Here is a 250,548-nt window from a genome sequence, read left to right on the forward strand (position 1 = left end):
TGCCTCATCTTGTCAATTAATTAAATTTTAGTTTTCAATAGCTCTGACCCACAGCCGCTTGAATCAGTAAATGGAGAGTTAAGCAATGCAATTTTTGTCAAATATGACGTTTAATTAATTAAGAAATAAAGTGATGAGAAAGTGGGAGAAGGACATCAAAATTAATTAAGATTAGTTTTGGAACCAGACCAAATAAAACGAAGATGGAAAGAAAACACGGTTTCCACCGGAACTCAAAATTCTTTTCAAATGATTTAAGTAAATGGGAAACACAACACATTCGTGACGTCCAATCCATCTTTTTTATACAATATAATTCACATTCAAGAAACGTAATATTGGTATGGTCATATCATACGGGGGAGTGGGGGCATTTGATACAAAGTCCAATTTGGAGGCTTAATTCATTTCACATGCCTCTAATTATGTATATCAACATTTTTACTCTTGTCTTAATAAGAGACCACCGTGTGGCTGCATCAAATTTGGTTGCTTAAAGCATCACCAAAAAATTCTTTAAATAAAATAAAATTTTATTATTTATTTGAAGAGCCATATTAATATTTAAGGCTTCAAAAGATACTCTAATTAAGATTATTCAAATAAGAGATGATTCTTTCTCTTTAAATTTAGAGATTTGATTTCTCTCTCTTCAATTTGTATTTTATTATTTTTCATTGGAGAAATAGAGAGAAATGCTTTAATTGCTATTGATTTTTTCCTTAAAAAATAATTATTTGATTAAAATAATATTAATTTATTTCTATTTGAAGAATCTTTTGGAGAATAATATGTTTTTTCACTCTTTTATTTGCCACATAAGTAAATAAATAGATATTTGAAGAGTAAAATTAATAGAGGCTTTTGGAGATGCTCTAACATAAGAATAAAGACTAAAAGGGGTCCAGCTATGGTACCACCGTCGTACCATACCACAGCTGGATCTAGTTCTGGTGATCACTGCGGACTGAATCCAATGGCTGATTCCAGCTGTGGTATGATACCACTGTGGTACTATAGTTTATGACTATTATATACAATTCAAGTATTGTTTTCTTACGTGTCATTTTGATTCATAACGATAATGTTAAAGTTTTATTTGGCATTAAAATTAAAGAGTTATAGATTTCATCAAAATTGAGGTTAAACAAGATCCTATTTAGTATTGAGAACAATATTAAATTAATTAACTACTATTATTTAAAAATTTAATTAATGAAATTTTTTAATAATAATATTATTTTTTATTAAAATTATTATTTAAAAATTTATTTATTATACACTATTAATTTTTTTTATAATTATAATTTTTTCTTTACGGCAGCAACAACGGACTAATTCAGAAGTGAATTCACTGTAGACCAATTGGCCAACGCGCAAGTCAAGTCATTGTTCTACAAACAGTTGCCAAATCAAAGGCCTTGCTGTGGGCGGCAAACAATTAATTTGTGGTTTTTTTTTTAATTCCGAAAATTGTAGAAAGTTAATTCTTGTTTTCTACGAATGTTAAAACTTCTTTGAAAACCAATTAGAGGATTGTGTCTGTAAATGTAAACTAGGCTCAATAAGGACTCCAGCTTGCGCCACAGAAACCGATTGATACATCTGATCAGTAAAATGAAACCCAGAGCTTCTTGCATCGAAATATTATTCCCCTAATTGAGAAAAAAGGCTAAAGAAAATTAATAGCTCGAGGACAATACAATGGTCTATATAAAAAAACTTATGAATCTTTTAGCTCCAGAGTTTTGAGTAAGACATAAGAATAAGTGAGAGAATATAAAAACTAGATAAAGTTTTCAGAGAATCCAAGTTACGCGACCTCCTCAATCATACAAGCCTTCTTGTTCCCAAACATCAACTAGAAAATCCACCATTTCCTGTCATATAGTAACGGATAAGCGGTCAGGACTCTCCAACTATGCTGGCATCATCAATAACAGTAGAAAGCTAATCAGAAACAAAAGCCAACTTACAGCAAGAGGGACTCGCTGGGGGAACGGCTTGTTAGTCCCAAGCAAACTCTCATAACTTGCATTCCAACTGCAAAACATAGGATTGGTTTGTATATAAACAATATGTTTCAAAAGAAGATTAGATTCCAAACAAAATCGTGAACCATAGAAGGTTTGTTTGATAGCACATATAGCCATTTTCAGAGCAGGTCACATGGGGATTCTAAATTGCTTGGAAGTTTACAAGTTCTAGAGACTTCTCGACCATCAACACACCTGACCAGGGGAATTAAATTATCTACGCTACTGAATTTTCACCCATGGTTGAAACTAATATGTCAACAACTAGAGGAATGCGCAAAATAAAAAAGGTTGTGCAGAAATATTAATGTGTTCAGTATATGAAACACTGAAAGTTAAGCACCTGATAGAAGGTTCTCGAACTTGTGGTCTATTCTGAGGCTTTTTATTTGCTAGCCATTGTTGCCGGGTCTGGTTCCAGAGAAGAAGACCTGCACCTCGTAACACTTCCATGATTAAGGGCTTTCATTTGAGAAATATGAAATGAATATGGTAGAGAAAACAAATAAAAGCAGGTATGACTCTGGAAGAAGATTAAGCCACAAACTTTTCAAAAGAGGGTCCTATAAGTGCACCCGTGCTGTTGAAGCAAACAAGAGAAATCACATTGCCATTTTAACACAATAACCAGCTACATGTATCAAGTTGCGAAAAAAAGCCAACACTGTTTTCGTGAGAATATATCATGTTATTTTTCCTCTTCTTTTCCTTCAGAAACTAGAATAAATAGATAGCAGTTATTTATTTGAAAACCCAGCAATATGATGCGTAACCTATTTTTAGCTAGTAATTTCCAGTTATATCTCTGAGCATTGTTTAAAATGACTGGTTCCATCCTCACAACAGTTGCACTCAAAACACCAGACAGCAACTCGAGTGCTCAATCAAACTCTGACATCTGCAGGAATTGAGCAATATTTTGAAAGGGACAAGCTAAACCGTCAAACTACTGATAGCTAAAAATAACAAGCACATGCAAATTGATAGTCAGAACAACATATAAGGGAGATCCAATAGGCAAACTGTAGTCTAAGCTAAGTATATGCTTGGGATTGAGGTACTGGAGCTTTTAATCCACAACTGCCATGGGATGGAGTCACTAGCTGTCTAAGTGTGTGGGTGATTGCCAAACATTTGCAACTAAGTAAAAGTGAGCTTTTACCAATCACTTTAATTGTTGTGCTTTCAAGGCAAAGCTGAAGCACAGTCCCAAACATATCCTAAGTTGGTTTGGAGAAATAGAAGAAAAAGTTAATGCGCTAGAACATGCCATGATTCACAAATTCTTGAGGGTTGTTTGCGCCGCTAGTGCCAGTTGAGGGGTCAAGGGGTTGGTTTGATATGCTGATTGATGAAAGGCTTCTGGATTGCACAACATTATTGTCCATCTCACAAGTACTTGAGCTCCAGAAATCCTCTAATATGCTAGGTTTCTTCACTGTTCGGCCTTGAATTCTCAATCCCTTTGATGGCTCATCCACTGCAGTAACCAGTGTGGGTTTATTACAGCAACCAAAACAGCCTCTGCTCTGTTACAAATCAGGTTATACCACAAGATTCGATTAGCACCAGTCATCAACTACTCATCTCAATCAAGCATCCAGAATATGAAAATTCTGAGCAACTTATATAATTGAAGCCTATGATCATATTCACCATATAAACCACAAATATCTGTACAAAGATCCACACCATCAAATACACATTTCAATTAAAGCTACAAGGCCAAAATTAATTTACACGAGAGCGAAATAAATATGAGTAAAGCAAAGCAAGTCATCAAGCAAAATATCATCCTATTTTTCAAAGAAAATTAGTAAAGGCTGTAAGAAAAGAACTAATAAAGCGAATAAAGATTTTCGCTCACACCGAAAAGAGCTTGCATTTTTCCTTAAGTGATTTCATTGCCCAGAGCATAAGCGAGCGAAAATAAGCTCCAGAAAACACTATACACGAACAGCGAGGTATGTTTATAAAACATCTCTCTATTTGAGGAAACAACCAGTATCTAAAATACATATCTTACAATAGTGCTAACCCAAAAGCAAAAACCAAATATGGTGAAGCATAACAAACAGCCAATACTTCAAGAAAAGAATGGCAAATTGAAGAAGTTACGGGATGTCCCTTCCTTAGAGAACAAGCAAGCACAAACACTAAAGATTCCAAATTAATTAAGTAAAGGAAACTAAAACCACATAAATACACTCTTACAAACCCTCCATATCATAACCAAGAAATTAAAATAGATTGAAAACTATTAACTCCTATATTTCAACTGATCTAATTTCTACCAAAAATAGCAAAAAGTTAATACTTTTATTATGTTGTGCGCCGGAAACCAAATTCTGGGAATCAATTCTTTACCTCTTTGCCTTTCTAGTCAACGATTCTTAGGAAACAAACAGCTGAAAGTTGAATAACAATTAATCAAAGACTGAAACTATGCTTTTTCCCCTCAAGTAGCATCAACAATTTGACAAAATCCTATTTTCCCTTTTTTGTTTCTTATGTTATGGTTCCCAGCAAGGCAGCAGCCACCACATACATATAAGTATTTAAAAATAACGACTCATCAGATTAAATAAATAGGTTTGTACACACGTATGGAAATGGAATGACTGACCCCATGCAGGAAAAAAGACGACGAATCCAAGATGGAAGGTATCTATAGAATTGCATTAAAGCACAAATCGTTCAACCGAAACTCTTTTTGCAAGAAGGAGATTCCTAACAATCCTGCAAAATCGTCCATAAGCCAACTGAGAAATAAAAAATAATACCAAAGAAGCAGTCATTAAATTAACAGATAATGAATTGCTGAAGATTCAGACTCATTTACCTCAAAAATGTCATCGTTGAAATGGAATTTTTTCAAGTTAAGAAAAAAAAAAAAAAAAAAGCCGGGACAGTTTCTTCTTCCTGCAAAAGATTGACTCGCCCTCGCCCCTTTGGTTCAATTCAACCAAAGGGCTCTCCCCTTGCGCTTTCTGTTGTTTTTTTTTTTTTTTCAACTCTTTTTTTTTTTGGGTACGTCTCGATGCAGTAAGTTTTATATACCTTTTTTTTAAAAAAAAAATTATATACAAGTTGTTTTTTTTTTTCAAACACAGAAATTAATAGATAATAGATAATTTATTTTTGAAAATAATGGAAATGAAAAAAAAAAAAAAAAAAAAAAAGAGGATACAAACACATTTGAAAGTTAGGTACAACCGTTGCTGTTTGTATTGGTAAATTGGTAACTGACGCAATGCTGTCATTTTAAGGATTGGCGTGGGGTCTACAGGATCGGTATCATTTTTATATATGGATAAATAAATTTTCAATAAATTTTAAAATTTTAAGGGAAAAGCTTGCGATGCGAGGCACTGCCTTGATGTTTATCTCTTGTTTTGTTGCTCTTAAAAGATAAGGTTATAACCAGACATGTTTGGACCAAATGGCCCAATTTCCTGGGCTAGTGGGCCTGCTTCTATAAAGCATTAGAACAGCCCACATCCCCGTGCCATGTATAAATGTTTGTATACAAATTGAGCATCGTGCTAACAATTACAGTCAGTCTAACCGAGAGTCTGATGAGAGTTTTAAACTTATAAAATTATACTATATTTGGGGATCTGAGAGTCACAATATAAATAAGTAATATTACAAGGTTTAATTAATTTATAAAAAAAATTCCACAATTTTTATTACTTAGTATTTTTTTTTTTACTGAACCAGCTTGCAAAATTGAACTCGATACAACAAAACAAGAAGTAAATTGTGAAATCTGAAAAGAATTGGGTCCTTGTTGGCAATTATTATTATTATTATTTTTGTTTTAAGCATAAGGTATTCTGGGGAGGGTCCCAACTGTGGGAAGCACCTTTAAGTCCGCACCACAACACAGACTAGAAGTCCCCGCTCGAACCGAGAGGCTTAGGTTCTCTCAATAAAGACAACTTCCTTGCGACTCGAACTGGAAAGCAAACCCAATCAAGCCATTTAAAAAGACTCAATTGTTAGTGGAGCTAACACTTTATCGGTCCCGTTGGCAATTATTTAGTTAGGTGAAAATCGCACAGTTTTTTTTATTTTTTTATTTTTTTTTATGAAGAGTAAAATTTGTTTTTTCTTTGTAAATTATTACAGTCTTCAAATAATAGTGGATTGTAGCTGAAGTGGTTCTTGTCGGTGGGCAAAGCAAACTAGCAAAGGGCGGAGCACGTTATGCATTTATTCTTGGTTACGAAGCTCCAGGTTTTTATTTTTAATTTTTAATTTTTAATCTTAAAATTGCATTGGTTAAGGACTAATTAATTAGTTGCGGACTTCCAACCCAAAGCCACTAGTGGGAAAATTTCAGTGCTAAAAACAGAGGTTTAGCGCTGAAAATTAATTAATTAGTATAAAATCAATTCTCTCCGCAGGTCTGATTTGTCTATAACGTTCTCCCGCAATAACTTTAACCGCGGAGGGTTAGTTCATCAGCAATACTAAAAGTTTCTATCAATTATCTTAACATTTTGAGTTGTAAGTACTAAGCCGCACTCATTTTTTAGACGATGACATTAATTAATCCTATTACGGGTTAAGGTCGCAGAATAAGTAAATTTACCATTCAGTGGATGAGTGACCTCACTTAGGGTGCGTTTTGGTTTGAGGTATAAAGTGTTTGATAAATACTAACTGTTGTAATTTAAAAACTATTTTGATATGATTTTCTACTTGTATGATGAAAATTTTATTATATCTTTAATAATTTTATTAAAATTATTGATAAAATTATTATTAAAAAGTTATATTTAGTATATACTGTTAACTTTTATTTTATAATTATAATTTTTTTTTTCACAACAACTATAATTTAAAAAATACAACACCTCAATTTCAAACAACTCTTACCGTGATAGTAATTGAGATAATACTAAGAAAGTGTAGTAATATAGTAATCTTTAGAAGTTGAGGTGATCTGTTTTGACACGATTGTTATGTTAAATCCAGAATAAGTTTTAAGCAAAATAATAATCTCAAGGGCAACGCCCCTTACAGGACCAGTAGAAATGGTAAACATTTCTTTTCATTGAGCATGGGGCCAGCTGGTCTGCTGCTTGAGGCATGAATAGACCATGCCTCAATTTCCATCTTAAATGCTTGTATTGTATTGAATCAATTGAGACCACTACGGTTGGAGAATTGAATCTCTGTCCGCCTCTCTCTGGTGAATAAATTTTTAATAGCTGTTGACTTGAAGAATTGAACTTGAGAAAACGAAACAATAATAGAAATTTGAAATCTAGGGCCCCACTTTTAGTCTCTACATTGATTGATTTGATTGACACTAATACAGTGATTTTAGTAGTAAGTTACTTTTTTTTTTTGCTCCAGTAAATCACTAATGCCTTCAAGGAATCTAGATATGTATAATAGATTTTAAAAAAGGATCTAGTTACAGTGAAATTACTCCGCCCTAGAATTGGCCACTACCAAAAGCATATCTTATAAATCCAAGCTAATTAGAGATGAGACTCCTATTTTACAAATAGAAAGATAAATCAATTAGTATTAATATTTAAAAAAAATTAATCTATCCTAATCCATAATTTAGACTCCTATTGTTTGCAATCGTGGGAGATTTTCAGCTCTAAAATAAAGGTTTAGCTTAAAATCAATTCTGCCCGCAAACCTTGCATAGTCGATAACGTCCTCCCATAATACCTTTAATCCCAAATGATATTTTATGAGTAATACTAAAGTTCTTAACTATTAATACAATATTTGGTCTAAATGATATGTGACGCTTATCAATTAGATAACGAAATTAATTAGTTATACCATCCAATGTATCAATATTGTATAACAATTTAGATACTAGTTACAAAGTGTGACATACTTTTAATTACATATTCAAAAAAAAAGAAAAAAAAAGCAAAAGGTAATTTGCTTAAAATAAAATTATTTATACTTTTTTTTGACACATTTCTAACTCCAAATTTAGGAGTTGTTTGTTTTTAAAATAGTTATACGTTGCTCAACTGTTATTTCAACCATTATCCAATAAATGAGGTTAGTCAAATGGAAAGTAATAAGTAATTCTAAAAAGAATGAAATTTACCCTCCAATACATGAGTGGTACCTTACTCATTATGATACATAATAAATGAGATAATAGTTATTTCTAGCACTTAAATCTGAATATAATTTATTTTCAATTATTTATATAATTTAACATGATTATTATAGGGGCGAAGCTATTTAAATCTATTAATTTTCTCTTAAACCCATCTGAAAAAATATATTATAATAAATTTTAATTTTTAAAATTTTGAAGTTAACCCTCACTAATTTTCTTCTTCTTCAACTTCATTGTAACAAAAATCTCTCCATATCATGGTTGTTTTTAAACTGGACTTGCTTGTAAACAGGACTCTCTCATCATCTTGCTTGTAGCCAGTAATTCTTTTTTCTGTATGAGTAATCCATCAAATATTTTTTTTCTTCTTGATTGAGGATCTCTTATAACAACTTATTTAAAAATAGTATTCAACCTAAATTATTGTTTTAATTGGATAATTTACTGATTATAAAAGCATCTTGTCAAAATCTAAAGCATCATCTTTGTGGCTATTAAACTGGAGATATTGGTTATTTTGCATTATTAACTTTAGGTGGAAATTAGGTGGTACCGTTGGTTTTTCTGAATGAAAATTTAGATGATAAAAAAAAAATTATTTTTCATGGTACGTAAAAATTGTATGGTAGGTTTTGTTCCTTTTTATTCCTGAAAGTTGATAGTTTACAACAATATTACTCATGTTCATTTATCACAAAAAAAAAAATTAATTGAAGAACTGGGAGAAAGAGAAAATGGGTGTTAGAGAAATAGAAAATAGGACTACTTAGGTAATTTCATCCAATATTTTCTCAATAATAAAAACATTAACTAAAAAGAGGTTGTAGTGAAGAAAATCTTGGGTTAAATACACACATCATTGTTATATTAATGTAGAATAAAATATTAATAACAAAATTGATCTCAAGAGTGTTGAAAATTGATTAAAAAAAAAGTTGAAAAGTCAAATTGGAACACATCATTTGAATTCAAATTGGAGGTGGCCAAGAACTTTGACAAGCAATTCGAAGTGGCCAAAACTATTGAAATGGTGGCTATTGAATGTTGAAAAATTGGCTTGATTTTAGGCAAAATTTTGCCTATAAAAGGAAGCTCTCATTTGAGAGCTTTGTATCCCAAAATCCTAGAGGAGCAATCCAAGTTTTGGTGAGAAATTGAGAGAGAGAAATATTCTTAAATATGTGGTTATATTGAAGGAGTATTTGACTCCTCAATATAGGTATTACGAGTTTGTTTTGTTAAGGGATATTTATAGGAATCATGTATTTGGGGTTTGGGTGAGAGAAAATTATTTTTGAGAGTGTGATTGCAATAATTTTTCATATTGTGAATATTTTTCTATAGTTGTCTTTTGACAATGACTGTAGTTTTTCTCCGAATTTAGAGTTTTTCACGTAAATCTTGTGTTATGTGATTGATGTATTCTCTATTTTATTTTTTCTGTTAATTTGTTGCTTGATAAATTACTTAGAGTGATCTTGGGAGGAAACTCAATTTGCTAACAAAGAGCAACCTGAAAAGCTTCCTTCATAGAACGGTAGGTAGAGCAAAAATTCATTTCGTTGAGCATGTGGCCAGCGGGTCTGCTGGTTAAGGCATGGATAGACCATGTCTCAATTTCCATTTATATGCTTGTATTGTATTAAATCAATTGAGACCAATGCGGTTGAAGAATTTTATGTTTCTCTTAATTAAATTTTTAACGACTGTTGAAGAATTGAACTTGAGATTTGAGAAAACGAAGTCGAGGACCCCAAATTTTTTGTCTCTACATTACATAGATTGATTTGATTGACCCTGATCTAGTGATTATAATAGTCAGTTACTTCTTTTAAATCTGTACAATTTTAGGGTAACACGAGGTCTACCGAAAATGGCCAGGAAATTTGTACTTGTATCTGATTAACCCGCTCTTAAAAATAAATTTGTGCAAATAAGGACGAAATGAATCCTCACAGGGGACTCAAACTCAATTCTTCCATGAACAATATGAAGAACAGTTTTACCACCCGGCCTATGGCTTGGTTGGCATTGTAGCAAGCAACAGGGAAGGAAAAAAAAAAAGATTTGGGCCTGCATTGACAAATATTGAGCTGAAACAATAATTGTTATTTTGATGGAATGCTAGCGGAAGTATACAATGGTTCATCGAAAAGCATATGATATTTAAGTATATATGCTCTTTTTTTGGCCCCCTAATTGTTTAAAAAATAACTTGTGTACTCCAATTAACATCTCTATGTTGTGACATCTGGAAAACTTAAAAAAGATTTGGCACCTAAAAGAGGAGCGCTTTCAGATTTGGTGCCGAAAACAGGAGCCTGAGTGTCTGGAAAGAACTCGGTGCCCTCGAGATTTTTAACAACTCCATCTCTGGTGACTTCAATGGGGTACCGAAGCAAAAAACCTGGAAGATCTCTAATAGGTTGCTTGGCTGTGTACATTTGCCAATGCTGATCAGCAATATGATTCACCAACCGAACACATTCTGAACTTTCAGGATTGTTGAAGGATGTCTTAAGAATCCCAAGATGCTCATACCATAATGCTATTCGGAAACCATATATCTGACCCCTGGCTGGCTCCGTTGTATTTAAATGACGAGGTTGAAATGCCCCCATTGCAATTTCTGTGTCCCTGGCACCATCCATTGATCTCTGGTTGATGTTGGCAGATCCAATGATTATGTATTCGTCATCAACTGATAGACCAATTAAGTTAATTATCAAAAAAGATTAAGAAACTAAATAAAACAAGATTACAGAAACTAAATAAAGTTCAATGCGTAGTGTTATCAGTGCTACTTTTGTTTACCTATCATCATCTTTGAATGGACGTAGATCATGAAGCGCCGAGCCTTCTGAGCCTTATAGTAGTCGGAGTTACTCTCCGATGACTGCTCGGGGTTATATTCTTCAATATTCTCACGGTTTCCAAGGCAGAAGAATGTCAAATAATCCCTGGGATATGCATCATCAAGTCCCTTCTTTTGGATGGCTTGTGCAACATCAGCGTACATCATTTCAATTGTTCTCCTCTGCCAACCTAATATTGCCTGAACAGAGGCGCTCTCAGGGACACCTTCTGGCCACATTGGAATCACAATGTAGACCCTAAAATCCTCCCCTGCTTCAATCTTGCTAACAATCTTTAGTGAGAGTTCCTTTGGTATGAGCTGTAAAGCATTTATATCCTCTACTCTGATATCTTTTGAAAGCCAACCGTAGGAGCTTCCAATGAAATATTGGTTTTCAATATAGATAAAATTCTTTGCTCGTCGAATGGCATTGATATAAGCATCTTGAATGCTTCGATCAAAGACATTATCTTTCCCGGTGATAAGCCCAACTCTTGCTGCTTCAAACGGGTCAGTAGGAAAATCAGCAGCAGCAGTACCATCTATGGATCGAAATATTTGAACATTCCATGATTCGAGGTCCTTTGAAGTATCTAACAATGGATGGATCAAGTTTTGATGAAGCGACTCTGGAGGAAATAAATCCTTTTTATCAGCTTGCTTCGTCCACCTCTGCTCGAAATTGTACAAGACATCCCATGCAACAGGACCTTCTAGTTTGCAGTGAATATCATGCCAGGGCTCCCTTGGACCACCTTTCTCAATGGAAGAGCCTGGAAAGTTAGGCTGATGGAAATCATCACGATGGATTGTCTTCAAAGTCCTGAAAAGGGAATGTTCTTGTGTATCATACCTTCCATCGCAAAGATCAATGCCGCCAACAAAGCTTACAACCCTTCGTTTTTGAGTTCCTCCACCAGGTACTTCACTGTCAACAACTACTGTTTTCTGATGGTGAGTAAAGATGGAAGAAGTCTGATAACCCCGAATATTTGTAAAAATCTCACTAGTGCGGGGGCACAGAACACAACGTACTTTTGTTTTGCGGAAGTAATCAGCCGTCTCTTCATCGTGGGTCCCCATCAAACCATCCTCCTTTAGAATATCAACGGACGTTCTATCATCCCATATAAGCAGAAGAACTTTAACACCTTCATCGGCCTTTTTCTTCAGCAGATCCCCAAGAGTGGTCTTTAACATTTCCTCAGCTGTGATGTTACCTTTTGGTTTTATCCTCCTGGGGTCCCTTAGCAAGGTTATTGGAGCATACATAGACCACCCAGTCATGTAAATGAAGTGTTCAGCGCTCGCAATTGCATCAAAGATGTCCTCCCAGCATCTATGAGATTCATAATATTCTCCATTGGACAGAGGGATTTTAGGCTTAAAATCATCCAGGACATGGGCATCTTGGTAAAGGGTAACCTTGCAGCCCTGTCGTTGGCCAAAGTATGTGTAAGGAACTCCCTCATAGTCATAAGGGCGACTTCTAATTCCCCGAGACCAACTATTATCATTAACAACATGGACAAATTGCAGCATAACATGGATTTTTGAACCTCCTGGAATATTCTTGTATTCTTCATCTCTTATATCAAACGATCTGTCTATTACAAACTCTTTTGCTACATCTTCAACCGGCACATAGGCTCTTCCAATTAGTATTGCCCCAACAGGATTGTCATTTTTTATGGTGAAAACTACATGTGAGACCCTATGGGCACAGTATATGCGGAAAGACTGATTCCAATGTGGTCTTGAGGTTCGTTCTGTTATCATTCTGGTTCTTGCCATTCTAGCCTTGTCTAGATCAACTGTTGCATAAAGTGCGGTACCGACAATCTTCATAATATTTACAAAAAAACTCAGAAGAGAATCATTACATGTCATGTAAGAGACACAAGGTAAAATATAACGCATGAAAAATCTAATTCACAAGTCCTCTTGTCGATGGTTCATAATTGATAGAAAGAATACAGTACCTCAGAACTGCACAACGTCCTCTTGACTTTGCCGAGAAAATTTTTCCCCCACTTCAATTTAGTGGTCCAGAATCACAAGGGTGAACAGAATTCAATTAAAAGAATGAATTCAGCATAATAACAAAACAAAAGAAATGTTTTAACTTCGTATGTTCAAAATTAACATTCGGCTAATTGGATTACACTGCTAAAGTAAAAAAGATTAGAGTAAAAGTGACGGCCAGCTAGTAGAAAGTTATCAATCTCTGCAAAATTTAATTCATTTAGAAGAAACATAACTTCATAAAAAATGCAGGGGTTTTGCAGAGAAGCTCCTTGTAGTGCTTGGACAACATAATATGGACAGGGTTCTTGTCCCACACCCAAATTAATTACAAACTGTGATCACTAACACACAAAAAAAAGGTTCTATAGACACTTCAATCGTTGCAAAGAAGAAAGATACTTGAACAGAAATGGTGTTGGTAATAAATTATTACTGGCAAAATGTTACGAAATTTCTATTGCACCAGCCAAAATCACTGTTTTTAAGGGGAGCTTTTGTACACTACCGAGTTATTTTCTCTTATAAAAAAGTTTTCCATATACATCTTAAATGCCTGGGGCTAAGCTGATTACCATTTCATCTTGCAAGTCACCACTTGTGGTTCTCTTCTCCTTTGGCAAATTTTAATTGAGCAACCAAGCAAAGAATTATGACTTAAAGAAACTACCCTATTACATTAGTGTGATTAATTAAAGGTGCGTTTGGCATTTCATAGTTGTAGTGAAATGAAATTGCTAGTAGTATGTCGAGTCTAAATGAATAGCTGATTGATAACATTAGCTATCAATATAAAAGTGGATGTTAATTATACACTGTACAGACGTACGTACCTGTTCGCATGAACCAAATCCGCATCCAGTGTGTAGCTTATCAATCCCATAAATTCTTACAATAAGTATTCCGTGGAGCAAACGCGGTGCCATTTCTCTCCTGTAGTTCCAGGAATCACTCAAACAAATTAATAAAACAGAACAGATACATAAATAAGAAGAAGATAAAAATCATAAGTTCAATTAATAAATGTCGCAAAAATAAGCTAACCGCTAACGCTATATTGAAGTGGCTCGAAACGAAAGAGTTGTTTCTGAGAAACCGTGCGACGTGTATTAGTTTTCATTTATATATGGAGATGGAGATGGAAATTGAAAAGAGAACCTTTTCATGAATTGTTTCTTGTGGTGAAGTATGAAGAAAGACAGACCGATCCTACCTTTGCTTCAAAGGCGCCAATTATTTTGTCCATGATTTGTTCCAAGCTTTAGACAGTTAAGGAAGTTATCCCGCTTCGAACATTTTTTATTTTATAATAGATTGCATGAGCGAATTGGGCCGGCCAATATTTGGTCCAGTTTCAGGAACAAAGGACTAGCCAATAACATGCAAGGCCCATATTCTGTGTCACTGATGTGGTGATTTACAGTCCAGAGCTGTGAGTCATTTGCCTAAAACTCAAGCAAACCAATAATTGCACGATGAGCCAATTAGATCTTGTCAAATTTCCTTTAAAAAAAAAAAAAGAAAGAAAGAAAAAAGGAAAGAAATAATCAAATCAATCTTTTGTTGAGATAATCTTATTAGTTTAAGTTTAAAATAATTATTGTTAACTGTGTTGTACAAATAATCAGCTTGTAGATAATCAATTAAACGTTTGATAAAATTTTTTTAAAGGTAGGAGTTTTAAAAACAATCTTATGTGTTTGGTAATTCTCACTATTTAACTGTTGTAGGAATATGACTGACTGAATTAGATATAACGTTGAACAAAATTTATTTATATCTATATAAATGTTCTTTTATTATGTATGTATAAAAATTGATAAACAAAATAAATATTTTATACTATTAATTTTATTTTTATTTTGTTATTTCAATATAATTGGTAATAAAAAATAACATCTTTAAATTTAATGATCTTATTCTTAATTAATAAGGGTAACTTTGGATTTTTATAATGTATATGAGGATCTATATCAAATTGTATTAAATATAAAAATAATTTCCAAAATTTGATTTTAAAAAAACTACTCATTTCCTACTTTTTGATTTGCTGTATGATGGAGCGAATTTGTGAATTTTGCTTTCTAAAAGGAAAGAAATTACCAAACACTAAAATTACCTTTTAACTTTTCAAAATTACTTTTAAGCCTTTCAAAAATGATCCCAAATGGGTGCTAATGACTTAAACAATAAAATAACTATTAGAAGTAATTTAATTGATTAATTATCTAAACTAATGGTCTATTTGAATTTTTAGCAAACAACAACCAATTAAAAAAAAACACGCACACACAAAAAGATACATGTGATGATAAATAGATTCTTCTTTTGGAGCATATATATAATATTAAAAAAACAAAAACTATTATGAAAAACCATCGATGAGATGGATTAATTAACACGCAAATGTGGAAAGACAAAGGCGTCGTGACTTCGGTTTAACGGCTACAAGAAGCAAGGTCGGTCCGATAATCAACTGTATCAGTGAACATCAACAGACATGCTGACCCAAAGGGCTGACATTGCCGCTCAAAAATCAAGACTTCATCCCTACAATTATTAAAGAGACCGACTTTCATGAGTCTGAAATTGAAGAAGTTTGTAGAAAGAATTTACCAAGTTGTCAACTATGGGAACCACACGCATTCAACCCCCAACTAGACTAATAAGACTTATGCTATTTTGTTGTCTTTGCCGGGTGGCCGAAAGTCTCCATTGCTTTAATTTGTTCTTTGCTTCGGTTAGGTAAATCAGTACAGAAATCATAATCCACCCGTAGCATGAGCTTACCTAATTTTTGAAAGTTCTCTTAACACGTGACATCGCCAAGTGTAAAAGTTTTTAGCAACCAAATTGAGATCAGTTTTGTTCTTTGTTTTCAAATTCAATAAGTTAAGTTCAATTGTTCGTTCATTGTAAAATCAAAAGGAATCGAAAATTATATTAAAAAAAAAGGGGCAAAAAGCGACCAAAAAACTCGAAGACCAAATTGATTTGATTGAATCTATTATATCCTGTCCTATGAACCAGTTTATAAATTTCTGAAACCAATCAGTTCTTAAGTTAGTTTTCTTAAAAATCCAGATTTTACCCACCGATAAACACTAAAATTAGATGAACGTCCTAGTCTTAACAAAAAAAAAATCATATTGCAGAAAACAATACCTCGAAGCTTTTAATTAAAAAATGTTACGGACCCTTTCATCGGAAATTGATTTCAGCAATTGCCTTTTATTACTTTCTTCCAAGTATTTATTTTTCAGAGAATTATTTTCTTCTAATAAGTTGGAAGATACCTAAAGCATGTAGACTTCACATGCACTGAAGTGAACATAATGAGGATAATGTTTCTTCTTTTAGTTTATTAAATTTTCTTTTTTTTCTAATAATTGTATATATGTGGCTAAAGACTAAGTCGTCCTTGGTTCTTTATGTGTGTGGGCAAGCACAGCCAAAAGGCCGTGGCACGTTACGCATTTATTCTTGTGGTTAAGAAGCTCAGCTATGGGGTTTCGTTTTATCATGAATGAAATTATGAGGGTGTGCAGGTGAAATCTTAATTGCGGCAAAGACTATTTTACTAGTTGACTTTGGAGCCATTCACCGACAACATTTTGTACCACAATATATACATGAGCATACATCATGCTTCACTTCTCATCGTCCCTAATCAGTCATATTTATGATCCCCTGCAAGTGCAATAACAATAGCCCAGTTATCTAATTCCACCAACATGGTACAATCAAAGAAGTTCAGAGGCGTCAGGCAACGCCAGTGGGGCTCTTGGGTGTCCGAAATTCGCCACCCATTACTGTAAATTCACCCACTCTCATTATTACAGCATTTACTTCTCCTTATCACATTTATTTAATTTTCTTACATCCTATGCTTCTGTTCTGTTTTGTTTTTATAATTTGTACAGGAAGAGGAGGGTGTGGCTTGGAACATTTGAGACGGCTGAGGCAGCGGCAAGAGCTTATGATCAAGCAGCCGTCTTGATGAATGGCCAAAATGCCAAGACTAATTTTCCAATCCTGAAGCCCAATAATCCTGAAGCTGAAGGCACCAAGGGTAGTAGTTACAATATTCCTGAGAAGGGGTTTTCGGAACTCCTAAACTCGAAGCTTAGGAAGTGTTGCAAAGATTTATCGCCTTCGCTCACTTGCTTGAGGCTCGACAACGATAATTCTCATATCGGGGTCTGGCAGAAGCGAGCAGGATCTCGTTCAGGATCCAGTTGGGTCATGAGAGTTGAGCTGGGAAAGAACAAAAAGGCGCAGAATTTGGAGAATGGATTGCCATTTCCGTCGTCAAGGTCGTCCCCGACGTTGGTTGATGATGAAGTTGAAGCCGGAAATGGAAGAGAGGATGAAGATAGGATTGCAATGCAGATGATTGAAGAGCTACTAAATTGGAATTGCCCCATTTCTTCTCCCTCCAGTGAGATCTAATAGAACTACTACAATACAACACTGTTTGGTATAAAGTTCTCTCCCTTACCGAAGATAATTTACTAAAAAATTACAAGTTTTCGGAAAGGGAAAAAACAAAATGTGAGAACGATATACCAAATAACGTGGGTATTGATTACATGGGCAACAAAAAGCGACACTGCCCATGTGATCAACTCCCCCAATAACGTTATCTACTAAATATATCCAAGATTAAATTAGAAAAAATACTTTAGTTTTCTAATAATCCTTGGGTATATATTATATAGCATTAGCGTGTACATATTTACAGTTTCTATGACCCAGCTTTTAAAGTAGTTTTTACATTCAATAAGCAAAGTTAGAAGTAGAAAATACGTCTGAAGTGATTTATTTTTCTTGCTTCATATGTATGCAATTGGGATTAATAATTCCAAGTAGAATTCTGTGCTGTGTTTTGTTTCCATATTCTGGAAGATGATGTGAACAACAGTCAAGTCATTTTCCAATTGCGTCCCCGGCATTATCAAAATTTCAGTACCTTAAAAGAAGCTTGTCTTTGGGTATATATTGGGCCATGTGGACGTGGTCCACCCACAACCCCCCAATTTTCTGCCTCTTCATTATCGTAATGAATGTGAAACAATGACTGAAGTTCCGTACACTTTGCACAAAAATGATCGAGCTGTCAAACACCTCAATTTCATTGAAGAAATTTAGCTGTCACACACCTTGGTCTATTTTTAACTGCTGGGACTTGGGAAACACTTCGTCCGTAAAACTGTCCCTTTATAATTTTTGAAAATTTCAAAATGCCCCTCGTAATTTAACATTTCTCACACTATCCCTTATAATTTTAAAATTTTCAAACTGCCGCTCGTGAGTACTGCAGTTGTGATGTTATATATCACTACTAAAAATTTCTAAAAATATATTATGTCTTAAACTTCCCCTCATGAACCAAAATTCTTGGCTAAGGGTTACAGTTTCTTTGTCTTTTAAAGCTTTAAGACGTTTCACAAACTGCTGCATTTTGATATGTAACAAAAAAATTAATTGAGATGCAACGCTTTGTGAGCTAGCTATACTGCATATTTTCCCATTGTAAACTATGGAAAACATCGGCATAAAAACTTATGGTTTTAGAGTGTGAGAATCGATTAAGTTCTCTTTTTTTTAAAAAAGAAATAAATTGTTACACTCTACAAATATACAATTTAAAATAAGTAAATTTTAGATGCAAAATATTTATTTAATACAATCCAGAGGAGTACCAAATGTTAAATTCGAACACATTCCCTCAATATATAGAAGTTTTAGAATACCTTTAATGTACTACAACTAGTTGATGCATTGATGACATGTGTAATCAAGTATAATATAACTACCACTTGTGTGATGGTTTTTCAAAATAAATGCACGCATATTATATCATCATTTATTTATTTTATTGCTGACATTATATCTCTGATATATTCTAGATTTTCTCCTCAAAGTATTCAGGATAATAATACTAATCGACTATAGGCCCAAATGGCCAAATCGCGACTAAGATAATGAACGGCGATGCTCCAAAACATTGTTTGAAGATGTAGTGATGGAGAAACAGGACGAAGTAGTTGGATGATTAAATAACACACGTCTCACGTATTAATGAGAAAGCTATTTGTATTGCTTTCAGTCTGAAAGCAGACTATAAAGGGGTTGCATGAGCCATGAAGGTTAGGTGAATTCCTTTAATGTTTATGAGATAAGTATTCTGTAGGGTTTACAAATGCTTAGAATTATTTGATCCAAACTATCTCCATGTCAAAATTAAATACACGATTTTACATTTAAAGGAAAACTAATTCTCAATTAGTCATAGGATTAGGTATCAAATTCAAGAGGCTAAGGTTAAGCTCCAGTTTTGAGGAGCGATCTCCTCAGATCTTTCGGAAAATAATCAAAACATCTTGTTATTATTATTATTATTATTATTGTTATTATTCTTTTTTAAATAAAATGTAAGGCAAGAAATTTTTGATTATTTTATGAGAAGCGGTAAACATCCATTCCATTACTTATGCGATTTAATCAAATATAGTTTAGATATACATTGGTGATCATCCTCATAACTTCTGCTGGTGTAGGACGATTCTCTACCTTAAAGAGTATAACTTTTTCGGCAACAACACAGTCTGCCAAAGAAGAAGGGCATTAATTTCATAGAGAACTTAACGAATAGAGTAAGCAAATTGCCGCATCTAGCGGCAGACATTTTGGATTTCGGTTCGGCTTTTTACGGTTTATAATCCGTCTGCGCTTAAACTTTCAACCCAAACAAGTTGAAAATTTATTTCAGTTTGGTTTGGTTTTAAATTTAGTTTGGTCCAGTTTGGATTCGTAATTCGATTCGGTATCGAATTGTTAATTCTAGTTCAAATACAGTTTAAGTTACTAATGCGAGTTGAGTTACAGCAACTATTATTAAAAAAACACACGCACTCACAACAAATAATGAAAACTATTCAGGATACTAAAACAACAAATTCAAAATATTCAACTACAAAGTACAACAATAAAGAAAACTTCAAAGTAACGAAGTTAATCCAAGTAAATAAGAACAAAGGTAAATTATTGAATAAAATAAAATCATCAACAAAAATAAATTATTGAATAAAATAAAATCATCTCCATTTCTCCATCAACAAATAGAAAATGATGAATCTGCAAAAAGAAAAGGGAATTAGTCCATTAGCATTAATTAACCTCCACTAAAGAAGTATCAATAGTTACATCAGACATGTACAATCTAAAGTAATGACTGAACCTAAGCATAAAAAATGCATTCATGTATGTGTGTGTGTGTATCTGTTGTGGGTGTTTTCTTTTTGAGTAATGATACATCCACAAACTCTTGTATAAACTTATTTTGTACAAACTGATGTGGCATGATAAGATTGGTTGAATTAAATATCACTTGACCCACATAATTTGTTTTTATTAATTTATATTTTCATTCAACCAATGAATTAATACCACGTCAGTTTGTACAAAATAAGTTTGTACAAGAGTTTGTGGCTGTATCATTGTTCTTTCTTTTTTCTTTTTATTTTCTTTTCATGCTGATATTTTTCTTTTTTCTTTTTATTTTCTTTTCATGCTGATATACTTTTAAGTCTTGCAATTTGAGAAAGTTAATTCTTACTGCTATTAAATTGCAAGACTTTATAATTTATTAAAAAATAAGCCAATTAAATCCCACGGCTTAAGAGCATGTCCGCATTAAAAAAAAAAAAAAGAGGACGCCCGCACCTGAGAATGAGTATACATATATAGTCCTTCTCCAGTGTAGAACTCTATTTTTTTTTTTTTATGTGGATATGCTTTTAAACTGTGCAGTTTAATAAAGTCAGTTTTTAATATTATTGAACCGCATGACTTTATACTTCATTAAAAAATAAAATGATTTTTTGTTTAAAGAATCAAATTCTAAAAAGAACTTCATTTTTTGATGTCAAAATTGGATATGTAGTATAAAAATAGAGAGTCTATTCTCTTTTTACCTTTCCCCAGAAACCTAATTTGGAGATTGTGTAATGCTTACTCTCAAACTCTTTGTTTACACGGTAGTGTTATTCTTTGTTTTGCTCTTCATCTTCAGATTCCTGCCTAATGATCCTGGGCGTAATCCTGGATGTGAAGAATAAAAAAAGAAGGGGTTGCTTACTTTATTTGTATAAATATTCTTGGGATTTTTGATTCTCTGTTAACCTAAGCTTTTCACTCTAGAAAAAAAGGAACTTGAATAGAAATCCTCATTGTTTTTATTCATTTATTTAGTCTTTAGGTTAATAAAAAGAATTAGATAGTTATATATGAGTGAAAGAAAACATCTTCTAAATTCGCAGTAAATGTGGATTAAGTCTCATTTCCTATATACAAGCATTAAGGATAAGTAAACAAAAGTAAAAGTGGAGGAAGCCCCTTAGACAAATACAGGTCGATTGGTCATCCTAACTTGAAAATTAAACCGCATGATTTTATGGTTCATTAAAAATAAGTTCATTAAAACCCACAGTTTAAGAGCGTATTTGCATTAAAAAAAAAATGAGGGCGCCCATACTTGAAAATGATTATATATATAATCATTCTTTAGTGAAGACATACTCACTTCATTACAATAATGATGCCACTAATAGATAAAAAATACAGATTTCAATACATTAAATGAGGGCTCTGGCACTTAAGGGGCATCCTCACTTTAACACACTAAAATATTTAAAAAAATATTTCAATATATTAGAAACTATGTTCTTTTGTTTTTTAGTGGCATCCTTATTTTGTTAAAATAAGAGTTTTCTTACTAGAGAATTATTATTATTATTAAAAATTCATTCTTTTTACCCAATTGTTGCGTACTAAAACACCATAACACCATTGAACCATATAATTTATTTCTTTTCAACCAACTATTATAACAAACTATAAGCCTAATTTATTCTTATTTCGAACAAAAATTACTATAAATTATAAGCCTCAATAACAAATAGCTCATATTTGTAAATATGCATTTTCAATGAAGATTAATAATTCATCAATCCTAGCCGCTGTACAAAATAAAAAGTTACCTAATTGCTTGGAGTCTAGATGAAGCAAACAAGTAAGAAACCAAAATTTTTCATCTTAAAACACTTGGATGATCCACTTGTGTTGATTTACAAAGCTTTTCATGAAACATAAGGCCTTAAAGTAAATAACTTATAAAGTAATTAATTAAAAAATCTTTATGACATAATCATAAATAATTAAATATTATACCTTCTGCAAGTGCCTTCACAAATTCATTTTCCCCAACCAACGCTTGAAGATTTGTTGTCACTTCTACAAAAAGCGAAGATCGTAGCCAAATTTGTGTTAGTATGAGTGGTTGCACTATGTCAGGAGTCATAGAATTCCTTTATTCATTTACAATGCAACCTCTTGTACTAAAGGCAAACTCATATGCAGCAGTAGGTACTGGACTGGTAAGGTCATCTCTTGCTATTTGCAATAAAATTGGGTAATTCAAACCATTAAAGTTCCACCATGCCAAAATATCAATTTGAATATCCAATGTATAAGTAACTTGAAATTCAACAAACTCCATCAAGTAATGGTCTAACTCGTTTAACAATTCTACGTTATCTCTAGTCTCAGTAACCATCTCAGTGTATTTAGAGAAATGATCATCATAATTATCATTAGCATCACCTAAATCAAGAAAAGTGAGCCCACTATTAAACCCATTCAGCCAATACCACCAACATGGCTTGCACTTAATTTACACTAGCACTAGTTTTTGGGTTTGAGTGTCTTGCACTATATGCTTCATAAAGCCCATGCAAAGTGTCTTCCACTATGCCTTTCATCTCACTACATTTCGCACTATCTTTGCCATATAAACTCTCAAAACAAACTATTATAAAATTTATTTTGCTTCATGTAACTAGTACAATAACAATAATAAATAAACTTATTTATTTTCAATACGCCCTTCCAATACTACTTGTTTTACCTAAATTTTAAGCTGAAGGAAATAGGGGCAAAAACCTAACTACACACAATAAAATTATGTTAAACTGAAGGGGTGGCCCATTTCATTGAGATATGTTGTTTGATTTCGACCTTCCATGGGACTTGAGAAAGAATGGAAGAGGCAAGGCCATTATGAGAGGCTTAGATCTAGAGAAAACTAGCTTCTAGAACTTTATTTAACCTACAAAATGGAGAAAAAAAGGTTAGAGGTAGAGCCGGCAATGACCCGCAACTACACTCTGATGTTCAAATTAGTTTGAGACTATTATTGGATGGTAAGAGTTTGCAAGTTCTTAATAATAGAGATGACTAGAGATTGAAAAAAAGCCTAAGCCTTGTGTTGTGTGATTGTGTTTTTTAATTGATAAAAAAATAATTTGAGTATCTTTATATGGAGTGCCCTAGGGTCCTAGCCGCCATGCCACCTGGCACATTTTTATTGGCGTTATTTGTTGCATTGGCAAGGATATTTCTGTCCTTTTACTTACATGACCATTTGGGCCCTTTGGAGTGTGATGGAATAAGTTGGCATGTCATTTTCATGATTTGTCTACACATGCTCATGTTGGAGACTTGGACTCTTCTGAATTGGCATCAAAAGGAGGCCGTTTGTAAGAATAGATGTGCCTTAATGCAGCCACACTGACCTCCCGAGCTAAGTTGGCTCCCCAAGAGTAAATCAAAGAGGTTGTGTAGTAGCTGAAGTTGATTAAATATTAGTCCTTTGAGTATGACAGCATACACCAGAAACATGCATTATCTAAAAACTATTCCGCTTTTGTAATGAATACAGAAAAATTATCTGCCATGGGCAAGCTCAGAATCAGGTTCTTTCCCCTGATCGTAACTGGGAATGGTTGCCCAAAGCAATCCTCTTGCACCCTTTGTTCAATAATAAGATAATTGATCATGATGACTGTACTAGATCAGCTTCCCACGATGAGGAGGAGATGAAAATTCGATAGGAATTTCAGTGACTGATTGGTCCAATATGTGTAAGATCTGTTGTTGAATGTGGTCATCATCCAACAGATCTATTTACAGGAAAGACGGCCTTTATATCATCATCAAGCCAGCTGCGAAAAAAAATGTCTACAAGCGTACGGCCATTCAGAATATTGTTTGATATTAATTGTTACAGCATCTCTAGTAAAACAAAATTCGGACGCACCATCAAAAGGATCCTCTAGACAGAGAATTGTACGTCCCGCATTCACATAGGTAGGCATGGCAAAATGCACAAATACATGCGGCTCCACCTTGGAATTCTGCAGTATTTGTTACAGAAAAATCCTGTCCCGCACGAAGGTCCAAAGTTAATTATTAATTGTCAACTCGGGCTCCTAATTTATAAATTGCTGAACTTCATTAGTAATTATTTAGAATTTAGAATTAATAGTAAATATAAAATTCAGTAAGTTTTGGTGAATTATTTGCGATGAGTTGATATTTTGTGATTTTCTTAGAAAATAAAAAACTAAAATTGTGTGATAGGTTAGCAATGACTTACATAGGATTTATATAATGCCCTATAATCACACAATTTTTTAATATTTATATCTGCTTATTGTACTTAATGAAAAATCATCTTATTGAATTTTGAAAATGTTACGAAATATTTACTTAACATATCAATGAGAGAAGCATTGCGCTTACAATGTTGAGTGCAAGGGTTCGAGCCTTTATAAGAACTTTATAGGGGTTAATTTCAGTACTTCCTCAATTATCAATATAATTGAGTGGAAATAGTCTCTCACTTACAAAATGTGAGTGGAGTAGGCACCCCTCGAATATTAGAAAGGGTTTAAAATATATGGGTAAGTACTTCAGTGTATCAATGTATGGTAGTGGTCTCAGTTATATAGTATGATTATAAATATTAATTATAATGTCTAATGTAATGTCAGTAACATATTTTAAAAAAAAAAGGTTGAAGTCCTGAATTCCTTTTTGCCACCATCATGATTTTGATTTTGAAAGGGTTAAAGTCTCGAAGAAGTCTTCAATTTTCGATACCAAGTAGCTTTAGTTTTATTTATAGGGGTGGAGGCTCTTTACGACTAGAGGGGGCACAACACCTGCAGGCTTTGAAAAAAATTTGAAGTTTCTAAAAGAAATATTAAAAATTAAGTATAAAAATATCGATTTGACCCCTACACAATTAATTTGTAAATTTTATATATAGGGTGAAAATGTAATTTTATATTTTGTGAAATAAAGTGGCCCAATTATTTGATTTTTATTTTGTTAATTGCTTTTCATTTTATTTTTTTATTTGTAACAGTAGCCTCAGTTAGTGGCGATGCCAGGAATTCAAGCTAGCAGGGGCTAAATTCAAACAATAAAATAATTTAAAAATGATCAACAAATTAAATAAAAATTTATTAATATATTCAATTTAATACATTTATAACTGTCCTCGACATATTTTCATATGTTGAAAAGATTGAAGAGCAACCTCATCGTCAAGACTATAAAATATATCTTTTTTTATATATACAATTAGTTTCTCCCATCCAATTTCAAAGACGACTCACAAAATTTATGGTTGAAAATGTCATTTCTACTATAGTTGGGGCAACTAATAAAATCAATACTAATGTCACTAATAGATAAGTTAATGAATGCAATTTGCCTTTCTTAGCATTAACTATTTTTTTGGCTTACCAATCCCCTTTCAATCTTGAAAATTTGTTATCAGGACCCACATCCATAATGTAAACATTAAGTTGAATTTCAAGTGCCATAAGATCCATTAAAAAAAATCAATTAGATAAAACTCAGTAAAATAAATAGTTTTGGTTTGTTTTTTTTTTTTGTGCCAGGAGAGGTTGGGCCTTAGGAATTTCAAAATAAAAATATTTCTTTGTGGATTGGAGATGTAAAAACAAATATACGATATTTCAATTATTTTTATATTTTCACAAGAGCTGTTATGGTAATTTAAATTAAAAAATGGGATAAAGCCTCTGCTAGTACCAATGTGGCATCACCATTGGCCTTAATTATCAATCAAAGTCCACAATTGCTGCAGTCAGAAGCAAAATTCCCAAATTCCCAGCGACTACATCATAGCTATAGATGAAAAAACCATCTAAAATTAATCCCTATTAATACTTAACGTTTGAACTTGGCCTCCCAGAGACTTACTCCGAGCTCTGCCCCTGTTTATCTCCCAAGTATTTAACAAGTTTTGCTGCAACTTATTTGCCCATCAAATTCTTTTATTATTATTATTATTTGCTACACTTATATAGTATCATATTTTACAACGTAGATGTCTATCGAATTCTTTTCTTTTATCTTTTCTTTGACTTATGTTAAAATATTTATTATCCCATTCTGGATTTACTGTTCTGCCAATAGGTTAGTCCATGGGCAGAGCTATAGTGCCCAAGTCATAAAATCCATTGACGAGAGTGTTTAATGATTTTAATGGTAAGTAGTTTAAAAAATTAATTTTAAAATCTATTGGAAAAGTGATTGTAAAACATAAGAAAGGACATGTTAATCCCCTCAAAAACAGGTTCTTAGTTATTAATTTCTCTACTCTCAGGTTAACTAAACGCTTTGCCAAATCTCGTAATTCTGCAAATTGCCCTGTAAATAATCTTTTATTGCGTCCACAAAAGAGGAAACAGAACAAATTTTCAAGTGTTATTACAAGCAGACATGCAATTTCATTAACCAAAGGAAAAACAAAAACGTTTCATAACCATAATACAATATTGAATAATTAAATTACATAAAAGCTTCAGTTGGATCTCCCCGAAACAAAACCTTTTAGGGCTAAACTCTAACTTCATATGTTTGCCCTACAAAGAGCCAACAATTAATTACAGGCAGCTAGAGTTACTGGTGCATCAGCACTTGATGCTTCAAGCCTGCAAATTATGGGCGACGCCGAACAAATATAAGATGGGTGTTGCATTAAAAAGTTGAAAGTAAACAAACCCTCGCTCAAAGAGGATAAATTATAAAATTAAATGAATTTGGTACCAGATCTCACTTGCAATAAGGCATTCTAGGATTATAAGAACTAAACTGATGAATCCAAATATACTAGAACAGAGGTGGATCAAAAGCCAGGAAGCTAGATAGAACTGTCTGGAACAGTCGTTCTAAATATGTCATAGAATCGATTCCCATCCTCACCAAGGCTTTTGAGGAGTGAGTAAATTGACAAGAGAGCAAAATATGGTAAGGGCTTTGACCATTTTGCTCTGTGTTGTGTTGTAAATAGAAACATTCAGGATAGGTCAATTTCACATATGCATTCCTTATCCAGCTTCTGTAATCAAGCAAAATGTATTGAAGATGTGAGATTAACAGGGTTGACTAAAGGTAAAAAACCATAAATACCCAAAAAGTTCTTAAAAAAATATTGATGGATCTACAATACTCAAGGAGGATCAAAACTGAAAATGACAGAGAAGAAAAAAAGGTAAAAAAATAACTTACAAAAATAAACATGGAATGACCAGTTCAAGGGTGCAGGGAGAGCAAGCCACTGTTTTGAACTTTCTTATTGCCAGAAAATTTACATACCAGACAACTTCTGATAAAGGAAGGGGAAAAAAAAGGAACAAAAGGATAACTCTGCTCTGGATTCCTTCTCCAAATTCCAGTTCCCAATCTTTACAGCTGAACCCACTTCCTTGCGTGGATTATTGTTTATTCAAAAGTGTGTGCAGAGCATAGAGTAAAATATTAATCAACAACTGCAATCAACTGCTACTTTTCATGAATAGCCAATATTGTCTGGATCCTTGCAGGCGTACTCGCATACAACATGAGTATGCATTATAGCACCTGACACTATAGCGCAAGGGTTGAAAGAAAAACTGCAGATCACCCAAAAAAAAAAAAAACAAAGTTCGAAGTGGGTTATGCTAATTGAAAGATTAGACCCTCAGCATGTTGCTACTTTCGCTTTGAAATACCAAATAATAGACAACTAAGATTGGACAATTGAGCCTCAAATAAAACAAGATGACCAGCACTTTTAGCAACGGAGTCTACAATAAAACAAGATGCCCACCACATACCTTTATAATACCTTAATAGTCAAAGTATCGTTTATGATAAATTTTCCATAAGAACATCATCTTCATAGTGTTTATGCAAACGACCTTCCACCATCTTTTCCATTGCCATTTGAGACTTCCCTGTATTCTCTGCCTGACAAATATAGATAAGTCCCAAATTTAACATTTTAGAGCACAAAATGAATTTGCTTAACAAGTAATTTGATTAAATATGGGAAAGAAGAATATACACGTTGCGAAGAAGAAGCTTAGATGACTACAATAAACCATTACGCGAAAGCAATACCATACACATTTTTCAGTCCATCTATATCCTTTCAAGTCAATAACATCTGTTGAATCAATATTTTCCATTTTCCCAATCTGATATCATTCTAAGTTGATATTATCAATCTTTGTTGGATAAGCAACAGCCATAAATGGCTTCCTCATACAACTATCCACATCCTTTCATGGGATTCAAAGAAAGCGATTTCCTCATTCTCTCCTCAGTTTATCGCAAATCTAGCCGGTAAAAATTAATTTCTATTTCTTATAGAAAAGAAGAAATCCTACCTACTAACTTGCCATTATCCATATCAGTATCTCATGATAGCTATGCGCGTTTAATTGGTGCATCTCCTTGATTGTCTTGCAATTAGTAGCATATAATCTTTCTTTTGATGTTCACTACACCCAAAATTACCATTGAAGCAGTCAAAGAGAACCATAGACCCATAGGCGATGCTATATATTACATTATTACTTCATCCATAATTACCTCCTTAGGGTGAACTTAGATCAAGATGGCTTACAGGCTTAGTGAGGGATGGAGATCTAGAAAACAAATGGATGGTTGACATTACTAAAGAAAGCTCCTATGTTCAATATAGGCAGAATCGCCAATGGACTTCCAAATACCTAAGAATTAAGAATTTCACGTTATTCTTTAATGCATCAGCAGAAACAAGTTCCTATGTCAAGAATATGGCTTTTGAGCAGGTCGTTGCATTGCCAATTCTGATCCGACACGCTTTAACGGATCCAATGAAGAACTTGCGCCCCCTACTTTAAGAGATAGAAGTCCTGCAATACGGACCAAACCAGCATCCAGATCAAACAATTAATAGTGACTTGCGAAATGTAGGCAACGTGGCATAAATATAGTATCAAAAAACAAGGATATTTTGTATTGTAAGGCCTAAATCTTTGTAGTCTATAAATACAAGTGCATTATCCATGAAGAGAGGGATTAAAGTAGTCTAAAATTAAGTACCCGTTTGAGGGCTGTGAAGATGTAGACAGCACAAAACTCTTCAGCATCAATTAGAGAAACAAAAGAGCCACCAAATACAATCGGATAAAATACATTAACCTTCGCCTCCAAAGACTCAGGACCAACAGGAAAGACCCCAGAACCCAGCAGGGAAATATCCTCAACCAACGAAGCTTGCTTGCCAAAGCAAAGGCCCACAAGGTTTCAAAAAAAATGTATGAAGCATGATCACAAAGAAGGAATGACACGAAAAATTACCAATATTGGAAAGCACCAATTGAAATGAAACCAGGTGAACAAAATGAAAAAGGCATCATTAACCAAATATTGAAATATCTTATTCCTGGCAAGGAATAAGGTCTCGCAATTAAACTCAAAACAGAAGCCTCGCTCTCATTCTGTTCTAAAGCTAGTCCGCCCTCATTAGCAGTTCGGGATGACTTTTTTGAGGCCAAAACTCTCCTTTTACTCAACTCTTTCTGTGCCGTCTCTCCACAGAATCATACATCATCATAGTTAAAACTTGGACACAAACCAGCCCATCACCAACAAAACAATATTATTTTTAATTATTTTAAACTTTTTTTTTCATAATCAAGTGCGCTATTCAATCAAAAGGTTAAAAAGTAGCTTCTGGAAATTAATTCATTTAATTGTTTTTGTCACACCAAGAAATCAACTCACCATCTTAAAGAAGCACGGTAGCATAACACTACACGTCTACACAATCATAATCAATTTCAAAATCTAATGGATATAATAGACTTATACATTTACTCTGCATTAAAATATCTTGTTCAGTATAATAATGAAAGAGTGAATAAATATTTACTAGCCATTTAATTTAATGAATCAGCCACGGGCCACTACGGATCGAGGCTGATGGTATACTTTATCATTCTTGGATTCAAATTTATTGTTGTTTGGCTTATCATCAGGATTAGGGGTGAGCATGTGTTGGTTTGGGTTGGATTTTAAGTTAACTCAAACTAAATCATAAAAATTTGGATCCAACCCAAACCAAACCATTTGGGTTTGGTTTGGATTTGGTTTAATTTTATTATCAAAATAATTTTTATTTTAATAAAATTTAATTATATCAAAATTATAATAATTATTAATTGTTATTAATTATTAAATTGATATTAAAATATAAAAAAATATAGTGGATAAAAATTATAAATTTTACAATAACTTAATCCTTAAATTAAAGAATACTAGAAAATCAAAATAAAGTTTAATCACAAAAATTAGTATTTCTCAATAAATAAGAACGTACACTTTAATAATAAACTTTCACAAACATGACATTAACAATCTAATAATAAATTTTGCCACTTGTTATTTATTTAATTATGCAATATTTGTTTTTATTTATCGTTTTGGTAGTTTTGCGTTATGTTGTCTACTTATATGTTTAATTTTAGGGAGATTGTCAGTTTCCCCCCTACAGTAATCAACATATATTATTTTTCCCCCTTCTGCTTTTATAATGGCCAAAACCCCCCCTAATCGTATAAGTTTACAATATTACCCTTATTTTCAACTACTCTTTTATTTATATTTATTCTAAATTAAATAAATCACATGAATAGAAACTAAATAAAAAATAAAGCATTAAAAATAAGAAATATATGTTTTGATATGAACAAAAAAATTAATAATACATTTTTTTATACTTATTTATTTTGTGAAAATTTTCTTATAATAAATATATAAGAAAATTATTAGTCAAATGATAAAAAAATTATTATAAGAAAACTTGAATGACAAATAAAAATTTATTATAAGATAAATAATAAAATATTTTACCTATACTTTTTACATTTAATTTTAAAATATTAAAAAATATTTATTATAAGCAAATGTTCACAAAATAAATAATTACAAGAAAATTTTTTTGTAAATAAGAAGAAATTTATGTTATTTCTTCTTAGTAGAGTTTCCTGCTCTTTCTATGATGATCCTTCCATGTGGGAGGAATTATTTTTGTAAATAAGAAAAAAAATTTATGTTATTTACAACAATATTTATTTAATTTAAATTTATTTTTACTGTTATTTTCATTTTCTAATTGTTGACAATTGATCGCGCCATAAAAAATTTAATGGTGGTCTTTCACTTATTTGTGTTCATTTATTTTGTTTTCATTTATTTCATTTGAAAAATTTGAGTGTTGGGGTTTTGTCCATAACCTATGGGTAAACCATACCCAAACCATAATAAAATGGTTTTCTACATAAAACTCACATCTAACCCATTTTCATTATTTACCCAACCCAAACCATTTAATTTGGTTTGAGTTTGGATAAACCCATGGGTTGTGGGTTTATGCCCACCCCTAATCAGGATGATATATTCAACCGGTCAAGAAGCGAAGCTGATTCATGTAATCATACATGTAATTCCAAATATACTGAAATCTGCAATATCAGCAACAAGGGATGATTAATGATGGCCAGGCACAGCACGACCCACCAAGCGTTGGCCCATGCGGGTTCGTGGGCCGGCACGGCCCACCAATTTGGTGGGCCATACCGTGCCGTTCGCACTTTTTTTTATAAGGGCCCGGCACACCCTAAAAAAAGTCTATCAATTTTTTTTTTTGTTCACATGTCCAGCATATCTAAAAAAACCTACGTGTCTAGTGTATTTTATTCAAGCCCACGTGCGTAATAATAATAATAATAATAATTTCATAGATCATAGTAATAATTAATGAAAAACAAAATTACAATCTAGAATAACACTTACATCTAATTTTATTTGAACTACTAATATTATAATTGCTCATAAACTCCATTGAATGAAAATGTAATTTTTAACCTATCATAAAAATATTTTGTTCATAATTTTATTTTTTTGTGCATAAATATGAAAAATATTTCATTCACAAATGAAACATATCTCCATTGACTATTAACTAAGTTATGATTTCATAAATAAAATATTAATGTCGTAAAAGTTTTTATTTATCATTTATAAAATCATGATATTTATTTATCCATTCAATAAATTATAAACATAAAAAATTAAAATATTTATTTAAACTATGACTTAAATTAATTTTTAAAAGTCTATGCTAAAAAAAATTTTAAAAATTTAATTTCAAGATATTTATAAAATTATGATATTTTATATTAATTTTTTATTAAAAAAAATTATTTTGATATACTTTGGCCAACATACTATTGGTGACCCACGGGCCGCGTGCTTAGCCTACCAATGAAGCGTGCTTATTACTAGCCTTTTCGTGTGCCGTGCTTTGACCCATCTTTAATTGTTTCGTGCTTTTAAGGCCCAACACGGCCCACGTGCGTGCTGTGCCGCGCCTCGTGCCCTACCAAAACGTGCTCGTGTCGTGTCGTGTCGTGTCGTGTCGTGTCGTGTCGTGCTATACGGACACGTGCCATGCCCGTACCGTGCCTCGTGACACTCGGCCCATTGGGCATCTCTAGGGATGTGAAGATGGGTATGGTGGTGATTTTGAAGTGATGGATTTGGAAGTGAAAATAATCTTCAATTTACAGATTTTGCAGTGAAAATTACAAGGAAAAGATTTTTAAAATAACTAAAAATAAAAGTTGTTTAACATCTAATGAGATGGGAGAAATTTTAGAATACATCAGAAGTACCATTTTAGCCATACAATAAGTAAATAATACTATAACAAGTGTGTATTTATATTTAAAAAATCAATATGCAAGTAGTGGTTATATTAAATTCATTTACACATGTCATATATGCATTCATTGATTATATTATCTATGATGTATTAAAAACCTCCTCAATGGGTTTGGTGGTGATGAAGATTAACATGGTGTTGATCAGAAGAGAAAGAGAGAGAGCACATACGACAGAGAAAAGAAAAAAGTTATAAAAATAAGTACTTACTTTTAATTTTAAATGAGGGCAACTTCGAAAATATAGGGGATTAATTGAACAGAAGGATCGGTAATTGAGTGGTTCAATATCACTATTCAATTATCAATTAATACGCTAGCCCAAAGAGTTAAGAGTACTTAAGCTCATACTTGTTTATTGGCCGCGTGTCACCAAATGTGATCATCCATTAGATGGCGTGAATAAAAAACATCACACGAATACTTTGAAAAAAAATCTCTTGAAATATCGCTTGAAAAATGCAACTGATGTATTCTAAAATTTCTTTTAGATTAAAATAAGAGATATAGATTTCATCCTAAAAATCAACATCCTAAGAGAATTTTGTTATAAAACATTTTATATTTATTATCTTCGATTTCTATTAAGTTATTGCTACAGAATTTTGTTTTACATTAATACAGATCCAAATGTTAAGAATAACATACGCTGAGTCAGCTGTTGAGTCATCAAGCCACGCTGGAAGTCAGTTTTGCAGTTAGTTAGAGAGCTTATAAGCTTCCCTCCAAAAGTTTGTTATGTATATTAGAATCTGTGCTCACGAGTTTTGTGAGATTGCAAAACTTGAAAAGATTCTCACACTACTATAAATTGTATCGTGACTCAATTAATAAAGTTGTCGAAGTTTTCCATTTTCTCTCAGTCAAAATTTTCTCTCTGTTTTTCTAAGTAACCAAACAAAATCTACAGAGCATTTTGTATTTTTAACTTGGTATCAGAGCTTGAATCCAATGGCCTTAATCGGTTCCAATCAACAGTCGAGCAACACTTCCATAACTTCTTTCACCTTCACAAATCCAATTAAGCTTGATCGTGCAAACTATACGATCTGGAAACAGCAAGTACTGTCTTCAATTCGAGGCAATGGTCTTGAAGGCTATATTGATGGATCAAGAATCTGTCCTAGTCAATTTCTTTCTCCAGAGGCTAGATCTGAAGGTTCTTCCTCTTCTAGCATTGAAGGTCAAGAGAATCCAGAGTATGCAGCCTGGAGACGTCAAGATCAGCTCCTGCTCAGTTGGATTCTGTCGTCCATGAATGTAGATATTCTCAGTCTTGTGGTAAGCTCTAAGACTTCTTTTGAGCTGTGGAAAAATCTAGAAAAACAATTTGGATCTGAATCTATGGCTAAGAAAGTTCATCTGAAAATGCTTTTGAGTAATCTGCGAAAAGGATCTCTAACCATGTCTGAGTATTTTACAAAGCTTAAGTCAGTTACAGATGGTCTTGCTTTAGCTGGTAGTCCTATGCATGATTTGGATTTAATCACTCATCTTATTACTGGTCTAGATTAGTCATATTATCCTGTAGTAGTCTATATTGAGGCAAACATGTTGAAAATGGATCTTAGTGAGGCTTATGCTATGCTTCTCACACATGAGGCTAGACTTGAGAATAACAAGCTTCATGATAGTAAGGAAACCAAGAACAATTATGCAGCAAATGTAGCTCAGGCTGGAAATTTTTCAAAGAAAGGTAATAACAATAATCAAAACAACTGGAAGGCTGGAGGAAACAATTGGAATAATAACTCTGGTGGAAGAGGTGGTTTTGGTGGTAATGGAAGAGGTGGTTACCAATGGTTCAATCCAGGAAAAGGAAACTGGAATAATAATAATTTCAGAGGTGCTGCTGGTGGATTTAACAGTGGATTTCCTGGTCCTGGTGGCTTCAATAACAATTATGGCAGAGGTGGTTTCAACTCAGGAGGTGCTGGAAAGAATTTTGCTCAGGGAAATGGTGCTGCTTGTCAGATATGCTTCAGGTTTAATCATACAGCAGCTGACTGCAGAGACAGGTTCAACAGAAATTTTATCCCAAATTTTCCAGCTCCAGCTCCAAATCACTTCTCTAATCAGTATCAAGGACCAAGAGCAGCCTTCATAACAACATCTGAAGGAGCTGCTGATCAGGGATGGTTTCTGGACAGTGGTGCAACTCATCACTTAACAAACACAGTTCAAAATCTGAGTGATGGTAAGATCTATTTTGGCTCAAACTTACTTACTGTTGGTAATGGCCAAGGTCTTAGAATTAATCACATAGGTTCTACACAACTTCACACCTCATTTGGCACATGTTTACAACTACAAAATATTTTGTGTGTTCCTCAAATTACCAAGAACCTTATTAGTATTTCCAAACTTCTCACTGATAATGATATAACCATTGAGTTTTTCTCTGATGTTTGCTTCCTAAAGGACAAGGTGAATGGCACTCTGTTGGCTCAGGGGATTGCTAGAGATGGCCTATACAAGCTACTGTCAAAAGAGGAATCTCTCTCTTCTTCCACTCTTGTTCTGCCAGTGTCTCATCCTAGTTCTATGATGTCAACTCTTTCCTGCAATAATGTAGTTACTTCTGTTCAAAGTTCAAATAATGACTTCTGTTTTAAGTCTACATTTCCTGTAAGCTTTCAAACTTCAAGTTCTATGTCAGCAAATATGTTGCACAATAGACTTGGTCATCCAAGTAAGCATGTCATACAAACTATTCTCAGAAACAATTGTTTAATGTCAGCCAATGTTAGTAAATCAAATTTTATTTTCTGTGATGCCTGTCAACTTGGAAAGTTACATCAATTACACTTCCCTACTACTGAAATCAAAACAAAATACCCTTTAGAATTAATACACACAGACTTATGGGGACCAGCTCCTGTTTTATCACTAGATGGTTATAGATACTATATTTCCTTTGTTGATGACTTCACCCGATACTGATGGATTTTTCCCTTAGTTTTAAAATCTGATGCCCTTACTACTTTCAAACACTTCAAGAGCTTAGTTGAGAAACAATTCAATCTGCATATCAAAACCTTGCAGTCTGACATGGGAGGTGAATTCAAAGCTTTTCAGTCCTTTCTTCAAAAAGAAGGTATCCAAGCTAGATTTAGTTGTCCTTATACTCACCATCAAAATGGTGTTGTTGAGAGAAAACATAGACACTTAGTAGAAACTGGATTAACACTCCTTGCTCAAGCAAAAATGCCTATTTCTTTCTGGTGGGAGGCTTTCCATACAGCCTCTTATCTCATTAATAGAATGCCTACCACTACACTGAACAACTTATCTCCCTATCAAAAGCTCCATAATCAGCCACCAAACTATCAACTTCTCAGAGTTTTTGGTTGTGCTTGCTATCCTTTTCTCAGGCCTTATAATGACCACAAGCTTGATTTTCATTCCCAAAAATGTTTGTTCTTAGGTTACAGCCCTCTTCACAAAGGATATAGGTGTCTAACAAAGTCAAGCAAAGTTTATGTTGCTGCTCATATTGTTTTCAATGAGTCTGATTTTCCCTATTTAGAGTTGTTCTCTTCATCTGAGTCTTCTTCCAATTCTCTATCATCATACTCTCCATCTGTTTGTATCCTTAATGACAGTGGCTTGCATCAGTCATCAGCTACATCTCCTGCTTCAGCAGAGTTACCAACTTCACATTCACCTCAACATGCTCATCAAGCTTCACCAATCTCAGATTCATACAGCTCAACATCATCACATTCTTCATCACATAATGCTTTAGCCAATCCCTCTGATGAATTACAACCATCATCTCAACCTGTCATTTCAACTCATCAGATGGTTACTCGAGCCAAATCTGGTATTTTTAAACCAAAGACCTATCTTACAGCTACCCAAGACCTTGAACCAGTGAGTGTTAAAGCAGCCCTGATTGATATAAAGTGGAAAATGGCCATGCAAGAGGAGTATAATGCTTTGCAGAAAAATGGCACCTGGACATTGGTTCCAGCTGAAACAGCTACAAAACTTGTTGGAAATAAGTGGGTTTTTCGAGTTAAATATAATCCAGATGGTAGCATTTCCAAGTATAAGGCTCGGTTGGTTGCAAAAGGTTTTCATCAAACCTATGGAGTAGATTTCTTTGAAACCTTCAGTCCAGTTGTTAAACCCTGCACTGTTCGTATTGTTCTTAGCTTAGCAGTCATGCAATGTTGGCCAGTTCGGCAATTGGATGTTAACAATGCCTTTCTTAATGGCATGCTTACTGAAGATGTGTTTATGTCTCAGCCAGAAGGCTTTATCAACTCTCAGTTTCCCACTCATGTATGCAAATTACAAAAAGCCCTTTATGGTCTTAAGCAGGCTCCAAGGGCTTGGTATGATAGATTAAAAGGGTCTTTAGTTCAGTGGGGTTTCAGATCTTCAAAGTCAGATACTTCACTGTTTTTCAAGCATATTGGCAGTAATGTTCTCATCATTCTTGTTTATGTAGATGATATTCTGATAACAGGTTCTAGTGAGGTTTATATTTCAGAGGTTATCAGCCTACTTAGCTCAGAATTTGCACTTAAAGATTTAGGAGATTTTAACTACTTTCTTGGGGTAGAAGTGACTCCATCTGCTGAAGGGTTACATCTATCTCAAACTAAGTATGTTGGTGACATCTTAAGAAAAGCTCATATGCTTGAGAGCAAAGGCTGTAATACACCTATCAGTGTTGCTGATAAGTTGCAGAAGGACAAAGGTTGCTCATTTACAAATCCCTCTCTTTACAGAAGCATCATTGGTTCTCTGCAGTATCTGACTCTGACCAGACCAGATATTGCATTCACTGTAAACAAATTGAGTCAGTTTTTAGCTGCTCCAACTAGCTTGCATTGGCAGGCTTGCAAGAGGGTATTACGATATCTACAAAGCACAGCACATTTTGGACTGCAGTTCTTCAAGTCAGGTTCTCCAAGTCTCATAGCATATTCTGATGCAGATTGGGGGTCTGATCCAGATGATAGAAGATCTGTTGGAGGGTATTGTGTTTATCTTGGGTCCAATCTTGTGTCTTGGTCATCTCAGAAACAGAACATTGTTTCCAGGTCATCTGCTGAATCTAAGTATAGAGCATTGGCCTTAGCTACATCTGAGGTTCTGTGGATTACATATCTGTTGAAAGAGCTCAAAGTATCACTTCCCAAACCTCCTGTTCTTTACTGTGACAACAGCAGTGCAGAAGCTTTGGCTAGCAATCCTAAATATCATTCAAGAACTAAACATATAGAACTGGATTTACATTTTGTCAGAGAGCACATTGCCAACAAGGATCTCTTCATTGAACATGTATCTAGTTCTGATCAGTTAGCTGATGTGCTCACCAAACCTCTGAGTTTTGATCATTTTGCCTATATGTGAACTAAGCTCAATGTCTGCTCACGACCTTGAGCTTATGGGGGCATGTTAAGAATAACATACGCTGAGTCAGCTGTTGAGTCATCAAGCCACGCTGGAAGTCAGTTTTGCAGTTAGTTAGAGAGCTTATAAGCTTCCCTCCAAAAGTTTGTTATGTATATTAGAATCTGTGCTCACGAGTTTTGTGAGATTGTAAAACTTGAAAAGATTCTCACACTACTATAAATTGTATCGTGACTCAATTAATAAAGTTGTCGAAGTTTTCCATTTTCTCTCAGTCAAAATTTTCTCTCTGTTTTTCTAAGTAACCAAACAAAATCTACAGAGCATTTTGTATTTTTAACTCCAAAGAATGTAATTTTTTTCTGTTAATCGTCGTGGGCAGTGGAAATGTTTTAAATTTTTAAACAGTCAATCACAATGTTTATATGATGCGGCGTTTGATATAAAATTTGAAAATGACTTCTCGTTTTCAACGAGTCAAAATCTGAGGTATGATTCCATAATAAATCAGAAATTTTATGTAATGTTATAGTACTCGAGGAAAGAAGAAGACGTCGGGAAAAAAAATAATTATTAAAAGGAAAATGCATGTGCAATATTCTGATCTTTTCTTGTTCAAAAGAAAATCATATATTGGTTGGTACTCACAAAAGTTCCAGGTAAAATTCTTAGGGCTGATGCAAGTAAAGATGCAAGTAAAGGTTCAAGTCTTCCTGGCCTATATATTCATATTCATAAGACATAACTAACATATAAAAGCAAACATGATGGATTCAAATACCAAGCTTACTTTCTTGTTATAATGCTAGTAAACTGACAGAATCTATCCATGCATGCAAAAACAGACAAAACAAAAAATTGACCTGCCAGCAACTTGACACCAATCAAATAAAATAATCAAATTCCTGAGAAATGAGCAATACAAGATAGCATCCAAGTTTCCAAACAAAGCACGAAAGTTCCTATAACATTTTACAAAATTAATAAACATGTACATATATCATATATCATGCTTGGATAACAGTTTTTAAGGCCAGTGCTGCCATAGTAAAATCACATGGCAGCTTAACCTTTGACAATGGCAGAGTGGCTTGCAGCCTATTAAAGCCTGTTACAGCCACAAAAAGTAGCTGTTGGCATCTTCAAAAACTAGTCAGATCCTATCAGCAACATACCTGGCTAAATAATTGACCGGTTTAGAGGTGTCAATATTTGCCATTTCCCGGCACCTAATTTTGATCCGAGCAAGATAATCATTTGCAATCCAGGCAAAACTCAATAACACTACACTCCTAGCACTATCTTGCTCTTGCAAATCAAGTGACTTCTTTACCCATTCCGGATGGTAAGTAACCTGGTACCACGCTGATGCCTTTCGTTCAAATAATGCATTCTTTTCATCCTCAGAGAGGAGCTCACAATCAGAGTCCATTTTCTCAAAAACTTGTCTAAACTCTTTCCTTAACGCACTATAAGAATGCTTGAGCCTCTCCTTTAGTTCTCCTTGCTTCCGGCTGTTGTATTTTGGCATGGACCAAATATGCCCGGTCACTAATTCTTCTTCCCTGTTCACTTTGTACTGTTCCAGAAGACCATTCAGCTGGCCATCATAAGAGCACTTTTGATTCCATGCATCTGCAATGAAATCAACTGATTCAGGTACCTCAAGGTCGGTATCGTAGTGGATGTCAACAGGATTAATGTCTACCTCAGACGAAACAGAAATGTCTTCATCATAAGCATCTTTACTCTGCCTATAGAGCCTTCCCAATATTTTGTTCGATTTGTATGATTGATAGGCTTCCTTCCCCATAAAATCTGGGTACAGTTTGGGTTTCAAATGTGCAGGCATGGTTACGATCTTCCCAGTTTTGGGGAAATCAACAGCAGTGGCAGCTAACTCCGCTAGAAGGATGCAGTTTTCATCAAGAGCTCCATACTCACTGTGGTCAGCATGAACAACATGCGCGTTGCAGATTGTCCCCAGGTTCTCATTCACCATGTGTTTTGCAAAAAACTCAATTATGTCCTGTAAAATAAAGATAATAAAAAGTCGGTAATCTACAGGTCTACTAACAACAAGATAAATCATAATCTAAATAATAAATCTGAATGCTTTTATAGGAAATATCGAAATGACCGTAATCCAGCTTTCACTACTGGTTCTTCTAGACATACAATTCTAGATTTCACCAAATCATCTACATCATAAATTGAATTTCGAATTTATCAATTCAGCAATAAGAATTAAAATTCCAACTCATCAATTCCAATTTCACCTCTTCTAATTGATGAATTTGTTCACTGATTCATCAGTATGAATTTGTTTTATTCTTGACTTGAAATCCCAATGTCAGACTCAGACAACAGTTCAGAACTTAGCAGCCTATTGACATCAATTTTGGGAACCCCATGATGCCAGCATGTACTTGGAAAGTGCCATTAACATTATTGAGCTACCTTAAGTGTGATATTGGGCAGGGCTGATGCATATAATAATGCGCCAGAAAAGTCACCATGTCCACAATTAATAATTTCATGCAAGTTCATTTGTTTCACAGGTATTAGCACTGATGTTCTCATGCTTTGTGAATATAAATATGGAAACTATTAGTATCTGACATTGTCTTAACCAACATGTGTATGCAAATGCAAGAGCTATGTAAATTGCCTTGTTGGAGACAATTTTACGAAAGGAATTTTGTTTCATGGTAGAAGTACTATTTAATACCAATGGAAAAAAAAAATTAGATAATCAAATATTGGTTGGAAGTTCAGTGATAACATTCCAAGAGGCAAGTAGCTAACCCGCTGATCGACAGGGCGTGTTAACGTTTTGGCTTCAGCGGCATTGTATTCCATAGGAGGCCAACTCTTCTTACTTGGGGGGATAAGATTTTCATCCCAAGTGACAAAGTACAAGTCCCCATCAAGATCACTTCCAGAAGCTTCATTTGTGTGGGGCCTATCACCTTTTTGAGGGAAAACAAGGCAATCATATAAATGATGCAATTCCGGGTGATCAACTGCTTCCAAAATCCTTATATCTCCAGGATGAAGACAAGGATTCTTAGCTATAACCACAAACCCCTTAATAACCTGCAATTTCTTTGTCTCTGCAAACCTAGAACCATGTTTGGAAAAGCAGTTACCCAGAAATGGCTCTGACACTTGGATAAAGCATTGGCCTCCTTCCAATACCCCAAGCTCATCTAAACATCCCATCAACCACCTCCCAGCAGGTACAAAGATCCTTGCCTTTTCCCTAAGGCCCCAAAGTTGGGCTGCTCTTATACAAGTTAGCATGCCTCGTAGATGAGGTTCTGTCTGAGGATTAAAACCAGCACTCAGCATTATTGCTGCTGTGTTTCCTTGCTCAGCACAGGCTGCAGTCAGAACCTCAAATGCCACATCCGAGTCCACAAGCATTTGATTCAGTTTAGAAAGCATAGAATCCTGCATACTCCAGAACATTTCATCTGGAACATTCAATGTTGATAGCAATGTAATAATCTGCCTGTTAAGGAAACCAGGCTGAAACCTAGTCCAAGAACAAATTTCCAAAGTGGTGTGGTGGGACTGGAATTTGTTCATACTTTCCCTTAAAGACATTCGAATCCCGTCACCTTTTGCAGGCCAACACGCCACAACCCCTTTGCAACCAGCATATCTAATCTGATAAGCACAGGGTGGAGGGTTCACATCCAATTTCAATTTCTGTGCTACTTCCATAGCAAGATCAGGAGTGATTTTTCCAATACCATCAGAAAATACATATCCATTCCTCTTAATATCTGGAAGCTCAGGATCAACTTCTGTTGGTGGTACTTCAACTGTTGCATAAGTAGAAGAGAAGCACTGACCCATCCTAGCAGCACACTTGGCAATATTCTTGTCAGTGAACCTCCCCATCCATTTCTTGATGTCAAGTACACTAGTCTTTCCATCTTCAGAAAAAAACCAGGCAGAACAGTCTCTCAGTTGACTGGATGAGAAGGCCAGAAAAGAAAATTTCCGACCACATAGATAGAATCCACCAGAGAGAATACTCCTCACCCTTTTGAACACTCGTGTTTTCTGCGAGAAGGAGTTCAACGTGATGTCTCTAACAATAGGAGCAATAAAATAGCTGAGAACATTTGCGTTCATTGTTTGCAAGCCCTCATCCATAAAGGTAACTCTTAGAAAGCGATCCGCGAGATCTTTATACTTTCTCAGAACCCTGTTGGAGAGTTCAACTTCTGGTGGCAGACAGTATGCTTTAGTCGGAGTAATAACCAACCTTCTGACTTCAACAATGTCATCTATCTGCTTAGGACCCTTATACAGCTCAGGATCTTTTAGTAACCATTCTTGCACAAGCTTCAGCCTCTTACAGGCATCAAACACAGGCCATTTATAAGAATAGATGTGCTTCAATGCAGCCACATTGACCTCCCTAGATTGACCCCTCAGTAGATCAAAGAAACTGTCCGATAACTGATGTTGATTAATAATCCCTTTATGCATGACCGCGTTCACCAGAAACATTATCTCAAAGGATATCCCTTCCTCGTAATGAATACAGAAAAAGGGATCACTCATGGGCACCTCAAAATCAGGTTCTTCTCTAATTGTAATTGGCCGGCTCAGGCTATCCACTTGCACCCTTCGTTCTCCAAGATAAGTGATGACCTTACTCAACTTCCCACGATGACGAGAAGAGATGGAAATTCGATATGAATTACATCGACCAATTGCTCCACTAGGTGTGAAATCTGTTGTTCGGATCCAAGGATCATCATCATCCAACATATCAAAAGGAACAAGCACCAGTATATCATCATCGGCAGTTCTATACCACACCCGAGGTGAAGAAGCCAGCTGCAACAAAATTGCTACACATGAGAATTCAGAATATTGCTTGACCAAATTGATTTCCCTCACCAAAAACTCCACCTTAAATTCACATTTAATCACTGCATGCTCAGTAGAACTTTTGAGAGCGAATGCAATATCTCTTGTAAAGCAAAATTTGCATGTACCATCAAAAGGATCCACCAGAAAATCAGTCCCAGAAGCAGGTCCTCTCCATGCAACAAAAAATTCATCCCGGCTAACTAATGTACCAATTTCAACACACACATCAGGTAACTTGAAGGGAGTTGAAGTCCTTCCTCTCTGATTCAAGCGGAATGGATTTTCAGGGCCCAAACTGACCTTCAATGCTTGACCATTCAGAAAGAGCTCCGTACGCCCCGCGGCATCCACTGCACGAGTTACATAGGTAGGCATGGCAAAATGCACAAATGCATGGGGCTCCACTTTCTCATAATCATCTGTTTTTCGAACTTCTGCAGTATTTGTTACAGAAAAATCAGGATACGATTCTGAAGGCGTGCAAGAAGTCTTCAACCTACAACGCCACACACCTCCAACTTCATTTTCCAAGTATTTGACAAGCTCTGCTGCTTTAACATTTCTATCAAATCCACCAAAACTAACTTGAGCATCCACCAATAGCTTTTCCCTTCCTTCCGGCTCCATTTAGTCCAAAAAATCCACCGGTTCAATTGAAAAATATAATATAAAGTGAACTCTTCGAAGGAAAACCTGGTGCAAAAAACTAAAAGCATCAATTACAACCTGCTATCATGATATCTTCACAATTACATTCCAATTCAACACTTGAGTTAATGCAGACAATGGAATAAAACAGCATAATTGATGATAACAATAGAAAACTTCAGGGGGGTTTAATATTATGTCCAATTGGTATTAGTCATCAACACAAGGCTACAATACAACAGCTAACGAAGTTATTGCTAAGAACAGAAGAATGTAGTATAACCAAAAAGTCAGCTCCCATTACTATTCATTCATTGCAAGCTAAATAACTCTAAAAACGCAGAAAGCATAAAATCTATTATACTCACTTTTCTTACAGTTTCTCAGCCGCTACAACTACGATGAACCAAGCCCAACAACAAATATCAAACTGCACTAGATCAATGAGAAGATAATGCTGACCTAAGTCAAAATTATATCTCTATCGGTTTAAATCACAATCAGCCTTCAACAGTAACAATTGTTCAAGAGCAAAACATAAAAAAGAGGTCACATTTCACCTCTTTGAACACCAGTAGCTTCAGATAAGATAAAAGATTAACAAAATTGTGTGGTTTCATATAATTTAAATCAATTTCGGCATTTTACATCATCTGCGCGTAGAAAGATCGGAGCTTTGGAACTTGATTTGAGAAACGTAAGAAAATGCACAATTTCAATTTTTATTTTTTTTCCCGCACTTTCTCGGAAAATAAAGTGAGACGTTTAGAAATGGAAACGGCAGTTACCTTCCTTGAGAATGGCGATCGATGATACAACTTGAGGGACTGAGAGAGAGTGTGTGAGTTTGGTGTTAATTGCTCGAAGAGACTGAGAAGCATAAATGAAAGTAGTGTGGTTCCATTTTATATGTATCTTCTTCACTGTGTCTCCTTCTCAAGCAAGTTTGTCAAGGTGGATTTTTCTTTTTCTTTTTCTCTTTTTTTTTTTAAATATTTTTTTATCCTCACTTCCGCGACGATTACACGGAGATCTTAATTTCAACGGCCAAGATTAACTTGATTAAGCGAATTTTGAAAATATTAATTCTATTGACGAGCGATTCGATGATTTAATATAATGGTGGTGATTAATGAATGTGATAAGAAAGAAGCGTGGGCTCGATCAGCTTACATGAATTTTTTTTTTTTAATTTTACTGAATTTTGACTTCTAGGCAAAAACTAAATACATACAAATTCTTTAATACAATATAAATGTGAATGGGAAGAACTTTAGTTGCCATATCTGCTCACGCGCATAAATTATTCCATGTTGTTTTACTTTTCATATCACCTTCTTTCAGAAGTTAGCATCATTTGGTGATCGACTTTTTGAGTATTTTATTTTTTACATGCATACATACATGTGTGTTTGTGTGTGTGTATGTATGTATGTATGTATGTGTACATGTATATATATGTATGTATGTATTAGTGTACCAAATTTGTCCATTTGTCATGTTAAGTGGAACTAATAATAAATACTAGTGACCAATGGGCCTTTGGTCCAATGGGAGAAGCCTTGTACTTACAATGTTGAGTGCAAGGGTTCGAGCCTCCATAAGAGCATTATGGAGGCTAGTTTCAGTTCTTCCTCAATTATCAATTAATTGAGTGGAGACAGTCTCTCCCTTACGAAATATGAGTGGAGCAGGCACTCCTCGAATATTAGAGAGAGTTTAAAATATCTGGGTATATACTTCAGTGTGTCAATGTATGGTGGTAGTCCCAGTTATATAGTATAATTGTAAATATTAATTGTAATATCTGATGTAATGTCAGTAATAAATCTGTTCATCAAATTTATTATAAGTTAGTTTAGAGTTCTAGACTCACTTATATTCGGAAATAGTTTCTTTACTCACATTAGTGGTAGAGATATTTATTACACTTGATTATTGGCATTGGGAGAGAAATGATTGAGTCCTCATGAGGGGACTCAAGCCGTTGCTCTCCCATCAGCGAAGGCAATAGTTTGCTACTTAGCCAAAAAGTTAATTTGTATTAAGTTATAAATTCTAAGGCATTACATGTCGTTTATAAAATCATCTCATAACTTACATGTGGTTTTATACTCAAGACATAGATGTCGTGTCGTATATATCTTACTCCAAAGTAAAACTTTATGTTTTGTCATTTACAGCTTCATTATATACAAAACATATCGTACTATTTAAGGATATAGATGTCATTTCATTTTAATTTTGGGAACATAAATGACATATTGTAAATGTTTATTCTATTGTAAAAGTATATCCTTACAAAATGATAAAATAATTATAGTGGTGGTCATTTTATAAGAATAAATTTGACTTTTTAATAAATAATGGATAGATATTATAAACAACAAATATAAAAATCGAACAAATTTTAACTTTTATAATATTTTTGATAATAGAATAATTTTAAAATTAGATGACCAAGTCATCTAAATCTCAAATGAGTTGGGTGTCTTGGTATGTAATGGTAACGTTCTCACTCTCAAGAGAACATGCTTTTTTCTTGTTGGAGAGAAAAGAAAGAAAGAAAAAAAAAAAGCACATGTTTTTGTTCCCTCCGTCAATTTGAGAATCATTTTCTTTAAATGAAAGAAGGAAGGAAGTCATCATGGCTGTGCCATCAGCCACGATATGTGGTAGCTTCAAGTCAAGTTCGATGTGATAAATTAATAATTCATTAAACTTATTAAAATATAAAATTTTAGAAAAATCTCAATTTTTTATTGACCCAATTAATACATAAATGAACAATTAATTAATTTAAAATTAAATACATATAATATGTTTATAACACTTTTATAAAATAAGTTTCTAGTGTTGCTTACTTGTTCTTGAAATAAATTTTATCTTGAATCTCATTTCTAATTTTTTTGTAATGCTGAAAGAAGTTTCAACATGGCATTGTTGCTTTGCAACAAGAAATTATTCAATGTCACTGTCACATTAAGTGCTTCCTTGCACAAGAAGGACCTTTTAATGGAACTTTCATCTTCAATTTCTTCTTCTTTATCATTTTTTATTATAAATTTAATAATTTGATCATTACTCAAAATTAAAATCGTATTATACAATTTGATAGAATTACTTTCGAATTGTATTCTATACTTCATAAAAATTCTTATTTCAGACACGATATTCTCTTTATAAATTAATAATTATTAATTTATCGATATATCAATATTCGCTAAATTAATAAATTTTTTATGGTCTTTCAAAGCTATTATTTTATCGGGATTCTATTTTAATTAATTTTAACCTTCGAAAAAATATACCTTAAGTTGGACTACCTATACTATTTTAATTCTATTTGGACTCATCTAGTCCAATCTCAAAGTCTAAATATGTTGGAATTTGCCTAATTTTAGATAAGTCTGAATAAAAATCTATGAAAAATCTTGAGTATTTTACATGCATTGTTTTTTTTTATAATTAATTTATTGTCAAATGTATCTTTCAATCAATCGTTGAATTTAAATTCAAAGTAAAAATGGAGCAATAACAAAATTTGTCAATAAAGAATTAAGAATAGGAGTCTTATTCTAAAAAAAAATTAAAAACAATTTTTAAAACATGGGTAGGCTCTGATAAAGCCTAAATTTGAGCCAAACCCAAAAAGGGTCAGGCTAGGCTCGACAATAATTCTGAAAGGCCGGACTTTTAGACGGTTATAATTCTTCATTTCAATCATAGGGTTGGCTTGAGCTTGATCGGCCCAAGGCCAAGTGTCTTCTTATTTTCACAAATAAAATTTATTTAACTCATCAAGGCTTCAAATTCGATATATGTAAGCAAATTTTGAACACTAGACTTCTTATATCACTCCTTAAAATCTTTATCAATTGAAGCAAGTTTTTATTTATTTTTTTCACGGGCAAAACTTTGAAAGAGAAAGAAAATGCTAATTGAAAACCAGGGTACTAAGTGTTTAGTGCGATGATTAAACAAAACAATATTAGTACATACAATAATTCCCAAAATTAAAATTAAGTACATCTAAAATAGTCCTAAAATTGAATACGTCTAAATATCCATCTAAAATTATACCAAAATTACATAATTTTCACAAGAAATGGAAGCCTCACACTTTCGCTTAGATAATATTATTAGATAAACTACTTAACTAAAAGGTATAAGGGCGGGGTTATATGCACTCTAAAAATTACTTTTAATACTCATATTTTTATTAAAATTTTTATCATAATAATACCCATGATATAAATTACTATTAAGGATACTTTGTTATAAGCATATATAATAGAATTACTCCAACTACTCATTTAGGCGCCAAAATTAATTTAATTTTCTTATCATTTTAAAACTTAATTTTTTTCCAAATACTTTGAATAAATATTTACAAAAGAAACTCAATATGTCTGAAGATTTTAACTTTAAGGAGGTATGTGTGATCCTTTTGATTTTTTTAGTTAACAACAGAAAGAATCTTTAATGATTAAAGATATGACAATCACCAACCATCTTCCTTGTTCTTCAGTGTTCCCGATTTTCTCCATTTTGAATGAGTAGTTCATGATGTTGCTCTCATTGTCATAAGTGGTTTATAAGCTTCAATGGTTAATTGGACTTTTTATTTGCAAGACATGGCTTTAACTCGAACTTTCCATGTTAATTAAGAATGTGTAATGGATTATACTAATGAATTTATCAATCAGGAGGTGAGTTTCATTTCAGAATTCAATATTGAATAAATATTTTATAATTTGTTACCTTCATTAGACTTCGATAGCAAATTAGAATCTGAATACCATCGTCATTGGAAGCTTCAAACTCTGCTTACCTTCTGGTTTTAGGTTGGTACTTGATTAACTTATGGCAAAGAGATAAATCTTCTGCAGATAGAAAACTGTGAATAATGCAATGCGCACTTATTCTTTACTGAATCTATCAATCATGAGGTGATATCCTATCCCACCTATAGCAATCAATTGGCAAAGATTTCATAGTTTTTTTGTGTCAAAGGATGGGAGATGATGTATATTTCTTGCATGCAACATTTCAAGGAAGTAACTGGTGGCGATGTATCTACGAAAGAAATAACAATATATGTTGACAGCAATTCTCAATAAGTTTTTTGATATATCTTTGTTTGAAAGATTAATTATTTTTGTATGACTATAATTACTTCTTTTTCAGTTATATAATAATGATATTAAACAAGTTTATATTAGTTAATTGATTTATTTACTTGGTTTATAATGTTTATTTCTTACTATCTTTTCATTGGTAAAATATTTTGATGGGTTTTGTTAGCTACTCCTATTTTGTTATCTATCATTTTTTATTTATTGGCGAATTTTATTATATAAGCAATAATTAAATTTTAATAATAAAAAAGTATTTAGAGAAAATTTTTTGAGTGTGTATAGTATTTTCACAAGTGTGTAGAGCGTACTGTTGGGAAAATATGCTCTTTAAAAGCATATGTGTTTATTTAATTGTAATAAACAATTTTTCTGATTAATAAAATAGATGAGGTATTTTATTCAAATATCTTAATTGCATTAATATTTGTATTAAAGTCCATTTAATCATATTATATGTATTTATGTGATCACCATGTGGATTCACAGAAGATATAAATACAAGTTATCTTATGATTAAATAAATTTAGTTCGCAGTTGATAAATAAAGTTGGGCACTTTATTTAGGTATAGACTGTAATAAATTCATTGAATGATTTGTCTTAATCATGTATGAATTTGTTGATGTAGTACGACTACATTGAACATGATCACATATGAGATTTCATTAACTTTGTAATAACTGTCAGACTTATTAAATCTCATAGGCATTGATTTTACTGTAATCTTAATCTTGAGTTAATTATGATTTCATGATTGTAATTGTTATTCCATTTGAGTTACCAATGGGTACGACACATCCTTGTGGTCAAGATTCGTCGGCATCTTGGTGGGAGCAATTATGAGTATTGGAGTTATGGATTAACAATATAGAATTTGTACAACACATCTCTTGATGGGTTTTCGGCACTTGATCATAGAATTCTCTGGTCAGAGTGTGTCAACATATTTAATATGTTGAAAATGATCATTAGAGAAAACCAGTAAGGATCAAGGAATAAGATGTTATTAAATCGATTGGACAGTTGAGATATCAATTTAATTAACGATGTGGTACAAAGGATTGTGCAGTAAAGAAATCAATGTGGCTTGGGACGAATTATTATTCGAGCATACAATTATGTAAGTCAGTTCCAATCTTTTAGTGAAGTAGATTTGGAATTAAATAATTAGGCTAGTTTAATTACATGCCTAATTGTTATAGCCACTATTGTATGTTCCCAAATGATCCACGGGTTAGCTCATTTAATTGACTGCACCACTACTGGACTAATAAGTAAGATAACTAGTTATTTGGGTCAAAAGCCTAAATATATCATTTAGTGGTAGGCTCCATTTAATTAGCTTTTGTATAAGGGGCCTTATGTTATTTTACAAGGTGGGTCCCCTATTAAAAAGAAAATAAAGTGAATTTTATTTAGGGCATTATTTGGAGCCTAGGGTTTTCACTAAAGGGAGATATATAAGGCTCATTTTCTCAAAAGAAAAAGGAGAAGCCACTTTATACAGATCAGAGAATAAGATTTTTCTCTCTATTGTTGAGAGAAAAATTTTGTCGTGCTAGTTGCTTTGGTAGTGATAAAGGCGCCCACACGTCAAGTGCAGATCGAACCTGAGTCATAACCTGGAAGATCATTGGAGACAGTTCATGATCTAACAAGCGTGGTGGTGACAGATCGTGATCTAACAGGAGTGGTGGTGGCGGATCGTGATCTAGGAGCTTAAATCACTTCAGCGGAAAAAGCCAACTCGGATTTTCAAGGTACGATTTCTGGATTACGTATTCCTATATATTATATGAGAGCGGTCTTCAAAAGGTTTTATAAAATTTTAAAAACCTGATTTTTTCCTAACACGTACAAAGTTTAATTATTTTTTAAAATTAATTAATAAATGTGCATAGTAATAGAGTGTTTGGAATAATTTATAAAGTGCATATAATCCTTCTCAAAGTATAAGCTCTTACATAAAATCTTTAGGCTCATTTAAAAGGTTTTTTTTTTTGGAGTGCCGCTTTTCACACCTTTTAAAATCGTTACAACACCCTATTTTTTTTCCAATAATAATTCTGAACTTCTATTGTTACTTGAAAAATTAAATAGAAAGACAAATATGAATTTAATTAAACTAAAATGTATTTACAAATTATGAACCCCTAACTGTTCTTTAATGGATCCTCATATATGATATAATTAATCTTTTTATATAATTAATATAATTTTTAATTTTGTATATAAAATCAAAATGATTTGGAAACAGTGATGACGTAAATTACCTAATACTAACAATTTTATTACGGAAACAATATGTTTATAATCTAATTAATTTATTATCCATAACAGTAAAATTTAATTAAAATTCCATTGTATCTTATGTCTTTTTTTTGGGTCCCTCTATGGCGCCGTAATTTTTTTTACTGTATTAATAGTGTAACAACTTTGTACCATTAGATGTAATCAATGGTACACATTATTTTTAATAATGAAAATATTTAATTATTTCAAAAATGTTATAACCAGTTAACAAACCGGTTGCAAAACCTATTTTAAATTTAAAAGGAATGAAAATAGAGATACAATAAAACTCAACCTCCTTCTTTATCTCATAAAATTCGTCATCTGTTTATCTCCTATGTTGTTGTATTGAAATTGGATTCTTGAATGCTGTCTCAGTTCACGAATGATTAACCGTGTCAAATCGTAAACTTGTTCTTATAATTCAACTTTTTCTCCATTTCTTGCCATGTCTATTTGATAGGTAGGCTTTTAAATTTATTGCTCGATGGTGACATTAGACAAGGAATCATAGATTTGATGTTCTTTGTTGTACTAAATTCATATCAAATCTTGCTTTGATGCTATAATATATTTAGTTACTACCTTACCTTTTCTTTTTTCACATTTGAAAACAAATTCTTTTTATTCGTAGGATTACATAAAGTGCGCAGCCCTAAAGTTTGAACTTCAAAGGATAAAGTTGCATTGCAGCATGTTAAGCAGCAAAGCTTCTTCGCTGCATTAGATAGAAGACAAAATAACCTAAATCAGTGAATCAAGTGCAGCCAAGACTTGACTGAGTCAGCAGTTAACCACCAATCGTTTAAGAAAGAGGGGCAAAGCAAGATGAGGCCCACTTATTAATCTTAGCCTCTGATTCCATTCTCCTTTTCTCCGCCCCGATTTGATTATCTCCAGCAGCGACGCTAAAGGTTAAACTGGCATGATCTTGCCCACATATGAGTGTAGTTTTTTTTTTTTTTTTTGATTACATGGAAATGAACTAATTACTACAGCTGAAGCATGCAAAACAAGATTAGAAGCACAATACTTTTAGGATCTGAAGGGGCAAATTTTTTTTTCAAGTTTGTTATATGTCCTTTTGTGAAGACCTGAAGATTCCAGAGTCAGATTAATAATTTTGCCTCTCTTAGGCTTTATGCGGTGGGAATAAAGTGGCTAACAAATCGTATTTGTCAAAACAAAACCGTCTGTATCATGGGGTTGGCTCAATTCGGAGAAATTTTAGTGACCACCCCTATAATTTTAAATATTCTCACAATTTCACTTGAACAACATATTTTGTTTAATTCCACAAAATTCATACGTACATTTAAATACATTTTAAAATTTATTTTACTATGTATCCTACGCCATTCATTATTGGTTTTTTGTAATTTTATCAAGTTGTAATTTTAGGCCAAACATGAAAGGGTTTCAACATTTAATTAATTTGAAAATTCAATGTGAAACTCAAAATTGCTAAAATATTACTTAAATCATATCCTTAATGTTATAAGATAACTCGATTATTATCATGTAATCAAACTAATTTCAAAATCTATCGATCGAATATATTATGTACTGTTAGATTATTTTATTCTAATGCATGGCCATGGAATAACCTTTGATTTCTCATGGTATATTTATTGGTTTACTAGCTTATAAAACCATATGCAAATGTTGAAAATTGGACTACTATATGAAATATCATGTGATATATCTCATTTGACCTTAGATTAATGTGTCAAATGTTCATAAAGGATGGTTTACTTCATCAGTCTGCGAATTAACTTTTAATAATATTTATATTTCACATATCAATTCATAATACATTAGGGTAAATACGATTTTAATTTCCCACCTATCAATAAATAAGGATAAATAGAAGTACTGAATATGTATACATTTGTGTATTACGTCATATGTTTTAATAAAGAGAATCACCTTTACTAACTTTTTTTCCATAGCATTTTTATTACATTTTACCAGTTGTCTTTTATAATACTATTTTGTAAAAGAACACTAAAATTGACTACTCGAAAATGTCTTTATATTTTTTTATTACATTTTACATTAAAGTTGTAGTACATTATAAATGCTAAGCTTAGTTTTTAATAACATAACACCTTAATAAAATCAACATCTTAAGTGCGATGTATGATATAAAATGATATAGTACTTCAAATAGGCTACAAAATTAATAGTAAAAAGACCATTCACGCTTCTAAATTTTATTTAAATGGTCATACAAAACTCCTTAAATTAAAAAATATAATACATAACATAAGATAAAATTTTATAAAATATTTTTAATTTTAAAAATTTTATTTTTAACATTATTATTTTTCATATTCTTTTATTATTAGTTTGTCATATTCTTTTTAATAATATTAAAATCTACTTGACATACTAATAAAATTAATTAATTATACCTAACATTCACAATAATTTATAAAATTAACAATATCTTATTTAATTATGTCTATATTAATATCAATCTTAAGATCAATTTTTGGATTAATAGATTTTAGTTCATTCGTCAAGATAGACTAATAATAACTTAATATTAACAAATTTTTTATTGTACATGTTATTTTATCAATTATATTTATTGTAACACTTTATTTGTATCATATGATTTTTATTTATTATTTTTATTCTATTACTATATTTATATTTATTTAGATTGATTTAGTCAAAACGTATAATAGTCATTTACGAAATTAAGAGGGTCTATGTGACTATTTATGAAACTAAAGGAACATGTATAATTATTTTAGCAAATCTTAGGGGTGTGAGTGGTTTTTTCAGAAATTAATATTGATTTAAAATTAAAAAATTAATATTTACCTGCAACCTATAAGTTACCTGCTATATTTTAATTAATTATCTAATTATCTATTATATTAAATGAATGATTCAGATTAAAACTCTTATATCTAAGGGTCCACATTAGTCCCACTATCAATACTGTAAAAATAAATACAGCATCATAAAGAAATCCCTTTTTTGTAATATAAAAAAAAAAGAGATATAAAAATGAAAAGTAGGATGCCTTAAGAGTTTTAAAGGGGTGTTAGAAGTTTTCAGTGAAAAGCCCAAATATTTGGTGTAATATATATGCAATTCATCATCTCAGGTCATAAATTTCGATAAGTAAAGTTGAGACAGTGAGTCTTAGGAAAGAAAAAATCTCGATAAAATATATGCAATTTATACACAGTTCGGTATTTAAACATAAATATATAATATAATCACATAGAAATTAATATATAAAAAGAGCAAAAATATTATAACATTTTCAACAGCAATATAATTCATAAGATGTATAGTGTGCATTCGTATAGATTCTATGCAATGCACTTGTAATTCAAAATCGAACATCTTTTGCTTTAAGCAATTTGAAAAAGAAAGATGCTTTGACCTTATCTATTACAAATACAAAAACGAAATCCAAGTTTATAAATTGATAGGCCACCATTCCTAAACCACCCACTAACTTCTACTTTATATATCATTATCATTTATCGTGAAGAGGTGTGTTCTTTAAACAATTCTTTGTCCCTGTTTGTCGACTCCATGGCTTTCTATGTTCTGAGAAGGCGTTTTGAGCCCACCACCATAACAAAACATGCTTTACATATAATTAATATTTACCAAACACTTTAGTACTATAACTTAAAAGTTACAGTTGTCTAATTTCAATCCCAAACAGGCTAAAAATTAGATAGGGGTGAAATTGTATTCTTGTAATTGAGGTGGAATATATGTAGAGACAAGCTATAACTATAAAACAAATATTAATAAATATAATTTTTAAATAATATTTTTTGACAAAACTATTAAAGATATATAATAAATTTTTCATCAAACAAGTAAAAAATTATATCAATATTACTTTTAAGCTATAATAATTAATATTTACCAAACAATTTAGTGCTCTGACTTAAAAAGTTACAATTGCCCAATTTTAATACTAAACATGCCATAAATTAGGTAGGAGTGAAATTGTCTTCTTCTAATTGAGGTGCAATAGATATTCTTCTGATATTATGAAAGAATAAAAATTATGAGTCTCTTCTAATAAAATTAGATAGGAGTGAAATTGTCTTCTTATAATTTATAATTCAGGATAATAAAAAAAAACTAACGAGATATCTTTTCGAAAAAATAAATAAACAAATAAAATAAGAAGATACCTGCTTATTAGATAAAATCCAAAACATAAGGGACCTAAGCATTATTATCCCAAAATATTTTTTCAGACTCAGAGGATATTCTTATTCGAAAATGCACAATCCGAGGAATATTCCAAATTCCACACTCAAATAAAAACAACGGTATTTTCCTCTTCCAATAACTTTACTTTTTATTTTACGACGACCAAACGAGAGGGCTAACGATGAAATTTTGGAAGAGCTTAAGCATATTGATCGAAGAGACGTTACCTGAATGGAGAGACAAGTTCTTGTCCTACAAGGATTTGAAGAAGCAGTTGAAATTGATCTACCCCGAGAAGCAGCAGCAGCAGCTTAATTGCGACGGTGGTATCAATAAACGCCTTAGAATCGAGGGCCCGGAGGAAACGGACGGCGGGGATTGCGCCAGTAGTAAGGAGGATAATGAGGAGGCGAAGCAGGTGAATGATTTTGTGAAGCTGTTGGAGGATGAGATTGATAAGTTTAATGCGTTTTTTCTTGAAAAAGAAGAGGAATATGTTATCAAATGGAAGGTATATTATTTATCTTCTTTTTTTTTATAAAAATTAAAATTTTTTGAGGAATTGCGGAATAAAAATTAACTCTTAGTATATATTGATCTTGAATTATGGCTAGAGGATTATTGAATTGAGCATGTTGCCTTTAAGTCCTATTTATATTCACTGATCCATGCATCTGATCTGGGTTTTCTTTTGTCTCGCATGAGCTGATGACTAGATCGTGGTTATTATTCTTGTTGTCACATGATTCATGCAATTTTAGTGTGTAGAAGTGAAATTGGACGGAATTAGATACCAACATCTCTTTTAACTAAATTTAGGGCTACAGAGTTTTCATTGCTTGTTGTTAGGGGTGTTCAGATTCCAATCCAATCTGCCCAAGATTAAATTGGATTGAAATTTTTTAAAATCCATAGTCAGTAGATTGGATATGGATTTGTTTTTAAAAATTGGTGTATACGAAAAAAAAATTAATTTAAACATTTTTAAAATTTATAAATGGTACTAGAAGTAAATACGTATGTTCAAATTTAGTTGGAGGTGGACATTAATGACAATCATCCAAGCTTTCAAGTTTCAATTCTAAAATTTTAGTTAATTTTCAGGTACTGGTCTAAAAACATCAGCATTTTTTCTTTTTGGAGTGTTAAAGTTTGAAACTCTGAAAAACATCTATAGACGAAAGAGTGGTTTTTTTGGATTGGTCGTTTTGTGTCACCATTTCTCACCTATCGTACACGGAAGCTAAAGCCACATGCTCTAGTTTTTTCATAGCATTATTTAAGAAGGAATACGGAGTGAGGCTGAAATGGTTATACAGCTCCAAATTCTTTTTGTTTTCAAACGTATGTTGATTAAGTTAATAGTTCCTGGGTGACGGCATAAACACCCTATTAACATAGCATTCCTAAACACACATTTAAACTTTTACTTTAGTTAGATCTTGTTTAAATTTGAATTTGATTGGTAGTAAAATTATTTTAAGATTAAAATTTTTTATTCAATTATTTTGTGGATTGGATAGAAAGAAAATTTTTTAATCCACATAGAATCCACAAAATGGTGGATTGCATGTAGATTGTGTCAATTTTGCATCCAATCTATAGATGTATTTATTCAGTGGATTAATTATACCAATCTGTGGATTGGATTGAAAATTTATAATCTGGTCTGTGAACACCCCTACTTGTTTTAACCTATATGGATATGGATTGTTACTTTTGCAGTTCTTAACTTATATGTGGAGTGTAAATATGGTTGTGGGTTACATCTTTTTTTGTGCCTGTGTTTGGTTGGTTGAAATGCAGGAGTTGCAAGATAGGGTAGCAAAGTCCAAGGATTCAAATGAAGAGTTGATGAAAGTAGGGAGGGAGATAGTTGATTTTCATGGGGAGATGGTTTTATTAGAGAATTACAGCGCTCTTAACTACACAGGTATATTTCTTTCTCTTGGAATTGACTTAGTTTTAAATCTATCAAAATCGGAATTCTGGTTGCCGGTGTTTTATGGTACTCATGGCATCTTCGTCTGTCATATAAATGGAGTGTGTGAGTATCATTTGCCATTTGAATGTGCATGGATCCTCATACAAATGATTTATTGTTTCAATAGCTTTGTGTATGCATCTTCTCTTGTGAATAAGGTTTTAAAAAGTCCATACTTAGTAAGAAACTTCATCTGGTGACATGTAAATGAATATCTCTTTCTCTCTCTTTTCCTTTTTCCCCTAATTAAATGAATTATATGTTGAGAAATATGTCTGTATTTTACATCCATTTCTGGACACTCTTGGTAATCCAAATAAGTAGTTGCACCGAGCCCCAAATGGTTCTGAAAGTGCATCATTGTGGTTCGGTGGCTTTCATTGAGTCAGAAAAGGAAAGGCAGGGTGGGGCACACGAGCGGAAAATGTATTCTTGATGGTTGTAGAAAAAGATTCTGTATGGCTTGAGCCTTTTATGATGATAGATGGACAATGGATTCTTGAAGTGAGTTGGAGGAGTGTGTGTATATTACTAGTGCAGGAATATTGGCTGCATACTTGAGATTCAGGACTAGTTGTAACCAACATGATGTTCGGAGAGAATGAAAAATTCCTCTTTTTTGATACTCATTTGTTATGTATGCAGGACTAGTGAAGATATTAAAGAAATATGACAAGCGAACTGGTGCTCTTATTCGCTTGCCCTTCATCAAAAAGGTATTGCAACAACCATTCTATACTACTGATGTGCTCAACAAGCTTGTGAAGGAGTGCGAGGTAAGGCTTGATCAACTGTTTTCCATGGATGAACCATCAGCCTCGTCTGAAGGAACTGAATTACAAGGAGGCCCTGACTTCAAAGCTTCTACTGAGAGTAAAGGGAGGCCTCTCCCAGGTTCCAAAGAGCTTGCAGAGATTGAGCACATGGAAAATATGTACGTGAAGCTAACACTGTCTGCACTGCGTGTCTTGAAGGAGATCCGATCTGGAAGCTCAACAGTAAGCATGTTTTCATTGCCTCCTTTGCAAAGTACTGCTGTGGAATATGACTGGAAGAAAGTTCCTGTCTTGGAACAAGCAGCCAAATAGTTTTGTGACTTCATCTCTTCATCCACCTTTTTGCCTCGACTCTTTTTATCTCTAGAACACTAACCAATGATAGATACCTACACGGTTGTTGTATGTTTAAATCCTATTGCTGCTCGATGTGTGGTGGGCCTGGTGGCCATTCTTGTAGAAATTTTTAATTACTAGAAGAATGTGGGTTAGCTCTAATATGTAAGTTGATGAATTTGGCGGCTGAGTGTTAGTATATTCGGTTGCATTTCATGATGTGGACTGGTTTAGCTTCACTTATTATTATTATTTTTAACTTTTAGTGCTGCATCTCTATCGCGTTTGCTAGTGGTGCCCCATCCGGACGTGTTGGCCAATTTGTCCAAGATATTAATTAATATTTTATTATATCTTTTATCCACTGTACCCTTAGTAAGCGCCTGTAGCTCAGTGGATAGAGCGTCTGTTTCCTAAGCAGAAAGTCGTAGGTTCGACCCCTACCTGGCGCGTTTTAATTTTGCATCCAGGTCCCTGCATTTTAGGGTCTAGAGACCCATTTGATTAGGACAAACTTGTCCTCCCTGAGGCTAAGTTTGGAAGACAAGATTGAATTAGATTAACTTTTAGAATTAGATTGGATTAAATTATATTGGATTACACCGGATTAAATATAGTATTGTCTTTTGTTTGGTACATGTCGGATATGATTATAATAGTGTTATCCTATGTTTGGCATTTTACAGGACTGGATAATAAAAATAATAATAATTAATAGGAAAATTAAGTGAAATGCCATATGCTTAAAATTAGGCAAATGCCATGTCTTCATAATTCAGTTAATTAAAATAAATTGAAGAGAATAAAGTAACACACAATTTATAATAATAAGGTCCAAATGAAACAAAATTGTTATGAGTGAGAAAAATAATAAAAACCCACCAACATCTAAACAATATATATTGGCAATGCAAAAATTAAAGGAATATTACTGTAAGTTTGGAAAAAGTAAGCAAAATAATTAAGATTTAAGTAGGGAAAGCATATAGATTCACTTACTAATTGAAGGAAAAATGTGAGTTTTCAATTCATGCAACCAAGCCAACAACAAAAGAAAAAGGGAAAAAAAGTCAAGTTTAAGATCCTTACTTGAAGCCCCAATTTAATTAGAAGATAAGAATCGATTTAAATAATATTTTGAGTACCTTTGATTGTTGCTCAGATCATCTAGAACAATTTTTGGAGAATCAAGATTTGTTGAGGAAGGAAGATGTGGGTGCTCTGCATTTGTTTGAGAGTAATTGTAATTGGGTTTGCTTTCGGCTTGATGAAAGAGAAGAGAGGATTATAGATTCACTAAATTTTTTTATCCAAGATAAACCCACCTAAAAAAGGGGATTGATAATCCCAAGATTATGGGATAAAAAATTGGGTTTATTTTTTAATCTTTACAGCCAAACATGGCTATGGATGGGATTAATATTTTTAATCCTAAAAATTAATCTTATCCTACCTTTATCCCAGCAGCCAAACATAGCCTCGAATGCCTAAAAGTCGGGATTTGGGGACCTATATGTATGTAACTCCGTTGCTGTTACTATTTTTGTTAACATTATTATTATTTTTTATTATATGAAATTATTGCTCAAATTAATTTAAATGAAGGATGGGAGTTTGAACCATTACCTTCACACTTGTGAGGGAGTGACTCTAACCACTCGGATAAGGACGAGTGGATTGTTAACATTGTTATTAGTTCGTCTACTATCGACTAACTTTTCTTAACATTGTTATTATTTTTCTAGTTCATCAACTATCGACTAACTGCCCCTTCAATTAAGCATCAACCTTTCACCAAGTCTGGCAACCAAACACCAAAGAACACACACCACTTTTTGGTGCTTCTGATTTTATACTTCTTCAAACATGCCACTCTTGAAAAATCCAACACAATTTACATGAACCACCTATGACCTAACATTCACAACTTTTTACTTTACATTAAAGGAACTGATTCTTTAGTAACATAATCGATGAACCAGTATATAACCCATCATGCTCTTCAAACTTTTATATGAAACTTACAAAGCCTCCCACACACACACAAAACACACAAACCAAAGAACAAAGATATGTCCATAGTGGCAGAAGCACCAGGCTTCCTCCAAGTCTTTGCTGATGGTTCTGTAAAACGCTTTGTTCCTGAAATAGTCCATCCCTCAAGTGAATCATTAAATGGGTACAAGTTCAAGGATGTGAACATTGACCCATCAAAGCCGATAACTGGTAGAATATTCCTTCCTGATACTCCTCCCTTGGCAACCTCTATCTACCTGCCTGTTCTGGTTTACTTTCATGGTGGTGGTTTTTGCATTGGCTCAACTACATGGCTTGGCTACCATCATTTCCTTGGAGACTTCTCTGTTGGATCCCAATGCATTGTCATTTCTGTTGATTATCGCTTGGCACCGGAGAATCGCCTCCCCATTGCTTATGATGATTGTTACTTTTCACTTGAATGGTTATGCTACCAAGTAAAATGCGATCCATGGCTTGCTCAAGCTGATCTTCATCGCGTGTTCCTCTCTGGTGATAGTGCTGGAGGGAACATTGCACATCAAGTTGGTATAAGAGCATTGAGGAGCAAAGCACTTGATGTTAAAATCAAAGGGCTGTTGCTAATACATCCTTATTTTGGCAGTGAAAAGAGATCTCAAAATGAGATGGCTGATGGGGCTTCAAAGGACGTGGCAATGAATGATATGTTCTGGAGATTAAGTATACCAGTGGGGTCAAACCGTGATTATTTTGGATGTAACTTTGAGACACAAGTTATTTCTAAGAAAGAATGGAGTCTGTTTCCAGCAGTAGTAGTTTATGTGGCTGGCTTGGATTTCTTGAAGGAAAGGGGTATCATGTATGCAGAGTTTTTGCAGGATAAAGGGGTGAAAGAGGTGAGACTTGTGGAAGCCATGGGTGAATCGCACGTGTATCATGTGTTTTACCCTGAATCTCAAGCAACTCGTTTGCTGCAACAACAGATGGCCGAGTTTATGAAGAGCTATTAGCATTTTAGATGGTTGCTAGTTGCTGCCAAACATGTTAATGCAACCAGCATGTGAACAAATCACATAAATTAAATGATATTCTGGTGTTATTGTGAGTGGATTAACCTAAACACTCTGTCATCAGTGGAGTAACTATATGAAGATGCTAACTTCTCTATCCTCAAATGAAATTACCATAAGAAAATTTTCAATTTCAAATAATATTATAAAAAATTCTTTCATAGCCTTCTTTTGAGGGCTGAAAATGACAAGAGAGGCATGAAGAGTTGCAACACAATCACTTTTTGAGGCCATGCTTCAACGTAGAATGTTGAATGACATAAGACACAACATGCTTTGGCACAGAACTTAAGAGCTGTAATTCAAAAGCAAATACGATAAATTACCTTCATACGCATTGATGATCTTTGATCTTATACGGAAACTATACAAAGTAAAATACCTATATAGAATCAATCCTGCTTAACATTTACACAGTAGTTATACTAACTGTTAGTATATATCGCAAGTAAAAACACAGCAACGCACATAACATACAGAGATCTCCCTTTGAGGTGCATAATTTGATACTCCCCATGAAAATCTAGCAGCACAAGCACTTCACTCATCTTGTGTACTCATAAAACCACCAACAAAGCCAGCTCCATTGCAGTTCCCGCATAACATATCCCTTTTGCCTCTGCAAGAAAACATTATGTTCTAAATCACACGTGTCACTCAAACATAAACACAACTACTGTGGGGCTGGTACTGAATTAAAGAAAAATGTTGAGATGATTGCCCGCAAAGCCAACACGAATCACCAGCTTTAAACTGTCCGCCGAAGAAATCAACAGCATTCACTCCACTGCCTTTGCATTGTGAGCATAGGACAGCACCTGTTATTAATGCAAATCTACAAATCAGCAGCATACTCTTAATTCCATTCATTTTCGGAAAGGAATTTGCAAACAAACTCACCATTTCCATCACAATCAGCACAGACAACACTGTTACGCTTTGTGTTTCCATTATTTGCTGCAGCCTATCACCGAGCAATGCAATGAACTAAAACTTGTTATAGACATCAAAATGGCAATTACCCATCTAATATTTTAATTAAAGATACTACAAAAAGCATTGGATAGGTAGTAAAACTCATAATTAATATAAGAAAGATGTTAGAACTCAGCACAGCAAATGAAGTGATGAAATCTAACCTTTACTCTAATTGAATGAAGTCTATTCACTTTAGTAGTTTTTGGTGTATCATTGATCAAATGATCCTTAGAGTCGCTAGAACTATCCACATGTGCCCCTGTGCATCAGAATAAGTTAAGATTGGATTGAGCACTTTTTAGCTGTAACTAACTCGAAGTTAGAGATAGAAAAAACAAATTACTTGGTTTTAATGTTTCTGCAAAAGGAAGCATAGCTGCTGAACATGAAGCAGAAGCCATCACTAAACAGATTGATCAAAAGTTGTTTAGTTCTGTAATGGGTGGCAATGGCAACAACAGGATTAGGTTTGCATGAGAAAATGCTGTGCTTTGCAATATGGATGCAGTTGAAGCCCAGTACCAGTGTTTACAGGCCCAAACCATTTTTCAGCTGTAATTCATTGTTTTATGAAGTTATTTCTTCAAATAATATTTTACATATTTGAAAAAAAAAAAGAGTAGTATAAGGTGATATACATAAGGGTGTATCTATTTGTATTTTAAAAGTTACTAAGAGCACTCTTATTTTAATAATATTATTTATTATCAAGGACAATTCATTATAAGTAAATATAACATAATTATTTTGAACCCATCTTGCACACTCGTTCAGCATACAAGTCTCCTATTTAAACCCTAAAATATTTATTTCTAATATCTTAACAATCATAGGTTGAGCAAACATTTATAAGGGATCAAATCAATAGTGTGATAGATTTTAACTACAACACTTTTAATTTTATTATTAATATTTTAAGTAGCTCATATGTTCAGGTCGTGAACATTGTCCTCCAAGTTTCAATAGCAGATGCATTCTTTACAAGTTTCTTTTATTTTCTTTTCCATGAGAATTTCATGCAGTATTGGCGTTACATTTATGCTGTGATTTATTTATTTTCGTTTTTTTTTTCAAGAATGCGTGTACTAATGGATTGGGGGCATCTATCTACTCCGACAATGTGTGCTCTTGTTATTTTAGTTATTTTAGTTCCAATGTTATGTGTTATTTATATATTAAATAATAGATTTTATAACTTATAAAATCTATTATTTAAATATTGGGAGGCTGCTTGGAAAATAGAGAGGAGAAGTTTATTGGGCTACTTTGTTTGGTCCAAAACCAAACCAGCAGCAAGCCCACTTCAATGCTGCAATAATGAGCAAACATCAGGGGCAATTTCGGCAACACGTTAAATGAATTATCTTTTATATAAGATGCCCCAATCCTGTAACCCTAACAATCTCTCTCTTTCTGCGAATTCTCTCCACTTTCAAATCTTTTTCTCCTTTTATTTTGGCTAATTATTTTCATTTGCAGCACTCTCTCGCCAAACCCTAACCCTAAAACCCCAACCGTTTATTCGAATACTGGCAGGTAACGCTTCAAATTTTCAAAATCCCTGTTCTTTCTATCTCTACTTACGCATTAAAACCCCAATTTTGAAGGTTTATTTGGTAATTTGTCTGAATCGATGCTCAAAACCCTAGTTCGTTGAAGATCTAATCTAATCCTTTGACTTCGTGTTGTGTAGGAATGGGAGAGACAAGAGACAACGAGTACGAGGATGAGCTTCTCGACTACGAGGAAGAAGATGCTCAAGCTCCCGATTCCGTCGCTACCAAAGCAAACGGCGAAGCCGCCAAGAAGTCAGTACTCTCTCTCTCTCCATCTCTTCGTTCCTGTTATTTTACTCTTTAATTATATTTGTGTTTTATATGTTCTATCATTAATTGCGAAGTTATCATTTTTTTCCTTTTCTGGGTGCTTGATGGCGTTATTTGTTTTGATGCACTTTTTTTCTCTCACTTATATTTCACATAGAAGCAGTCAGTAACTTAGTTACTCTGAATAATTTTTTGTTCCGTTTTTTCCCCCCAAATTGACCAACTTCTTTTTGTCTTTTCCAAGCAGGGGCTATGTTGGTATACACAGTTCAGGATTCAGAGACTTTCTTTTGAAGCCGGAACTTCTTCGTGCAATTGTGGACTCAGGATTTGAGCATCCTTCAGAAGGCTAGTTGCCAATTTTCTTTTGCTTATTAATTGTCTTTTATGGCATGTTTGAAGCTATGTTGAGCTCTTTTTGATTTTTTGATTTTGGTTATTTTTATGAAGATTCTGAGTCATTTTGATGTGTGACTTGAATTGCTGCGTTGGTTTTGAGAGTTTTTCCATCTCTCAGACCACTCAGAAATTACATAATTCATTTGAAATTCTCTGAATTTTTCTGAAGTTCTGTTCCATTACTGATCATGCCATTTTTTTTATCATTGCTATTTGTTGCTTCTCTTATCAGATTTTTTTTTTCTGCCTTGTTCCTAAATGTACACTTCATGGAGATGCAGAATTGCTTTCATATACCAAATTCAGTATGCTTATTATGAAAGCATAAATTAAAAAAATAAAAATTTAGTATTCATTTATCCTGCGGCCTCTAAATACATCTTGTTGCTTTTTCTCAGGTAATATACTATCACATTATTGATTTCGGAGCAGTATTGTTGTGGTTTGGTAGTCCTTTCAATTAAAAGGATCACGGAGGTTTTATTTTACTTACGAACGGTTCCTTCGATACGATTTTCTTTGGTTCTTCATCAGTGCAACATGAATGCATACCTCAAGCGATTCTGGGCATGGATGTTATTTGCCAAGCTAAATCAGGGATGGGGAAGACTGCTGTGTTTGTTCTGTCAACTCTTCAGCAAACAGAGCTAAATCCAGGCCAAGTTACTGCACTTGTTTTATGTCACACTAGAGAGTTAGCTTATCAGGTAAGTTAAACACTTGTTTTCTATCTTTATTTTTTATGTCATTGCAATGTCTCATTTTTCCTGTCCACCACTCTTGTAGATCTGCCATGAGTTTGAGAGGTTCAGTACTTACCTGCCTGATATCAAGGTTGCTGTCTTTTATGGTGGAGTTAATATAAAAATTCACAAAGATTTGCTGAAAAACGAATGTCCCCAAATTGTTGTCGGGACTCCTGGAAGGATACTAGCTCTTGCTAGAGATAAAGACCTCTCTTTGAAGAATGTGAGGCATTTTATCCTTGATGAATGCGATAAGATGCTGGAATCTCTTGGTATGCCTGAAATTTTGATCCTTATGATTTTGGTTTCCGTTTGTGGAATGCTTGGGTTTGCCTTTATGTTTTTGTTAATTATTCCTGCTTGTGTTGGTCGTATGCTGTTTTGTAGACATGAGAAGAGATGTGCAAGAGATTTTCAAGATGACTCCTCATGACAAGCAAGTAATGATGTTTTCAGCAACACTCAGCAAGGAAATCCGCCCAGTCTGCAAGAAATTTATGCAAGATGTAATGTCTTATGGCCAGAACTACTTGAATTTAGAAGTCCTTTTTTATTAGCGCCAACTTTCTACGACAATTCCATAATTTTTTAGAATGCGGTGGTTCCATGACTACTATGCTTGCTATCGCTGTTGTGTCCGTGCATTTTTTAATCATAAAGTGGCAAATCCTGTTAGATTGCTGAAGGTTCGCAGGAAACTGGGAAAATATTTCATGTCGCAACCTCTAGGATTTCTCAGAGTGGTGGGATATGACTTCATCATGCTGCCCTTTGTGTTCGCTTAAGGCTTATGCGTGTATTCAGTTGGCCTTTTTTGGCTAGTGTTGGGCTACATCTGAATTTCGGGATGTTGAGAAGGGTGGTTCTGTTTTCCTGTTCCTGTTATTGTTTATTTTTTTTTCTTTTGTAGTTGGGTTTGGGAGGTTGGTGTTTTTTCAGGGTTTGTACCGAGTGACCCATTAGTCTAATATGTTAACCGGCAGTGGCTCTAGCTTGCTGTGACAAAAAAAATAAGAGTGATGTACGGGGAGGCAATTCAGATGAATGGAATCTCAATTCGAGGATGTGCATCCATCTACATTTCGTACTGGATTCCTTTAACTTGAGGAAGGTCCCTAACATATTTTGCTGTGACATTTGTTCCTTACAGCCAATGGAAATTTATGTGGATGACGAGGCAAAGTTGACTCTTCATGGTCTTGTACAGGTAATTTTTGTTGAAATTTAATGTTTTGTTGTCTCTAATAGTCTGCGGTCTATTATTTTGCATTCTTACCATTGTATTTGAAATTTGACAGCACTACATCAAATTGAGTGAGCTGGAGAAAAATCGGAAGTTGAATGATCTCCTTGATGCATTGGACTTTAATCAAGTTGTTATCTTTGTCAAAAGTGTTAGCCGAGCAGCGGAGTTAAACAAGTTACTTGTAGAATGCAATTTTCCTTCTATATGCATCCATTCTGGCATGTCCCAAGAAGAAAGGTTTGCATATCTACCTTTGTCAGTGCTTTGTTGTGATAATTATTGATTTGTCAGTTTTTATCTGCTACTTTTTTGGGTCTCTTTCTTTTGTTATGCTTTATATGTATTTATGCCTTTCCTACCTCTATTAAAGACTCCTCTGCTTTTTGTAATACCTTACTACTCTTCTGCTGTGTTCTTTAGATATCTTTATCCTTTTAACTGCTTTATCAGTATTGGAAGTTTGGTCTGAAGTCTGTATGTTTCATGAGGAAGTGAAACCTGTGGAGGGCTTGTAACAAATAGCTCAATGTCATTTTCTGTACTCAAAGTTTGTTATTCTGTCTATTATTATTACACAGTGTACAATCAATGGTTTCATTGAGAATATGTTGGGTATCATTGTTTTTCTCTGCTTCTATATTTGTTGAGTTGGATGGGTGATTCTCTTTCTGCTTTTAGACTTAGGCTTTGTTTGTTATAGTTTCAAATAGAGCTCATTTAACTAGAGCTCCCCCCCCCAAAAAAAAGTTCTTGGATTGTCAATGAGATATTTTGTAAAACTATTTTAACAAGCAAATTTTTTAAAGTTATGTTGTGAAAGGAATGAAATAAGATTGTCAAATAGTGAAGGATATTTAATATTTGAAAAAAGTTTTCCAATCTATATTCCCAAAAGCTCAAAATTTGAACTTTTGCTAGTGATTGGTAAATTAGCTCATTCAATCTTCAAGAGCTCTACTAGAAAAACAACCAACCAACAAAAAATTTGAAAAGAGCCTATGGAATTAAGTAAGCACTTATGACTATTAGATAAGCCATATCAAACAAGCACTTACTGAGCTATGAGCGTGAAGATTTCCTTGTACAGTTTCTTTCTGGATTCTTTTTGGTGGATGCTTGCCTTTTGTCTGAATTAGTGGGTTGCTTGATCTGGATGATTCTTTTCTAATGGTCTTCGATATTTTGATTGGTAGATTAAAACTTCTTAATTCAGCTCTGGGTAGTGGTAGTATAATCTTCTCTCTTATTTTTCCGTGCAACACTATTGTTAAAAAGTAGTAATTGAGTGGAGATATTTGGTTATTGTTTTTTATTTTCTGCATGTTGATTTTAGATAATTCCTCAGTACATAAACCTTTTTGTTTTGTTTTTATTGTTTAATGATTAACTTCTGGCTTGATTCTTCAGTTAGGATCAACTTATTTCAGTCCTTTTTCTTTTCCTTTCTGGGTACATTGTTGATTGACATATTGGTACTTATTATTTACTTTGCTGTGCACGTTCATGTTCTGACTGATAGTGCTTGTAGGAATGTCACACTACAAAGGAAATGCAAAATTTACTTTTATTGTACTCCACCGTGAACATTCATGATCTGATTGACACTTGTAGGTTGACGCGTTACAAAGGTTTCAAGGAGGGGAACAAGAGGATTCTTGTGGCCACAGATTTGGTTGGTAGGGGAATTGACATTGAGCGTGTCAACATTGTCATCAATTATGACATGCCAGATTCTGCTGATACTTATCTGCACAGGGTAGGTTTCTTTTTGTTCATGCTTGTTTTGTTCATGGCAGGCTTAGTTGTTCTTGATCATTCTTTCTTATACTAGTTGGATGATTTTTCAGGTTGGTAGAGCTGGTAGGTTTGGCACCAAGGGCCTTGCAATTACTTTTGTATCATCTGCTTCAGACTCCGATATTCTCAATCAGGTTTCAAAATTCATGTTCTTATTGATTGGTTCTTTTCAATGTTTGGTTTTGGGCAGTTTTTAATCTTAATTTTGGTGGTGAATTGATTACAGGTTCAGGCAAGGTTTGAAGTAGATATAAAGGAGCTTCCTGAGCAGATTGATACATCTACATACAGTATGTTTCTTCATATATGAACATCTCTTGGTTCCCTCTTGTAATGTTCAACATTATGGCCCGCAAAACTATTGCTTACTGCTGCTATTGTTGTTGCATGCAGTGCCATCATAGTGGAGATCTGTTCTCTGATGTGGAAAATTTGAGGCGCATGTGGAAGCAGGGTGCTGAAGGCCCTTTATGTATTTGTTTCTTTAGATGAAGTCCAATGGCTTTCATATATGTTGCCTTGGAGATTTGTCAGATGGATCCCTCTATTTTGTGGTTTTACGCTGCCTTTTCTTGTTTTTGGGATTTGTAGCCTTTTAATACCTTCTGGGTACTGCTGCTATTGGGAATGTTATTCAACTGGTACCTTGGCTTGTATTAGAGTTCCTTGTGAGATAATTTTTATTGCACTGTTAATCGATTAGATTCTTAGACACCAACTCTGGTCGCTACATTGTTTTTATTTTTATTTTTTCAAAATTGGCTTCTAAGTGCCTAATGTTGTAGCTATTTTAGTACTAAAACATAGTTGTTCATTGGATTGGTAGTTCGTTTTGGACTCTTGGCGGATTGGATTGTTGCTAATTTTGTGCTGTGGATATTGAGCTACTGTTGGAGAGCAACCGGTATCGCGTGGTCTTAATCTTGCGTTAAGAGCGTCTCATGTGTGGCGGAATATACTAGGATAATAATTTCCGCGTTAAGTCCATTCTTTTTATAATTTATTTCTTGCTCTGACCCTCTGCTCCTGTTTGATTTATTTATCCGATTCCAAAACCATTTAGATGAACTGATTGTAGTAAAGCAATCCGGAGAAATTGGTCTTAATGATTTAAATTCATGCCCATGTTTGCAATTATTCGTCTTTGGCTTTGTGTTGGCTCAAGTTTTTATCGAGGTCATACGTGACCTGTTTGGAATTTTATTGCATCTTACAATGATTTATTTAGATTTTGTATTTTGCAATTCAACCGCTCATTTATGTCAGTTTTGTTGGTCATATAGTGAATGAAACATGTTGCAGTATATATATATATATATATATATTATTTTAACAATATTGCACCTTGAAGCAAATCATTGTATCTATAGATCAGGTGTAAAAATCGAGGAATCAAACGGATTGAACCATATTGGTGTTTCGACCCGAGGAAAAATTGAATGATTTAATTGAATAAATAAAAAATTAAATCGAAAATTGAATAACTGGATAATCAAAGATCTGAAAAATTGAACCGAATGGAACCGTACTTATCTCCTACTATAGATTCTGTGGAGCGTGTAATTTATTGTCTTTCTGTAGGTTTTGCTCTAGTACTCAATCTCCTCCTTTGAGGGGTACCACTCATTATATGTCTTTCCTACTTTACTATTCTTTAATTTTATTTTAAATGATACCCTCATCATAGCAGAGATTACCCCCCCCCCCCCCCCCCCCCCCCAAAAAAAAAATCATTGTTATCGTGAATTTCATAGAATATTATTATCAAAGGCATATAAATTTTTATGGTTTCTAGTATATTCAACTTTTGTGTTTTTCATAAATATTAGATCCTTGATAAATAGTATATTTTTGTCCGATTAGCTATAAAATTCACATAGCAACTAAAATGAAAAGCGTTTTCATGGAGGTGAATAATCAAGATAACAGGTTAAGTGTTTTGAGTAATCAATTTCTTTTTTCATGGCGACTTGAGTAAAAGAATGTTCAGGAAATTTTATAGTGTGCTGATTGCTGCACCATATAGAAAAGAGTCAGTTTTATTTTATTTTATTTTAGGCATAAAAGAAATAAAAGGAAATTTACTTCGTTCGATGCAAGTTATACTTGCCGAACTATAGTTTCAATAACCATAATTAAGCAAATCTAGAGTTTCATGTTAAATATGGCAAACGAAGTTGTGTAAATGGTAACCCTCAAAACGTATTAACTACATCTTCTTGTCCAAGTACTGGTACGCAGTACAATTGTGACAACTTGGATCATCAAACTAAGGAGAGGCAACAGAAATATCGCAAGATGTTAACATTGAGAATCTGTTGAATACAAACCTAGTCAATACATCGAAAAACTATACCATCTCTCTATAACGCTTCCAGTTTTTATTCTTTTAGGTCCATAACATAATAACTTTTCCTCAGAAAAATTAATGTCTTTAAACGAAGTTATTATTTTTAGTTAAGTCTACAGCATAAAAAACTAATACAATGGTTTTTGACTAAACAGTAAGAGATAGGAAGGGACAAGCCTCGGTAAAAGGAATGTTACTGACATTATCCTTGAATGCAAGTTAATTAGAAACATCCAAGTATACTTCAAAACCATTATTAAATATATAATTAAATAATAAAGGCAGCTCTAATCGATAATAATATATTAACGGCAAAGAATCTGAAGTTTCATGATATTCATGGTAGGTGACAAAATATGGGTGGCAATTCTATCATGGCAGGGGAGTAAAAGGGGTGCCATCTCTATCTAGTATAAATAGATATGGTGAGCATAAGGCTGGGCACAATTTATCAAAGCAAATTAGCTATCGAATATATAAAATGGTGATAAATCTTTCACCTTAATGTAAATTATATCTAAAATGTGTTGCCTAGGCTAGCTGACATTGCTAATTTTTCATTTCTGTTTTGAACGAACGCAGGATCTACTTATTACCAGCAGCTTTTTAATTCTGTGCATTGATATATCGAGCTTAGTAGGCATTGGAGATGGCCGGAACACTTTTAACGTTGTTGATTTCGGTGCGATTGGAGATGGCAAAACTGATGATTCTGATGTAACTAAATGAATCTTTAAATCGCCAATGCAACTTTGTATTTGTGTTTTATGTGTTGTTATTGTAGTTGTTATTATTGTTTCTTTTATTTTGACTTGTTAATCGTGTCTGTTTATGCATCAAATTAAGGCCTTTGCAAAAGCGTGGACAGATTTCTGCTCAGCTACTGGAGACTCAGCAACACTGGAAATACCCGCTAATAAAGCATTCTTATTAAAGTCAACTACATTTCGTGGTCCTTGCAAGTCCAATAGTGTTAATATTCAGGTAAAGTATGTTGTGTGTGTGTGTGTGTCTCTGTGTGTATCAAGTTATGTACAATTCCTTGATTATTATTTTGTTTCTTATTTGGTGCATGGCAGGTTTCAGGGACCATTGTGGCACCTGACTCAAAATCCTGGAAACAATGTGGCAGCCAATGCTGGCTGTCTCTCTACGATGTGCAAGGTCTCAGTATTGATGGATCAGGAACAATTGATGGCAACGGCCGTGGTTGGTGGAACCAGGTGATATATTTATCTACTTTTTCATTTATACGTTCTGATTCTTGAGTAGATTCTTCTTTAATTTTAATAATTTGAGCTAATAACTCAGTTTATCATTATACTAATAAAAGAGTTTGAACAATTTATTTCAGGGGGAAGACGGGTGCAATCGACCGAAGGTAACCGAATTACCTTTTTAACCTCCTTAGCTAATGCAACCGCCTCCTTGAAGAAATGAAACATGAATATTGTCTGTATTAATTAAGTGAACTAGTGTTTCAGAAACGAAAATTCTCTTGTTGTGAATATGCAATTGCAGGCTGTATACTTTCACAACTGTAATAATCTTCAAGTGAAGGGGATAACTATTGTTAACAGCCCAAAAAGTCATATCTCAATAAATACCTGCAATGGCGTATCCGTCTCTAATATTCATATAGATTCACCTGAAGACAGCCCTAATACCGATGGAATTGACATCTCTTTCTCCACCCAAGTTAACATTCTGGACTCCTCCATTAAAAGTGGTAAATTTATTTCAAGTTCATCTCTCCTTTTTTTTAAAAAAAAATAATTATGACAAATAAAGCTGATAAGTCAGGTAAAATTGTGATACATATATAGGTGATGACTGTGTTGCCATCAACGGCGGATCCTCCAATATCAACATTACTGGCGTCGCATGTGGACCGGGTCATGGAATTAGGTTTAAATTAATTTAAACTATGATTCTCTCCTAATCCAAGGTTTTTTCTGGAACTAATTCATGCTTATTTGTATGTACGTGTGAATGTTTGTAGTGTGGGAAGTCTCGGACTCGATGGAGCCGATGATAAAGTAGAAGAAGTGCACGTCCGGAATTGCAATTTCACCGGAACACAGAATGGAGCAAGGATCAAAACAAGTCCGGTAATAAGATCATAAAAAGTCAAAAGATATAAAACTAGCATTTAAACTCTTTTTAAGTGTATTATTTTTGCTGCAGGGAGGTTCAGGATATGCTAGAAGGATCTCATTTGAGCACATCACACTTATAGCGTCAAAAAATCCTATTATAATTGACCAACATTACTGTGTCGGAGGAGGAGGCTGCAAAGGGGTATGTTTCTCAAACTTTATATATATCTTCATAGAAATAGTTACAGTAAATGTTCTTTTTACTTCTCGGTAATTAACCAATTACTCAGTTAATTTCTCTATATTTTTAAAGATTATCCAAAAAATCTCTGTTGTATATATTTGTTTTTGTTAATATTCTTTTATCTTTGATATGCTAGATTCATCAATCATGAAAAAAACAACAAAGACTGCTGTTTGTTTTTTAGTCTGAAATCTGAATTTAATTTTTTTTCAAACATTTGTTTATTTAAAATTGTTTCTTTATTTAACTTATCACTTATTGTCAGATAATTTTATCTGAATAAAAAAAGTCCACTTTTATTTGAAGTTTGAAGTGTAAATGTAAAATTTTAATTTCAAATCTCAAAAATACCCTTAAAAATTCATGTATTTCTAATATAATGTATAAACCTAATATTTTTGTATTATTCTTGAAATTATGTTTTTTAATTGCTTTAAATTCTTATTCACATGATAACATTAACTAAACTGAAATATTGAACAAATCAAGTTATGTCCATTGTGATGAATCAAAAATAAAATAATAGTTTTGACTTTATAATAAAATTTGATGTGATTATTACATCTTTTATTAAAAAATTAAATTAACATCAACAATGATAGTATTTTTTTTTAATGTTACCAAACTAATCAACATGTGAAAATTATAAATTGTGAAAAATAAATATATGCACCACTTAAAATGATATTTATGTTAAACTATTAGCTTTTAAGTTTTTTCTCTTCAGATGTTGAAAAAGAAAAAACAAACATGTCATTCACATATTTTTATTCACACTTATTCAGAATTCAGCTAAATTCAGACATATTTAGATTTCAGATAAAAAAACAAACACAACCATATCTTTTAAGTTTTTGTTTTAGATACGATAGCTAACTTATTAATTAGCCAAAACCCAAGGGTTATATATATATATATATATATATGTATTAAATTTTTAATCGTCAACAAATAATATGCAGACATCAGCTGTGAATGTGAGCGAGGTTACGTACAGTGATGTGCAAGGAAGTTCCGCGGACGAGAAGGCAATCACATTCGATTGCAGTGAGGAGGGTTGCTTTGGGATCAAAATGGAGCAAGTTAGCATAACATCATCTGTGCCTGGAAAAGAGACTACCGCCTATTGCCAAAATGCACATGGAACTTCTACCTCAACTTCGCCTCATGTCGGTTGCCTTACGGGTACTGTATTCTAACAGATGTTTATTGAACCATTTGGTCATGAATATGCCTATAACGAGTCTTGTCCTTAACGATGATTAATGAGATTACAATTTAAAACTCTCTGTTATTCTCTTTGTCTAATGTGTGTGCCAAATAGACGTCGCGTCTCAAATTGCAATGGTAAAATGCACACGATATAAAATTGCCTATGAAAATACTGATGCTATATCATCTAAACTAATAGGCGGAAAATCTGATTATTGATTGACTTAATAACTAATTAAATTAAGAAAAAAAAGTATAACTAAACATTAGTGATCGTCACTAATAGCTAATCAAATTAAGAAAAAACATATAACTAAAAATTGAGAAATCTATGTTGCCAATCCGACCGGAGTGGTAGAATTAAGAACCAAAATGGGGGTTACTCTGTTTTAAGTAATAACTAAAAGGGTTAGAATCGGTATTTCTTCAACAATAAAGCTAAAGACCACAGTATTTGAGTTTCAGCTTGAGTTCTCATAGTAGATGTCACCAAAAGCTAGACAAGTATTTACCAAATTAATTAAACAGCCGAAAGCCAAAACATATTAAGCCTGACTGCCTTATTGTACCTATTGGCCGGCATTATCCACGACTTGGTGGTTGTCAAATAGCTAGCTAGCTTCCTTCCATATTGCAAACAAGTAGTATATGTAAATTTTCAGTAATGATATACTTATTATAGATAGTATTACAGTTAATACACCATCATTATAAAATTAAAAAAAAAAGTTCACTACATGATAAAAGAAAATTTCACTATAAGACAATTTTTTTTTCTTTTATCTCTTATAGGCGTTGTTCTAATTACTGTACATACATCATTATTAGTAATTTTCTTGGAAATCAAACAAATTAATAGGCTTATACCATTTATATCAATTAAATTAACCCTAACAGCTCTATATAAGGACATGAAAATGAATTTCGTTTTAAGTGGGAGCAAGCACTAAACTTCAAACCATCATGAGGAATTGAGGATCTTTTTGCTCTTCCTCCTCTCTGCCTTTCTTAACCAAGCTTCTTCAGGCCCTAGCAATCAAACTAAAGTCTCTTTCTATTTAGCTTCATTCAGTCCTGAAAGTTGCAATAATGACAGCCTAATTTGCAGTGGCGTGGTGACTGCATACAGTGGTTTCCTAAGCCTTACATCAGAGCCATTGACTGGCTATTCGACCTCTCCACCAGCTGCGCCCCTAGACAAGGTCGGGCGAGTTCTGTACCATACCGGCATCCTTTAGCACCACCTTCTCCTTTAGGATATCTAAGTATCGAAATTCATTTGGTTCTGGAGATGGGATGGCATTTATTTTTGCGCCCGCAAGCAGTCCCTCACCGTTTGGCAGCTATATATGGCTCAAATCTTGGAATTGTGAGTTCTCACCTTTTGGTAAATATCTATCAAAACCTCATATTAATCTCTAGCAAAGTTAGTTATGTTGCCCCAAATGCTTTGACTAGGGTTTTTCAAATAGATATTTTATTTTTTCTGTCCCTCGACTTCCAATTCTGAGACTTTTTTTTTTTCAAAAGCTATCTAATTTTTTCTTAAAGTTAACTTAATTTAGAATATACCACGGCATCTAGAATATAATCCAATAAATTTTTATCACTAATATGAGAAAGTCAGTAGATACTTTCAGTACTATATTGTACCTCTCAACTAGATTCATGTTAAGTGTGTGCTACACTGGGGGTAACTAAGAAATTTTTAGACTAATTTGTAGTTACAATGCATAAATTGTCAGTAAATGATTGTCTACTACACCGAAGGTATTCTAAACATTCTGGTATTTACATTGCCGCCTTCGTAAAACTTATTAATTTCTGATTGTGCAAATTAATTGTAGATAAGAATATTTTAGCGGTGGAAGTGGATAGTTGTAACTTATAAGAACGACTTTGATCTGGATGGAAACCATGTTGCTATGGCACAACAAGCGTACGCAAACAGTTGCAGCTAAGAGTCTCAATAGTACTGGAGTTGAACTAAAAAGTGGAAGTTCACTATAATTGATCTGAAGAAGTTGCTTTATGTCTATTTGCAATACGTTGTCATCCCACCAAAGAAAATTTTCAAACAACATATTGACATTTCAAATGTAGTTCCAAGCTCTGTCTAGATCGGATTAACAGCTGCTACGGGGGCCTTCTCTGAAAGCCATCAGGTTCTTGATTGGACTTTTACGTCAAAGCCATTGTCGTCTCACTGATCTCTCAGGAAATGAATCTGGCTTTTTGTTAACCATTTCAAGCTCTTGTACTTGCTTTATTATGTTATTCTTCATGACCCCCCCCCCCCCCCCCCCCCCCGGGCGCCGCGGCAGGAGCTTTTTGCTCTTTTTATTTATTTATGCATTATGTTCTTTCTTAACTACCTTTTTTAAATGTATATACATATATATATATCCTAGTTCCGTCAAGATTATTGGACACAAAAAAAAAAAAAAAAAATCAGATCATGATTTGTAAGTAATGTAATTTTTTGTTTCATTTTAATTAACTATATCTTCTACCTGTTGGAGAATTATAACAATTGAATAATTAAAATAGACACTCTTTTATTTCTTCAACAAGATTCCTCAAATACTACAACTCTTATTTTTTTCACTCTCTACAATTTGGAGATTTTGTTGCTTCTCTTGATGCTTAAACTGAAAACATAAAAGGATGTTTATACATATTACAAATCAATCAAAACTATTCATTTATTCAATTACCACACAAATCCTCACCGGTCATCAAAATCTACCTCTCACTTATTTCACCAACCTTACCTACCAAACCTAGTACCACAAATCTTATCTACCACTCAAGCTCACCTATCTTAGAAAGTTCTATGAGATGGGCTAGGCTTTGTATTTTTTGGACTTGGATAAAAAACAAGTTTATGATCCAACACATGCCCTTAAACTTATTTTATAACACCCAATAAAGTTCTCAATCTGAAGAAGTCTTCTTCCTTCAGTGGCTTGGTAAGGATGTCAGCAATTTGATAATGTGATTTGACATACTTTACTTGTATTTCCTTTCTTTTAATGCACTTCTGTATGAAATGGTACCGAGTGTCAATATGTTTACTTTGATAATGGAAGACATGATTCTTAGCTAAGGCAATTGCTAATTTATTATCAATGAAAATCTGTGTAGGTTCTTCTCGTGGCAAACCCAAATCTTTCAATAAATTTCTTAGCCAGATTGCATGACAAATACTTGCTATAGCAGCTACGTACTCAGCTTCACAAATAGAAAGTGTAACAATAGGTTGCTTCTTCGACACTCATGTGACAGTAAAATCCCCATAAAGAGCACAAATCTTGTGGTGCTCTTTCGATCATCTACATCTCCACCCAATCACTATCGCTATATCTAACAAGCTTATAGTCTTTAGAGAATAAGTATAACAAATCCTATATTTCTTATGTTTGCATTTCTTGTGAGAGCCAAGCAATAATTAAGCAAGAATCTTTATCTCTTGGACATAGCTAACTCCCATGCATATGTCAAACAACCAGTGGGATACAGATTTTTAATTATTCGAAGCCCTTGTGAGTATACTTGAATTTGTAATTGAAATGATTATTGGGATCATAACATTTCACTCCATTTTTTTTTTTTTGGGCAAACCCTGGCAAAGTAAAACAACTTTGATAAAGAAAAAAGGTAGAACTAGAACACTTACAAAGTGTTTGTTTTTATGTCTTTAAATTAGCTGGATTCTAAATAAAGTTAAATGTCTGAATGTAATGACATGTTTTTTTTTAATCTGAATCATTAGAAATAAGTATTAAGTTTTGTTTTAATTTAAAATATCTAAAAGCTAATATTTTTACATTTGTCCTCTCACAAATTATAATTGTTAAACAAATAACAAATTTACCAAAGAACATAAATAAGATAATATATTATCGTAACATAAATCATATTCAATTGAATACAACCCTTTAATATTCTAAATTAGTATATGTTAATCAATTTTATTGCAATTTATGATGTTTTTATATGAAAAATATTAATAAAAATTATAAAATAAATAGTGCTAATTTGAAAAAAAATAAAAAAATAAAAGTAAAAATAGTCTATCGCTATATTATCATAGTTTATAGAGATGGATAATAATGCTAATTAGTAAATTTTATTCAGGTAAGGATGAAAATTAATTAATTAATTAGAAGGGTATTTAGACTTTTTAGATTAAGTAAAAAAATAAATAAATTGATTTAATAACTTAATGACTGAAATTTTTTATTAAGTTAAAAAACAGACTTAATAAATTAACTGATTAAAATTAAGTTAATTAAGTTGTTATATCCACAAAAAAAAAAAAAACAGCCCTTTAGTCAAGGAGATTTAACCCTTTATATATTTGCTACATAAAAGGAGGACAATGGGAGCAAGTTGCAATATCAAAGAAGCAAAGCCAAGAGCCTACGAAGGGGAAAAAAATGATAAATGAACAACCTGATAAAAATATTTGTTTTTTGTGAATTTTTAAAATTTTAATTTTTCAAAAGATCCTCAAAATTAACAAAAAGATAGAAATTTTTATTTATTGGTTGGCTATGTTTACAACGACTTTGGGCTTGCTCATAATGATAATAATATTATTCTATTTGTTCTTGTTTTCACTTTTCTAGTTGTTCCGGATATGCACATTGGTTGTGTTTGTCTTATTTAAATCTTGTATCTTTGTCACTTGTAGTGATTTATCATTCAGTGACTAAGTGCAAAAGATTGAATAATCCAATTAGAATACTTTTTAATCTTGTATATATGTAAAGCATTCAAAGCCATACTTACCTTACTTTTTCTACTCATCCAGAGGATCCTTCCCAAATTCCATGAATGCTATATCTATATTCTAGGAATTATTTATCATTGCTTGAAGGAAAAAGATCCATGAAAAGTGATGTATCTATTGATTTTTAGCATGCTAATATGCTAATGACAGAACGTTGTTGTTGTTATTATTATTATTTGGGATAGCCCTTGCCAAAGTAAGGAAAATATTATTACAAAAAATTAAAAGATTTTATTATTCATGGACATAAAAAAAAAGTAAATACTCGTTTAGTTTTCATATTTTGACGTAAGTACCTATTGGTCTCTATATGCTAAAAATGTCCCAAGACACCCTCTAGTTAAATATGTTGCATTTTCATTCATATTTTTCTTTGCTTTTACAATATTATCCTTATAACAATATTCCTAAAATTAATTAATTTATCAATAAAAAAGTTAATTAACAAATTAACCAATAAATATTAGTATGAAAGAACTAGTATTTTTTGTACCCTTACAACAATCTTGCTAATAATTATTTATAAATAAATCAATATTAGCCAACTTACAATGTTTAATATTCTTGCAACAATTTTACTAATAATTATTTAATCTACCAAATTAATCGTAAAAGTAAAATAATAATATAAAAATTTTCGGTACTTTTTCTTTTGCTTTTAAGGTTAATTTGATAAATTAATATTTTTTTTCATTAATATCATCAAAAATATTGTTGCAAGGATATTACTGTACAAAGAAAGAAAAAGTAAGGGTAGAAATATAACACTTTTGATAGCAAGAATGTTTTAAAATATATATTTTTTAATATGGAGACTAAACAAACTCTTAAATCAAAATATAAGAATTAAATAAACATTTACTCTATAGAGAATTTACCCTAAACAATCTAACAAAAAGGATAAAAGACAAACAAAACAAAATATTAATGTGCAGCAACCACAAATGCAAAATAAATTGCCTTCAGAATCGATAGGATTGAAGGCCATTAGTATCTTTGTGACGAAAAGATAAAATCTAAATAGAAACAGCATCCCACAGGATGAAATCATCCACTTTAGAACTCTTTTTAGCCATCATATCAGCACCATTACCTTCTCGCGTCAACATACATGAGTAAAATGAGTGACCCTAGGGTCAAATAAAGATAGACAATTAGACCAACGATCACTAGGTTGCATGATAATATAGATGCAGCATAACTTGAGGACCAGCACCAGCGAGTACCATGCCCCCAATAATTTTGTAATTTTTAGTCTTTGAGTTTGAATGAGAACCAGAGTTTCACTAAGATAAGCCCCTAACAAATTTCCATACTCAAGAAACTAAGTAACTTATAATTTAATAGTCAATCCTTCATAGTTCCAAATTTACAACAAAAAAAATTTCAGTAATCTCTCCTTTATTTTTATTTTCTTAATTACGTTTTATTTATTTATTTATTAATTATTATTATTATTATTTTACAGAAAAAAGCTATCAACGATCTTTCATTTGTTTTTCTATTTTTTTCAATTAACTTTTGAACTTTTTTTTTTAACAAAAAAATTATCAATAATATATTTTAACGAGCCATATATATACTATCATAAAAAAATTAAAAATAGTACCTAACGCATGGTACTAAGATAAAAATATTAAGGTAATTAGATGCGTTAAAAGCACACCCGGCATTATCAGATTAATAATGGGTCAAAAAGAAAATATTACTCCGTTTGTCCATTTCTTCTTGCTTCGATCATAAAATAATAACCAGGAAGTTGATTATATTATTTTATCACTCATTGATCTTCGATAGTTTTGAAGAAGTCTTCATTTCTCACTTAATATTTGACAAAAGAGCCAAGAAAGAATTGGGATTGGAGCAACAATGAGTTGTTTCTAGAAAATTAACAGTTACCTAGCTAATTATTATATAATGCAAAATAATATACAATTGGAAAATGAATTTTTAATTATCAAAAGCTCCTATGAATCATCGCTTGAATAACATTTGACATTGCAAATGAAACAAAATTTAGCTATGATCATGACGTTTATTCAACAAAAATAAGCCCTAAAGCCCCATATAAAAGGACGTGAAAATGATTTTGTTTGGAGGAGCAGCAAGCACTAATCTGCAATCATGATGAAAATCTTTTTACTACTTTTGGTTTCTGCCCTTCTTCTAAATCATGCTTCTTCAAGCCCCAGCAATACTGAAACTATCTCCTTCAGTTTCCCTTCATTCGGCCCTCAAAGTTGCAGCAATGGCACCCTAATTTGCATGGGCGCAGGGCGCAGTGACTGCATATAATGGCTACCTAAGCCTTACGTCAGAGCCATTACCTGGCTCAACAAATGTTCCAATATACGAGGTTGGGCGAGTGTTATACCACCATCCTGTGTCAGCGTGACCAAATATGTCCATTGATACCAGTTTCACCTTTAGGATATCACAGTACCCAAATTCTGCTGGTTCTGGAGATGGGATGGCGTTTATTTTTGCACCTGATAGCCTGCCCTCGACAACTTTCAGTTCTGGCTCATTTCTCGGAATCATGGATAAATATTCTCAAGGTAATTTAATAGTTGGTTTTTATTAATTGCTTCATTCCTAATTCTATTTTGATTGTGTTTACTACTAATTATGCGTGTCACAAAACTTAAGCTTTTGAGTCAAGTGGTTAAACTGATTAACATAGCATCAGAACCAAATGTCTTGTAGTTCACGATTAATCAATTTCGGCTCTGGAACTCAGATTAAGATACTCTCTTGATCGGACCTCTCCTGAACTTTTTAAAAATTTCTCTGGCGTATGTCTTTAAATGATAATGAATGAGTATGATTTAACTGTTTGTTTTCATTGAGATATCAGACCGTAAAAGACTTGTATCTATTAGTAGCATTAGACCCTTATTATATGTAGCTAATAGCTTAAGAGTAATTAATTACATGCTGGAAATCGTAGGTACAGATATGCACCAATTAGCCGTGGAGCTGGACACATTTAAGAACGACTTTGATGTGGATGGAAATCATGTTGCTATCGACACAACAAGCATAAGCCAACCAGTTGCCGTGGAGAGTCTTAACAGTACCGGCGTTGACCTCAAAAGTGGAAAAAATATCACGGTCATAATTCAATATAATGGGTCGCAGAATTTGATTTATGTTAATGTGCGTGACACAGACCACCCACCAAAGAACGTTATCAAACAACCTATTAACCTATCGGATATAGTTCCAAGCTCTGTCTATGTCGGATTCACAGCTGCTACTGGGGCTTTAGCCGAAAGTCATCAGCTACTTGAGTGGTCATTGACATCACAGCCATTGCCTCTCAGCGAATGAATGTGGCTCTGTTAAGCTATTTTAAGTTCTTTTAATAATTAAATCACGTAACAATAATAATCATCCTTTTAAGAGGCATGAATTACAAATGATGTAATTTTTATTTTCCTATAAATTTCTCAATGGCTAGCATTTTTTTACTGTACTTTTGTCACTTCACTTATTTATAGGGTAAATTACATTAACTTCTGACACAATAGGATAGGGGAAGCAGAATTACACACGGTCAATTCTTTGACGTATTGTGAAACTAGACATAGTTCTGGGAACAGTCTAAGGCAAACGTGATTAGCTGAAACACAAATTAAAATGAGATTAGATATCGTTCTAATCCAAACAATTCAACAATGTGAGTTTAAAGATAAAGAATCCATAACAAAAAATAAGAGTAACTTTATTAATAAAGGGGGGTAACTTAACAATGACAAGACTTCTTACATATATTAAGGTATATATTAAGGTAAATCTACTAGTAGTTCTATTAACATCCTACATCAATGTCCTTGTTAGATTTTGCCTAAAATTCAAATTAAGTCTATATAATTCTGAATCCATTAACCAGTGCAAATGTGGCTAGACAGTAACAATTATAGATGACATAATCATACCCAATTTTTTTTAACAAAAAAGGTCAACAACCCAATATTATTTAATGACTAATAAAGATTTTGATTCGAATACGCTTAAAAATCCAACTGATTGATTGTGCAAATTACTGATTTTACTTGAAGTTAATGCAAACAACAAGAATTCGTTTGTAAAGTATTTTAATAGTGGGTGTGATTACGAAAGATTAATTTGACTTTACCTTTGTAACGTAGAAAGATTAAATTGTCCACAAAATTATTTAAAATTTCACAATTTTATGCAAAAGACAACATTTCTAAATAACTTATTGATTCCATTTTATCCGTACAAATACGAATCTTTAATTATATAACAATATCTCATGAATATATTGTTGGAAATTATTGAGTTTCATTTATAAGTAGGGTATGCGGGGATGTTTCTGCCACACTATTTTAGTAAATCCACCTCTCTTCTAGAAAATAATGACAGTGAATTCATAATATTTCTTAAAAATATAAATCAATAAAAATTTTATACAGTTAATCGATTGAATCTTTCTATTAATTTTTTTCTTAGATTTCTTTAATTATGTTTGATCATAGACTTTAATGTAAGCTTTATTTTACTATTTTATTATTATGATATAAAATTACTAAATTGCCCTAATAAACATGAGTTATTGTATTTAATAATTGAGGTGTTCAATTTTGTGACTTATAATCTAATAATTTTTAAATGAAATCTAATTTTTATTTTTACCATCCTTACATGTAAATGACATAAAATTTGACGGCCCAATAATTTACATGAGTATTATGCCATAAAGACGCTAGGTTAGTTTAATTAAAGTTTGATAATCATTCTGATAAAGTAGTATTAGAAACAATTAGTTTGGTATAAAATTAGAAAATTATTGAAGTTAAAGCAAATTCTTAGTAGTTTTACCTTATAAGGGTAAAATAGTCAATTAAACTTATGTCAAAGCAATCTTTATAATCAAATATAATAAAAAATATATAAGTTATAAAAAAGTAAATTAAGATAGATTTAATTAATTAACTCTCAAAATTTCTTCTTTATCTGAAAGTTTTTAAAAATAACATGTATTTTTGCAATTATTTTCTAAAAATGTTTACAAAAACTATGGGTGGTGTTATCACCCTTATAAATGTTAAATTTGTCATAAAATAAACATCTAACCTAATATGTTACCATAACATATGTCTTTATGGAAAGTTTGATCTTTCTATGTTATAAGAATGAAATAATCAAATTAAATTTATGTTAATAAAGGTAGTTTATTCGTCAAAGGTCAAAGATGATTAGGGACCTATCGCTAAAAATTTTTGATCGATTTACTGTGAAAACGATTTCTTTATTTGAATTTTTAGAAAAACAATGACTAAGTGGTTTGTGACTACACAAATCATGGAGAAACTATCTCTGCATTTACATAAATATCTTTTTGATAGGAATCACAAGAATGTGACGCTTGTCCAATAACTATTCTGAACCTATGTTGGATAACATCCTCAACACTTTCTCGTAATAAAAAGAAAAAATGAGCAAAGACGTCGTTTAATTGCTTCTGTATTTGTAAAGTCAAACAATAGTATTGACCGTTCATTTGAATGATTCTTTTTCTGTCTGTATTTTCACGTAAGAACCAAACAAGAATCGGAATAAGAATGTGCTATTTCTAGGAAACAGCTACCTAATACAATGCATTTCGCAAAACAATATACAAGTGGGATATGGATTTTTAATTATCCAAAGCTCCTATGAATCATCGCTTGGATAATATTTGGAATTGGCAAATGAAACAAATATTAGCTGGGATCATGACGTTTAATTCGATTGAAATAAACCCCTCCCCTCTATATAATAAGGAAATGAAGATGGAATTCGTTTCAAGTAGTGGTTAGCGGTCATCCTCAACCATGAAGATCTTTGTGCTTCTACTGCTCTCTGACTTTCTCCTTAATCAAGCTTCTTCTCAGACTACCTCCTTCTATTTCCCCTCATTCAGCTCTGAAAGTTGCAACAATGGCAGCCTACTTTGTATGGGTGCGGTGACTGCGTACGATGGGTACCTAAGCCTTTCGTCAGAGCCATTACCTGGCTCACCCAATCAACCGGTGGACGAGGTCGGGCGAGTATTATACCACCAGCCCGTATTAGCATGGCCAAACATTACAATTGTTTCCAGCTTCACGTTTAGGATATCGAAGTATCCAAATTCAACTGACTCTGGAGATGGGATGGCATTTATTTTTGCACCTACTAACGACACCCCATCAGCTCAAAGCTACGGCTCATATCTCGGAATCATGGATGAATTTACCGAAGGTAAATATTTATGTTGCTTCATTCATTGTATTGATAATATTATGAGTCTAATTCACATAGTAGGGGTGGAGCGACGTTTAAAAATCTGGAGTGGCGAAAGTCACTAAGCTAAACTTTTAAGGGATTAAATCTAAACTAATGGACTGGGAAAAAAAATTGTCTTCAAAGTTTTAGTGGCTAGTTTATTAGCATTTAATATATGTACTCTAAAAACTTTTTTTTTAAATCTTTTTTTTGGGCTACAGTGCCAGGGTTCTTGTAATTAATCTTTTCAGTCAAGGTGATCAATTTTTTATAATGTAAGAACCAATTGTCTTGTGGTTTTCAATTAATTAATATTTTTCTTATTTTGTGACCTCATGTCTGGATCCATTTGAAAGGGTATGTTAAAGATGATAAAATATCTCACATAAACTGAAATAAATCATGGGCTGAGATAATAAATTATTTATTAATTCATCATGATCAATCCTTTGAGAATGAGTTAGCCTCTGGCCTCTCATAAAATATTTGATTGTATTACTAATATTAGGCCATTATCTAACCGCTTAGCTTTTTTAGGGAAAGTTGCTAGCAAGCTACCGAAATTTATTTTTAATTTTGCAAACCGTAGGGGAAGATATGCATCAAATAGCGGTGGAGCTAGACGCTTATAAGAACGACTTTGATCTGGATGGAAACCATGTTGCTATTGACATAAAAAGCGTAAGGCAACCAGTTGCACTCGAGAGTCTTAACAGCACTGGTGTTGACCTCAAAAGTGGAAGAAATATCACGGTCCGAATTGAATGTAATGGATGGCAGAATTTGCTTTATGTCAATGTGCACTACGCTGACCACCCACCAAAGAACGTTATCAAACAACCTATCAACATATCGGATATAGTTCCAAGTTCTGTGTATGTCGGATTCACAGCTGCTACTGGGGCTTTTTCAGAAAGTCACCAGCTCCTTGAATGGTCACTCACGTCGCTGCAGTCTGTACGTTAAGCTGTTAATTTTAAGCTCTTTTTATTGAGGAAGTCATAATAATCATCTTTTCGAGGGACATAAATTTCAGGTGTTGTTACTCTTCTTATTTTTCAATTAATAATGTATGTATGTTTGGCTACAATATTGAAAACCGTGGTTGTTATAAATTGGTATTCTCACTTGATCTAATCTCAGATTGTAGTATATATATATATATACATATATATGTAATTTAGAACGAATTTTGACCATATGTGATAAAAAAATACAAATGTGCTCAAAATTTTTAAGTGATCAGAAGAGATTGAACCATTCTACTCTTATTACATTGTCAAATAAATTAATTCTACTTTCATTAACCTTTACGATGGTTGGTAATTAAAATAAATATGCAAGGGATGAATATAACTTTTAAGTGAACAAATAAATGTCTATGGTATAGGCGGGCTTATGTTTTTTTTCTTTTTTTGGCATAAACAGTAGCTTCTTTAGACTAATGGAGTAATTAGCTCAAACTGTAAGGATCACATAAACAATTACCCCAAGATTTATCGAGAAAAATATATAGAATTATATATGTATATATTGCCTACAACGTACAATACTAATCTTAATCTTAAAACACCTCGTTACATAGTATTAGAGCCTTATATTGTATTAAAGTATTATTATCTCATGTTTGGCTCTTCCACCGCATTGCACAAAGAAAATTTTTAATGGAACATTACATCTCAAAAACAAAAAATATTAAAAGAATTTTCTTTGTATTTTCAAAGCACGCACTCTAGTAAATTCTCGTTCTCTCTTCTGTCCTCCATCAGCACGCCATCTTCTGTCTCTCGAACACCACACCATCTTGCTTTGCCACGCCGCACCACAGCTCCACGACGACCGCGTCGAGCCATAGCACAGCTCGACCACCACCTTGCTGCACGAAGCTACGGCTCCATCACCGCCCCGCCATGCCATCTTCTAAATTAGGGCTTGATTTTTGGATGTTTGGGCTTGATTGTTGAGTGTTCTGTATCAATGTTTGAAATGATTGAATTGGTTGTTAGGTAAGGTTTTTTTATCAAGAATTTTTGTAGAATTGGTGTTAAATTTGCTGCAATTTTATTATCAAACTGTATCTCCGTAATCTTGACTGTATTTTTTTCTTATTTCTTTCGATTAAGTATGCATCAAAATTGTTGTTTTAATATATGATAAAAATTAATATAATACAGTGTAGCATCAAACAAACAGCATATTAACATTTCAAATATAGTTTCAAGCTCTGTCTATGTTGGATTCACTGCTGCTACAGGAATCTTCTCTGAAAGTCATCAGTTTCCTGATTGGTCATTCACATCAAAGCCATTGCCATCTTACTGATCTCTCATGAAATGAAAGTGGTTGTTTTTGGCCTTCAAGCCCGTTTAATACTTAATTTAATTAAGTGATCTTAATAATGATTGCTGATCACCCATTTGTGGGACTTGATTTACGGATTGATGATGTTGTAAGTTTAACTATGTGCCACGCGAAATGAATCATATTTGTCATTATATTTGAAAGAATAGTGAATGGCTTTGTTTGGGAAGGAAGAAAATAAAAGAAAAGGAAAAGAAACAGGAAGAATTTGAAATAGAAACTTGTAGAAACTTCTTATTATGTCACAACTTATATTACATAAAAATGATTAGTTACGTATTTATATTACGAGCTATAGCTACTATTCTAAGAATCTGCTATTCACACTTGAGCTTAAGCTGAATGAAAGCTGGCATGAATAACTAACTTCTGCCAAGTCAGCTGAGTGAGCTAATCTGTTGTTCGCAGTCATACAGTAGCTATTGGCTCTGCTTTATATGAAACTAGAAAATAGAACTGCGCTTCACGCGGCTTTGAAAAAAGAATTTCATATTATCCTTTTTTCTTACTTTACACTTGATAAAACTAATAAAAAATATGAATTGATTTTTTTTTAAGATGAGGCAGCCTTATAAAAAACAAAAAAAGCTATTAGCCAGCAATACAAATAAAGAAGCAACGCAAGATAAAGAATAAAATGAGAGAATATATTATAGAGTGATTTTATTCATTCCAATTGTGTGTGTACAGAACAAAAAGATGAGCTCTCCTTTTATAGTTACATAATCACTCCATGAAATTAATGAAAAATTATGGATCATAATTCCTTGTAAGATAGTGGGAGTTATAGGGAAGCAAAAAATTACTAATGAGAGATAGTGGGGAGACTAAGAGATATATATTATGAATATCTACATTTATTTTAATAAATTCATAACACTCCTTGGATATTTATTACAAAGAATATGCATCATTAAAACATTTACATAATTGTTATTGTGAAAAGCCAAATCTAAAAGAAAATTTCTCTATTTATTGGATGATAGAGAATATACCAAGATAAAAAATGGTGATGCCACATCACCTCCTCAAGTCCCAACTTTATATATATATATAGATATATATATAGATATAGATAGCTGATTCACTATTTTTTTTAATTAGAGTTACGGAGAATTTCTTACGTTTAAACTTAAGGACTAATATGTAAAAACTTTCTTTCATTATCATCTTGAAAGATTTAATCTTCTCGCTCAGATACGACTCTAACACTATTAGATGTTTATAAATATGTGAAATTATAAAATTCAATTTCTTGAGGTGTAGCTATGAATGTTTAATTATTTAGTACATAATTTTTATGGTTATTTTTATATGCCTAAGTCCTAACTCAACCCAAAAACTCGTTTAAGAGTTGTGGATTGTCCATACCTTATATACTTAATTCAAGATCAATACTAACCTAACGTGGAATAATATCCTCAATAAATTTTATGGATGAAGATATTCCCTTCTCTTATAAGCTTTTCCCTGAGTAAAATTCAAGCAGTTGATTAGTTATTAATAGTTATTAGAGAAAAATATACCAGTAATTCAACCATAAGCTTGATGACTTACTTTTTAAACTCTGATTTCTTTAACATTTGCGGTTTTTTTTACTATTGCCTTTTGTTTTGAAGTAGACATCTTTGACATCATTAAAATTCTCTATTGCAGGAGGCTGTTGGCTACATTAACACATTGAGTTCCGTAGTCACATTCCCAAATGAAATTTTCATGATGTTATTATAACAATTAATAAGCGCATCAACTGTGGCTAACAAATGTCAAACTAAAATAATAAGAATTTGAGAATGTGGGTTGTCTAAAATTTCAATATCAAGAATTGTGAAATCGGCCAGAAAGTAGAATTTATCTACCTTGACAAGATCATCCTCTATGATTCGTCTAAGGATTTTGACAGATATATCGACTAATTTGAGTGATGCATGAGTGGGTTTCAAGTCTCCTAAACTTGTGTAAAATTAGACTTTAATGATGGAAATACATTCTTTTTTCTTCTGTCTTTGTGTAATTAAACGAAGCTTGTGTACCTCAGCTAAAAATATTAGCGATTTCAATATGTTGTCACAGGTTATGGCACCTAAATAAATTAACAAGCAAAAAAAAGAAGAAAGAAGACATAGAAAGAAGTTGTAAATGTTGGAAAAACAACATATTGAGTTGCTATTTTAAAGTATAATTTTGAATGGATCTTCTTTGACTAAGTAGGTCATAAGTATTCAGATACTCCTGTGAGAGTGTATCAAAATGATATATTTTTATACTGAAAGTGATGCTTAATTTGATGAGAAATTGATACTCAAAGTACACCCATTGACTGCATTGAATAAGAGCAGGAGTTACAAAGATTGTGACGACAATTAGTTACCTAATCAATTCTGAGAATTTATTATTTATACCAACTAATTAAATTCAAAATCTATGAGATTTTGATGGTTAATTAAAAATAGAATTTTTATATGTGGTTAATAAGGCTACGATTACGCTCTGATTTTCAATGATTGTAAACAGAAAGGTTTTGATAAGTGAAAATGTTAACTGAGTGTAAATTGGGAATAATGAGAAATTTAGATTATTTTAAAGTTTTTATATTGTTATATGAATTAAAGAGATAAAACATTGTGGCAAATTAATATTGATAATTCCATTGACTGTATTTTATTTTTTTAATATTGATAAGAAGCGGACTTATAGACTTATTTAGAACAGCTAGGCCTACATTTAAAAAAAAATGTAATAAAAATTGAGCCTGTAAAATGGATTTATTATACTTTACCTTCTGCATCTGTAAAAGATTTGTGAACTGATCCTATGCTGTTTTAGATTCCCAACTTTACAGTTTTTAACATTTTAGGCCCAAAATTTTCAAATTGGCTTTATACTCCTATCAGTAGTAAATAAATAACATACAATAAATCTTACAGCGAAATAATGCCATAAAGTAAGAGCTTTTTACTGATATTTTAGGATTTGAATGGGGTAATTTTTATTAGATAGGTGCAGGAAGAAGATGGTATAGTAGAAGAACCTCTTAGAGTAATATAAGTGTGTCAAAAGCTCATCACCAAATGGACAACCAATGCCTAGCAATTGTCAAAATGTATGTGGCAGCAAGTTGAATTTTGGATGCACCAAAAATTGAGAGGAAAAGATGTCAATGGTAGGCACCGAATGTTTGATAAAAGAAAAAGAAAAAGAAAAAATCAAAGCTCAAAAAATTTAAAGTTTGAAAACTTGAAATTTGCAGCTGTATTGCTTGAAGATTAGAGCCACCTTTTTTACTTTCCAGGTAAAGTTTTGCCTATAAATACAAGCACTCAATTTAGAGCTTGCATCCAATTATGAAGAGAGTCGAGAGTTGTGAGAGAGTTTAGAGGGCTTGAAATTATAAGCTCTTGTTATAGGGATTTGAGAGATTGGGTGTATTGGGGTTTTGGGTAGTGAGCTAAAATACCACAATACTTATAACTCCTTTTCACTAGTAAAATATTTTCTTTCTGTTTTCGCCTGTGGACCTAGGCTAAAAACCGAACTACGTAATTTTCTAGTGTCTTTTTCGTGCTTGTTCTTTATTTCCTTCTAATTTCATTTTAGTTGTGGTCCTGCTTCACACACTAATTTCCTAACAAAGTGGTGGTATTTTTTTTATTATTACAATATAAATATATACAATTAAAATTTCTTTAAGACTCTAGATACGTGTACTTGTAGTACATAAAGATCTACTGAATATTAAAACGCAAGAATCTGAACCATTATTTTTTTGAATCACTGCTGCACTAATATATGGGGGAGGAATCTATCGTTGGGATGAGTCTCGTAAGATTTAGATTAAAGTAATGAGAACCATAGGATTGTAAACCAAAGCATAATACAAGTTGTTTTGAATTTCAAATTTCTCTCACAAGATTAGATGATTGGTCATTTATTGTTCATTTAATATATTTCTTTAAAAATAAAAATTGAACAAAAAAATTCATTGGAAATCGTGTATATATGGTTTTTTCAAAATTTAAGTAATACTTTTATAAATTTGTTTAAAATGTCATTGAGATTATAATAGTGAAAGAACTAAATGATATCATATTGTTTATTACAAATTCAATAATAGATGAAAAGTTTTTGGATGTTATTAGAGCACAGTTTCTTTTCCATTCACTCCTTATCATGTGTATATTTTAACCAATCATGATGATATGTATTGTTAAAGATATAGTTGTAGCTTAGCAAGTTGAGCAGAGTAGCTAGAGTGTGCTGAAGCACGTGTACTAGTATTTAACTTAGCGGAGCGGCTGGTGCATGCTGAAGCTGATGTGTTCAAGTGAAGTTGACGTGTTGAGAAGAATATTATGCAGGAATATTCTGTTGTAACTAATTGCCATGTGGCAAATGCTAATAGGCTGAACTGAATCTAATTTGTTATTAGTTAGAAAAGAGGCTAGTAGAAGTTAACTACTATAAATTGAGCAAAATAAGCTCATTTCTGTATTCGTTCATTTTCTTACTCAATCTAGAAGTTTCCATTTACTTTTCTATCTGATTTTGTAGAAACTAACATAGTTGTTGAAACCATGGGTTGCCACAGGTCCCAAGTTTATGAAGGAGGCAGTGTAGGTACACAAGCACACAACCACTATTTGCCCAATAAGTGGTTGACTTGATGCAAAATATGAATATGATATTCTAATACATAGAAAACTAAATGAACGGTGAGCCTGCACCACTTATTGAAAAGCAGCAGCATGATCAACAACATGAACGGTGAGCTTGTTCTACCTATTGAAAGGTAGCAGCACGATCAACAACGTGATCAGCAAAAAGAAAAAGTCTCGGATTGGCTTATGAAGGTCTTCTCAAGAGGGTCGAGCCAGAAGCCATGCAAGCTAGGTTAATCATAAAGGTGGAGATCTTTAATTAGTGTTGAACTCCAAAAACTTATGTTAGAAGTTAAATGAAAGACACCAATCCATAAGGCATAAGGAAGAAAAGTCTCTTGATGTTTTGGAGTTGAATCCAGAAGGCATGAGTTTTCCTTTAAAGAACTCTCCTGATGTTTTGGAGAAATTCTCAATGGTGTTTTCTAATGAATCCTCTGCAAATTTTTCCTGAGGTATCCTCTTTGGCATTTTTCTTTGAGCATTTCTTAAAGGAGTCATTCATGGTTTTTTCTTGAGGAATACTTTTTGGTATTTTTCTAAGGGAGCTTCTCCTTTTGGTACAAATCTAAGAGTACTTCTACTACCCTGTATTCAAATACTACCCAATCAAAACTAGCCGTTGCTATAAAAGTTTTTTGTAGCGCTCCCCACAAACGACACCCATTGTTTTAGCCATATTTTTATTAAGATTCGATTTGAACCATTAAGTAGTGGCTCTCATTGGATTTAGGTCAAATCCAATTAAAACAAATAAAATTTATTATTTTAAGGGGAGATTAGGTTAGGTTTCGGTTTTATGTGTATTTTCTGATATTTGAGGTAAGAGGTATAACTGAGGTGATCTGCGAGATAAATTGAGGTAATTTGGGAAGTGAGTTGCAGTGTTCTGAGTTTAAAATATTATGGCGAGCCTGTAGACTTCGTGGGAGTTGATTTAGGAAGTTGACGTAAGGAGCTCAAGAGAGCTTCAAGCATAGCTCTAAAAAGCTTAAACAAAAAGTACAATTAATTTAAGAAGTTGACATAAGGTTAACTCCATAGAGCTTGTAGGATAACTTATGTAAACTCATATAAAATATGATTTGGATATCAAAACCATCATAATAAGCAGATAATAAACATAAATAAAAAGAACACAAAGATTTTATGTGGTTTGGTCTGTTAGCCTACATCACATAAGTAGCTTATCTTCAATCCACTATATAAATGAAGTATTAAATGATTTGCTCTACCGTATCAACAAAATCTTGATAAAGGCTATTTATGGTAGATACCAATATGAGGGAAATATAGCTTTTGTGGATTAGAGAGTTTTCTAAGAGAAGAATAATTGAGGAGCTTACTTGAAAGGTGAGGTGGCTAAAATTTTCCATAAAGTATAAAAATGGAAAAAAAAGACAAAGTAACTTCTCAAGAAATCAGATTTGGGGGAAAAAAAAAAGGACATAGGTTGGATAGAGCAAAAGAAAAGAGAGAAAGAGAGCTAGAGATTGAGAGAGCCCCCTCAAGATTGAAACGTCGAGCTCATATAGGAGTATTCCTGAGTGTATATTGGTAATTTTGAACACGTGGCACTCTTTTAATGGTCGACTTCCCTCAAGTGCGATTATTTGAGTGATTTGCCTTGTAGTCCCTAAATGGTGACATCATGAGCTTGGGAGATAAGAAAACCTCAAGCCACCTTTTTGTCTCCACAGCTAGACACGTGGCAACTTCTTAGTTTCGTGGTCTTACTGTTTTCAAGGGTATCAAAGGACAATTGACGTGACCTTTTCTCATTACTTGGCTAGAGAATCTCCCTTTTTATTGGCTCCTCATTCTTAGTCAAAAGAAAGTATTTTTGTTTTGTTTCATAATGGCATGCAATGTTCACATCATGGCCTTAACCAACAAAATCTAACTTCCAATTATACCCTTTGATGTTGAGTATTTTTCCAAAACTATCTTCTTCTTTGAGGGAGCTTATCTCCGAGTTGCCTATGAGGTATACTGTCATTCAGTCAAACGAGCTAACTTCACTTGATTAACTTTTCTTACCATGTGTCACTGAGTTATTGTCCAACATTAGGACCCAGATTTCCTGCAAGCAATTCCAATTCAAACTCCCGACAAACCGCATATTATTATATTCATATAGACTATACACAGTTAATAAAACAAAAAATTGAAACTCTATAGTCACATGTAAATTGTTTTCCATGTATGGATAAATTTTTATTTAATTATTTCCCGTTTAATTTTCCACCAATCATATCCATTAATTGCTAAGTGAAAGTTATGAGGAGGGATTTTAATTCGTCTGACGAAACGAAAGAGGAAAATGGGAAAAAAAAGAAAAATAAAGAATCCAGTTCAAATCTGCAACGCAATCAATATAAGCTGAGCATGGCACGCAATTAAGTCACAAATACTTGTAGAATCCATACATATATAACACAAATATCATTTCTACACAAGTACACATCTTACATAGCAAGCCAACAATATTAATCTTAGTCGCCGCTATCATTATTAGCTGATCTTATTTTAATTATCCCCTGAATTTATTCAACATGTACAAACCATGTCCCTTTATTGATAATTCTTTATTGTTATGTGACATGGCTTCCAAGGGCTAGTTCTAGATATATGACTTTACCAGGTATTGCTTCCTGGGAGAATAAGAAGGCAATGGGAATGTTGTGAAGGTCCAATCAAGCAACTGATGGCTTTCTGATAATTCCCCTGTAGCTGCAGTGAAGCCAACATAGACTGAGCTTGGAACTGTTTCAGACATGATAATAGGTTTTTCCATACTTTTCTGAAGTTGATCCCCCGAATATGCCATATAAACATAGAGCATTTTTGTCAATCCGTCGTAATAAATTTGAACCTTGATCGGCCTTCCACTTTTGAGATTAATGCCAGCACTGGATAGACTCTTATGACATGTTTGGTTTAAATAAATATAAGGAGAGAAGAGGAAATAAAAAAGAGAAAAAAAGGTGAATTTCGTGTCCAACCAAACAATGAAAATGAGATTGACACTCTTTTTTATTTATTTTCTCTCTTCCTCTTTCCTTTCTATTCCTCTCGTCTCCTACCATTTCTTCCACCCAAACATGCACTTAGTTGCAACTGATTCTGCGCTTGTTGTGTCTAAGCCGATATGGTTTGTATCTGGATCAAACGGGTTCTTGTAAGTGTCCATCTCCACGGCTAATAGCGAAACTTTGACACCTACATAATTTGCATGATTAGATGTAAGTTTTCTAGAAGATCGTTTGTCTCTCTGATATTCCTTATAATATTGATCATACCTTTTAAAGAACTACTGAACAGTCCAAGATATTCGCCATAACTGTCGTCTGGGAAGGCTTGTTATCGGGTGCAAGAACAAACGTCATGCCATCTGCAGAACCGGCTTTTGATTGCGGGTACGGTGAACTCTTAATGGTGACCATGCAAGCACAGGCTGGCTGTATAACACCCGTCCAACCTTGTGTAGCGGCAGCTTTGGTCCAGAGGATGAATTGGATGGGATGGGTTCGGATGTGAGGCTCAAGTAGCCTTGATATGGAGTCACTGCTCCAGTGCAAATTAGGTCGCCATGGCTACAACTTTGCGGGTTGAATGAGGAAAATGAGAAGCTTACAGGTTCTTCCATAGGGATTGAAAAAGCTCGGCGAAGTAAAATTGAGAGCAGTACTGGGAAAATCATTTTGTTTGGGACTTTAAGTTGAGGGCCACTACTTGAATCGCATCGCTCAGCTTCGTATGTACTTATATACTGGGGTTAGGACCTATTTTTGTTTGTGTTCGGCGATATTTTAAATAAGCTGTGGTTAATCGACAATGTAAAAAAAAATAGGTCTCTTGTTCCATCATTACAATCTTCATCGTATTTCTTCTTGGAATACTTACAATTTTTCTTCTTTTTTTTTTTTTAACATCAATTCTATCTCTATCAGAATCTTGCTACTCAACCGATCTTGAATTTTTTTTTTTTTGGTTAAATCATGATGGTTGATGTCTTGGTCAACAAATGGATTCTCATGATGGGAGTGGTCATCATTTAATACACAAAAATCTAATAACTGAATAAAAAATTTTAGCTCAGTCACCATCAAAAGATATTGTAAATCAAAAAGTGAATATGAAAATAACAACCTCAACAACAACAACAATAATAATAATTGTTAACTTAAGCAGTTATTAATAATTGTTAACTGTTTTAATCTGCAATTGAGCAAAACAAGATGAGGTGATGTGGTGCACTGAAGATGAGCTTTAATCTAAAGATAATCAGATTACGAGCTTTCCAAATTTCATAAAAGAGAAAAGGAGCTCCAAGCATCAAAATATTAAAACTTGAGAAGGGAATCGCTTGGAAGTGATAATCATCCATGAGTCCGTGGTGGAGTCAGGAACAAACTAAGATAGACAAAAATAAGAGAATCATCTATTGATCTCTGCCTTTCTTCTATTTCCCCACATTTAGCCCTGCAAGTTCCAACAATGGCGGCCTGATTTGCACGGGTGCAGTGACCGCATACAAAGGCTACCTAAGCCTTACATCAGAGCCATTTCCTGGCTCACCAGATCCGCCGCTAGACAAGGTCGGGCGAGTATTATACCACCACCCTGTGTTAGCATGGCCAGCTTCAATTACCACCATTTTCACCATTAGGATATCAAAGTACTCAAATTCAACTGATGATTCTGGTGATGGGATGACATTTATTTTTGCACCTAATAGCAATCCTCTACCATTTAGTAGCTATGGCTCAAATCTTATGTGAGTTCTGCTATTCTAAGAATTGGATTTAAAATCTTATAAAAAAATTAAAAAAAGCTGAATTTAAAATAAGAGAGAAAAAGCTTAATTTCGTCCAATAAGACACAGGTTTTGGTCATTTTCCCTTTAGTCTTTAGACTTCTGGAGCTTGAGCTCGATTTTTGTGACATTGGCCCCCATCTACTCGCGTTTATATATATATCTGCAGTCAAAAAATTTATTTATTTATTTGTTTTTGAATTTTACTCCCGCCACACAGGGGAGTACAAAAATATATTTCCAGTTGTACAAATTGTAGGTGAAAATACTCAGCAATTAGCCGTGGAGCTGGACACTTGTGAGAACGACTTTGATCTGGACGGAAACCGTGTTGGAATTAACACAACAAGCGCAAGCGAACCAGTTGCAGCTAAGAGTCTCTGTACTTCTGGCGTTGAACTAAAAAGTGGAAGAAAGTTAACGGTTATAATTCGCTATAATGGATCGAAGAAATCGCTTTATGTCTATGTGCACTATGTTGGCAACCCATCGAAGAAAATCCTCAAACAACATATTGACATTTCAAATATAGTTCCAAGCTCTATCTGTCGGATTCACTGCTAATACAGAGGAACCGTCTCTGAAACTTGAAAGCCATTAGGTTCTTGATTGGTCGTTCACATCAAAGCCATTGCCGTCTCAGTCATCTCTCAGAGAATGAAACTGCGGCCCATCTCAAGCTCTTTCAATAATGAGTACTGATCACCCGTTCGTGGACATGATTTACAGATTGATAATGTTGAAATTTTTAATATGTGCTGAAACGTAGAGCTGGCAAAATTTGACACGACCCGATTACCCGACACGAACACGACATAAATAAATAGGTATGGGTCGTTAAATTTAACACGATTATTAAATGGGTCGGGTCCGGGTCAACACGATTTTTTTCCGTGTCGGGTTAGGGTGAAAATTCTTGACCCATTTACCCGATCAATGACCCGATTGTATTTTCTATTTTAAAAAAATTTACATATTCTTATCATTAAAACTCAAATATTAGAGATGATTTTCTTTTTTTTTAAAAGGGTGAATATAAATACAATGTTTTATTTATAAAATTTTAAATACATTTAGAGCTTCAATAGTGTAAATGTATAAAAATTGATAGACATGTATATTTTATAATATTGATATATAATATTATATATATATAATATTAAAACCTCAATAGTGTAAATGTGTAATATATTGGTAGATATGTATATTTTATAATATCGAGAAATTATGTATGTATGTATGTACGTATGTATGTACATACGTATGTATGATATTGTGTAAATATTTGATGTAACTTTTGTTCAATATATAGATATTAAACGGGTTATTGGGTAACCCGATTATTTTTCCGTGTCGGGTTTGGGTTTCAATATTTTGACACGATTATTAAATGGGTCGGGTTTGGGTCGATCTAAATTTGACACGACACGAAACTGAAAGGACACGAACACGACCCGATGACCCGTTTTGCCAGCTCTACTGAAACGTACTCAATTTCAATCCTCTTTTAATAATTAAGTCATAACTAATGAATCATACTTCATTAATTAGAGTAATACCCAAATCTTTAAGTTTGGTATTTCTTTTTATTTTATTTTAATTACAGTTTAATAACCATCCAACTCTCACCCCTTTTATGTCAGTAGGTTTTGAACTCTAAACCTCAAACCTCTTATTTTCACTCAAAAGACTTTTACCAACTAAACTAACTGACATAATTAACAAAATCTTTGCATTTAAACCATAGGAACTAAGATATAAAAACGCAATTTTCTTTCATTATCATCATCTTTGAAGATTTTAAGTTGTCCCTCAAGATATGACTCTAATGCTATTAGATATTTATTAATTCATGAAAGAGTGATATTGTGCTTACTTAGTTAAAATACTTAGTTTATATTCTAATTGATGTGTCACCAGTAAAATTTAATTTACACTTGTTTGATTTTACATATATTTTTTAGGGATAATTTTATGAAAAATGATATTCCCCTTTGATTTAATCTTCTCTCAAGTAAAATTTACTATGTTATTGAGTCGTAATAAAAATATAATATTTGTGTACTCTGGCACACACTAGTATTAAATGATGAGGAGAATACTTTCAATTTATCCAAAACTTTTACTGTTATATTAAGAAAGAATGATACTTTCCTTAATGTTTCTCAATTTTAGTATTTCCACTTGATTATTGTTAAGTTGTGTGTTACTTTTTCGACAAGGGATTAAATAATAATGATCCTAAAGTGCCTTTTTTCCTCTTTGTGTGATTAATATGGAATTTTATACCTCAGCCAAGAAATAACGATTTCAATCTCGTCGGTGACAAGTTATGGCACCAAATAATTAAATTAAAGGAAATTAATTATAAATAATCATAATCCAAGGCGATATCTTTTGCGAAGGCAACTAAGTTATTGATTCCTTGGTAAATTTGGAATTGTCTTGCCCTTACTTTGCATGTTGTTTAAGGATCATTGTCTTCGCAATTTAGGTCCTGTTATTCATTTAAATTTATTTTTTCTGTTTTTCAAAGGGTTCTAAAATTCTTGTAATCTTGCTCTTTTGTTTAATGAATTCCCTCGCTTAGTCAAAGGTATATTTAATAATAATAATAATAATCCAAGGCAATAAATAACTCCAACTAATAAAAAATGAGATATTGATTTTTACATGAAAAATATATGTTTAAAAAAAAATCATGGGATCATAATCCAATTTCAACTTTCACAATTAATTAGTAGAATTGTAATAAATTATTTTCTAGATAATATTAGAGACTCAAAAAAATCATTTTCAGTAACTAGCAGAGAGAAGATATAATAAAAATCGAGACAAGAAGAAGCATGTCCGGAAACTTGTATTTTGAAGAAAACAGAGTTTAAATCAACGTATGACTATTCAATTGAAGATTAAAGAAACCTGCCTCCCAATTCAAAATTCTCAGCCATTTGTTCGCAGCCCCTCTTCTCTTTCTCTCTCGTATTCCGCATAGACCTTTTTCAAACTCATTGATTCCACGTGTTCTCTTTTAACTTCATCAGAATAATGTGAATTTATGGCAAAGTTCACTTGCCCCCAGTTTGTTTCATTTAATCTCTTAAGTACCCAAAACAAATAAAATATTTGGCTTGGACCACTCATATGGTGGAGCCGAGCCAACACTTCTCCTATCAAAAGGTATGTAGGCTTTTATAAGTTAAAAAGTCGCAAGTATGTAAATTTTTTAATATTAAAGTAATAAAAAAAATATTATTACAAAGAAAAAAATTAGATACCGTGAGAAATGTTAGAGACCTAAAGGTTAATCTCCTTCAAAATTATTGAGATTAAAGCGAATGATATTAATCAACTTACGGTAAATACTCTAGGCATCACCCTAATTGACATTCCTTATCGCGTTTTTCCCTATAATACGTAGGGATGGCAACGGGGAGGGGAGGGGAGGGGACCGATCTCCCCGTACCCATCCCCGATATTTTGCGTATGTCCCCGTCCTCTCCCCGTCCCTATCAGAATTACTTGAGAGAATCTTCATCCCCTCCCCGAATAATAACAGGGGATCCCCGAGAGTCCCCGATCCCCAAATAACTAATACATTTTTTTTTCAATTTTGAGTTAATCATATTAAAATAAAAAATTCAAATAAAAGTAAAGTTCAAAATATATCTTACATTAATATCTATTACAAAAGTCACATACATTAAATTAGTAAGTAACGCAACATGCAAGGAATACAAACTTCTTTTACAAACTATCATGAACAAATTAATAGTTTAATACAAAATTGTTACAATAAAATCGAATTTAGATTCAAAATTAACTTTTTCAATGGTGGCGTGGGCACTTTATAAATGTGGACTATTCCCTTTATAACACAATAGTTAAATCGGAGCAAATCAAAAGTAAATATTAGATTAGATTAGATTAGATTAGATATTAAAATTGTGATTCGCTGTGGGCAATTATAACATTTAAAAATAAATAAAAAATAGATTTAAGTTTAAAATATTTAAAGAATATTAAAATTAAAAAAAATATTTGGCTAATAGAATCTACTCGATCTTTTTAATGTCCTAAATAAAAATTTAGAACTTTAATTAGTTAATTAGGCCTAAAAGTTTAATAATATAAATATTTTGATATTTTTTATTTTTACCAATATTTATAATTTTATAATTTAAATTTTATTATTTATTTACTAGTAATTTTAAAAAATTAAAATAAAATTAAAAATTAAAATGGGGAAATGGGTAGGGGATGGGGATTCCACCTCATCCCCGTCCCCTCCCCTAATAAGAAATTGGGTATGAAATTATCCTTATACCCTCCCCGAATGGGAAAAATCCCCGAGGGTACCCGTCCCCGTGGGGATTTTTGTCATCCCTAATAATACGTCTGATAAATGGCAATTTATCAACTATGAACCGACCAAGATATTTTCATTGTTTTCATCATAGCATGTAGTATATATTGCCTTAAAATTGGAAAAAAAATCTATATATTGTCTTAAAATTGGAAAAAAAAATTCTATATACTTGATTCTTATAATGTTTATATATGTTTATACATAAATGATTGATCGAAAGCGCGCATTATCAGGCAATAAAATAAGATGATGTATCGTATAAACAAATTTTTTCATATCTAATAAAAACATAAAATGTTGGGTAGCTAGCTTGACTTCTAGCTCCAGAGTCCAGATCATTTTACTATCAGCTGAATTCACTAGTATTTATATTTGTATTTTTGCAAGCCCCAGCCCATATGAACGGGATTAGAACATAGTGGCCACTTGAGCTATCCTAAAGAGAGGGATCCTTAATTTCTATCACACCTCATGGACAAACACAAATTAAAAAATTTCTCCATTCAAGATTGCGTGAGAGATAATCGATCCATTTACCTATTGAGTATGCTGCAAGAGCCTAACTGAGCTAAGAAATGTCAAAGATCAGTCACAGTCGATATCAAACACATGCAAATGTGTTAACTATGTTACTTATGATTTTAACCTAAACACATATTGACCTTATACAATTGATATCAAACACATACAGTTTTCATTTTCCATGATCACATAGCAAATATCGCATAAACTAGCTAGTTCCATGGCTATGAGCTGTGGGTACAAAGTAAAAGGCCACATTATATTGTATTTCTTTTAACAGCCCAGACAACGTAATAAGACAAGAATCTGCATTTCCTTGTACACAAGGTAATTTCAAGAAGAGTGTGATTTTTATTTTTAAGTACCCAAAGCTCCTTTAGAATATCGCCAGACACGTCTACAGTTGGTGTAAAGCCCGCTATATAAGCACATATGATGCTGAGCGATGTGATTCAAGTAGTGGCTCTCGACCTCAAGTCTCAACAAAATGATTTTCCTTGTGCTGCTCTCAATTTTTCTTCACCAAGCTTCTTCGAGCCCTGTGAATCAACCTCTCAGCTTCTCATTCTCATCATTCAGCCAACTAAGTTGCAGCAGTGGCAGCCTAATTTGCACGGGTGCAGTGACTCCATATAATGGCTACTTAAGCCTCACATCAGAGCCTTTCCAATCCAATTCATCATACTATTCAGCAACGCTGCCGCTAAATGAAGTTGGACGGGTTTTATACAAACAGCCTGTTATTGCATGGCCAGCTATGATTAGTACCACATTCACCATTAGGATATCTCGCTACCCAAATACAACTGATTCTGCAGATGGCATGACATTTGTTTTTGCGCCTGATAGCAACCCTTCACCACCGAATAGCTACGGCTCAAGCCTTGGAATCTTCAGTCGGTCACAAGGTAAAAATTGTGCTTGTTTATATATACGTTGAGACTTGAGAACAACTATAATACGGCGCTCCACACACCCTTTTTCTCTGTTGAAAAGTATTGGAAGCTTTTGTTGTTGACTCCTTAGGTTTTGTTTCTGTACCCAAATTATTATATATTTTACACACTAGTATGAAACTTGAGTTGTCAGCGACAGAAACTTGTGTACAATTAGGATAGGTTCAATGGGAAAAAATTAAGAAATTACAAATTTGATGTAGCCATAATTAAAAAAAAAAAAACCTATAAACTCTAGGAGGCAAACATAGCAGCTTTAAATAAATGGATTGAATTTCAATTAGGTCCTTTATCTTCTGTGGAATTGTTTGTGACCTGGGGATTTGGGGCCCTAGTGCAATGAAAATTTGGTAGTTTTTAATCGAGCGAGGCGTGTGTTGTAACAAACAGTACTGCATTGTAGACATGTTTTCATATGTATACATATATATTGTAATTAATCAAGCAACTTGTAGGTGGCAATGTTTCGCAATTAGCCGTGGAGCTGGACACTTACAAGAACGGGTTTGACATGGATGGTAACCATATTGGCATTGACACAACGAGCGTATTATCAAGTTTTGCTGCGAGTCTTAACAGCACTGGCATTGACCTCAAAAGTGGAAGACCGATCAAGGTTCAAATTGATTATGATGGATGGACAAAAATGCTTTATGTTTCTGTAGCATATCACGGGTACCCACTCCAAAGGTTTATCGAAAAACCGATTATTATGTCGGAAACGGTTCCAAGCTCAGTCTATGTTGGCTTTACAGCAGCTACAGGAGCCATATCAGAAAGCCATCACTTGCTTGATTGGACATTCACAACATTCCCATTGCCTTCTTATTCTCTCAAGAAGCAGAACTTGGTTAAGCATTAGCTTTATGAAAGTCATCTCTAATAATAATCACCAATCTATGGAAATGATTCATAAGAGATCGAAATAACTTGAGGAATAAATTGTTTCTGTCGAGTAGAAACATGTACTGTTTATTTTACTTTTGTTATTTTCTAGAAATATTCGTGAGGTAATATGTCTCTCTTTTATAATCTGAATTCACGTTCAGCTTCTTCTTATTACGTGCAGCTTTTAACTTCTGAGTTTGTCTTTCACCTCTCCCTTCTTGTCAAATAAATGCGATTGTGAATTATTAATTGTTCAACTAGATATATATAATTTCATTAGGCTGCAAAAGATTTTCAATCGCATTTCACTTTATTCGTTAAAAAAATGAACAAAATTAAAAAAATAGTGTATTTTGAAACTGATTTGATTGAAAAAATAAAAAAAACAGCAATGAAATCACATTTGACATAAATCATAATTGAGAGTCTGTACTTTTATAATTTCACAAGAGAACCACATTTATAGCCAAGAAAAATGTGAAAAAAAAGAGTCCGAAACTTATAAATAATCTTCTTGAAAATACCAATTTGTTATTTTTTTATTGTAATTCTAAAATCACGAAGACGATTCACGTTCAATCCCAATGAAATAACTCATTGAAAACCACTTGGAATGATTTGTGGTTTGAACCTTATTCACATAAAAATTGAAAGGAGTAATTACTTTATTGTTAGTTTAATATTTAAAAAAAAGGAGGGAAAAAAAAACAGAAATATTAGTCATTAGTCGTTGTTAAATCTCGTACGTATAGATTTTACAAAATTAGAAGGTATAGTTCTATATCCCCTACTAGATGCAACATGATTTTATGTTTAAGTAAAATTTTGCCCAGTCTGTCAAGGTTATTAAAAGAATTTGTTCAAAGCTTCTCATCCTAATTGATAAGACAAATAAACCATGTTAGCACAATCATCTGAATGAACATTACACTGTCAAATTAATTGCACATAAATTAATTATGATGAAAAATTAATCAAAAAAATTATAATAACAATATACTTAATTCTCCTCGTAGAGATAAGAAAATGTACAATAAGTGCAGTAGTAACAATGTATACCAAGTAATAACAGGTGTATTGGAAACTCATTTGCAGGCGCACGAGCAAAACAAAAATAATAAGTTCAAATCAAATTTGTCTTTTCTAAAAGTCTTCCGATCGTTCAGCTCACTTGAATAATTCCAGAATTATTTGTAAGCTCCGAACGCCAGTCCTAAGAAATTTCTTAAGTAATTTAATGCCAAAAAAATGACAAATTGCAAGTGCTCCTTAGTTTCTACATGATATCAGAAGTTCTAGAAATTGGACTCAATTGAATTGATCCACTAAAATCGCCAAACACTAAAAATTTTGGGGTATTTTAAGAAGTTTGAAACTTGAACATTTATTCACATGGATAAGAAAGAGTATTTTCTGTCATAACACTTGAAAAGTATAAAAATTTATTAGGAAAATGCTCATTTTTCCTCATAGTTTAAGTTAATTACTCAGTTACTCCTTTTATTTTTTAAAATTATCTCAAATCTCTGTTGTATCTGTTTTCACAAAAATCTATTTAACTATCATAAATTTTTCACTTTTTACAACTCCAATTTTTTTCTAATTTTAAGTTATATAAAACAGAAATGTTTTTTTACCTATGCTTTGAATAAATTACAAAAATTAAATAGGTAATCGGCTTAAAATGTGGGGACTAAATGAACATTTTTCTAAATTTATTCAGCTGTAAATGGCCTTGGTTTTAATGTTGTGGCTGTAATGCAACCATAATTTTTAATTTACTTCTCTTGTTCCTCAATCAAGCAAAATGTACCTAGACCAAAGTAATTTGTATCACTTACACATATAATAACGGGCAATTCATTTTTTTATATTACATAGCAAATATCGCACATTTCAGTCCATTATATGTTCAAACTTCGATTTTGGATATAGTAAATTAATGTCAATCTTAATTACTTTCCTTTGGTCCTGCAATGTTAATTCATTTACGATCGAACAAGAAGTTCTTTAGAAATTTGAACAATAATGGGTCATGTCTGTATTATTTACAAGAGCCAATAAGCTAAAAAGACAAGAATTAATCTGCAATTCCTTGCTGGATTATCCATCCAAATCTCCTTTAAAGTATCGCCAAATAATGCTTGTACAAATGAAAACAGACATAAGTATAATACCGTGACACCGGACACAATAGATTAGAAAGCACAACGTCACACACTCAAGAATCACAAGCTCACCACCACAGCAAACAACAAAAGGATACAGAAAAAATATATTCACCACCTAAAGTTGTTAAGCTACGGATACATAGCTTAAAGCACTCACCACTCAATGGAATCCACCAAAGAGATACAGAGTTTGATAATAACTCAAAGTTCATTCAATTTCCAAAATTAATTTTTTTTTCTTTGGTTACAACTACATAAGCTTAAATAACTTTCTTGGAACAATCCTCCAAGCATAGATTTACTACAAAGAAACCCTTCAAATAACTTGACTTTAAAGACCAACATTAAAGCTAGACATTAATAAAACATTGGTATGCTTAAAACACAACAAAGAACATTAAAAAAAATCTAAGTTCCGAAATATTCTTCTTGACTCAAAACTGAACAGTCTGCACTTAACTGATCATAACTTACTGTAGAAAACTCCAAATTTAGATTAGTAAAATTCATTGGAAAGCTAACAGAAATATCTTTCCAATGATATATGGCTCGAAAATTAGTTCGATCTCATGCAGTACAGTTTAATTCCCAAAGATGCCCCTTCTGTACAGAAATTCTGCTCACTTGATTAATGTAAGAACTTGAGCTGCACTTGGTATAACTTGATTACCAAATATTTCAAACACTCCTGTGTTAATCTCCCCTAGTTGAAAAAAATTCGACCTCGAGTTTTGATCATTTTCTTCATGATAAGGAGACAAGTCTGATATGTTGAACGTTGACGAAACACCATAGCGATTTGGTAGCTCAATCTTGTAAGCATTATCACCAATGCGTTGCAACACTTTAAATGGTCCATCAGCCCTTGGTCTAAGTTTAGCAAATTTCCCAGGTGGAAAACGATCTTTCCTAAGATGAACCCAAACCAAATCTCCTTCCTGAAACTTAGCATGTCTTCGATGCTTGTCTGCAGATTTTTTATACTTCTCATTTTGCTTCAATATTCTATCTCAAACCTGTTCATGCATCTTCTTGATACTTTTAGAGCGTTCTTCAGCCTCTCCACTAAATTGATGATCAGTCAAAAGTGGAGCCAAATCCAAAGGACTGATTGGATTCTTGCCATAAACTACTTCAAAGGGACTTGAACCAATAGTTTGATGTATGGAGTGATTGTAAGCAAATTCAATCTGAGGCAAAATAAGATCCCATTGACGAATGTTCTTGCCCACATAACTTCTCAAGAGATTTCCCAAGCTTCGATTCGTCACTTCAGTCTGACCATCAGTTTGAGGATGATGAGAAGAGCTGAATTTAAGAGTGGTTCCCAACTTCTTCCAAAGAGTACGCCAAAAGTGACTCAAAAACTTTGAATCCCGATCAGAGACAATGGTTTTCAGAATTCCATGTAGCTTCACAATCTCCTTGAAGTACAAATCAGCCACATGAGAGGCATCCAATGTCTTGTTACATGGAACAAAATGAGCCATTTTTGAGAATCGGTCAACCACCACCATGACAGAGTCTTTGTTTCTTTGAGTTCTTGGCAACCCAACAACAAAGTCTAGACTAACATCTTCCCAAGGAGCTTCAGGGACTGGTAAAGGATTGTATAGGCCTGTGTTTTGACCATGAGCTTTGGCAATATGACAGATTTTACACCTCTGCACATGATGCACAACATCTTTATCCATCTTTGGCCAATAGAAATTACCTTGCAAGCAAGCTAACGTCTTATCCCTTCCAAAGTGACCTCCAACAGCACTGCCATGTGCCTCAATGATAATAGATTCCCGCAAAGAACACTGAGGAATACATAAACGATTCCCCTTGAAAAGAAAGCCATCATGTAATTGGTACTGATCATATGATCCATTCTCACATTCTCTCCAAATCTTGCCAAAGAAAGAATCATCCTTGTATAGCTCTTTCAAAATTTCAAAGCCAACAACTTTCACTTGCATAGAAGAAAGCAATGAATGTTTTCGACTTAAAGCATCAGCCACAACATTCTGAGCACCCGATTTATGCTTGATGGTAAAATTGTAAGCTTGAAGAAATTCCACCCATCCGGCATGTTTTCTACTAAGCTTCTGCTGACTATTGATAAACTTTAGTGCCTCATGGTCAGAGAAGAGAATAAATGGCCTTGAAAGCAAATATTGACTCCAATGGTTCAAAGCTCGGCAAATAGCATACAATTCTTTGTCATAAGTTGAGTACTTTCTGCGGGAGTCATTCAATTTTTCACTAAAGAAAGTGACTGGTTTCCTTTCTTGGCTGAGTACAGCACCAATTCCAGTATTAGAGGCATCACACTCAACTTCAAACACCTTGCTGAAATCTGGAAGTGAAAGAACAGGCGCTTCAATCACCTTTCTCTTGATGATGTCAAAACTCTCTTGTGCCTCCTTGGTCCATTTGAAACCTTCTCCTTTCAAGCATTCAGTTACTAGAGCAACAATTGTACTGAATCCTCTGATAAATCGTCGATAAAAAAAAGCAAGACCATGAAAACTTCGGATGTCATGTAGCGACTTAGGAATTGGCCAGCTCAAAATGGCCTCCACCTTGCTTGGATCCATTTTAATTCCATCTTTCGATACAACATAACCCAAAAAGACAAGGCTATCAGTGAAGAATCTGCACTTTTTCAAGTTGACATAAAGCTTTTGATTTCTCAAAATCTCGAAGACTTGGCGAAGATGCTCCAAGTGTTGTTTTTCATTTTGGCTGTACACAAGGATGTCATCAAAATACACAACAACAATTCTACCAATCAGAGGCTTAAAAACGTGATTCATCAGCCGCATGAAAGTGCTTGGGGCATTAGATAGACCAAATAGCATAATCATCCATTCATAAAGTCCATCCCTCGTTTTGAAGGCTGTTTTCCATTCGTCACCAGGTCTCATTCTGATTTGATGATAGCCACTTCGAAGATCGATCTTAGAAAAGATTGTAGCACCATAGAGCTGGTCTAGAAGATCGTCAAGGCGTGGAATAGGGAAACGATAATCAATCGTTATCTTATTCACTGCTCTGCTGTCAACACACATACGCCAAGACCCATCTTTCTTTGGTACCAATAAGGCAGGAACAGCACAAGGACTTTTGCTATCTCTCACCAACCCTTTCCTTATAAGCTCTTCAACTTGCCTCTGTAATTCTTCGTGCTCCTTTGGATTCATTCGATAAGCCGCTTTATTTGGTAGTACAGAACCCGGAATAAGATCAATGCAATGTTGAATGTCCCTCATGGGAGGAAGGCCATGTGGTAATTCTTCTGGAACAACATCTAAGAATTCTTCAAGCAAATACTTCATAATCAGAGGCGGCTCATTGCTATCTTCATTTTCCTCAAACACCACCAGCACGTAAACTTCACTACCCATTTCAAATTCTTTTTTACAATCTGAAACATTCAGCAAATTGTTTTCCACTCCTTTGATAGGTTTGGGACTTTTCTCTACCTTTGAAGGACCCAGAATGACTTTACTTCCATCTTTAATGAAAGTATAAGTATTCCTATAACCATCATGAACAACCCTTCTATCGTACTGCCAAGGACGACCCAAAAGCAAGTGACATGCATCCATAGGGACAACATTGCACCAAACTTCATCTTTATATTTATTCCCAATAGAAAATGAAATAAGGCAACGTGTGTTTACCTCAATCTCATTTCCCTTTTTAAGCCAAGAAAGTTTATAAAGCTGAGGATGCTGCTCCGTTTTGAGCTTTAACTTCTTCACCATTTCAGTTGCTACCACATTCTCAAAACTGCCACTATCAATAATGACATTACATATCTTTCCATGACAGGTGCATCTGGTGTGAAAGATATTCTTTCTCAGCCAATCTTCCCCATTTTCACAAACAATACTCAAACTCTTTTGAATAACTAGAGAGTTTCCATCATCAGCATATGTAACTTCTCCATCTTCAACATCCTTTTCGACACTAGGATTCTCATGATCTTCCGCATCCTCGTCATCGCTTTCCTCTTCAACAAGAGCAACCACCCTACGATTAGGACACTCAGAAGCAATGTGCCCATAACCATGGCATTTAAAACATTGAGGAGAACTAGCATTCGAACCACTTGCTCACTGTTTAGATCCTTCCCCAATATCAATCCTTGTAATTTTCTTTGCAGTAGAATTCGAACCAGAATTATGCTTAGAAACGGAGCCACTCCCTCGATTGACATCACGAACTGTGAACCGAATACCCCCACCACGAGCATCTTTTTGTTGCTTTTCCACCTTAAGAGCAAGTCTGGATACATCACTATAAGTCCAATATGGTTGGAGCTGGACCACATTACCAATCTCAGGTTTCAAACCACCCAGATAGCGTGCGATTGTATGCTCTTCCGCCTCTACCAAATCACACTTCATCATTAGGTTGTCGAACTCTGCTGTATAGTCTTCTTCCACTGACAATTCCCTTTGCCTGAAGTTGTGGAACTTAAGGTAGATATCTTGCCTGTAGTTATTGGGCAAAAACTTTCTCTTAAGCTCTTTTTTCATTTTCTCCCAAGTAACAATTTTCCTCCGTCCCTCTCGTTCCCTTTGCCTCTTAAGATTTTCCCACCATAAAGAAGCATACTTTTTAAGTTTAATGGCAATGAGTTTCACTTTGCGATCTTCAGGCACATCTCTGTATTCAAAAATGCGTTCAACAGTATTAAGCCAATCAACAAACTCTTCTGGTTGCATTCTTCCTTCAAATTCAGGAATTTCGACCTTGAAGTCAAAAGGCTAATAAGAATCGCGACGCCTATGAATTCGAGAACGAGAAGAAAATTCACTATTGGAGCTTTGTTCCTGATGGAAGGGATTATAATCTACCCCGTCATTGATTGAGCCTTCTTCTTCCGAACTACCATTAGGAGCAGCTTCTCGAGTTCCTTCAAGGTGTTGTAATCGTTGCTGAAGATGTTCTACTTGTCTTCTAAGATCATCCCTTTCTATATCACCCAAGTCCCTCTCACGAACAGGAGGCTCTGCAACTCTTGCATTACGCCGACGTCGTTGAGCCATAAATTTTCAGAACCCAATGCTCTGATACCAAATTTGACACCGGACACAATAGATTAGAAAGCACAACGTCACACACTCAAGAATCACAAGCTCACCACCACAGCAAACAACAAAAGGATACAGAAAAAATATATTCACCACCTAAAGTTGTTAAGCTACGGATACAGAGCTTAAAGCACTCACCACTCAATGGAATCCACCAAAGAGATACAGAGTTTAATAATAGCTCAAAGTTCATTCAATTTCCAAAATTAATTTTTTTTTTCTTTGGTTACAACTACATAAGCTTAAATAACTTTCTTGGAACAATCCTCCAAGCATAGATTTACTACAAAGAAACCCTTCAAATAACTTGACTTTAAAGACCAACATTAAAGCTAGACATTAATAAAACATTGGTATGCTTAAAACACAACAAAGAACATTAAAAAAAATCTAAGTTCCGAAATATTCTTCTTGACTCAAAACTGAACAGTCTGCACTTAACTGATCATAACTTACTGTAGAAAACTCCAAATTTAGATTAGTAAAATTCATTGGAAAGCTAACAGAAATATCTTTCCAATGATATATGGCTCGAAAATTAGTTCGATCTCATGCAGTACAGTTTAATTCCCAAAGATGCCCCTTCTGCACAGAAATTCTGCTCACTTGATTAATGTAAGAACTTGAGCTGCACTTGGTATAACTTGATTACCAAATATTTCAAACACTCCTGTGTTATACCGTATACTTCAATTAAAATAAATCCTAAGACCCCCATATAAAGCACGTATGAAACTCAGCTGTGATATTCAAATTGTGCGTGCCTCTCTCAATCTCAAAGATATCTCAAAAATGTTTTTGCTGCTCATTCTCTCGATTTTCCTTCACCAGCAAGTTTCTTCCAGCCCTGTTAGTCAACCTGTCAGCTTCTCTTTCCCTTCATTTAACCCAACAAGCTGCAGCTATGGCAACCTAATTTGTACTGGCGCAGTGAAAGCATACGATGGGTATCTAAGTCTTACATCAGAGCCTTTTCCAAGCAATTCAACCTCTTCGCCATCTGTGCCGCACCACAAGGTGGGGCGAGTATTATACCCATCGCCTGTGCTTGCATGGCCGGCAATGATCAGCACCACCTTCACCATTAGGATTTCACAGTACCCGAACTCCGGTGCTGGAGATGGGATGACGTTTATTTTTGCACCTGATACCAATCCTTCACCACTTCACAGCGATGGCTCATTTCTTGGTATCATGAGTCGGTCACCTCACGGTAATTAATTAGTTACTTTCTTTCAAAATAAGTATAAAATGATCTTATAACAAATATTTTTTCTCTCTAAAAAGACTATAAAATTGTAGTTTACATTCTTTGTTGCATTCTAATAAATTGACAATTACTAATGTAGTTGGGAGTGTTTCGCAATTGGCTTTGGAGCTGGATACTTTCATGAACGAGTTTGATCCAGATGCAAACCACATAGGCATCGACGCAACGAATATGTCGAAACCAATCACAGTTACGAGTCTCAATGGCACAGGCATTGATCTTAAAAGTGGAAGAAATATCAAGGTTCAAATTGATTATGATGGACGGACGAAGATGCTGTACGTTTCAATGGCATATTCCGAGTACCCACTTGGGAGAATTTTAGAAAAGCCTATTATAATGTCAGATGTGGTTCCAAGCTCAGTCTATGTTGGCTTCACAGCCGCTACTGGAGACTTCTCAGAAAGCCATCAGGTACTTGATTGGACCTTCACAACAATGCCATTGCCTCCTGATTCACTCAAGAGCCGGAAGTTGATTAATTCTAGCTCCTGCACCAGTGCTAATAATGATAATGATTTTTGGATGCTTCTAGAATATCGCTTCTTTTCCATTCATTCTTTATCGTGTGTATGATCCAACTAATGATAATGATATATATACACATGACAATAAGTAAATAGATAAGAAGCAATGCTCCATAAGTAACAGGATTGATCAATTATGTTTGAGTCTTTTATTCATGGAATACAATTGGAGAAATTGCTAACGACAGCCCCCGTGAAAAGGACTATTTCTCAGCTTTCTTTGTGCTATGTGTGCTGTGTTGGTCAACAAAATTATATGTTTCACGTTATCTTCTACGCTGATTGTTTTTAACTACCTGCGGTTCAGTTTCTATTATATGCTTCTTCTGGACTTCTGGTATGTTTTTTCCCAAGCTTATATATAAGAATACGATCAAATTTGTATATGTTTCCGAGGTGCAATACTTAATCTGTAATATCCCACGTTACTAGTGAGAGAATTTCTAAATTCGTTTCAAAACCTTTAGTTCTCGGAACTCAATAGACATATTTTAAATTACAGATCCCAATTCCCTCATCTCTCACCAACGAAAATGTCCATAGTCAAGCTAATTACATTTGAATAATGTATATATAGTATACGCATTATGTATGTGGTCAGGTATAAGCTTCCTGAGCAGTATTCAGAACATATAAAAAATATATTGGAAGATCGCCCCTTTTACTCCCTAAAATTTTTAGCTTTTACCATTTATTCCTCAAAAAAAATTTTAATGCTCTATTTCTCTCTCCAGAAATCATAACTTTAATCAAAAAAAAAAAAAAAAAAGAGAGAATTATCTTGTGGATGCGACAAATTTTTCGTTGAAAATTATGAAATCATATAATACTGTAAAAACTTCGTCGTGTTTCAGAGATTAATCAATTCAAGGAAAAACATAAAGAACACAATACCTGATAGAAAAAACAAGATCAAATCAGGAGCAAAATAAAGATCAGAATCAGAAAGATCAAAGAATAAAAAATATAACCGTGATCGAGCTTCAGAGTTTGAAGGAAAACTTAACATGTTTATAAATCAAACCAACTCAAAACGGATCTCACCTTACAGATTGCGTTAAAAAGATTACATAGAATCAAAGAAATCAACAAAGTTGGTTAAGAAACGAAAGAAAATTCACACACAAACCTCGTGCTGTGCAGCAGCCCCTTTACGCAGGTGTCTCTGATAATTTTCTGGAAAATGTCTTAATGACTTCTTAACGACTTGTGCCACATCAGCAAAGTATTTGCAAATTGACTCCTTAACTGAAGTTGATCTGCCCACAGACCGATATATACGAGAGTAAGTGGTAATAATAAGAAATATTAGGAGAGAAAGTATCAATCTCTCTGTTAAAAAGTTAGTACAAAATAATGTAAAAAAATAGAATAAATCTTCACTCTTTTTAGTTTTATTTTTTTTTGTAATTTGCTTTTAATTAGTTCTATCATAAGAAAGGTCAGTCAAATCTTCTTGTATATCATTTCTTATAAAGTCAATATAAAGACAAGAAATTGCACAATTTTTTCATTCCAAGTCAATTTTTTCCCTACAAACACCATAGATATGCACATACAAGAAAAAGAATTTAGATTGTCTGATTACCCAAAGCCACTTTGAAAACAAACTTAGCTCTTATTCAAGTAAAAACAAGCACTTACAACGTACACTAGTCTTTGCATATATATTCAATTGAAAATGGCATTATTAATTTTATGTTGTGGCTCGTATGCAGCAATGTTCTTTCTCTTACTCTTCTCCTCATTCCTAAACCAAGCTTCCTTAAGCTCCATCATCCAGCCTGTGTCTGTTCCAATCACTTTCAATAATTTCAATCCTGATAGTTGCAACAATGGAAACGACCTAATTTGCATGGGCTCAGTGACGGCTGGTAATGGGTACTTAAGCCTGACTCCGGAGCCCTATTCAACCTTGCCACCGCCGCTTAACAAGGTCGGTCGGGTTCTGTTTCACCAACCTGTGCTTGCATGGCCTGCCATGTTTACTACCACATTCACTGTCAGGATTTCCAAGTTTCCGGATGCAACGGGTTCTGGAGATGGGATGGCCTTTGTCATGGCTCAGGATAATAAGCCTCCACCACCTAATGGCTATGGCTCCTATCTAGGAATCATGGATAAATCCACTCAAGGTAAATATACACAGGCAGAACTTTAACTATTTAGTTAATTCGCAGTTTTAAAACTATTCACACGAAGTTATAAAATTGTGTCATCTGTTGTCCACCGATAAATGTACAACTGAATGATTTCTGTATCATTAACAGAAGGGTACTTGTTTCTATTGTGTAAATTGCAGATGGTGTTGTTCGTCAACTAGCAGTGGAGCTGGACACATACATGAACGAATACATGATTCCGGATGGAAACCATATAGGCGTCGACACAACAAGCATGGCAACCCCGGTTGCAGCAAAGAGTCTCAACAGCACTGGCATTGATCTCAAAAGTGGAAGAAACATTACTGTCAAAATCGATTACGACGGCGCAAAGTAGATGCTTCGCATTTACATAGCATATGCTGGGCAACCATTAATAAGCGTTCTTAATCAATCTATAATCATGTCCAGAACGGTTCCGAATGCTGTTTACGTGGGCTTCACAGCCTCTACAGGATTGTTACAGGAGAGCCACCAGCTGCTTGATCGGGTTTTTGTATCGTTTCCAATTGAATTTGATGAAAAAGGGCAGTCGAAAGTGGACGGTATAAGAATAATTTTGGCTATTGTTGTTCCTATACTTGTGTTAATGATTGTTGTCGTGGTCACTTATTTGTTTATTCGAAGAACTCTGAAGAGGAAAAGGAAGAAGATGAAGAAGAAGATATAGAGAACAGAGCAAGAAGTGCAGCAAATGTCCCTATTCTTTTTTCCTACAAGCAGCTGCAAAAGGCCACTCATAATTTCAGCAAGGAAAATTTATTGGGCAAGGGTGGGTGTCGAACTGTTTACAAAGGCACCTTACAGCATCCTACAACAATTGTAGCTGTCAAAAAGATTTCAGCAACTTCACATCTGTTTTACTTTTCAGAAACTTTTGGAAGCAGTTTTGAATCATGCTAAAAGAAGTAATTATAAATCCAAATAATTCAATCTACAATGCAGGGCTATTTGATACCGCATCAGTTCTCATTTTCCGTTAAAATCCTTCACTTTTTAGTTACTCTCCCAAATTCTTCATTGCCAACACATTAAAATTTATAGCAGTACATATAACATATCATAAATTAGGAGACAAGAACAAAAATTCAATTAAAACTTCAAAACCTTTAAGGTTTTTTGATGAAGAGTGGAGGTGGAAGTGTTGTACCAAATAGCAATGTATTATAGTCATTCTCTATGTATTAATTATGTAATTTTTATAGAAAGAATTGAGATAACTATTATCATAACTTTTGATCATTTACAACGTTTTTGCTCTTCAAATTCAATTAGGTGAAAGGGAGTACTTAGCAGAAATTTGCACAATAGGGCGTCTAAGGCACAAGAATTTGGTGCAACTCCGAGGATGGTGCCATGAGCGTGAGCATCTTCTTCTAGTGTATGAATACATGGCCAATGGTAGCCTTGATCTTTTCATTGGCAAGGGCTTTCTTGATTGGAAGACAAGGTACAAAATCTTAACAGGATTAGCGTCCGCTCTGCTTTATCTCCATGAAGAATGTGACAAACCCATAGTTCACCGTGACGTCAAGCCAAATAATGTGATGTGAGACTCCGAATACAATGCTCGTCTAGGCGATTTGGGGCTCGCCAGATTGATCCAAAACGATGCATGTGTCACTACAATGATGGCTGGAACCCCAGGATATTTAGCCCCAGAGGTAAGCTTCTCAGGCAAGGCCACCCCAGAATTTGATGTCTACAGCTTTGGAATGGTGGCACTTGAAGTCGCTTGCGGGAGAAGATCAAAGGGGCTTTTTGAAGAAAATAGTTTAGTTGATTACGTGTGGAGTTTATATGGCAAAAATGCATTGCTTGAGTGTGTGGATAAACAATTAGAAGGGGAATTTGATGAAGAACAAGTGAAGAGGACATTGACTGTGGGGTTTGCAAGCTTGCATCCTGACTGTATGCTTCGTCCTAAGATAAGAAAAGTGGTGCAGATTTTCTTGAATCCCAATGAGCCATTAATGGACTTGCCGCATGCAAGACCAAATGCAGTTTATGTATCAGTTTCTTCTGCTTCCACCGCTGATGTTGGCTCCAGTAGTGTTGCCACCGCCGATGAAACAAGAACGCCTGATGACAAAGCTTGAAAAAGGGTTGTGCCAATATATAGATGCTGGCGGTACTATTACCATCATGGCTTCTATAACATTTTTATATGTTGTTTGTGAAATTCTCTTCCTGTATATAGATGAAAAAAACACAAAACATAATTTGTACTAATTGTCACGCGCACAGAATTGATTCAAGGATGATGTAAAGAGATTGAAAGCGAGTTCATTGAGAGATGTTGAATAATTTTTTATTTTGAAAAATTAAATGTGAAACACATTATGCGTTTGCCGGGAGTCGAACCCGGGTCTATTGCTTGGAAGGCAATTATCCTAACCGTTGGACTACAAACGCTCCTATGGTGAAAATACAAGGTTTTCTGAATTGTTCCTTTTCTGTTCCAAGATCGACAATAACACAGTTACAAGGAAAGGACAATGGAAGCCGGCTTCGTAGTTTTGATTCTTTGGATGCTGGTAACGTTGTGGTAAAACAAAGTAAGACTAAGCAACAGCGACATACACTGTCCCATTGGTTTGAAAGTATACTCCAAGTGGCGGAATCAGGACGGAAACCGCGTTGTTTCAAGAATCAAAACCAAATCACGGGAACTCGGTTTCTTGGACTTTCTTACATGTCTTGTTTTCGATTTTTCAACATCATTTTGAGTCCCCAATTACCTACCAGCTGACCGTGACGCCTCATTTTCTTCATTTGATTTTGACCCTTTTCATATTTTGGCCCTTCCAGTGAATTTTGATATTGCTTTTGTTGGGATTATGATACTATATATGGTCTTGAATTTTCAATGGAATAGTTAATTTATTGGTATTTAACTCTGTTTGGTTACTGGGAAAATAATGAAAGCATATATCAGCAACAAAAGTGATGCTTTTATTGTTCAGAACTTGATATGATTCAATTAGTTAAGCTTTACACTATATGTATACTTCTTCTGCTTTGACTTATATTGGATTTCATGCAGTTGCTTTGACTTAAATGGGTAAAAATGTGTTTTTTGGATAGTGGAAATAAAGTGTTTCATATAGTTTTTGTTATATCAATATCATTTTTGTGTGTATGTAATAGTTTTCAAGTGAAAGCAATTCCATGTAACGTATCTTCTTCCCCCCAGTCTTGTCGGGCCTCATTATATTACAACCCAAAGACCACGAAAACCATCGAAGAAACAGCCTCTTTGTTCAATGTGAGGTCTAATTTAGTTAATAGAACAGTCGATGGTTTCTTGGTTTCGATAAACTGCAGTTGCTTACCTGACCATGATGAGTATACTTGGCATATGGACTACACAGTCCTAAATGGGGATACATGGGAGAAGGTTTCTTCCAAATTTGGGTCATTTCTTGTGGAGAAACCAGATAAGTCATTGATTCCATCACATGTTGTGACATTAGATCTCGTATGTGGCTGTTCCGAGAGTAATGATCTTGTGACATACAAAGTTGAAGCAGGAGACACCCTTTTTACAATCTGTTCAAGGTTTAAGGCTGATGTAGACATGACTGGCAAGTTGAATGGACTCGACAATCCTGATCTTATCCATGCTGGAGATGTAATTTTCATCCCGGAGCAAGGCAAGAAAATTATAACTCTCACTTGATTTTTTTTTTCTTGTGTTTTGATGATTCATGCAATCAAAGATAGATCTTAACTTTTCGTCATATGTAGCCGTAGAAAGCCTTTTGCTGATGATTATTTTGTACACTATGAAGATTTCACATTTGTATAGCAATTAGAGTTTTGGTCTTTTCTTGGCATTAAGATAATATGGTCTCTCATAATGGGCGTTTTAAAGAATACAGAACAGCTGGACTCAAACAGAATATATATTCTTGACTTCATTTTCATTTCTTAGTAACAATTCATCGATTTTGTTACAATGTGACAGTGTTATTATGTAAAAGAAAATAGCTCTGCAGCTAACCATATTTAATTATTTTTTCTTTTTTTATGGATGGTATTGACAGCAGGCCTTCAAAATCTTACTTTGGTTGAAATTGAAGATAAAGGTCAGTTACCAACTATCTTTTACAACCTTATGTTTAAACTTGTTTGAGCACCAACCAGTATAAGCTTTGTTTACACGTTGGATAAAATTCAACGCTATCTCATGAGCTGCAGTCCTTATATGTGGTGTTTCTTAAGTTCATTATCTCCTTTCCAGATCCTGTTGTGAGCACTGTGAAAAAGAGTTCAAAATCAAGAATCCACACCACAGTTGGAATCCTTTTAGCTGCATTTACTATCACATTATTTACAGTTGCATTTGTGTTTTGGAGGCGGTATAAGATGAAGGGTACTCAATCAACAAAAATCTATTCAAGGACAGTGAAATGTTTGCATTGTTACCTCGACTCATGCCCTTTGCACACGAGTGAGAGTCATTTTGAAATTTTAATTCTTTATCTTTTGAGCAGAAAAGGACCTGATATTTAAAGCATATTGTAAACTAGCTGCAGTTGATTCACGAGAAGTTTCTTTGTAGAATCTGAAGAAAGTGTGGTTTCCTCATTCAGTTCGGATAAAGCAACTATGTTTTCTTACAATGAAGTTCGCGATGCCACTTCCAATTTCAGTACATCTTTAAAGATTGGCCAAGGATCTTATGGATCTGTTTATCTTGGAAAACTAAGAGGAAAGGTGAGTAACATTTTCCTTTCTTACAGCATTTGCTCGAGTGATTACTCTAAAAACATATCCGCTAATAATATCCTCTTCGTATACAAATTTAGAATGCGGCAATCAAGCAGATGAAAAACACCAAGTCAAAAGAGTTCTCATCGGAGCTGAAAATTCTTTGCAAAGTCCATTCAAACTTGGTAGAGTTGAAAGAACTTTTATTATCTTCTCTTCCGATAGTCGCATAATGTTGCTTCTTCTAGTTTATGTCAATTTACCTTCATGTCAATGCTATCTTTCACTCATTTGTTACCCAAACTTATTCTGTCTTCATTCTTTTTACTTGTAAAATTCAATCAGATTGAGCTTATTGGATATGCAGCTGGTGGAGACTCTCTGTTTCTTGTGTATGAATATGCCCAAAATGGTGCATTGAGTGATCATCTGCACTGGCCCAGCGTTAAAGGTTTGGATTGTTTATCAATACTCAAATAAGTCTTGGCTAATATGAAAAGTTGGTGAGTGGGGCTTTGATAATCTACAGGCAAAAAGCCTCTTGCTTGGACCACACGCGTTCAAATTGCCCTTGATGCAGCCAAAGGTCTAGAGTATATACACCAGTACACAAAACCGTACTATGTCCATCGAGATGTGAAGACAAGCAACATTCTCTTAGACTCTAATTTTCGTGCCAAGGTGATTCTTCATCTCTCTCTTTCACTATATGAACATTTTCCTTTGTTGCTATTTTGTGTGCACGGAACTCTAAACATCATTATTACAGATTGCTGATTTTGGACTGGTAAAATTACTTGAGCATTCTCCTGAAATTGCAGCTGCAGCATCTCGCATAGTAGGCACATTCGGTTACCTTGCCCCCGAGTGAGTTTTGGCTTCTTTTAACATCAAAGTTTTGATTTTTTTTTTTTTCGAATCGCCTGCATTAATCGGTAAAGCACTCTTAAAGATAAAAATCATTTCGGCCATTGTTTCCTTAACAAATAGGTATGTAAGAGACGGGTGTGTGACTACAAAGAGCGATGTGTATGCTTTTGGGGTTGTTCTTATGGAACTAATTACCGGGCAACAAGCACTTAGTAGAGATGCAAATCCTGGAAATAATCAATACACCGAGCATCGCTCTTTGGTTGATTATGTAAGTGTTCAATACATTACCGAAAATAAACCTATTCGACAATGTTAGCTATAATGTGACACTAAATTTTGGTCAGTCTGTAATGATGCAGATGCTGGCAGTGTTCAATGATACGAAGGATTTCATGGCCAAGCTGACAGAATGCTTGGATCCGAACCTCACTCGTTACCACAAAGATTCAATGCTTCAGGTATGTTACACGTGGGGTCCTGAAACTCTGTTGATTTTGGCTTTACTAACTATAGGCTTATGCTATTAGGCCTTGATTTTATAGCCTTTTGTTCTTTTCTTATTTTCTTGAAGATGGCACTTTTGTCCAAGGACTGTGTGGATGAGAATTGGAAAAGGAGGCCAGACATGTCAAATGCTGCGATTCGGCTTTCACATATCCTGATTTCATCCAAGGAGTGGGAGAAAATGGAGTGTTGTCGCAACTTGTAACAACACTACAGTTGGAGCTCTGATATTAGTTATCTAAGACTCCCAAGTCTATCAATCAACTTTAAAAAATGTGTTGTCAAAGTCAAACGTTCAATGTGATCAAGAAAATGTCGTCCCACTAACGTAAGTTAGTTCAATTGTGACATGTCTTGTAAATGAATTTGCACGCGAGCAAAATTCCTCAACTTGAATAGAATTTTGATGAGGGCTTGGAAACCCAAAGTCCCCCAACTTGACTCACTGTGAAGAAATGAATATTAAATGATGCTGTATCCACCTCCCCACTCTAGTCTAAACACACCCCTAGAGTACAACCTTCCATTGATGGGGTGTGACGAAAATTAAAGGTTGTAGTCCAATAATGGCAAATAGTGGGCTGGTGCACAGCTCCCATAAGATCTTACTATCTAAATAATAACATATTTGCATATGATAACCCATTAAACTAAATCACTCGATAGAATTTTGGATGCTATTTGTGGAATTATAACCGGGCGGAAAGAGAAAATGCAGACAAATTCAAAGTCAAAAAGAAATCTGAAGTAAAAGGGCCAAAAAAAACTATAACCTCGCCGACAATAGAAGTTGATGCGTGATTGAGGAGAAAGATAAAAGGGTAACATAAAAAGTGAAATCGCAAAAGGAAACTTTTGAACCACTTGATCCAATAGAAGCGAACTTTTTTGGAAAACCGACTGTGAAAGTGGCAACACAAAATTGTAAAGTGTTAGGTCATCTAACAAAATTTCCACAATCTAGTTACACCTTGAGAAACATAGGACTCACCTAGGTCATTAATACTTTGTACGTACTTATTTGTAATTACATGTGGGATATATTTGTTTGACTATGCTCATTATTATATGGGTTTAAATTTTAGTTGATTTGTAGATCAAATGTCATAAAAAAACATTTATTGGTGATGAGACGTTGTGCTATGTGCTCAACCAATTAAAAATTGTCATTTAAATATACTTGGTTAGTCTCGTGGTGTAGTGGAACAACCTCCTTTAATGTTTTAAGACCCACTAATTTAAAAAATACAGTGAAACCTCGTAAAAGCAATATTCAAATAAATTGATAACATCAAATAAATAATAGTTTTTTTGGCTCCCGATTTAGGGCTAACATGATAAATTAGTGATGTGATAAATTCATTAGATAATAATTTTTTTTAAAAAGTCTCATTTTTCTATTGGATCAATTAATATATAGATTAATAATTTAATAATTTAAAGTAAATATGTATGATATGTCTATGAGGCTTTTATATATAAAAAAAAAAATCGTAAGGAGCTCGAGCATTTTATTATCACTTTGCAGCAAGAAATTATTTAATATAGCTATCGCTTTAAGTGTGAGACGAACTCTATAGTAGAGTTGTCATCTTCAACTTCTTTCTCTTGTCATTTCCCATTACACTTTAATAATTTCATTGTCACTCAAAATCATAACGTATCATACAACTTAACAGAATCACTGCTTTAGTTATACTATCTCTGTACTTAAAAAAAATTCTATTATGAATGCGATATTATCTTTATAAATTAGTAATCATTAATTTATTGATATATTAATATTCACTAAATTAATAAATTTTTCATATTCTCAAAACTATTAATTTATCAAAATTCTATGGTATAAAAATATATAGAACTTATTGAATTTATCCAGTAGTAGCTTTTGACTAATCATTCTTTCTCGTAATATTGTGTTAATATAAAAAATTTTAAAAATAATAAAATCAATTACTGAAACACTATGTGAAACTAATTAATCAATGTTTTGTGCCCAAACCTTTTTTCGTTTCCCACGGCCAGCAAGTTTATAATATTGACTTTTGCTCAAAAATTCATTAACTCAAATGAAATGACCATTTAATGTGGACCTAAACGCTAATTGCTGCGAAAAGAGCAAAAGTTTCCCAAGTCAACAAGCAAAGGAAATAAATCAAGACCCTTATGCCAAGCAATGATCACTGACTTGCCCTAATTCCATTGCAAAATTCACATTTTGAAGGCCGTGTTTTCTCGAGTAAACATTTACTTTCATTTACTTGAAGACACATGACGTGCTGGAGTCAACACAGTGATTAATGGCTTTTGCAAATTTGCCAACGACTTTCTCTGTAAAATAGAATAATTGTAGACTAATCATATAATATTGGTAGTATAACCTATTTATCAAAAAGAGAAAAAAAAAAGTAGTATAAACCTACCGACCAATAAACAATTGCCTAGTTGAAATTATTCTACCAATAAATTTTGGGTTTCATGTCGTAAATTGCATATAAAGAATCTATCCTATACACAAGAGAATAGATACTTTCTTAGGTGGTGTACTTTAGTTTTAATTAATATATCAACTTGTTAATCTATATTTTTTTGTTATTCATTCAGGGAAGGTTATAGTATTTTATTTTAAAATCAAGAATTTTCTTTTCTTATCCGAGCTTCTCGTAAGAATTCACAAAATTCTTAAAAGTTCATAATGAAAGACTCAATGAAATTATATAATCACGATACTATGCTAATGTGATGGGATTGCTGAACTAAACTTTTGTAGAGGAATGAGTTTATTTATTTATTTATTTTTAAATAGTAAGATAATTTCTCTCTCCTTTATATGACAAAATTTACTTGGACAATCCCTCCACGAGTCCACGTTAATGTAGTGACTGTACAAGAGAGAATTGCTGATTCTTTTGGAGAGATTTTCTTCCGAGGTAAATTTTTTTTTTTTTTGGTTGGTCTTATAATTATGTACATTGTTTTGTTTTTATTAGCGAAAAATTATCAACTTGTATCTGGTAAAGGACAAGGAGAAACTTCAGTCCTCACAGACATTTTTACCCGGCGGGTCGCGGCTGATGAAAATGTGGAGAGAAAACTGATAGGTTGCTTCTAGCCAATGGAGAATTGGTCAAAGATTAAATTGTCCAAACATAACAAAAAGAAATGCGATTTGTTAAGTTTCCACAAAGTCTCCATCTCATTGTTGGTGGAATAGTCAATGTGAAATGTACATTACAACATGGATTATTCTAAACCATTGACGCTAGAGGTGGAGACTTTTTGCATCACATGATCAAACCCATAGCTTGGGGGGGTTAGGTATATTTTAGTTGAATAGTTGAATATCCATATTTTACATACCAAACCTTTGTAGTTTTCTGATCCAAAAGCAGCCTAATCTGGGCCAATTTTGTACTCGATAATGTTTCCCCACAACAAGAAGCCTGCAAGGGCCAATCAAAAGAAATAACTTATACTCATAAAATGTGTTAAATAATTTATATATTATATGCTTAATATGAGTAATATTCCAATTAGACGCCCAGCCAATCATCATCTTCCAAGTCAAAGCCTGCAATAATTGATATGAACTATCTACTTCCTGTATATTATAATGGTAGTGAGCAAATGCGTTGGAAGGATATGCCTTTTTTGGGATAGGAAGTTGGCTTCAAAAATAGTTTATTGATATTTTGATGGCCTTAGCAGGATTTATTGAATAGGGTTTCCGGAGAATCGCCTTAATTTGGTGCTTATATACGATTTTTTTTCTTTTTGTAGTTTTTTATTTTGATATCTTTTTGTATTTGTGTTGTGTTGTTAGTGACTGTGTTTTGTTGTTGGTAGTAATATTTGGTTAGTGCTATTACGTGTTTTTTATGCGAACACTTTATTAGATTCTTTCTTCGATTAGAATGTGATTTTCACCTATAATAACTAAGGTCGATAGGCCAGTATCGTAACGTTTCTTTAATTCTTCATGAGACTTTTATGTGTGGAGCCTTTTTTCGTCCTTTTGGTTTTAGATATTCAACAGTGTTCATAATTGTATTTTGCATTGCTCTAACTTAAACTTAAATCTTAGGCATTGTCCTAAATTTATAGTATTTAAACCGAATATGACCTTATTATAATTGCACTTATTTATTGTTGGTCATTCTTGATCCTTTTAATACCAATTATTTCTTTAAAAAAAATAGTGAGCAAATGGCATTTTTTTTTGCATTTAATATAATTTGATTAATTTGTGTTATGGATATAATATGAAAATTTATATGTTAAGTGTGGACATGGATTGTCTCATAAAGAATTAGCAAGTTCCCTAGTCATACTCATTGTGCAGCAAAACGTTTCCTTTACTTCTCTTTGAATCTATACAAGGTCTAACTAGCAATAAATCTAAGGGCTTTTGTTGTCATCTCAATTAAAAATTTCTCATTATTAATTTATAATGGATTTAAAACTTGAAAGTTACTTAAAAGAAAAAGTGATTTCATAAATATAGCTTACGACTATTTCAAACAAGGATGAATATGACAAACAATTGAATATCCAAATGCTGAACCCTCGAAAGTTAGATTTCTTTTTTTTTAAAAAAAAAAAGGTGAAAGTAGATATAACATGTTTTAGATTTATATATATTCAGACCATCTTATCACAAAGTTAATTTTAAAAGTAGATTTAAATTATTCTAAGCACCACTTTCAAACTATTCCATTAAATAGTTTATTTAGGAGGATCCCACTTGTCATTTAATTCTGATCATAAATATATATTAGTTTAACTTTTTTTTATTTATATTTTTCTAACAAAGAAACATAATTTTATTTCATTAACCTATAACATTACACATTACAAGTAGTGTTCATAGTGGACATAGAGATCGATTCACAAATAATTTAATACTTTTTTTAATATTTGTTCTTAAAGAAAAATTCCCACCTCAAAATTCAAAAAAGTCAACTAATGGACCAAATTGAGATTAAACATAAATGGGGTTTTCTTAATTTATGAAATGCAATATTTTGTGGGTTTTTAGGGGTTAATCATGAAATACCAATTAGATGAGATGTCATACATCATAGACATCTTTTTCTTGATAAATTTCTTGATTGCTTAATCTACTATATATATAGATATTATTTTCCGCAAAATAAGGATAGAAGTAAAACACTTTGGATATTAATTATTAAACATAAGTTGCTTAATTCATTAACGCACCCTCAAAATCAAAAGAGATGTTAATTGAAAATAAAAAATTAAAATATATTAAAATTTGAAAATAAAAAATTAAAATATATTAAAATTTGAAAATAACCAAAAAATAATAATAATAATAATAATAATAAAACTCAATGATGATGTGTGCCAATTTGAAGAGGAAGCAACAATAAAGCGGGAGCGAGTCACCTGTTGCAGGCCGCGGCTGTCACGTCGCTTGGTGGTCAACAATGCATGCAGGCCCACGTGAACTGTGAACGCGCGTTTTATTTCCCCGAATCTAAGCACCGGGTCCGGACATCAGTCCGCATTTCAATCCTCTCTATATTCCTTTCTTGCTTCACCATTACAGTAACTTTTCTCATCACTGTAACGGACCCGATCAAGGATGGGATTATTGAAGGTTGGTAAATTAAAAGAAAAATCAAATTTTATTCATTTATTACTATTAAAAAATACATGCTAAGATATTTTTAAAAATTTAAAAGAGAATCCTAACCCGAAAGGGATATAGATTCTTAACTTAACATTTTAAGGAAAAAAAATATTAACTTTCTTTAATTGTCCAGCCATTAAGAGAATTTTAATTAACTTTTAAAAATACGTTCTTTTTTTTTCCTTTCATTTTAAAGATATGTGTGTAAGAAGATATTAAAATGAATTTGTCTTTTAATGAATGACTGATGGAATCAAAGTTCGTTATGAGATGATAGACTCTTAAAACTTCCACGCAACGCAACTCGTGTATATTTTTGCTATTTATTTAGAAATTTGCATCTAATGTGTAGACATTAAAATTTTTGGATTTTTTTTCCCCAAAATTACATACTAACCTATTAATTAGCTTATCAAAATTGTCAACACAAATAAAGAAAACAAAGCAGTAATAACATCTACATCCCTAATATCTAACAAAATCATAAAGAAAAATATAATACATAAAGAAAAATATAATATACAATTTCTTTTAACGCGAGCACTTTTCAGGTCTTAATTCTCAAGATTCGTGTTTTTATATCACATCTTCTAAAAACACATGTTAGAAAAAAAATCAATTAATAAATTATTACATCTATTTGATAGTTTCATTAGTCTATTTAAAGATAAAATTGTTTCAAAATTTTCTAAAAGTATAACCATCTAATTATTAAATTTATCAACATGGCAATACACATGAAAAATGTAGTTTATAAATTTCATTTCAAATTGATGTTTGTCAACTCTCATGTAATCAAATTTCATACAAAAAATTATTTTGGAAGAGGAAAACAAATGATTCAACTATTAGATCCTTGAAATCGACTTATTTAGAGATGTATAAGTTTTTAATTTTAAAAAGTACAAGGACCAAAATCATTAACCCGACAATGGCGATGCGCATGAATAAAATGTAAAGAGTATCTATATTTTATAGTTTCAGTAAAAGAAAGGGGAACTGGAAGTTAATATCCAAGGCAACAGAAAGGCCCAAGAGCAAAGCCCATCTCATTACACAGCAGAGGGAGCCAATAAAAAACCTGCCAAACTCTTTAACAGGTTTTGTCCAAAACGCCATCAAACTCCTCCAAATCTCATCTCAAACTCAAATCTCATTCACCGTAAAACACAAACGCCACCACCTCTCTTTCTCTTTCTGTCTCTTCTTATTCGCTTATCCTTCACACTCGCGCCTGCCTATCCTACGCACCCTCCGCCGTAACCACCTCCACCACCACCACCACCACCACCACCGACCGGAATGGGCAAGGGTGGCTCACTCAGCGATGGCGTCATCAAAAAGATCCTCCTGTCCTACACGTACGTGGCCATTTGGATCTTCCTCTCCTTCACCGTCATCGTTTACAACAAATACATCCTCGACAAAAAGATGTACAATTGGCCTTTCCCCATCTCTCTAACGATGATCCACATGTCCTTTTGCGCCACCCTCGCTTTCCTCCTCATCAAAGTCTTCAAATTCGTCGAACCCGTCACCATGTCTCGCGATCTCTACTTCTCCTCCGTCGTCCCCATCGGCGCTTTGTATTCCCTCAGCCTCTGGCTCTCCAACTCCGCTTACATTTACCTCTCCGTCTCCTTTATCCAAATGCTCAAAGCCCTTATGCCCGTCGCCGTCTACTCTATCGGGGTCATGTTTAAAAAGGAGTCCTTTAAGAGTGACACTATGTGTAACATGGTCTCGATCTCCGTCGGCGTCGCCATTGCCGCTTACGGGGAGGCCAAATTTGACTCCTGGGGAGTCGTCTTGCAACTGGGTGCCGTCGCTTTTGAGGCGACGAGGTTGGTAATGATTCAAATCTTGCTTACATCTAAAGGGATCACTTTGAATCCTATTACGTCTTTGTATTATGTTGCCCCTTGTTGTTTGGTTTTCTTGCTTGTGCCTTGGATCTTTGTGGAGTTGCCCATTTTGAGGGAGACGTCGAGTTTCCATTTTGATTTCGTGATCTTCGGAACTAATTCGCTTTGTGCCTTTGCTTTGAATCTTGCCGTGTTCTTGCTTGTTGGGAAGACCTCTGCTTTGACTATGAATGTGGCTGGTGTGGTTAAGGATTGGTTGTTGATCGCCTTTTCGTGGTCCGTGATTAAGGACACTGTCACCCCCATTAATCTGTTTGGATATGGTCTTGCCTTTTTGGGTGTTGCGTATTACAATCACTCGAAATTGCAGGCATTGAAGGCTAAGGAGGCGCAGAAGAAGGCTCAACAGGCTGATGAGGAATCTGGGAAGTTGTTGGAGGAGAGGGATGGTGAAGGAGGTGGATCGACCAAGAGGAATGAATCTCAGGATTAATTGAGGGTTAATTTAGGAAATCCATTCAAAAGAATCAACTATGATGAAAATAAGAGTGTATGCAAGAGGTGGATGATGAAGAAAAGGGTTTCGATTTTGGGCAAAGAAACTGAGGGCATTGGTTTCTTTCTGCTCATTGGATGCATTTTTTGGGTTTGTTATGCTGCTCTTAGGTTTCAGTTTCAATTTCGTATGCTAGTTATTATTCCCGTTGCTTTATAGTTATAGGGATTTGAGATTCATGTCTTGTTGCTAAGGTGCCAATCCATGTATGTTACTGAGTGAGAGTTTCAAATACCCTGTATCTTTTTGTCGTCTTCTTGCTCTTTCATTTTAACTATTTATGTGTTTGTAGGTGCTACTTCTTTCATTGATGGAGTTTTAATGCTTATTTATTCATATTTATGTTTCTGTTCTCTCTTGTTATTTTTTTCTATGGTTATGAATTAGGCGTATTTGTTTTGTTGGTGAATCTTTATATGATTTGATGAGTTTTAAAAGCTAAATTTTATTGCTCTAATCAATCCTCATTAGGCTTATATGCTGGAGTGATTCATCTCCTACATTGTGTTGAAATCTTTGTATTTCACCACAAAGATGCATGCCAGATTCAGAGTATGTTTTTAGTGCTGTTGTGCATCCTAGATGTCTAGAGGGTCACCAACTAGATTCCATTACCCTTGAGAACATCTGCATTGTTTATTTTATAACTATTGCCATAGCAAGGAAACTGAGAGTAGATCGATCCAGGCTGCCAACTTAGTTCAATCAAACATGCACTCAGTTTAGTCCAGCCAGTCCTTAGTTTCTTACCATTATTTTGATTTCTCTTTGTGCCATAATATCCTTAATCCAGCTGATCCAGAGCTTATGTATAATTCAGATGCTCTTCTAATTATGAACTATCACTTAGATTTCTTCACATTTGTTGGTTCAGCAGACTGACTGAATTAGGGAGGTTTCAATTGAGGACACTCGCAAACCTGTCACTTAGTGCAGCTGTCCTACTCGGCTAATCAGCTGGCTGATTTGCTTTTAGCACTAACTTATCTGTACTATGATCTTTCTTTAACCCAATCTCTAAGCTATATTAGGATACTTGAAACAGAGCGATAAAGGATATACTCCCAAGCTAAAATTGATTTTAGCCCCAAATGTACTCGGCTGGCGTTTCCTTCCCCATTTTTTTTTTCAATAAGAAACATTTTCTTCCCAAGTTGTGATACTAGAGAAACCCTAATTTACAGTAATTGTAATCAAGTAGTCATTTTCAAGTTATTCTTATTTATCCTGGATTTAGTTAAGAATCCCTGCCGGCAGAGAAATTGAAAGGATGCCAATGTTGTTTATGAGACCTGGGATTCCTTCTCCTGGTCTCGTCTCCCGTGCTTACCATCAGCAAAATCCTTATACCTTTGTATTTGTATTTAATTTCTTGATTGTCAAACTCTTTAACAATGTTATTTATCTTTGATAATAAAAGCATGCAGAACTTTTAGCTAAGAAGCCAAACTATAATGATTTATCAGTGGTCCTTAGTCCTTCCTACTCTGGACCAGGATGCTTCTATGTAGGTGGTCTATTCATCCAGCCTCATTGTCATCCTCAAAATGCTTTTGATGTTGTCAGAACCTTGGGCGATGATGCAGATGCCCTTAAGAGGGACATGGGCCCTCAGCAATCGAACTACACAGATCTAATCTTGGTTGTCGAATTCTTTTGCAATTGCCTCTATGTTGAGAGGAACAATGAAGGCTTGCAATGTAGTAGATGAAATACTAAGACTGCCGTGGTCCAATTGATTTCACAAAAAACATCTGATGAAGCCACTTCATCTATGGGGAGTGAACCGTGTCCATGTGGCTTTCCATTTGTAATAGCGAGGTCAGTGTGAGGTGATAATGACAATAGTGACCGTGGAGATGCACTTCGGTTCTTTCCGATTGGTCTTGCTGTAACTTTCATGTAGCATTAGGTAATATGAAAATCTCCAAGATTGAACTTGTTCAATTGCTCCAAGTTGGGCTGGGCATTTCCGAGTGGGGCGCTTCACGTTTCTCCTTCAATGCAAGATTTGATTATTTGTAAGAAATATTTCTGATGGGCCATTAAAATCAGTAGCTGTCAGTTCTTTTAAACCTTGGGCACTTTTTTTATTTTGAACTTTTTTTCTTCAACCCTTGGGCACATACTATAATACAATGAGCAAAGTAATAAATTATAAAAAAAAAGAACAGAATTGATATCACAATACGATGGTAGGCTATGAATAAAAATTACACTACCGTACTATGTAATTTTCTTTCCGCACTTCTAATTTTACATTATTTATGAAAATTGCAATAAAAGAAGAATCACACCAATATATCACTCCTTAACCTGAATTTGGCGTGCATGGAGTATCAGAAGCTAGAGCTTCTCTTCAACTGAAGAACCTTTGACTATAATCTCCATTTCTGGAACCTGTTTAGCTTTTTTCCTCTTGTACCATGAAGCACAAAGCAGAAACAATCCAAAATTAATGAAGCTTAATGCAGCTAAAAGCCCATAGAAACAATCAAGTCTCCCTTTGTTTATATTCTCTCCTACCCAACCATGTTTACCATTGCTTCCAGTTGCAGCCTTCACAATGGAAACTAAAAGGCTGCTGAAAAAGAACCCAAGTGAGAGTGTTGTGAGGAACAGACCGGTGCTCATTGTTTTCATTCCTTTAGGTGACTGAGTGATGAAGAAATCTAGCTGCCCAGTGTACATAAATCCTTCTCCAGAACCCACCAAGAAAAATTGTGGGATCAAATAGAAAACTGAGATGGGTAAAGTTGTTCCTGTTGTGCCATTAGCTTTCGCGACTGCCAGACGTTTCACCTCTACTACTGACGCTGATGCCATTCCTAATGCTGACAAGAAGAGGCCTATGGCTATCAATTGCAGATTGCTAAATCCTGTGTGACATATGAATGGATTAGTTTATGCAATGAATTGGTGTAAACTTTTACGAGGCTGCTGGAGAGCTGGCTCTCTTACCTGGTTTGCCTTTCCTCTTTTTCAAAAGTGGAATAATCAACCGATCATAAGCTCCGAGAGTGATCAGTATGGCTGCTACAAAGAAGACGGTGAGGGAAGCAGCTGGAATTTTGAAATTTCCTATGGATCTCTGCATGGTGGTAGCTTGTTCCACCGAGAATGTGATCATCTGTGCATATGTTGACCAAAATAGGATTGTTGTTGCCCAAATAGGAAGTAGTCTAATCACCATCTTCACCTCCTCGACCCTTGTGACCGGACAAAGCGTCCAAGGATTGCTGACGAAGGCACCATCTTCACTGTAATCAGTATTTGTCACAACCGACGCCTTGTCCAAGCAACTACAACATTGTCACAAAGGGAAAGAATTATGAGACAAGTATTTAGTTAAATGATATAATGTTAAAAAAAATATATTAAAGTTGAAAATTCTGCGTTATTTGCCAAGTGATTTGTATCTTGAAAAACTTCTGAATAGAAACATATTCTTGATAACAACTTAGCAATAGTAAGGAAACAAAAGATGACTGCAAAGTTCTAATAACAACGTATATATTACCGGAACTGATATGTGTGCTGGATTCTGGATTCCTCGGGGTAATCCTCGTATAAGGAGGCAGTACTGGAAGGTAATTCAACCTTCCTTTTCTTTCTGGCAGCCACAACAACCTGGCAAATGTGGACTATGGGACTGCCCGAGCATTTCTTGTATCTGTATCTTCGAGTTCCTGATAAAAATATCAGGATAGCCGTAAACATGCAGATGGAACATATTCCATAACCCCAGCTTCGACCAACTTCATCTTGAATGTAAACGAGCACTGTGACAGCCATCAAAGTCCCGGTACTAATGACAAAAAAGAACCTGCTAAAGAAGTAGGCCATTTGCGTCTTTTCCTTCTCATCCTTCTCATCAAACTGATCAGTTCCAAATCCTGAGACACTTGATTTTAGGCCACCAGTCCCCAATGCAATTAGATACAAGGAAATATAGAGAACTCCCATTTGAATTCCTGAAGCATGTTGGCATTTGGTTATATCAGTAGCATGGCAAGGAGGCGGGCGCAGCTGGGGCTGTTTGGTTGACATTGCTAACAAGCCAGTCCCCTAAAAACCAGCCATATTTGCAAGGAGCAAGATTAAATGAAAAATAAAATAAAATAAAATAAAAAGCTACTCGATCAACGGCAAGCTAGAACTATTTAATACTTACAAAAGTTTGGACTGTGGCAAATATTGCAATTGTTCTATATCGGCCTAGAAATGAGTCAGCAAGGAAGCCGCCTAGTAAGCATAGCAAAAAGGATGTGCCCATGAAGTCTGTGACTATATTGGCAGAAGTAGCACTTGGAAGATGCATCGTTCCACCCAAATATGTCACAAGGTTCACTGCAATTCCCATTGTTGAGAGCCTCTCGCATATTTCAATTCCTGGACAAGCTTTCAAGATTTAGTAATTGCAAATGATTTTGCATATGTATATAGACACTTGGTTTCTCATACCAGTTCAGAAAATGATTTTTCACATGCATAACCCACAGGCCAGAAAAGCGAGACCAAAGAAACCAAAAAAAAAATAAATAAATAAAAATAAGTATGCTGTCAAAATGATGCAGGAGCAGCTGCAGTCATTAATGCAGTCAGAGATGAATATTGTTGCGCGAGAGATAGTTAAGCGCAAGTGGAATAGACAACTACGGCCACAAAAACCATGAGATCAACAAAAAGATGACATAACCATGAGATCAACAAAAAGTTGACGCATGTTAATTGCAGCAATACTGTAACTTAACTTAGTTTATTTATCCTGGTGTAAATACAAAATGAAGTATAAATCTTATGTTATGTGCACCATTCAGGGATCCCAACTTTGTACGCAATAAATGTAAATGAAATCTAGATCATTCAACAGGAAATTTAAAAGTTAATTTTCTGATAAAAGATAAAGCTAGATGGCATAACAAAAGAGATGCAAATATGCCGTACCTAAGCTAAGAGCAGCAGGAACCCAACCGCCAGTTTTGGACCTATCCGCAGGAAACCCCTTATAATCTACTGCATCTGCAACAGTCCAACTCACCATCTCACCCTGGCAATCAACACATAGAATTGCAAGGCAACATTCTCTTTTGTCAAATGATCAACAAAGGGCTATGAAATAATTAAGTTATATTAGAAGCTAAAGAAATTGACAAACCATATCTCCAAAGTTGAGTAGGAAAATAGCTTTGAACCGCAGCTAAGAGGAAAGCTTAGCGAACTGAGCTGTCTTGAGACCCAAGTAGCTAGATTCTGATTTTATAGACAAAATTATGCAAGTGATTCCTCTTAACAGTGACCTCCGCTACCATTTTCTGATAAGCCCTCCTCTCGTTTGGCATTAATAAGGATTGGGTTTATCACATAGTAACATAGGATTTATAACCACTTGTATCAACTTCTTTTACTTTTTTATAATTTCTTTTTTTCTTCTTTTTCAGATATTTCAAAAAGAAAGTTAGGCTATTATTTTAGTTGATGAAGAATCATTGGAAAGGAAGGTAATATCTAAAGAGAAAAATCAAAAATAAAAAAAATAAAGTGAAAATCTCGAATAGTCATTAGGTCCAATTATGTTAGTATTGATTAAATCGGTTGTGAGAGCTGTGAGCCACAGATACCATTCATTTATTTAAGTGGCTTTGCAGCTTTTGTTACCCCACACAAGGCAAAAAACTACTTCGTTTCTTTTGTAACTTGTTTTGTTCTGTTATATGGACAAAAAGCTTTGTACTTTCTTTTTGCAGAGAGCATAATTGCATAACAGTGACCCATTCCTGTGTGGAGATTATTAAACAGCAATATAAGTCCAAGTTCTTTGACAAACGATTGGTTCATATAATTAGCCAAATTTTAACCGAAAATATAATGCTATGTGCAAGTGGTTCTTTGGCTTCTTCGACATCTCAACCATAACATTACTGCATATGCTGATCACTCAAATGCAAGGTCCTACACATTCAAATGAAAGTATCAGTTTGATCAAGTTCTAAACTCTTGTAATTTACATTCATGATTGTTAGATTGAAGAAGCTAAACTTAGTTTTCCAGTTGTGATATCATTAAAGTTTTGCAGTCGGGATATCATTAACTCCTCAAATGGATAGAGTACAAGTATAGTGAAGGTCACAAAGAGTGTGCTTGGGAGCCCAGATTATCTTGATTTGTGCCGTAAAAGTTGGTTTAGTATTTGAACTACTCATGGCTGCGCTTGTTTTTTGTTCAATTGGTAAAATCTTTTGTGGCGGTACATGAGGTCTGAGGTTAGGTGGAGCTCGCAGTGTGGACCAGTTGATGTGAATAGAGAAGATGATGATTTATCTATTACCTGCAGTTTGTGCAGAAGGGTTGCTGTAACATATACATGTTGAAATTAGCATACTGTTGAATATTCTAGAAGGGAACAAAAAGTGTATTCATACTAAGAAGAGTTTAGTAGCTAAAGAAGAAGCACTGTGCATGTGATTGCGTAGTAATAAATAAAGAATGTCATATGCATGCATGCGTAAAAGGATCTGAATTTAAGGGAGACCAAGAAACTTGTATTATTGTTGGCCTAGCAATATTCGTAATAAACAAGTCCAGTGACTTGAGCAATTTAAAGTGGTAGGCCAGTTTGCTAACGTGAAGAGTTGATTCAAAGAGCACAGCAAATCCAAGCACTACAGTAATGCACCAACCACTACAGAAATGCGAATGCGCTGCAAGAATTTGTTTTCTTGACACTGCGGTGCATCGGAACTTTCCCATTTGGTTACATAATTCTGCAGCTCATGTGCTAATTATGTGTGTGATTATAGCTTGTGAAACGTGCCACAACTTGGGAGCTCCAAATGAGTAAAAAGAAATGGAGGAAAGTATTAGGTACATCTACAGCGCAACGAGTTTAGTACAAATATTTCATGCTAGTGTATTAAATTTTCATTGATAACTAAATTTTCTATTCTATAGTAACTTATGGCTTCAAAGCTGTAAACACGACAATATCAAATGAAACCTAATTTTCAGCTAGGGGTCTTAAGAGTGTTCAATTTCATAACCTTACAACGTTCTAGAGAACGGTTTGGCAGTACAGCTGAGGTGATGTAAGCCAAGTTATGGTGTCTAGTCGGTTAGGCATTGACACACATTGAGAGAAAAGTACAATATCTTCAGCAGCCAGGTAGCGAATGTCATTATCAGCTAATCAGCTGAAAAGCCTGAAATGGACAACAAAGCTTAAAAAATTGTCTGCTCCTTTATTAAACCTGTATTACACGGCACGTTACATGTCTCAGATAATTTAGTATGGACAATGCGTGTCTCGATGAGATTACAGGTCGAAGAAGGTTTTAGTACACAAACAGATGTGATTGATTGATTGATCGATCGTATACCATGAAATATAAGCTTTAGTTATCGAGAAAAGATTCGTGTATATTTGGTAAAACTATTAGGAAATTTTGGAGTTATAATAATTGTAACATATATGAACTATATAAAATTATAAAATTTATAATTTATGTAGTTCACGTAAAAAATATATGTTACAATTATTGTAACTTAACATTTGTCAAACTATTAAAGTAAAAGTCAGTTGAGGTTTTTTTTTTTTTTTTTTGACTGACAGCTATAAGTGTTTACCAAATAAAACAATTGCTGAAAAGTTATTGACAGACGGTAACCTAACTCAACTATGTATTCATAATCTATTATCAACTCTGATACGATATAGCCACATCTTCTAATTTATTTATCTCTATTTTTACTTATAAAAAGAAACAGTAGTAGCAATGGTAATTGGTGGACATGGTAAAAAAGTTCAAAGAAGAAGAAATCATTGTCACTCAAAAAAAAAAAAAGTAATCTTTGACTACAAAATTGGGATCAGCTCTTACTATTGTCTTGTTGAATGCTTGACGGTCTACATGATAAAAGCAAGTAAGCAAAACAGTAATAGAACTTAATAATTCATCACTAAAATGTCACAGCATTAGCAAATTCTACAATTAAGATTCAGCATCTTTCTTAATCATACCCCACAAGATTACGATGAGACTCTCGCGTCATTGTCCAAGGTGGGTGCTGCTAGTTGACAAGAGTGGGCACAATAGAATATTCTGAACGGTGGATATGAAATCTTAGTTCACCTGTAATGGTGTTTGTAAATAATGCAAAAGTTTATTTGGTATGATAAGGTTACGAGATATGATGACCATTAAACTATAATCTAATACTCAGCTAATGCATCGGCACAAGTTGCTGCATTGCTACTTGAAACGCAAAAGTGATTAAGATCAAGCTCGGGCTTCAAGTTGAAGCTTTCAGATTTAACAGGTAAATGCAGGGGAGAGTTTTCCAATCAGCAGCTGCTGGATGAAAACGGTGGTCGATAATTGCATAACTTTCCAGCTGGCCACTGTCACCTAATCGAGTCAAAATAACTGCACATGCTTTGCCTGTAGTTTGCTTTTGACATAGAGCACGTGGCACAGTACTGTGAGGATAGAGTTTTTGGGTAATCGACATCACCAGAATGTTCCATTCTAAATATACATTCTACTAGGACCAATCTTAACTCCCTTTCGCAAAGCTCATTTGCAGAACCTGGAGAGAGTTAAACAGTATTTAGCCAGCCAGCTTATAAGCAGTGTAGGTATATGTCAAAAGAGCCATAATGATCAACTACCGTACGGTCAGATTAATCATGGACCTTTTCAGGTGTTTTCAATCATGAACCTTTGATTCTAGCAAGATTTTACGCGAAGTTACAGTCAAGGTTAAACGATATCTATTTATTGTACCTATCCAAAATAGAAATTGCTGCACATAATGAAAATTTGACAAGTTCCAGTTCTCCAGGTCCACATCAGAAATGTAGTGAACTCTGTCCAGTTTCATGATTATTTCCAGATCATATATCCACTAAATGTGAATAAAAAATTGTTTCAGATTTATTGGTTTGTAAAAATGGACAAACATAACTGTTGATGTGTACATTCTGTTTCCAATTAAACCGCGCTTAACCGTAAAGCACCATTTGGGTGGACTTTAAGCACTACCCATAACAATTAACAAGCCATTTTAGAATGAAGAATTTTGAGCCTCGATCTTTGATGATTTTCAGATGATCTCTTGTGCACCATATTTTCTCGAATATCTAGCTCAATTGGAAACGGGGGAAAAAATTCAAACAAAATGGTCTAAATTCCTGCCCTAACCAAAATATTGTGCCAGGTATGTTTTCCGGTGAATGATCGTCGCATTAGAGAACCCTCTGTAACTTTCATGCAATTCTCTACCTAGGTCAGACAACTATGGCTTCAATAAATATAACAATAGTCCTGACTTTGAAATTAGTGTCACCAGAAATCTCTGCATGAACATGACCCGTCCTTGAAATGGTGAAAGCGGTGCCGGTCTCTCACAACTATTTCTCGATTATAGATCTTAGAGATGAATTTAGTAGCAGAGTGACAGTCGTTACAAACTCGCAAATTCTTCACAATTCTTATAGGAGTTCCAGGGGGTGTCTTCAAAAGGGCAAAAGCAATTGCCAGCTTTTCGCTATGCTTATTTAAAGCATCTTCCTTATCTTCTTCATTTATGTCCAACAACACCTCTGATGTAGTGGGAACATATCCAGCCTTCTTCATCTTTCTTCCCATTTCATCAAGCATTTCATATATTTCTTTCGATTGATGATGTGACTTATCTCCACACACAAATTCATAGATTTCATTATCTAATTCAATCAGAGTGCTCCCTGGTATCTTCTTCATCCCTCTTTTATCCATCACCTCTCTTATCTTGGTTTTCTTCTCCCAACGTAACAATTTCGCATATATGTGGGAAAGCAGTACATAGTTGGACTCATGCATAGGTTCGTTTCCAATTAGCCGTTTGGTAATGCTCTCTGCAAGCTTGAGTTCACCACGGGCACAACAAGCACTAATCAGTGTTCGCCAAATAATAGGGTTTGCCTCAATGGGCATCTTTTGAATAAACTCGTGTGCCTCTTTCACCCGTCCAGACCTGCATAACATGTCCACCATGCATCCATAGTGTTCAATTTTAGGTATAATGCCAAAATCATTTTTCATTGAATCGAAATATTCTCTGCCTTTGTCAACTAACCCACAATGACTACAAGCAGAGAGCAATCCTACAAAGGCAACATCATCAGGTGGCACTCCAGCTTCTAACATTTCCTCAAACAAAGCCACAGCCTCTAAACCACGACCGTGCATTGCCAGACCAGCAATCACAGAAGTCCATGAAACAATAGTTATCCCATTCATGCTTCTGAACAGCTTCAAAGCTTTATCAATATCACCACACTTAGCAAACATGTCAATTAAAGCATTACACAGCCCCACACTTCTATTAACCATCTGTTTCTCAATAAAAGACTCAACCCACTTGCCAACCTCAAGTGCTCCCAAGTCGGTGCAAGCAGACAAAACCGTAACCATAGTAATCTCGTCTGGACAAACACCAGAAATCTGCATTTGCCTAAACAAATCTATAGCATCAGTAGACAAACCTAAACGCGCATACCCACCAATCATCGCACTCCATGAAACAGAGTCCCGTTCAGACATTTCATCGAACACCTTACGACCCAACTCAATCCCTCCTTCACAACTTCCATACATGTGAACCAAAGTGTTTTGCACATGAATATCATCACCAAACTGGAACTTTAACACAGCACCATGTACAGACTTGCCCAGATTCAAGTCACCAATGCCAGCACAGGCCTTAAGAACAAATGGGTAAGTGAATTTATTGGGCGAAACTCCATATTCAAGCATCAGATTGTAACACTCAATAGAATTAGTCTTCAAATTATTAATCTGAGCATAAGCTCTTATTATAGTATTGAATAGGAACGTATCATAGAGAAGGGTATCGGATTCCGGTGAAAATATAACAGAGGTAGCATAATCTATAGCATTGAGATCGGAGGAGGTAGCAGTGAACTTGGTCAGAACTAGTGGGTTGTTTAGGAGACCCAATTTGAGAATGCGGCTGTGGATTTGGGCGAGTTTAGGGAGGCTGTTGCAGGATTGGAGGAGTGCTAAGCAGCTTTGCTCTGCTGCTCTATCGTGAATTGGGATTTTGCACTGTAGCCTGGATTTTGCTTTCAGAGCGATATTCATTTACAGGTTTTAGCGCCTCTAAGTTCAAACTCAGTACTCTCACAACTTATCAGTCATTATTGGCGTACAGGAGAAGAGTTAACGACCACGCTCGGTTGTTAAACCTCTTTCCCGTCAATTTTTATTTATTTAATTTTGAAATCAATACTTAGAAAACTTAGCTAGGCAATTATCAAACTCATCCTTGTAGGTTTATAAGTTATAAAAAGGCACTCGAATTTATCACTTATAACACATAAACCATCTTGTTGTTTAAATAAAACTCACCCGACACATCGTAAAATCAGTACTTTAATATGAAGGTCTAATCGACAAGTCGTATAATCTACAGAATTAGTATAATAAAATAATTTTGTCGTATAATTTTAACATCGGCATAAAGGTATAATTAGTTTTGTCATAAAAACATAATATAGCTATAAAATATTTATGATAACAATGCATTGTAATATCAATCATATTTTTCTAGATATATTAATAAAGAAATTACTGTTAAAAAAAGAAATTACATAAGCAAAATTATTTTTTCTTTACCAAAATGAAATAAATAATAGTAATAACATATTACCTCAGCACTCTTTAAGTTATCAATGGTTTCTCAAGAACATAATTTGTTCATTTGTGTCAAATTCTTAAGACTAACAGTACTAAAATAATTGGAATGCCTTTTATTTATTATTAGGCGTCATCTTGTTAGAAGAAGCGAAAACCTTACAGTAGATTAATAAAATAAGAAGGTGAGGAACTCGGATATTATGAATCATAACAGATGAGTTCATGTCATCCAATCCAACAGTCAATTGCGTATCCACGTCAACAAATACCTCCAACTTTCCCGCCTGCCCGTTCCTGAAACGGCCACGTCACTCGAAGCTACCTACGACTACGAGCTCGACTCGTCTCCCCCTGTAATTAAAGTACAAGTTATGCAACAGCCCGAATGAGAAAATTCAATCACATTCGCAGAGAAAATTAGGGGGAAAAAAAAATAGAGAAATGAAAATGAAAAAAATAACTTCAATTGCTTCGCTTCTCCATCTACGGTTTACGAGACAAACAGGAATTCACAGTAACAAGTTTTGCGTAAATGCGGTTCGCTTTTACTTTCCTCCTTCATCCACAAAGCCTCCAGGTAAGGTATCTCCTCTCACTAATAATTACGTTAACCATTGATTGAAAATTCAGATTTTGCGTTTGTACGCTTGATAGCGTTACGATTTTGAAATGAGTGAAACTGATTAGGTGTCAGTAGTTTAGTTTTTATTGGAGGAAATTTGATTATGGAATTGAATGAAATTTCTTGATCAATGGAAATTTCATCAAACAGCAAACATGAGATTGCTTTTTAAAATTCTATGTTTTGTGTTACATATGGTGTAAAAGCATAAAAATCTCTTTCCTTCAGGACCGTTGATGCAGTACAGGAAATTGATTGAGCAAGGGAAGTTGCAGCATGATCCTAACCAGGAAAAGGTTGCATTGGCATTAGAAAATGTGCTTGGGAGATTGGAACAGTATGAAAAAGATATGGAGGAATATCATGTACAGTCTGATTATGCAGTATGAATTTGAGTTGGTGTTCTAGTGATTGGTCATGTGCATCATCTCCTTTTTTCTTTTTTTTTTTTGGCAGGTGAACTTAGCCAATTGGGAGAAGAATCGTGAGAATGAGAGGCGCAGTCTATTGATAAGGGAAGCTGAGTCAAAGCAGCAAGGGGACTTGTGGACATCAGTAAACAAGCATCGAAACACACTTATAGAGAGATGGATGTTTCGGTGAGGCATGATATTTGTCCCATATCCTGAATATGACCATGTTTTAGACTAAGTGTTTGCATTTATTCATGATAACTATAGCGTTTCTTTGTTCTTTTCACCTAGCACTTAACTAATTTTTGGGTACATATCACGTTATTTACTGGTGATGATTATAGCAGCACCAAAGAAATTTATCATAAGAACAGTTTTGTTGATGGCTTTGTTCTTGGATAACGTAATAGTTGTCTTTTGACGCAGGAAAAATCCTGAAAATGTAGAACCAGGTGTGGGTAGATGGGTTTCATACCTTAATCGAGAAAGGAAGTTGGATTCACTTGTTGGTCGCTGTCCCACTGCTCCTCCAGCTCCAAAAGGACTTTATTTATATGGCAATGTTGGAAGCGGTGTGTTACTAGATCTAATTTATGCGTATCTTTTAAGCTTTTAATTATTCATCCATCTGTAGCAGTTAGTTGGTTCCCCATCCATTTACATCCTACCATATCATGGAATTTCTATCACTTTTTGGGTAACTTAGGTCATAGTTGTGGTGTTTCGTTGCTTTTGAACTTCTTTGTTGGTATCTTAGGATTTGTGTGCTCATAAGAATACAATGAACTATTGAATTGTTTTATACAGGGAAGACTATGCTTATGGATATGTTTTATGGTGCCACTGAAGGAATTGTTAAGCATCGACAGAGGTTTCATTTTCATGAGGTGAGCTTTTGTTTTGGTGTTATGCTGATGACTTGACAACTCTTTGCGATCACATCTGTGTATTTAAATTACACGTACAAATATATAGAGAGCAAGGAAGAGAACTTCGAACCCCTGTTTATGATTCCCTTTCCTACGGAGACTTGAGTACATCTCAGGCTTTTGCTGTATGTGCTTTTAGTTTGCACTTGCTTCCACTTTATGAAATATATGTTTTTGCAGGCTATGTTGAAAATTAATGAACACATGCATAGGTTATGGAAAAATCAAGTGGCGGAAAAATCTTTGCGGTCAAGTATATCTGGTTGGATCACCAATCTTCCCTTTGATTCCAAAGTTATGGAATGGGTAGCTGCAGAAGAAAAATATAAGCAAGAAGTACAGATGAAAAACATTCTTCCTGCTGTAGCAGATAAGTTTCTTGTAGACCAACATGCAGATCAAAGAGGGGCCAGCATTCTTTGCTTTGATGAGATACAGGTAAGATGACTCTTGGTGCTCATCTGCTTTACTATAAAACATAAGTTTAGTCCTAGGATATCATATTCTGACAATTTATTTTTCAACCATCAAAATGATTTGGGCATGCATTCGAAGGAGGTCCAATAAAATTCTTACAATTTGTGTAATCAGCTTTTCGTACTATCCAGTACTAAAACCAGTGGAAAATAGTATGATTTTGTTATGGAAAGCAAGAGGCATTGGGAATTCTTGTTTTAGAAAATTGGGAAATGGGAAAGGATTAATAAGTGGAAAATAATATCCCATAAAGTTATACACTATTTTCCTTGTATTCAGACAGAAGACATGAGTTTTTTATCATATGTGATATTACCAATCAGAGAAAGACTAAAATGTGTATGGGGCCAAGAAGTTTGCTGCACCTTGTTCCATTTTAATTTTATGTTCCCCACCTCTACCCCTGAATCTCTGTAGTTTCCCTTTCTGTGGTACAACAATTGTTCTTCTTCGTATGCTAGACCCCATTGCTCAAAAATTGGCTCATTGAATTTGCAACTATTGTAATACCAAAGTTTTTGGTTTCTGTTACAGACTGTTGATGTATTTGCTATTGTGGCCTTGTCTGGAATTGTGAGCAGATTATTGAGTACTGGAACTGTTCTTGTGGCCACCAGTAACCGAGCACCATGGGATTTAAATCAGGTTCTTTTTAGTTGATATCTTCTTCTTGATGAAAATTTCTAATTTTCTCCCTTCCTAGATTCCTTCTAACTTGCATCTTTCTGGGTAAGGGCTGGTGGCACTTGTGGCCAATTATCATCTTTGGGGACATCCCTGGAGGGTATTGTAGAATCACCTAGTTATTTGCAGATATTTCTAAATTTATTTACATAGTTGCAGATGAACATCCCACGAATCAATTGAAAATGGTTTGGTTTTTATTATTGTTCCTTATGCAGGATGGCATGCAGCGGGAGATATTTCAAAAGCTTGTTGCAAAATTGGAGAAGCACTGTGAGATAATTCCAATTGGAAGTGAGGTTGATTATCGACGGCTTATCGCACAGAGATCTATAGACCAGGTGACATGTTACTTTGCTTTGTTGCTTCTGAGCTGTTTTCTTCATTCTGCTCATGCAATTTCTGCCAACTTCATTTGAAAACCTTTTCTTGAGTGGCAAATATTCATATACATCTCTTATCCGTTGTCCTTATCATTTTATTATATGTATTCCTTGTTTAATTGTTGGATCAATCACACTTGAACCTATATGTGTTTGTGCATATGTATGTAGTGGTTGAAATTGTATTTGCATGCGCATGCAGGTTCACTATTTCTGGCCCCTGGATGATAATGCTGTGAGGCAGCTTGAGGCAATGTGGTGTCAGGTGACAAATCATTTTGGAGGGAAAATCATATCCAGTACCATCCCTGTAATGTTTGGGAGGTAATTTCCAAATTTAATCATTCAAATAAAATATGTCTTCTTTTTGCAAATTAAAAGAATACTTTTTTACCAAATTAGAACACTGGAAGTTCCTCAAAGCTGTAATGGAGTGGCACGCTTCACATTTGAGTATCTATGTGGTCGTCCGGTATTGCGCTTGCCCTTTCTGTATAAATATTCCACTTTTATCCAATCTTTTCCTTTTTTTGAAAAAAATATTTATAAATTTAATTGTTGCCTCTTTCTATGCATTTTTGTGCATGAATGTGCATCCTTATTGCATCACTTCAAAAAATCTGAAGCTCCTGGTTCTTATTCTCTCCATGTTTTAAGAAACTTATGATTACTATACTTACTTTCTTTATCCAGTCATTTGTAGATGTTATTGATGTATCAGTACTCCAAACTAGAATAATCAAAGGACAAGAATTTAGAGAAATAAAATTGAAGATAAAAATAATAAATCACTGGTTGAAAAAAAAAAAAAAGTGAAAATAAAAGGATACTAGACAAAGTGAGTTTGGTTGATCTTGTGAATGAGAAAGATAATGCTGATCCATATCTGTTAGAATTCCTGATGGGAAACTAGCATCTTGCCATACAGCATTCCCTCGAAACTGGGACTGGCCTGATGGGCTCCAGAAAAGACAATTGAAATTTTGACAAGGTTCTCTTGATTATGTCTGGATACCTAAATGAACTATGATCTAATAAAATCTCACCATTGTTTATGGAGTTGTTTTAGTTATCAAAATTTGTCTTTCTCTTCCATCATAAACTTCATAAAATGGCTATATAATTAAATTTGGGATCGTTTTCTGGATCTTGCAGTTGCTTGCACTCCTTTTCTTTGAAACATGGACATTCTGTGTCACTTTGTCTCAAATGTCTGCAGGTTGGTGCAGCTGACTATATTGCCGTAGCACATAATTATCACACTGTATTCATCACTAACATCCCAGTAATGAGTATGCGAATTCGTGACAAGGTACATTTTGCTACATTTCTAATTCTTGCAGGGGGGGGGCGCTGGAAACTGAAATTTCATTGAACTAGTTTCTTGTTCTTGAAGAACTCATGTGCACAATCGATGTGATTGCACTATAAAAACATTGTTTTGTTGATTGGAGTTGAGGGAAAAACAAGAGACTTAGAAAGTCTTAAGACTCATTCTTTATGCAAGATAATGTCAGTCCTCTTAGAAACTCATCTACTTTAAGAGTCTTCATGTGCTGCTGTACCTCATGAGCATCATAAAATATATACTTAACTATACTCCAGAACTAGTTGGTTGGGGCTACCATTGGTATAGGTATTGGCATTTGGTTCCTTAACAAGCAGCCAGCTATTTTTAATCCCTGATAACTTTATTTTTAAATTTCAATGCTGACTGACTATGGGTACACTACTGTTGAATTTTTAATCCCACTCATTTCAATTTGCTTCACTTTTCAGGCACGTAGGTTTATCACCCTCATTGATGAGCTATACAACCACCATTGCTGCCTATTCTGCTCAGCAGCTTCTTCAATTGATGATTTATTTCAAGGAACTGAAGAGGGTACACTTTTTGATTTGGAAAGGTAAGTACTTATGATTCCTCGAGAATGTTGATACTAGGAGATCTTAATATTCCAAACTTGTTCTTGAATCTGCTGATGGCTTCATTTCTAAGCCAGTCTCCCAATTATTAATTTCATATAGTAATTGCGGCTCAAGCCCTTGGGTGGTTGCCAAAAAGAGAAAAAGCAAAAAAAAAAAAAAAAAAAAGGTGAATAAGCATTTTTGTGGAAGTTTTCCTGGAGCTGCAATCATAAGAAACCTTGTTCATAAGTTGCTTTAAAATGAATTCTTTTTTATTTTTTCTTTTTTATAAACTTATATCTTCAATAGAATAGCCCTGGCTATAATCTAGTAATCTCTATGTGACCTCGGAGCTCAAAATGAAGGAATTCGATTGTATGACTGACTGACAGTTTAGCAATGTTTAAAATTTATTTTCACTTTTCTAGAACTGCATTCAGAACATCTCAATCAAGCATTTGCTTAACTAGGGGCCCTGCCCATTTTTCATCATTGACAATCTTTTGATCTTGACTTTGTATTTGTATGACTGACATGGGCTTTGTCTGTACCAGTGTTCAATTCGAAACAGAGATAGAAGGTGGGAAACTTCGTCGGGATGTTCTAGCAGAAGGCTCAGTGAGTTCAGGGGGCGCACCAGCTGGTATTGTTTCCATGCTATCTGGCCAAGAAGAATTGTTTGCCTTCCGTCGAGCGGTGAGCGGGATTTTTCTTTCTTCGATCACTCAAATTGATTGTCAGGGCTCTCCCTTCTTCTCTTTTATATTTAAATTAAAAATAAATGAATAAATAAAAGGAAAACAAAAAACAAAAAAGTTTCCATATTTAAGCTGATATTGAAGATTTGGCTTTCTATGACTTGAACAATGTTATGTGGCTTGCTTGGCCAGTGATTTTTGAAGTAAGCGTAAATAAATATTGTTCTTGATCAGTGGTTTGTGACTGTCTCTACACTAGTGGTGGATATTAATGATGGCTACGTCAACATAAGTTCTGTTTGGTATTAAGGTAGCCACAGGTGTGAAATAGAAGCTCTAGTTATGAAATAAAAGTTGAATGTTTGGAAATAACACTTTTACAGTTAAAATTTTTGAGATATTGTAAGGATAGTATATGTTTTTCATCAAACTGTACATTCATCTTAACTCCTTAACTATAGTTGCAAGTGTCTACCAAACACTAAAAGCCACAGCTGCTAGTCAGCAATACCAAATGGAATTTTTTCTCTGCTCTTGTTTTGTTTACTGGGTTTTTGCTCACAATCGATATTAAATAAGACAACAAATTGCTACTGTTAAGACTTGTCTTAAATACTGAACCCTTTTGGATCAAGTAGTTCCTCTAATAGTTACATGTATTCTGCTAAGAGAAAGGCTATCTATGCAGGTCTCTCGCTTGATCGAAATGCAGACACCTTTATACCTTGAAGGAGTTCATTCTCTTCATCCTTATTTCCGGAACAGCACCAAGAATATGTAGATTATCTAACTTGTTGAGAGAAACAAAACCATTTGATCTACAGGGTTTCTTTCAACATTGGGTATATAAGAATGCATATTCTTTTTCTATCATCTTCTATTCATTAGATTATGTTGAGATTAAAATAAATCAATTTTACATTCTTAATGGGTATCTATGCTGAAATTGTCTTTGTGAGATCTGATAACACGAATAAAAATGCATTGATTCATTTCTCACCAACATGACTATATTGCCTTATGAAGCATCTCTCCACTTTAGTTTTGTTTATACTGGCTCTAGATTAAACTATGCATATTCTTGGAAGATCATGTGTGCAAGTGACAAACAGATCTTTTTGCATGTGTGTGAATCACATGTAGTTGGAGCTGAGATCATGACCATCCTTGCTGAAGAGGTTCGGAGGCTTACGGCTTCCAAATGAGGTCAGTGTGATGAGATCAGTGTGATCGTCCTAGGCCTAGAATTTGGATTTAAGCAGTTGAAAAATATTAGTTGATTTTTTCTTTTCCCTTAGAAAGTTCTTTACAATGTGGGAATCTACCTTTTTTTTTTTTTTAACATTTTGGTCTAAAGTGCTAAACCAACTAATAAAAGCAGATCTGGGTCTCTCTCACAAGAATATGATCCCTGGATTATACGAGCAGAAAACCCTTTGGGATAAATATTCTGCCACTAATTATATGATAAGATTTACTTATAGTTAACTGATTGTTTAATCGCTTACCCATGGTACAATGTCAGGTGTCGTTTTTTGAGTTGATTCATTCCTGGCCAATTCTAAGATCCCTATATTTGTCACTCAGCGCATAATAATATGTAAAGCCATTAAGTAAAGCGTTCGTGTGCGGCTGCACTGGTGGGATGCAACAATGATTACATTGTGGCTGCTGGAAGACTTCGAAGGTGTGCTGTAATGTATGAATGGCAGAAATCTTCACGAGGATAGGAGTCATAGGGATTTTTCATTTTGAGAGGGTACGCGGGATAATTTTTTTATTTTTTTATTTTTAAGAGGGGACAATGATAATTTTTTATTTAATTTCTTATTTATGGAAGGGACATGGATAAACTGAAATTCTCATTCCCTCTTCATTTTCCCAATTTTCCTTTTTTATTTTTTTTAAAATTATTAGTGAATAAATAATAAAATTTAAATTATAAACTATTAAATATTAGTGTAAATAACCAATTTAAAAATATTTGTTGAAATAATATAAATATTCGTTTGTACAAAGACTTAACACAACCACAAGCTCGTAAACCCACGATCCATAAATCAAATCCTAAGCTATTTTTTTACATTCTCACTCATCTTTTCTAAATTATTCACACTACATCTAGTGCCTAAGTAGTTCTTATTTTATCATAGCCTAATAGCAATGCGCATCATCTGTGGCCAAGCAGCTCAGCTCGTTGTGTCATCAGTTAGCAGTTGGGCTCGGGGCATTTGTTGTGCCATAATTGGTGGCCAAGTGGCTCATGGACAGTACTTGCGTCAGTATTATATAAAAAATCACATTATTTGAATTTTGTTTTGAAAAGTATTATTTATATATTATATATATCAAAAGTTTGATGGAGTAAAAATGAAATAAGACTCATTCATAAACATTCTCATTTTATTTTATACATTTTTAGGTTAATATGATTATATTAAGTTGGAAAACTAAAAACATATCAGTTATTCGGAGATTCAGGACCCCTCGAAAATCCCTTGTTATTATTTAGGAATCCTTATCCCCTCTTCTCAAGGCTCAAATATTCAGAAATTCAGGACCCCTTGAAAATCCCTTGTTATTATTTAAGGATCCTCATCCCCTCTCCTCAAAGCTCAAACAATTTTGACGGGAACGAGAACATATGTAGAATATCAGGAATGGATGCGGCGATGTTAGTCCGCTCCCTTCCCTTCCCTATTGCATCCTTACTATAATGTAGTTAGAGCATCTCTTAAAAGTTCTTCAAATAAGATTTTATTGCTTATTTAAAGAGTCATGTCAGTATTTAAAGTTTCAAAAAATATTCTAATTAAAAATCTTTAAATAAGAAATGATTATCTCTCTTCAAATTTGTAGAATTGCTTTCTCCCTCATCAATTTATATTTTATTATTTTTTATTGGAGAGAGAGAGAGAGAGGAGAGAGAGATAAATGCTTTAATTACCATTTATTTTTCTTTTGAAAAAATATTTATTTGATTAAAGTAATATTAATTTATTTATATTTGAAGAGCCTTTTGAAGAATAACATATTTTTTCACTCTCTTTTGTTGCCACATAAGTAAGCAAATATATATTTGAAAGTAAAATTAATAGAGACTTTTGGAGATGCTCTTAGATGTCAACATTTTAGAAATGTGCATTTGAGCTGCTTTTTGGTAATGAATTTCATTTATTTGGATGAAGAAAAGTAAGGGTTTAGGACCCGTTTGAGATTATTTTTGAGAGGCTTAAAAGTGATTTTGAAAATCTAAAAGCTAATTTTAGTGTTTGATAAAAAATCATCAAAATCACTTTTGTCAAAATCAACCCCTCCTACAGCTGATTTTGAAAAGCAGAGAGGTAGTAACTTTTAGATATGATTTTGAAAATTAATTTTATTCTTTAATACAATTTCATAAACATCTTTAAAATTATTATCTAAACCCAAAATTAGCCTTATTAAAATTGGAAACAAAATCAATATTTTAATAAATTTTTATAATAATTCATCAATATAAATTTATTAATATCAATTTGTTGGTCAAATTATTATTAAATTTGTTTTACTATATTATAAATTTAATTATCAATTGTTTTAAGATAAAAAATAAAATCAATATATTATAAATTTTTATTTTTGGTAAAAATTATTATAATATACAATTAAAAATATTATATGTACATGTTTTTATATGTATAAGTAAATTTTATCCTACATTATGTATATTTTAGTCATTTATTTTCTTTTAGCAGTTTAACAGTAAAATTTATCAAACGTGCATAACTGTTTTCAAAACCCACAGTACTTTTGAAAACAAAATTTACCAAACACTTAACTGATTTTCTTCACAACTGATTATTTTTACAGCACAACTAATAACAATTATTTTAGAAGTTATAACATTCCCAAATTGGTCTTTAATGTACTGTAATGCTCACGGTGATCAATATTCTATTATGTATCTCAAAATCCATGTACAATAATGCTTTGGTTTTCATTTAAATTGGCAAAATTCACCAATGGTAAGAGATTTTGATATCTACTTTTAAAATAATGATTGTATTTAATTATCTATTGGAGTAAACTCATGTCTTTAACCTAATTTTTTTTACATTGATATTATAATAAAAATACTACTGATATTATATGAGACAACTGCTGATATTTACAATCAAATAATTATTAGAATTAGTTTACATTGAATTTATAAAGTATTATAAAGATTTTTACCCTCAATAATATTCAAGAAACGTTTGTTCTACTCATATTTCGTAAGAAAAATTAAGTCTCCATATTTTAATATGGGGACGCCGCCAAAGGCCGAGCGGCTTCTTTTGGAGCAAACCTTGACTGTGGCTGCCATCCGCTAAAATTGCGGCCAAATTGATGATAGATTTAATCATGTGCTAGAACCCAATAGCATAGATTACGCACTAACTTGAGATAAATCTTATTAATCGTGCCTTCATAAAGGCAATGCCTTTTTATCAACCATTGTCACCTCTCAGCCTCGTGACCTTGCGGCTAAGCGTATCCCACTCAAGATCTCAACTGAATCCCATTTATTAAATTGAAGAAGTCAAATCTTTGCAAGAAAACTAGCCATATGTTTTTGTTTAACTACTTGAATATTTATCAAGCAACTAATAGCTTAATATATGCGCCGTAGGAAGCTGTAAAGCTAGTGTCACACAGGATTGAAAGCTGATCTCTTCTGGATTCATCTAGATTGAAAGCTGTACGTCAGACTCCAGATAGATTGACTTTTCTGGAAGTAAGACCGTATATGAATCTTCTATTGGCTTTTTCTATTGATAGATACCAACCTTGAGAAAATGGGATCCATGTAAAATTGTTCATGAACATGTCAAATATTTCATCAGAAACCCAACCTTCTGAAGGAAAAGTACGACCTAATATTTATTTAGAGCCATTTGAGATTATGCATTCTTAGCAACACTCACTCCGAAATACCACAAATAAATTCCACCAATTGGGAACTGTTTTTGTGCAGTTAATGGGTCTGTTTACTTTTTCCACTTCTAAATTGTGCTGCCAATAGCAGTTTAATTTTATATGAAAAAAAGTTACCAAAACCACGTGACAGATTCCTAGATCGCGAGCTTATTCTTCTTTTTAAAATATAAAGTTTGGTTGCTCATCATTCTCGTGTGATACCATTACTTTTATTTAAGAGATAAATGCTATGAGTTATGATAGAGAGTTCGCCACAATCTCATTCGAGACAAGAATAAATTAAAACTGAGATAATAATAAGGCTGTCCCAATTTTTGAAATAATGACAAATATGTTCAAAAAATTTGTCTTCATGAAATTGAGGTGGGGTTCAATATTAATTTTCAAATTAAAGTGGCCCACTTCATCAAGAATCCATGACACCATTCCTCTAGAAGAAAATTGGGATTTTTATTATTGTCAAACTTAAGACATGAACCTTCTTCACTTTTGGAAAAAGCCAATCAACGCCGAAAAGCTAACTAAAATCGAACATGAATAAATTCGTTCATACTCAAGAGACGCGCTTCCATATCTATAAATAGGGCAGCTGACAATTAGCTTATGTCATACAGCTAGCAATATTAAACTAGCCAATTAATATTAAGTGTCTCATTTTGCACACTGGTTAATTACTGTATGGCAGTACTCTTAGTGTTTACAATCATATTAAGTTTATTAAGCACAGAATTAAGCTTCGTGTTCGCGGATATTGGCACTGCTACCGCTTATCATCCACCATACCTACGTGAGTAAAAATCATATACATATATACATGAATCATGTGTATATACATACAGCTAATTATTAATTAATTTGCACGCACGTGATGAAGCACCTTCATAGTAATGTTTTTTTTTTTTCCTGCATGCAGCAACGAGATGCAACGGCAACAGACAAGACCAGTTCCCACCGGGGAACTTGTTTGTCGCGGTGGGTGAAGGCTTGTGGGATAACGGCGCAGCCTGTGGAAGGCGTTACCGGATGAGATGCATAAGCGGTAACAACAAACCATGCAAGGGCAGCACCATTGACGTTAAGGTTGTGGATTTTTGCCGAAAGTCACCCTGCCCTTCAACTATCGTCCTCTCGAATGATGCTTTTCAAGCAATCTCCCGTGTTGATGCAAAAATCAACGTTGAATATGTCCAGTATGCATCTTCTCATGATCATCTCAATGCTACTGCTTTTTATTAATTTGTTGTTGATTCTATCAACTAACTCTTAATTTTATATGTGGCTGCAGGATATGACTCTTCAAGATTCGGAAAGTACAAAATGAGCTGGTGATGATATAATCAAGAAGCGTGATATATGAATATGATGCATGCTAGCTAATATACATATCTATATCTATATATATGTGTGTGTGTGTGTTTTAATTAGAAACTTGAGAAACATAGATTATAGAAATTACAGTTGTATTGCTGTATAATAAATGATAGATGAGGTACCTGTACAATGATATTCATATAATATATTAGTTTTTTTTTTGTATTAAAACATCTGGTATCCGGAGATTACATTGATTCTCAACTAATTCAAATTCGAGACGGATAGGACCAATAGGACAACAAAGCTCTCCTAACGAGTATTTAACGCAGCTGCATTCTTAAGTCTCAAACCGATAACTTTAGTTAAATCAGAACAACCTCGTACCAGCTAATCTACACACTTGTTGGTATATATTAGTTTATTTTAAATGAACGGTAAAGACAAAAAAATAATGGTATATATATATATATATATATATATATTTCTAAGCATTATTAATTGCAACGTACGCATCCTTGTATCCACACCAATAATCAGGTGAGGGGACCTAATGGAAATAAGGGACCTTTACTTTAATTCAGCGATATGATCGCATGCAAACTTTTCTTTATTATTGAAACTTAAACGCACGACATAACTTTCAATTCTTTTTCATTTCCAACTAATAAAAGTATAATACTAATTTTATACCATGTGTTTTTGGAATAATTTATGGACAATTTATTACAATAGAGAATTACAAATTAAAGACCAATGGACAAATTATTATTATTATTATTATATTGTATTGATGAACAAGGAGAAAAATCAGTACATCCGCGTGTCTTAAAATGATACATCCACTTAGCCACTTGGGTTTTGACCTAGTGGTAAATCATTGCTCTCAAAGTTAAGCAGAGTTATAAAGATAGTGGTTCGAGTCTTCATATGCTCAACCTCCCTCAATTAAGTAAAAAATAATTTGTAAAGTCTTTCTTCCTTGTAAAATGCGAGTGAAATAGAGACATCCTTCGTATATGAGGGTCATATGTCTAAGCATGTAGTTCATAGAATTAATGTAATAATGTAAGTCTCAGTTATATATCTGATTGTAAATATCAGTTTGTAAATATTTGTATAATACAATATTCTGATGTGTAATTAGTATTAAAAAAAAAGAAATGATACATCCACTTATTACGGAAAAATTTATGAGACCTTTAGTAGGGATATCCTTAAGCTATTTTAAGTAATCCTTCGTCCTAAATGATCTAACCAATTGAAGTGTACAATAACAAGTATGCTGCAAAGATTGATAAGTTGTTTATAGTTGTATAGACCTAAAACTTATAGAAGCTTTAAATCTAGAAAGAAATAAGCCCTAAAAAAAAGTACATAGTACCCATTTCTATCATAAATTTATCAAGATTTTTGAGTAAAAAATTACCATACATCAGAATTCGCTTGTACATGGAAATTAAAGAGCCCATTCGGTATCATTTTCAAATTGCTATTTTTATAAAAAAAAAAGAGAATAAAAATATTATTTTAAAATTTAAAAATACGTTCAATATCATTTTTTAAAAATAATCCTAAAAGTAAGAAAAAGTAAAACACATTTGGTAAGAATATTTTAAAGAATTATTATTAGAGTAATTTTCATTAACTAAGTTTGAAGTAATAGTTAATCATTTTTATTATTTAATTATTTTGATTATTTTAATTTTAAGAATAAATTAGGTTATCTTATCAATTTTATTCGTTTAAGGAAAAATGATAAACTATACATATTTGGTTTAATTGATGTACAAAAACATAAATAACAAATATATTTCTATTACTATTATTATTATTGATGATGATGATGTTACTATTATTATTTTGAGAAAATGGTAGAAGAGAGTTCTTCATTTAGGACTTACAATGACAAAACAAGAAAAAGAAGAAAAAAAAATGTTTCCCTTCTTTTTTTGGGAGTAAAAGTGTAAAACGAATTTTATGTTTTAAAAGATGGTCGACCGAACACAAACACGTATGTAGTGTTTTATGAGTGCAAAAGATAGAAAACATTGAAATTACTTATATTTAAAGAAAACCTTGCGTAATCTTGTAACCATTCAGCCGTTGTACACCTCTACTTAGCAAACCCCCGAAATCAATTTACAGTCTACGTATGACAACTAGGTGATACGCCGAAGCAATTGATCAAATGAAGCGATGATGCGTCATGGTGTCGGCACCACGCTTCAAACAGCTTTCGCGGGCAACGCGTATACGTTTGGTGTTGCGTTCCCTCCTCAACTGTCATTCATTAATAAGCCTTGAAAAATATCCAACCGTGCGACTAAAAATTAAGATGGGAAGACAAAGTAATGATTAATGCTGATTGCGACGTAATATTATATGAGTGATGCTACACGTCTTAAATTTTTTATCTTAAAAAATTATTTTAAATGATGTGTCATTTATTAATTGGTTGGTGAGATAATACAATTAATTCACTTGGATCTTGTAAATAATTATCAACCACTCAACTAATGACACATTATTTGGGATAACATTTTAGAATAAAAAATAAAGGATGTGTAGCACTACTGTATATTATATTTCAAACCACTTATTGTTCATCACTATTATATGTGGTGTGTGTATGTTGATCGACAGCGTAATTAATTAGTTTCATATCTACGCATGAGACTCTTTTGAGTCTTGTAGTATATATGCATTTATAGATATTTACTCTATTATATATATATATATGCTTGTCATGCTTACAATCAATCCCTAAATTCCTATATGTATATATATAACAATGTGAAAGCATGGCAACTGCTAACTATAGCAGCTATGAGAGATATCGCTTCCCTTCCCTTTCCTACAAGTTATAGCAATGTGAAATGATGACAAACAACCAGACCAATATATGAAATCATGATGTGTTGTAGGCAGAGGCACGTGTACATTCGAGGGTTTGGGGGCAGCTGACCCCACTCAAAAATAATTTTCTTTTAATTTCCTATTCATTTTAGAAAAAAAAAATTATATTTGGGTGGAGGTAATTATTTAAAACAAATTTTGACATTATGGTCAATATTTTAAAATTTATATCACTCCCTAGCTATTAATAAAGTTTCTAAATCATCCCCCTAGTTGCAGGCACCAACCTCTTTCAATAAAACAGGCAAGGCACCAAAATAAGTTTGTTACTTTTAAATCAAAATCGTCCCGTGTATTTTCTCTTAGTATCTTTATCACCTTCCATGCACGTAAAAATTACACGTTAGGATTGCCACCAAAAAAAATAAAATAAATACATACGATAATTTATACATACATACGTAACTCGAAATCAAATAATTGTTATGCCTCAGCTTTTGGGTGGCTGCTGGTGTTGGGAAATGGGCTTTATTAGTGGAATGAATTTGGGCCCTCATCGAAACATTAAGGGCCAGTGTTTTACTCTAATGAAAAAGGGTGCAGCTTTGGCGGTTGGCACCCCTTAACATTCTATTGAAAGCCCTTTATTATGTGTACCCCTTTAAATAATGTTAGAAAATCCATAATAGCTATTTTCAATTTACACCTGCTTTAATTCTAGTACCGCCGCCCATGTTCAGTTGTTCTAATCCACACTCGCTTAGGGGTGACAATGGACAGATATGGGTTGGATCTACTCTGCTCCAGATCCAGATCCATAATAAAAATTAAGATTCGTATCTGCTCTAGATCCGTCATGAATCCATATTTTTCGCTCCATATCCAGATCCAAAAAAGAAATAAATATCTATATCTGCTCCAAATCCGAAAAAAAATTAAAATTCAAATCTGCTCTAAATTTGTCATGAATTCTAAAACTCATCAATTAAAAAGTAATAATTTTTTAGAATGAAAATTGAAGGCTAAAATGTATTGATAATAAATAAATTATATAATTTTTCTCAAAATATAATAAATATTGTAGCTTATACTTTTACACCAAAACAACAAATAAGATAATAAAATATTCTTTAAAAGTAATTGCAGGAGTAAGACCAATCTAATATTCTATTGTCTCCTTCATCATTCTAATATTCACGACACGCCAACCCTCATTCCTATAACATTAGATAATGACATATAAATTAAATATGATTTATATTCAATCATTTATTATTTTTATTATGACAATATTTGACTAAATATATGAATAATTATATTCCTTAAAAATTATTTGGCCAATATAATAAAATAAATTGGCAGGTTGTATTACTTGGCTTGCAATTTGAATATTCCATGCACATGCTTTAAGGCTGGCTGACCTTTAAATTTACAAAACTAACCATTAAGTTTTAAGAGTTTAAATGCATGGTAAATACCACTAATATGCTATGAATAAAATTTATTATCAGTATAATTGCACAATTGTTAAGAAACTTTTAAAATAAAATTAAATTAAAAGATGGGTGGATATGGATATGAATTTAGATATTAAGATAAATCCAGACCTGCTCCATATCCGTCTTAAATCCGCACATCAATATCCAAATCCGATCCAAATTCATTTTAAACCGACCCAAATCCGATCCGATTGGATTTGGATCACGTGGATCTTGGGTCAGATCCAATCCATTGCCATCCCTACACTCGCTCACTTAAAACCCCAAATACAGGTACGATTCTTGTTTCTCGTACTCTTCTTATCAATCTCCATACTATTGATTCCCATCTTTTATTTGAATCAAAGTTACATTTTTATTTAGAGTTTAAAAGTACTTAAATAACTAATTTATAAGGAAAATATTAAAAAAGAGAGGTATAGAGAGATTGTTTTTGAAGTTTATTTGCCAACAAGTGAGCAGTCATGATAAAGGGATTAGCTCGTTAGCAAGAATTTTTTTATCTTTTTACAATTAATATAGTAGTAGAATGAGATTTATGACGAATGCACACAGGGGTGGGCATGGGTTGGGTTGGATAGAGTTTGTGAAAATTCAACCCAACTCATTATTGAATGGGTTGAGATGATCTCAACCCAACCAAATTAAATAAATATGCTCAATCCAACCCTTAAATTGTCGGGTTGGGTTGGGTTGATTTGGTTGAAGATTTGAAGTCAAATTTAAATTAAAAATTAAATAAAGAAAAATATACGAATATTGAAATAAAACTTATTGAAATAAAATATAAAAATATTATATTATGAAAATTTTATTCATTTTATAGTATTTGATAAAGAAAAATAAAAGAAAATAAAATGAATACATTAGAAAAGTACCTTAGTTGATTGAGAATTGAGATTTAAGAGAGTGATTTCAATTTTGGAGTTAGAGTTTAGAGTAATAGATACAAGAACAAAATAATCTCTTTTATAAAAAAATAAAAAGAGGATAAAAAATAGATTAGCCGTTTTGATTTTTACGATTTTACAATTGAGACTTATATTATTCTTATTATTATTATTTATATGACCCAACCCAAACCAATTGTTGATTGGGTTCGAAAAAATTGACCCAATTAACCCATAATAATTCGCTAAACCCGTCAAATTTTAATTGGGTTAGATTGGATTTGCCCCCCCCTAATGCACAACACCCCCCCCCCCCCCAAAAAAAAAAAGATAGTAAATTACGTATGTGTGGCTATAAAGATTTGGTGTGTGTTAGAGAGAGAGAAACAATGATAACATTTAAATAAATTTATAAATATAATTTAATGTAATTTCAGCACGAATGTATTTTATAAGAAGAGCACTGCATTGATATTTAAATGCTAAGAAGACACGCCACCAAGATAGCAATAAGATCACTGTTTGTGTCACAGTGCTACTATAACACACGAAACAACAATACTTTTCATATTATAGTACTACCGGAATAGAGTTTTCATTTTGAATCAATAGGTTATATTTTTATTTTTTTATTTAATTGGTTACAATGTAAAGCTTACTAGTAATTTAAGTACATATCTTGCAGTGAAGTCCAAAGACTTATCAATACCAACTTGAAAATCTACTACCACTAGCTTGTGGTTGAGGACACAAACACACCAGTAGCTGACCTTTTAACAGGTTATATATTTTCATTCTCTTTTATTATAGTCTACATATATATTACGATATCGATATTAGATCTTTTGGGAATTTGAATACTAGTATGCTTGGTTCAAAGAAGTTAAAGGAAATGTGAGGGAGAAGATGATGAGAGCATTAAAAAAAATTAACAATAAGGGGAGAAGAAATGAATTTTATGTTAATTTGGACAATAAAATTAATATTCACCCTCATTTTTTCATCCCACGATTTTCTCCTTTCCATGTCTCTCTTCTCCTCTCATTTCTTCTGATGAAACATGAATTTATAGATCAGTCTAAAAATATATTGACACTAATTTTAAAATTTACTCCCATAAATATTAATATGATATATCTATTCCTATTCTATATGACGGTCCCCTGGGAGCTCAAACCGGTATTATTAATATTGTTGAGACTTGAGAACATCGATCCACCATTTACAAAAAAAATTGTTTTTTTTACTTCTAATCCATCCAAATTGTTGCATGTATTTTCTGTCAATATCTTTGTCTCCTTCCAAGTCTAAAGTGAGTAAACATTAGGATTGCATGCATTTACAAAGGCGTAATCGAAAACTTGTAACAAAAATTATTCCATGAGAAAGCATTTTGATAATGTACATTGCTCTATCTCAGACTGCGGGATGTGGCGGGCTGCTGCTGTAGATGCGGACTGGGCTTTCTCGATACCATATTTGGGCCTCAGAAAAGCCTTTTAGCTAATGTTGGTGATGGTATTGCTATGGTCACAAGGCTTCATTTTGATATAATTTTTTAAAATAAAATTTATGTAAGTAATTTTTTTTTATTATTGAATCTTTAACGAATAGAGTTCATATAAAAAAAAAGTATTGTGTTATTTGGTTATCAATAAAATTTCCTGTTAAAAATTAAAAAATTATTTTTAAATAATGTTTTAAAGTTATATTATGAAATGAATGATATAATATTATAAAACAAATTAAATATACTTTAGCCAATTTAAAAGATCCGCAACCTCTACTCTCAAGAATTTAAATTTTTACTAATAAAGATAAAATAATTTATTTGATTAACAAAAGCTTTAATCAAAATGTAATTAAATAATATATGAAATTTAGTAAATTTTGATGACTATTGCCGAACTCCAACTAAATATGCACTGAGACCCATAACAAATATCTTATTAAAATATTTTCCTTTTTTTTTTTGAAGAAAAATATTTTCCTTTTAAGTTGGTCAATTCTGTTCTGCGTTTACTATATTTATTTGGGAGCTGCTACCTTACGTTAAACGTAAGGTACAACCCTCTCACAAAGTTAAAAAATGAGTTTTATTGGGACCCACTACTGGAGAGAGGATTGTACCTTACATTTAACGTAAGGTAGGCAAACCCTATTTATTTTATTTCTCTTTACTTTTGGTCTAGAGAATATAAGGGCATGTTCGGTACCCTTTTCCAATCAGTGTTTTCATTTTCGTTTTCATAATACACATATAATACATGTTCGGTGGATTAATTTCAAAAAACAAATTACAAAACACAAAATCCGGATTCATTATTATAACTAGCAAACTGAAAACATGTTCTCCAAATAGTACAAACTAAACCTAAAAATGAATTAAAAAACAAAAGCAACATCGTGACCCTCCTCCTCCTTTTCTCTTCACTGCCGCTCTCTCTTCCCCCGCAGCTTTCTCGATCCAGTTGCATCAAATCTGCCTCTCTCCCTCCCCTTATCTTCATCCAACATCTCTCTCTCCTTATTTTTCCCGGTCCACTCTCTCTTGGTGTGCCAGCGGCTGTCGCTACTTTGTCTCAGCCATTGCTGCTACTCTGTCTCCGCCGTAGCCGCTGCTGCTCCGTCTTTGCTCAGCCACTGCTCCGTCTTCGCCCAGCCGTTGTTGCTCTCCCGGATCTGTCACTTGCCAGTATTTGTTCTGTTTAATTAAAATTTTCAGAAATTATTTCAATGATTTTTATTGTTTTTAATAGCATGTAAATATGATATTGTTCACGATTGTCATTGTTTGGGAGAAGTACGTCGACGAGACCAGACATGATGAGCAGATATCTGATGGCAGAGTTCTGCGAACAGGTGTGTCCTGTAAGAGACTGGTGACCGGGGAGCATGAGCAGAAATATTCTGCTCGTCCGCGAGCATGCCGTCCACGAGGCTGGGCTCTTGCTGTAGCATGGAGCATTCCTGCTAAAGGTTTTAATCGAGGAGACCCGGTCAACGAGAATTGGTGCGGCGGGCTCTGCAATCTGAAAATCAAGGCACTAAGGCCACGCATCCACCCACGATTACAGAAATGGAGCATCCACGTCCGAGAGGTGGGAGGATAACGAGCGCAAATAAGGGGAAGGTCTGGAGTCAGGAGGACCTATAAAAAGGTAGCCAACGAAGGTAAAAGGGTTAGACTTTTTGCTATTAGAACTAAGAAAAGAGAGCTCTAAGAACTGAGATTAAAAAGAAGCCATAAGATTCGTGGCATAGATTCCCAAAACCTTCATTTCTGACTTGAGCGTCGGAGGATTTGCGCCGGGGAACCAACGGGCGTACTCTGACCTGTCTGTGTACGTAGGAACTTCTGGAGAAGAAGCTTTACGAGGAGAGATCCTGATCGTGGTGACGTTGATCGAGCAGAGCTCCTGGTCATAGAACGAGGAGGACCAGAATCTCGCATCAACAGTCATTGCCATGATATTGATTTTACTACAAATTCCATTTTGTTGATAATGCACAAGTTGAATTTATTGCCTGTCACTCCAAAAATATATTTTTTTTACAGAGAAAATAATTTAGGCAAATTGAGCTTTTGTTATTAGAGAGAAATAAAGATTTTTCAAGTTTTGTCCTGGATAGAATTCAGTCAAACAATCTGTAATTTCAATTTATTGCTTTGGATGGAATTCACAATTTGAATTTATTGTCTGTCACTTCAAAAATATTGCCCGCATAGAAAGCAAGAATTTTCATATTAAAGCTTGTAACTTTAATATTAGTTACTTAGAACTCAGGATCCTTATTCAAGAAAAGCAATAATTTTCATATTAAAGCTTGTAACTTTAATACTGCGTATCACTGCAGATGGAATCCATCATCAGGCATTGCTCTGTCATGAATCCAAAAGATTTTGCCAAGGCCAATGATCAAGGGGATGATGCTTTCTTATGTGAATATGAGTATGACATACATTGGCATAGTTTCAAGCGTATAGCTGATATTGATAAAGAATAGGTAAGCATTTCAAAATTAGAAGCATTAATTAGGGATTCTGAATCATGCAAATGTGGTTGTTCTATTGAATTTACGAGTGGACGTTCTCATTTGGTAGAAAGTTGAAGATGCTGACAGTGATGAAGACTGGAAATGCAGCAAGGCTGCTGACTCTGATTCAGATGAAGATGGAAAGAATTTACATACTGGACCATCCCCAGCTTATGAGTTGGCAGCCATACTGACATTTATTATTGTTGCATGCTGTGACCTTATGATTGGTGGTTTTATAATTATTTTGTTTAAATCATGTGTTGTAATATATATTTTAATTATGGTGTAAAAATAATGCAATTTTTTTTTTAATTAATGTTAATTCTAAAACTTTATCATGTAATTTTTTTTATAATAATTTTTTTAAATTATTATGTTGTATTTGTGTATGTATTAGCTAAATAATTATTTTATAACTATAAATATGACGTAAATGCATAGTAAAAACTGTTTTTGAAAAAAGTATTACCCAACGCATATTCTCTATTTTTATTATTTTCGCTTACCGAACGCATATTACTGTTTTTAGTTTTAAAATACAGGACATAAAAAATGATATCAAATCATACTTAAATTCAAAATACAGCAACTGCAAAATATTATTTTTATTTTTATTTTTATTTTTATTCTCAAAATATATAAATTCAGAAACAATACCGAACGGGCCCTAAGGTATAGTAGGTTGGAAAAGAATTTGACCTCTAATCCTCTCGATTCCTGTCTTTTTCTGTCTCAGCTACTTCCCTTTTACATCACCAAGAAAACAAAAGTAATAAAAACAAAAGCGAAAACCGTGGTGTAATCATTTTTGTTTCTTTTTTATTAAAAAAACATAATCCTCTAATTATTATGAATAAAAAAATGCAGATTTTTAATTTGAATATTATCAAATAAACAAAGATAAAACATGATTATATCCCAAAAATATAATTTAGTTCTTTAATATAATTAAGGGTAATTATCCACCGACCATCTTTTTTTCTAATTTTTTTTAAAAAATACACAAATTTTTTTTTTGACAGCGCTCCATTTGAAGTTAATATTTTTTTTTACTGGTCCACTTTCGTTATAACACTGTTAGAACTTCGCTGACATCATAAAAATAAAATTGTCGTTTCACAAAGACATTATTTGAAGATAAAAATTGACAAATACAAAATAATATAATTTCAATTGGAGTTCTGTAAAAAAAAAATTAAGAATTGTTTAACTACTTGAATGTTTATCAAACAACTAATAGCTTAATATACGCGCCGTAGGGAGCTGGCCGTTAAATATTACTTTTCAAATTAAAGTGGTCCACTTCATCAAGAATCCATGACATCATTCCTCTAGAAGAAAATTGGGATTTTAATTATTGTCAAACTTAAGACATGAACCCTTTTAACTTTTGGAAATAGCCCATCAACGCCGATAAGATAACTAAAATCTAACTTGAATAAATTCGTTCATACTCAAGAGACCAGATTCCATGTCTATAAATAGGGCAGCTTACAATTAGCTTATATCATATAGCTAGCAAAATTAAACTAACCAATTAATATTAAGTCCCTCATTTTGCACACTGATTAATTACCATATGGCGGTACTCTCAGTGTTTACAATCATATTAAGTTTATTAAGCACAGAATTAAGCTTCGTGTTCGCGGGTTTTGGCACTGTTACCGCTTATCATCCACCATATCTACGTGAGTAAAAATCATATACATGAATCATTTATATATATATATGTACAGCTAATCATTAATTAATCTGCATGAACGTGGCGAAACATGCACGCTCATAGTAATGTTTTTTTGGCATGCAGCAACTAGGTGCAACGGCAACGGACAAGAACAGTTCCCACCGGGGAACTTGTTTGTCGCAGTGGGTGAATGCTTGTGGGACAACGGGGCAGCCTGTGGAAGCTTGTGGGGCAACGGAGCAGCCTGTGGAAGGCGTTACCGTTTGAGATGCATAAGTGGTAATAATAAACCATGCAAGGGCAATACCATTAACCAGTTCCCCATCTCTCTAACGATGATCCACATGTTCTTTTGCGGCACCCTCGCTTTCCTCCTCATCAAAGTCTTCAAATTCGTCGAACCCGTCACCATGTCTCGCTGTCTCTTCCTTTCCTCCGTCGTCCCCATCGGCGCTTTGTATTCCCTCAGCCTCTGGCTCTCCAACTCCGCTTACATTTACCTCTCCGTCTCCTTTATCCAAATGCTCAAAGCCCTTATGCCCGTCGCCGTCTACTCTATCGGGGTCACGTTTAAAAAGGAGTCCTTTAAGAGTGACACTATGTGTAACATGGTCTCGATCTCCGTCGGCGTCGCCATTGCCGCTTACGGGGAGGCCAAATTTGACTCCTGGGGAGTCGTCTTGCAACTGGGTGCCGTCGCTTTTGAGGCGACGAGGTTGGTAATGATTCAAATCTTGCTTACATCTAAAGGGATCACTTTGAATCCTATTACGTCTTTGTATTATGTTGCCCCTTGTTGTTTGGTTTTCTTGCTTGTGCCTTGGATCTTTGTGGAGTTGCCCATTTTGAGGGAGACGTCGAGTTTCCATTTTGACTTCGAGATCTTCGGAACTAATTCGCTTTGTGCCTTCGCTTTGAATCTTGCCGTGTTCTTGCTTGTTGGGAAGACCTCTCCTTTGACTATGAATGTGGCTGGTGTGGTTAAGGATTGGTTGTTGATCGCCTTTTCGTGGTCTGCGATTAAGGACACTATCACCCCCATTAATCTGTTTGGATATGGTCTCGCCTTTTCGGGTGTTGCGTATTACAGTATCTCGAAATTGCTGGCATTGAAGGCTAAGGAGGCGCAGAAGAAGGCTCAACAGGCTGATGAGGAAGCTGGGAAGGTGTTAGAGGAGAGGGATGGTGAAGGAGGTGGATCTACCAATAGGAACGAATCTCAGGATTAATTTGAAGGGTTAATTTAGGAAATGAATTCAACAGAATAAACTATGATGAAAATAAGAGTGTATGCAAGAGGTGGATGATGAAGAAAAGGGTTTCGAATTTGGGCAAAGAAACTGAGGGCATTGGTTTCTTTCTGCTCTTAGGTTTCAGTTTCGATTTCCTATGCTAGTTATTATTCTCGTTGCTTTATAGTAATAGGGATTTGAGATTCACGTCTTGTTGAGCCTCAAATGCCTTGCAGCTTTTTGTCGTCTTTTTGCTCTTTCATTTTAACTATTTATGTGTTTGTAGGTGCTACTTCTTTCATTAATGGAGTTTTAATGCTTATTTATTCCTTATTGTTTCGATTGACAGTGTAATTAATTATTTTCATATCTATGCATGATACTCTTTCAGTTTTGAGTATAGATGTATTTATAGTGGCAACTGCTAACTATAGCAGCTATGAGAGATATCGCTTCCCTTCCCTTTCCTACAAGTTATAGCAATGTGAAATGATGATAAACAACCAGACCAATATATGAAATCATGATGTGTTGTAGGCAGAGGCACGTGTACATTCGAGACTCAAAAATAATTTTCTTTTAATTTCCTATTCATTTTAGAAAAAAAAAATTATATTTGGGTGGAGGTAATTATTTAAAACAAATTTTGACATTATGGTCAATATTTTAAAATTTATATCACTCCCTAGCTATTAATAAAGTTTCTAAATCATCCCCCTAGTTGCAGGCACCAACCTCTTTCAATAAAACAGGCAAGGCACCAAAATAAGTTTGTTACTTTTAAATCAAAATCGTCCCATGTATCTTTATCACATTCCATGCACGTAAAAATTACACGTTAGGATTGCCGCCCCGAAAAAAAAAAGAAAAAAAAAAGGAGTTGCAATACGTATGATAATTTATACATACATAACTCGAAATCAAATAATTGTTATGCCTTCATTCAAAAAAAATAATAATTGTTATGCCTTAGCTTTTGGGTGGCTGCTGGTGTTGGGAAATGGGCTTTATTACTGAAATGAATTTGGGCCTCATCGAAACAATTAGGACCAGTGTTTTAGTCTAATTAAAAAGAGTGGAGCTATTGGCCGTCGGCCACCATAACATTCTACTGAAAGCCCTTTATTGCGTGTATCCCTTTAAACAATATTAGAAAATCCATAATAACTATTTACACCCGCTTTATTTGTTCAGTTGTTCTAATCTACGTTCCCTCATGGTTTTCTTTTATGTTTTATAGTAATTACCGAAAGCTGAATTTGATCATCTGTGAGGTGATCGCTTCTTTCAATTTATATTTATTTAGTGCTTTTTGAAGCTAGAATGCATGCTAGTCTTGTCTTTTGGCAAGTTTGTTTCGTCTTGTCTCTCTGACAAGTTTGTTTTTGGCTCTAAGTTGGCTCTGATTTCTTCTCGTCTTCGCAGACCTTGCTCCCTCGTCCCTCTATGGCTGGATCGAGTAACCAAGGAGCAACTGATTTACAAAGAGAATGTGCACGGCTGCAAATAGATGAAGAGGAGGAGGGTGGTCTTGAGGTGGCTGGAGAGGAGGACGAAGATAATGGGAGGGTCAAAATTGATTCTCGATATTGTCTTGTGGGACGCTTTTTAACTGATAAGGTGATCAATTTCGTTGCAATGAAGAACACTATGGCGGCCTTATGGAGGCCGGGAAAGGGTGTGTGCATCAAAGATTTATCTCCTACGCTGTTCTTATTTCAATTTTTTCATGAAATTGATGTAAGGAGGATTCTCGATTCCGGGCCATGGACTTTTGACCAACACATCCTCCTTGTTCACAGATTAGGTGCTGATGAGCAACCCCAAAATATCCCTTTGTTCTTTACTACCTTTTGGGTCTAAATTTACAACCTGCCATTGGGTTTCCAATTCAACAGCATCCTGCAAAGCATTGGCAATTACATTGGTTCGTTTTTGGAATCGAATGAAAATAATCTAAAAGGAGTGTGGAGGAATTATATGCGCCTGAGAGTGTCCCTTGATGTAAGGAAGCCCCTCAAGCGTCGAATGCGGTTGAAACGAACAGGAGGGGACTGGTTTTGGGTGGATTTTAAGTATGAACGGCTCAATGCGTTTTGTTTCATCTGCGGGCTTTTAGGCCATACCGAACGCAACTGTCCTTCTTTGTATGATTGCACAGAGGGTAACGTTGATAGGCCCTATGGTAGTTGGATGAAAGCACCCCCTAGGCGAGGTATGATGAACTCCGGTGAGCGTTGGCTGAGGTCTGAGCCACCAGAGATGGAGGTATGCTTCTCTGCAAAATACCCCAAACCAGCAGGGGCTAGGATAGTAGGTGACCATGGGGCCACAAAATCAGCGAAGATCGGGAGCAAATCGCGTGGAAAAGAGCAAATGGTTAGACATGTGCCTATTGTTTCAGCACTCCCTAACCCTGACATAACTTGTAGCCAACTGAGCATTAATGGCCAAGAGATGGGTGCTTCTACTAGCAGTATGGTTATATTTAAAGCAAATGAAGTTAAATATGATTCTCAATTAATCATATCCGATGCAAAACGCAAAAGGTCGGGAAATGGGCCTCTCCCATTAATGGGTCCATAAGAGGTGGACACATCTACTAGCAAGGAGGCTTCAGATGTTCCAAAAAATGGACCGGCGGTGGGACCTGTAAGCCAGGCCCACCGAGACCAATGAGTTGCCTCAGCTGGAACTGTCGTGGTTTAGGTCACCCACGCACAGTTCAGGTTCTTGCTGACCTTGCCAAGCAGTATAATCCTGCTTTTTATCTTTTTGATGGAAACATTGTGCCATAGAGACAAGCTCGAGAAACTCAAAATCCAGTTCGGCTATGCTGGTTTGTTTGTTGTGGATAAAGTTGGCCAGAGTGGTGGGCTGGCCTTATTTTGGAAGCCCAATTTCATTGTTCAATTAATCAAGTTTGGGAAGACTTTCATTGACGTGGCTGTCCAGAATCAAGAGGGGAATTGTTGGCGGGTCATGGGTTTTTACGGTTTTCCAGAAACCTCCCGGCGTCGTGAATCTTGGAGGTTGCTCCGTTCTCTCGCTTTGGTCTCCCCGTTACCTTGGGTTTGCATTGGTGATTTTAACGATCTCCTCCACTCAAGTGAGAAGCGCGGGAAGCATGCTCATCCGACCTGGAAATTGCATGGGTTTCAGGAAGCAGTTCTCGAGTCAGGGCTCTTCGATTTGGGTGTGGTGGGTTATCCGTTTACTTGGGAGCGCTCTCGAGGTTCTGATGAGTGGGTAGAGGAGCGTCTTGACCGCGCCCTAGCCTCTAATCCTTGGATCCATTTGTTCCCTAGAGCGAAGGTTTGTAGTCTAGAAGCATCTTGCTCTGATCATCTCCCAATTTTCCTTGATCCGTCTCCGGTGATGAATCTGCCGAGGTATAAGAAGTTTCAGTTTGAAAATAGTTGGCTTCGTGAGTCTGATTGTTTAAAGATTGTGAAGGAGAGCTGGGCTTCGTCTGTTGGAGTGCCCATTCAAAGCAAAATAGCTCATTGTGGTTCTGCTCTGTTTCGTTGGGGGGGCCATCTCACGAGGGACTATCGAGCTCGCATTGCGGCCTGTAAGGAGAAAGTGGCTTAGCTTCGGGGCAAGCGTGACTCGGCTAGCGTGGATAGTTTTGTTGAAGCTCGGAAACGCTACAACGAATTACTTCACAGCCATGAGACCTTTTGGAAGCAGAGGGCAAAATCAATATGGCTTAAAGAAGGTGACATGAATTCTAAATATTTTCATGCCATGGCTTCAGTTCGGAAGAAGAAAAATGAGATGAGGAAGCTTCGAAATGTTCAAGGGCAATGGTGCACTACATTAACGCGATAATCGTCGATTACTTCACTCAGATTTTCTTTTCGGAAGGTGGCTCATGTGCTGAAGCCCTCCAATGTGTAGAGCCTAAAATCTCAGCTGAGCAGAATATTTCGCTTTTGGCGCCTTTCAGTCCTGCAGATGTTCGAGCAGCGATCTTCAGCATGCACCCGGACAAGTCCCCTGGCCCCGATGGTATGAACCATGCTTTCTTTCAAAACTTTTGGTCAATAGTTGGTGATGATGTTTCTGCTGCATGTTTGCATTTTATTCACCATTTTATGTTTCCTGCGGACTTGAATGAGACCCTAGCGATCTTAATTCCTAAAAAGTCCAATCCGGATTACATAACTGACTTCCGGCCTATAGCTCTGTGTAATGTTCTGTATAAAATAGTTGCTAAGATGTTAGCTAGTCGGCTTAAGTTGGTTTTGGGGTCTATTATTTCGGATTCTCAAAGTGAGTTTATTCCGGGTAGAAGTATCACTGATAACATAATGATTTCGGCTGAGGTTATGCACTATTTAAAGAGGAAAAAACAGGGCAAGGAAGGGGCAGCAGCTCTTAAAATAGACATGGCCAAAGTTTATGACAGAATATAGTGGACTTTTTTATCTGCTATTATGCTCAAAATGGGGTTTGATCCTGAGTTTATTAATCTGATTATGTTATGTGTATCCACTGTCTCTTATAAATTCTCTCGTGACGGAATGGATATTGGCCCTATTATCCCTAGTCGTGGTCTTCGACAAGGGGACCCTTTATCGCCTTATCTCTTTATTATTTGTGCGGAAGGCCTAAGCTCCCTTATCCATCACCATGAGAAAGCTGGTCTGATTCATGGGGTCAGAATTGCGAGAGGAGCTCCAAGCCTCACTCATCTCTTCTTCGCTGATGACTGCTTCCTCTTTTTTAAAGCTAGGGACTAAGAGGCTGTGTTATGAAGTCTATTTTATCTATGTATGGGGCTGCTTCGGGGCAAATGGTTAACTACAATAAGTCATATTTCGTTTAGCGCAAATGTTGACAATGAGGCTGCCCATTCAATTTGCAACCTCTTTGGGGTCCAGGCTAATGGCAACCAAGGAAATTACTTGGGGCTTCCTTCTCATATAGGCAGAAGCAAGATTTCTATTTTTAGATATATCCGTGACAGAGTTTGGAAGCGTCTGCAGGGCTGGAATCAAAAGTTGCTGTCAAGAGCGGGTAAAGAGATCCTTCTTAAAATAGTAGCCCAAGCAATGCCCAATTATGCGATGAACATCTTTCTCCTTCCCAGAGATCTTTGTAGTGAGCTAGAGAAGATGATGAACTCCTTCTGGTGGGGCAGAAATCAAAATGGCAAGAGAGGGATTAATTGGATGACTTGGGATAGAATGTGTAAGCCCAAGACTCATGGTGGTATAGGCTTTAAAAGACTGCATTTATTTAATGTTGCAATGCTTGGTAAGCAAGGTTGGCGTCTCCTAACTAACCCCAATGCTCTTGTGACTCGCTTGTTCAAGGCTAGGTACTTCCCCTCTTCCTCTTTTGCTGAGGCTCAGCTGGGTAGTAACCTTAGCTTTGTTTGGAGATCAATCTTGGCTGCTCAACCGGCTATTCTTCGCGGTGGCCGTATTCAAATTAGAGGGGGTCAGCAAACAATTATTGGTAATGCCCCTTGGTTACCAGACAAAGACAGTGGCTTCATTTCCTCTTCACTCCCAACAAATATAGCTTCTGCATCAGTGGACAGCCTTATGATTCCTAACCATCGCCGTTGGGACTATGCTGTGGTAAATGATATTTTCAACACTAGGGATCGGAACCTTATTCTCCAGATTCCGTTAGGAACAAGGCATGACAAAGACTCTTGGTTTTGGCTGCCGGACTCCAAAGGCCTTTACACGGTTCGAAGTTGCTACAGACTTCTTAACTCTATGCTTTCTCCCCCTAGTAGCAGAGCTTGGCGTAAATTATGGCAGCTCTCTATCCCAGCAAAAGTCAAAAACTTCCTTTGGCGAGCAATGTCAAATGTCCTTCCTACTGCCGACAACCTTTTGCAAAGGCGTGTAGAGGTACAAGCTTCTTGTCCCATTTGTCACTCATCTCCTGAAACTGTTTGCCACGTCCTAGTTCATTGTCATTTTGCTAAATCTTGCTGGATTTCCTCTGTGATTGGCTTTAATGGGAGATGCTTGAATTTTACTCATTAGTTGGAGGAGTTGTTTAGTCGCTGTAACATAGAGGAGTGTAGCTTGGCTGGTGTGATATGTTGGGGGTTGTGGCTGAATAGAAATAACAAAGTATGGAATGGTGTCAACGATAGGGTCTAACCTGTGTTGAACACTGCTGGGCAGAATTTGTTTCTTTGGCAGCAAGCTCGCAAGAATGCCTATTTTCCCCTTATTCCTGATACTCCTGGTCATGGTTCTGCTTGCTGGTTTAAACCCTGTGAAGGGTGGTATAAGTGTAATGTCGATGCAGCTATAGCTAGCTCAAGGGGATTGATTAGTCTGGGGGCTGTCATCCGGTCTGATCAGGGTGACTTCATTTCGGCAAAAAGCGACATTCTTCCGGGCAGTTTTGAAGCTAGAGAGGCTGAAGCGATCGGAGTTAGGGAAGCCCTTAGCTGGCTTAAGAAGTTTGCTTTCCATTATGTAATTCTAGAGATGGATAGTTTACAAGTTTTCAATGCTTTACATGATAAGACTAGTTTTCCCAATGGTTTTGGTTCAATTATTGATGATTGTAGAGCCTTGGCTCGCTCTCTAGGAGAAGTAGCTTTCTCTTTTGTTCATAGATCTGTGAACTCCGCTGCCCACACTGTGGCTCAGGTGGGGGGTTCTATGTCAGGTTCAGGTGAGTGGAGGTTTGTTCCACCCCCTTGGTTAGTTGATGCTTTGGCTGTTTTATGAATTAAAAAAAAAAACTAGTTTTCAAAAAAAAAAAAATCTACGTTCCCTCACATTTTTCATTTTGGGAGGGAAACCAAGAGTATCGTTCTTCACTTGAGGGTATTCCAGCCAACGTCGATCATTTGCTTCGCTCTAAATCGTTGTTGCTGCCGCTGCCGCCTTCCGCCTTCCGCTGTCCCGCAAGCAAGTCAAACAACTCTCGGCTGGGTTCGCCACCGTCGCAAGGTCGGGTTCGCCGTTGTCACAAGTAGCAGATCTCGTCAGTGCGTCGCAGCAGCGTCAATGGCTTGACTTCGCGTTGTTGCATCGGTGACTGCTGGCTGCTGCTTCTCGTCGTCGCATCTCCGATCTCTAAGGCTCGAGCTACGTGTGCCTCGTGTGACTGAGTGTCCTGGGGTTAGTTTAGATGGGCTTGCACGGAAAGTGTTTGTAAAATTGACTGTGAGAAAGTTTTTGTTTCTCGCTGGGGCAGGGGACGAGTTGTCGTTGAAGTCATAAAGAGCATTGGTTTAAAGGGTAGTGTCTTGTCTTTTGGCAAGTTTTGTTTTGTCTTGTCTTTTGGCAAGTTTGGTTTCGTCTTGTCTCTCTGACAAGTTTGTTTTGGCTCTAAGTTGGCTCTGTCGATGCTGCTATAGCTAGCTCAAGGGGAATGATTAGTCTGGGGGCTGTCATCCGGTCTGCTCAGGGTGACTTCATTGCGGCAAAAAGCGACTTTTTCCTAGGAAGTTTTGAAGCTAGAGAGGCTGAAGCGATCGGAGTTAGGGAAGCCCTTAGCTGGCTTAAGAAGTTTGCTTTCCATTCTGTAATTCTAGAGATGGATAGTTTACAAATTTTCAATGCCTTACATGATAAGACTAGTTATCCTAATGGTTTTGGTTCAATTATTGATAATTGTAGAGCCTTGGCTCGCTCTCTAGGAGAAGTAGCTTTCTCTTTTGTTCGTAGATCTGCGAACTCCGCTGCCCGCACTGTAGCTCAGGGGGGGAGTTCTGTGTCAGATTCGGGTGAGTGGAGGTTTGTTCCACCCCTTGTTAGTTGAAACTTTGGCTGTTTAATGAATTCCTTATTTTCCTCAAAAAAAAAATCTACGTTCCCTCACTTAAAAACCCCAAATGCGGCTACAGTTCTTGTTTCTCGGACTCTTCCTGACAGTCTCGATACTTTGATCGTTTTACCATTTGATTCCCAACTTCGATTCAAATCAAATGTACATTTTAATTTGGAGTTTAAAAGTACTCCTCTAGGAAATAACTAATTTATAAATATCATTTAATGTAATTTCAGCACAAATGTATTTTATAAGAAGAGCACTGTATTGATATTTAAATACTAAGAAGATACACCACCAAGATAGAAATAAGATTACTATTCATGTCTCAGTACTCCTATAATACGCGAAACAACAATACTTTTCATATTTTAGTACTGCAGGAATAGGGTTTTCATTTTGAATTAATAGGTTATTTTTTTATTTTTTTTATTTCATTGTTTACAATATATCCATGTTACAGTGTAAAGCTTACTAGTAATATGAGTACATATACTTGCAGTGAAGTCCAAAGATTTCTCAAGACCAACTCGAAAATCTACTCCTACTAACTTGTGGTTGAGGACACAAACACATCAGTAGCTGGCCTTCACAGTCATATATTTTCATTTTCTTTTATTACAATCTACATGTATACACACACACACACACACACACACACACACACTAGTATGTTCAGATCAAAAAAGTTAATGAAAATGTGAGGGAGAAGAAGAGGAGAGCCAAAAAAAAAAAAAAAAGTGGAGAAGGAATGAATTTCATGTTAAGTTAGACAATAAAATCAAGATTCATCCTCATTTTTTCATCCCACGACTCTCTCCTTTTGATGTCTCTACTCTTCTCTTAATTTTTCTAATTAAACATGAATTGATAGAACAATCAAAAAATCTACGGACACTAATTTAAAATTTTACTCTCATAAATATTAAGATGATATATTTATTCTTATTCTACACGACGGTCCCCATAGGAGCTCAAATCGGTATCATTATAAAACAAATTAAAGGTACTTTAGACAATTTAAAAAACTCCACAACCTCTGCTCTCAATAGTTTAAGTTTTTACTATTAATTGCCTAACAACAACATTTGCTCTCAACAGTTTAAAAATTTACTCTCATAAATATAAATATTAAGATGGTATATCTATTCTTATTCTACTTGACAGTCCCCATGGGAGCTCAAAACCGGTATCATTAATATTGTTGAGACTTTAGAAGTGAGAACACCGATCCACCATTGACGGCAGGTTATCTCTCTCTTAGTATGAAACATGTTTAGCATTTATGCTATTTTTCTTTCTAATGCCATTGCCAGTCCATGGGGTGGTAGGTGAGGTGAGCCTGAAGCATCGTTTTTTACAAATCTGCACGTGGCAATTCTGGCTTTCAATGCAACTAACTTCTGATAAAAATTATCTAAACGTGTAAATGACCATCCCAAGATGTCATGTGCGGTGGCATGATTTCAAGGGATGTACGGCGGCGTGGCACCAACCTATTTTCATTTCAATAAGACAAGAAATTTGTTTTGTTACTTCTAATCCATCCAAATTGTTGCATGTATTTTTTGTCAATATCTTTATCTCCTTCCAAGTGATTTAAACATTAGGAATAGGATTGCATGCATTTACAAAGGCGTAATTGAAAAACTTGTAACAGAAATTATTCCATGAGAAAGATAATTTATATCGCTTTGTCTCAGACTCTGGGATGTGGCAGGCTGCTGCTATAGATGGGAAATGGGCTTTCCCAAGGTCAAATTTGGGCCTCAATAAGGAGAATATTACGGTACAGTCTCTGTACCTTACAGGACCCCAAAAATGTCTATGGGCCCCACTCGGGCCCACTTTTCATTTTAGTGTGCGAGGGTGGCTGTTAGGTACAGATACTGTAACTTAGCTACAGCCCCTCACCTCGATAATGCTTTGCTTTGTAGCCAATCTTAGTGATGGTATTGATATGGTCACGACTCACAAGCCTCTAGTTCATACATTTTTTATTTTTTTTAAATAAAATTTAGTTAACTAGAATTTTTTATTATTATACATGTATTTTGATATCAATAATTAAAATTATTGTTAAAAATTATAAAATTACTTTTAAACAAGTTTTTTAAAATAATCAAATATAATTAAATAATATATGAAATTTCATAAATTTTGATGACAAAATATGCACTGAGACCCATTAAAAATATCTCATTAAAATATTTTCCTTTTTTCTTTTGAAGAAAAAAATATTTTCCTTTTCAGTTGGTCAATTTTTATTCTATTTCTCTTTACTTTTCGAGAGAATATAAGATAACGTGGGTTGGAAAAGAATTTGACCCCTCCTCTAGATTCCTGTCTTTTTTTCTCTCAATTACTTTCCATGTACATCACCAAGAAAACAAAAATAATAAAAACAAAAGGGAAAACCAATTTTTTTTTCAGTGGTGTAACCATTTTTGTTTCTTTTTTTATAAAAACATAATCCTCTAATTATTATGAATTAAAAAAAAAACAGATTTTTTAATTTGAATACTATCAAATAAACAAAGATAAAACATGATTATATCACAAAAATATAATTTACTTCTTTAATATAATTAATTAATAACGCATAGCATTTTGAAAAACAAAGGACACACCAACCAAACTCAAAACACAAACACAGTCTTCAAATTCACTCCCATTGGCCATGACAGCAAGAACACACGCACAGACCCAGTTGCAAAACCTAACTCCTCAACTCCCTCAATAGCCACCAAAGCCAAAAAGCATAAAACAAAGCCCCCTTTCAAGTTTTTTCAATATTTTACTATAGCACCAAACCAAAACATAGATTGAGAGAATAGGAAGGAGAGAAAGAGAGAGAGAGAGACTTTCAAGCTTCACCTAACCCTCCAAACCATCTCTCTTTCTCTCTCAAAATTTCCCCCTTTTTATCTTTCTCTTGTTTTCCCCGCCTTTTGCTATTGGATTTTTCATCAAATTTTCTTTGCCCTACCATATCCATTAACAAACCCTTCTTTAGTTTTCAGTTTTCTCTCATACGCATTTATCAAAATCGGATTTTTAACGCTTCGTTTTGTCCGTAACCGTTTCTTTTTAACAATCACTTGCATACCCATTTATTAAAAAAGGGTTTTTTTTTTTAAAGGTACCCTCTTGTTCAAAATCAAATTTTTGTTTTCAATATAATCATGAAAATCTAATCTGGGTACTTTCTGAATCGTAGAAAAGCTTATTATTTTAGGAGATTTTTTTTTTTTATTATCTTTTCGAATTATTTTATTTTCAATGGGTAAAAGAGGGGGAATTCAATTATTTGATGATAAAAGAGATGGTTTCTTTTCAATCTGTGATTTGGCCTCTCAATGTAACTTTATCCAAGGAGAGAACTTTCAATATCCATATCAACCAGGTGGCTTATTTGCAAGCGTGGGGCAAATGGGAATGAATTTTGGTGTGTCACCGAACGCTTCGAATTCACCTGACAACAACGGTGGTGGTGGCGGCGGCATTAAATCAACATTCCATGATTTGTATGTTAAGTATGTGCCATCACAGGATAGTGCATGCATTGTTGAGCTACCAGAAGGTGAGAAGGCTTTGAAGAAGAAGAAGGGTGGGTTGAAGTTGAAAATCAAGATTGCCAATCCATCGCTACGGCGGTTGTTTAGTGGAGCAATAGCTGGGGCAGTTTCAAGGACAGCTGTGGCTCCACTGGAGACTATAAGGACACATTTGATGGTTGGAACTAGTGGACATTCGACAGCTGAGGTGTTTCAGAATATAATGCAGACTGATGGGTGGAAGGGCTTGTTTAGGGGTAATTTGGTTAATGTGATTCGAGTTGCACCTAGCAAGGCTATTGAGGTAATTAATTTGCTTTGGTAAAGGTTTTGCATTCATAGTTTTTGTGTTGATAGAGATGCAATGCACTGGATGATTGGCTGTCTGTTCGATGATGAATACAAAAATTCATTTATTTAGATTGGTGGTTTCAGTCTGAACTAGTTATTAATGTTTTAGGAATTGTGCAAATACATGTCTTGATTATTTTTACTTAGCTATTGTGTAATGAATTTCTTAACACAGGGATTTTCTTTACTGTATTGCATCTTGTGGTTATGTCTTCCTGTTGTCATCCCTTTTGTTTCTTTGTAGTTGGTTAGTTGGTTGCCTTGGGTAACTGAATGGTTGTCATCCCTTTTGTTTGTTTGTAGTTTGGTTGCCTTGGGTAACTGAATGGTTGTCATCAAGGGCTTGTTCATATTCTGGTTGTAATATTGGGAAGGAAAATGAATAGGTGAACAGATTAGTTTTAGATATCATGATTACAAACTTGCTTTGTGGGTGAAAATTGTTGGTACCTTTTAAGAATGAGCTGTCATATTTGTCATCGTAATATATTATATTTTGGTGATAGTACACCAACTACTTGTGCTTCATTTAAGTTATTGTGTTTGATTCTTTGATATCTGCTTTCATTGATATACTCACTTCTGTTTATCCATTAGAAATATTTTGCATTATCATATATATACTTTCTACAAGCTTTTCAGAGTCTTCACTTTCTCATTTCTAATTATTCTCTTTCGGTGAGTTATCTGCTTAAAAGTTTTGGATATTAACGGCAACAACTGTGTACTGCTCAAATGATTAGACATCTAACTTCGCTTCATCGCTGTTATTTCAAGTTGTTGCCCTGAAGAATTTACCTTTAACTACCTCGAGGAACATGTTTTCTGCATTCAAAATCTAACTCTTATGTTATACGGGGTTAAGACTTGGCTCAGTTGAATATTGTTGTGTTGATCATATTAATAGCTTGTGTTATTGTCATTTTTCATTCCTCATTTTAACTGAAGAACAAATTTCTTGAGCCTGTAGAAACTAATCTGGCTTATTAAATTCCTATTCCAACATGATTTCCTGGACAGTGGAATTCCTCTTTGAAAATTAGGTTAGAGATCTCTGTAGTTCATTGAAATCTTTTTTCCTGTTGGTGCTGAGAGTTATGTTTCCTTTTTATTTTATTTTATTTTTTTTGGTTTTATGTTGTTTCAGAACTCAATCTGGTTGGTCCTCACTGTATATTGGAGCTCTTTGCTTAAACAACTGTAGAGTTGGTTTTACACTGTATTAAGAAATAAAAAACAGGAGGTATTACCTCAACTGAAAAACAAGAAGAATTCTCTTGAGCTACCTTAACTGGTCTGCAGATTATAGGATGAACCTATCTCTCCATTGCATAACTCTTGATTATTGATTCCATGTATTAGTATTAGTTTTATGTAGTGTAATTCACATGGAGATACAAGGTGTTATTTCATTGAGCATAGGAAGTTCCATCTTATACAAAATCTCTACCAGTACTCGTTGCAATCTTGTATCAATATATAAAAGAAAATTAGGTGCTAAGACCTTCATTATTCTTGACTACTTTTTGGAGATTTAATCTGATCTCGACTCTGCATCTGAATCTGGATGTTACTCTCGCTGCAGCTTTTTGCTTTTGATACAGTCAACAAGCACTTGTCGGCAAAACCTGGGGAACCGTCTAAAGTCCCCATTCCTGCCTCACTAATTGCAGGTGCCTGTGCTGGTGTTAGCTCAACTTTGTGCACATATCCTCTTGAGTTGGTTAAGACTCGATTAACTATACAGGTACTGAAACTAAATTAAAATTTAAGCTCTTGTCTCGAGTATAGATGGACCTATCACTTAAATGCTGAAGGTCTGTAAACTTTGCAGGGAGATGCGTACAACGGTATCGTTGATGCATTTGTAAAAATCATACGACAAGAAGGCCCTGCGGAACTCTTCAGAGGTCTTGCTCCCAGTCTAATTGGAGTAATTCCGTATTCTGCTACCAATTACTTTGCTTACGACACATTACGAAAAACTTATCGGAAAGTATTCAAGCACGAGAAAATAGGCAACATCGAGACCCTTTTAATTGGATCAATGGCTGGTGCTATATCAAGTAGTGCAACCTTCCCACTTGAGGTAGCTCGCAAGCAAATGCAAGTAGGTGCTCTGAGTGGAAGGCAGGTGTACAAGAATGTGCTTCATGCACTGGCTAGCATTCTCGAGAAAGAAGGGCTTCCAGGTTTATACAAAGGGTTGGGTCCAAGCTGCATGAAGTTGGTGCCTGCTGCCGGGATTTCATTTATGTGCTACGAAGCATGCAAACGAATACTAGTAGAGAAAGACGGGGAGGCGTAGAAGAGGCACAGAACAGAAGTTCTAATCCGAAGAAACAAAAAAAGTTGAGTTCTAGTTTTGCTTGAAAGACACTACCATACTTACTATACTTGCGGGATAAATAATTTTGCACCTGTTTCATGGTGAATTTTTTTTTTTTTATTTTTTAATTTTTTTAAAGTCTGAGTATTCAGTTCAAGGCCATGATTTTGGGGTTGGTACCTTATGATTTTGTTTTAATTTGAATCAAAGAATGAAACAGATTATTTTTCAGGAGAACTACTCAAAAAGTTTTTTTTTTTGGGGTGCAATTGCATGCATTAAGAAGGCAGGAAAAAAGGGGGTCTATATCAAACTAAATTATTTGTGAGCAATTTTGACTTGCCGGCAATTATTTTTATTTTTAATAAAATCTCAGTACCGCTTTTTATATTATTATTACAATATGTTTATTTCTGTTTTATTCAATGGTCATTATGGAGCAACTATTTGGTCGCCAGAAAAATAAAGATTAAACATTTGGGTATGACCTAACTAACGACGGCAGCAAGTGGAGGTACAAAAGTGAACGAACGGTTTATACCGCCGCCTCGTGATGTTTTTACGAGTTCTTTCAGAAAAGGGGGGGCTTAGTCGTCAGTGGCATTCTGTAATATTGACGGTCAATGCTGACCAAGTAGAGAGTCCTCCACAGTCAATGTTGACCAACGGGAGTCAACAATTGAGGACGAAACATTTATTGTTAATAATAGTAATCTAAACATAAAACAATTAATAAATAATAATATAAAAAAAAACCATGTGTAACATGTTTCATAATTCATACTCCAAAAGCCAATACCAAACATAACAACTCTACATTAAAATTTATGAGCTTGTTATCTTATATAATAATGTAAGATATATAACTATTCTGTAATTGTTTAATAAAAATTCAACGGTCGTGAAAAAATAAATTTTATTACTTTATGTTTTTATAGCCGTTAAATTTTTATCGAACGGTTGTAGAACAGTTGTGTACCTTACATTATTATGTAAAATAACAAGTGCCTAAAATTTAACACAAACATTTTTTTATTTTTTAGTTATCTTGAAACCACCCTCTAAATTAAGCATATCCCTAGGCGGTGTTTGGTTAAAGCAACTTGAATTCCTTTTTCTTTTTTTTCCCCCCCACTGTTATTGGCCCTAATGTAGAGGAACTTAATTTTCACGCGAACCTTTTAACCATTCTTACCTGTGGTCAACATTAGACAGCCATATGGGGATATTATTTCGACACAACGCAATTAGGGTGTGTTTGGTAAACTTCATTACGTAATATTAGAGTCATTTTTTTTTTGTATTAAAGTATTATAATCTTATGTTTGGCTCTTTCACCACATTGCATAAACAAAATTCTAACGTGGCATTAACAAACCCCATGTTGATGTCGGGTTTATATGGGTTTACATCACATCTCAAAAGCAAAACAAAAACTTTTCTTCGCATTTTCACATTTACTCAAGCAAATTTTGTTCTCTCTTCGATTAACTGTGCATTAATTTTAAGCTTTTTACACAATAGTGATAAATAACATAGTTAAAAAAAATAAATTCTAAATAAATATTTAACAGAATTAAAAAAAAAAAGAAGAAGAAGAGATTATAGTTATAGAATTCGATTACAATATTAATAGCTTATTGAAAGGTCAAAAATGCTAGAATTTATTAGTTTTAAGATTAATAATACTAGTTGAAAATAAAAATTGATGTAACGACATTGTATGATATTTTTAATAGAATACAATATTGATGTAATAACATTCTGCATTAAATAATATAATATACTCTAATAGAATTCAATGTACCAACAAATGCACTCTTAATCCAAATTACAATGCAGTCCATTCCATCCGTAAAATCCGGTTCGGTCCAAATGTCCAATAGTGAATAAAACGCACCCAAGGTTGCAATTTTAAATGTCTCTGTTGACTCCAAAAGTTACCAAAAATTTTGGTCAGGAAATAATAATAATAATAATAATAAGAGTGGAGCTATTATTCGCGCACCTCTAATTTCCTTCGAAAACCTGTTTTTTTACTACATCCCCAAAATTAAATGAATGAATGCAAAGTGATTTTGAAGCTCAATTTAATTCTAAAACTAACCCCATCTTCTTCTTCTCTGAAGAAACTCTCTCTTGCTTAAATTGGTTTTTTGTGAAGTTTGAAATCTTAACAAAAGAAAAATTATATTTTCTCTTTCTTTTTATTGATTTCTTCTGCTAGTTAATAAGCCTGAATTTTTAATTATGATTTTTTTAAAAAATTAGAGAAGAGAGAGAGAGATTAAGATTGGGAATTAGAAGTGCAACACAACTTTAAATCAAGAAGAAGAAACTCATGAGGCACCAGCAGCAGTAAGTATAATCAAGAGCCTTTTTTTTTTTTTTTTTAAGATTAGTATAGTCTTCTCATTATTAGTAAAAATTTAAAGATAATTTACCAAAAAAGAACCAGAAAAGAAATGAACCTATTTATTCTCAGCACCGATATTCAGCCCACAATAAGCACCACAATAAGCACCAAACGGTGCGTTTTGGGTGCACTATAAAAGGTTATTGTTTGAACACACAAACACAATACACGCGTAGTAGATCTCACACAATACCGTCACTCTCCCTCTCATTCACACCAAATCCACTCCTCACTCAGGCTAGATATCTCAGTAGCTTCTCCAAGACCATTTTCTGTTCTACTCGTGGACTCTCCCTCACGGTGTGAAATCCGTCGGCTCTCTCTCACGATGTCTCATGCTCTTATTGCTCATGTATGAGCATGGTAAAATTCCAAGCAGAACATCATATGACACGCTGATTAAAAAGCTAGACCAACAGCCTCAGGAAACCACAGCCTTAAGAAAAGCTTGTTCTACAGATATGTTTATCTGATTGGAAAATGAGTTATCTAGTTCTCGTATTATAGAAATTCTTTTACACTGATAAGTCGTAATGATATTACTGGAATTTCAGCTTATATTACAGGGAAATTCGTAACACTAGCAGATAAATTGAAACTCTTGCTCAACTGAGTTCTGAACTAAGTCGATTCGATAAAGAAGAATTATATCGAATAATATTTCTACATGTATGTAAATGGAACTAACTACTGCATAGAGCCAAGGTTTGAAACCCCTTAACTATCTCAGGCTCATGTACATTTCTGGCATCAATGAAGATACAACAGGCTACCATTACAGCAAAAGTATACCAAACATTTTGCCGATGAAAGAGATCTCCATAAGCTAGCCTTATGCACGAGTCATGTATTGCCCAGTTCTTGTGTACACCAATATTTCATCACCTATATTGACAAATAATGGTACATTCACCACAGAGTAAAGTTGAAGCAAGCCGAGAAATGCAATCGACGGTGAGAACGGAGGGGGAATCGACGGCGAGAGAACAGAGAGGACAGAGAAGAGTGAGAGAGAGAGCAAATGGAGAAACCCACGGCCAGAGACCCACTGCGAGAGAGAGCAAGAGGACGGAGAACAAAGAGAGACCCACGGCAAGAGAAAGCGAGAGGATGAGCAGATGGAGAAACGGTGAGATAGATTTCAGTGAGAGCAGAGAGAGCAGATGGAGAAACGGTGAGTCTCGCGTGAGAAGATCTGTTGCGCGTGGGTTGTGGTGCGTATGTGTGTGTCACGTGAGATGGGTCCTTTTATATTGCACCCAAAACGCACCGTTCGGTGCTTATTGTGGTGCTTATTGTGGGAAGAGTCTCATTTTCCATTTATTCTTCATTGAAGCAATAAGATTGAGAAAGTTGACATCATAGCCACATTTCCAAAGAAAGGTTGAAGAGAAGAGAATTTAAAAAAAAAAAAAAAGACGGTGATTTTGAAATTAGTTTGGGATTTTTGAAAAGTGAAGCATACAAAAAATTATCCAAGTGGTGCATTTAGTATCGAGGCTTTTTCAGGATGTTAGAAGGACGCCAATAACTCCATTAACTCCACTCTGATAATAAAATTGTAGACTACATGTTAAGCCCGGAATTTTTTACCATCCCAATCCACAGATAACTCGCGGATACAGAAAGGGTGCGGAGGACACCTTGATATGTTGTGGTGCATCATTGACGGGGAAGATAAAACTTAAGAACAAATTTGAATTAAGAAACGAGGCCATGACGGGCACAGTATTTTACAAAAATTCCCTAGAACAACTATCATCACTACCACTAGTAAGTAGTAAACTAAATGAAAGTTCATCTATGAAAAACCCATTACAGATGTCCACAATTAACTTAAGAACAAGCTGAATTCCAGCAAACCTCTCAAAAGCTCAGCTCTGCTCCTCATTATTGATTGCCTCCTCCTCCGCAGCAGCCATCAACTCATCAAACTTCTCTGACTTCCCCAGCAATATTTCAATCTATCCCCCCCAAAAACAAAAAAAAACTAATGGAGATAAGATTACTGGAGTAGAGCAAGTTTTGACAAATACAGACAGCTCCATTGGCTAATGCTAATACCAAAATGAATACTTAAATTGTAGAAAAAAAACCAGATCCAGCCTAAGGCTCCACTATAAGCTCAAGCTGAGTTGCCGGCTTTAATGCAATTAGCATTTTCAGGTGCGGTTACATGTATGCCTCACACGGGTTAACCCAACAATGAATCTACACTAACTACAAAGGCCAAAAAGCCAAATTGGACCGTCTAATTATTTTGACTGCAAGAGTAAAAGCCAACTCTAGGGGAGACAACAGTTGATTGAGCAACAGACCAAAATCTAACCATGATTCAGGCTATTCCCAAAGACTATATAAGACAACTTTATGAATAGAGCAAATGTCACGAACGTCAAAATAACTGGATAAATTTTTTACCTAAACGAGCATGCACCCCATTTACCAATCAAATGCTAATGATACCTTAACTTCCTTTATTTTGGAAGAGGTCACACTGGGGTTGTACAGTATGCATAAAATCTTATCAGGCCAGAATATACTAGCGGAAGCCACATACATGTATTTCAACATCATAATTAGATCTAATCTTGTAATGAATGATATTCAGAGTATTTACCTTAGCTTTTTGAACAGGTCGTCCCCCTGTTTCCTCCCTAATATCAACAGTAGAAGTCGTGATCTCTGTACAAATTGTATACAATAATAATGAGCGCTCATTCTAAAACTTCAAAGCAAAAGGATACCATAAGTCTCAGATTCTCACTCTTCTCAACAGCTAGTCCATTGTTCTTCAAGATCTCAGCAATAGTGACAACAGTTGCAATAGCTGCGGATGTGAGCTAAATGTCAATACTTTAGGAACTAAAGCAAATAAAAACATACAGCACAACACCAAACTATACAAAATATTAGAATTATCAGCACTTTTGCATAATTTCAGTGTCAGACTATTACAGCCGTTACAAGCTCTTGGCTCTATAACCATTATAATAGACAGAAAGTCACTGAAATAAACTTAAAACGAGAACAAAAAATCAAAAGACAACCCAGAGTTGGCTCGAAACTGATCACTATGAGACATATATGCACAATCAAGTGCAAATAGCAACGACTATAGTAATAGACAGGAAGTAACAATTATAACTGGGAAGATAAAAACATCTATTTGAGGTTCCTTTTTATTTTGTAGAGTGTAGAGGGTTAAGGGTTGTGTTGGCTTGCATATTTTTGCTCACGATGATCAATTTTGTGCTTGTCTGTTGATTTTTTGTTTTCATTTAAGTTTGTTTCTGTGCAACTATTCTAACAGCGTACAATCAAATAGGTAGCACATTGAAAGAAACCAAGAGAAGAACAAAGAGGCTAAAAAAGATACCCATTCCAAGAGCAGATAATTCCACCTCATTATGTTGCTGCATGTACCTCTGCAAAGACAAATAAGCAGCAACTAAATCATCAAACATAACCAAAAGAAAACTAAAACATTTACCAAATCAAGTTTTCATCATTTTAAAACAACTACTTTCATTGAGTAAGCGGACGCAGTTGTTTCAATCTTCTAAATGCAGAGAGCCGCACTAAAATACAACAAAATCCAAAACGTTCAAACTCTTACATTTCATTTAATTTTCTCAATAAGCAAAAATATACAGAGAACAAAGTTCACGGCACACAAAATGCAATCATCCGCACGTGGCGCACAAAAAACCTAGTCCCCTAACAGATGTTTAGTTACCCACTATAACCGTGAAAAGGATATATTGGACAGCTGCTTCATTTATTATTCAGAAACCAAAAAGAAAGAGCAACTAGCATCAGTTACCTTGGCGAGATTGACATAAAAGAAGAGGGGTTTCTTGGTATTGGAGACTTGAATTCGGTTCTTCTTGCTGGCTGCAGATGCGTCCGAGATGTTTATGTTGTTCACTCCCTCTGTAATCACCTCCATTGCTATTTGTTATTGAATCTGCTGCTTTTCTAGAGAGAGAAAAACCCTAATTCGAAAATTCTCTCTCTCTCTCTCTCTCTCTCTCTGTGTTTTAAGCGTCTAGAAAGAAAGAAGCACAAGATAACAAAAAAATTATATTAGAGTTGGAAGAACAAAAGCTTTACCTAGCTCCAAAACCCTTCACGAGCTCTGCATTTTATATTTGGGGTTTTTGATGGATGGGTGGTGCGCCTTTTGAACACAAACTCGACGTCGTTTTATAAATAATGTAATGACTCGTAAACCCAATCTTTTCTTAATGGGTTTTCTGTCTATTTTGGGCTTCATTGTCAAAGTTTGCGTAGAACGTTTAACACCCCTCTACATTCTTATCGCGCCCCTTTAAATTGTATTCCTACAATACCCCTGGTTTAATTTGTGAACAACCCATATTCCATTAAAATTAACCATCTTCCAAAATTTTTCACTGAACAAAAAATAGTTCTTTTAAGTTTTCATTAATATAATACATATAAATGTTAAATTATTTTTTTATTATATAATTTCTATCTTTATAACTTTAAACTCTTATAATTTTATCAAAAACATATTTTTAATTACAACTTAAAATATAAATACAAATAATAAAAATGAGATTGTAAAAAGTTTGTCAAAAGAGCAATTTATTTAAGTATATAATTGAAGGGTGCGGCTATTTGAACCATCAAATTCCTCTCTACACCTATTTTAAAAAATATATTATTATTAAAAAATCTCAAAATTACCCATCACTAATCATTTTCTCTCTCCATCTTACAATTACATATTATTTCCCTACTCTTGCATTCTGCCAATTAAGTACTCAATTTCAATCTTTTTTTAATTCATTTTTAGCATTTTTTTATCTTGATATTCATTCTTTTTTTTTTTCCCTTCTTCTTTACTTTCTATATTTTCATATGCAATGATGGAGATGGAGTACTTGGGATCAGCAGAATTCTAAAACTACGGAACCAACTGGTTTCACACCGGGGGAACAATTCTTTGAGGCCACGCAACGACCCCAACAGTTTGGAAGATATATTGAGAAAAAATTTTAGTATTTAGTAAAAATTAATTTCTTGATATTCAATAACTTTCATTCCTGATAAAAATTTATTAATGTTCATTTTTAAACGGTAGATTTTGTTCCTCTTAGTTAATGATATCATTTGTAGTGAAAAAAATATATATAAATGAATTAATCAGAATTTGTGAAACTGAAAAGAGAAAGAGAGGAAAGAGTTACTTAGGCAACTTTCAAAAAAAAAAATTATTTAGATAATAAAATTTTTAATTTGAAAGAGAGTGTAGAGAGGAAATCAGAAGTTTCAAGTATCCTCACTCATAAATGAATTCTCACTCAAAATATGAAATAGATCAATTTATTTTCGGTTATTTAGATAATTTGAATTAAAAAGAGAGTTTTATGAGGAATTTTGAGGGGTGTCAAAAGGCTTATTCAAAAGTTTTCACATTTTGACCTCATGATCTTCGACTTAAATCCCCGAATCTTTTTAACAAAAGCCTTTTTATTTATTTATTTATTTTCCAAGTTACCATTAGCTAAAGAAAAATGTCAATATCTTTTTGCACACATTAGACTGCACTATTAGAGTGGATGTAATGGATGACAAAATTATGTCATGGTTGATTTAAGAGAGTTGATATTTATACGAGTGGTAGTCTGATAGAGGAATTTTAAGACTTAAGCCCAGCACAATTAAATTTCCTTATTACTTCTTTAAAGAACAATAAAATGATTGCAGGAGATGATTTGACCATAATACCATCTCATAACAGCAGAATGTAACATTTTTTTTTTTCACAAACAGAGGATTACATTGTTTCTTAGCGCTCTGAACTTGAGAAAATGGAGCTTCACAACTTAGGTCCAACACAACTAAACAAGTAGGGACCAACATCTAGCATCTGTACGGAAGTTACAAAACGATATAAGAATAAATATTAAATAAGATACAAAAAGGGTTTTACTAAAGCCTCAAGTCCTCCTTAGTAGGCTCCACGACAAATGAAAAGATCCCATATCATCAAACTCCTTTCTCCAGACCGACGAGAAGTAAATTAACTTACGATCATTTCCCAATGACATAATTTCTTCTCATATACACTGATGAGAGCTTGAAGGAAGAATGGCATTTGAAGCCACAAATAATCATCCAACATGCACTAGCAATTGATGCCACATTGACCGTTTGAATTGGCTTTGGTGTCATCAGAGGTAAAGGGATCAACACGCACCCACAGCAAGGAGAAAATGGAAGCAAGTAGGATAGACCACACAATGACAATTGTTGGTGTGCGGTTTTGACGACCCAACAGACCCTTCAGGAAAGGATACAGATGGGCAATGACCCATATGGCAAAGAATAGCTTGCCAAAGAGTGGACCCCATGATTGGTAACCACTGTTTATGGCCCATGATACACCAGCTACAATACCCACCAAGTTCACAATCAGGACTGTAGTTGGAGGGATGAGAAGAGATGTCCATTTGAATACATAAAGCTCTGCAAAATCTCCATCATCATCAGAAGCCTTTGAAGTGACAGTAAAGTTGGTATCAATCCCAGCAAGCACTTTCAAGAGACCTTGGAAAACAGCAAATAGATGTGCCGATGTTCCACCAATGACCCAGAACTGTTCATTCCTCCACCAGTCCTCAATACCAACCCCACTCCATCTAATCTCCAGTATTCCAGTAGCAAAAATGGAAATGAAAAGTAGAATAAACCACATGCTAGCAAAGTTGCTTATCTGCCCCAAAAAAAAAAACATTGCAACAAATTTATTGGAGTCAGTGATGTGTAATAGAACACTGGAAGAACAACACTTAATATGAAGAAAAAAAAAAAAAAAAGACAGCTAAAGCATTTCTAACAACTTTGAGATAAAAAATTGACACCCACGGCAAAATTTTTGGATTGGTAGAACATGTTTGTCATATATCTCAAGATGTAGAATACTTTATCAGTGGAGTTTTAGTTCAAGTGATGTCTGAAACAATTTAGTCCTTGACATTCTAAATTACAGACAAACAGCCAAACTTTCCCATTGGCTACTAACCACTGACCAAATTTGTCTGGGCATTTACTCGCAAAAAATCATAGATGAGTTGTTTTGAGATTAAGTGCTATCTCTTACCTCTGGAATGATGAATTTATTAGTAAGAAGGCAAAAAGCAGGAAGCGTGCAGTAAGCAATTAGTGGGATGGAGGTCAGTGGGTAGACAATAGTGTTAATGTACGCCAGTCTCTCCAAAAGCTTCAATCTCCCATTGTAGCCATACCATATAGGGCAATGCCTGCTCAGCAAAATCTCAATTGACCCCAAGGCCCATCGAAGAACCTGGTTCAAACGATCAGAAAGATTTATGGGAGCAGACCCCTTAAATGCTGGGCGTGGTGGCATGCAATAGATTGATATCCAACCACGAGCATGCATCTTGAACCCAGTCAGGATATCTTCAGTCACAGAACCATAGATCCATCCAATCTGGTGGTAGAAAAGAGTAACGGCCAATCAGTCAACATAAAAATAATATAAAAATACTAGTTAAATACGTCCAGTCAGACACCACGAGACTACAACTACTGACCTCTTTGCCCCATTCAGTCTTGTCCTCATAACCACAACTAATAACATGGATTGCTTCCTTTAGAAGACTTGCAGGATTAGTTGTCGGTGGAATGCCTCCCTGTTCCATGAAGGTAGCTGCAATGAAAACTGGGGATTGACCAAAACGCTTCTCTAAACTCTTCTGCGACATCAGCAGTGATCTCTCGTCATCATATCCTGCATAACACAAGGAATTCAGTTAACATTACATAGCAACATATAATCTGAGTTCATTACCAATTTTAGTCCAAATCAAAGGTAAAAGATACCAAATCTAGAGATTTTCACATGTTATGCTAAAAATTGTCACTTCAAAGAAGATATCATTTGGGGAAAGAAATGAAAATCTTTGCCCATTATAAATTGAAACAACTGTCAAACCTTACCGCTCAACCACACTAACCATCAAGTCAGTGTTATTGGCATATCAAAACTTTAACTAAAACTCAATGAAAGTTCTCTATGCATTTATTTAAAAGAAAGATTCCATCAAACATAATCGCTCATAGAACCAACCTTCAACGCCCTCCTCAATGTCTTCCATATTGAAAATGGGAACGGTAGATTCAGTTCTTTTCATTGCCCTCTTCTTGTCAATGTATTTCTTGTTAGAACCCTTACCCTTCTTTCTTGGACCACAACAACCCTTCACAATAATGTTTGGTTCCAAATCTTCCTCAGTTAAAACTGGATCATACCCATACAGAGCTTGCCTGTTGAAACAACAACCAGTTCCCACATAGACTGGACCCTGAATGCCATCCAGCCCTTTCAAGTTGATCTGAAAATTTCAACATGGGTACGTTTAATAAGCCTAAGCTCAACAATCATAACATTAAGAAAAATATATGCATACATGCAGAATGATGAGAGATAAAAAATCGGACTTACATCAAAGAAAACAATATTACGATTGGCATATCGATCATGCAAGTCAATACCATCAAAACGTTGTGGGAACTGCACATAGCAAGTCTTCTTTCCATAGGCAGGATCCATCATGAAACACATGGCTTCTTTAAGAGCTTTGCTGTTATTGAAGTAATGATCACAATCAACATTCAACAGATATGCACCATTTGTAAGGACAGCTGAAACACGAATCTGCATAATATATTACAAGGTAACCTTACTTAGTAAACTTGATAAACTATATGCTACAACATGGGTAAAAATCACCAACTCTGCTACTCAGTTTTAGGAAAATACATAATGAAATAAAATAAAGTTTGATGACGACAAACCAATGCATTCATAGCCCCAGCTTTTTTGTGATGTTGGAAACCAGGACGCTTCTCTCGAGAGACATAAACAAGTCTAGGTAACTCATTTCCATCAGTGTCAAGCCCTCCACTGCGGCCTAAGAACACCTGCTCTTCCACAGAGCAAGAAAATTAAATTTAAGATGGAAGTTACTGCATAAAGGAATTAAAAAAAAATGGAACACAACAGTGTAATTCAGCACAGTAGGAAAATTCTCAATACCTGGATCATTCCAGGATGATCCCTAGGATTATTCCCTGGCCAGGGCGTGCCATCCTGCATTGTCCAACCTTCTTCAGGCATCTTTTGTGCCTTGGCAACAAGGGCATTGATACGCACCTTGAACTCCTCATATTCTCTCTGCAAAGATGAAAATAGCCACATGATTTATTTTTTAAGAACAAGGGAAAATAGTGCTGAATCCACTCAAGCCATATACAGAGAAAGACAGTTAAGTGATCTTTACATTTGAACACCCTAAATGACTATTTAGTTTCGCTATTCTCTGTGAATATTGCAACATGCACATCTCAATTGCCACTACACTTCTCAAAACTCACCTTCATTGCCCGACGCTCTTTCACAAAAGAAGGCTGTATTTTATCCTTCAAGTAGTCAATCTTCTGGGCAAAATAAAATTCAGGGGCTCTAGGCTCTATGTTGTGCTTCTTGCAAAAGGGCACCCACTTCCTAGCAAATTCTGCAGTTTCAGAGAGGGCTTCAAAGGTTAACATTGCTGAACCATCATCTGATACATAGCAAGATACTTTGTCGACAGGGTAATCCACAGCAAGTATAGATAAGACAGTGTTTGCTGTAACAAGAGGAGGCTCCTTCAGGGGATCCACAGTACTAACAAAAATATCTACAGGAGCCAACTGTGACGGCTCGCCTTCCCGATCATATCTGCAAAAATAAAAATATGAAAAGGTGTCAAGTAAAATGAAGATTTTTGCACCACATAGCTCAAGGGCCAAGCATTCAAACCCCCTATTAAACCAATTGACACAGAAAATTAGTAAATCAAACTGACCTTAATGCAAGCCGGTCTAAATAGGTCTCACGATTGACAGGATACCATTTTGGGAACTGATCCAGAAGCCAGGATAAGGCAAACCAAATCTCACAAATAACAGATGTTAGCCACAGTGGGTATGCATCTTTCACTGGATGAGTCACACGATACTGTAGGAAGAAGCCCAAAATAATAAGACGGAGAATGATCACAACCCGGTAAGGGGTCAAGTGAGATGAAGGTATCGGCACCACACGGCTCAAGGGTTGTCGAGCATCATCAGCCCTGTAATACCAAAACTATAAGCATAACTGAAAATTAAAAGGGCACAAAACTCAATTGAGTGCACAAGATAGAAAAATTTGAACACTTAAAAGTTAGAGCAAGACCAAATGCATTTCAAAATTATAACACAATGCGACAACTTCCTTCTTGTGCGTAATAAACATGGGTTAAACTGGTGATCCAAATTTAACCTTCAAAGTTGAACAAAAATCCTAGCAGAATTCCAAAGATGCTTACATTTGGAGTTCTTCCCCATTTGAACCAGTGCCTTCTATGTCTCCCTTTCCTTCACTGTATTTACCAGTCACCTGCATCATATTTTTCTCCTGTTTGAGCTTCCAGCCTTCAACCCTTTCTTTCCAGTCAACATTTCCAAGGCCATAAGAATTCAAGTCCTTTGAAGGGTCCACAATTCTCACTGGAACTGTATACATAAATCACGTGATCAACTAACAATTCACAAAGGCCACATTTCTTATTAGCTTCGTTTAGGATTTTTGAATGAACAAATTCGAGCTATTTGAATACCTGGCTGCCTTGGATCAGTGTATGGAGAAGAGTGAACATTCCTCTCAGAAGGGCCCAGAGGACCTGAAGTAGTTCGCACAGATTGGGTGTCAGGAGTAGCACACGGAATTTCACCGGAAACCTGAAAATATCAGGATTATCAATAAGCTGAAAGTTGCACAAGATATACCTAGATACATAATTACTCCACAGGGCATAGAAAGAAAAATCTAATAAGAAATGCATCATGTAAATGTGTTGTAGATTGTTAACCTAGCAAGATCTAAACTTGATAAGTCATACAGTCTTTCAATGTTCTAACTCAATAGATGTTCCTTCTGTTTTCATTTCCCTTCTCACGGCACATCTTTTTCAATCGAAATTGTAGCATACAATCAATTTTACCTTGACCGTTGACACATGAAATCTCATGTTACTCATATTTATATTCTGCAAAGCAACTGAAAGAACAATTTTTCAAATAGAATTCCAGGTCTCTCACGATAGTTTGCAAAAGAAGATATTGCACAGATGTCAAAGGAAGCTTCAAATTACTTAGGTATACTCAACTAGACAAGTGGTTTTTTTCCCCTGAAAGAACCAGAAGCTCATACAGCAAATTCAGTAATCATGGTGAAAAAACAAAATGTAAAGGGCCAGGTAATGATTAATATGCTTACCGACTGGCCATTGGTGAGAAGCGGAATCGGTTGTTGAGATTCATGCCTAGAAGAAGCAGAAAGCTCCAGATCTTCACCCTGCCACTGGCGTCTTGCTTTGCTATTGCCTTGGGCATAATTGAACTCATTCTCCAGATCATCAATGTCGTCTTCTTCATCATCTCCCTCAACTCGTGGGCTCCCTAAAACATGTAGATCTCTGTAACTTCATTCTTAACAAAAGAACTGCAGAGCAAATTTATGAAGTCAGAAACAAAAGAAATTCAAACAGAAACCAAACCTTTGTGCCTTTTATATCTAGTCTTGCACTGGGGGCAAGACTGAGTTCCATCTTTTCGCTCATACTCATAACAAGGCCTGCAAACAGGGAAGGCACACTCATTGCAGGCAACAAAGATATCACCCATGGCTGTCAGTCCTACATTATCGCCACAGATCTGGCATGTTTGGCCATTCAGATTCTTCAGAGGTTTGGGCTGCATTATCCATTGACAATGCACTGTTAGATTTCCAAAAAGGGAAAACGAATCCATGATGCAATCTCATTGCACTCAAATTCTATGCCGAATAACTAACAGCTAATGGTGTTAATAGCATATTCAACTGTATAAGTGAATTCAAAAAATACATGCATCAGTAATTGAGATCTCAGAAAAGGAAATTAAATTACTTCTTGCAACTCACATAACTCTTTCTAACTCCTGATAAAGGCGGCTCAAGGTAATAGGCACGGAAACCTTTTCTACGACTAGATATTCTAGGAAATTCTTGTCAAAACTCTAAAGCAGAGTTTCAATCAAACATATGATGTATATAGTGTGCAATCATAATGTCCTTCAATACAAAAGCCAATAAAAAATGGCAAGGACCTCAAGATACATTGCATATCAAATGAGTGAGTGAAAGAGAGATAAAAGAGAAATCAAATCCAAATGTCAGAGTTACATTTAGTTTTTGAAAGTTCTAAACATCTAAAATGATCAGAACCAGTAAATCCAACAGAGATAAACTATCAACCATGATGGTCTCAATTTATACTGCCAACCCAAAATTACCATCAAGCAATCAGCATGTGGACTAAATATCCTAAAATCCACCTATCAGATCACAGCTCGCATAAATACTTTTCCAAAATTCAAAGAAACACAAACGGACAATCAAAAATTCAAGATCACAGCCAACACAGACGTAAATTCCAACAAATCTGTACAGAAACTCAATCTCACACATAACACTCTCTCTAAACACCAAAATGCATTCAAAAATTTGTCTTTTTTTTTCACACTGAAACGTCCAGATCAGATCAGAACAACCACCCATTTCTTTAATCTACCTAAAAGTAAAACCCGTAAGCTGATAACTCACCTTTCACACAACCAACACTCAGATCTAATCATCCGCATAACATGCAAAGCAATCACTTTCAAAACTAAAGCCTAGAAATCAGTTATTCAAGTCACTTTCAAAAAATTCACCACTCAGATCCTCATCCCACCCATACATAAATAAAAATAAACTTTGAGGCTTGAAACGAAAAGGGTCAAATATAAACACAAACCCCACTATCGGAATCGTGTCGAATTCGGACCAACTCGTTCCTGCGGTGAGAGCCGGCGACCATGCCAGCATTTGCTTCCATCTTTCAAATCCTCAAAATGATTTTGTTTTCAGTGTTTTGTGAAACAGATCGGTGAAGCCGTGTTAATGGGGAAGCAGATGAAATAAAATGTGGGCAAGTAGAAGAAGATATCAGAGTGAATTCTTCGCCCATTCAATACGCCATCTCTCTGTCTACACTCATTACAGCTAGCTATCTAGTGCTTTGCTCTATGTCTGTCTTTTTTTATCGTTTTGTTTTCCGGTTTATTTTACTGTCTTTGTTTTTTAAATTACCGGGTGAACCGGTCACTGGTACCTAACACTCATGTCGGCTTCGGCTTCGGCTCTTTCATAGTGTAATACTGCTGAAAGAAAAAAAAAATTAGATAATTATCACAGTGTCCCTATTATTTGCTAAATTGACAAATAGGTCTACGGATTCATCATATGTCTCAAATCATCCCTCAGTATGTCACCTAGAGATGACAATGGGCTAATGATTGCATCCCTAAGGCTGGCTTGAATAATAAATCACCATGACAATTAAAAGTTTGATTTTTACTAAAATAACATTAAGATATAGAAATATAATCAATCTGACCCGAGTAGGATAAATCTATACAGTTTTACAAGAAATCACATTCATAATTATAAGGATTTAAAAATAACCAAAAATTGTAATTCTTGAGCTTGATCCAAAATAAAAATCAATAAAAGTGAAAAGTCTAACCTCAGCTCAATTAATCTTCAAGGACATAAAAAATACTTAAAATTTTTTACTTGATTGTGTGGAAATAATAAGTTCTGACCTAAACAAAAATTTTACCATTCCTACTGTCAGAAACAAACAGTTTATGATCAATGTGATTCTATCAAATTCTTTACTAAACTTTAAAAACAATTAAAGTATTTGAGTAGCTGCTTTCTAATTGAAAAAAAAATGATATAAACTTGTGAAAAAATAATAACATTTTACTTAATTTGTATCCCAATTAATATGGCAAATAATGTGATATTGTTTAATTGACTTCAGTAATAATTAGTTATTAAGTCTTATCTAAATGGTAAAATTTTATTAATAACACATCAATTAGGATACAAACTAAGTATCCCAACTAAGTAAGTATAGTATTGCTCTATGAATAATGGCGTATCTCCCTAAAATTTATTCTGGTAGATCGCATGAATAGTATTGAAGATTTTATGGTAATTTGAGTATATAGCACTACACTATACTTATTTGATCCTTTCAATTTTTTTGCAGCAAACACAAAATCATTAAGAAGTGAAATTCAAGCAGCAAATATGAAGATTTGTTTGGTATATAGTAAACTATAAGGACTAATTTGTTAATTCCTTAAATACTTATATTTTTAATCTTATATTCAAAAAGACACATCTTTATCTTAAAGACTTTTAAACACGAGATTTCAATGCCTTAAGCTAGTAGTGGTTTTAAGTTGTTAAGCAGGAGCTAAAGTCAAGCCGGGTAAGCCACAACTGTTAAGACATCACCGTCCGAAAACTGATCTGTACGCTCTTCAATGACAGATTGACCACGTGTCACAGGACGATTGGGTTGTAGACCACGGCCGCGTTTGACTAGCTCTTGGTAAGAGCTAATCATTCTCTGACACGTTTCCAGCTGCCCGTTGAAATGCATCTTTCAAGCAGGGGACAGCTTTTGTGTGTTAGTTCATTTTTGTGATTATTAAATTATTTTCTTTTTGCTGGTAACAGCTGTGCCACAAAAGCTACCGGTTATTGCCGGTAACATCCTCTCGCCACTCCACCGGCTGTCGGTGCGCTCGTTATTTGCGTGCCAAATTCCCGAAAATATATTTTTCCCTGAAAATCACAAATTTATTATTTTCGTTCATTAAAATGGGGACCATTTGTGATTATAGAAATTAACCCGCAATTCAATTCTTTAATTTATTTAGTAATGTAATTCATTAAAAAAAAATGTGGCCGTGAAAGAAAGTTACAAGCTTAATTAAGCCGGAATCAGTTCAGTATATTTAAGATTGGCTAAAAAAATAAATCTATACTCAAACCGTTCGGATTTGCAAAGAATTGACTAAAATTATATATATATATATATAAAGCAACCTGAATCGGTACGATTGCAATGCCTAAATGGAATGAAGCGATCATATTTCCAAAATGATCGTGCACATTTTCGAGTAATGGTGAAGCAAATACTTGTTAGTGAAGAAAGGAGCATAATTACTTTTAGTTTCTAAGCAACTCTAAAAAGGTTAAAGTCCCCCCTGAAAAAATGTAGACACATGGCAAAATTGATTGTGGGAACACCCAACGCAAATCAATCGAGCAATGATTATTTGATCACAGCTATCGCTCTCCATTGGTCTTTTAGAGATGAAAAACCCAAGCTACCAAACGCTGGAAATTACCCGAAAATTAGATATTTAAATAGGATTTTTAATCACAAATTGTCACACTCGATATCTTATCCTACAATATAAAATAATCAATGGGGCTAAATGCCACCAAACCAGCCAACAACCGCACCGACAAACAATTGCGCCACTGAAACCAAAGCTAATTACCAGTGCGAGAAAGACAAGTCTTTAATTTCATCATCGGTTAATCTTTACTACTGCAAGACGGACAATTCTTTAACTTCGTCATGGATTAATCTTGCTACATACTGATTGACATTTGCTACAATTATGGAACAAACAGGCAAGGCAGCTGCCATAGAAACATTACAACGCGATAATTTATAGGCTAAGCTTGCCAAGGCTTACAGGTCTATTTTCACGTTAGAGGTAACTTTCAACCAGCAAATTGCCGGTTCTATTTTTCATAAAAAGTAACTCTCTCAGTAAGAATATTCCTTCTTTTCTTATTCTATTAAAAGGACCCATCGGCATTTGTATCACCGCCGCTTCCTCCTCTTCGGCTCGCCGTGGTGTTCTTCAGTATCTGCAAATCAAAATGAAACAAATTTTAGCAACTTAAACTTGATCACAATTCACCAAAGCTAATGCAACTACCGCTAAAGTACCAAAACACAGGACCACCCTCACACAATTGCTTGGGCCCTAGAAACTCTATAGCTTTAATACCAAGAGGAATCCATAAAACACATGCCATGATCCCCAAGATAAGGCAAGCCCATAAAGCAACTGCAGGCCTATCGTGTGCTTAAAACATCAGTGATAATAAAGCAAGCATATGATCGAGAAAGCAACAACTGCCCACTGTCTATCAAGTGGCACGAATCGTGTAAGTTGTGAACTAACATACTTTTTTTCCCCCTTTTTTTTAGCAATCAAAATATTTTGAAAGAGACTGAAATTTGAAATGTGCTCTCATGGAGGCTCGGATTCACGCCTTATCCTTATACTGTTGAGGGCATGAGTTTTATTTATATTCGACAATGGACGAATGGAGTAGGTGACAACGAGATGGCACAGTCGTATAGTCTCGAAAATAAACACCGCCTAAATCCCACCGTATCCATCAATAAAACGTAATGGGTGAGACTTGAAGAGTGATGGCCGCCGGGTGGGCTCCCCACATATACCCCATTGGCCCATTTAATGATAAGATCATTTTCTCTCATTTTCAACTTTTCATTCCCTTTTTTTTTTCCCATACCTAACCTCTACTACAGCATAGTCCAAATACACGGGATATTTTATTTTTTCATGCAAAGTATCGAACTTCCAAGGAAGGATAAGTGGATAACCAACAGTAAAAAAGAAAAATAAAAAGAAATAACCAAATGAAATTCCTAAAAAGCCCTTGCATAAAATAACGGAACGTACGTGTCTCAGCATCTGATTCTCATTTTGCAACGTGGAGAGCCTCTCATCGAGCTCGGAATTCTTCCTCTCCAAGTCTTTAACTCTCGTCTCCAACTCATTCAAGTACGCCTTTTTCCTCTCTCTTGCTTGCTGAGCTGACACTCTGTTCCTCAACAACCTGCGTCGTGCACAAATCCAAATCGAAATGCCACAGCATTGGTAAAATCTTGGAAGGGCAAAACGGTGAAGTTGACATCAACTTTTTATTTTTAATTTAATTTTTACCTCTTCAATCTCTTGTTTTCTTTGTCAGCTGGGCTTCTGCCTCTCTTCCTCTGACCTTCTCCTAACTGCTGTACTCGGTCAGGACCGCCCGTCGAAACGAGTTCTCTTCCGGAAGCTGACGTTCCCCCGGGTTCGCCGCCGATCTCTGGGACTCTTCTGATCTCTTCATCGCTCTCCATACCTACCATCGGCAAATAACTATGAAATAGTCTTTACAGAAAAAAAAAAAGTATATATGTATATAGAGAGTAAAGGAATTCTCAGATCACTCTCTCGGAAAAGAAATTCTCGAGAAAATTTAACGACCCAGTTAACGAAATCTAGAGTCAAAAACAAAACCCAGGTGGGAAATCCCGAGATACTTTGATTTCATCAATGAAAATGAAAGAACCCAGATGAAAAAAATCACATTTTGCAAAAGACAAGATGGAAAGTCTCGAAGCTCTTCGATGAGAAGACTAAATCAACTTTAAAAAAAAAAATTCTTTCTCCAGCGTTGAAAAAAAAAGTTACAAACTTTCGCGGATGCCATAATTAGAAGTTGAAAAAAATATATTTCGCCAAAAGAAAGTGAAGAAAAGAAAAGGCACCTTCTTTGACTTCGAGATGAAGAGCAGAGCTTGAAGATCGCTCGCTGCTAGACGGCAAAGAACTGGCTGCAATTGAACTCGTTGCTTGTTCTTGCATTTCTTCTTCTCCTATTTCTTCTTCGATAACAACAGAATGGGAAGATTAAAAGAATGGCGAGAAAGAAAATTTTATTTTTTAAGGGGTGACAAAAAAGAGCGGGATATTAATGCTATAGTTTCAGTAAATCAGAGTTCAGAGTGGTATCCACCGTTGGATGGGAGACAGATCGGATGGCCATGAAGGTGTGATCGTGGAGGGATGTGAGCCATGAGGAGGCGGTGCAATCAAAGGTTTGGGGGAAGGAAGCGTGGAGAGTTTTGATCCGTTGAAGATTTTATCTGACGGTTAGGATTAGAGTTGGAAGACGAAACGAGGTGAATTGGGACCAGCTTATTATGATGTATTGGCTGGCGGAAAACTGGTTGTCGTTTGATTTATGGAGAAAGTGTAGGCCGTTGGCCCATTGTTATGGAATTTGAATTCCATGCATCCTACATTTTGAGCGTGCGCAAGTGCATGTCACGTGGTAGTTGGGAAAGAACATGAATTACCTTTTTTTTTTTAATTAAATTATGGCCATAGGGTGATCCTTAAATTATTATGATTTGTTGCCTGTAATATGTGATTTAAATCTATACATTCGTAGCATAGCAGCAATAGATCTAATGAGTTTAGCAACGGGCATCTCAAATTTTCTGTAAATGGGGAGGTTAAATTGGTGCGCGTGGGTTCGTTTAGTAAAGATCCGCTCAACAACAAGATACGTCTACCAGTAAGGTGCACTAAGCAGTGTGCTGTCTCGTACAATTAGCGAACCCTATTACGCTCAGCTCAGTCGTAGACAATTCAAGATTAATCCCAAATTCGCAAGCCAAAGTAAACAAGCCCGACCGAGTTATAAAATTTTTTACAACTCTCTCCAACTTGTATATGTCTAAACAATTTCACACTTATGTATAACTAGACTTATCTAGAATTTAGAGATTTTTAGGCAAGTTGTGCAAGTGGCGTGGAGCACTCTAAAACTAGACAAGCCACTCTATAAAAAGAGAATGACACCCATTATTTTGCTCAACACCACACCACACACCAAGCAACTTAAGCATCTTTATAAAGCTCACTTGTATTCTCTCTTGTTTGGCCATATTGCTCTCAGCTCTCTCGCTTTCTCACCAACATTCTTATTTAACTAGCTTAAAAAGTTCGATAGACTTACTCAACAACTTTTGTGCTAGAAATTGTTTAAGTATTGTACAGGTTGTTGAACAAAATACTCATCCTGTGACATTTTACTTGAAAATAATGTGTGTTTCTGGAAAAAAAAAATTGAACATAAGTCCTCAACAATATTTAAAACATAAAAATTTACAATTAAACATCAAGTCTTAGTAGGTTTTATAAATTAGAGTTTGTCTCACTCGTATGCTAAAAGTGAAAAGAAAAAGGAAACTCTCTCTGTAAATTAGAGATATCTATAATATATAATATTGTTTGGTACAATTATCTCATACTTTCCATTGGCACCCCCAAAATTTCTCCTAATGTCATCGGAGGAAAAAAAATTTGGGGATTAGTAGTGAAAAATATATCACGTAAATTGAAAACACCTACTTCTTGAGTTATAAAATAAGTTTTTCTTTCAAATATTTAAAAAACAAATCCAGACCATTTTAGACATATCTCAATTATGAAATATGCTACAATTTGTTGGTTTAGACAACATTTTGATAGTAGCTAACTACTAATGTATTTTAATTGTCAATAAAGGAAAAAAAAACAAGAGCAGGGAAAAAGAAAATGAAGAATGAAGAGACAAAATTCAGTGAGAAAAATCTGAAAAGCATTTTGAGAGGAAATTCCAATTATTGCAATCCTCGTTCACTCATCATACATCCCATTAATGGTCTCTTTAATGGCGTGAGGAAACTGATTTTAGCCTTGTTATCAGAGGAAGCGATTAGCTTGCATGATAATGATATGCTACTAATTAATAGAGCTCAACCACCTTACAATCTTCTTATATATTTACTCATCGTTAGCATCAATTTTGGGAAATTCAAGACTTGCTGCTTCAATGGAAATTGCTATTATCTTTGGTGGTGGTCCCAAAATTATAGCATAAAAAAACCATTTCAAAATTATAATTCAGCAAGAATTATATACCATAGAATGGTTTCTTTCTTATATAGTACAAATTAATTCCCATCCATATTTCCAATATTAAATTTCTTTGCATTTCCTTTTAAAGTAATAGAATGACCTTGCTTGTTCGATTTTTACTCCAACTTTCAAATTTTCACATAATGTGATGTCAATGACAATGAGATGAGACTTCTCTCTCATCATATACATTCGATAAGGTCCATAAACATACGCATCAATTCATTTCTCAGTCTCCTTGTTTACTTTCTTGTTTTTTATTCAAAATTTGGTGACGTTCGCTTGTAAGATAATTTCTTCACATTTCACTAATAGAATGAGAGAGTTGGTGGCCGCTCATAATTATTGCGCATGGGGGACGCCCATAAGTTTTAAATTTGAAGTCTAGTATAATTGTTGTGTAATTATAAATTTAAACAATTATTATAACTTGTATAATCGGGTTGATGTGATGTCCACAATATTGGATAAGAACTCTCGAGTCTTCATCATAATTCTCTCAAGTCTTAACTCCATGGATTACCCAACTTGTTCACTGTGTTCAAATGGCTGTTGGGTTATCCTTTTACACAACTGGGAACAAATCAATGCAACAGATTTTAGGGTTTAAAAAAAAAAAGGAGCAAAGAATTTTTGCAATCAAATTTCATCATCTAAGCTTTTTTCATATTCAAAGACCATGGTTTCTTCTTTTCCGATTTGCTTTTCTGGTCAACAGGCGGGTTCTCCAAGAAACTAGGTGGAAACACTTTACCAATGGCTGGTGTTGAGAGACTGCGAGGGCAAGAAGCTGGCGGTGGAATACTTGAAACACTGGTCTCTCTAACACTTTGGCACGGCCTAAGCTGATCTCTCAATTCAATCTTGCCGTCTTCTCCTGACATGTACTTGTCATCCCACACAATTCCTGACGAGCCTTGCCTCCTGAACGAAACTGCTGATCTTTGAAAAGTTGCCATTGATTTCAACTCTCTCTGAAATGTCATGCATACAAATGTGTCCGATATCTGGGCATATATGTAAGCGGTGGGAAGGGGAAAATTTGAAGGAAAGAATCAGTAAAGGAAAATAAAAAAGGTTATAAAATGGCATCTGACGGGAGCAGTCAGTCAATTTGTCTAACAAGCTGTTGTTTTATCGTTTCATGCAAATTTGAACATACATAAACACAAATGGGTTGGTTATGTTGCATTTAGGGATGACAATTGTACCCGCAAACCCGCCTAAACTCACCAGCCAAAACCCCCCTGTTGCGGGTAATTTTATCCGTTGCGGGTGGGTTTTGTATCATAAATTAAAACCCGCACATGGATGTGGGTGGGTTTGGTATTAATTTTATATCCGGTGGATACCCGCATGGATATCCACCAAACCCGTAATATTTTTTCCAAATATTTTTAATTTAATTTTAATATATAAATGTATAAAGAAAATAATGTCATTAATCAAATTACCAAATAGCCAAAGGCTTAAAGTTGTGTATGTGTGTATGTGGCCTATCTCATATTCTAAAGTCATAATCTAAAGAAAACTAAAGGCATTTTTCTTCGAATTAGTATTTGAAAATATTAATCTTAATTATTATTATAGGCATTGTGTTGGATGGGTGCTTATGGTGGTGAATGAAATTAATATAATCTCTTGGAGCTTGTTTTAAATGATAATATGAAATGTAATTATTATTTTTAGATACTAGTTTGTGTTTTTTAAATGGATTTGTGTAATTTATACTTAAATTTGAGAATTTGTGTTGAATTGATGTGGAAATTTTAATTTTTCATTTACATTGTTTAAATATAAAATTGAGTATGTTATATGGAATTTGAGGTTATTATTATAAATTTATATATTAAACATTTGTGATTTTAAATAGGGAAATCCGTAAAAAAATCCGCCGGATATCATTGCGGGTTTGGTAATTGTTAAAATCTGCTGCGGGTGGATTTTTGTAAAAAAATTAAAACCCACTGCAAGTTGCGGGTGGGTTTAATAATTTAAATTTTATGCGGATTTAAATTTGATAATGACAAATTCACTGCGAACGGTGCCCATTGCCATCCCTAGTTGCATTGGATGGATAGAAGAGATGAATTTTGGGATTCAAAACACAAACAGAAAATCATTACAGTAACCAGTTAATGTTTTTGACGACATGACTAGTTTCCTAGAAATGGGGACAGTGTTAACCGGCCCCAATTCAAAGAATACCAAACACATAAGTACAAATATCTTCCGAGTAATAAATTACAATATCCTCTATATACTAAAATATTTAAGAACAATATTAAGAGCTCGATTGGGAGTGCGGTGAGTTAGTTGAACTGTCAAAATTCAGTTATTAAGGTGTTTAGTAACATTTGTAGTTGGATTTTGATAGCTTAACATATTTTTTTTTTTAACTTCTACTACACATCTATAATTTTTACTCCTTTTACAACACCTCACTCCCAAATACACCCTAAAGAAATTGTATGAAAAATTTTAGGGCTGAAAGTTTTAAAAGATAGAATTTTATGTAAATCTTTTTTTGAAAACCATGTCAATATAGAGGTACAATGACAATCTGTAAAATTACAAAGTCTAATTCATTAAAAAAAAATCTTTATTTTATTTTCATACTGGTAAAAGTTATAAATCTAAAACATTTAAAACAATTTTTTTAGGCTGCGGGCACACGTTGTACCGTGGGTAGCTCCTCTCTGATTACTTGAAAATTGTCCACTAATTAGGTGGTAAACAACCTCTTATTCTACGAACAATAGTGTTATACTTACAAACATTTAGCCATAAGTGAAGTGTGCCACATATAAATAGACTTGGCAAAATCCGGGTCCGGTCCGGGTTTTGGTGTTGCCCGGGACCGGACCGGATGAGAGAAATGCAAGCCCGGATCCGGGTTAAAACCCGGTTTTTCCGGGTGCGGTCCGGGCTTGAGCCCGGCACCTTCCGGGTCCGGGTTTTGATCCGGGTTTTTAAAACCCGCATGTGATAACTTCAATTTTTTTTCAATTTTTTTCTTTAATTTTTTTTTCATTTCTCTAACAATGCAAATTTTAAAAAAGAAAATAATCAAATAAACTCATTCAATTTCAAACTTTAAAAAAGAAAATAGTCAAATACAAATATATAACACATTAACAATGCAAATTTTGCACAAATGATAAATAAAAATTATTTCAATCTACTTTCTAATACCTAAATTCATCTAATTTCTAACTTAAACTCATTCAATCTATATATAAAATAAATAAATTAAATTCAACAACACAATAAATTTAAATAACATCTAACATATCATAAATTCATAATTATATATTTATATATAATATATTTATTTTTTAAATTTATTAAAAAACCGGGTCCGGTCCGGGTTCCGGGTTTTTTGTGTTGAACCCGGACCCGGGCCCGGAAATGTCCGGGTTTGAGAATTTCAAACCCGGATCCGGTTTTTATATGCATGCGGTCCGGGTTTTGCCCGGACCGGATTGGCCGGGTCCGGGCTGGGTCCGGTCCGGGCGGGCTTTTTTGACACCCCTACATATAAATGATTGTCGTGTACTCATGTATTAACTAAACTTGGTTTTGATATTTTATTGTTAATCTAAAACAACATCATAGGAGAAATAATTTTACAATATACATTTTGTATGCTACTTTTCTAAATAGCACAGCGCTGGGACTCGACTCCCCTATATAATAGGGGTCTATTTGTGTCTCCACATTGGAGTAAACTCGATCTCCTTTTAATATTAACAATGAAGGTATATCTCCCTCAAGTTTTAAGCGAAAGTTGATATTCGAGTTGTGCTATAATATGATTATTCAGGAGAGTCCCAAATGATCTCTAATTATAAATATCAGTAGAGTTCTGATTGTAATATATCAGTATAAAAAAAAAACATTACTCTCTCATAAATGTGAAAAAATATTTTTATGAGCATACTTAGAGAAAGATTTTTATCCAAATATTTGAAAAGAAAATCGACTTTTATATTATACCAAAAGAAATGGCAGCGTGGACATTCTATATTTAATATTGAGTTTATAGGATTACGACGTATTTCATGCTAAATATTAGTATAGTCATAAACATTGCCGCAATATTTAAAAAAAAAAAAGAAAATTTCTAAGAAGCAATGATGAAATCAGAATTGGATATGCTTTATTGTTTTTAATATTTTTTTTCACTTGTCATTTTTTTATCCTTCTATCCTCTGAAACTAAGAGAGAAATTTCCCCTTTTTGTCTATATATGTCCACTTGTTTGTCCGCTTTTACATAAACGAAGTATTATTTTTCCTTTGTGACCAAAGCTAGCACGTCTCAATATTCATATGATGAATGGTTCATGCCTTTCGTTTCTCTTCATTTGTTCATTTTATATTTCACATTCACACCTACATGCCCTGATGCCCAAATATAACTAATTACAAGTATTTAACATGACTCTTTACATATACACAAGAGAAATTCAAACATCCTGTTTTCAATCATTATTGATTTATGAAGACAGTATAAGATGACTGCCGGCCATTAGAGAACATGCAAGTTGATCGCTCTCGAACTTCTGTTTACTTTCCTGGACAACAAAACCAGCATCCAGAGACCTTAGGCGATGGAGGATCAATATCCGGAAGCACCTTGCTTGTTCTGAATATAATCCCACCATTTGATTGGCGATTTTGCATCATCCCCGCTGATCCGTCGCTCTGTGAATGCCTTAGCTCTCTGGAGTTTGTTGCCTTCTTCATTTGCTCTCGCCTCATTTGATTTAGATCACCTGAGATAAATGCATCTTGCCACACCAATCCTGATGAGCCTTGTCTTCTGAAACTAACTTCAGACCTTTGGAAAGTAGCCATGGCTTGTTGCTTGAGCTAACTAGTGCTGTGCCTGTAGAACATAGGAATATCAAATGTGATGGAGAGAACTAGAAACAAGAAAATAAATTAAAGATATAAAGAAAGAAGAGCCGTAAGACAGCATCTTGATGGAGGTGCTTTTTTAGTTGTAAACAACGTTGTTTTGACCTCAAATGTTTTAAATGTCTTTTTGAAGATGTCATTCCTCTGTGATGAGCATCTTTTGTTAATATAGTTTTGCATTTGACCAGCCGTTCTAAGTTGATTCCATTTCCTTTGAGAATGCCTTTGCCAACATTTTGGTCAAATAAATTACCAAGGAGATTGCATTGGAATGGCAGAAAGACAAAAAAGAGCATGAAGCGTTAGATTTGCTCTCTGTTACAAAATATAATGCATGTATACACATTGCTTCAACCAGAAAAGACAGTTTTGGGATCAGACCGTTGAAATGGTTTGCGACACTCAGGAACTCCTTCTTCAGCACGTTTGTCTTCAAACCATTTCACAATTCTTCGACGGGGCAGGTTCGTCACTTGAACAATGCTGCTTATCATAGCATCCTGCAGCGATTGTAAACACAAACAGAAAATGAGAAGACCATGTTTCAACATGAAAAGTCATAAGATCACAATCGATAAGCTGCTATTTGGAAGGTGGCATAGGTTTTCACCAAAAGAACAAAAAATATTCAGGGATAGACTCACTTTGACCATGGGGAGCATAATAAATAATATTTACTTTTATTAGTGTCAGAAATATTAATAGTAAATCACAAGAATTAGGACTCGATAAAGGAAACAGAGTTCTGGAAAGGGTGAACAGTACAGCCTTAAAGATAAATGGGAGTAGGATGGCTTCTAGATGGAATGATATCTAGCGGCAATTATTCCCTGTTTTCAACATGGAAACAACATAGTATTACACAAATAAGTTTGAGCATATACTTTCTTTCTTGGAACCTTGAAATCAAACTTTTTTACTTCATTAAAACTGAGGCACCTCCATCTCTCATCCATGAATTTCTTATCAGTGAATTTGACCATAGTTGTTATATAAGACATGATTTACTACGTTTAAGTCAAAAAGTTCTTAAAAATCAACTTCATTTGATATTGCCGCTGAGAATATGCTATCGGTTACACAAGATTTATAATTATCATATTTATAGCCAACATAAGAACTTCATGATTAAACTAGTAATAACTTCAAAAGCTACTTCTTTCAGCAAATCCATTTCAGAGATGGATAAAAATTTCCTTCTGTACATCAATGTAGAGAAAGCTTTACTTACAGTCGGTCGCTTTGATCTTCTATAAACCATTTCAAGTGTTTTAACTTGTACTTTCTTCAGTCGCTTTTGAGCAGACCACCTGTGCTGCCTGTCATGGACTGGCTCTTCCACCTTACTCTTAGGTTCAACAGCATGTACAGTTGTTTCTGCTACAATAGGTTCAGAATGTTTGACTTCATTGACTAAAACCGTTGGTGTCGGTTTGTCGGGTAAAGTAGCACTTAACATAAGAAGATTTGGAGGAGGATCACGAAGCATTTCAAGAACCACAGCCCTGTCTAGACAAAGCTCAGTAGCGAGACTTTTGACCTACACAACAAGAGGAAAGTGGCTTCAGAATCTGAAAAGGTAATTGTGTTTGAATTATCATGACCATGATAAAGCATCTGCTCATTCAAACCATGAAAAAAAGATTTTCCATTTCTGTTTGTCAAGTAGAGCAAAACTAACATGTTGATGGTTTCAGATGCAAGTAATGCTTGTGTAAGCCAAACATGTATCTTTATTTATTTATTTATTTTTAAATATAATGAAATACACACGCACTATATGAGACTTGAACCCAAGACCTAAGTCTTCGTAAGGCTGCCTACTAACCAGTGGTGATAGGCCTTGTTCTCAAGCCAAATACATATCTTGGTTACATAAACCAAAGGGCTAGAGGAAAACATAAAATCGTCCTTGCTTTTCCCTCCATAATTTACACTGCAACATTTGAAACTGGAATATTTCAGACATTGCATTTATCTTATTACATTACGGGAAAGGCTGGACAAATCTTTCACAAGAAATGAACCAAACTATGACAATTTGGCCTAAGATAAAACCCATCCACCTGAAACAAGTTTGCAATTTCCCCATCGTTCCCCTAAATTAGTAACCTATTATCAAGTGAAAAGGATAAAGTTTAACATACTTGATGTCCAACTAGCTTGGAACACTCTACAAGGCAAATGATAACCCAAACCATAATCAAATTATTAGGTGGTGCTCTCTACCACAACATTAAATAACATTATCTGTTTTCCAGCAATGATCAAGCTACCAAACAATATGACATTAGAAAAAGATAGAAGCCTGAGGTGCCGATGGGTAGTTTACATATCATCACATTTAGCTCCAAGATTACCACGTCACATCTTTCAATAACACAGTTAAAAAAAAGTTAACACACTTACACTAACTTTACGACGTCCAGTCTTCAAAGCATAAGCCAATTTCCGAAGTTGCCAGTTCTTAAGCCTTACTTCTCTTTCCTCTTCTTCTTCTTCATCTTCTCCATCTTCTTTGTGAGCTTCATTATTATCACTTTCTGTACCATCTGTGGCTGTATCAGACATATCCATATCAACATCCCCAAGTGCCTCAGCTAATTCAGTTGCAAGCTTATCCAAATCTTCTTCATCAATCTCCTCGTCGTCATCGTCTATAGTTGAGCCATCATTCTTAAGATCTTCTTCCAGCAGGCTAAACAGTGCCTCAAATGGATCATCCTCCTCATCACTGTCCTTAATATCTTTCCTAGGCAAACTTTTCTGTGGAGGCAATAAAACATCACCGTTAAAACAAACACTTATATAGCCCACAACTAACATGAATTACTTAACAGTACCAAATGACTTCCAAATTAATCCTCAAATCCTACAAACATAGTTCAGAGCAAAATAGGACAAACAATAAAAGATTAAAACAAAAGCAAACACGTTGCGAAAGCTTCCTTGATAAAGGTCTAAACTTTAACCACCATATAAGTAAATGTAAGTAAGTAACAAACCCAATTATTGCAATTTCATTCATGTATTAAAAAAAAAAATCCAATTTTTAAGAAGAATTTCTCACAAAAATTAAAACTTGAGAGTCCCATTTTCTTTTTTAGTTTCTCGAGCTTTCTCGGGAACCGAACAAACAAGTTCAGTTCATTTTCTTACCTTCTTTTTCTTCGAAGAAGAAATGGTAACTGGGTTGTTATTTCGACGGCGCGAAAAAGCGAGAGTGAAGCGGGTCGGAGGGTGACGCGGCAGAAGCAGATTGGTCGGTTTACGATGGTGGCCCGGGAAAAGTCGTAGGTATTGTGAAGGTGATAAACGGTGAACAGCCTTCGAAGTGGAAGTGCAAATGCTCGTTGATAAAGTTAACGCCATAATTATTAATTTGCAGCTACTCTCTGGACTCTCTTGAAATTTCAATTCAATTCACTTGTTCTGGTTTTGTGGTACTTGCACTTTTACCAGAAAAAAAAAAAAATCAATTCAAAATAAATAAATAAAATCCTGCAGAGTAAGACGTCATTTCTCTGTCCACTGTGAGTCTCTGACTGTCTTCTCGCATTTGCGAGAGAACGCGGGCTGCCAGCTCACCGTTTTGCTGTTTGGCCCTTGGGCTCAAGTTGTGATTCGGTCCACGATATAAATAGTAAAGAAAAAAAAAAAGAGAGACGATGGAATGTATTAAAAATGTACGAGTTTTTTTTTTTTAATTTACTTGTGAAATTAGAATTTTTTTTTAGAGATTTCCTTTGCAATAATATACTTTAAAAATGTTTCGATTATTGTTAGTGGTAAAATTTGAACAATGAGTATTTAGGACATGACACGTGATGATGTAGGAAGCATGTGAGATAAAATATATTACAACTTACAAATTTTATTCAATTTCTTATTAGGATTTATCTTGTTTTATTAAGTTTATTTGAGTTAGTGTTAGCAGCAATACCTGTGGAGCTCGATTAATTTAGAACAGGTATGAGACCGAGAAAAAATTGAAAATAAATTTGGATCTGTTTTAGATATGGGTCTAAACCACAAAAGAATTTTGGGTTTGGGGATTTTGTTGGATTCTCTAACTCGACCTGAAAATAAACGACAAATGGAAGTAATATGCTCTAGCACATACTATTTGTGATCCAAAGTTTATATTTTGACTACAAATGATGTGTCATTTGCTTAATCAGCGCGTGAACAAGACTTCTCTTTTTTTTTTTTTTTGAAAGGAAACTTCCATTAATTCGAAGAGGAAAATAGATACATCAATTGTGAAGGGTAAGAACCCATCCAAACAACATTTTCACATTTCTCTAATGCTAACTTAGCTAGAGAGTGGGCAATGGCATTACGAGATCTATGAGTATAATTAATGCTAACTAGCTCAAAGTTTCTCATTAAGTTTTGAATCTCCGAAATTATCCAAAAGATCTCAGACTTGCCGCCTTGCTTGTTGTTAACTAACTTGACTACGCTTTGAGCGTCTGATTCAACAATTAAAGCCTTTGCACTTGCATTCCTAGCAATCTGTAATCCCCATTCCAAGGCTTCTGCTTCAGCAAAGGAAACATCTCCATTAAATTTCGAAATCTTGATTGCAGCTGCTATAACAGTCCCCTGATCATCTCAGATTATAGCTCCCAGCCCTGCAAGATGCTTTTCTGAGCTTGTAGCAGCATCCACATTGACCTTAACAAATCCATTTTGGGGGGAATTCCAAACCTGCTGAGTCTGCACCTGCTGACTTTCCTTTTGAACTTGCTCTGGTTTTTGAACTCTTTTGTAAGCCTCCAATACTGCTTCAGCTTTAGCAACCAGAGCCTGGGGGTTTTCTATTTTTCCTTTAAAAAGCATCTCATTTCTTGCATTCCACACCATCCAACAAATCATAATCATTAGTTCTAAATCAGCTTTGTTTCTTCTGCTGTACAATTCATGCAGCAAACTCAAAAAATCCTGCCCAGTAGTTTGCATGATGTCATTCTCAAATAGAGTGAGTCTCCAGATTTTCCTTGCAGCTTTACACTCTACCAATGCATGAAACACATTCTCCACTCCGAACTTGCATACTTGGCACGTAGGCTCTTGGATAACTCTTTTCTTCCACAAATTTTCAGCAGAAGGAAGAATATTCTAGGCTGCCCTCCAGGCAAAATTTCTGATTTTCTCAGGTAAAGCAAGAGACCATATGATATTCCACTGATTTTTTCCTGTCATTGAACTTGAAGGCATGGCTGGAAATTTAAGGCTAAGGGCTGTTTGATAGCCACTCTTGACCGAGTAGAGGCCTTTCTTATCATAATGCCAGATGATTGTATCTTCTTTTGGGCTTCTAGGCAAAGGGATTTCAACAATTTTATCAGCATCCATTCTATTGAAGTGCCTGTATATCAGGCTCTCATTCCACTTGTTTTCTTCATTTATCAGCTCAGCAACTAGTGTATCTTCTGGCAAAGATGGCCTAACTATTGGCTTGAAGGTTGACGGCTTCGGGATCCAATTATCTTTGTGAATTTGGATTTTTTGGCCATCTCCAATTCTCCACCTTGCACCAGAACTGAGAATTTGTCTTCCCCATAGGATGCTTCTCCATACAAATGATGGTGTGGACCCGAGCTTAGCCTTCATGAAGTCGAACAAGACTTCTCTTTATTTTACTTGACAACAACACATCATCTAGTATGCTGCGTAATTTTAATTAAAATAAGAGATCATTTATTTTTTAACAATTAAATAAAATAATAAATTATTTCAATTTATTCATATATTTTTATATGTTTATTTTCTTTAATATTGAGAAATAAATTATTTCTATATTTAGCTAAAATTAAGAAAAAAATGACGCTTAAGTTTGAATAAAAAAAATTTCTTAAAAATCACCCCTATAGAGTTTGTTTTAATGAATTAATTTATTACCGATTCGATCCAATATAAAAATCGAGCTAAAAATCATTTATATTGTGGGATCGCATTGTGTTAAAGTGTTAACAGGTGGCGCAATATTAAAAGAAATAAAAATAAGGACATGGGATCCCCTTTCTTACATGTATGTAAGATACATGCCTCTCACATAAATAGTATATGGGTCTCACATATATACTATTCATGTGAGAGGCATGTATCTTACAATTCATGTAAGACAGAGTTTGCCTATGGACATATGATCTTGGTCCGATCACCTTCAACTTACCGTAAGTAGAGCACCAGATCGTTTCAAGTACCGAACGATTTCTTTCAATAATGGCAACTTCGTCATCATCAAGAAGGGGTTGGATGAGCAATATTCAATCAATAGCCTCTCGCGTTTATTTCTTCCTCATAATTCTTCAGATCCCTCTTTTCAGGTATTTACCGTACAACTAATCCCTCGTATTCAAAATTCACTAGTTCCTTGAATAATTTGTTGCTTTCCTCACTCTGGGTGGCACTCAAATTTGCTCCTTTTCATGTTTTAGTTTCTGGGTATCATCTGTTTCTAGGTTTTCTTTTGTTTTGTTTGAAGTGTTTAGTCAAACTTGCTAATGTTCACCAGAAATAGTGGTCTTATGATATGTCTGTAGTTGTGTACTCATGATATTTATTAATTTGTTTTAAGGTTGACTTTCGGACATCCATTACATTTTGATTTGATTAGTCTCGGTGTTGTTATCTGTTATCAGGTTTAGTTGATTTGTTGATATTGATCTTGAGTTGATATGAGGCCTGCAGCGTGATAGCATTTGTACAACCTGCCAGATTATCACTTGAAATTTAGAGTTGCTATTTTACAGTTTTCTTTAACATGGATAGGCAGGGTCTGTGAGTTCATGATTAGCAATTGCAAGCTGTTTACGAACTGAGCTACACACTCCTAGTTGAGTACTGAGTTGAATCATACTATCATAGAATGTGTTTCTGATGGTCATCATGGTCAATGGAGTCGGTTATTGACACATTGGTTTCCTTTTACATTGAGGTAGTTAATAATGAGTGAATTTGATTATGGGGAACTGAAGCACTGATTCATTTATCTTACCTTATCTTGAAGTCCTTTCAGTTAATGTACCTTTATTTTCTCACATCTAAAATCATCACTTTTGTTTTCTACCTTTGAAAAGTCCTATAGTTGAAGTAAATGCTTGGGATTCCGTGCTTTGATTTAAATCTGTGAACTGTCTTTAGTTTTCCAATTTTTGGGCTTCTCTTAAATACTAAATTAATAATCTGCCATTTTGTACAAACCATCTTAATTGAGAAAGAGATCTTGTTGTTCACACAAACATATCTCTTATCATCCATTGCTGTGTGGATGGGGAATACATAAACAAGTGAGGAAGACATAGAAGTGTGTGCTTTAGCTATGGCTTACTTTCATTTTTTTTTTGCAGGATTCCATGCAGAGCTGGCATGTGTTCTACACCCATCCATGTCACATCTTCCCAGTTGATTGCAAGTGAAATCTTTCCTGTTCCTGTAATCAAGGGTCTTCTATACCCTGGAGCTATTGTAAATGGGCTTGTCAACAACAGGACTGTTGCAAGGTGGGACGACCTATTAAGCATCTACAACTTGACCAGCGTGAAGGAAGCCTCTGCAGTTACTGATCTTCAGCGCTTGGAGGTTCTGTTTCTGCTTTCATCTTCCTCTCTGTGAAATATAAATTTAGCCTGGGCTCTCATTTCTACTTGGGGAAAGACACATGAATCTATGTGATATTTCTTTTTTTTGACTCGTCTGATTAAAAGCAATCACTTCCCAACTTTTCCCCAACAGTATCAAGGAATTCTCTGATTCACAAACTATTTCTAGAATATCATACTTCAGTGATTTGCTTAGGATAACCAGGTAATTGAACTTGCTTAATTACTGATATGGGTGCCCATCAAAGAAATTGGAATTTGAATTGGATAATACCAAATTGATCGAAAGCTATAATCTTGTTTAGTATTTTAGAGAGGACTTGTAACTGCAGGTTCCGTTTTTTGTCCCCAAAACCATGAAATGTCAGTTTTTTGTTTTTATTTTGAGTTCCTTCTCTAATTTCTGCTGTGTGTACTAGGTTCTTGCTGGAAGCTACTTCTCTGTGGCAGGAGCACTTGTGGGTATTCTGAAACCCAGCAGGATGAGTATGTTTGGGACGCTTCTTGTAATTTGGGGCCTTATCAAGGAAGGGATTCTGGGAAAGCCAGGGAACACAGATCCTTCCCAATCTGTCTATGTCTACCCGACAATGTTGATTGCTGTGCTATGTGCTTTCTCATCTATTAAGTATGATGTCAAGAAGGTTCGGAGAATTGTACCAGCTCGACCCATTGCAAAACCAGTAGCAAGCTCCTCTAAATCTAAACTTAAATGAGTTGAAATGTAATGCTTCTGATTTAACAACCGTCATTTTTGTTAAAATTGTCATAGATGATGAGTTAGTCTGTATGTTTTGACAAAATCATCTTTTGAAATTAGCTTGTTCAAATTCATTGTTAATTTTTCTGAAATTTAAAAATAGCGACGAATTTCTCGCTTCTGTTTGTTACCAAAATGGCATAAAAATATATTGAATTTATTTATATTAAAAGTAAGTAGACGCCATCATACACTGGAGGAAATGGTTTGCTCTCTGAAACATCTTTTAGTTTAACATTTCATTTGCAAAATGTCATTGGAAGTCTAGTCTGTTTTCCCAGGCACATTTAAATAGCATCAATTGAAGCAGTTAAATTGTTATACATGTTTCCTGTTACTAAACACATACTCAGACTAACAAAACCCACTGTTGCTAGTCAGCAATACCAAGTGGAATTTTTTCTCTGCTCTTGTTATGTTTACTGGGTTTTTGCTCACAATCGATATTAAATAAGACAATAAATTGCTACTGTTAAGACTTGTCTTAAATACTGGACCCTTGCCTACGAGCTTAAGCTTTTGGATCAAGTAGTTCCTCTAATAGTTACATGTATTCTGCTAAGAGAAAGGCTATCTATGCAGGTCTCTCGCTTGATCGAAATGCAGACACCTTTATACCTTGAAGGAGTTCATTCTCTTCATCCTTATTTCCGGAACGGCACCAAGAATATGTAGATTATCTAACTTGTTGAGAGAAACAAAACCATTTGATCTACAGGGTTTCTTTCAACATTGGGTATATAAGAATGCATATTCTTTTTCTATCATCTTCTATTCATTAGATTATGTTGAGATTAAAATAAATCAATTTTACATTCTTAATGGGTATCTATGTTGAAATTGTCTTTGTGAGATCTGATAACACGAATAAAAATGCATTGATTCATTTCTCACCAACATGACTATATTGCCTTATGAAGCATCTCTCCACTTTAGTTTTGTTTATACTGGCTCTAGATTAAACTATGCATATTCTTGGAAGATCATGTGTGCAAGTGACAAACAGATCTTTTTGCATGTGTGTGGATCACATGTAGTTGGAGCTGAGATCATGACCATCTTTGCTGAAGAGGTTCGGAAGCTTACGGCTTCCAAATGAGGTCAGTGTGATGAGATCAGTGTGATCGTCCAAGGCCTAGAATTTGGATTTAAGTAGTTGAAAAATATTAGTTGATTTTTTCTTTTCCCTTAGAAAGTTCTTTACAATGTGGGAATCTCCCTTTTTTTTTTTAAACATTTTGGTCTAAAGTGCTAAACCAACTAATAAAAGCAGATCTGGGTCTCTCTCACAAGAATATGATCCCTCGATGATACGGCAGAAAACCCTTTGGGATAAATATTCTGCCACTAATTATATGATAAGATTTACTTATAGTTAACTGATTGTTTAATCGCTTACCCATGGTACAATGTCAGGTGTCGTTTTTTGAGTTGATTGATTCCCGGCCAATTCTAAGATCCCTATATTTGTCACTCAGCGCATAATAATATGTAAAGCCATTAAGTAAAGCGTTCGTGTGCGGCTGCACTGGTGGGATGCAACAATGATTACATTGTGGCTGCTGGAAGACTTTGAAGGTGTGCTGTAATGTATGAATGGCAGAAATCTTCACGAGGATAGGAGTCATGGGGGATTTTTCATTTTGGGAGGGTATGCGGGATAATTTTTATATCTATTTTTTTTTTAAGAGGAGACAATGATAATTTTTTATTCATAGAAGGGACAAGGATAAATTGAAATTCTTATTCCCTCTTCATTTTCCCATTTTCCCTATTTTTATTTTTTTAAATTATTAGTGAATAAATAATAAAATTTAAATTATAAACTATTAAATATTAGTGTAAATAACCAATTTAAAAATATTTGTTGAAATAATATAAATATTCATTTGTACAAAGACTTAACACAACCCCAAGCCCGTAAACCCACGATCCATAAATCAAATCCTAAGCTAATTTTTTACATTCTCACTCATCTTTTCTAAATTATTCACACTACAGCTAGTGCCTAGGTAGTTCTTATTTTATCATAGCCTAATAGCAATGCGCGTCGTCTGTGGCCAAGCAGCTCAGCTCGTTGTGTCGTCAGTTAGCAGCTGGGCTTAGGGCATTTGTCGTGCCATAATCGGTGGCCAAGTGGCTCATGGACAGTACTTGCATCAGTATTATATAAAAAAATCACATTATTTGAATTTTGTTTTGAAAAGTATTATTTATATATTATATATATCAAAAGTTTGATGGAGTAAAAATGAAATAAGACTCATTCATAAACATTCTCATTTTATTTTATACATTTTTAGGTTAATATGATTATATTAAGTTGGAAAACTAAAAACATATCAGTTATTCGGAGATTCAAGACCCCTCGAAAATCCCTTGTTATTATTTAGGAATCCTCATCCCCTCTCCTCAAGGCTCAAATATTCAGAAATTCAGGACCCCTTGAAAATCCCTTGTTATTATTTAGGGATCCTCATCCCCTCTCCTCAAAGCTCAAACAATTTTGACGGGAACGAGAACATATGTAGAATATCAGGAATGGATGCGGCGATGTCAGTCCGCTCCCTTCCCTTCCCTATTGCATCCTTACTATAATGTAGTTAAAGCATCTCTTAAAAGTTCTTCAAATAAGATTTTATTGCTTATTTAAAGAGTCATGTCAGTATTTAAAGTTTCAAAAAACACTCCAATTAAAAATCTTCAAATAAGAAATGATTATCTCTCTTCAAATTTGTAGAATTGCTTTCTCCCTCATCAATTTATATTTTATTATATTTTATTAGAGAGAGAGAGAGAGAGAGAGAGAGAGAGAGAGAGGAGAGAGAGATAAATGCTTTAATTACCATTTAATTTTCCTTTGAAAAAGTATTTATTTGATTAAGGTAATATTAATTTATTTATATTTGAAGAGTCTTTTGAAGAATAACATATTTTTTCACTCTCTTTTGTTGCCACATAAGTAAGCAAATATATATTTGAAAGTAAAATTAATAGAGACTTTTGGAGATGCTTTTAGATCCCAACCTTTTAGAAATGTGCATTTGAGCTGCTTTTTGGTAATGAATTTCATTTATTTGGATGAAGAAAAGTAAGGGTTTAGGACCCGTTTGGGATTGTTTTTTAGAGGCTTAAAAGTGATTTTGAAAATCTAAAAGTTAATTTTAGTGTTTGATAAAAAATCATCAAAATCACTTTTGTCAAAATCAACCCCTCCTACAGCTGATTTTGAAAAGCAGAGAGGTAGTAACTTTTAGATATGATTTTGAAAATCAATTTTATCCTTTAATACAATTTCATAAACATCTTTAAAATTATTATCTAAACCCAAAATTTTCCTTATTAAAATTGGAAACAAAATCAATATTTTAATAAATTTTTATAATAATTCATCAATATAAATTTATTAATATCAATTTGTTGGTCGAATTATTATTTAATTTGTTTTACTATATTATAAATTTAATTATCAATTGTTTTAAGATAAAAAAATAAAATTAATATATTATAAATTTTTATTTTTGGTAAAAAATATTATAATATACAATTAAAAATATTATATGTACATGTTTTTATATGTATAAGTAAATTTTATCTTACATTATGTATATTTTAGTCATTTATTTTCTTTTAGCAGTTTAACAGTAAAATTTATCAAACGTGTATAACTGTTTTCAAAACTCACAGTACTTTTGAGAACAAAATTTACCAAACACTTAACTGATTCTTTTCATAACTGATTATTTTTGTAGCACAACTAATAGCAATTATTTTAGAAGTTATAACATTCCCAAACTGGTCTTTAATGTATTGTAATGCTCACGGTGATCAATATTCTGTTATGTATCTCAAAATCCATGTACAATAATGCTTTATTTTTCATTTAAATTGGCAGAATTCACCAATGGGAAGAGATTTTGATATCTACTTTTAAAATAATGATTATATTTAATTATCTATTGGAGTAAACTCATGTTTTTAACCTAATTTTTTTTACATTGATATTATAATAAAAATACTACTGATATTATATGAGACAACTACTGATATTTACAATCAAATAATTATTAGAATTAGTTTACATTAAATTTATAAAGTATTATAAAGATTTTTACCCTCAATAATATTCAAGAAACGTTTGTTCTACTCATATTTCGTAAGGAAAATTAAGTCTCCATATTTTAATATGGGGACGCGGCCAAAGTCCGAGCGGCTTCTTTTGGAGCAAACCTTGACTGTGGCTGCCATCCGCTAAAATTGCGGCCAAATTGATGATAGATTTAATCCTGTAGAACCCAATAGCATAGATTACGCACTAACTTGAGATAAATCTTATTAATCGTGCCTTCATAAAGGCAATGCCTTTTTATCAACCATTGTCACCTCTCAGCCTCGTGACCTTGCGGCTAAGCGTATCCCACTCAAGATCTCAACTCAATCCCATTTATTAAATTGAAGAAGTCAAATCTTTGAAAGAAAACTAGCCATATGTTTTTGTTTAACTACTTGAAGATTTATCAAACAACTAATAGCTTAATATATGCGCCGTAGGAAGCTGTAAAGCTAGTGTCACACAGGATTGAAAGCTGATCTCTTCTGGATTTATCTAGATTGAAAGCTGTACGTCAGACTCCAGATAGATTGACTTTTCTGGAAGTAAGAACGTATATGAATCTTCTATTGGCTTTTTCTATTGATAGATACCAACCTTGAGAAAATGGGATCCATGTAAAATTGTTCATGAACATGTCAATTATTTCATCAGAAACCCAACCTTCTGAAGGAAAAGTACGACCTAATATTTATTTACAGCCATTTGAGATTATGCATTCTTAGCAACACTCACTCCGAAATACCACAAATAAATTCCACCAATTGGGAACTGTTTTTGTGCAGTTAATGGGTCTGTTTACTTTTTCCACTTCTAAATTGTGCTGCCAATAGCAGTTTAATTTTATATGAAAAAAAGTTACCAAAACCACGTGACAGATTCCTAGATCGCGAGCTTATTCTTCTTTTTAAAATATAAAGTTTGGTTGCTCATCATTCTCGTGTGATACCATTACTTTTATTTAAGAGATAAATGCTATGAGTTATGATAGAGAGTTCGCCACAATCTCATTCGAGACAAGAATAAATTAAAACTGAGATAATAATAAGGCTGTCCCAATTTTTGAAATAATGACAAATATGTTCAAAAAATTTGTCTTCATGAAATTGAGGTGGGGTTCAATATTAATTTTCAAATTAAAGTGGCCCACTTCATCAAGAATCCATGACACCATTCCTCTAGAAGAAAATTGGGATTTTTATTATTGTCAAACTTAAGACATGAACCTTCTTCACTTTTGGAAAAAGCCAATCAACGCCGAAAAGCTAACTAAAATCGAACATGAATAAATTCGTTCATACTCAAGAGACGCGCTTCCATATCTATAAATAGGGCAGCTGACAATTAGCTTATGTCATACAGCTAGCAATATTAAACTAGCCAATTAATATTAAGTGTCTCATTTTGCACACTGGTTAATTACTGTATGGCAGTACTCTTAGTGTTTACAATCATATTAAGTTTATTAAGCACAGAATTAAGCTTCGTGTTCGCGGATATTGGCACTGCTACCGCTTATCATCCACCATACCTACGTGAGTAAAAATCATATACATATATACATGAATCATGTACATATACATACAGCTAATTGTTAATTAATTTGCACGCACGTGATGAAGCACCTTCATAGTAATGTTTTTTTTTTTTCCTGCATGCAGCAACGAGATGCAACGGCAACAGACAAGACCAGTTCCCACCGGGGAACTTGTTTGTCGCGGTGGGTGAAGGCCTGTGGGATAACGGCGCAGCCTGTGGAAGGCGTTACCGGATGAGATGCATAAGCGGTAACAACAAACCATGCAAGGGCAGCACCATTGACGTTAAGGTTGTGGATTTTTGCCGAACATCACCCTGCCCTTCAACTATCGTCCTCTCGAATGATGCTTTTCAAGCAATCTCCCGTGTTGATGCAAAAATCAACGTTGAATATGTCCAGTATGCATCTTCTCATTATCATCTCAATGCTACTGCTTTTTATTAATTTGTTGTTGATTCTATCAACTAACTCTTAATTTTATATGTGGCTGCAGGATATGACTCTTCAAGATTCGGAAAGTACAAAATGAGCTGGTGATGATATAATCAAGAAGCGTGATATATGAATATGATGCATGCTAGCTAATATATATACCTATATCTATATATGTGTGTGTGTGTTTTAATTAGAAACTTGAGAAACATAGATTATTGAAATTACAGTTGTATTGCTGTATAATAAATGATAGATGAGGTACCTGTACAATGATATTCATATAATATATTAGTTTTTTTTTATTTATTAAAACATCTGGTATTCGGAGATCACATTGATTCTCAACTAATTTAAATTCGAGCCGGATAGAACCAATAAGACGACAAAGCTCTCATAACGAGTATTTAATGCAGCTGCATTCCTAAGTCTCAAACCGATAACTTTGGTTAAATCATAACAGCCCCATACCAGCTAATCTACATACTTGTTGGTATATATTCTACGTGGGTAAAGACAAAAAAATAATGATATATATATATTTCTAAGCATTATTAATTGCAACGTACGCATCCTTGTATCCACACCAATAAGCATGTGAGGGGACCTAAGAAATGAGAGACCTTTAGTTTAATTCAGCGATATGATCGCATGGATACTTTTCTTTGTTATTGAAACATAAACGTACGACATAACTTTCAATTCTTTTTTAGTTTCCAACTGATAAAAGTATAATGTACTAATTTTATAACATGTGTTTTGGAATAATTTATGGACAATTTATTACAATAGAGAATCACAAAAGACCAAGGGACAAATTATTATTGTTATGTTGTATTGATGAACAAGGAGAAAAATCAGTACATCGGCGTGTCTTGAAATGATACATTCACTTATTATGAAAAAATTTATGAGACCTTCAATAAGAATATCCTTATGCTCTTTTAAGTTAATCCTCCGTCCTAAAGGATCTAACCAATTGAAGTGTACAATAACAAATGTGCTGCAAGATTGATATTTTATTTATAGTTGCATAGACCTAACTTTTAGGATTTTGCTATGTTACATTGAATGTACCATACACAACTAACAAGAACCACACAATTATGTGGGTCCCACAATTTATGTGGTTCTTGTTGGTTGTGTATGGTACATTCAATGTAACATAGAGGCTAACTTTTATAGAAGGTTCAAATCTAGAAAGAAATAAGCTTAAAAAAAAGAAAAAAGTACATAGTACTCATTTCTATCATAAATTTATCAAGATCTTTGAGTGAAAAAATTACCATATATCAGAATTCTCTTGCACGTGGAAAGTGAAGAGCCCATTCGGTATCATTTTCAAATTTTTATTTTTATGAAAAAAATGAGAATGAAAATATTATTTTAAAATTTAAAAATACGTTCAATATCATTTTTAAAAATAATCCTAAAAGTAACATTTAGTGAGAATATTTTAAAGAATTATTATTAGAATCATTTTCAATTCACTATTAGCATATTCAATTCTAATAATTAAACAGTATTAAAACATTGAAATTACTTTATATATTTAAAGAAACCATTCAGCGTAATCTTGTAACCATTCAGCTGTTGTATGACGACAAAGGTGATACGCACGCAGAAGCAATTAATTGATCAAATGGAAGCGATGATGCGTCATGGTGTCGGCACCACGCTTCAAACGGCTTTCGCGGGCGACGCGTATACGTTTGGTGTTGCGTTCCCTCCTCAACTGTCATTCATTAATAAGCCTTGAAAAATATCCAACCGTGCGACTAAAAATTAATTTGGGAAGACAAAGTAATGATTATATTTCAAACCACTTGTTGTTCATCGCCATCATATGCGGTGTGTGTATGTCGATCGCCAGCGTAATTAATTAGTTTCATATCTCCGCATGCATGAGACTCTTTTGAGTCTTGAGAGTATATTTGCATTAATTATAGATATTTACTCTATTATATATGCTTGTCATGCTTACAATCAATCCCTAAATTCCTATATGTATATATATATATATATATATAACAATGTGAAAGCATGGCAACTGCTAACTATAGCAGCTATGAGAGATATCGCTTCCCTTCCCTAACCTTCCTACAAAATTATGGCAATGTGAAATGATGATAAACAATCAGTAGACTAAAATATGAAATCATGATGTGTTGTAGGCAGAGGCACGTGTTCAATATTCGAGGGTTTGGGGGGCAACTGACCCTCTAGGTGTTCCATAGGGTTTTGCCTTTGAATTTATACACGTTTTCGGCATAATCTTGCTCTGGGATAGGAAGTATTCTATCCCCCCCACTCTTTATTTTCCATAGATTTAGTTTTACTCTTATAAGTAAGGGTAATTATTTATACTCTTATGAATATTTATTATATTAATCTTTGTTTATTTGTTTGTGATAATGTTTGACTTGATAAAATTGGATTTTAGTGCCTTGGATATAGAAAATTATTAATCTTGAATGTTGAAATTCATCTTGATGCTAGAGGCCTTGGTGACACAATAAAAAATAATAATAATTCATCCTTTCAAGATCGAGTTAAGGTCATCCTTTTTCTACGTCACCATCTCTACCAATTATTGAAAATAGAATATCTCATTATAAAATACTCATGTCTTATGGAGTAATTTAAAAGAAAGATAATTTACAGCCAGTAATCTTCCAAATGCTTGTAGTGAATAGAATGACCTCAGGTTACAAGTTAAGTTAGTACATGAATATAATTCAAAATTGTATAAAATTAATTTATAGTTAAAACTGTGTGAAGAAAATATTGTTGATGAGAAAATATTGGAAAAAATATTTACAATATTTCACACTTCCAATATGGTTCTACAAATACAATATAGAATCTGTTAGTATACAAAATATTTTAACTTAATTGTATGCCTTCTTGTAATAGAAAAGAATAATGAATTATTAATGAAAAATCATCAAGTCCATTCTATTGGTACAAAACTAGTTTTTGAAGCAAAAGTGAATCCAAGGGGAATGTTGTAAATCTTGAATTGTGAATGTGGATTCCACCAAAAGGAAGTGTTTCCCATATTGATGTTCTTCTATTATTAACAGATGGAAGTGCTCTCCCTATTAATGTTCCTATATTATTAAGATATGTAAGTGTTTCTCCCATTGATGTCTATATATAGTTCTTCCTCTACTAATAACGTTTTAATTTCATTTTTTTTCTTGGAAACAAACTTATCAATTGCCTCAAGCTTGTTTCTGTTGAAATTTTATGTTGTTTTAATTCATTGTTGATTCCACATGTGTACCAAGGGTTGTACGATTTGAAAAGGTTTTTGCATTCAAATTTATAACACATTATTAGAACGATTTATGAATATATGATCACTTAATATTTGAGTCTATTAAAATTACTTCTTAATATTTAACATCAGTCATGTATTAATATAATAAAACATAAAAATTACTTCTTAATATTTAACATCAATCATGTATTAATTATATAAAACAATTAAAATGATTTATGCTAATGCATAATATGTGAGAAATAAATCTAACACATAATTAATAACCAAATTGGCAACGTACATGTATTTTCTCATACTCGTTCATCTAGTCAATCTAATGCATTTTCTTTCTGCCTTTCACGAAACTTTATTATTTAATATTTTAGAATTCACATACAAAAGTTTCTTCTAGTTAAAAGAGTTGAAATAACATTGCCTTGTAACACCTTCAAAATCTTTCTTCGCAACAAGGTACATAATACTGAGTTTTATTTCTTAACTAGAAAATAGAATTGCGCTTCACGCGGCTTTGAAAAAAGAATTTAGTATTATCTTTTTTTCTTACTTTACACTTGATGAAACTAATAAAAAAATATGAATTGATTTTTTTTAAGATAAGGCAGCCTTATAAAAAGTAAAAAAAAAAGTTATTAGCCAGCAATACAAATAAAGAAGCAATACAAATAAAGAAACAACACAAGATAAAGAATAAAATGAGAGAATATATTATAGAGTGATTTTATTTGTTCCAATTGTGTGTGTACAAAATAAAAAGACGAGCTCTCCTTTTATAGTTACATAATCACTCCATGAAATTAATGAAAAATTATGGATCATAATTTCTTGTGAGACAGTAGGAGTTATAGGGAAGCTAAAGGTTGCTAATGGGAGATAATGAGGAGACTACGAGATATATGTTATGAACATCTACATTTATTTTAATAAATTCATAACACTCCCCCTTGGATGTTCATTACAAAGAATATGACTCATTAAAATCTTTACATAATTGTTATTGTGTAATAACAATCAAATTAATTATGAGAAGATGAAAAGTCAAATTTAAAAGAAAATTTCTCTATTTATTAGATAATAGAGAATATACAAAGATGATAAATGGTGATGTCACATCACCTCTTCAAGTCCCAGCTTTATATATATATATATATATATATATATATATATATATATATATATTATTATTCTCGAGTACATTTAGGCATTTTGGGTCCTTGTGTTTGTGACTATTTGTGCTTTTAAATTGATGCAGTGTAAGATTTGTAATGATTTGGATTTGCATTAGGAGGTCATATGCATTTCATGGGATTCAATTTCATGGCAAGAAACAATCCTATGAGCTGATTATATATTTGTTGTTTACAAAATTACAAGGCATGAAGGTTTAGTTAAAGTATTTTAAGTAATTTTAGGGTATATACTGGAGTAGTAGTAAGCACATTTGACCAAAAGTGAATTATGTGCAAAGAGTATCTAAAAGCACTATCTCTAATGGTTAATTTACCATCAAGTGACACTTGTTTTGAATTTTTTTTAAAAAGACGAAACATATTTTAAAAATAATCGATCAGGTGATAATTTATTAACTTTTATTATTAACTTCAACGAAAGTAGTCAATTAATTGCGAAATGATATTTATTAAAGTTAAATCTAATTCTAATTAACAAAGATTTTTTTTGGTTAAATCAAACTATTTTTTTTATAAAAAAAAAATTTCTTGTTGAATCAATCTGCTACTTTGACTCCACGAATTCACAGCTGCTATTGTGTTATGGCTGTAGAGAAGATAAAGCTTAGAAAAGACAAAGAAAAAAAGGAGAAACAAAAAAGAAAACGAACTATCGAACATGAAGAAAGAAGAAAAAGAGGGTAAAAATGAACTGAAGAAGATGAAGAAAAAAAGAGAAAAAGAATTAGAGAAGACAAAGGAAAGAGAGAAAGGGAAATGAAAAAAATAAATTAAAAAAATAATTTTTTTTTTCAATTTTACCCTTGGTCTATTAAAATTAATGGTAAAGTTAATGTATTATTACCTGATTAAGTATTTGTAGAACATATATCATCTTTATGAAAATATCAAAATAAGTGTCACCTCAAGGCAATTATCCCCTTTTTTCATAACATGAAAGTTCTTACCGTACAACTAAAGGGTTGATATTGAAGAATTGATAAAAAATCAATTTTTGTATTAATTGCCTCTCCTTCTAACCATAATTAATGTCTATGAAAAGTCATCCCAAAAAAGAGAACGAATTAACTTGTGTGGACAAGCTAAAGCTACAATGTAGGGCATTGAGGCCCGAAATTTTTCCAATTTAAAAATGCAGCCGTTGGATTCAACTAAAATAAATCCAATAATTGAAAAATTAAAAGAAAAGAAAAAAATGGGTAACCTTGTTAAACTAGTCTCAAGCATTTGAAATACCTAATTTTCTCTCTCACCCATAAAAATTGCATCTCTGGCCTCCCTCTCTCAAATCACTAATTTCTCTCTAATTTCTATCTTGGATTTGTTTACTAATCATATGAAATTGAAGCCATCATCTCGCTCACGGTGGAGAACAAGCTAAAGCCATCAATCCGTTGCTATCATCTTGAGCCGTTGAAGTTGAAAACATCTCCCTCTCATTCTCTTTCATTTTTAAGTTAAGGACAAGGTGAGGAAGAACTTTCTCTGTTGGATTTGTGTCATTGGTTTTCGTGGTGACTACTGAAAATGATATGTGAAACAATGGTGAATCAACAGTACAGGTGCAAAATCACAGTGTTTTGCCTATTGAAGTTTTGCGTTTTAATCGTTTAAGTCCAGAGCAAGTTTGGTTTTATACTTTTGTTGTCGATAAGTTCTCACATGTGACACACGTGAGTCATTTATTCTGACCATAAAAAACTTTTGTCAAGTTTGTTAGGAAGAGTGGGAAATACATAAGAGGTAATACAAATAATTAATATTTGTATAAAATGTGTAATTAAATTTAATATGACCACTACTTGTATCATAGTTTTTTTTTTTTTTTTATACAATGGGGCTCTCAAAAAGAGCTAAGAAAGGACTAAATAGGGAAAACCACCCTATACATATCATGAAACCATAAAAGAAGAGAGCCGACCAAATTTTCCATAAAGTTAGCTGCAAAGTTTGCTTCTCGATAAATATGGATGATGGTAATATTCCAATTATGCTTGAACTCTTAGATGGATCGAATGAGAGGAGAAAATTTGTTCACCAAATCTAAACACTTAGTAATCATTTGAGTCATGTATAAACTATCTACTTCAACTTGCGGCCAAAGAATTTTGAATTGCCAAACAATGTTCAAGCCTTGATAGAGACCCAAACTATCCATTCCTCTTAGTTGCACCATCCGTATTAAGCTTACACCAAGGCTAAATGGGAGGAGTCCAGCCAATCCATCTCCCAGTCTTCATAAACCCATGTTTAGAGGCAAATTGTTAATCTGTTGAATTTCCTTAGCCCTCGTAGTGACATTATTAACCAAAACTCCATTATTTCAAGTCACATGACTAAAACAAAATTGGTTCGCTAAAACCAGAGTCTCCAAATTACTACATTAAAGAAACACCTTCAGTATAAAACTTATCAATCAACTAAAAACTCTTCAGGTTTTGATTCATCCAATCTCGAAGATTAAGGTTATACAATTCATGGCGATGCGACACAGGAATGATTTGATATGGGCCTTGCCAGCTCCAAGCAAGGTTCCAAATCTGATCTTCTATATTATTTTCATAAGGGTTGTTAGCATGTCATGTGGATTTGATTGTAAAAATGCCTTTATCAGAAAAAGCCCAAAAGACTTGATCGTTACCTCTTTGATCCAAAAAAGGAGGGAAAACATTTATTCTGATGATGATGTGATTAGGGAGAAGGTGCTTGAAATGGTCTAATCACTAGTTCCCATTACAATCAGTAAAGTTAGTAGTAACATTCTTAAGGATATTGTCAGGAACAATACCAATTGCATGAAAGAACAATGGTTTATCTTTTGTAACCCAACGATCCCACCAAAACTAATCCCTTCTACCACCTCCTATATTCCAGGAAACACCTAACAATATAACTTTCCCAACATTTCCTATACCTTTTCACAAGTGAAACCCATTTCATGTACATAAACTTGAAGGAAAATTATAGGAATCCACGCCATATTTAATTATCAATACTTGGGCACAAAGGCTCGAAAGAGAAGAAATAATGCCCTATCCCATCTTCATCAGCTAAGCTCGGTTCATCATACCAAGATTTTGAAGCCCAAACCACTACACAATTTTACCTAGCAAATTTTATCCCAATTAACCAGAGTCATTTTTGTTGATCTGTTACATCGCTTCAAATGAACTTTTTACAAGCATGCTTAACTTTTGACTTAACTCTTGAAAGGAGAATCGTCGTTTGCATGGCATAAATGGAGATTGCTTGAAGGAATGACTGAAAAGTGTAGTTCTTCCAACCAGGGAAAGATGAAAGGTCATCCAACTAAACATACTTTTTTCTACCTTGTCGATGATCTCTTGATAAGTACGCTTGGAGACTCGAGAGTGAAGGAGGGGCATACCAAGGTATTTACCAAGATTATTAGTGATAGAGTAACCGAGAACTCTTCTAATATTATTCTCCTCCTCAGCATTAATATTCTTTTATAAGAATACTTTGGTCTTGGTTCTATTAACCCTAGCCTTGGAACTTCTACAGAAAGTATCAAGGGCCGAATTGATTACTCTCGTCTACTCACAAGACGCCTTAGGTAGAAGCAAAAGATTATTAGTAAAAAAAGATTGGTGAGGGGGGTTCCATTACAAGTCAAGCAAATAGGTTTCTATTCCCCTGTGTCCACTGTATTACAAATACCGTGACCTAGCCTCTTAATACATCAAACAAAAATGTACGGCAAGAGGCGTCCCCTAACGAATTCCTTGAGAAGGAACAAATTCATTCGTCAGCTCTACATTTCAAAGCACGATCATTTTCAAAGTTGTGATGCATTCCATAATAATTTGTGCAAGATCTACTGGATGATTATTTCTCTCCGTGTTGCATGAATGAAACTTCAACTAAAACTGTCATAGACTTTCTCCAAGTCAACTTTAACCTGCCATGTTCCCCGTCTACCAGTTTTCCTCTGCATATAATGAATAATCTCCTGAGCTACAATAATATTTTCAATAATATGTCGGTTTGGTACAAAACTAGTTTGATGGGGCCAATGGGCTAAGGAATAATAGTTTTCAACCAATTTGCTACAATCTTAGTCACGGTTTTGTAAGCCACAGTACACAGGCTTATGGGACGATACATCCTAAGATTAATAGGATTATCGTTCTTGGAATCAGAACTAGCAAAGTTGAGTTAATCTCTTTCACGAAGCAACAAAAAGAGGGATCAACAATACTCCACTGAGATTGGTAAAAAATGGCATAAAGGCCATCAACTCCTGGAGCTTTTAACGGCTTCATGCTGAAAATAGAATTCTTGATTTTGGTATCATCAACAAGCCCTTGAAGAGTGTGAATCACAATCTCATCAATAATCGAAAAACATCCCATAAGAGGGTAAGTGTCTCTACTATCTTCACAAGTGTATAAAGATAAAAAGAAATGAACAACATGTTATTTAATTGTCTCATTATCAAATAATCACTATGCAGATTCATTTTGTATTATTGCAATACAATTTCTTTGTCTTCTAGCAATATTGTTTTGGTAGGACTAAGTAGTGTTTCGATCCCCGTGTAATAGCCAATCCTTGTGAGACTTCTTAAGCCACAAATTTATTCTTGAGACAAAACTTCTTCAAGCTCTTTTTTCAATTAAATCTTAAGATGAATAAGGCTCTCAGAATAGTGGTCTTCGAGCACTTTTTAGATAACCCCCCTTTGAATATAGAAAGCACCAGAGTTCCATGTATCAGCAACGAGATCAGTGAACTTATTATTGGTAAGCCACGTTGCAAGAAAACAAAAGGGCCTCTTACCTGACTTATTCTTCTCCTTCCTATTGAAATGAACTAACACATGTTTGTGATCAAAAGTAACTTTCGAGAGGTGCAACACTGTATTATTAGAAAAATTATCAAACCATTCCTCATTAGACACCGCCCTGTCTAGGCATTTAAAAAGAAACTTCGAGACTAGGTAAACCTTGGTTCATTAAAAGTAAAATCATAAATCTTTTTAGAATGAAACTAGTTGTGAAACAAACCACAAAATCTACTAGTATTTACAAAACCACTTTTCTTCTCTTAAGCATACAAGATAGAATTAAAATCACCACCCATTACCCAAGGGCCTTGAACCACGTTAGCAAAATTATCCAAATGTTCCCAAAGGTGCTTCCTAGTGATGGCCAATGGGCTGAACGACACGGGCATGGCATGTGTTCGCACAACACGGCACAACACTAGCACATTTTGGTGGGGCACACAACACGATACGACACGCATGTGGGCTGGGCCGCACCTAGAATTTTAGGCACGCGGACCTTCAAAGCACGACATGCTTAAAGATGGGCTAAGCATGACACGATGAAAAAGACTGCAATAAGCACGTTTTATTTTTTAATGAAAGTAAACTTAAGATTTTATGATTTTACAAATAACTTGAAATTGAATTTTTTAAATTTATTTAATTCTTAGTTAAAAATATTGTAATTGATTTATATTTATAATTTATTAAATAAATAATTGATATCATGATTTTAATGAATAAAATTATAAATATCATGATTTTATAAATATGCATTAATATTATTGTGAATTATGATCTATGACTCTATAGAAGTTCAAGTTAATAATTAAATTAACCCTTAAGAAAAATTTATTGTTATTATTATTGTTGTTGTTGTTGCTGTTGTTAAGTATTAAAAAAAATTCTAATACTATAACGTCAAACATAGTAATTAATATTACATTCTCTTACTATTATTAGTTTATTATTATTAAATATAGACTTGAGTTTTGAATTTTGATTTTATTAAATGTGAAGAAAGGTATAAACCTAAAAAAATATATATAGACTTGAAAAAAGTACACCAATAGCTTGGCATGCACTCTTAAAATTTTTTTTTTTAAAAAAATCTTATTGAGCTTTTCTTTTCAAGCACGACACGACACCAGCATGAGCATGCATGGACCTTACTTTGATGGGCCGGGTCGGCACGGCACAACCCACTGACCATCTCTAGTGCTTCCTGATAATGGGATGAGACTAGCGTAGATAGCAGTTATCCATGACACAAAGTTGTTATTCTTAAAAACTTTGAAGTGAATAAATTTTCTATGATTGGTAACAATTTTTATATTGAAAAAGTCCTTTCATAGGATCCAAATCCCCTCAGAGAAACCAGTAGCTTCAACTCTAGGGGATTTATCAAAGCTAATTCTTTTAATGAAATCATCTGCTTTATACCCACTGATTCCAGGCTCTAGTAGAACAACCATGACCGGCTTACAATTCTTGATAAGAGAACCAAAAAAGCGATAGAAGACTAACAATGTCGCTCCCTTGACATTCCAAAACATAATTGATAAAGACATATAGATATGTACGATAAAAGTAAGAAACACCTTATAATTTCGGCCCTGAGGCCTTGATCTCCAAGTCCATAGCTGATTCATCCACAAGAGATATATCTCCATCAGAAGAACCAGACTCATCATTATCACTTTCTCCCATATAATCGTTATCCTTCCCATCATCATCCATGTCGCTAGTGATAATTAAGTGCCAGTATTAGAGGGATCATCGGCTAGTTTAGATGACTTATCATACTGCACACTAGTTAAATTGTCCTTAGCTTGGTCACTGGAAGAGGAAGCAGCAGAATTGTTATTGGTAGAGGCAACAATGGTGAAAGAGATAGCAGAGTGATGTGAAGGATTGAGGCTGGTTAGGACGATGGTGGGTACAGACTGGCTAGTCTAGTTTACATGGATGTTTGTTTTGTTATGTAAGGTGGGTGGGAGTTGTATGGGAGTAGCGTAAATAGCATCCGGTTGTTGGCAGTGTTGGGACCATAAATAAAAAAATCCGCACGTATGACAATGTTTAGGTTGGGGGTGGGATTCTTTTCAAGGTTCATTATTTTTCAGGCTGGGTGAACTAAAGAATTTTACCACTTGTATTATAGTTTTTCAAAATAAATGTACATAAGTTATAACATTATTTACTTATTATATGACTGATATAATACTTTTAATGAATTTTAAAATTTCTCGAGCTTAACTTTTGGCATAACTTCAAGGATAGATTTATGAAGTTAGAAAGAGAACCAGAAAGGGGTTTCTTCTTATAAATTATTCTTTCTAAAGTTTATAACAATAAAGAAATCGACGTGTTTTTAGTTGGAACTAAGCAACTAGGAGGCTGAACGATCAAAACCTGTGTGCACTTATCTTTTTATCTTAATCTGTTTCTTTGATTCTTATTACTCTTACTTCGATTCTTGTGAGCATCATCTTGGTCCTGGGGTGTTTAGTTTGTATTGTAAAAACATTATTCAAACCCAACATCAAAGAGAAAGGCCTTTTTTTTGGGTTGTTGTTCCCTGATTTTTTTTAAATAAAAACAAAAGGCCCTTTTGATGCTTCAAACGCTAGGCCAAGTTCTATTAATTGTGGCGCTGCTGGGTGACCGAGGCTTCCTAGACAAACATAGACTAGAGAACCGATGTCTTGTAAATCAAGCCACTATAAACATTTGGTCCTGTGCACCAAATTTTTGTTGGAAAAATATGCTCTTTAAAAGCATATGTGTTTATTTAATTGTAATAAATAATTTTTCTGATTAATAAAATAAATGAGGTATTTTATTCAAATATCTTAATTGCATTAATATTTGTATTAAAGTCCATTTAATCATATTATATGTATTTATGTGATCACCATGTGGATTCACAGAAGACATAAATACAAGTTATCTTATGATTAAATAAATTTAGTTCGCAGTTGATAAATAAAGTTGGGCACTTTATTTAGGTATAGACTGTAATAAATTCATTGAATGATTTGTCTTAATCATGTATGAATTTATTGATGTAGTACGACTACATTGAATAGGATCACATATGAGATTTAATTAACTTTGTAATAACTGTCAGACTTATTAAATCTCATAGGCGTTGATTTTACTGTAATCTTAATCTTGAGTTAATTATGATTTCATGATTGCGATTGTTATTTCATTTGAGTTACCAATGGGCACGACACATCCTTGTGGTCAAGATTACCCGGTATCTTGGTGGGAGCAATTATAAGTATTGGAGTTATGGATTAACAATATAGAATTTGTACAACACATCTCTTGATAGGTTTTCGGTACTTGATCATAGAATTCTCTGGCCAGAGTGTGTCAACATATTTAGTATGTTGAAAATGATCATTAGAGAAAACCAGTAAGGATCAAGGAATAAGATGTTATTAAATTGATTGGACAGTTGAGATATCAATTTAATTAACGATGTGGTACAAAGGATTGTGCAGTAAAGAAATCAATGTGGCTTGGGACGAATTATTATTCGAGCATACAATTATGGAAGTCAGTTCCAATCTTTTAGTGGAGTAGATTTGGAATTAAATAATTGGGCTAGTTTAATTACAGGCCTAATTATTGTAGCCACTATTGTATGTTCCCAAATGATCCCCGGGTTAGCTCATTTAATTGAATGCACCACTACTGGACTAATAAGTAAGATAACTAGCTATTTGGGTCAAAAGCCTAAATATATCATTTAGTGAGAGGCTCCATTTAATTAGCTTTTGTATAAGGGGCCTTATGTTATTTTACAAGGTGGGTCCCCTATTGAAAAAGAAAATAACGTGAGTTTTGTTTTTTGGATTATTTGGAGCCTAGGGTTTTCACTAAAGGGTGATATAAAAGGCTTATTTTTCTCAAAAGAAAGGGGGGAAGCCACTTTATACAGATCAGAGAAAAAGATTTTTCTCTCCATTGTTGAGAGAAAAATTTTCTCGTGCTAGTTGCTTTGGTAGTGATAAAGGCGCCCACACGTCAAGTGCAGATCGAACCTGAGTCATAACCTGGAAGATCATTGGAGACAGTTCGTGATCTAACAAGCGTGGTGGTGACGGATCGTGATCTAACAGGAGTGGTGGTGGCGGATCGTGATCTAGGAGCCTAAATCACTTTAACGGAAAAAGTCCAATCGGATTTTCAAGGTACGATTTCTGGATTACGTATTCCTATATATTATATGAGAGCGGTCCTTAAAAAGGTTTTATAAAATTTTAAAAACCGGATTTTTCCCCAATAATTGGTATCAGAGCCATCTCATATTAATATATAAGAATTTCGTATGAAATCATTCTTGAAATTTATGTATTAGAGTGGCACAATTTATTCAGATATATATTAATTGTTTAATATATGAATAAAGCATGTTTTGTTTTGTCTTAATTCATGGTTAGATTTTCCGTTGTATTTTTTCTTTGGATCTGTAACAAGAGGGGTGATTTTTTATCATCATGTTTCCCTCTTGATTTATTTTACTGTTATAGAATTTTTGTAAGCCAAAAATTGGCCTAGGAAATTTGTAAATTAATCTCGGATTTTCAAGATCTAAGCGACGGAGGCCGGAAATTTTGACAGCGGCAACCAGCAGCAAGCAGCGTGCGGCCAGCAACACATGCTGCAGCAAGCGCGCGCTGCACACGCAGCGGCAGCAGCGCGCGGCTCGCAGCACACGCTGCCAGCAGCGCGCGCTGCAAGCCAGCAGCCAGCGCATGCTGCCCGCGCAGCCAGCAACGCACGCCGTGCGTGCAGCAGCCAGCGCACGCTCGCGTGCAACAGCCAGCACACGCAGCAGGCAGTGCGAGCAGGAGCTTTCCGTGCAGCGCGAGGGAGGTGTTTGGCACGTTTCCGGTGTGTCGGCGATGGCAAACTCGACGTTGATAGCGGCTGTCCGGTGAGATTGGCCTGAACAGTGGCCGTTTGTGCTGGTGGCGGCTGGGGAAGAAGAGGAAAAGAAAAATGTGATTTTAGGGTTCCATGGTTTTTATCGTGGAGGTCCCTATAGCTTCATATTTTTCAGTTGGGCAGAAACGTTTTTTAATTTTTTGCATTTAAGTCCGAAAACGGTTTTGGGCTTAAAGAATCCTAGTTTTAGGCCCAATTTCAATTGGGCTTAATGGATTAAAATGCATAGATAAAATTAAATACATTAAATTTATTTTTGGTCCAAAAGTTTTATTTTAATAAAAATTTTTTTTTATTTTATTTTCTTTCAAAATTAAAATTGGACCAATTATAAATTTAAATGCCCAATTTCTCCTAGTCCATTAACAAAGTCAAGCTTATGAAGGATGGACATTGACAAGAAGCCCAATGAAGATTAGGCTTAGGGTTAATATATTTTTTTCATTATTAGGAAAGCCATGAATTAAGATTATTTAATTGTTTTTCTATATGTTATGTTTTGGATGATAACATGCCATGATAACATGTCATATAGAATAGGTAGTGCCACTCTATGCATAATGATACATGTCATTCATTAATTATGAATTTCATTATATTGTTTGAAATTTGCACATGCTTAATAATATTTGATATCATCTAGATAATATTATAGGAAGCATGCAATTAACAATATGTATGTTTTAAAAAGGAAAAACCAATTTTAAAATATTGAGTGGGAGAGGGAAAATTCAAGATAATTTTCCCACGGGCTCCATTGTTAGTTCAATAATAAAATTATATATATACCTCGACTTCATGATACGGTGATGCTCCCTTCGGAGGGTATATATATTAGATATTTTATTTGATGAACTTCTTCAAAGATAAAATTGAAATATTTTTCAATCGATTGTTCACCCCAACGGTGACTATTGATATGAAAAATACGTAGATTGAAACAATGGTTATACACTCAACTAAAGTTTGTTATTAACCTTCCCAACGAAGCTCTGTTAACAAATTTAGGCCCAAATGGATAACGATAATTATTTATCATGTCTCTACATGAAAGTAAATAATCTAATGGATAATTGGGTCTAGTAAGTGTAGACATGACTTCCCCAACGGATAGCTTGTCAAAGCGGTACTAGATTATCGTTACAATAAATTAAAATGCATTTATGTTTTTTTTTGCATTTTTGTCATTTATTGTGAATATTATTTCAAATTATTTATGCATGGATGTTTTATTTTTCAGAAAATGTCTTCCCTGAGCCCACTTACTATTATTCTGAGTCAAAACAAACTCACTGGAGAGAACTATATAGATTGGAAAAGAAATCTATTCATTGTCCTGACTGCTGAAAATTATAAATATGTCTTAACCCAGCCATGCCCCCCAGTTCCAGCAGATGATGCTCATAGAAATCAGAGGAGGCTTTATGAGAAATGGCAAAAGGCCAATGAAATGGCAAAGTGCTACATTTTAGCCTCGATTTCTAATATTCTGCAGACCAAACATCAGAACTTGGAGACTGCCACTGAAATAATGGATAGTCTCCAACAGATGTTCGGGCAGAGTACTCGCTCTGCGAGACAAGCAGCGCTGAAAGGAATTATGAACAGTAAAATGGGGAAGGGCACAAGAGTTCGTGATCATGTCCTCAAAATGATGGACTATTTGAATGAGGCTGAGATTCAGGGAGCACAAATCGATGATAACTCAAAGATTGACATGGTGCTAGAATCTCTGCCAGAAACATTCAAGGAGTTTAAGGTCAATTATAACATGAACAAAAGAAATATGACCTTAACTGAATTGATGAACGAACTCCATTCTGCTGAAGAGATCTATCGTGCTGAGAAATCTCTGGGAAGCATAAATATTACTGAAAAAAGTTCATCTTCTGGGCCTAAACCGAAAGGCAAAGGTAAGAAGAAAGCTGGGAAAAAGAGACCGTCTACCAAGCAAGATGGCAAGCCGAAAGGCAAATGCTTCAAGTGTGGACAGAAAGGTCACTGGAAAAAGGATTGCCCTAAGATTGTGAAATCAGGTATGGGAAATCTTTTTGTAATTGAGGCCTGTTTAGTTCAGAATCCTATTGACACTTGGGTGTTGGATTCAGGAGCAACTAATCATATTTGTAATTCACTTTATTGGTTTCAGGAAACCAGGAAAATAAGTGAAGGAAGCGTCAAGCTGCAATTAGGGACAGGACAGTTCGTGTCAGCAGTAAAGACTGGATCTGTTTTATTATCTTTTAATAATGAGACTTTAGTTTTGAATAATTGTCTTTATGTTCCAGACATTAAGAGGAATTTAATTTCAGTAGCTTGTTTGTCAAAGCAAGGGTACACTGTAAATTTTGGATCCTCTGTTTCTATTTTTCATAATAAGAGACTTATTTGTTCTGGTACATTGGAAGATAATTTATATCATTTAAGTCCAATGATCCATTCTATGCATGACACAGTGATAAATAATGATGAGCATACACATTTATCTAAGAAAAGAAATATTTCTTCCAACCAATGTTACCTCTGGCATTTACGCTTGGGTCATATAAACCAAAATAGGATACAGAGAATGATCAAAGATGGGCTCTTGGGTCCATTAGAAAATGAATCATTGCCACTCTGTGAATCCTGTTTAGAAGGAAAAATGACCAAAAGGCCATTCTCGGCCAAAGGAGTACGTGCAACAGTACCACTTGAATTGGTACATACAGATGTATGTGGACCAATCAATGTACAAGCTCGAGGAGGTTATGAGTATTTCATCACTTTTACTGATGATTACTCAAGATACGGTTATGTTTATCTGATGCGTCATAAGTCTGAAGCTCTTGAGAAATTCAAAGAGTATAGGGCTGAGACAGAAAAACAATTAGATAAGAACATAAAGAAACTTCGATCTGATCGAGGTGGTGAATTTCTCTCAGGAGATTTCAAAGAGTATCTGGTTGAAAATGGGATTATATCTCAATTGACTGCCCCGGGAACACCACAACAAAATGGGGTAGCTGAAAGAAGAAATAGAACTCTTTTGGATATGGTGAGATCTATGCTTAGTTATTCGTCATTACCAATCTCTTTTTGGGGACTAGCACTGGAAACTGCAGTTTACCTTTTGAACTTAGTTCCATCTAAGTCAGTGCCTAAAACCCCAATAGAATTATGGTCAGGTCGCAAACCAAGTTTACGACATGTCCGTATTTGGGGATCACCAGCACATGTACTGAAACCAAAGGCAGACAAAATGGATTCACGTTCTGAGGTTTGTATGTTTGTGGGGTATCCCAAAGGAACAAGGGGAGGTTTATTTTATAGTCCTCAAGATAGGAAAGTGATCGTGAGCACACATTTCACTTCCCTTGAGGAAGACTATATGAATAACTTCAAACCTAAGAGTAAGGTAATACTTGAAGAGCTGTCAGATGATCAGGTTGATGCTCAGCTTTCAATGCCTGTTACAGAACAGGAAGAACAGCAACAACCAGGTGATCAACACAGGATTAACCCTGAACAACCATCACTTTTAGAACCTCGTCGTAGTGGGAGGGTAACTAGGTTACCTGCGAGATACATGCTTTTGGGAGAAACCTATACGGCTATCTCAGATGAACATGTACAAGATCCCACTAGTTACAACGAAGCTCTAATAGATAGAGATGTTGAATTTTGGAAAAAGGCCATGAATCAAGAAATGGATTCTATGTATTCCAATAAAGTCTGGGAACTTGTAGAGGCACCAAATGGGGTAAAACCTATAGGGTGCAAGTGGATCTACAAGAGAAAAAGAGGAGTAGACGGAAGGGTGGAAACATTTAAAGCAAGATTAGTAGCCAAAGGGTTTACTCAGAAAGAGGGAATCGATTATGAGGAAACTTTTTCTCCGGTTGCTATGCTTAAATCCATCAGGATTCTGCTCTCCATTGCTGCAATGCTAGATTATGAAATTTGGCAAATGGATGTCAAGACTGCTTTTCTTAACGGGCATCTTGAAGAAAACATTTACATGCAGCAACCAGATGGATTTATACAAAAAGGCCAAGAACACATGGTATGTAAGTTGCAGAAATCCATTTATGGATTGAAACAAGCATCCCGGTCATGGAACATCAGATTTGATCAAGCGATTAAATCGTTTGGATTCATTCAGAACATTGATGAACCATGTGTGTACAAGAAAATTCAAGAAAAATCTGTAGCCTTCCTAATTCTTTATGTAGACGATATTCTCCTAATTGGAAACGATATAGGAGTATTGACTACAATAAAGAGTTGGTTAGCGAAACAATTTGATATGAAAGACCTGGGAGAGGCAAGTTATATTCTTGGTATCAAGTTACTACGAGACCGGAAGAATAAAACTTTAGCCTTGTCTCAAGCGGTCTATATCGATAAGATATTGGCTAGATTTAGCATGGAAAATTCCAAGACTGGTTTATTACCATTCAGACATGGAATTACATTCTCTAAGGATCAATCACCTAAAACATCTGAAGAGATAGAGAGAATGAGACGAGTTCCCTATGCAGAAGCTGTGGGAAGTCTCATGTATGCCATGCTTTGCACTAGGCCAGACATCTGTTTTACGGTAGGGATGGTTAGTATATATCAATCTAATCCTGGACCTGAACACTGGACTGCGGTCAAGCATATAATGAAGTATCTGAAAAGAACTAAAAATTATATGCTTGTGTATTCTGGCGATGAACTCATTCCAGTGGGTTATACTGATTCTGACTTTATGTCAGATAAGGATTCCAGAAAATCAACTTCCGGCTATGTGTTTACATTGGGAAGTGGAGCTATTAGTTGGAGGAGTGTGAAACAATCTTGTATCGCAGACTCCACAACTGAAGCTGAATATGTGGCTGCATCCGAAGCTGCAAAAGAAGCTGTATGGCTCCGCAAGTTCCTACAAGATCTTGAGGTGGTACCTGCTGTAACTGCACCCCTTAAACTATTTTGCGATAATAGTGGTGCGGTAGCTCAATCTAAGGAACCAAGGAACCACAAGAAACAAAAACATATTGAGAGGAAGTATCATCTTATAAGGGATATAGTGCAGAGAGGTGATGTGGAGGTTACTCAGATTGCGTCACAGCAAAACTTGGCAGATCCTTTTACTAAGGCCATACCTGGGAAACCTTTTAACTTGCACTTAGAATCCATGGGCATGCGTGAGATGCCAGATATGCTTTGAGAGCTAGTGGGAGATTGTTGGGAAAATATGCTCTTTAAAAGCATATGTGTTTATTTAATTGTAATAAATAATTTTTCTGATTAATAAAATAAATGAGGTATTTTATTCAAATATCTTAATTGCATTAATATTTGTATTAAAGTCCATTTAATCATATTATATGTATTTATGTGATCACCATGTGGATTCACAGAAGACATAAATACAAGTTATCTTATGATTAAATAAATTTAGTTCGCAGTTGATAAATAAAGTTGGGCACTTTATTTAGGTATAGACTGTAATAAATTCATTGAATGATTTGTCTTAATCATGTATGAATTTATTGATGTAGTACGACTACATTGAACAGGATCACATATGAGATTTAATTAACTTTGTAATAACTGTCAGACTTATTAAATCTCATAGGCGTTGATTTTACTGTAATCTTAATCTTGAGTTAATTATGATTTCATGATTGCGATTGTTATTTCATTTGAGTTACCAATGGGCACGACACATCCTTGTGGTCAAGATTACCCGGTATCTTGGTGGGAGCAATTATGAGTATTGGAGTTATGGATTAACAATATAGAATTTGTACAACACATCTCTTGATAGGTTTTCGGTACTTGATCATAGAATTCTCTGGCCAGAGTGTGTCAACATATTTAGTATGTTGAAAATGATCATTAGAGAAAACCAGTAAGGATCAAGGAATAAGATGTTATTAAATTGATTGGACAGTTGAGATATCAATTTAATTAACGATGTGGTACAAAGGATTGTGCAGTAAAGAAATCAATGTGGCTTGGGACGAATTATTATTCGAGCATACAATTATGGAAGTCAGTTCCAATCTTTTAGTGGAGTAGATTTGGAATTAAATAATTGGGCTAGTTTAATTACAGGCCTAATTATTGTAGCCACTATTGTATGTTCCCAAATGATCCCCGGGTTAGCTCATTTAATTGAATGCACCACTACTGGACTAATAAGTAAGATAACTAGCTATTTGGGTCAAAAGCCTAAATATATCATTTAGTGGGAGGCTCCATTTAATTAGCTTTTGTATAAGGGGCCTTATGTTATTTTACAAGGTGGGTCCCCTATTGAAAAAGAAAATAACGTGAGTTTTGTTTTTTGGATTATTTGGAGCCTAGGGTTTTCACTAAAGGGTGATATAAAAGGCTTATTTTTCTCAAAAGAAAGGGGGGAAGCCACTTTATACAGATCAGAGAAAAAGATTTTTCTCTCCATTGTTGAGAGAAAAATTTTCTCGTGCTAGTTGCTTTGGTAGTGATAAAGGCGCCCACACGTCAAGTGCAGATCGAACCTGAGTCATAACCTGGAAGATCATTGGAGACAGTTCGTGATCTAACAAGCGTGGTGGTGACGGATCGTGATCTAACAGGAGTGGTGGTGGCGGATCGTGATCTAGGAGCCTAAATCACTTTAACGGAAAAAGTCCAATCGGATTTTCAAGGTACGATTTCTGGATTACGTATTCCTATATATTATATGAGAGCGGTCCTTAAAAAGGTTTTATAAAATTTTAAAAACCGGATTTTTCCCCAATAATTTTATCCCCTCATACGTTTCGAAATTCTTTGCATAGGCTTTTCCAATTCCTCAAATGTTTTCACCTAACCCTAATATCTTTGTGAAATTCTTTCGTATCTCTAATGATCCCACATTGACAGCACTAGTTAGCTGAGCTAGATGTGGGAATTAACATAAAGTGGCCTTGTGCCAGACGTAAGAGCAGACAAATTGATGCAGAAGGTTTACAGAGGCCATATGGAAGCAGAGTTTCGTTTCTGCAAAGGAGAAGCTAATGCGTCTTTAAGAATTTCAGGTTGAGTGTCTATCCTTTGTTACATACGACGTCATGAGGAAAAGTTCCTTATAACTCAGACTAATTGTCCTTTATTTTTTCTTCGTTGGTCTACTGCTCTAAATTGCTTGATACAGGTACGACTGAAGCGCTGTTGATAACTTATTTTGCAGAACATAATATATTGAATAATCTTTGGATTAATGCAAAAGAATTAGTTTTCTATCATACTGCTTTAAGCTGGACGCTATTTTAGAACATACGAAATAAATGACATGTTATATTTTGCCATTACATGTTATAATTTCTTATTCATTTTTTAAATTAAAAAAATTATATTTGGGTGGAGATAATTATTTAATTAAAATAATTTTTGATATTATGGTCAATATTTTAAAATTTATATCACTCCCTACCTACCAACCTCTTTCAATAAAACAGTCAGATAAGGCACCAAAATAAGTTTGTTACTTTTAAAATCAAAATGGTCCCATGTATTTTCTCTTAGTATCCATCTTTATAACCTTCCATGCACGTAAAAATTACAGGTTAGGATTGCCACCCAAAAAAAAATAAAAAAAGTTGCAATACATATGATAATTTTTACATACATAACTCGAAATCAAATACCGTTATGTCTTAGCTTTTGGGTGGCTGGCTCTAGTGTTGGGAAATGGGCCTTATTAGTAGAATGAATTTGGGCCCTCATTGAAACAGTAGGGACCAGTCTTTAAATAATATTGAAAAATCCATAATAACTATTTACGCCCGCTTTAATTCTAAAACTGCCCTTGCTCGGTTGATCTAATCTACATTGCCTCCTCTTCTCTGAAACACCCCAAATACAGGTTCGATTCTTGTTTCTCCTACTCTTCCCGACAGTCTCGATGCTTTGATCATTTTACCATCTTCCATTCGAATCAAATGTACATTTTAATTTGGAGTTTAAAAGTACTCCTCAAGGAAATAACCAATTTATAAAGAAAATATTAAAAAAGAGAGAAATAGAGAGATTGTTTTTGAAGTTTATTCACTAACAACTGAGAAGTCATGATAAATAAAGGGATTATATATTTATATTAGAACGAGACATATGACGAACGATGGTAAATTACGTAGGTGTGGCTGTAAAGAGTTGGTGTGTGTGAGAGAGAGAGAGAGAGAGAGAGAGAGAGAGAGAGAGAGAGACAATGGTAACATTTAAACAAATTTATAAATATCATTTAATGTAATTTCAGCACGAATGAATTTTATAAGAAGAGCACTGCACTGATATTTAAATGTTAAGAAGACACCACCAAGATAGAAATGAGATCACTGTTCATGTCTCAGTACTACAATAACACACATGAAACGACAATACTTTTCATATTATAGTACTGCTGGAATAGAGTTTTCATTTTGAATTAATAGGCTATATTTTTATTTTTTATTTAAGGGAAAAGGACACAGAGACCCCTAATGTTTGAATAAGGGACATAAAACTCCCTAATGTTTCAAAAAAGACACTCAGACCCCAATTGACTAACGGAAACCGTTTGTTTTAACAGAAATTATAATTTTAAAGTGCAATTACCATTATACCCTTATAGCATATTAAAAACTAATTGTTCATTGTCTAATTTATCCCTATATTATTAATAAAATTACGAATATAACTTCATTACCCAATTTTTCCATTTAATTTTTGTTAAATTTTCTTTTCAAACTAAATAAATTTTATTAATTACTCAAGAATAAAAAAATTAAATTAATTATTAATATAATAAAAATAACAATTCTCCATATGTCAATCATTTAAACTTATATAATCAACAAAAAAAAATTGGTTACAACAATAATTACAAAATCTTAATTGTACTAAATAACATATCCAATAGACATTAAAACCATCAATCCACTAAACATAACAAAAAACCATTGTATTATAATATTGTATTAAATTAGTACTGGTAAACATTACATCAATAACCATAATATTTTTTGAAAAAAAAAATAATCTTTTCACAAATTGGTATAACAACTACTAGCTTGTGAGCTTCCTCTCATATCTTGTGTGGCTGTTCCTGCACGATAAAGGTAGAAATATTAGTATATAAGCTTTATTTTTATATAAAAAAGTAAAAAAAAAATAAATTTAAGCTTACTTGAGGGGTGTTGAGTGGAATCAATTGGTCTTTTACATGATCTTTTATTATGGCCGAAAATTGCACAACTGCTACATTTTTGCTTGGTCTTTCTTTTCCCTTGTTCTTCCCCTGGCTCTCTTTTCCTCACTATTTTAGGCCTACCAACTCTTGCTTTGACATATGGAGGTAAGACTTTTAGACCTTCAACAACAGCTCATGTACTTTGATCTGGAAGTGGATGTATGATATTTGCATATGTGGCCAAATATGCTTCCACTGTCAGTTTTTTATCCACATAATCAGCAGCATCTTCATGTCTTAAAGCAATACATGGGATGATATGTTTACATGGTATCCCACAAATTTGATAAACACCACAATCACAAGTTTTATTCTGCATATTAACCATAAATGTTTTATTATTCTCGTCCATTACCTCAAATTCATACTCACTAGCCATAAGCACTCTTACATATCTTCCTTCTTGTCTGGAAACATTCAACTTTCTCCTCACAGTTGGAGGCAGCTTCCCAATCCATTTTCTTGCATCAGAATGCCTTTTATATAGTCTTTTCATAACTTTCTTCCGAATGAATTCCATAAGTGTCAACACAGGCTTGTCTCTGTATTCATTTAACCAGCTGTTCCATGACTCAGTTAAGTTGTTAGTTACATGATCAACTTTTACATCATCAGGAAATGCATGTCTAGCCCACTGTTTCTTGTCAATCTTAATCAAATAATCATAAACAGCTTGCGTGTCTTTTTTAGCTGTTTTTATTTTCTTCATGTCGTCTTCCCATTCTTTTTTAGTAGTGGCTCTTGCTGCTGTCCAAAATAGATTTCTGTAGATGATATCAGGATGATTACTTCTTAAGTTAGCAAATATATGTCTGGCACAATGCCTCACTGTTGCACCATGCCAATATGCTTCCAAACCTAGTAATATTCCTTTTTGCCTATCTGTCATAAACGTTACTCGACTTTGATCCTCTATGTTCAACCACTCACTCAATATTGCCAAAAACCATTTCCAACTATCAGCACATTCTGATTCACAAATACAAATGGCAATCAGAAAAATTCCATTGTTTGCATCTAATGCCACTGCTGATAATAGCACACCTTCGAAATACCCCTTTAAATGATAACCATCCAATCCAATAAACCATCGACATCCATTAATGAATCCATTCTTCAAAGCAACAAAGCTAAGCATAAATCTCTGAAACTTCAAAGCTGGTCTTCTATCTTTATCAAAACTAGACACAAATTTCATCTTTACTAACGTATTGGGATTGCTTTGTTTGAGTATTTGGGCATAATCCCTTAGCCTCTGATAAGAATTTGCATAGTTCCCATTTAATTTATCCATTGCTCTTTTCTTGGCCCTATACATTTTCTTCATGCTTGCCTTAATCCCTAAATTAGAAACCAATTCATCTTTCATTGCCTTTACTGGCATTTTTGGGTTATTCTTCAAAGTTCCCTCAAACTGAGAGGCTATCCATTTATATGATGCCTTTTTGTTCTCTAACACTCCATTACATTCATGTAAATTATTCAGCTTCTGAATTCTGAATTTTGTTCCAGATTCTACTAGTGCTGCATAAATAAACCATGGACAGCCCTCATTGGAACACTTTGCTCTGAACCTTCCCTTCTCATTCTTAATTTTGTTAAGATCAAACCCATTCTTAATAACGTAGCTTTCAAGTACTCTTCTGAAATGTTGGACATTGTCGAACTCCTGCCCAACACTGATTTCAATCATTTCATTAGCGTTAGATTTTGAACAATGAAATGATTGCTCATCTTCAGAATCAGAAAGCAGGCCATGCTCTCTATCATCTGACTCACAATTAGAAAGAATTCTATCTTCTTCTTCACTATCTCCATAATCCACTTCTTCACAACCTTCAATATGCCCAACATCCACTCCCTCATCATCCCAATTTAATCCCATTTCATCATCAGTAGGTGTTATGTCTTCATTGTCATCATTTGACCAATATGCTTCATCATCTTCTTGTTCAAAAGAATAAAGTGAGTGAGCATTCAGGTTTTAGGATGGCTGATCAACCATCTGCAAACCAATACATTCTTTTCATTAATAAATTAAGCACAAAATTCACATGCTCTAGGACCATTAAAAAAAATACATAATATCTCACTTAGGTAGAATTCTAGCCCAACTGGTTAGATATAACAAAATAAATTTGATAAAGAAAATTCCATGCACATCTAAAAATTGATAAAGAAAAGAAATAACAAAAGTAATTAGTAAGAATTCTCCAATAAACCGGACAAATTAAGAACTCTGTTCATCAAACAACCATAAACCAAAAAAAATAAATTCTCGTAATCATTTATTTATATTCTTACACATACATCACATATGCATCAAACATGCTAGAGAAGTTAATTTAATAAAAAAAATGAAAATTAAAGAGAAAAAATAGGATTTAAGAGAATTGAACCCTAGACTCCACAAGCAGCAGCCAAACGCGAGATTCCACAAACACAACCAGCAACCAAACGCGAGCACAAGCAGCAGCCAAACCCGAGCACAAGCAGCAGCCAAATACGAGCACAAGCAGCAGCCAAACGCGAGCACAACCAGCAGCCAAACGCGAGCACAACCAGCAGCTAAAAGCAAGCACAACTAGCAACTAAACGCGAGCACAAGCAGCAGCCAAACGCGAGCAATTCCAGCAGCCAAACGCGAGCAGTTCCAACAGCCAAACGCGAGATTTCAGCAGTTCCAACAGCACAAGCAACAGCCAAACGTTGATCGACAGCAGATCCGGCAACTAGACTCGGTCTCGATCCACGCACGAGCAGTTCCAGCAGCTTCTGGTAGCGCGAGCAGCAACTTCCGGCAGCCCCAGCAGCGTTTGGCGAGGCAAACCGTGAGTGTGTTAAAAGATTTGTCTGAAATCAGTGTGTGTGTGCGTGGGGTTTGTTTGTGCGTGTGATGCATGTGTGGGTTTTTAGTCAATTCACTTGTTTTTAATTTGTAATTATGATTTTAACCTTTTAATGATTTAACGGAACGATTTCCGTTAGTCAATTGGGGTCTGAGTGTCTTTTTTGAAACATTAGGGAGTTTTATGTCCCTTATTCAAACGTTAGGGGTGTCTGTGTCCTTTACCCTTTATTTAATTGGTTAAAATGTACCTATGTTACAGTGTAAAGCTTACTAGTAGTATTAAGTACATATACTTGCAGTGAAGTCCAAAGACTTTATCAATACCAACTTTGAAAATCTACTCCTACTAACTTCTTCTTGAGGACACAAACACACCAGTAGCTGACCTTAACAGTCATATATTTTCATTTTCTTTTATTACAATATATATATTTACGATATTAGATTTATTGGGAATTTGAATACTGGTATGTTCGGTTCAAAATAGTTAAAGGAAATGTGAGAGAAAAGAAGAGAGAGCATAAAAAAAAATGGAGAAGGAATGAATTTGATGTTAAGTTAGAAAATGAAATTAAGATTCACTTTCATTTTCTCATCCCACAACCAGGGGCGGAACCAGACTTCTAGTTCAGGGGTTGCCGAAATATGTCACAAGTCCAAATTTTAGCTAGCGATTAATTCGTAATCTAAAATTTCAAATTTAAATTAAAAATAATGAACATGCACAAAAGGATTGTGAAAGAAAAATGAAAATAAGGTATCATTCAAGTCTCAAATTACATGAAAATATAAAATATTTGTATGTTGTACTACATAATTTAACATATATTAAAAGCGAACTTTACGTTCTTTCGTATCCCTAAAATCATCTATGATTGATTCCATTCTAATTTTCTTAGCAATATCTCTCTCAATGTATGTGATCAATGTGTCTGTGAGGAAATCATCACCCATTTTATTGCGAAGTCTAGTCTTGAGAATACGCATAGCTGAAATAGATCGTTCAATAGTTACTGTAGAAACTGGAAGAGTAAGCACTAACACAATTATTCTGTAGACAAGTGGATACATTGATGATCTTCTAGTTCGTACCAACCATTGACATAAATCAGAAAGAGACGATAATTTTTTAAACTATGGATGTTGAACAACATTATCATTATAGTGATCAAGCTGCACTCTCAGATATATCTTTTCATTATCTGTGAAGTTATCTCGATAAAACTTATCAACCAATTGACAAATATCATCAATTCTAAAAGAATTATATCCTTATCGAGGATCCAAGGCTGAGCTAAGCATGAGTAACTCTACAGAGCTATCATTAAATCGAATATTTAATTCTTGCAATTGAGAATCTATTGCTGCATAAAAAATATTTACCTAATAATGCTGCTTTATAGTAAAGTTATCTTCTTGATTACGAGCTCTACCTTGCCTTGCAATATAACGAGCATTCATATCTGGAATGTCAATATTGTGTGCCTTACAAAAAGAAATCACACTCTCCAGCAAATTCTATCATTATTCATCTCTCATTTTCTGCAAAAGTACTTTAGTGGATGAAACAAGGCGCATGACATTAAAAATGTCTTGTGATTGACATTGTAAAGCTTAAGAAAGCAAATCAGTGATCGCCATGATATTTTTCATGAGATGTAATATAAAGACAAATTCAAATGAAGTTATCACTTCGTAAGCTGCATCTACATTTTCCCGTGATACATATGTGACTCCATTCTCCACAATACTAATTAAAACTTCACATGTTGCACTAAACCTATTTATTAAATTAGAAACTGATTTGAAATGAGAACCTCATCGAGTTTCACCAGCCCGTTGTAAGGTCCTAATTTGATTAAGCCCTTTACCGGTCTCAAGTTCATTAGAAGCAAGCATATGTGCAATTTCATCAGCTCTAGCACGTTTCAACTCATCATTACGCTTGCAAGATGTACCAACAATATTCACAACAGAAGTTAATTTTGTAAAAAATTGATGCACATGAATTACGAATCGAGATGTTGCAATAAATGCTAATTATAACCGATGTGCTAAACGGTGAATATAATAAGCATATGGACAATCTTTTAAAATCAAAGCTTGTAAACCATTCCATTTACCTCGCATATCACTTGCATCATCGTATCATTGGCCTTAGATGTTTTGAATGTCTAAAGTGTGATTAGACAATACAAAATATATCTCTTTTTTCAAGGTTTGTGCTGAAGTCTCATAGACATAAACTAGCCCAAAAAACCATTCTCTAACAATTCCATCCTTATCAACAAATCTCAAAACTATTGCCATTTGTTCTTTGTTTGACTCATCGTGAGCTTCATTAACAATTATGCAAAACTTTGCATCCCCAATTTCTTCTCGAATTGTATTTCTGACTTTCATTGAATAAATGTGCAAAATTTCTTTTTGAATCTTTGGTGATGTAGAAAACTAGAAATTGTATTTTTAGGAGCTTTTGATATAAGATCGGCAAATGTTTCATTATCTTTAACCAACACTTCCAATAGTTCAAGAAAATTCCCACGATTATCTGAAGACTTACTTTCATCATGGCCTCTAAAAGTGAAGCATTGAAGTACAAGATACTGAGATGCTCTAATTAAGAACTTAAGCTGCGGTCGATTATCGGCAATATCTTGAGTAGTGTACTTATGAAA

The 250,548-nt window shown here is 34.3% G+C and overlaps 28 protein-coding genes, 1 long non-coding RNA gene, 3 other non-coding genes and 2 pseudogenes across 62 annotated transcripts; 21 read left to right on the plus strand and 13 right to left on the minus strand.

The window, feature by feature from the left end:
* Positions 1-1,690: 1,690 nt before the first annotated feature.
* LOC102620837 (hypothetical protein) lies at positions 1,691-5,070 on the minus strand. 5 transcript variants are annotated; one of them, XM_006483298.4, is made up of 6 exons: positions 4,879-5,070; positions 4,641-4,775; positions 3,307-3,565; positions 2,380-2,467; positions 1,977-2,043; positions 1,691-1,880 (listed from the first exon to the last, which is right to left on the minus strand). In XM_006483298.4, the coding sequence occupies exons 2-6, from the start codon at positions 4,716-4,718 to the stop codon at positions 1,827-1,829; spliced, it is 546 nt and encodes a 181-aa protein (XP_006483361.1). In that variant the 5' UTR covers positions 4,719-4,775; positions 4,879-5,070; the 3' UTR covers positions 1,691-1,826. The 5 variants fall into 5 exon arrangements, with proteins under 5 accessions (XP_006483361.1, XP_006483362.1, XP_015387129.1 ...); XM_006483299.4 differs by having other exon boundaries at positions 3,307-3,560; positions 4,663-4,775; positions 4,879-5,068; XM_015531643.3 differs by lacking the exon at positions 4,641-4,775 and having other exon boundaries at positions 3,307-3,560; positions 4,879-5,069.
* A 5,205-nt stretch (positions 5,071-10,275) lies between these two features.
* LOC102621799 (phospholipase D alpha 1-like) lies at positions 10,276-14,274 on the minus strand. Its single transcript, XM_006483646.4, has 5 exons — positions 14,078-14,274; positions 13,867-13,966; positions 12,991-13,041; positions 10,966-12,850; positions 10,276-10,852 (listed from the first exon to the last, which is right to left on the minus strand). Exons 2-5 carry the CDS (start codon positions 13,957-13,959, stop codon positions 10,389-10,391), a joined length of 2,493 nt encoding a protein of 830 aa, XP_006483709.1. The 5' UTR covers positions 13,960-13,966; positions 14,078-14,274; the 3' UTR covers positions 10,276-10,388.
* A 2,296-nt stretch (positions 14,275-16,570) lies between these two features.
* On the plus strand, positions 16,571-17,973 carry LOC102620575 (ethylene-responsive transcription factor SHINE 2). Its single transcript, XM_006483296.4, has 2 exons — positions 16,571-16,847; positions 16,957-17,973. Exons 1-2 carry the CDS (start codon positions 16,768-16,770, stop codon positions 17,483-17,485), a joined length of 609 nt encoding a protein of 202 aa, XP_006483359.1. The 5' UTR covers positions 16,571-16,767; the 3' UTR covers positions 17,486-17,973.
* Positions 17,974-26,678: 8,705 nt separating this feature from the next.
* Positions 26,679-29,992, minus strand: LOC102620374 (uncharacterized). Of its 4 annotated transcripts, none has more exons than XR_008051212.1 (5): positions 29,327-29,991; positions 28,072-29,136; positions 27,485-27,867; positions 27,033-27,314; positions 26,679-26,907 (listed from the first exon to the last, which is right to left on the minus strand). It is a non-coding gene; the product is annotated as an uncharacterized LOC102620374 (long non-coding RNA). The 4 variants fall into 4 exon arrangements; XR_001508615.3 differs by having other exon boundaries at positions 26,679-27,314; positions 28,072-28,204; positions 28,627-29,136; positions 29,327-29,986; XR_371138.4 differs by having other exon boundaries at positions 26,679-27,314; positions 28,072-28,204; positions 28,972-29,136; positions 29,327-29,983.
* A 4,481-nt stretch (positions 29,993-34,473) lies between these two features.
* Positions 34,474-34,576, plus strand: LOC112499077 (small nucleolar RNA Z247; annotated as a pseudogene).
* Positions 34,577-39,253: 4,677 nt separating this feature from the next.
* LOC102619723 (RNA-dependent RNA polymerase 6-like) lies at positions 39,254-44,900 on the minus strand. 5 transcript variants are annotated; one of them, XM_006483295.4, is made up of 4 exons: positions 44,715-44,900; positions 41,188-43,971; positions 40,088-40,408; positions 39,835-40,014 (listed from the first exon to the last, which is right to left on the minus strand). In XM_006483295.4, the coding sequence occupies exons 2-4, from the start codon at positions 43,903-43,905 to the stop codon at positions 39,976-39,978; spliced, it is 3,078 nt and encodes a 1,025-aa protein (XP_006483358.1). In that variant the 5' UTR covers positions 43,906-43,971; positions 44,715-44,900; the 3' UTR covers positions 39,835-39,975. The 5 variants fall into 5 exon arrangements, with proteins under 5 accessions (XP_006483357.1, XP_006483356.1, XP_052293129.1 ...); XM_006483294.4 differs by having other exon boundaries at positions 39,254-40,408; positions 41,188-43,984; positions 44,715-44,894; XM_006483293.4 differs by having other exon boundaries at positions 39,254-40,408; positions 44,715-44,893.
* Positions 44,901-55,668: 10,768 nt separating this feature from the next.
* LOC102619417 (SPX domain-containing protein 1) lies at positions 55,669-58,879 on the plus strand. Its single transcript, XM_006483292.4, has 3 exons — positions 55,669-56,075; positions 57,371-57,497; positions 58,194-58,879. Exons 1-3 carry the CDS (start codon positions 55,746-55,748, stop codon positions 58,634-58,636), a joined length of 900 nt encoding a protein of 299 aa, XP_006483355.1. The 5' UTR covers positions 55,669-55,745; the 3' UTR covers positions 58,637-58,879.
* Positions 58,880-59,039: 160 nt separating this feature from the next.
* TRNAR-CCU (transfer RNA arginine (anticodon CCU)) lies at positions 59,040-59,112 on the plus strand. The gene has a single exon. It is a non-coding gene; the product is annotated as a tRNA-Arg (tRNA).
* Positions 59,113-60,702: 1,590 nt separating this feature from the next.
* LOC102619127 (probable carboxylesterase 17) lies at positions 60,703-61,668 on the plus strand. The gene has a single exon (XM_006483291.4). The coding sequence runs from the start codon at positions 60,733-60,735 to the stop codon at positions 61,666-61,668; it is 936 nt and encodes a 311-aa protein (XP_006483354.1). The 5' UTR covers positions 60,703-60,732.
* A 373-nt stretch (positions 61,669-62,041) lies between these two features.
* LOC102618635 (hypothetical protein) lies at positions 62,042-63,218 on the minus strand. 2 transcript variants are annotated; one of them, XM_006483290.4, is made up of 5 exons: positions 63,050-63,218; positions 62,868-62,965; positions 62,629-62,692; positions 62,472-62,546; positions 62,042-62,347 (listed from the first exon to the last, which is right to left on the minus strand). In XM_006483290.4, exons 1-5 carry the CDS (start codon positions 63,105-63,107, stop codon positions 62,286-62,288), a joined length of 357 nt encoding a protein of 118 aa, XP_006483353.1. In that variant the 5' UTR covers positions 63,108-63,218; the 3' UTR covers positions 62,042-62,285. The 2 variants fall into 2 exon arrangements, with proteins under 2 accessions (XP_006483353.1, XP_006483352.1); XM_006483289.4 differs by having other exon boundaries at positions 62,450-62,546.
* Positions 63,219-64,074: 856 nt separating this feature from the next.
* On the plus strand, positions 64,075-69,438 carry LOC102618350 (DEAD-box ATP-dependent RNA helicase 15). Its single transcript, XM_006483288.4, has 12 exons — positions 64,075-64,242; positions 64,400-64,514; positions 64,780-64,880; positions 65,466-65,638; positions 65,718-65,949; positions 66,065-66,183; positions 66,828-66,884; positions 66,976-67,160; positions 68,535-68,679; positions 68,771-68,854; positions 68,947-69,010; positions 69,114-69,438. Exons 2-12 carry the CDS (start codon positions 64,402-64,404, stop codon positions 69,122-69,124), a joined length of 1,284 nt encoding a protein of 427 aa, XP_006483351.1. The 5' UTR covers positions 64,075-64,242; positions 64,400-64,401; the 3' UTR covers positions 69,125-69,438.
* Positions 69,439-70,623: 1,185 nt separating this feature from the next.
* On the plus strand, positions 70,624-74,694 carry LOC102621502 (probable polygalacturonase At3g15720). Its single transcript, XM_052438076.1, has 9 exons — positions 70,624-70,629; positions 71,653-71,787; positions 71,917-72,054; positions 72,150-72,293; positions 72,592-72,799; positions 72,897-72,978; positions 73,073-73,181; positions 73,258-73,371; positions 74,376-74,694. The coding sequence occupies exons 1-9, from the start codon at positions 70,624-70,626 to the stop codon at positions 74,610-74,612; spliced, it is 1,173 nt and encodes a 390-aa protein (XP_052294036.1). The 3' UTR covers positions 74,613-74,694.
* A 7,130-nt stretch (positions 74,695-81,824) lies between these two features.
* On the plus strand, positions 81,825-82,756 carry LOC107177626 (leucoagglutinating phytohemagglutinin-like). The gene is made up of 2 exons (XM_015531690.1): positions 81,825-81,981; positions 82,374-82,756. Exons 1-2 carry the CDS (start codon positions 81,825-81,827, stop codon positions 82,754-82,756), a joined length of 540 nt encoding a protein of 179 aa, XP_015387176.1.
* Positions 82,757-85,257: 2,501 nt separating this feature from the next.
* On the plus strand, positions 85,258-86,791 carry LOC107177625 (truncated lectin 2-like). The gene is made up of 2 exons (XM_015531689.2): positions 85,258-85,675; positions 86,289-86,791. Exons 1-2 carry the CDS (start codon positions 85,267-85,269, stop codon positions 86,663-86,665), a joined length of 786 nt encoding a protein of 261 aa, XP_015387175.1. The 5' UTR covers positions 85,258-85,266; the 3' UTR covers positions 86,666-86,791.
* Positions 86,792-102,898: 16,107 nt separating this feature from the next.
* On the plus strand, positions 102,899-104,485 carry LOC107177624 (putative bark agglutinin LECRPA3). The gene is made up of 2 exons (XM_015531688.3): positions 102,899-103,336; positions 103,840-104,485. The coding sequence occupies exons 1-2, from the start codon at positions 102,916-102,918 to the stop codon at positions 104,244-104,246; spliced, it is 828 nt and encodes a 275-aa protein (XP_015387174.1). The 5' UTR covers positions 102,899-102,915; the 3' UTR covers positions 104,247-104,485.
* A 7,780-nt stretch (positions 104,486-112,265) lies between these two features.
* Positions 112,266-113,382, plus strand: LOC107177622 (seed lectin). Its single transcript, XM_015531686.2, has 2 exons — positions 112,266-112,749; positions 112,886-113,382. The coding sequence occupies exons 1-2, from the start codon at positions 112,266-112,268 to the stop codon at positions 113,380-113,382; spliced, it is 981 nt and encodes a 326-aa protein (XP_015387172.2).
* Positions 113,383-115,188: 1,806 nt separating this feature from the next.
* LOC107177621 (probable L-type lectin-domain containing receptor kinase S.5) lies at positions 115,189-117,594 on the plus strand (annotated as a pseudogene).
* A 244-nt stretch (positions 117,595-117,838) lies between these two features.
* On the minus strand, positions 117,839-117,910 carry TRNAG-UCC (transfer RNA glycine (anticodon UCC)). The gene has a single exon. It is a non-coding gene; the product is annotated as a tRNA-Gly (tRNA).
* A 59-nt stretch (positions 117,911-117,969) lies between these two features.
* Positions 117,970-122,048, plus strand: LOC102621208 (lysM domain receptor-like kinase 3). Of its 2 annotated transcripts, none has more exons than XM_015531721.3 (11): positions 117,970-119,151; positions 119,548-119,586; positions 119,742-119,951; positions 120,063-120,217; positions 120,310-120,396; positions 120,557-120,662; positions 120,741-120,892; positions 120,981-121,078; positions 121,202-121,352; positions 121,429-121,542; positions 121,656-122,048. In XM_015531721.3, exons 1-11 carry the CDS (start codon positions 118,566-118,568, stop codon positions 121,791-121,793), a joined length of 1,836 nt encoding a protein of 611 aa, XP_015387207.2. In that variant the 5' UTR covers positions 117,970-118,565; the 3' UTR covers positions 121,794-122,048. The 2 variants fall into 2 exon arrangements, with proteins under 2 accessions (XP_015387207.2, XP_015387208.2); XM_015531722.3 differs by having other exon boundaries at positions 121,444-121,542.
* Positions 122,049-128,333: 6,285 nt separating this feature from the next.
* Positions 128,334-130,018, plus strand: LOC102618066 (probable sugar phosphate/phosphate translocator At5g25400). The gene has a single exon (XM_006483287.4). The coding sequence runs from the start codon at positions 128,547-128,549 to the stop codon at positions 129,600-129,602; it is 1,056 nt and encodes a 351-aa protein (XP_006483350.1). The 5' UTR covers positions 128,334-128,546; the 3' UTR covers positions 129,603-130,018.
* A 1,776-nt stretch (positions 130,019-131,794) lies between these two features.
* On the minus strand, positions 131,795-135,154 carry LOC102617586 (protein NRT1/ PTR FAMILY 6.2-like). 2 transcript variants are annotated; one of them, XM_006483285.4, is made up of 6 exons: positions 134,824-135,154; positions 134,613-134,715; positions 133,840-134,057; positions 133,186-133,733; positions 132,627-132,967; positions 131,795-132,544 (listed from the first exon to the last, which is right to left on the minus strand). In XM_006483285.4, exons 1-6 carry the CDS (start codon positions 134,824-134,826, stop codon positions 132,012-132,014), a joined length of 1,746 nt encoding a protein of 581 aa, XP_006483348.2. In that variant the 5' UTR covers positions 134,827-135,154; the 3' UTR covers positions 131,795-132,011. The 2 variants fall into 2 exon arrangements, with proteins under 2 accessions (XP_006483348.2, XP_006483349.2); XM_006483286.4 differs by lacking the exons at positions 134,613-134,715; positions 134,824-135,154 and adding an exon at positions 134,130-134,292.
* Positions 135,155-138,576: 3,422 nt separating this feature from the next.
* LOC102617106 (pentatricopeptide repeat-containing protein At4g21065-like) lies at positions 138,577-140,931 on the minus strand. The gene has a single exon (XM_006483283.4). The coding sequence runs from the start codon at positions 140,807-140,809 to the stop codon at positions 139,007-139,009; it is 1,803 nt and encodes a 600-aa protein (XP_006483346.2). The 5' UTR covers positions 140,810-140,931; the 3' UTR covers positions 138,577-139,006.
* A 569-nt stretch (positions 140,932-141,500) lies between these two features.
* On the plus strand, positions 141,501-217,061 carry LOC102616217 (uncharacterized). 13 transcript variants are annotated; one of them, XR_008055611.1, is made up of 16 exons: positions 141,508-141,941; positions 142,215-142,351; positions 142,443-142,585; positions 142,826-142,971; positions 143,207-143,286; positions 143,509-143,766; positions 144,340-144,450; positions 144,708-144,830; positions 145,075-145,196; positions 145,275-145,344; positions 146,092-146,184; positions 146,652-146,779; positions 147,335-147,476; positions 148,167-148,320; positions 148,622-148,684; positions 216,897-217,061. XR_008055611.1 is itself a non-coding variant. In XM_052443075.1 (15 exons), the coding sequence occupies exons 1-14, from the start codon at positions 141,806-141,808 to the stop codon at positions 216,533-216,535; spliced, it is 1,707 nt and encodes a 568-aa protein (XP_052299035.1). In that variant the 5' UTR covers positions 141,501-141,805; the 3' UTR covers positions 216,536-216,580; positions 216,959-217,054. The 13 variants fall into 13 exon arrangements, 7 of the variants coding, with proteins under 7 accessions (XP_052299035.1, XP_052299021.1, XP_052299027.1 ...); XR_008055613.1 differs by lacking the exon at positions 148,622-148,684 and adding an exon at positions 216,518-216,580 and having other exon boundaries at positions 216,897-217,036; XR_008055614.1 differs by having other exon boundaries at positions 216,959-216,977.
* Positions 153,035-221,898, plus strand: LOC102615924 (EG45-like domain containing protein). Of its 2 annotated transcripts, XR_008055639.1 has the most exons (4): positions 153,035-153,227; positions 153,354-153,630; positions 153,726-153,847; positions 221,739-221,898. XR_008055639.1 is itself a non-coding variant. In XM_006483278.4 (3 exons), exons 1-3 carry the CDS (start codon positions 153,119-153,121, stop codon positions 153,730-153,732), a joined length of 393 nt encoding a protein of 130 aa, XP_006483341.1. In that variant the 5' UTR covers positions 153,035-153,118; the 3' UTR covers positions 153,733-153,982. The 2 variants fall into 2 exon arrangements, 1 of the variants encoding a protein (XP_006483341.1); XM_006483278.4 differs by lacking the exon at positions 221,739-221,898 and having other exon boundaries at positions 153,726-153,982.
* Positions 162,918-162,995, plus strand: LOC112499083 (small nucleolar RNA snoR28). The gene has a single exon (XR_003066609.1). It is a non-coding gene; the product is annotated as a small nucleolar RNA snoR28 (small nucleolar RNA).
* On the plus strand, positions 164,605-166,037 carry LOC102620929 (probable sugar phosphate/phosphate translocator At5g25400). The gene is made up of 2 exons (XM_006483643.4): positions 164,605-164,728; positions 164,848-166,037. Exons 1-2 carry the CDS (start codon positions 164,620-164,622, stop codon positions 165,951-165,953), a joined length of 1,215 nt encoding a protein of 404 aa, XP_006483706.2. The 5' UTR covers positions 164,605-164,619; the 3' UTR covers positions 165,954-166,037.
* Positions 176,332-180,194, plus strand: LOC102615623 (adenine nucleotide transporter BT1, chloroplastic/mitochondrial). Its single transcript, XM_006483277.4, has 3 exons — positions 176,332-177,581; positions 179,214-179,375; positions 179,463-180,194. The coding sequence occupies exons 1-3, from the start codon at positions 177,003-177,005 to the stop codon at positions 179,934-179,936; spliced, it is 1,215 nt and encodes a 404-aa protein (XP_006483340.2). The 5' UTR covers positions 176,332-177,002; the 3' UTR covers positions 179,937-180,194.
* Positions 181,725-186,542, minus strand: LOC102615339 (hypothetical protein). 2 transcript variants are annotated; one of them, XM_052443093.1, is made up of 5 exons: positions 186,200-186,542; positions 185,753-185,801; positions 185,141-185,203; positions 184,994-185,058; positions 181,725-181,881 (listed from the first exon to the last, which is right to left on the minus strand). In XM_052443093.1, exons 1-5 carry the CDS (start codon positions 186,323-186,325, stop codon positions 181,789-181,791), a joined length of 396 nt encoding a protein of 131 aa, XP_052299053.1. In that variant the 5' UTR covers positions 186,326-186,542; the 3' UTR covers positions 181,725-181,788. The 2 variants fall into 2 exon arrangements, with proteins under 2 accessions (XP_052299053.1, XP_006483339.1); XM_006483276.4 differs by lacking the exon at positions 181,725-181,881 and adding an exon at positions 184,052-184,337 and having other exon boundaries at positions 186,200-186,531.
* LOC102614848 (cellulose synthase A catalytic subunit 1 [UDP-forming]) lies at positions 188,141-195,557 on the minus strand. Its single transcript, XM_006483275.4, has 14 exons — positions 195,291-195,557; positions 194,013-194,208; positions 193,733-193,914; positions 193,074-193,194; positions 192,783-192,969; positions 192,279-192,545; positions 191,806-192,151; positions 191,468-191,605; positions 191,227-191,352; positions 190,874-191,086; positions 190,499-190,763; positions 189,963-190,159; positions 189,509-189,859; positions 188,141-189,121 (listed from the first exon to the last, which is right to left on the minus strand). The coding sequence occupies exons 1-14, from the start codon at positions 195,369-195,371 to the stop codon at positions 188,534-188,536; spliced, it is 3,258 nt and encodes a 1,085-aa protein (XP_006483338.1). The 5' UTR covers positions 195,372-195,557; the 3' UTR covers positions 188,141-188,533.
* Positions 197,901-200,456, minus strand: LOC102614563 (transcription factor HY5). The gene is made up of 4 exons (XM_006483273.3): positions 199,986-200,456; positions 199,396-199,576; positions 199,132-199,288; positions 197,901-198,283 (listed from the first exon to the last, which is right to left on the minus strand). Exons 1-4 carry the CDS (start codon positions 200,080-200,082, stop codon positions 198,212-198,214), a joined length of 507 nt encoding a protein of 168 aa, XP_006483336.2. The 5' UTR covers positions 200,083-200,456; the 3' UTR covers positions 197,901-198,211.
* LOC102614070 (protein OVEREXPRESSOR OF CATIONIC PEROXIDASE 3) lies at positions 206,918-210,653 on the minus strand. Of its 2 annotated transcripts, XM_006483272.4 has the most exons (5): positions 210,270-210,653; positions 209,520-209,876; positions 208,342-208,650; positions 207,492-207,610; positions 206,918-207,078 (listed from the first exon to the last, which is right to left on the minus strand). In XM_006483272.4, the coding sequence occupies exons 1-5, from the start codon at positions 210,480-210,482 to the stop codon at positions 207,063-207,065; spliced, it is 1,014 nt and encodes a 337-aa protein (XP_006483335.2). In that variant the 5' UTR covers positions 210,483-210,653; the 3' UTR covers positions 206,918-207,062. The 2 variants fall into 2 exon arrangements, with proteins under 2 accessions (XP_006483335.2, XP_006483334.2); XM_006483271.4 differs by lacking the exon at positions 206,918-207,078 and having other exon boundaries at positions 207,360-207,610; positions 210,270-210,652.
* On the plus strand, positions 213,208-216,310 carry LOC102613473 (hypothetical protein). 2 transcript variants are annotated; one of them, XM_006483270.4, is made up of 4 exons: positions 213,248-213,445; positions 214,469-214,700; positions 215,140-215,444; positions 216,063-216,310. In XM_006483270.4, exons 1-3 carry the CDS (start codon positions 213,342-213,344, stop codon positions 215,434-215,436), a joined length of 633 nt encoding a protein of 210 aa, XP_006483333.2. In that variant the 5' UTR covers positions 213,248-213,341; the 3' UTR covers positions 215,437-215,444; positions 216,063-216,310. The 2 variants fall into 2 exon arrangements, with proteins under 2 accessions (XP_052299046.1, XP_006483333.2); XM_052443086.1 differs by lacking the exon at positions 216,063-216,310 and having other exon boundaries at positions 213,208-213,445; positions 215,140-215,616.
* Positions 220,892-221,898, plus strand: LOC102613186 (EG45-like domain containing protein). The gene is made up of 3 exons (XM_006483268.4): positions 220,892-221,126; positions 221,253-221,529; positions 221,625-221,898. Exons 1-3 carry the CDS (start codon positions 221,018-221,020, stop codon positions 221,629-221,631), a joined length of 393 nt encoding a protein of 130 aa, XP_006483331.2. The 5' UTR covers positions 220,892-221,017; the 3' UTR covers positions 221,632-221,898.
* A 23,254-nt stretch (positions 221,899-245,152) lies between these two features.
* Positions 245,153-246,904, minus strand: LOC107177619 (uncharacterized). Its single transcript, XM_025101603.2, has one exon. It carries the CDS (start codon positions 246,902-246,904, stop codon positions 245,153-245,155), a length of 1,752 nt encoding a protein of 583 aa, XP_024957371.2.
* Between the last annotated feature and the right edge of the window lie 3,644 nt (positions 246,905-250,548).

The sequence above is a fragment of the Citrus sinensis genome, chromosome 1, assembly GCF_022201045.2.
Source record: "Citrus sinensis cultivar Valencia sweet orange chromosome 1, DVS_A1.0, whole genome shotgun sequence".
Taxonomy (NCBI): domain Eukaryota; kingdom Viridiplantae; phylum Streptophyta; class Magnoliopsida; order Sapindales; family Rutaceae; genus Citrus; species Citrus sinensis.

Bases quoted from the DNA above. Each gene is read 5' to 3' on its own strand.
- LOC107177625 (XM_015531689.2), top strand. From the start codon at position 85,267: ATGAAGATCTTTGTGCTTCTACTGCTCTCTGACTTTCTCCTTAATCAA. The intron at 85,676-86,288 runs GTAAATATTTAT...TGCAAACCGTAG, and splicing joins CATGGATGAATTTACCGAAG to GGGAAGATATGCATCAAATA.
- LOC102621208 (XM_015531721.3), top strand. From the start codon at position 118,566: ATGTGTTTTTTGGATAGTGGAAATAAAGTGTTTCATATAGTTTTTGTT. The intron at 119,152-119,547 runs GCAAGAAAATTA...TATTGACAGCAG, and splicing joins AATTTTCATCCCGGAGCAAG to GCCTTCAAAATCTTACTTTG. The intron at 119,587-119,741 runs GTCAGTTACCAA...TCTCCTTTCCAG, and splicing joins GGTTGAAATTGAAGATAAAG to ATCCTGTTGTGAGCACTGTG.
- LOC102615924 (XM_006483278.4), top strand. From the start codon at position 153,119: ATGGCAGTACTCTTAGTGTTTACAATCATATTAAGTTTATTAAGCACA. The intron at 153,228-153,353 runs GTGAGTAAAAAT...TCCTGCATGCAG, and splicing joins TTATCATCCACCATACCTAC to CAACGAGATGCAACGGCAAC.
- LOC107177619 (XM_025101603.2), bottom strand. From the start codon at position 246,904: ATGGGATTAAATTGGGATGATGAGGGAGTGGATGTTGGGCATATTGAA.
- LOC102618066 (XM_006483287.4), top strand. From the start codon at position 128,547: ATGGGCAAGGGTGGCTCACTCAGCGATGGCGTCATCAAAAAGATCCTC.
- LOC102614563 (XM_006483273.3), bottom strand. From the start codon at position 200,082: ATGCAAGAACAAGCAACGAGTTCAATTGCAGCCAGTTCTTTGCCGTCT. The intron at 199,577-199,985 runs GTGCCTTTTCTT...TGCCGATGGTAG, and splicing joins TCATCTCGAAGTCAAAGAAG to GTATGGAGAGCGATGAAGAG. The intron at 199,289-199,395 runs GTAAAAATTAAA...TGCACGACGCAG, and splicing joins GAAAACAAGAGATTGAAGAG to GTTGTTGAGGAACAGAGTGT.
- LOC102613186 (XM_006483268.4), top strand. From the start codon at position 221,018: ATGGCAGTACTCTTAGTGTTTACAATCATATTAAGTTTATTAAGCACA. The intron at 221,127-221,252 runs GTGAGTAAAAAT...TCCTGCATGCAG, and splicing joins TTATCATCCACCATACCTAC to CAACGAGATGCAACGGCAAC.
- LOC107177622 (XM_015531686.2), top strand. From the start codon at position 112,266: ATGAAACTCAGCTGTGATATTCAAATTGTGCGTGCCTCTCTCAATCTC. The intron at 112,750-112,885 runs GTAATTAATTAG...TTACTAATGTAG, and splicing joins CATGAGTCGGTCACCTCACG to TTGGGAGTGTTTCGCAATTG.
- LOC102614070 (XM_006483271.4), bottom strand. From the start codon at position 210,482: ATGGCGTTAACTTTATCAACGAGCATTTGCACTTCCACTTCGAAGGCT. The intron at 209,877-210,269 runs GTAAGAAAATGA...TTGCCTCCACAG, and splicing joins CTTCTTCGAAGAAAAAGAAG to AAAAGTTTGCCTAGGAAAGA. The intron at 207,611-208,341 runs GTAAGTAAAGCT...CAATCGCTGCAG, and splicing joins GAAGATCAAAGCGACCGACT to GATGCTATGATAAGCAGCAT.
- LOC102613473 (XM_052443086.1), top strand. From the start codon at position 213,342: ATGGCAACTTCGTCATCATCAAGAAGGGGTTGGATGAGCAATATTCAA. The intron at 213,446-214,468 runs GTATTTACCGTA...TTTTTTTTGCAG, and splicing joins CTTCAGATCCCTCTTTTCAG to GATTCCATGCAGAGCTGGCA. The intron at 214,701-215,139 runs GTTCTGTTTCTG...TGTGTGTACTAG, and splicing joins CTGATCTTCAGCGCTTGGAG to GTTCTTGCTGGAAGCTACTT.
- LOC102621799 (XM_006483646.4), bottom strand. From the start codon at position 13,959: ATGGCACCGCGTTTGCTCCACGGAATACTTATTGTAAGAATTTATGGG. The intron at 12,851-12,990 runs GTACTGTATTCT...AATATTATGAAG, and splicing joins GGACGTTGTGCAGTTCTGAG to ATTGTCGGTACCGCACTTTA. The intron at 10,853-10,965 runs GTAAACAAAAGT...TTGGTCTATCAG, and splicing joins CCATTCAAAGATGATGATAG to TTGATGACGAATACATAATC.
- LOC102618350 (XM_006483288.4), top strand. From the start codon at position 64,402: ATGGGAGAGACAAGAGACAACGAGTACGAGGATGAGCTTCTCGACTAC. The intron at 64,515-64,779 runs GTCAGTACTCTC...TTTTCCAAGCAG, and splicing joins AACGGCGAAGCCGCCAAGAA to GGGCTATGTTGGTATACACA. The intron at 65,950-66,064 runs GTATGCCTGAAA...GCTGTTTTGTAG, and splicing joins TAAGATGCTGGAATCTCTTG to ACATGAGAAGAGATGTGCAA.
- LOC102617586 (XM_006483285.4), bottom strand. The intron at 132,968-133,185 runs GTAATATATACG...ACAATGTTGTAG, and splicing joins CAGCACACATATCAGTTCCG to TTGCTTGGACAAGGCGTCGG. The intron at 132,545-132,626 runs GTAAGAGAGCCA...TATGTCACACAG, and splicing joins AAAGAGGAAAGGCAAACCAG to GATTTAGCAATCTGCAATTG.
- LOC102619723 (XM_006483294.4), bottom strand. From the start codon at position 43,905: ATGGAGCCGGAAGGAAGGGAAAAGCTATTGGTGGATGCTCAAGTTAGT. The intron at 40,409-41,187 runs GTTAGCTACTTG...TTTATTTTACAG, and splicing joins CACGCCCTGTCGATCAGCGG to GACATAATTGAGTTTTTTGC.
- LOC102620929 (XM_006483643.4), top strand. From the start codon at position 164,620: ATGGCGGTACTCTCAGTGTTTACAATCATATTAAGTTTATTAAGCACA. The intron at 164,729-164,847 runs GTGAGTAAAAAT...TTTGGCATGCAG, and splicing joins TTATCATCCACCATATCTAC to CAACTAGGTGCAACGGCAAC.
- LOC107177626 (XM_015531690.1), top strand. From the start codon at position 81,825: ATGTCCATTGATACCAGTTTCACCTTTAGGATATCACAGTACCCAAAT. The intron at 81,982-82,373 runs GTAATTTAATAG...TGGAAATCGTAG, and splicing joins CATGGATAAATATTCTCAAG to GTACAGATATGCACCAATTA.
- LOC102620837 (XM_006483297.4), bottom strand. From the start codon at position 4,055: ATGTATTTTAGATACTGGTTGTTTCCTCAAATAGAGAGATGTTTTATA. The intron at 3,566-3,905 runs GTGTGAGCGAAA...GATTTGTAACAG, and splicing joins AAAAATGCAAGCTCTTTTCG to AGCAGAGGCTGTTTTGGTTG. The intron at 2,044-2,379 runs GTGCTTAACTTT...TATGTTTTGCAG, and splicing joins GTTCGAGAACCTTCTATCAG to TTGGAATGCAAGTTATGAGA.
- LOC102620575 (XM_006483296.4), top strand. From the start codon at position 16,768: ATGGTACAATCAAAGAAGTTCAGAGGCGTCAGGCAACGCCAGTGGGGC. The intron at 16,848-16,956 runs GTAAATTCACCC...TAATTTGTACAG, and splicing joins GAAATTCGCCACCCATTACT to GAAGAGGAGGGTGTGGCTTG.
- LOC102621502 (XM_052438076.1), top strand. The intron at 72,800-72,896 runs GTAAATTTATTT...ATACATATATAG, and splicing joins GGACTCCTCCATTAAAAGTG to GTGATGACTGTGTTGCCATC. The intron at 73,372-74,375 runs GTATGTTTCTCA...AATAATATGCAG, and splicing joins GAGGAGGAGGCTGCAAAGGG to ACATCAGCTGTGAATGTGAG.
- LOC102615623 (XM_006483277.4), top strand. From the start codon at position 177,003: ATGGGTAAAAGAGGGGGAATTCAATTATTTGATGATAAAAGAGATGGT. The intron at 177,582-179,213 runs GTAATTAATTTG...CTCTCGCTGCAG, and splicing joins CACCTAGCAAGGCTATTGAG to CTTTTTGCTTTTGATACAGT. The intron at 179,376-179,462 runs GTACTGAAACTA...TAAACTTTGCAG, and splicing joins AGACTCGATTAACTATACAG to GGAGATGCGTACAACGGTAT.
- LOC102616217 (XM_052443061.1), top strand. From the start codon at position 141,806: ATGAAAATGAAAAAAATAACTTCAATTGCTTCGCTTCTCCATCTACGG. The intron at 143,767-144,339 runs GTAAGATGACTC...TTTCTGTTACAG, and splicing joins TTTGCTTTGATGAGATACAG to ACTGTTGATGTATTTGCTAT. The intron at 146,780-147,334 runs GTAAGTACTTAT...TGTCTGTACCAG, and splicing joins ACACTTTTTGATTTGGAAAG to TGTTCAATTCGAAACAGAGA.
- LOC102618635 (XM_006483289.4), bottom strand. From the start codon at position 63,107: ATGGCTTCTGCTTCATGTTCAGCAGCTATGCTTCCTTTTGCAGAAACA. The intron at 62,547-62,628 runs GTGAGTTTGTTT...CATTAATAACAG, and splicing joins TGCTGATTGTGATGGAAATG to GTGCTGTCCTATGCTCACAA. The intron at 62,348-62,449 runs GCAATCATCTCA...GTTTTCTTGCAG, and splicing joins GATTCGTGTTGGCTTTGCGG to AGGCAAAAGGGATATGTTAT.
- LOC102619417 (XM_006483292.4), top strand. From the start codon at position 55,746: ATGAAATTTTGGAAGAGCTTAAGCATATTGATCGAAGAGACGTTACCT. The intron at 56,076-57,370 runs GTATATTATTTA...GTTGAAATGCAG, and splicing joins AATATGTTATCAAATGGAAG to GAGTTGCAAGATAGGGTAGC. The intron at 57,498-58,193 runs GTATATTTCTTT...TTATGTATGCAG, and splicing joins CAGCGCTCTTAACTACACAG to GACTAGTGAAGATATTAAAG.
- LOC102615339 (XM_052443093.1), bottom strand. From the start codon at position 186,325: ATGGAGGTGATTACAGAGGGAGTGAACAACATAAACATCTCGGACGCA. The intron at 185,204-185,752 runs GTATCTTTTTTA...TCACATCCGCAG, and splicing joins ATTATCTGCTCTTGGAATGG to CTATTGCAACTGTTGTCACT. The intron at 181,882-184,993 runs GTAAATACTCTG...TGGAGTCAACAG, and splicing joins GACCTGTTCAAAAAGCTAAG to AGACATTTAAAATTGCAACC.
- LOC107177624 (XM_015531688.3), top strand. From the start codon at position 102,916: ATGATTTTCCTTGTGCTGCTCTCAATTTTTCTTCACCAAGCTTCTTCG. The intron at 103,337-103,839 runs GTAAAAATTGTG...AGCAACTTGTAG, and splicing joins AATCTTCAGTCGGTCACAAG to GTGGCAATGTTTCGCAATTA.
- LOC102614848 (XM_006483275.4), bottom strand. From the start codon at position 195,371: ATGGAAGCAAATGCTGGCATGGTCGCCGGCTCTCACCGCAGGAACGAG. The intron at 193,195-193,732 runs GTAAGCATATTA...TGATATTTTCAG, and splicing joins TTCTCACCAATGGCCAGTCG to GTTTCCGGTGAAATTCCGTG. The intron at 190,764-190,873 runs GTAAGTCCGATT...TGAAATTTTCAG, and splicing joins GTAATATTGTTTTCTTTGAT to ATCAACTTGAAAGGGCTGGA.
- LOC102617106 (XM_006483283.4), bottom strand. From the start codon at position 140,809: ATGAATATCGCTCTGAAAGCAAAATCCAGGCTACAGTGCAAAATCCCA.
- LOC102619127 (XM_006483291.4), top strand. From the start codon at position 60,733: ATGTCCATAGTGGCAGAAGCACCAGGCTTCCTCCAAGTCTTTGCTGAT.